This window comes from Tenrec ecaudatus, chromosome 9 (assembly GCF_050624435.1).
Source record: "Tenrec ecaudatus isolate mTenEca1 chromosome 9, mTenEca1.hap1, whole genome shotgun sequence".
Taxonomy (NCBI): Eukaryota; Metazoa; Chordata; class Mammalia; order Afrosoricida; family Tenrecidae; genus Tenrec; species Tenrec ecaudatus.
In genome coordinates, this window is record NC_134538.1 from 28,920,254 (window position 1) to 29,208,611 (window position 288,358).

Sequence of the window (288,358 nt, forward strand, 5' to 3'; positions counted from 1 at the left end):
ATGACAGGCCCTGGGTCCACCTTTCATTGGTAATGCAGAGAAGACCCTGATGGCTACTCTTTATTACTCCACTGGGTAGGAAGATCCTTAGTTGCCTGGCTATGCTCATGGTTATGGATGAAAATTCAAATATTTGACTAGGGACAACAAGGCTGAGAGACTAACTTCCCTATTATGAGAGGGACTAACTGCCCTATTATGGAGCAAATGAAGAAGAGGCCTCAAGGTGGCTCTGATATAAGAAACAATTCATCTCTCAGTGGTATACTATCTAAGAGAATATTCAGATTTGTGTATATGCACAACCACACATATGTATACACGTGATGCTATATGTGTACAGAAATCTGTGTATAGAACCTTCCCCCACATCTTCCAAGAGAGTTCAGTCCAAACAGCTCCCAGGGAGCCAGAGCAAAGCCTTACCTGGGTCTCTTGTCTGCAGTGGCGATACACATGTGCTGGGAAGGGACAGCTTTCCATTTCTTTGCTTCCACCACAAGAGCTTCTGCATCCACCAAGCCAAAGCCATACAGATGGCTAACTGAAAAGATAAGGATTTCAAAACTATAATTCCTTCTATTCTCTTCTGGAAGCGGGCAGGGCTGGGCTCCTCCACTCTGCTTTGCTCTCACCCACAGCGCCTTATGCAGGAACCAGGGGGACAAGGTCACACTGGCAGTTTTACACCCTAGGGCACTCTTTAGGGAAAGTCTCTCTCTGTGCAGGACTAGCGTTCTGAGAGACAACTGTCCAGCTGTTACAGTGTTCCTCTGAATTGTATCCTTCCCTGTAGACCTGAGGGCCAGCGATGTGTTTATTTTGGTACACAGAAGCAAGGAGAAAGGCTGCGGCTGCCGTTAGCTGCTGTTGAGTTAGTTGGCCGACTCTTGGTGATCCCATGAGCCCAGAACGAAATGTTGGCTGGTCTTGTTCTATTCTCATGACTGACTACAAACTGTGATCCATTGTGCTTTTGGAAACTACTGAAATGTATTCAGCACCAAAGCAACATGCAAGTCTCCACTAAAAGAGGTGGTGCACTCAACAGAAGTGGATTTCCGGTCTCCCACAAACAGAATGAAAATTCCACCACGAGACTTCTACTTCCCCCTTAGAGGGACTACCACTGTGTTTTCCAAGATGAAGACAGATTGTTTTATGTTAGAGTTATCACCACCTGCAGCTGCTGAATTTTAAACGAGAGAGAGGAATGTTTGAAACCTGAGCCCTCCTGGTCCATGGGACCACCATAACTGATGCACACAATAAAACAGGGTTCGCCCATCTCCTCTGACCATTTTCTTTCCTACTGATTTTCCAGTACATTCAGGGAAAGCATCATCACATAGTATGAGTGTGTGTGAAATAGTCTGTGCCAGTGTTTAATGTGGCCATGGTAAGAGAGTTTAATTTAGGCAGCAAGGTTGAGAACGAGATACAATCTATTTACCTATTTAATGAGGCCAACACTGAAATGCAGGTCAGCTCTTGTTATAGCGCACCATTGCCACCAACATTCCTGCAACACTAAGGCTCATTAAGCCCAGTCAATGGCTTCCTTATAAAAAGTAATGTATTTGGAGTTTATTGTAACAGTATTTGACCTATAATTTATAGGTTTTAGGTTTGGTATCAAAATAGTTGGATCTAAGCTTCATAGAAGGTAACGAAAAGAGTTCTCCCTAACATACTATGGCTGAATGTAAATATCTTTCAAGTATCTCTGGTAAGATGCCAGACAAAAAGAGCCAGTGGCAAAGACCTACAAGTAACCACCACTTTTGCCAGCTCCAGGAAATAAATATCTAGGCTATGAGATCTGAGCCTAGGAGTCGGGACTTCGCTGCTTAGGTCATATCTACATAAAATTGTCCTCTGAGATACTTTAACACAGATGCTTGCTGGCGGAAGATTTTTAGTTGGAAAGTAACTTACTACCTCATCTTCCTAACTGTACAGATAAAATTGGGGCCAAAATCAAACTCACTGCCATCAAGTAAATTCTAACTCACAGCAACCCTACAGGACAGGGTAGAACTGCCCCCATGGGTTTCCAAGACTGTAACTCTTAAGGGCGTAGAAAGCCTCATCTTTCTCTAGAGAAACTTGGTGGTTTCAAACTGCTGAAACTGAGGTTAGTAGCCCTACATGTAACCCACTAGGACTGATTCTAAGGTTTTCCACTTTCTTTAATGCCCAAGTGAGACTGCAGAGTACTTTTTTCCTTTAAAATTGACTTATTTTGTTTTTGTTGAGCAGAGTAACTTTCTTAAATTGCTCATACTTTAAAAAATTCTCGTAATACATAACTAATGTGATTTAGGAATTTCTTTTCTGAAATTCTTACAACCCTTTAGTGTGGATTCTAGGAGGCCCCTTAAGGGTCAATAAGAGTGTGGTGACATGCTGGCCTCTCCCAGACGACTGAGCAACTGTACCTTTGTGACCAGCACCGTTGATTTTCCAGTCATTTGCCTTCAGGTGGGCCGGCCTAGATGTCTTTACCAGCAGGTGCTGGACATCCCTCCAGGTTAACTGGTTGCTATGATGACACAATGACAAATAGGTCAGGCAGTGACAGTCGTGTGGATCTATAGGAGGTGGTACATGGGGAGTCTATCCTCAAGTATAGACCTGAGTGAGCTGCATTCTTCAGCAATGGCTTATTTCACACCTCTGTACAGATTCTCACTGTCATCAAGTCACTGCTGACAAATAGCGATCCCCTGTGGGTTTCTGAGACTGTAACTGTTTATGGGAGTAGAAAGCCCAGCTTACTCCAGGAGAACTGCTGGTGGTTTTGAACGGCAAATCATGTGGTCGAAGCCCAACATGCCACAGTAACCAGCATGCCATAGTTTCAGCAATTAGCACCTGAGATAAAGTAGTACAGGGTAACTTGAAGTCTCTAAGCATTAAAAACCAATCCTTACTGCTAAGCTTTCCTTTTGTTTATAGACTACAAGTGCACTCTAACGAGTACAACTAAGGTACTCAGGCAGGTAGAACTCACTCTCCATTCCAAAGGAGAAAAGGCTTAATGGTTTGTTTCCATAAAGATTGCGGTCTAGGAAACCCTATGGGGGCCTTTTTTTCCTGTCCTCTATGAATTGACTAAATGGGACATGAAAACAACAACCGTCTTCACCAGAATGAGAGAATATAGTAATGCCCAGGCATATGCTTGGAGCAGTCTGCCCAGGCCCCACACACTCACTGTTGGCCCTTGCGCTCTCCCAACTTCCTTTAATCCATCCACTTCCTAGTTCTTTACCTGGAACTGGGCGACTAATGTTCTCTCCTTATCCACAATCCTTCCTGTGAGTTTCCAGTTTCCAAGCCAATTTTATCTTTAGAAGATTCTGGAGTTCTGAGTAGCTAAAGACTTTGTACTGTGGTCAAGGAATGGCTCAGAGTCTTGGCTTTGGGGTTAAGCCAGCCAGACCTGGTAGCTTTAACACCTGTGAGTATGTGATGTGGCCATGTAGCTGTGAATCACTGGGACTCAATGAGTGTGTATGGTCCTCCTGAAACTTTGGTATTATGAAAGTAGTCAGGAATCCTGGGAAGCAATTATAACAGAATGGGCCCGGAAAAGGCATATATGAGAAAAAAAATTTTTTTTTGAGAAACCATTGTATTATGAGAAAATCCTATTTTCTTTCTGACTCTTGAAATCACAAATGTAGTTTATGAAAAATACATCCAAAAAATGGAGCTAAATTTTTCTTATGAAGAAGGGATCGATAAGAAAGCAGTCCCAAGACTGCTCCAAACAATTGGGCTATCTTTGGACAAGTCTTACATGTGAGTCTTTCTTCATCCCCGTTACACATAAGCTGCAGACCTTCCTTACACTCCCTGGGAGGTGTTTCATCCTGTTTCCTTCCTTAGAGCGGTGGAAAGATCTAGGACACAACCCTGTACACAAAACAGCCAATGACATGCTGAGATGTGTTAGCAACTCCAATCTCCAAAATCACACTTTTGGATTCTCTGAATATAATTTATTAGTTGACCGATACTATAAGTCGAAAATGCTATAAGGTGACTATGTTTCAATTGAGGTCTCCTTCATTTACCTCCTGAGGAATTCGAATGGTCAAGAAGACGACTTCAGAGTTTTCCTGCACCACAAGCTCAGGTTAATTTGGCAAACTGGTGTGAAGCAGGATTTGTTTCTGATTAGTTTTACGTAACAGACAGAAGTCCTTTAATATTTCCAATCAGGGAAGAAAGAAAATACACAATAATGAATCATCGTAAATGCAACTTTCCACACGAGTGACTGATTTTTTATAATTTAAAAAGGGCTTTGGGACACAGAAGTCCGTGTGCTGTCAGTTGAAAATATCGAGGTGTTCCTTTCTTAAGTTGGTAGCATGTGCTGATGCCTCATGCAAATCAACCTACAAACATACAGAACTGTAAGTATCTACGCTTCTTAAGTATGCTTTTAAAATCATTTGAAGTATCTTCTATGACATATGGCTACAGCAAGTGTCTGTTGTATTTTGATGTCTACACTATAATTTCACGGTGACCGCGTGACGGATGCACAGCTTTCAGTTCTCCCTTGACCCCATTAGTCACCCTTGGGCTCTCCACTTCCATTGTCATGGTTCAGTTCACAACCACTCGACATTGGCTTCTGAGACTGTGAGTCTTTACAGAAGCTGATAGCCTCAGCTTTTCCCAATGAAGTGGCTGATGGGCTTGAATCACTGACCTTCTGAGCAGAAGTCCAATGATCACCAATAGCACACACTGCTGGCTTTTAATAGACAAAATATCACTATTTTATTGGCAATTTATGAACTAAAATCCACAAAGGGAAGCTGTGTCAGATTTCAGTAGGACTTTGGTGTCCAGTTCAGAATATGGAGCAAGCTGAGTGTTTGGGATCATTCAGTCAGTCCCCTCTGGCCTTATAAAGGGCAGGAAACTCTGGGGTTTAAACATGAAAAGAAGGAAAAGGAAGTGGGACTTACTTTGCTTCTAAAGTCAAGGCGATGATACCTGCCACCATAGGGGCTGAGACTGAGGTCCCTGTGTGGCCATCGGTGCAGCGTTGACGCAGGTCTGTGGTGACCTAGGCAAGAGGGTAATGGGAGAAAGGCTACCTCTTAGAAGAGGTCAGAGTTCACTAGAGATGCTGCTCATGGTAGGTGTAATCCTGGATCCTAGGAGCATAATAAGCACTAAACAAACATGTTTTAGCAACCAAGGGCTTCAGAAATACCAGTATTCTCTGCTAAATTGCTTTGCCCTACACAGGCAGGATGTGAGGCCCATCAGCTGGCAGGAACATGATTATCAGGGAGTGAAAATAAGGAGACAAGGCAGAGGGAAGACTTGCACCTGGAAGTCACATGCCATGCATGAGTTTTGAGACCAGAGAAACGAATTTCATCAAGTTCATCAAAGTAAATTCCAAAAATAAAGGCAAGTCAAAGGACACAAATTAGGGCTTTCTGTACCCTCTCCCGAGACTCTTGGCATTGCACCTTATTCATTACTACCCTGAGAGTCACCATCGGCTCAGACTATCTGTCAGAGCCTTCAGTCATGACCTCATGAGCCACTGCCACAAGTTCAAAGCAGCTAGAATGGACTGAGTGCCCTGGTGACCCAAAAGAACACTTCTGTTTTTGACCAAATTGTCACAGATTAGATTCTTCAACACAACATGCTGTTTGTGGTGATTTGTTACAGTTATCAGTAGGAAAATACTATGCTGTTGTAGATTGAATGGTGTCCCTGAAGTAGGTGTTGTAATTCCCAACCTCTATGCCTGTAGTTCTAATTCCATTTGGGAATGGGCTGTCTTTATTCCATTTGGTAATGAGGCAGGATTACTGTACGGCGTGTCACGATTCAATCTCTTTTGAGCCATAAAATATTTGCAAGTGAGCTAGCAGAAATGGGGAGAGAGAGATGTAAAGCCAGAAGAAGACTGTCCAGGAGTAAAAGCTCAGAGACCAGGATCTTCCTCCGGAGCTCGCAGAAAGAGAGCTTTCTCCTCGAGCCAGTACCCTGAATTTGGACTTCTAGCCTCCTAAACTATATGAGAATAACTTTGCCACTGAAAACCATCCATTTGTAATATTTCTATTATAGTAGCACTAGATAACTAAGAAAAAATTTGTCCCCAGAAGTGGAGATGCTACTGCAACAGACACCTAAAATGTGGAAGTTGTTTTTGAATTGGGTAATTGGTGGAAATTGGATGAGCTTTTTGTACTTTTACTTATTTATAATCTTTTTTTTCTTACTCATTTTATTAGAGGCTCATACAACTCTTATCACAATCCATATACACAGCAATTGTGTAAAGAATATTTGTACATTCATTGCCCTCATCATTCTCAAAACATTTGCTCTCCACTTAAGCCTCTGGCATCAGCTCATTTTCCCCTCCCTTCCCGCTCCCCCCTCCCTCATGAACCCTTGATAATTTATAAATTATTATTTTGACATATCTTTCCCTGTCTGATGTTTCCCTTCACCCACTTTTCTGTTGTTTGTCCCCCAGGGAGGAGGTCACATGTAGATCCTTGTAATCGGTTCCCTCTTTCCAACCCACCCACCTTCCACCCTATTTAGAATCCATTTTTTACTGGCTTGTACAGCTCTTATCACAATATATCCATTGTGTCTAGCACATATGTTGCCATCATTTTCAAAGCATTTTCATTCTACTTGAGCCCTTGGTATCAGCTCATTTTTTTCCCTTCCCACCCCCAGTTTTTAATTTTTAAAAAAACATCCTATTGTGCTTTGAGTGGAAGGTTACAGAGCAAATTAGTTTACCCTGCAATAGTTTATACCTACTTTGTTTCATGACATTAGCTGCAATACCCTCCATGTAACAGCATTCTTCCCATTTCCTTCTTGGGTCCTGTGTTTCTTTTACACATCTTTCCTGTCCCTTCCTACCTTCTAAACATTATTTTTGGGCAAATGCTGCTCTTTTGGGTTCATATGGTTCGACTGTTCTGAGGAACATGTTCCTCATCGGTGTTATTGACCACTTTATAGTGTATTGTTGGTCCGAAAGGTGGTATCTGGGAACATGTAAGAGTCAGTCTTGAATGATGATGGCAACGAATGTACAAATGTGCTGTATACAATTGATGTATGTATGTATTGTGATGAGTTGTATGAGTCCCTAATAAAATGATTTTTTTAAAAAAGAGCCAGTCTTTGTTGTTCCGTCAGTCTCTTAGTTTTCTTTGTATAAGTCCGGTATTTTTTATGATTTGGAATTTTGTTCTGTACTCTTCTTCCACTCTGTCCCAGGCCTTCTATTATTATCCTGATCAGAGTGTTAGGTAGTGGTAGCTAGGCACCATTTAGTTCTTGTGGTCTCAGGCTAATGGAGGTTGTGGTTTATGTGACCCGTTAGTTTTTTGGACTAATCATTTCCTTTAGTTTTTTTTCTTCATTCTTCTTTGCTCTAAACGGGAAGAGAATAATTATATCTTATATAATCACTTTGACAGTTTTTAAGACCCTAGTCACTACTTCCCAAAGTAAGATGTAGAACTTTTTTAAAATATGGACTATGTTAGGCTAATTGATGTTAGGCTAATAGATGTCCCTTGAGAGTATGGTCCTCAGCCCTCCAAGCCCAATGACTCAGTTCCTCAAGGTGTTTGGTTATTATGGCTAAGAAATTTTCATGTTGCTCCCCATATGCTCTACTATATACCTGGATATATTTATAGAAATTAAAATTGCCTCTGTAGAAAAATCCTGTCAAATCTATATATGCTTATGGGTATACTCCAATGGGCCATCACACGCATATTCAGGTTACACATCTCCCTACGTGTCCACTTATAAGTTATTATTGCTGCTATTGCAGAATTGTGTGTGTAATAGCATTTAGCATTGTTGTCTTTAACTCTTCTGTACTTCCCAGGGTTTTCTTCTGCTTTGGTCATGCTGTGCTGACCCTTATTGCACATCGCCTTTCCTTCCCTCTAAGTTAATGCAAATCCACTATTTTGTTAATGATTTTCCCTCTCTCCCCTCCCATTCTGGGAAAAAAATCAAAGAATGTTTCCTTCTCTGTGTAAATCTGTGCATTTCTTGACTTTTTAATAACAAAAGTCTCGTACATAAAGTACCTGCTCTTTTGTTATTGACTTGTTTCATCAGAAAAATGTCCTCCAGGTTCATACATGTTCCCCCAATTCATTGTTATTCTTTAATACTGCATAATACCCCATTGTGTATTTATATCATAGTTTATTTATATATTCATTTGTTGATGGGGACTGTGGTAGTTACATTATCTGGTGTCAAATTTAGGATTAAGAGTGTAGGGGTGGAGTCTAGCCTGTCAATTAGGATATAGCCAATGAGGCCTCTGTGTGGGCATGGTCTTCTGAGGATTCTGGAATCCCCTCCTTGGAGGAGGGAAGACTCTCTCTTGGCTCACTCCCTGTGAGACATCTCTGTTGAGAAGACAATGGAGAGAGGCTGATGGAGCCAGGTCTCTGGAGCTGGAGAAGCCATGGAGACCCCTGCCAGTGCAGAGATACTTCCACTGCCACTGGATTCACGACTTCCCACACACTGGCCTGTGATCTTCCTGCATTTGGCATCACTGCATGTGTTCCATGAATCTGAAGAGGACTTTATAGTTTGGTATTGAACCTAGGGGCTAATATCGGACTTATGGATTTGATCTGGACTGGGCTGGGCTGCTTTCTCAATATTCAACTGCTTTGTGTATAAAGCTCTTTCTTATACACATATGAGTATCGAATTGTTTCTCTAGTTTACCCAGACTAACACAGAGGTTTAGGTTGTTTCCTTATTTTTGCTATTGTGAACAATGCTGCAGTGAACATAGATGTGCATATATCTATTCATATTATAGTTCATATTTCTGTAGGATATATACCTTATAGTTTTCCATACTGGTTGCACTATTTTACACTGTCTTCATTATTTGCTACTTCCTGTTTTTTTAATCACTGCTATTATTGTTGGAGTCATATGATATCTCCACATTGTTTCAATTTGCACTCTCTTGGATCGTGACCATCTTCATGTATTTTTTGACCTCTTGACTGTCTTTGGTGAAGTGTCTGTTCATGTCCTTTACCCATTTAAAAATAGGATTATTTGTCTTTTTTGTTGTTGCATTATTAAAGTATTCTGTAAATTTTAGAGATTAGTCACTTGTTAGATCCATTGTTGCTCTTAATTTGTTCCAGACTCTATTATGAGTTTATATATAGAATTTTTTGATGTGCATAAATGTCTATTTTTAGGAGGTCCGAGTAGTTTAATTATCTTTTGCTGATTCTGAGTTTTCAGTAATGCTTGATAGGTGATTTATGCTATAAATTAAGGCCCTCACATTTGTCCCTATTTTTTTCCTTCCATGATCTTTATGGTTTTAGGTTTTACATTTAGGACTTTGATCCATTTTAAGTTATGTCTTGTATATGGTGTGACTTGTGGGCCCTGTTCCATTTTTCTGAAAATGGATATCAAGTTTACCAGTACTATGAATTAAAGAGAAAAGCTTTAATAGATTTTAGTTCTGTGTCAAAGATAAGACATTTATCAACCAAAACCAAATTCACTGCTATCGAATCAATTCCAACTCATAATCTGACTGTATAAGATAAAACTGAATTTCCCCTTTGGGTTTTGAAGACTTTAACTCTTTATAGGAACAGGCAGTTGAAGCTTCCTCCTGTGGAGTGGCTGGTGGGTTTGAACCACTGACCTTGTGGCTAGCAGCTCAACTCATAGCCCACTACACCATGAGAGATCTTTATGCTGACCATGGATGGATTTGCATCTGGATTCTCGCGTCTGTTGTACTGTGCCCCATGAGTCTTGGTTTTGTACCAGTGCTAGGCCATTTTGACTATCCTGAGATTGGGTTCTGAGGTCAGCAAGTATGAGGTGTCTCCTTCTTTGTCCTTCTTTATTAATGCTTTGCTTATCCAAAGTCTCTTCCTTTTCTATATAAAATTGGTGGATAGTTTTTCTATTTTGTTAAAGAACACTGATGGAATCTGGATGCAGATGGCATTATATCTTTAGATTGAGTTTTACTGACATTTTCAAAATATTGTCTTCCTATCCTTGAGCATGGTCTGTTATTTTACTTCCTTGCAGTAATGTTCTGTGTAATACTTTTACATTCCTAGTTAGCTTTACACCTAAATATTTTAATTGTTATTTTTTGGGGGGGAGCAGATTACTTAAATGATATCTTTCCCCCCTGCCCCACCAATATCACTTTTAGAGTTCTCTTTGTTAGTGTAGAGAAATCTGATTGATTTTGTATGTTCCTCTTGTATCCTACCCATTTGCTAAATCCTTCTACAAGTTTCAGTAGTTATCTTGTGTATTCTCTGGGATTTTCTATGTACAGGATCATATCATCTGCAAATAATAATAGTTTTACTTTTTTCTTTCCAATTTGGGTGACTTTGTTTTCCTTTCCTGTATTATTGCTTGGCCTAGTATATCGAGTACAATACTGAATAACAGTGATAATAAAGGGTATCCTTGTCTGGTTCCCATTTTCAAGGGGAACACTTTCAGTTTCTCTACATAATGTTGGTCTTATGTATATGTCCTTAATTATGTCGAGGAATTTGCCATGTATTCATATTTTGCTGTTTTTATCAGAAAAGGTGGTTATATTTTACCAAATAAATTAGTTGATATGATCATATGGTTCTTTTACTGTGTTTTATTTACATGATGAATTACATTGATTGCTTGTCTTATGTTGAACCATTTGGAATATCTGATACAAATTTAATTTCATATTTTTTGTTGTGGAAATTAATTTTTAAAACTGTAAATTAAGTGGGGGTTTACATTTCAGACCACCAACTCTGTATTCAACAGTTTAAACTATTAAGTAACTTCATCCCCACCCCCAATAGTTAACACTTCACCTGCTCCTTGATTTTTATTCTCCCTCTATGGGCCACAATCTCCCATGCCACCTAAGTTAACACTCACAAACTGTCTAATTTATTGCTTATTTTTCCTTCTTTATCCTCCCCACTCTGGAAAAACTCTAAAATCTGTTAACATTGGTACAAAAATCTTTGTCTTTTTTTTCCCTCCGCAGAATAGTAAATTCATTTAGTATTTGTCCTTTTGTGACTGGTTGACTTCACTCAGCATAGCATTGTCCAGGAATGTTCATGCCATGCGGTTTGTTTGTGGCGTCATCCTTTCGGTGTGTGTGAGGCACAGTGTCCCACTGTGCGTATGTACCACAGCTCTCTATCCACTCTTCTCCTGCTAAGTATTTAGGTTGTTTCCATTTTCTTGGTATTGTGAACAGAGCTGCAATGAACATGGGTAAACATATGTCAGTGTGTACTATGACTCTTTCCCAGGATATATATTCAGCAAAGGTATTGCTGGAATGTATAGAATTTCTAATCCCAATTGTATGAAGTAGTTCCACATCACCTTCCACAGGAATAGTACATATTTATAGTCCCAACAGCAGTGCATGAAGATTCCTATTTTTCCACAACCTCCCCAGCATTTGCTATTTTCTGTTTTTGTTTTGTTTTGAATTTAACTGTCATTGTGGGTATAAAGTGGCATCTCTTTGTAACTTTGATTTGCAACCACCCGGTGGCTAATGATCATGAGAACTTTATCATATGTTTGATGGCAATTTATATGGAATCTTTGGTTAACTGTCCATGTCCTTTGTCCACTTCTGAATTGGGTTGTCTTTTTCTTAATGAGCTGTTGCAATTTTGTATAGATTTACGCTATCAGTTCCTGGTTAACTATGTCATTGTAAAGGAATTTTTCCCGCCATGGGAAGTCTTTATCTTCTTTTGTCCACCTCCCCCCCATAACAGTGGACTCATTCAGTATTTGTCCTTTTGTGATTGGCTAACTTCACTCATCATAGCATTCTCCAGCTGTTACTTTTGTGATGAAGCCTTTTGATGTACATAGGTCTCTTATTTTAAGTAGGTCCCCGTCATCTATTTTGTTTTTTACTGTTTATTATGTTTCTTCAATTATATTTGATAGTGTGGTATTATATTTAAGGGCCCTGAAATGGAACCCTTAAGGTAGTCCCTAGTTTCTCATTGGTGATCTTTATAGCTCGGGGATTTACATGGTCTTTTATCTATCTTGAGTTCGTTCTTGCACATGGTATGATGTATGGGTCCTGTTTCATTCTTCTAAAGATGGAAATCCAATTTTCCAGCACCATTTGTTGACAAGATTACCTCAATTAATATTTTTTCACCCTTTTTTGAAGTTTAGTTGTCTCTAAGGGGATAGATTTATTTCTGGATTCCCTATTCTGCTTTATGTGCCTATTATTATACAAGTAGTAGGCTGTTTTAACTACTGTACTTGTGTAACAGGTTTTGAACTCAGGAAATTCAAGTTTTACTACTTATTTTCTTCACATTAAAAGGCTCTTTGCTTATCCTGGGTCTCTTGCCTCCCCATATAAAGTTAGCAATCTGTTTCTCCATTTTTAAAAAGAATTAGGTGGTATCTGGATCAGAATTGTGTTGTATTTACAGATCACTTTTGGTAGTGGCTAGGCTTGGTTGACTAGAGAAACAAAACAAGTAACTCAGATATATAAGGAAATTTTTATATAAAAATAGTTTTATATTAAGAAGGCATACCAGCTCTGTCCAGCTCAAGTCCATGGAGGATCTCATGTAAGCTGAAGCCTTCTTCAGACTCACGTAACTGCAGGCTGATGAAGCAGAAGTGGGAAGCAGGGAGATCACAGGCCAGTGGGTGCAGAGTTTCGTGGCTCCAAGGTCAGTGGGAACGTGGCAAGGCACTAACAGCTCCCAAGTTAGCTAGCAGTCCACACAGGGCTGCCCCTGGAGGTAGCACAGACTAAAGCAAGCAGGAAGGCAAAGGGGCAGAAATGGAGAGAGGTTCCAGTTATAAAAATGCCACATGCCCAAGAAGGCATTACCAGGCTACCACCTGATTGACAGGTTTTACTACACCCTTACCTCCATAGGGGTACATCAAGTTGCCATAAAATCTAACCACTGCAGGTACTATTAACATTTTTCACAGTATTAAATCTTCCTATTCATGTACATAAAACGTCATTTTAATTATACAGGTCTCTGTTTCTTGTAGTAGTGTGTAGTGGGTTTTTTTTTTTACAAGTCTGTTTTGGTTAGGTTTTTAATTTTTGTGTCTAGGTATTTTCATACTCACTGTAAACAATATTGTTTTCTTGATTTATTTTTCATAATTCTCTTTGTTACTATACAGGAATATGATTGTTTTTTGCATGCTAACCTTATATCCTGCTAAGCTGCTGAATCTCTCAATTGTTTCCAACAATGTTTTTGTCAAGTGTTTGGGGCTTTCTAGGTATAAAATCTATTCATCTGCAAAGAGTGAGTTTTACTTTTTTGGCAAATCTAGATTTTTTCAGTTTGTTTTTGGTGTCTAGTAGCTCTGGCTAAGACTTCTAATGCAATGTTAAATAAGAGTGGTGATAAGGGGCATCTTGTCTGATTCCTCCCCACTGAGTGAGATGTTGACCATTGACATTGATGGCCTTTGTTGTGTTAAGAAATTTATTTTCTATTTCTATTTTGGTAAGTGCTTTTATCATGAATGGGTAATGAGTATTTTCAAATGCCTTTTGTCAATTGACATGATCATATGGTTCTTGTCATTTGTTTTATGTAGTAAATTATATTATTTTTTTCTAATGTTGAACATTTCTGGTATGAATCCCACTTGATAATGGTGTGTTAATTATTATCATTATTTTTGGTATATTGTTGGGTTCTATTGACTAGTATTTTGCTGAGAATTTTTGCAGCTCTATTTGTGAGAGATATTTGTTTATGGCTTTCTATCTTGGAAGAGTCCTATAACCTTGTAGTATCAGTACCACTTTATAAAGTCAGTTTGAGAGTTACCTACAGCTTTCTATATCCTGGAGTATGTTACATAGAAATGATGTCAACTTTTCTCTAAATGCCTTTTATTGTTCTGTGGTGAAGCTATCAACTTCTGGTGATGAACATTAAATCTGGGGAAGAACAACTTGTTGGCTGTTGCTGTTGGAAGTGTTTTGGTGATCGGATCTATTTCTTCTTCTGTTAACAGTTTGTTGAGGTTTTCTACACCAGTTTTTGTTAATTTGGGTAAATGATGTGTTTCTAGAATTTTCCTATTTCATATCGGTTTTAAAATTTGTGGGAATACAATCTATCACAGTGATATATTATTTAAAATTTTTATTTGGTTCTATTGTGATGCCATTTCCTTTGTTTACCACTGGTTTGTCAAAGAACCAGTTTTTTGGTCTGGATTATTGATTTTCCCTGTTTTCCAATTTATTTGTTTCTGTTCTAATTATTATGATTGATTTCCCCTGGTGATTCAAGTTGGTTTTGTTGCTACTGTTCTAGTTGTTGAAGATGTTGGGTTAAGGTGTTAATTTGGGATTTCTCTTCTTTTTTCATGGTATGTGTTTATTGCTAGCCTTCTGGGTTCTGCTTCTGTGGTGTTCCAAAGGTTTTGATATATTGTTTTCATTATTATTTCTCCCAAGGAATTAAAAGAGTTATTCATTATTTCATCAATTACGCAGTAGTTTCTAAGCAGCATGTGGTTCAATTCTCATGTATTTTATTTTTTGGCCCTTGCTCTTCCTATTTAAAATTTCTAATTTAATAGCATGTGGTCTAAAAAAATGGATGGTGAAATTCAAATATGTTAAAATGTGTTACTGCTTGCTTTGAGTCATAACATATGGTGTGTTCTAGAGCATATTCCATGTGCAGTAAAAATGTGCACATTGTACTTCTGTTAAGAAGGAGCACATTGCATATGTCTAAGAGAGTGAGTTGGTTGCTCGCAATATTTCTTTCATGTCTCCATTGACCTTCTCTCCTACTGTCTGTCCTTCCTTGAGAGTGCGGTATTGCAGTCCCCTCCTATTCTTTTAGAGTCTGTTTCTCTCTTAATGTCTATAAAAGTTGGAACAACACTGGGTGTACATATGTGTTTTATGGTTACGTGTTTCAGTTATAGTGTCCTCTTAATTGTTAGGTAGGTTTCTTCTTTGGATCTCATGAAGGATTTTTGTTTTGAAGTCTATTTTAAGGGAGATTACTTTTGGTCACACCTGCTTTCTTTTGGTTCTATTAACTTGAATATTTATTTTTTTATCCTTTGAATTTTAATGTATTTCTTTGTGTCTAAGTATATTTCTTGTAAGCATTACATTGCTGGGTCCTGATTTTTTTTATCCAGGCTACTACTTTCTGTCTCTTGAGTGGAATATTTAACTCATTAGCATTCAGTGTTATTATTAATAAATGTGTCTGTTGCTGTCATTTTGGTGTGTAAATTTGCAGTGTTTGGTTTCATTATTCTTTTATATTTCTGTGTTGTTTTGAATATTTTTTTATGTGTGTTGATTTCTGGGTTGTAGTGTCTTGTGTGTTTATCCCAGGTTTGTCTGCTGTTGTTCCTGATGATCTGTCTACAGTACTTTCTTTAGTATTTTTTGTAATGCTGGTCTTGTTTTTAAAAATTGCTTTAATTTCACTCTGTCTGGAAACACCCTTATTTCTCACGAATGGAAGGATACTTTTGTTGGATAAATTATTCTTGGTTGGCAATTTTTTTCTTATGGGTTTAATTCCACTGCCTTCTTGCTTTCATGCTATTTGCTGAGATATCTGACCTTATTCTTACTGGTTCTCCTTTGTAAGTGAATGTTCTTTATTCTCTAGCTGCTCTCAGGATTCTCTGCTGGTCTGTAATACTGGATCGTTTCAATGCAATGCTATATTTCTTACGGGGTGTATTCTGTTAGGGGTTCTCACAGTTTCCAGGATAATTGTTTCCTCCTCTCTTAGGTTATGAGGCAAGTTTTATGCCAGGATTTATTGTTCTATTTTCTCTGTGATTTTGTTTATTTGTTTCTTCTTGTTCTGGAATCCAAGTGAACCGTTAAATTGTTCCTCTTCATAATGTTCTACCTAATTCTTAAGTACTATTCAGACTCCTTTGCTCTTTTTCTTCATCAATCTTTGAGAAGATTGCAGTCAAAACATTTGTCTTCAAGTTCACTAATTTGGCTTTCCATTTCTTTAATTCCATTAATCTTCTCTTTTCAAGTGCTTTTCTAGTTTTGTTCTCTTATTATTTACCTTGTGTATTTTTTGAGTGTTTTTGTTGTAAGGTTTATAATTTTTTCTCCTCTCTTAAACTCTTTCTCCACTCTTTGAAATGATCTTAATTCTTCTGAATTATGTTTCTGGCATTTCCAGAGTCTTTTCTTCTTCAAAACCCCCTTTGGATGTGGGCATGTGTGTGTGTGTGTATTGAGATTGACTGCTGTCTCTTTAGCATCGTGATTTAGCTGTTAGGAAGGTCTGCTGAGTTTGGGGGGGCGGGGGGGGGGCTAGTTGAGTCCATCAAGTGGTGCCAGAAAGGAATAAAAGAAATCTCAACATAGAAGGAAGAAGAAAGATGAATGACGACTACAGAGAACAAAGGGAGGGGAAAAGAAAGGGGAAAAAAAGAAAAAGGTAGTTTGGAAAGGATAAAGAAGGGGAAAATGGTAGCTTTTTAAAAAGGGATATTTAGAAAAAACGAGTGAAAGAGATGTAAAAGGCTGCTTGTGTGGGTTCTTCCTTCAATTTAGAGTGCAGTCATTGAAGTCCTTGATGTGACTAGGGTCACACTGGGTATTCCCAGGTCATGAAAGCCACTGGGGAATTTCCTGTGGCGCAGGGCTGCCTAGGTTCTTGCTCGTTCTTAGGGCTGCTCAAGGCCTTGCTGGGGTATGGAGCCAACAAGGGCCTTGCTGTGATGTGTGGCATGGGACTCCCGGCTTGCCATCTGGGGCTCAGAGTCCATAATGAGTGGTCAGCTTTGGGGGCCTCACTAGTGGCCCTGTCCCTTCCTCTGAGATGTCCTTTTGATTTACTGTACTTGGCTTTGAAGCAATTCTCTGAGATAATAAGCCACCTGGTAGTTCTTTCATGCTGATTTTCTCCTTTGTTGTTTGGCTTTTAACAGGAATCTATGTGTGTTCAGTAGGTCATCTTGCCCTAGCAGTCTTTTTTTTAAAAAGCAAGGCTTTGGATTCTCTTAGAAAAGATTTTGTTGAAAATTTTTGGGGGAATATTGATCTGCAAATTTCTTTTTTTAATGGTTGCTTTGGATTTGGTATCAGGGTCATCTTTACTTCATAGAATGAATAAGAAGAAATCTATTAGTTCTACGTTCTAGAATTTGTGTCAGCTCTTTTCTGAATATTTCAAAAAAAATTTACTAGTGAAGTTTGGGCCAATACTGTGGTTGGGAGTTCTTTTTAATGAGCTTCTCCATATCTTCTTTGTTATGAGTCTATTAAAATTGTATACCTCAGTCGGTCTGTTAACTCAGTGGGTGTTTAGGAATTTGTGCATTTCTTTAGATCATTCTTTTTATTACGGTTGGTACTGTTGTGATATCACTCAACTCCGTACTTATTTGTATCACTGAAAACAACTCCCTCCTTTTCTTTGTCATTTTGGCCAGTAGTTTGTTGATTCCATTAATCTTTTCAAAGAACCAGCTTCAAGTCTTATTGATTTGTTATGTTGTTTTTCTGTTTCATTTATTTCTGCTCTAATCTATATTATTTCGTTTGTAGGGACTGTTGGCTTATTTTTCTAACTGTTGGAGTGTTGGGTTAAGGAGTTGATTTTGGTTCTTTCTTCCTTTTTGGTGTGTGAACTTATAACTATAAATTGCCCCCTGAACCATGTTTTTTCTGTGCTTTAATAGTTTGATATGCAATGTTTTCCTTCTATAAAATTAAAAAAATTTATTTTTAATTTCTTCTTTTACCCAGTGGTTTTTAAGCAGGATGTTATTTAGTGTCTATGTATTTGATGCCACCCTCCATATTCTTTCTGTTCTTGGTTTTAAGTTTTATAGCAGTGTGATCTAAGAAAATACTTTGTAGTATTTTCATGTTCAACTTATTGAAGTTTGCTTTCTGGGCTAATATATGATCTATTCTGGAGAATAATCCATGTGTGTTGGAAACTAATGAGTTCTGAGCTGTTGTTTGGGAGAACGTTCTACATTTTGTCAGATTTAAGTTGGTTGATTATAATGTTTAGATCTATATATTTGTTCAGGTTTATTTCCTCGGTGTTCTGTCCTTTCTCACAAAGTGATGTGTTAAATTTCTTACTATTATTATGGAGCTTTTACTTCGGTTCATTTTTTTTGATATATTTTGGATCTCATTCACTGGGAACAGAGACAGTTAATGTCTTCCTGGTCTTCCCGTTGTAGTGATATTTTATTTGTTATATCATTTCCTTGTTTCCTATACAGTATTTGGTTGAAGTTTTGTTTCTTTTAGTTTCATATATGCTATCAGATTGCCTTTTTGCCAGTATTTTGTTCTACTGAGAAATCTGAGTTTAGTTTTATTGATTCTCCTCTGTAGACAGAATCTTGGTTGTCTTGAGTGGCTCACTATTTTGTATTTTGTTCTGTCACAGATTACCATACATCTTGGGAATCTATGCTATTTGGGGCTCATTGAGATTACAGGATGGTTATCTTTTAATTTTTATTCTGTTTTTTAACATACATTTTTTTATTGTGAGTGAAGGTTTAAAGCAAATCAGTTTTCCATTCAACAATTCATACACACTTTGGTTCCTGTCATTGATTGCAATCACCACAATGTAACATCCTGCATTCAGAGACCATTTCCTCCCTATGCTTCCATCTTTCTTACTAGTCAGAACTGATGAAGTGACAGGGTGTTGGTTTTTTTGGTTTTCTTTCTTAACTTTTCCTGCCTTCTGAACTTTGTCCTTGGGGAAATGCTGCCCTTTTGATCTCAAATTGTTGATTGTTCTAAGGAATGTACATTGCCCTGGTGCTTTTAGTCCCCGATGCACCTATTATTTAGCTGAAAAGCAGTCACAGGCTGAGTTCAGTTCTAGATCTGAAGGATAACTAACAGCACAGTCTTGAGGGCTGTACCAGTATCTATCTGACCAGTGAATGTTGGATTGATATAACTTTCTTTTGTTTCATAATTTTCTCACACAGTATTCTTAGTTTTTCTTCATTAGTTTTTCTGATTGTTCCTCTAATAGATTCCTATCAAGGGTTTGGTTCTATCTTTTGCTGATTCTGACTTTCATCGATCCAATTCTATTTCTTTGTCCTTCCAATATGTTAACTTATTCTGAAGTTTTAGTATTATACTTCTAATTATTTCTAGTTGCTATTTCTTATGCTTTCAATTTCTCAATTATCTTGTCATTTTGCTCTTGTACTGTTTTTCTGAATTCTCCCATCTTTTTCTTTATCTTTTGGAGGGCTGTGAGGCAAAGGTGAATGGAAGGTAGGGAAGGGAACAGTGGATGGGGGTCATACTGCACAAGGGCAGTATCTGAACTGGGGCCAGGCCTGACTGAGTTTGAGGGAGGGAGAGGGAAATGAGTCCTAGCATCTCACCAGAGGAACTTGCTTTGGCTGAACTGGATTTGTGGATGGGAGCAGTGGGAAGGGTAGAGTAGGTGGTGATACACGTAAGCAACCTGCTGCCACTCCACTGCTACCTAATTGGAAGGTTCCAGCAGACAATTTGAAGAAACTTGGAGATTTAAGATAAATGTCTAGATTCTTTTCCAACTAACTCTCTCTTTCTCTGAAGCAAATCAAGCTAACAGCTTCACTTGCAGGCTGAGAAAGCCCAGCCTATAATACAAAGTATCAAAAAAATCCCAGCTCTGAATTCACCAGCAGACCTTTGTCAGGTTTTGACATAAGCAGCTATTTTATGAGACTCCAGCAAGCCCATGCTCAGGTAAGTGTATAAATGAAGAGACACCAGTCAGAATCTTAGGACATGTGCTCCAGTAAAAAACGGAAAATAACAACCTATATCAAGTCCTGAACAAACTGATCCTGGCCAGTACCAGGCTGTGATAGAGGAGTCAGAGCTGGCCTTCTGACTGGGAAAAGCAAAGCAATGCAAAGCACAAACCAGAAGGCTCATGTACAAATTATTTCTAAAGATGTTAACAGGTAAAAGAATGAAAAGATGCTAGTGAGCTTTAGAATAAAACCATGCCAGGGACGCTATATAACTTCATTATTAAAGTGTCTAAAAACCGAACTTGATTACCATATTTCAACTTCTCAGGTGGACATGAAACCATGCACCTCTTTTAATAATAGGAAAACACACAGGGGGAAAAGCCATGAATTCCACATATACACTAAAATTAACTTAAATGAATGGAGATGCTAGGTGGTGCAAAACCACACTCAGTTGCTAAGTGGAAGTTGGAGGTTTGAATCTGCTCAGAGGTGATGAAGAAATGGCTGCCAATATACTTCTGAAAAATCAGCCATTGAAAATCTTATGGGGTACAGTTCTAATCCAACCTTCATGGGAGTCACATGAGTTGGAGTCAACTCCACAGTAAAACTTTTTTTTTTTTAACAGAAACTACTGCTTAACTGTTGCTTCACGAGGAAGCTCATTTTTAAGGAAAGAGTGCTTAGAACACTTGGATCCCTCACTTATCAGTATAAAGCCTGGTTGCTCTTTTACTCATTCTAAATACATACTAAAATATCATTAGATCTCAAGCCATGTATACACAGAATGAGCATGAACACGGGTAGGTATGAACTCCATTCATACATAGAAATGTGATTATTTCTAGATCTCTAAAGCCACGTTGTTGTGATGAGCTAGCGAGTTATCATAGGGACCCTCTAGTAAACTGGTAGGACAGAGTAGAGGTGTTCCATAGAGTTGCCAAAGATGTCACCTTTACAGAAGCATATTACCACATCTTTCGTCCATGGAGTAGATGATGGGTCTGAACCACTGCCAGCTGACTGCTTAATCACTGAACTCCCAGGGCTCTTTTCTAAGCCCACAGCGGTTTCCCATTACTACAAAAATGAAAAAAGACAGGATTGCCAAAAGATTGGGGATTCCTTGGGGTTTTGTAGTTATCTAATGATGACAGAACTGAAGCTCAGGCGATGCCCTTGGCCTTATTCCTCTTTTGTTAAAGGGAAAAAAGTATATCCCCAAAGGACTAGATATAAACCAATTCCAACTGACACAACAATAACAACAAATCAAAAAGTTACTCTGGTGTTGACTTCAACTCATGGAAATCTTGTGAGTAGAACTTTGCTCTACAGGGATTTCAAGTGCTTAATTTTCAGAAGTGGATCATGTCTTTCTGCCAAGGTGCCTCAGGCAAACTACCATCTTCTTGGTTAGCAGCTGAGGATTTTATTTGTACCACTCAGAGATTCTAATTTACCAACCCAACTCACTATTTTTCTCTCATAAAAGGCGCCGCTGCTGTAGGTGGTGGCCAGCGTGGAAGCACACTCCTCCAGGTACCAGGGCTTGTAGCCGTTCTCGGTCGTGCTGCTCACGGAGATGGTGTAGATGCTGTTGGTGTAGCCATCACAGGAGCAGTAGTCACCCTCTCTCCCACCGTTTCCAGATGCCCAGACGAAAATAGAGCCCAGCCCCTGCCGGCCCTAGAGCAGGGGGAGAAGCACAATGTCAACCAGCAGATAAGACCCCAGGTGGATTGTACAGCTGGGATGAACACCAGCCTGCAGTCCCCATCAGAAAGTTCCTGCACCAGGGGAAAGAGGGAGCTCCAATATAATTTCAAGCTGCTTAGATCTGCTTTTGAAGAGACAGTTGATGCTAATGAAGTGCTTTACCCAAAGCAGCAGCTACACACTATGAAATCATAGGACCATAGTGTAGAAAAGGTCCCCCAAACCCCTCCATTCTTCACAGGAACATTGAAAGAATACAAACAGTGCTGGTTCAAAGCAGTGCCTATGATTTCTATTGTCATACCTATAATAAAAAAAGAACAAGCAGTAAGTCTAAAATGATATACGATGGCTGAATTTTCATTTCAATATTTCTGAATGGAAAGAACTGATCTTATTAGTCAAGAACAAATTTTATGGGAAATGTGGTTGAAGATGTATCCTTTAAAAATCAAATTAATTTTGCAAATGGGATGGAAGAGTAAATTCTGGGGGAAAGGTCAGAAGTAAGGGGTATGGTGCAGACTGTCCATGGCTGATCAATTAGAACTCTTGAAATCTCCACAAATGAGTGTTGGAGAAATCAGGTGGTTCCATCTGTAAAAAGGGTTTGGTTTGCAAGAATGGACACAGAATGGTAATCTTCAAAAGCAGTGGTGGATTAGGGCAGGTCCCCATGACTCTATTCCACTCCATATTGATATAACTCATGATTTCTGACAGAGCCAAATGGCAGGTTATTTTAATTTGCATTTCTCTTAAAGTAAGTGATTGTGAGAATTTCTTCATATAGTTGTTGGTTGTAGATATCATCTTTGGTGAATTGCTTGTTCATGTCTTATGCCCATTTTTAATTAGATTCATGTTTTTCTTAATGAAATATTTGTTTAATATAGATTTTAGAAATTAGCTCTTTATCCAAAATATTGCCCAAATTCCCCACTTTGGAGTCTCATTTTATTTTTTTCATGAAGTCTTTTGATGTACATAAACGTACCTTGCCCCCTCCCCGCTATAAATGTACCTTTTAGGAGGTCCTGGTTGGCATAGTGGTTACAAGTTTAGCTGCAACCTGCAGGTCAGCAGTTTGAAACCAGAGCCACTCTGAGAGGATGGGATTTCTAGTCACATAAACAATCTTGGAAACCCACAGGGGCAGTGCTACCCTGTCCTATAAGGGTAGCTATGAGTCAAAATTGAGTATATGCCTGAGTTTTTTTGAGTTCTCTATTTTGTTTTTTGTACAATGGATGCTTTTCATTTTTGCTAGTGTGTTTATGGCTTGTATTAGGGTACATAAGTTTTTTCCTTGATGATTTTTATAGTTCTGGGGTTTAAGTTTTTAATCTACCTTGAGTTTGTTATTGTACATGGTGTGATGTATGGGTTGTTTCATTCTTTTGAAGAGAACCAATTTTGTCTGCACCATTTATTGAAAAGTTCGATGTCTTCCCCATTTAATGTGTTTTAGCCCATTATAAAAAAATCAGATACCTGTAGGTGCTTGGTTTTATTTCTGGGTTCTCTATTCTGATCTACTGCTCTCCATATCTACTGTACTGTTACAAAGCTGTTTGGACTACTTAGGCTACAGAATAAATCAGGGAGTAAGAGGCTTCCTCTTTTGTTTTCTGTTAAAAATTTTTATAGTGTTTTTCTTGTCTAGGTTTCTTTCATTTCCATATAAAGTTGGCAATTATTTTTTTTATTTCTTTGAAGACTAGTACTAGGATTTGGGTAAGATTTCATTATATTCATAGATTGCTTTAGGTAATATTGACATTCCCACAACACTGTCTTCCTATCAATGAAGATGGAACATTCTTCTATTATGTAGGTCTTTGGTTTCTTATAGTAGTGTTTTGTAGTTTTCTTTGCACAAGCATTTTGTTTTTCTGGTTAGGCTTATTCCTAAGCATTTCACCTTTTCAATTGTTATTGTAAATGTTATTTTTTAAATTTGAGAATTCTTTCTCAATATTTAGGTATCTTACTGATTTTGGTATGTTGATTCTGCAACCTGCCATGTTGCCAAATTCCGCAATTCCACCAATTTTCTTGAGCCTTTCTATATATAAAACAAAATCATCTGTAAGTACAGAGAATTTTACCCTTTTTGGGGCCATTTGGTTATCTTCTATAGCTTTTTTTATGTCTAATTGTTCTGAGTACGACTTCCAGGACTAAATAAGAGTGGTGATCAAAGGCATCTCTGTTGATGAATCCCTTAACATGTGGCCACGTGATTAACAAGTTAGTTAATCTGTAACCCCTGCCTCCACACAAATATCGTTAACTTAGAATCTAACCACCACATCCTGTCCACTCATGAATGGCCACTCAGCTCTGGTCAATGGGTGAGAGTAAATGTCCAATTGTGGTTAAGCCATGAGGTCAGAACCATCTTCCTGCTTTCATCGATTCTGGGAGACAATGGGATACAACAGCCCAACAGGGAAGTAAGCAGTTGGAAACCCAAACTCCCTATGTGGGACATCTTCTTGATATAAAATCACTTCTTTCTTATACATATAGGAGTGTCACTGTTTATTTCCCTAGGCCTAGACAACCCAGCCAAACACAATGGATTACATTGATTTTTTTCTAATATTGAACCATCCTTCCATACTGGTATGAACCCCTTTAAATCATGATATAATATTTTTAATGCTTTGGTTTTTTTGGTTAGGATTTTGTTGAAAATTTTTGCATCTATGTTCATAATGAATATTAGTCTACAGCAGTGGTTTCCAAGGTTCCTACTGCCATGATCCTTTAATATAGTTCCTCATGTTGTGGTGAGCCCACAACCATAAAATTATTTTTGTTGCTACTTCGTAACTGTAATGTTGTTACTGTTATGAATTAGGCGACCCCCTGTGAAAGGATTGTTTGACCCCCAAAGGGGTTGTGACCCACAGGTTGAGAACCGCTGGACTACAGCTGTCTATTCAGATATCTTTGCCTAATTTGGTTATCAGGGTTAGACTTGCTTCATAAAATGAGTTTGGCAATAAAATGCTCATTTTTATATTGTCCTAGCTTTTACAGAATTGGTGCTCTCTATGGATACTTAGAATTCTCCAGTAAAACGATCTCATCCTGGGCATTTTGCTGTTGGGAATACTTTAATGACCTGATTTATTTCTTCTTGTCTTATAGGTCTGTTAAGGTTTTGTATATCAGTCTTATTAATTTAGATAATGTACATATAGAAATTTGCCCATTTTTCCTAAATTTTCAAATTTGTTGGAATACAAGTGTTCCTAATACTGTGCATTTATTTTACTTCAGTTGGTTTAGTTGTGATGTTGCTCATTTCAGTTCTTAATTGTGATGTTTGCTTCTTTTCCTTTGTTATATTTTCCAATAAATTTTCATTTTTGTTAATACTTTCAAAGCAACTTGTCTTGATTTATTTCTATTATAATCTTTATTATTTCTTTTTTATGTCTAAATATGTTTTTCTGCTCTTGTAACTGTTATAGGTGTTGGTTTTAGTTCTTTTGATATGCGTACTTATAGCTATAAATTGTCTTCTGATTACTGCCTTAGTGTGTCCTATAGGTTTTGGCATATTGTACTTTTGTTCTCATTTGTTTGAAGGAATTTAAAAATTGTACTTGTGATTTCTTCTACAACCCAATGTTTTTAAAGTAAATTGTCATTCAATATACATTTAACTGATTCTTTTGCTTGTTCTTCCTATTACTGATTTCTAATTTTATAGTGTGATCTGAAAAGATGGTTTGCAGTATCTTGATGTTTTAAAAATTATTGATCCTTCCTTTGTGATCTAACATGATGTATTCTGGTGTATGTCCCACGTGATCTGGAAAAGAATGCATGCTCTTACGTAGTTTGGTAAAATGTTTTAAGAAATCAAGTTGATTGTGTTGTCCTGGTCTATCTTTGTTGATTTTCTTTCCAGTTGATCTGACCTTCCTTGAGCATGGTGTATTGAAGTCTTCTATTATGGTAGTATTGCTTATTTCTCTTTTCAACTGTATAAAAAGTTTGATTAGTGTATTCTGAGTATTTCATTGGGTGCATAGATGGTTATTATGGTTGTCTTTTTATTCATTTGTGGCTTTATTGCTCATGATGGTTTTTACTTTGTCATCAGAAATTAATATTACGACTCCTGCTTTTTTATATACTACTAGCTAGATGGATTTTTCCATTATTTTAAGTCTGTTTTTGTCTTTGTGACTAAGATGCATTTCTCATAGATATAAATTGATCTTATTTTTTAAAACCTGTTCTACGCATCCATCTCTTCCCTAGTGAATAGACTCCATTTATTTGATGTTGTTATTTGTAGGTATGAGTATACCTATTGTCATTTTGCTGTGAGTTATTTTTGGCGGGGGATGGGTGGGTCCTATAGATTTCTTTATTCATTATTTTCTGTTGAGATCAGCTTGTGGATTTTCTTGTATCTTTCTCTAGTTTTTATTTTACTGTTTGGTAGGAATGTAAAGTTTTCTTTTTTTCAATTTTGTTTAGGTCTTAAATTTTCTTTGAGGCTTGTTATTTTGTTTTTCTAAATTTAAGGCAGTTTATTCATTTTGTGAACTACTCAATTTCCTGTCCATTCAGCTATTTAATAGCTACTATATTAGTTTGTTTTTATTATTAAATGCTACCTGGGATTCCCAATTTTCAGTCTGTGGGTTTGTTTTACTTTGTGTATTACCCGAGTTGGTTATTTCTTGATCATGGTGTCTTATATGTTGTTCTTAGGATGTTGTCTTTTGTTATTGTTGATCCTCTGTCCAAAACACTCCCTTTCATATTTTTTGTAAAGTTTTACAAATTCCCCTAGTTCTTTCTTGTTTGAAACTGTCATTTCAAAACAAAAACAACAAAAAAGAAAATGTCCTCATTTCTTCCTCATATTAGAGGAAAAATTTTGCCGGATAAAGGATTTTTGGTAGCTGTAGGAGGCCTTAGGCTGGTCAAGGTGTTAATTGGTGGGTGACTAGTTAGTTCCCTGTGCCTCTGTTTACCTTGTAGCTAAAGCATTGTGAGATAACTCGGTTCAGAATGTTTTGTTAAAGCAAGTTTTTTGATGTTTGTTTTGTAACCATTCCCTTGTAAGAAGAGTATAAAAACCAAGCTTTGAATATACTCGGTGCTTTAGTCCATCAGACTGTTGTCCTCCCAATCCCATACTTTGGATGTGTCTCTTTTTTTTTTCTTTCATCTGCACGCCTCATTTCAGATGCAGCTTGATGCGGGATAGCTGGTCTATCCCGCATCAAGGTAGACTTTTTTTTCTTCTCCAAAGTTTCATATATATATATATTTGCATTGTATTCTTGCTTGTACGATTTCCATTGAAAAATCCAAGCTTGCTCTTGTTGGTGCACCTTTAGGTAACTTTTCTTTTTTCCTGAGTTGTTCTCAAGAGTCTTTCCTTTTCTTTGATGTTGGAAAGTTTAACTATGATATGTCATGGTACTTTTCTTTTGGAGCCATCTCTATTGGGGATTCTTTCAGCTACTTATATGGTCAGTTTTTGTTCTGTTGTGATGTGAGGGAAATTTTCTCCCAGCATTTCTTTGACTATTTTCTCTTTCTCTTTTTCCCTTATGTTATGGAATATTTATCAAACATAAGCTATTCCTTTTGATAGTGTTCCATGGAATTCTTAGACTGAGTTTTCCTTTTATAGATTCTTCTTCTCATTGTTTAGTATTGAGAGACGTGTTTTCCATAGTCATAAGTTTAAAGCATGAGAAACTTGTTTATAAGCTCATTGATTCAGGTTTCTATAATTTCAGTTGTTATTTTGCTCTTTCAGAGCAATAATTAGTTCTAATATCTTAGTGTTTTTCTTTTGGATTTCTATTTAGTTGTTGAATTCCTCCTAATTTTTCAGTTGTTTTGTCAGATTGTTCTATCTTCTCCTCTGTAGCTCTCTAGACTTTTCCCTCCAACTCATTGAACATCATTCTCAAAGCAGCTAAATATTCTTCTGAACTCTCATATGGTACCTTTTCTTTGTCTGGAAATTATCTCATGTCTGTGTTTGCCCCACTAATTTGTGCTATTTTTCTTGTTTTCTCACGTGCACTGAAATTTCTTGTTGTTTCTGAGAGACTGCTTATTTTCTCTTTGTTGGCATTAGAGTAGATCATGCTCACCGTGCACTAGTTGTAGATGTTCAAAGTTCAGGAGTGACTAACTAGACAATTTCTAGAAGAGATTAATGACAAACTAAAGTTGGCTGCTACTTTTTTCAGAGTCCTAATATCTAGTTTGGTTTCCAGAGAACCAAAGGGGGTTCTGGAGAACCACATCCAGGGGTTGTGAGCCATGATCAAAAGAGCTGACATTCCAGGATAACTGGTCACAAAAGGAGGGAAAAGCCAGTGAGAGTTTTGCCCACTCTCCTGCCATAAACCAGTCTCTGTCCCAGTGGAGTGGTGGGAACTTGTATCTTCACTCCATGGAATTGGCAGAGCAAGGCCTCAAATTAACTTAAAGTGTGCTTCACTGACAAGAATTGATATGTGGGAATGCACGTTTTTCAGCCCTGGTGTGATGAACTTCAGCTTCTCATTTGTTAATTTTCCCTTGTAAGTTCAAAAAGGTTCGCTCTCTTTGGGGGAGGGGGGGGGGTTGGTTTGTCTTCCCAGGTATGTAGAAGTGCCACTTTCCATTATGGGATTATATTAAGTCTTGGGGCCTGGTACATGAGGGAGTGATTAGCTCATCCCTTGCTCTCTCCCATGCTCCAAATTGTTGGAAGAAGGGTTACTTGGTGGCATTTTACTGAACCCGCTAAGAATTTGCTGCCTTTCTGGTTATGTGAGGTTCCACCACACACACTTCAGTCAGTCTGTTTCTGGTTCAAGTGCCTCTCATACCTGGGAGGTTCAAAACTTATGTTTTTGTTTCTTCTCCACTTTGGGGGGGATTTTACTTTGGAGAAGTGGTTGAAGAACATCTGGCTACATGGTCATATTTTTCTGGAAGAAAGTATTCATTGGTTAATTTTGGAAGTAGATACCCAGTATGTCTTAGTCTGGAAGCTCTGCTGAAACCTGTCTACCATTGGTGACTCAGCTGGGATTTGAAATGCTAGAGACATAGCTTCTATCATAACAGGAACATGAAACCTACAGCCAAAGCAGAATTACCTGCTTTCGTAGGGGTGCTGGGTTAACGCAATGCTTATAATGGAACTGAAGCTTCCATGTTGGGCAGTTCTGTGGGTAGGTGGGCTAAGGCGCAAGACACCTTTTTCATCAACATTGGACAAATAACCTATCAGGGAAGCTGACTGAGACCCCCACCACACACCTGATTGCACTTCTCATCTAGGGCAGGTAAACTCAAAAGTAGAATACTGAGGCTGGCTTGATAAAAGGTGGTACTCAATGGATAGCAATACTGAAATGAGCCCCGACGTTCTGGTTCTGCAAACCTTTTTAATGCCATACTCAAAGGCCTGCTTGGCCAGTCGGCCAGGCCCATCCACTGTCTTCCCATCATCATCTGGCCCCCAGCTTGCACTATAGATATCGATATAGTTGGGTCGAATGCCAAGTGATTTTGCTTCCACAACATCAGTCACATCACCATCCAACATCCGGATGCCTGGAAAAAGAGGAAATGTAGCGTGAATGGGAACTGCAGTGACTTCTACATGGCCTGAGTACACATACTGCTTGGAGAACATGTCTATTAGCTGCAATCAATGATACTGTGTGCCTAATAATGGTTCTGGGGGGAAGATTTTTTAGTTATTTTGGAAATCTTTCTCTCATTCTGTGCCAATTGGTGGGAAAGAATCAAAATGATGCCCCAGGCCATTATGCATTTTTAATGCATGAAAGCCACTAGGAGTATGTCTTCAAAATATCAGGTTTAAACGGTTTCTCTTGATGCTGTTAGTATTTTAAAAACTGACATTACTTTAGTAGAGCTCCAGATTTTTTTCCAGTTTCCCAGGTGTCAGCGTTATTCCATCCATATGCTTACCAAATAATCTAAGAAGCTGAATTATAGGAAGCAGAATGTGGTTTCAGGATTGGAGGAAGGCTCATTAACAACCTGCAATATGCAGATGACACAGCCTTGTTTTCAGAAAATTAAGAGGACTAGAAGTACATATCGATTAAAATTAAAGACTACAGCGTTCAGAATAGATTCCAACTCAACAAAGAAGGCAAATATCCTCACAAGTGGGCAGATAAGCAACATCATGCTAAATGGTGAAAAGATTAGTCTTATTTTACTTGGATCCACAATCCATGGAAATAGTAATAAAGAAATCAAATGTCTCATTGTATGAACAAATTTGCTTCAAATGGCCTCTTTAAAATGTTAATGAGTGAAGAGGTCACTTTGAGAATTAAAGTATGCCTGACCTTGCGAAAGCTGGACAATGAAAAGAGAAGACATAAAAAGAATGTGTGTATTTGGATTATAGTGTTGGTGAAGAATAGGGAATATCCCATTGAGAACCAGAAGAACAAACCATCTGTCTTGGAAGAAGTACAGCCAGAATGCATCACAGAAATATGGAAAGACTTCATTTCATGTATTTTGGATATGTCACTAGAAAAGGACTTAATACTCGGTAAAGCAGGTCAGTGAAAAAAGGAGGACTCTCAGATTAAGACAGTGGCTGCAATAATAGGCTTAAACATAATGGCAACTGTGAGGATGGCACACATGTTAGGCTGAGTTCTCTAGAGCCTAACACATGTGTATATGTATGCAAATAGGAGACTTATATCAAGAAATGCCTCACACAGTTGTAGAAATGGGTAAGTCCAATCCATGGGCCAGATGTAAGCTGAAGGCTTTTCCTGACTCATTTAGCTGCAGGAGCTGAGGAACAGGAAGAAGGAATATGAAGCAGGAAGACCACAGGCTGGTGAATAAAGAGCTGAATTAATCAGAGGTCGGCCTAATGAATCCAAGTTTGGCGTCCATTGATGGCTCATGAGACCAGCAGATTAATGAACCATATGTAAGATTCAAATCCTGTAGATGTGAGAGCTAGTTTCAGCACACTGTCAGTATATGCTACAAGTGTAGAATGAATGAAAACTGTCAGTTGTATCAGACAGTGACTAGATTAATTTCTTGGAATATTCACAGAAAATTAATTCATGTAAGTCATTAGAAGTGGTACCAATCTCATTTCTTTTCATTCCTGGACCCATGAATGCTGGCTATTATAGAACCAGATGCTAGTTTAGAAATGTACACTAGGTTAGATCATATACAACTTTCTAGAGGTGCATCTCAGTACCGAAACCTGCAAAGTGTTACCACCAAGCCATAATTGTATAATTGTGTTACCACATTGTAATTGTGTCTTTAAAAGTCCACCCCATCATTCTATCAAGTCAGCTGCTTTGGGATGATGGAGATAATTAGACCAATGGATTCCATGAGCATGAGCCCACAGCACTTTATTGGCTATGAAATGAGTTCTTTATCTGAGTTGATGCTGTGCAGAATACTTTGCTGGTGGACAAGGCATTCTGTAATTCTATGAATGGTGGTTTGGGAAAAAGCAATCCATGCAGTATAGACAAATCTGTATCCAGAGTAAATATCTATTTCAGTAAGACTAAAATACTTTCATGATGGAAGTGATCCTATTTAACCAACCTGCTAGGAGTTGGTTGATCCCCCCCAAGGAATGATCCTGTATCTTGGACTCAATAGTTTGCCCATAGAATCTTTCAATATTGCAATTCAAGGCTTGACTTTTTTTCTTCAGTTTAAGATAGGCTGAGTTCTTTTTGGTTTCTCTAACTCTGGGTCTTTGAACATTTCATTATTATAGTCTGTCTTCTCAAGCTGTTCATTATAATTTTCTGTTAGGCTCTTTCTTTCATCATTTATTCCATGTGCCTTAGCTACTCTACAATTCAGAGCAAGATTCAGAGCCTCTTCTAACATCCACTTTGATCTTTCTTTTCTCTTCTTTTAATAACATTTTGCTTTTTCATGTATAATGTTCTTGATGTCAGCCCATTCCTTCATCATTGTCTATTTTAATCTGGAAGCTCTGCTGTACCTGTTCACTTTGGGTGCCTCTGTTGCATTTGAAATATTGGTGACATAGCTTCCAGCATCATAGCAACACACAAGCTACTACAGTACAACCAACAGACAAGTAAGTAGTGGTCCCGGCATGGTAAACCACATTATTTTCTGATCCAAAATAGCTAATACCATCCATTTTAGCTCACTAATCCCTAGAATATTGATCTGTTTGCTTTCCATTTTCTTTTTTACCTCCAATGTTCATAGATTTATACTTACACATCCTAGTTTCAATTATTAATTGATGTTTGAATTTGTTTCTTCTCATTTTGAGTTGTGAATCAACAAATGAAAGGCTCAAAGGCTTTACTCCTACAAGTTTTACTACGTCTGAGTCATGATTGATTAAATTTTGAGAAGGCAGCATTTTCTGTCATATTTTGAGTGCCTTCCAACTTGACGGCCTCATCTTCTGGCACACTGACCATGAGTTTTATTTGTTCTCAAGGTTTTTAGCGTCTAACATTTCAATGCTATCCACACGGTTTCCAGCGGTTAATTCCTCTAGAGCCTCCCAATATTCCTCCTATAGTCTGCTCTTTATCTGAAACCTGCTCACTTTGACCCTGCTGGTATCTGAAAAGTCACTGACATAGACTTCAGCATTACAAAAACACACAAGCCACCATAGTATGGCAAACTGATAGTCATTAGCCATTGCTAATTTTTGAAACATTTCAATTTGTATTTTATTAGTTATTAAAGAATGCAAATCAAAGGAAAATGGAGATACCATCACATCACAGGTAAAACAGGAGACTAATTAAAAAAAATTAGGAACAAATATTGATGAAGTTTTGAGAAACCCTCATCCACTGCTTGTTGTTGTTAGGCGCCATCAAGTCGGTTCCAACTCATAGTGACCTTGTGCACAACAACACAACACTTGCACTGTTGCAGTCACTGTGTCAAGCCATCTCCTTGGGAGCCTTCCATTTATCATGGCTCCTCCACTTTACCATGCATGATATCCTTCTTGAGGGACCAGTCTTTCTTGAAAACATGCCCCAAGTATGTAAAACAAAGTCTTGCCATCACTCTGGCCTTATGTCTTCCAGCTTGTCCTTGTAGCAGTCTATGACACTTTCAGTATTCTTCCTCAGCACAATTCAAATGCATTGATTCGTCTTTGTTCGTCCTTATTCAATATCCTGCTTTCACATACATATGAGGCAATTGAAAATACCACGGTTTCCCCCACCCCAGGAGAATACACTGAGGACAGCATTGAAGATACAGCTGGGGGAGAGGGACGGATCTGCTCAGAACACACGGGGGCAAACTAAGAGGGAAGGACAGAAAGAGAAAGTGTGAACCACAACCAGGCCCACCAAGCCATGAGGATGATATTCCTGTGTACAGCAGCCAATGCACAGAGAAGACTGTAGAGTCGCCCCACTATGAGACATGGCATCCCTTCACTGACCTTTACCGCTACACGAGACAACACTGGTGACACAGTGTGGGAACTGTGCCTGGTCTGACCCCTCAGCACCAGGCTGAAATAAGAAGGGAGTATAATAAAGCAGAAATGGGAGTAAAGCAATAAAGTCCCTGAGGAATCCCCAAAATGGACTTTTGGGGCAGGGCTTAACACCTCATCAGACTCGATTGGAAAACATTCAAAAAGGTCAACAGACATACCTGGAACTATTTATAGGCTTTTTGGGTGTTTTTTTTTCATGTCTACCTAAGATAAGCAGGAAAAACAATCCTGAGGAGAAAAATAATAGGACCAATAGTTTGGGTGGGGAGGAGGCATGAGAGAAAGGGAGATGGGGGAAAGTAAGAGAGGAGCCAACAAACGTAGAGACAAGGAAACAACAAGTGATCTAAACTCAATGGCAAGGAGGGTGTAGGGCTTGATCAAGTGCAGTGTAGCTGAGAGGAATTACTGAAAGTCGAATGAAGGTCGAACATGATAGTGGGGCCAGAGGAAAGTAAAAGGAAATAGAGGAAATAACTAGGAGGCAAAAGACATTTATAGAAGTATAAATACAGGCATGTACATATGTAAATATATTTACATCTAATGACAGGAACATAGCTCTATGTACATATATGTTAAGTATTAAGGTAGAAGATGGACATTGGATCTCTACTCAAGTACTACCTCAACGCAAAAACACTTTATTCTAATAACCTGGCACTCTGTGATGCTCACCTTCCGACACAATTGCTGAAGACAAAAATGGGTGCATAAGCAAATGTGGTGAAAACAGCTGATGGTCCCCGGCTATCAAAAGATATAGTGTCTGGGGTCTTAAAGACTTGAAGATAAACAAGTGTCCATCTATCTGGGAAGCAACAAAACAAATGAAAGAAGCACACCAGCTGTGTGATCATGAGGTGTCAACAGGATAAGATGCCAGGCATCAGAAGACCTAAAACAAACAATCATATTTATGCGAATAAGGAGGGGGGCAGTGGTGAAGACCCAAAGCCCATCTGTAGACAATTGGACATTCCCTGACAGAAGGGTCAGAAGGAAGGGACAAGTCAGCAAGGGTACAGTATAGCACCGACAAAAATACAACATTCCTCTGGTTCTTTAATGCTTTTTCCTCCCCACTATCATAACCCCAGTTCTACCATACAAGAGCGAGGTCAACCAAAAATCATGGAGGCAGGTGAAGACATTGGGAGAAATGCAAGAGTTAAATAAAATAGGTAAGCATTGTCATAAGCCCATTTCTGTAATGATAATGATAATCTAGGAGTAGATGCATGCATAGATATGCAAGCTGAACAGACAGGTGGTAGTAGAAAGCATAGGAGTATTCCCATAAATAAAAATGGGCAGATTTCACAGAAGATATTTGTAGGGACAGTGAGTTATTTGGCTCTTCCAGTCAAAATCTCTAACTCCCACTAAATAACCTTTTCCTGGCTGAGTCTGAGTAAGAAGCTGGGGAAGAGATTGATAGTATTCAACTGTGAGTAATTGTGGACAGGATTCATTGGAATGCCATCCTCATAAACAAAAGATGAGCCCGCTGAGAAGTAGGAGAAGTGATCTTACTACTAGGAAGAGTCAGGAGAGGAGCGTGTCCTCTGGGTCCTAGATCCCTGCGTAGTGAGCCTACCAAATCTGGAAGATAGCTGGGACACCAGAGGAGCAGGAGCCGGAGCATGAAACATGACTGGTGGACTTTCCAGTCCATGAACCATGCCTGTCAAGCTAAGTGCTTTCGGGAAGGAGGCTGGTTTGTGGAGTAGAGTGCCTCTGGGCACTTAGGGAAGCAAACTCCTGGGTTTGCTGACCTACAGAGTCAGAGTTGAGTTCCTTCAGGATGAGGCTTACTGGAATGGGGGATGCCGCTGGGCACTTAATTAAGGAAGTGGGGCTTGCTGACCCATGGAGCTTGAGTTGCATGCCGAAGTATGACCCTTACAGTGGAATGGTGTCCTCATTGGCCATTTATGAGCAGGTCTGATAGAACTCTGTAACATGACCTGATGAACCAATGTATTCTGAACATTTATTTGCATTACAACCTGCTAACTTCCTTAAACTTTTTATCATTTCATATTTATATTCACAATGCTCAAGTGAGCTGTATATTCATTTGAATCACATGAGTTTTTCAGGTTTTCAAAGTCTAAATAACAATGTCAATGATTCACTATCGTTAATATTCTGAATCTGATGAATAAATTAATCCAGTTACATCCTGTAGAAGAACCTTAGGAACAACCCTGTTGTACAGCAAAATTTATGACCATGTATAAATCCCCAATATAATTAATTGTGTAATTTACTATGCAACCATCATTGCTACATGAGAAAAGCCATATGTTAATAATAGTCCCTTCAGACATGAAAAATGGAGTTCCTTTCACAGAAACAAATAAAAGATTAGTATTTAATGATTTTAATTGAGAAGCAAATTTCAGGTTTTTTTAATAGAATCAATATTTTTAATTTAATGAAATGAAATTCAAATGCCTCTTACAAAATCGAACAATTTATCTATAGCCACGCCAACTCCTTATATAAAATAAAGTATATTTGCATTAAAAAAACTTTTTATCACAAATATTCTGTGCCACTATAATAAATTATATAATCTAGATAAAAAGGTAAAGGATATTGTTTGAAACAGAACACCACAATATTATTACATGGCTTTTACTTATTTTGCTACAAATATATCCATAAATGTAGTGAAGCATATGAGACAAAGTTAAGAAAACTTCATCCATGTAACCAAATTCTTTGAGAAAATAAGTCATTGGACTTGCAGTCAAGGACCATAGTCTTGAGGAACCAAGGTCAGTTAGTATAATATATTTCACAAAAGCAATGCTCTACATTCTAATTTGTGACTAACAATTGGAGCTTTAGAAGCTTGTGAGAGACCATCTATCTAAAGCAGTGGTTCTCACCTTCCTAATGCTGCGACCCTTTAATACAGTTCCTCATGTTGTGGTGACCCCCCGAACTATGAAATTATTTTTGTTGCTACTTCCTAACTGTAATTTTGCTGCTGTTATGAATTGGGTGACCACTATGAAAGGGTTGTTTGACACCCCCAAAGGGGTTGCGACCCACAGGTTGAAAACCGCTGATCCAAAGTGACACCATTACTTCTTGTCTGGGGAAAAGGAGCACAGCGACTGCAATACATGGAAATAATCTTCCTTTAGTCCAGGAGGCTGGCCATGTGACTATCAGCCTCCATAATCCCGAGATACAAAGTACTAGATGCTGTCTGGCTACCACTACTAACTGCTCCTCCGGAGATGACAAAAGGAGGTCCTGAATGGAGTGGAAACAATGTAGAACAAAATTCAAAGTCCGAAAACAGACCAGGCTCACTGATCAGATAGAGTGAAGAAACGAGACTATGAACTCACACCACACACGTGGCTTAATTTTCAGCAACAGTAAACGGTGTATTAGGGGAATGACAGCAGTAGGGAGGGTTGCACATCTTTGGATAATCAACCATTTGAGATAAAAAGGGCCACTTTACCCAAGGACAAAGTTCACAAGAGTTAAGAAACGAGGAGGAACAGAAACACAAGGGGGATGTGGCATGAGTGATGCTACATTGTGGGGACTACAAGATGTGACAAAAATGTTTATGAATTGTTGAATGGAAATATGTGCTCTAGAAACCTTCATTTGATCCACAATAAAATGTGTTTTTTAAAAGAACCACCTATAAAAGACCAAAGGGCCAATATTTATCCTAAAGCAAATATAAGATGGGGACAGTGAAGCTAAAAATAAAATAAACTCACTGCCACGGAGTCCATTCTGTCTCACTGTAAGACAAGGCCTTCTACTGCCATAGAGCCTTACAATCTCTTGGCAATATGCTTGGCTATGTGCATGTTTACGGCAGCACAGTTCACAGTATCAAGAAACTGGCAGCAGCTCAAATGCCCCGCAGTGGAAGAATGGATCAAGTAACTATGGTATGTACACACAATGGAGCACGATGCACCCCTAACTAACAGTGGTAACAGCTTGAAACTCTGAATGACATGGAAAGACCTGGAAGCCATTAGGATGAGTGAAGTCAGTCAATCACAAAAAGGACACATATTGTATGAGTCGACTCCTATAAGGAGAATATGGTAGTTACATAATTTCATATCAACCTGAAGAGTTATAGAAGTGTTGGGGTGGTGTTCAACCTGTCAATCAGGTCACAGCCTGATGGTGCCTCCTTGTGGGCGTGGCCTCTCATAAGGAGGACGCTGGGGACCTCCCCTTCTCTCTCTGCCTTCACTTTCCTGCTGGCTGACCCTGGTTGCTTCCACCACCATTGGATCCACATGGACTTTGCACCCACCAGCGGCCTGTGATCTTCCTGAATTCTGCCTCATTGCATGTAGCTGCGTGAGTCTGAAGAGGAACTTAAGGACTAGTATTGGACTTATGGACTTGAGTTGAACTGGGCTATGTTTTCTTGATGTGTAATTACTTTGTGAAATAAAGCTTTTTCTTACACATATATGAGTGTCAATGAATTTGTGGATCCAATGGCAGTGGCAGAATCACAAGGCTCTGGCAGCTCCAGCATGGCTCTTAGTGGCTCGTCAACAGGAAGAAGCAGGAAGAGAGAGTGTGGCCCATCTATAGGGTGAAAGAGAGGAAGTCCTCAGAATCCTCATAAGAAGGCCATGCCCGCAAGGAAGCAACATCAGGCTATGATCTGATTGACAAGCAAGACTCCACCCCTACACTTATTTATCAAGTTGACATGAAATTTTGTAACTACCACATTATTTAACTGTATTTGACATGATTTCAGATACATATGGAGGACCATATGTCACTTATCCTATCTATACAGACTAATGAAAAATGGAAACCATGACATCAGAGATGGTAAAAAAAAATATGGCTGTATAGCTGGCAGCTCTGTAAAACCCTCTACATATAAAATTTCCAAAAAGCGGAGAAGACCCAAGATCCTTAGTTATAACCTCCCTGGAAGTAGTGAAACCTCTACCAGTTATGGCATGGTATTATCAGAGAGGAAGTCAGCCATAGAGAACTCTCTAAAATTCAAGAACTTTGGTTATCCCCACAGGATGCCAGAGGAGCTGTCTCTTTGCCCAACATTCTGGACCTCAGCAGAAGACAGGGAAAAGGTAAGGGGACACCTGGTATCTACATATCTACCCTGAATCAACTCTGCAAAGGATACTAATACTTCTCCAACATACTTGGGGCAAGAGTTGAGTCTGTCTGAGCTGGGAAGTGGTAAAGGTGATTGAACTTGGGTGGGAAAATTCACAGGTTCCCTGCATCCTAGGGTGGAGAGAGTGACAGCGGAATCACAGCATTCCTGGCAGATAGGAGCGATTTGAGGAACAGCAAGTGTCTTAAATGAGAGTTCTAACGCTACAACATTGACACCAACATGCGGCTGTTCCTCAGAAAGGACAATGCTGCTGCTGGAGGGCCGTAGTGTTTGACTAGCAGATATGCATGGATCCAGAAGACTCCTGCAAAGCTGGGCTGGAGGATATCCAGTCTCGGATAGGACACTGCATGCTACTCTACTCCAAAATCGTTGCTTGTATGTTTGGGGGTCAGAGGTGGAAGACCTATTTGAATGATTTCTTCAGTTATGATGTGGGGTCGGATCATGTCACATAATATCAGATGGCACCAAGAAAAACTAGGGGATAATTCAATGACAGGATTCACACAGAGAGCAAACATCGACCCAGAACTGAATGAAATACACGTCTTATCTAGGCTCAACAAAGAAAAGGAAGAGAATGCCAGAAATTCTTTCTGGATGTATGACACTGTGAGGAATAGTTGGTCTTGTGTGTGTAAGAATGATCAGTCTGCAAAGGAAAATCCAAGCAAAATCTTCAGTAGAAAGAGCCATGCCCAAGATCTGCCCACCAGCATATAAATGATGAGTTACCTAAGGTTCATTATTTACTTGGTGGAAATCCAGGAAAATCCTGTTGTCCAAAGAAGAGACTAGATGACTTCTGGTCACTGAAGTTGGTCAGACTGTCAAAAGATTACTTGCTGAGGCATTGGAAACCTCAAAAGAAAACACAAATTTGAAGAGAAGGCTCAAATAGATCCTCTTAGTGCTCTGAAATATGTATAAAATGACCTTTATATAACTGGATCATTTAGACCCAGAAGCCACAAAAAGAGTTTCATTTCCTAGTATCAGCTCTATTCAAACCTGGCTGGACTTTACCACTCTAGGCTTTTCAGATGTGGATCACACCTGTGCTCAAAGAACTCAGCAATTTGACACCCTAGTCAAGTTCTTTCCCCGACAGCATGACCTGTCCTAAAGGCAACCTGGCAGATCTGGTCATACTGTAGCTAAAGAGCCCCAGACACAGAAGGGGAGAGTGGCGTCTGTGGATCTCAGCAACAAGGTCACCATAAGTGAGGACCACGGTACATCCTGGAATGGATATTTGTCGCTGTGTTCACCTCCTCTCCATGTCGGCCTTCCTTATGTCCTCCCCCGCCCCAGTCCCTGAATTAGCTAATTAAGTGAAACTGCTATTTAAAAAGAGTGAAAAGAGAACCCACACATTGGGGGAAAAACCATTTGCAATGGTATAGTACATAAAAGGCTAATTTTAAAAATCTGTAATACCCTAATAAGAAAACTACTAATAATCCAATAAAAATATGGGCAAAAGACAGACTAAAGATGACATCTAGGTGGCCAGCAATCATATAAAGAAATGTTTGTGATCATTAGCTATAAGAAAAATATAAATTAAAAATTATGAGATATCACCTTACATCCAATTTTTTTTCTCCCAGCAGTTTTATTGGCATATAATTGACATATCATACACTTCAACAGTTCAATCACATCCAGAAGAGTTGTAAAGTAACTATCACAATCAATTTTAGAACATTTTCTTCATTCTTGTACTCATTGTTATTAGCTCCCCATTTACCACCAACCTCCCCTGCCACACACCCAAGGAACTATTAAGCCAGTTCCTGTCTCTATAGATTAACCTAGTCTGGATTTCATAGACAGAAAAACATGAAAACAACAACAACAACACAAAACCTAACAAGAATAACAAAGTAAAACAGATAAAACCTTCAATCGAAAGAAACCAGAAAACATTAAAAACTAGAACAAATGTAGATGGATCATAAGCAAGATGAAACAATAGGGCACTCAACATTACCCTACCTGCATCTGCCAGAATCCACTTTCCAATGTACTCTGCGTGTTAGGAAGGCCATTCACATCCTTGCTTCGTGGTCAGAGGGGATTGCCTAGGGGTCTAACCATGTACATTTCCCTTTCACCTTTAAAAAGTGCAACAGCTTTAAAATGAGTCTAAAGGGTGATCGAGTGACACTACAATTTGACCTAACTCTGTCTGCCATAATCAAACTTACAATGCTGTCTGATTACAGGGCTATTAACCTTCCTCAACTATGATCTGCGGGGATTCACTAGAGGCTAAAATTCCAAGTGTAGGGCTTTGGGGCTTCCACTGTCCTCCAAAACCTTCTGCAATCCAGGTGTTCACAACTTTAAACTCTGATTCCATTCCCTGCTCTAAAGTTTGGATTATGTTATTAACAATATTTGGATCATACAGGCTGGCATGTGGACTTAGTTGATGCCTTACTTAGCTGAATGCTTGTTTGAAAACTAGCCTTTAAGACACCAGATGCTATTCTTTTTTATAGCCAGGCACCATCTAGTTTCTTCACCTCACTTTGCTATATAACTCCTATATCTTCAATGATCTGTTCAAAAGGGTGAGCATCAAGCCGGGCCATTACATCCAGACTCAGCAAAATCAACCAACAAAAAACAAAAAATGCTTGGGAAAATATGGAGTGATTGAAATGCTCATATATTTCTGGTTGGATTGCAGAATTGTACACTTTGGGAAAAGTATGCTGTTTTCCTTAAACAAAGGTGAATAGAAATACCATCTGGTCCTGAAATCTCTCTGCTCAGTGCATACCCCAAAGAAATACAGAACAAAACACGAACAGACATATGCACACCCATGTTCATTGTAGCAATTTCTATAATAGCAAAAAAAAAAAAAAGGAAACTACCAAGAACTCCAACTATGGAGAAATGGAAAAATAATAAATTATGACACCTATATACAATGAAATATGATGCACCCCTAAAAAATGCTAGACTACCAAACACCTTATGATATGCACAAAATGGGAAGACACCATGCTCAGCAATGTTAGTCAATCTCATGAAGATAAATACCTTATGACACCATTATTATACAGGAAAAGAACAAGGAAAGTGGTTTTATATCAATGGCAAAGACTTTGGAGATGTAGACTGGGCAAAGAGGAGGGGAAGAGGAGCAGGAAGGAAGGGGTGGGAAGGAGAAGAAAAATCTGAGGGTTTAAGAACATAAAGGAATTTTAAGGCTATGAGCCTCCAATCTTTTTTCTTTGATTTCCCTATTTTGGTTTTTAAGGAAAAACACTCTGCATAGTTGTACAGCCCATCTTAGCAAATCAAATCAGTAACAGTATCACTTCAACTCCCCACTAAATGATTTTCCCTCTCCTGTGTCTCCCCTCTTTGAAAAGATTAATAAAATTGATAAATCTTTGGCAATCTAACAAAGGAAAGGAACAGAAAAAATCAAATTTTATGAGTAATGAACAAAATGGGTGATATCACAACAGAACCGAGAATTTTTTTAAAAATCACACAGTACTAGGAAAAAAATGTATTCCAACAAATGTGAAAACCTAGAAGAACTAGATATATTTCTATAAGAGTATTATCTACCTAAATTCCAATCAAGTGATTTAAAAAAATCTCAACATGTCTATCTACAAGAAAAGAAAATAGATCTGGTCATACAAAATCTCCCAATATCAAAAAGTCCAGGACCAGATGATTTTACTGGACAATTCTACCAAATACTTAGAGAAGGGTTAACATCAGTCCTACATAAAATATTTCACAATATACTTCCAAACTAATTTTTGAAGCAAGTATAAGTCTGAGGTATAAATTAGCCAAAGACATCACAGAATTGAAAACTATAGACCAATATCTGTGATTCTAATAGACACCATGATTTAAAATAAAATTAAGCAACAGAATTTAACAAAGCATTCAAAGACAATGCATCATGATTCAGCGGGATTCATACTACATATGCAAGGCTGGCTTAATATTAGGGGGGAAATCAAGATAATCTCATTTAATAAAGTGAAAACACCCCCCCCCCCACCGCCTCAAGTATTATCCAGTGTTTCAAGTGTCATCCGGTTCTAATCTTTCAGTGCTTGCCTTTTATCTGTTCTGTTTTTCTCTATCCAAGAGAATTTTTCCTCCCATCATTTAAGGCAGCTGGAGGTCATCACTGTCCTCAGGGAAGTACCTGTGGCTCTGTCCTCCCTCAGCAGGTACTCGGTTCTTTGATCTGGGGAAATCTTGAGTATGCTGCTCCCTTTTGGTTTTCTTACTCTAGGTTTGTGTACGTATCCTAATACTTTTTCTTTTCCAGTCACTGAGATTTTTTCTTCAGGTTTTAGCTATTTCATATTCAAGAGTAAGTTTCAAAGTTTCTTCTAATATCATTTTGGGCTTTTCTTTCATGGCTTTTAAGAAAGATTACTTTTTCTATATTCACCTCTCCAATGCATTCTGTTTAGTACCTGCCTCCCTCCCACCCCTCAATTGTGGGCAGAGGAAGTCACTGCAGGTTTATTTCCTGTGTAGCTCCATAAATGAATCTGGGGCTCCCACTGTCATCCACAGCCTTCTGCAAGCCAGATGCTCACAATTTAGGTTCTAATTCTAATCCTTCCTTCAACTTTGGATCCTATTAATACAATCCATTCTGGCTTTTTAATAACCATTCATATTCTTCATGTATGATATCCTGGATGTCATTCCACAACTCTCCTACTCTTCAGTCATTAAGCTTTAGTACATCAAATCTATTTTTGAGATAATTTCTAAGCTCAAGAGGGGCATACTCATGGTTGCATTTTGACTCTCCTGGACATGTTTTAATTTTCTTCAACTTAATCTGAACTTGCATATGAGCAAACTGATGGTTTTTTTTTTCCATAGTTGGCCCCTTTTTAGCTGATATGAGCTTCTCCATTGACTGTTTTCACAGATGTAGTACATATGATTCCTGTGTATTTTATCTAATGAAGTCTATAAGTATAGTTGTCATTTAGGCTGTGAGAAATGTATTTGAATAAATCATTAGAGTTTCAGAATCCATCATGCAATCTCTAATGTTTATATCACCAGGGCCAGATTTTCCAACTACTAATCCTTACTCTTTGTTTCTAATTTTTGCATCACAAGTAATTATCAATGCATATTGATGGCAAAATTGACCAACTGCAGACTGAAGAAGTTGGTGTAATTCTTTAATTTCTTTACCATTGGTTTTAGTGGTTCGTGCGTTAGTGTGATTAATAGTTGTAATAACTGGATTTACTTGTAGATATATAGCCATTATACTATCACATACAGTACTGGACTTCACAATAAATCCTGAAACGTTCTTTTTGATGAGTGCCATGCTATTCCTCTTCAGTTTAAAATAGCAAATACCTGTACATTTCAGTTTACTAATACCTAGGACATTGCTTTTTATGTATTCCATTTCTTTTTCGATGACTTCCAATTTCCTAGATTCATACTTCACACATTGTATGTTCCAATGATCACTGAATGCTTGCATTTTCTCATTTTATCTTATATCCCATTAGCAAATTGAGGCCCTGGAAACTTTGCTTCAGCTGTCACCAGGGTAGACTGTACTTTGAAAAGGCAGCTGTTCCCAATCACATTCTGAGAGTCTTCCAACATGAGGGACTCGCCGTCTAGCACTATATCAGAGAATGCTCTACTGCTAATTATAAGGTTTTAAGTGGACAATTTTCCAGAAATGGCCCGCCGCTTCCTTATTCATACTTTGTTTTAGAATGGAAGTCCCTTGGTTCCCTGCTGGTATGTGAAATATGAGTGGCATATCTTCTGGCAATACAGCCAGCACAGTATGATAAACTGACAGACATATGATGCGAAAGAATAATATACTCAAGATCAAACAGGATTTATTCTAAGATTAAAATTTTGAGCGCTAGTTCAACAACTGAGGTGTCACTGTAAATTACATGAAAGATTTCATAGCGCTCAAAATTTTAATCTTAGAATAAATCCTATTTGATTCAACTTTTTCACAATTTGTGTTCAAACACTGAGAAGTTTAACTGACCGTCTGATGGCATGATTTCTGAACCTATTACTGCGTCTGATGAGGAGAATAATGATACCACAGACCCTCTCTGTACAAAGTTCACCCCAGCAAGGGAAGTGAGATTTACAAAGGAGAACAGCTAAGTCATGAAGCACACACTCAGGGCAGGAAGCGCTCTGACTCCCTCAGTGAGTAAGATGGGGAAAGCTGGATTCAAGGAATGTGTCATGGACCACATATCATGGGAGGATTGAGTCAAGAGAAGGTAGGGTGAAGGCCCTGAAAGTGGAAGGGTGTAAGTCCAGCATGGGTGGAGAGGATCAAGGGAAGAATGGCTCTACTGCCAAAGCTCAGAGTTAGGTTCCTGAACGGGAAATCAGGCTCAAGTTAAGGGTCACATCTGGGGAAAGGCCCGTCATCAAGGGCAAAAACAAAGAGAACCCCATCCTGAAAGTGAGAAGAGCAACTACAGGGCTGTGAGCAGAAAAGAACTCCCTGCAACATTGAGAAGTGGCCTAGTGGGCTTTGGTGTATAAACTGGGGACGAGCAGGGCCAAAGAACAGAATGAAGACGCTTTTCGGATGAGACCTAGATCTTCAGGCCCCAACCTCTCTTTCAGGGAAGTCTGGCCTGTGGGATAAAGCAGCTGCTAATTCAGGCCTGGCGTCTGAAACTGCCAAACAAAAAATACAAGGAAACTGCCAAGGAACCCTGAAGGAAGGGATGCTTCCAGTCAGTCCTCTTCCTTAAGTGAGGGAGCAGCCTGGAATTACCTCCTATCTTTGCATTATATGCGATGCCCACAATGCAGTACGAGTTGTTGGCTGAGGCAGCCACTTCTCCTGCACACCGAGTACCATGTCTGAAATAAAGAAGGAAACTAAGTTAGAGCTCAAACTGGCAGCTTTCAGTGAGTCCAGTGTGTCGGTCAGGTCTCAAATGACAACTATAGGCCTTACAGCAGAGCCCCTTTTCTGTCCCCTCTCATTAACACCTCCTCCGGCAGCTGCAACGAAGGTAGGTCAGTCAGGCTTCCCACATCCTCAGCCCATTGTATCTTTTAGATCCACATGGCCTTCCCACCATCTTTCAAATAGTAGTTGCTTGCTCTGGCTGTTTCTTCCAGCTGCTTGTCTTTTCCAGGAAGGCTTCTCTGTCACCCACCCAGGTCAGGGTTCAGAGCTCCTGTTCCAAGTGCCAAGAGTTCAGGCTCCCCGCCTCCAAGAACCTTTTGTTGGTACACTGGACTACAGTCTAGCAGCAGGTAGGGGCCGCTTGATCTTCGTGTCATGTTTCCTGGGATTAACACAGTGCTTGGCACATAGAAGTACATCATAAAGATTTTAAGGGCAGCATGAAAGAAAGAGAGCAAATGGGTCCTCTGTTCACCTCAGGGCAGTTCTCTCATTCTTTACGTGGCCACTTTAAGTACAGGCCAGGGAAGAAACCTCTAAACTGAATATGCAACAGCAGCCAGTGGGTCATGTACAAACTAGCACCCTCCCCAATGCTTTTCAGTAACGATGCCATTTTCCAATGTACTGCACAAGTCAATTCTTCTGACATAGGTCAAAGTATAGGTGACTTTAAACAGCATGCCTTTCTTTGAAGGGATTGATATCATTGATTCAAATTTAAAACCATCTTTAGAAACAGGCCTGGCCTGTGAGCCAGCTCTGTGGAAGAAAGTCAATTGTATTTTCTGGAGCCCACATAGCACAGCGACCCAGGCTTGCAAGTCATGCAGCTCAGTGTCTCCCACCAGATTCAGTACTGCCTTCAAGGGTTATTTAATTATCGGGATCATTTCTCCCTGCCATCTGGACTTGTGACCTGAATACAGGTTTTCTTTGCTCCACGTATTGTTGGTACCACTGAGTGGGGAAGGTAGTTTGACATGTGAGCAGGAGAGCTAGTGCCTCTGGGATTCAGGGAGCCCCTAGAGTTGTTTTGTTACAGCACATGAGCGCAGCCCCGTCTTTGTGCACAGCGGCATCTGGGCATGGCTACCTGAGCTACAGAGTTTACTCCACTGAAAACTACAACAGTATGGAGGTAGGATACACCCTAGCAAGCATCATGCCAACCGTGGGGAATAAAGGCAAATACTTGTGAAAGAATGGTGTGAGGTCAAGCTGTGTGACAGTCCAAGAGAGGAAGGACATGTTGGGCACAGTAAATGGACTCACAGCATCAGGATTTGGAAGCCTGGGCTCCAAGCCCAGGGCAGGTGTCATGGACGCTGCACACGTGACCTCATCACTCAGGCCCCACTGCCTGCATGTCCTCAGGGATAACTATCATAGCCATATTTACAGAGCCCTGCATCCTACCAGGTACTGACATAGCTCATGCTTCGTAACCATCTTCTGACTCATAGAAATTCTGCAGAATAGAGTAGAACCACTCCAGAGGATTTCTAAGGCTGTCATCTTTCCTCTGTGGAGCTGCGGGTGGATTCGAATGCCTGCCTACCTTTTACATAGATGTTTAGCACTTTAACTACTACCTACTCCTTAACCAGGAATCCTTGCAATTTGGGCAAATGGCTATTTTAAAACAGCAGGTTGTGAAGCCCGCTGGATTTAAAAGTTATTTATTTGTTGACAAATAGCCAAACAAGATTGGAAGCAGGAGAAATGGTGGTAACATCCACTTCGAGCTGACCAGATGAGACACTCACAGAGGAAGAGAGAATGAGTTCACAGAAACTGCCTCATGCCCGGCAAGGGCTACAAGACTGAGGCTTCCAACTCCTGGAGGAGATCTGGGCAAGCCCTGTGTCAACAAGGAAGTGCCTGCCTCTTGACCCCTTGCTAGGATCACTTCTGTGTGAAGCATCACCAGTGATTCTGCAGGGAGAAGAAAATGAGAGGAGAAAGGAGGAGACAAAATGGCATACTTATTTTCATTGCTGGCATCGTAACGCGGAGATGGGTCATAATCATTTCCATTGACATCATAGCTGGCATAGGAGTCCTAAGAGTGAATGACACCGCATGTTGAAGCTGTTAAACGACTATTTTACTCCTACTGGAAAACAGAAAAACACAAACATGGTCCTACCTGGTGCTAACATGTTCTACTTTTATGTGTTGCTTTTGTTATCACACTGCTCCAAATTTTGTCTTCTTTTAAAACGTATCATAGACGCTTAGACAGTCTACATGACTAATATTTTCAATGACTACATGATTACCTACAGATACAATATAACTTATTTAATAATTGCTAGGTATCCAGAATCCTTAGAATGTTTAATGTGCTTATCACACTTACTGTATGCCAAGCTCTGTTCTTTATAGTAACTCATATGTAACTCTTAACTCATTTAACACTAACTGTATAAGACAGTAGGCCTAATTTTAAGACCATTTTACAGATGATGAAACTGAGGCACAGGTAAGTTAAGCAATTTGCCCAACATCACACAGCTAAGAAGTAGCAGAGTCAGGAAAGGAATCCAGGAAGTTTGGGTCCGGATCCCAAAAACGTTTAAAGCAGTAATATTTCTTGCTGGTAATATTCGTGTGATGACCATTTTCATGTATGGAGTGTCTTCATTCTTTCAGCTCCGCAAACACAGACAAATGACTCTGCAAAGTTCCCTTCCCTCAAAGGTACGTGTGTGTTTCACCAATTCTCCCAAGCTTGGGTTCCTTTATTGCCTGATGGTTTTTCAATTTATATTATTAATTTACTAGCATGGTTGAATATATGTGCGTGTGAGTTCTGAGGCTTGACTTACGTAGTTTGGGGCCAGGTCAGGGTGATTCCTCTCTATGCCATCGTCAAGGATGGTGACCACCACATTTTTCCCTGTGTAGCCTCTCTTCCACGCAGACTGGACATTCATCTCTGATCGGCACCGACTGCTCTTGTCATCACAATGCTATATAAACAGAAGAAACAAAGACCCCCTGTTAGGAACTGGATTGTATGCTCCGAAAAGATGTATTAAAACCTGATACTTGTGAATGTGACCTTGCTTGGAAAATGTTATCAGTTAAATTATAAGTCGTAATCCATTTGAGTGGTATCCTTGAAAAAGAGACATAAAGATAGAGGAAGGAAACCCACCTGAATATGTATCTATATGCGAAGGAATGCTTAAGGCTAGAGGAATTTAACTGAGACAAGAAATGATCTTTCAAAGCTGACAGTGCCCGGCTATTGAAAGAGATAGTGTCTGGGGTCTTAAAGGCTTGAAGGTGAACAAGCGGCCATCTAGCTCAGAAGCAATAAAGCCCACATGGAAGAAGCACACCAGCCGGTGCGATCACGAGGTGCCAAAGGGACCAGGTATAAGGCATCATGCAAAAACAAAAAGTATGTATATATATGTGTGTGTGTGTGTATGTATGTATATATATACATACATATATGTATATACACACCATCGTGAATGAAGAGGGAAGTGCAGAGTGGAGACCCGACGCTCAAATGTCGACCACTGGAGATCCCCACATAGAGGGGTTTAGGAGAGGAGATGGGTCAGTCAGGGTGCGATGTAGTACCGACGAAGAACACAGCGTTCCCCCAGATCCTGGATGCTTCCTACACCCAACTACCATGATCCGAATTCTAAATTGCAGGACTGGATAAGGCATAGGTTGTACACTGGTGCATATGGGAGCTGGAGGCACAGGGAATCCAGGGTGGATGATACCTTCAGGACCAGGGGTGTGAGGGGTGAGGCTGGGAGAGTGGAGGGTGAGTGGGTTGGAAAGGGGAAACTGATTACAAGGATCCACATGTGACCTCTTCCCTGGGAGATGGACGGCAGAGAAGGGGGGGAAGGGAGACTCCGGATAGGGCAAGATATGACAAAATAACAATCTATAAATTATCAAGGGCTCATGAGGGAGGGGGGAGCGGGGAGGGAAGACCTGATGCAGAGGGCTTAAATGGAGAGCAAATGCTTTGAGAGTCATTAGGGCAAAGAATGTATGGATGTGCTTTATACAATTGATGTATGTATATGTATGGATTGTGATAAGAGTTGTATGAGCCCCTAATAAAATGTTTAAAAAAAAGAAAGAAAGAAATGATCTTTCCTTAGAGATTGGAGATAACTTGGCCAGGCTCACGTGCTGATTTAGAACTCTGGTCTCCTTATCCCACCCACGGACTGCCTGATTGTTTTTCAATTTATATAATTTACTTATTAGCATAGTTAAATATACTTGTATGTGAGTTCTAAGGCTTGACTTACATTGTTTTGGGCCAGGTCAGGGTGATTCCTAGGATCACTGTGCGTTAGATGTTGGGCTGCTAACTACAAGGTCAATGGTTCAAATCCACCAAGGGAGGAAGATAAAGGTGTCCATTCCTTTTAGGAGTTATAGTCTTGGAAACTCTATATTGGGTTGTTATGACTTGTACCTGACTCGATGGTAGTGAGTTTGGTTTTGGTTTTTATAAGCTACCTAGTGTATAGTAGGTAAAAAATAAAAATATTTTTATTAGCATATAACTAATATATCCTACAATTTAATAGTTCAAACATATTAAGACTTGTGTAATCACCACCACAATCAATTTCAGAACATTTTCTTCTTTCTTGTAGACATTATTGTTAGCTACCCATTCCCCTCCAACCTCCCTTGCTATGTTTCAGGTAGTTATTAATACAGGTGTTTCTATAGATTTACCTATCCTGGATTTCATATACAGAAAAAAATATGCAAAACAAAAATATATTGACAAAATGGAACAGAGAAAAAACTTAAGAGAAAATAAAGTAGAAAATATTAACTGAAACGACTTTGAAATGGGTCCAAAGGGAGATCAGATGATAAAGTGCTATATCTTACCTAAAGTACCTCTGCCATAATTGACTTTACAATGTTCTCGGTCTGAAAGGAAGGCTACTCACCTCTCTGGACTAAGGTCAGAGAGGATTCACCAGAAGCTTAATCCATGTGGGAACCCTGCAAATGAATTTGGGCTTTCACTGTCGTTTATAGCCTTTTGCAAAATAGGAGTGCAGAATTTAAATTGTGATAACATTCTCTCCTCTGGATGGATTTGGATTGATTGATTATTTAGTTATAATTCTTGGCTCACATAGGCTGGTGTGCTTCTTCCACGTGGACTTAGTTGAAACCTCACATAGATGGTTTCTTTCTCTAAGACAATCTCAGACACTCTTCTTTCTGATAGCTGGGTATCACCTAATTTCTTCACCACAATTTGATATAGCATCTAGTGATCTCTTCATGAGGGTAAATATAAAGTACAGTCACATCATAATAATTCATTGTTTTGAGTTAGGGCTAATACTAAGTATGAACCCCAAATCCATTCATATCTATGAATGTCTCTGGCTCTTAACAAGATGGAATGACACAGTGGCTGCCACATGGGTTCAAGTACAGGAACCATTGCGAGGATGGCACAGGACCAGACAGTCTTTCATTCTGTTGTGCATACGGTCACTAGAGGTCAGAACTGACTTGATGGCACCTAAAAACAACAACTGGTTCACTTTAGAGACATCATTATCATTTTATAATAGAGAACATTATCAATCACCCCCCATGGGCATAAGGTAATTCTATTAATTTAAGGTAGCCAATTGTATAGAATTTAAAACACTGTTGAGAAAAGCAAATTATATATGTAAAGGCTGGATATTCAGACTGAAATATATGATTATTGACTTGTACAGATTGAAAGCTTATGTCCTCTCCCTTCTTCCTCCATCTGCACCACTACCACCTCTTGCCTGGAATTTTCAGTAAGGACTGCTAATCGCTCTTAGGAGTGTTTGCTGATTTGGGGTGACCTTAGTACAATGCTGTATAGCCACAACTGAACAGTCTCCTTCCTCTTTCTCCCTCTTGATAATCTGACCCCAGCTGAGGTGAAGTCTCTTTTGAAGCTATTTTTAAAATGTATAAATAAAAGATGTGATCTATGGTTCATGGGCACTAGGTAGGCTCACTACCTCATTGCTTGGGAGACAAGATGAGAATATTACCTATTTTGAGGGCAAAGTCTGTCTCTGTCTTGGTGTTTACCCTCATAGTAGTAAACTCACATTATTTTTCCTTTTGTGTCTGACTAACATCACTCAGCTCAACGGCTTACAGGTCCATCCATGTCACGAGGCCTTTCATGGTCCCTTCACTGTTTTTTAGGGTTATATAACATTTCATGGTATGTCTCAGAGGTTTTTTATCCATTCTTCTAATGATGGGTATTTGGGCTGTTTCCAGCTTCTTGCTATTGTGAACTGTGCTGCAATGAACATGAAAGAGCATTCATATGTTTATACATGTATATTCTCAGTAAAGGTACTGCTAGATCATATAGTATTTCCAATTCCCAGTTGTTTCAGGTAGTACCATATCACTTTCTACAATGGTTATACATGTTTACAAGGCCACCAGCAGTTATAAGAGTTCCAAGCTTTCTGCATCCTCTTCAACATTTGTTCTGTTTTTTAGAAGGGGTCTCTCATTTTAAGTGGACGGTGGTATCTTATCGTTGTTTTGATTTGCACCTCCTGGATTGCTAGTGATAACAAGCATTTCCTTATGCTTATTAAGCATTCAAGTGTCATCCTTGGGGGATGGTTTACTCATGTGCTTAACCACCTCCTACTAGAATTGTTTGTTGTTTTTTCCTTGACAAGTTCCAGAATTCTATAGTTTTAGTAATTAGTATAGTTAAGGCACCATTGAAGGGATGTGTGCAAAGCTATGTGAGTGTGTTAGTCCCTTTTCTGCTGTGTCATTGATCAATGTGTTAGTCTGGGAACCCATGAGCTCTCATTTTAATTTTCTGATGCAGTCTTTTGATGTACTGTGTGTGTTTCCTTTATTGTATTTGGTAGTATAGGTCTGCCCTGTTATCAAGTTCAATCCAGCATAATTAAGATTACAATGGTCTCTCCCTGATAGTAAGGCTGTTCAAGACTCTTGCCGTTGGCCAGAACAAATCTTCCAGCAGCACAGTCTGACTACATACTCTCTCTGCAGATGGGTTTAGGCTCTGTCTTCCATTGACTTCTACAAATTGGGTGTTCCTAACGTTAGCTCTGATACTTTTCACTATATTTGAATTTTGTAATTATCATCTTTGGATCACACTGGCAGGTATGCTTCTTCCAATGTGGACTTAGTTGACTCCTTGCTTAGATGGCTGCTGGTTCGAATACACGCCTTTTAGATCCCAGACACTATTTCAATTGATAGTCAGGCACCATCTACTTTCTTCACCATACTTTGCTGTAGCACTCCTATCTTCAGTGATCATCATGTAACGGTGAGTTATTGAGCAGGGCTATGATGTAAGGAACTAATTGTTCTAAAGTTAGAACTAGGATTTAGTGTGAGCCCAAAACCCATGCCTGAATCCATGCTTTGCTACTGTTGTTGCTGTTGTAACTTGGGACTTGATACATATTCCATAGTTCCAACATTTCAGACAATCAGTCTCCAAACACACTTTACCTTCCTAGACTTCTTGACATCATCTTCTTCCCCTCACCCCTCTATATTGCCCTTCCCCCCAAACCCTTGTTATATTTTCTTTTATGGTATTTATTATGTTAAGGAATTTCCCTTCTATTTCTATTTTGAGTTTTCTTATTAGAAATGGGAGTTGACCAGCCTATGTGATCCAAGGATGATAAATAAAATCCACATCCGAAGGACTGGTATCAGAGCTTAAATTGTGTACACTCAATTTGAAGAAGGCAATGGATTACAGTGGGTGTCCAAAACCCATTTTGCAGGGTCTCTACATGGACTAAGCCTCCAATAAATTCCCGCTGACCATAGTTGAGGGATGTGTATACCCTTGCTGTCAGAAAAAGCACTGGAAACTCAATTATAGGAGATACTAGTAGCTTAGAATGTGATAGCTGATCATTTAAGCTCCCCTTTGACCCATTTGAAATTTGTTCTAGTTTTTAATACTTCCTGTTCTTTTTATTGTTCCTCCCACCCTCTGGTTTATTTTGTTATTCATATTGATCTTTCTTTCCCACTTTTTCTTATGTTTTATATGAAGGGCTGATGGGGGAAGTTATAGAGACAGTAACTGAATGGAGGGCTTACTGGGGTATGGACTGGGTGGGGGTCAGTAGGAGGGAAATGGGAAGCTAAAAACAAATACAAGATGGAAAAAAAGGTTCTTGACCCGAGAGCGGTGATGATTTCCAAACTCTTTTTAATGAGCCTGAACTACGCAAATGTATGAGATATGAGTCATACGTCCACAAAACTATTTCTGGGGGGAAAAAAAGAAATTGGTGTTGGATATTGGCAAATGCTTTTTCTGCATCTACTGATATGATCATTTGGTTCTTATTCTTTGACTTGTTTATGTGGTAAATTACATTGTTTTTTAATGTTGAACTATCTTTGTATCCCTGATATGAATCTCACTTGGTCATAATGAAAAAAAAAATTTTAATGTGCTATTGGATTTTACTGGTCCTAATTCTGTTTTGAATTTTTACATGTATGCTCATGAAGAAAATTGGTCTGTAGTTTTCTGTCTTTGTGGGGCCTCTACCTGGCCTTCGTATCAGGGTTATCCTCACTTCATAGAATAAGTTTGGAAGCTTGCTGTTCTTTTCTATATTTTGGAATAGTCTGCATAGAATTGATGACAGCTCTTCTCTGCATACTTGGTAGAATTTCCCTGTGAAGCCATCTGGTCCTGGACTTTTCTTGGTTGGAAGTTTCTTGAACACCTTCTTGATTTCTTTTGTCATGGGTCTTTTGAGGGTTTTATTTATCCATCTGTGTTAATTTGGGCAGAGCACGGATTTCTTCATTTTTGTCCATTTCTTCTAGATTACTAAACTTGTTGAAGTGCAGTATTTCATAGTATTGTGTTCTTTTTAAAAATTATTTATTTATTTTTGGTATTGTGTTCTTACTCTTTATTTCATTTGGGTCTGTTGTGATGTTGCCATTTTATTCTCTAATCTATACATTTGCATCTTTTCTTTTGTTCCAGCAGTCTGTCAATTTTCATTCAAAATGCCATTTCATTTTCAAAGAATGACCTTGCCTTGTGGATTTTTTCCCATTGTTTTTGTTTTCCAGTTCATTTATTTCTGCTCTAATTTCTGTAGTCTTTTTCTCTTGTTGGAGGGTTTATGTTGTTGCCCTTGTTCTAGTTGTTGGAGTTGTTAAGTTGTTGATTTTGGCTTTCTTCTCTTTTTTCATGTGTGCAGTTTTTGCTATAAACTGCCCTTTGATAATTGCCTTTGCTATGTCCCAAAAGTTTTGGTATGTTGTGTTATCATTATCATTTGTTTTAAGGAATTGCTTAATTCCATCCCTTATTTGATCTATTACCAATTTGTTTTTAAGTATATTGTTTACTCTTCACGTGTTTGTCTTTGTGTTCTTGTTCTTTCTAGGGCTGATTTCCAGTTTTATAGCAGTGTGGTTTGAGAAAACTTACTGTAGGCTCTTGGTGTTTTTGAATTTGTAAAGACTTGCTTTGCGGCCTAACATGTTATCCATTCTAGAACATGTACCAAGTATGCTGAAGAAGAATGTACATTATTATGTTATCTGTTGGAATGCTCTGTGTCTAGGAGGTTGAGCTGGTTGTGTGGTTTAGCTCTCGTCTTTCTTTATTAAATTTATTTCCTGATGATCTGTCTTTCCTTGAGAGCTGTGTTAAAGTCTTCTAATATTATTGTTGCACTATTCATGTCTATCCACAATTCTTTGAGGATTTGATTGATGTATTTTGAAAGATTTCATTGGGTGCATATGTTTATACTGGTTATATATCCCTGGAATTACTTTAACCATTTTGTAGGGTCTATTTTTGTCCCTTATTATGCTATTTGTCTTGAAGTCTATTTTATCTGAGATTAACATGGTCACTCCTGCCTTTTTATCACTGGCATTGGTTTGTTAGATTTTTCATCATCCTTTGATTTTCAGTGTATTCATGTCTTTGAGTTTACGGAGGATTCTTGTATGGAGCACATAGATGGGCCTTGTTTTCTAACCCAGTCTGATTTTCTCAATCTTTTGATTGGTGCATTTAATTCATTGGCACTCGGTGTCTTTATTGATAAATGTGAGCTTTGTTGCTGTCATTTTGCTGTCTTTGTGTTTACTTTCTTTTTCATGGGTGTGTGTTTATTGATATTTTTGTTCTTCCTCTAATTCTGTGTTGTTCTGTAATGGTTTCTGGAAAGTACATTCTTACATGATTCTCTGCTGTTGTTGATTCTTAGGTCAATGTGACCCAGTAAATATTTTTTGTAATTCTGTTTTTTAAAATTCCTTTCATTTTTCCTTAATTTATAAATTATCAAGGGTTCTTGAGGGAGGTGGGGTGGGGGGAATGAGGAGCTGATACCAAGGGCTCAAGTAGAAAGCAAATGTTTTGAGAATGATGATGGCAACAAATGTGCTTGACACAATGGATGTGTGTATGGATTATAAGAGTTGTACAAGCCCCCAATAAAATGATATAAAAAAACAAAAAACTAACCCCCCAAAAGGAAATATCTTCATTTCTCCCTTGTATTCTTTTTTTGGGGGGCCAGGTAAGAGTCTTATTTGGCAGTTGTTTTCTTTCAGAATTTTATATATGCCATTCCACTGTCTTCATCTGTATAGTTTCTGCTGAGATGTCTGAGCTCATCCTCATTGGTTTTCCTTTGTAGGGGACTGTTCTTTTTCCCTAGCTGCCCTCAAGTGTGACAAAAAATGTCACATTGTTTTACTTTGAGGGTCTATCCTATTTGGGGTTCTTTGTTTCTTGAATAGTTATTTTCTTCTCATCGCTTCTCGGCCTTTTGGCTAAGATCAAGTGTTATTTTCTTCTCCTTTGTGATGTAAGAGAACTTTTCTTCCATGGTTTCTTGAACTATTTTCTCTGCAGTTTTTTGTATTTTTATTAATCCGGGATCCTGATGAAATGTAGGTTGTTTTTTGGTTTTGATTTTTGTTTTCTGATAGTGTCTCTCAGTATTCTCAGGTTTCTTCTGATTGGTTTTTGTTGTTGCTGTTGTTACTGCTGTTCCAGTTATAGTGACTGTCTTCCAGCTCATTGATTTTATTTTCCTTTACTTCCATTCTATTCCTCAGGTCTTTTACTGTGTTCTTAAATTTATGCAATCTCGTTTTCTATATCCTGGGAGCCCCCCCCCCCCCCCCGTTTTTTTCCTTGTCTGAAGGCTTTTAGGTTTTCGATTTCTTTCATTATTCTCATAAGCGTTCCCCACATCTCTTGAAAGGACCTAAACACCACAATTCTGGATTCCTTTCCCAGTAGTTCTAGTGCCACTTTTTCATAGTACTATATTGGGCTTGGGTGATTTTCTATTCTTTGCATTCCTTTTCGTGTTTTTTTTTGGTGGGGGGTTAACTATGGTTGATTCATTTCAGTGACATCACGGTGCAGCCATCAATGGTGTGACAGCTGCTAGGTTGCATTGAAGTATTTTCCTCTGTCTAGTGACACGGGGTGGTCTAACAGATGTGCGGAACAAATACAGTGGTAAAATGGAGAGAAGGGGAGAGAGCGATGAGATGGGGTGAGGAAGAAGAGAGAATAAAAGTCATGATAATAATAATAAGGAAGCATCTGAATAGGCCAAACGATTTGTGAAAATAATGGAAAATATATTTAAGTGGGGTAATCAGAAGTAAGTTATTGTGGAAATATATTTCATGAGGAACAGAAGGCCCTGGTTTAGGTTGGCGTACCCAGATCTGTAGGCCTGCTTGTTTTTGCCTAGAAACATGTGTATTATCAGTAGGATGCAGTCACATGGGATGAGGAAGTATGAGAAAATTAGAGAAAAATAATAAAAGTATTCGATCAAATAAACAAAATTCAAATACAATAAAGTTAAAAATACAACTGCCTTGTAGGTGGGGATGCCTGGTCCTTTGTTAGTGTCTACTATGTCTGACACATGGGGGAGGGAATGTGTGTGAGGGGGTGGGGTGCAGGGGATTGAAGGGGGTGGGGAGGGCACCAGAGAAAGAAGGAGAAAAAACCATTATATGAGAATATATGCACCAAACTGTCTATGTGATCCACTATACACTCAGGGTCCCCAGAGGTCAGCAAGGTAAGAGGCGTGGCTATCTGGGTTGGCTCAGGAGCCACGATGGATTGGCTTGTGCAAGGGAGATGGGGGCGGGGCATACAGAAGCTGCTCGTGCTGATGAGCAAAGCTAGAGTTGCTAATCTCCCGATTTAAGAAATTTTGGTCTACCTAGCTTTTAAGTGTTTTTTTCCCTTACTTCCAGGGAGTGCTAATGTAACCTTTCCAGTCATTTCTCAGATCTTTCCAGGCTTAACTGACTTGTTAACTATGGCAATTTTAGTAGACTAAGACAGTCCCAACATAGGCAGGATGGTGTAATGCAGACACAGAATGAACCTGCCATGCAAACCCAGAGAGAGGCAGCTCATGCTTGCAAAAGTAACAAGGAAGAAAACTGTCTTTACTTTATGTACCAGAGAACCTTTTTTACCCAGATCCAGGAGGAATACATGTGGAATTGATTCAGCCACTCTATGCCTGTCTTTTTGTGTACTATTTTACTTTAAATGGTCTCTCTTAAGGGGGTTCTGATAAGGGGATCATCTTCAAAATGTAGCTGGTCCTACCATTAAACTAAGGAGCCTTATTGGCAATAGAGAGTTATGAGTTGGCCTCCAATTTACAGCTGAGCATTCAAACTGTTTTTCACAATTAGGAACAATTAGTCATAAAGCCTGTATCAAATCACTTTCCTGCCATTCTTGGACTTTCACATCATTTTGGGGGAAAAGTCACAAGAAAGCTTGGTTGACAGTTCTTTGAAGGCCAGGCCTTACATCAAGATGAACCAAGACTGTCTGTATTTAACTGTTAGGGAAAATAAATATTCTGTTCCCCAAAACCATCGGAAAGTTATGGCACTGCAAATGTCCCAGGACAAAAAGATGACACCAGGATACTCACCAGGTACCACATGTTGGACCAAATGGGGTCATTGAAATGAAAGGCCGGGGGATGGTTCCGTGCCTGTCTCTTCACCCTGCGTTTAACTTCTTGTTGTTGGAGCCATTTTACCTACCAGGAAAAAAATGCAGTTACTACTTATTTTTAGAAATACCTCTTGATTTTATGTAGCCTCTCTGACCTGTTTCTACTACCGTCAAGTCTAACCCACCTCATAGTGACAGGGTTTCCACCAAGGCTGTCAATCTTTACAGGAGCAGATCTCGTCGTTCTTCCTCAGGGAAATTGCTCGTTTGACCTGCTGACTTTGTAGTCAGTGGCCCAATGCTGACCTGACAGTGCCACTGAGGTCCCTAAGCCCCTCTTTTTTCATGAATATCTGTCATTATTAGATGTTTTTGATGATGTAGGGCCAGGGGATTATTTAATGTGACTCTTCTAGTCAAAGTCTCTGTAACTCCTACCAAACTACCTTTTCCTGCATGGATCTAAATAAAAGGGTGGAGGAAGACTCTGATAAGATTCACCTGTGAGTACTTGCTAACAGGCTTGTCATCCGCTATGTATAAAATGAGCCCTCTGAGAAGCAGGGGGGTCTCCCTACCAGTGAGAGCAAAAGTGGGGCACACCCTTGAGATCCTGCATCTGATTACTGGATCTGCTTCTACCAGCTTCCACAGCCTTAGGGATAATGAAGCTCCTCCAGATGATGTCTGAATTTTGATTTGGGGCTTACCATCACCCACAAGTCATTTCCTGTTATGTTTTGAGTTTGAAGTGGCCGTTGCAGTGAATTGTAGAACTGTGAAATATAAGAGAGTATACTAAGGGGAGAAGGGGAGGATGGATGTTAGAAAAAATGGAGTGGTACACCAGTATGCAAGCATGTGATATTTGGGCTATATTTAACTTCCACCATCTTGGAGGCAGTCTTGTGTTAACTTTCATGCAGTAAATTATTACAAGAGATGGTAAGTTAAAAGAAGGCACTTTCACTTTGAAGTGACCATTTTAAAGCCACCGCTCGTCTGTCAGTTTGTCGTACTGTAGTGGCCTGTGTGTTGCTGGGATGCTGGAGGCTATGTCATTGGTATATCAAATACAAGCAGGGCCACCCAAAGTGAACAGGTTTCAGCATAGCGCCCAGACTAAGAACAGACTACAACAAAGGAATAGGCTGCTCACTTCTGAGTTATTAGCCACTAAAGACCTCATGACCAATAGCAGAACATTGTCAGACATAGTGCCAGAAGATGAGCTTCGCAGGACAATCAGACTATGACTGAGAAAGAACTGCCTTCTCAAAGTAGAGGCAAAAACAATGGTGTGGATAGAAGAGAGACTTTGGGACCCTTGTCTGCTGATGGAGCACAATCCAAAATGGGAAGTAACAACTGCAAACATCAATAATTCAAACTTGAATTGTACAAGTATTTCACAAGAACAAAGTGTTTCAATATGGTAAAACAGTAAGAAATAACAGAGTAACCCGCAAAGAAAATTGGGGAGGGGAATATCAAAAAGAAAAGAAAATTACAAGAATATAGTAAAAAATATATCAACAAAAGAAAAATGACAAGAAAATGTACAAACAAAAAGAACTCAACATGAAATTACTGAAGTACAAAATGAACCAGCATCACCACAAAAAAAACAAACAGCAAAATGACAGTTATAGAGCTACACATATCAATAATGGCACTGAATATTAATGTATTAAATGTATCAATCAAGAGACAGAGAGTAGTGGAAGAAATTGGTTAATAAGACCTGTCAATATATGGCTTATAAGAAACAGAATGAAAGAAAGCCTCTCTACAGAGGTATCATACCGGCTCCAAGAAGGTGGAAGTTAAATATATCCCAAATATCACATCTTGTACTGGCGTACCACTCCATTATTTCTAACACAAGCTGGTAAAATCATATCCAATAACCAGAGACAAAGACAAAAATGAACTACAAATCAAAGGATAGAAAAATATATTAAGCTAATGGTAACCACAACAACAAAAAGCAGCAGTGGAAACATTAATTGCTGACAAAATAGACTTCAAGGTAAAAGCCATCACAAGAGACAAAGAAGAGCTCTGCATAATGATCAAAGGGACACTAGAACAAGAAAACATAACATATCTGTACCCAATGAAAGACTGTTAATCAAACTTTCATGGACCTGAAAAGAGAGACAGACAAGTCAATAATACGGCATCTCCAATACATTATTCTCAAGGAAGGAAAGATTAACAGCAAAGAAATTCAATAAAGTTACAAAAGAACTAAACAACACAATTAACTAAGCTGGTTTCCTAGACATATACAGAGAACTCCACCCAAAAACATTGCACACACTTTTTACATTGCAAATAGAACATTCTTTGGAATATACTATATGCTATGACACAAAGAGAATTTAATAAATTTTGAAAAATTAGATTTTACTATCCTTTTTTCCCCAGAGAAAATGCTATAAAATTACAATCAATATTAGGTGAAAGCCAGGACAAAAAAATCAAACACATGAAAACTGAACAATCCAGTATGTTAAAACTTCTGGGAAATAAGGAATAATTTAAAAATTCCTTGGCACAAATGAGAACACAAGCAATATACCCAAACCTTTGAAACACAAGCAATATACCCAAACCTCAAAAGCAGTATTCACAGGGAAACTGACAGCAATAAACATACAGATGAAAAAAGAGTCAAATTCTACACTTTAGCACAACATCTTCAAGAACTAGAGCAAGAGCAATAAAATAAACCTTCAATAACCAACGGAAAAGAAATCATGAAAATTAGAGCAGAAATAAGTTAATCAGAAAACAATAGGAAACAAAATCAATAGGAAAATAGGTTGTTTTTAAGAGAATTCTCAAAATTGATAAACTACTGGTAAAGTTAACAAGGGAAAAGAAAGAAGCAGAAGCAGGAGGCAAAGGACATTTATAGAAGTCTAGATACAAGCATATATATATGTATATTTATTTATATGACAGTAGAGAAATAGATGTATGTACATATATTTATATGTTAAGTATTAAGGTAGCATATGGACATTGGGCCTTGACTCAAGTATTCCCTCAATGCAAGAACACTTGATCTAATAACCCAGCATTCTGTGATGCTCATCTTTCCAACACAATTGCTGAAGACAAATGTGTGCATAAGCAAATATGGTGAAGAAAGCTGATGATACTTATCAAAAGATATAGCTTCTGGGGTCTTAAAAACTTGAAGATAAACAAGCGGCCATCTAGCTGAGAAGCAACAAAGCCCACATGCAAGAAGCACACAAGCCTGTGTGATCACCAGGTGTCAAAGGGATCAGGTATCACGTATCAAAGACCCAGAACAAAAAATCATATCAATGTGAGTGAGGAGGGGTCTGTGTTGGGGACCCAAAGACTATCTGTAGACAATTGGATATCCCATCACAGAAGAGTCCCAAGGAAGAGATGAGCCAGTCAGGGTGCAGTATAGCACTGACAAAACATACAATTTTCCTCTAGTTCTTTAATACTTCCTCCCCCTCACTATCATGACCCCAATTCTACCTTACAAATCCATCTAGACTATAGCACGTACACTGATACAGATAAGCGCTCACAACACAGGGAATCCAGGACAGATAACCCCTCAGGACCAGTAATGAGAGTAGCCATACCAGGAGGGAAAGGGGAAGGTGGGGGGAGAAGGGGAAACCGATCACAATGATGTATATATAATGTCCTCCAAGGGGGACAAACAACAGAAAAGTGGGCGAAGGGAGACAGAGGTTGGTGTAAGATATGAAGAAAATAATAATTCATAAAGTATCAAGGTTTCATGAGGGAAGGAGGGGGGGAAACGAGCCGATACCAAGGGCCCAAGTAGAAAGAAAATGATGATGGCAACATATATACTAATGTGTTTGACACAATGGACGTATGTTTGGATTGTGATAAGAGCTGTAAGAGCCCCCAATAAAATGATTTAAGAACAAAAAGCAGCAAATATCAAGAAAAGGATGAAAGGAATGACTTCACAATTGAACAGTAACACAGAAATAACTTATTACTATGAAAGGCTACTCCAAATTTGAAAACCTAAATAAAATAAGAAAATTTCCAGAAATACATTATCTACCCAAATTAACAGACTGATGTAAAAAAAAAATCTCAACAGACCAATCATTAAATAAGAAATAGGCATAATCATTAAAATATCCAAAAACTCCCAGCAGAACTGCCAAGTCAGTTCTGGCAGAGTGAAAGAGAGAAGCAGAGTGTGGCCAAGAAGCCCTCAGGTCCCTCAAAGCCAGCCTAACAGGCCGTGCCACCATGCAGTGGGGAGAGTCCATTCCCAGAGTCCTTTCCCTGGTGGCCACGGTCTTGGAGTGGGTCACCTGATCCAACCCACAGGGAATGTAGCGAGGCCCCCACCAAATTGCCAAGGAGGTGATACCTTTAGGTGGCGGGTGTGGCTGAGCGAGAATGGCAGCCACTGAAAAACCATGGGGGTGGTTGGTAGGGGCCGCTTGGGCTGAGAAGGCAGGCATGAAATAGACACAAAAGCAGGCACTTCCTAAGACTGTGGATTCTGAAAGTTTATAAAACTAGGACCTGGGGTGACTGGTGTCTCCCTTGACAAGATGCCTGCTCAGGATAAAAGCCTTCATTAAAGGTCCAGATGGTGAACAAAGCTCCAGTGGACGATGGGTGGAATGGTCAGTGGGCCAACAGACAGATGGGCGTAGTTCTACCAGACCTTGCTATTGGATGGGGACATGGTAGAATAACATACCACCTTTGGCTAATGAGAAGTACCCTTTAAGATCTACTGCCTTTCAACAGAAGGCCTGTGTATATAATCTAAAAAAGCTTTTTTTGGTTTTGTTTTAAAAAAAGAACCTTTTAAAAGAAAAGAATTTTTGGTTATACGTAGACCTTCAAAATGTAATGAGGTTGCCAACTGATGTGTGATATAAGGAGAGTTTGAAAATTACACAGTTTAGAAATGTCCACTTGTTTAAAAATATATATACACTGGATTGTGATGAGTTGTATGAACCCCCAATAAAATGATTTTAAATATATATATATACACACACACACACAATGATTTCTGGGATTGACCTTATATGGAATTGTAGGGCCACCTCTGGAAGCCATGTCAGGAGTGACACAGCCCACATTTGATCAAAGGGTTAGAGGAAACATGGAGCAGGCAGCCGTGAGGAAGAGGGAAGCAGGTGCTATGCCAGACTGGAAGACATATTCCTATTATAACCACTGTTATGTAAGTACATTTTATTCCACGACTGCATGTAGAGTTGACAGTAATAAGTATTTTTAAAAGTATCTAGTTCTTAAGTACCCGATACACATCAAAAAGTAATAAAATAACACATTTTTTTACATTTTTCTGTTAAAACTCATATGAACTATTGGGATTTTTTTGTACTTTAGGCTTTTTAAATTGAATGGCTAGATCATCTCTTTGGGTGGCATATATACATTGTGGGTTTTGTGTACTGGTTCTGAGTACTGAGGAAAAGGAATTGCAAAAGGCTCTATGCCAATTTATAGTGGAGTAAGATAAACCATTGTTTTATATGTATGCATTGTTTTACCCTTCTATGTAGACAGTGCATATAAAGGGAAAATGATTCATCATTTACAACATCTAGTCATACTAGGAGTCCTGTCATGCATTGGGCTGTGATCCCCAGTCAGCAGTTCAAAATCACCAGCAGCTCCGGGAGAAAGAACGGGCTTTCTATCCTTGTAAACAAGTTACAGTCTCGGAAACCCACACGGGGTCATAATGAGTCAGAACTGACTCCATGGCAGTGAGTTTCAGTGAGTCATTCTAGATGTTACAGAAGTTTCCAGTGTATGACAAAGTGGACTTAAAGAAACATACATTTTGTGTTAAAATTCTTAGCATTGGATTCTGAAATCTGAAGTTTTATAGCTCACTAGCTTAGTGGAGGAGGGAGAAAGGGGTACACTTCTACAGGCCACAATGTTCATATTTCAATGACACTTTTCAGATTTTAACTGTTTTATGTGTGCAGTTTTCCCTCTCAAACTGTGAATAATATGTTGTGTGGACAGAGTCCTTATTGGAAACATCTAGTCTAACTTGATGTCTTGAAGCGCCTGATGTATGTTAAAGGAGCAGTAGTAAACTATTACTTTTGTGTATATTTCTTTGCTAAAATTCATAGGAAATGTTATCTTTGGGGAATAGGCTTATTAAACCACCTCTGGGCAGTATACAAATGTTTATAGTTGTTCATGGTTTGGAAGAAGGGGGAGGGAAAGAACTACAAAAATAAAACATTAGTACAAGGGGGTGTCCCCCTCCCCCCACCAAAAAAGGTGGGAAAAGGTCTGCAGGCGGAGCTTTCATAATACGCATTTTTCCCACCAGGCGAGCATCGAGCAACTCGCTCTGAGTTAGTGCACCCAGTAGCGTCATCTGGGAAGGTTCTCTCTGGTCACAGAGAATTTTTTCATAAAAGCAGGTTCACTCAAATCTCATTTTTTGTGATGGGTGATTTTATGTAACAGCATGCAGCTATGACACTTTGTTTCCTGCTTGGGACAAATGCTGCAGAAGCTGTTGCGATGCTGAACACAGCTTACAAGGACAGCACTATGGGTAAAACTCAAGTGTATGAGTGGTTTCTCTTTTCAAAAAAGGTGAAATGTCAACTGATGACAAGCCTTGTTCTGAAAGTCCGTCAACTTCCTGAACAAAAAATATAGACTCACAGTGCATTTGGGGTTTATTCCACCAGATCAGACTGTTAATCAAACTTTCTATTTAGAGATTCTGAAAAGAGTGGATAACAGTGTGCAACAGAAAAGGCCTGATTTGTGGCAGACAGGAAACTGGTTTTGCCACTACTACAATGCACCTGCTCACACAGCCATCTCAGTGCACCAGTTTTGGGCAAAAAACAGTATGCCTCTCTTGCCCCATGCACCTGACCCCGCTCCTTGTGACTTCTTTTTGTTTCTGTGAATGAAGAGGGACATGAAATGATAGTGATTTGATGACACAGAAGATGAAGGTACTGTAGCAATTCAAACAGATGAGTTTGAAAAATGTTTCCAAGAATGGAATTGCAGGTTTGACCAATGTTTTAAGTGTAATGGAAAGTACTTTGAAAGCGATAAGGTTTTGTTAAAAAAAAATCTAAATATATTTGTTTACATTTTTAAAAATATTTATTTAAAAAATTAAATATATCTATTTAAAAATTTAAATAGCTTTTGGGAGGAAATTTGGGGTTTTTTGGGGGGTACTCCCTCATGTATTAGGATTTTGCTTTTCAGTGTAGAGTGTATATAATGGATAAACAAATCCTAATTTTGCAACATCTATTCTCGAGATGCTAACGAGGTTTCCAGAGTATGACAATGTTGACATACTAAAAGTAACTTATTTGGTACACTTTGTGAATTCATGGGAAAATGTGTCTTCTGTAAATGAGTTTTGGATGTGAGTTTGTTTAATCACCTCTAAGAATTATGTATGCCCAAACTTGCCTACTGGATTGGTGGTGGAAAGAAGGAAGTAAGGATTTGACCAAAGTGGTTACATTTAGGAGATACCTCCAATTATAACCACTGTTGTATGTGTCCAAATTTAGTTTATATACTGTCTATATAGTGGGCAAGTATATTCTATACTGTCTATATAGTACTGTCTATATAGTGGGCAAGTATATTCTTACTTGAAATACCTAGTCTTTCTAGATGTTCTGAGTTGCTTGGTGTGTTTAAATAGGCTAACACTTTGTAAACAGCTTTTTAAGATTCATGGAAAATATTGTCTTTGGGAATGGAATTGTGAAACACTTCTGTGAACTCTGTACTTACTTACTGCTTTATCATTGGGTTAAGGGAACAGGGTGTGCAAAAACTGCAAACAGTGTTCGTGTGTACCAGAAATTTCCAGATTATCCATTGCCCTGTATGTTAGTTACATGCTTTTCATTTAACTTTGCTGTTCTGTATATGCTGTGTGTATATATTGGGCACCAATTTTACAATATCTAGTCTCTCTATATTAAAGAGGTACCAACCTTTTCCAAGGTGACAAAAGTAGAGTTAACAAAACAACACATTTTGTACATTGTGCTAAAAATTACAGAAAGGCAGTCTTCTGGAAATGAAAGCGTAAAACCACATCTAATTGGCAATGCGCCTATCCTTATGCACCAGGTTATGGTGGAGACAGCTGAATGAAATGGTTTATAAGTCTAGCCTTTGTAACATGTATGGTTTCTTCAAGACTATTATGTATACAGTGGACAAACAAGTCCATATTTGAAGCATCAAGTTATTCTAGATGTTGAGAAGTACATAAAGTAGGTTAAAAGTAGATAGCAAATGGCAGATTGTGTAGATACCCTTTCATTAAAATTCATATGAAATTTTGTCTTTTGGCAACAGAATTGCCAAACCACCTCTCTGAGCATACATGTTTGTGTTTGTTGTCGGAGGAGGCAAAGAAAGTGCAAAGGGCTTTACCAGTACATTTATCGTGAGGCAAGATGAGCCACAGTCCCATGTGTTCTGTCGTTGTGTATGACTTTGCTGTGTACATAGCATATAAAAGGATAAATCCTTATTTTACACCATCTAGTTTTCCGAGATGTTCAAGAGATTGCTAGTATGTGACAAAAGTAGTCTTACTAAGCTAATACATTTTATACAACTTCAGAGGGATGAATTGTGGAATGAAATAGTCTATTACAGATGCTTATTTTTTGTCAACTGAGTGAACAAAGGTGAGGTGTGGGGGTGGGGGTGATAGATCAGCATGTTTACTTAGATGATATGTTCGGATGCTAGCCTTTGCTACAGATGTGCAGTTGATTCAATGCAGCTGTGTGTATAGGACAAACTTAAATCCTTATTGGAAACATCTAGAAATAGTCCTTTTAGATGCTTAGACGTGCAAAACATATGTTAAGAGGATGTAAATTACAAGCCTTTAAATACTTTTTTGTGTGTCTTAATTCATAGGAATGGCTGCATTTAGGGGGTGGAATTGTTCATTCTGAGGTCTTGGAGGCAGTATATTGGGTAGTGGTCGGGAGTGGGAAAGGAGATACAGAGGCAAGGGCTCTATACCCAGAGTTAGAAAGGTTCGGATCGTCTAAACATGGTTTTATATGGGCATTTTAGTTGATATTGCTGTGTGTTAAAGGGCATTAGGATGTCCAAGGTATGTTAAAAGTAGAGATAGTAAAACAATCTCTTAATGTCCTTTTGTCAATGAGAAAGACTGTTTTCAGCAGAGTGCCCTTGTTAATCCACCTCTTGGAGTTGGTCATTCTGTGGTCGCTGAAGTGGTGGAAGAAGAAGATGGGTGGAGAGACAGGCTGTTGGTTAGTATCTCTATTTCTAGGAAACTGTGTTAGATTATAATAATAAGTCTATATGTGCATCTTTTAAAAATACATGGGCTTACTGTAAACAATATTTATTATTTCACAGCATCTAAGCCTTTCAGCTATCTTGAGGGGACAAAGTATGATAAAAAATTGTACTAGTGAGTTAACCAACCTGTAAATATCTTTTTGTTATACTTTAGGAAAGCATCTTGGACCTGGGAATATTAAGCCACCTCTGAGCAGTATACATCAAGATTGGTTAGGTTAGTGGCAGAAGGACAACAGAATGTGCAAGAGGAAGAGTATATGTACAAGTGTGCCTGTATTTGCATTTTGATGATAACTACTGATATATGTGTGCATATCTTTGCTGTACTATTGAATACATTAAATATAGTGGAAACATCTTGGTAATATTTAATTTTAACTCTTCCTATGCCTAAGTTAATTATTTTTATCTTTTATGAATTTTATCTTCCTGTCCTGAGAGGTTTTTTTTGTTTCTTTTTCTGATTGAGTCACCATATTGTATTCTTGCTTTGTCAAAATACTCATGGCTTTGGGACTCTGACTTGGTAAATATTCATAAAGTGTTAAAAAATACATGAATCCATACTCAACCAATTAAAGTTGTATATTATTGCTTATATGGATACATAAGATGTAGAAAGACATGTCAAATACTATCAAATCATCAAAACGATTTTGGATGTCTTTTGTATTCTTTGCTTTTTGCTCTTTGCTTTTCAGTTTTCTGTAATGCACAAAAATGTATGAAAAGCAACAAAGCCCACATGGAGGAAGCACACCATTAAGATTAGGTATCAGGCATCAAAGAACAAAAAAGTCATATCATTGTGAGTGAGGGGGAGGTGTGGAATGGAGACCCAAAGCCCATCTGTAGGAAACTGGAAATCCCCAATCAAAAAGGTCATGGGGAGAAGAGTCAGTCAGGGTGCAGTATAGCACCAATTATACAATTTACTCTAGTTCTTTAATGCTTCATCCCCCTACCCCATTATCATGATCTAACTTCTACCTTACAAATCAGGCTAGACCAGAGGATATACACTGGTACAGATAAGAGCTGGAAACACAGGGAATCCAGGACAGGTAAACCCATCAAGACCAATAATGAGACTAGCAATACCAGGAGGGGAAGGTGAGGTAGAAAGGGGGACCCAATCACAATGATCTACATATAATCCCCTCCCTGTGGGATGAACAACAGAAAAGTGGGTGAAGGAAGACATGGGACAGTGTAAGACATGAAAAATAATAATAATTCATCAATTATCAAGGGTTCGTGACGGAGGGAGGGTGGGGAAAGGAAGGAAAAAAGTGAGGAGCTGATAGCAAGGGCTCAAGTAGAAAGGAAATGTTTTCAGAATGATGATGGCAACAAATGTACAAATGTTCTTGACACGATGGATGGATGGATGGGTTGTAATAAGAGTTGTACAAGCCCCCAATAAAATGATTTTTTAAAAAAAGCTTGAAAAGAAAAAAAATTTTGGAAAAAATATTTTAAAAACTTGAAGTACCCACTGTCTATAGAATAAAATTAGCTTGTGCGTGCGCTCACACATGCACACACACACACTTTTCCCAAAGCAAAACAAAAAATACCAGGATTTGGGCTCACTGTTAGTTTTTATAACACGGCCCAACTCTATACTCACCCTGATGGAGAGATCACTAAAGACATGGGTGCTATAGCGAAGTGTGGTGAAAGAATCAGTTGGCACCTGGCTATCAGAACGATTAGCATCTGGGGTCTTAAGATGGTGGGAACAGGGCACTAACCCACCCAAGGGAGAGTATTGGTTGTGTCCCCACAGAACTGGAACATGCATAAACCAGGAGGGCAACGTAGAGCGCAAGAGGAATACACAACGAGACTGGACCATACGCCGGCCCCAACCAGAATCAGCGCGACCCCGCCATCGAAGGGAGTACCACAAAAAATGAAATTTGATCGGCTGGTGTGGAAAAGGAACTGACCGACCACACCACACCCAGAAGGAAGCTGAAGCAAAGGAAGGAGGAAGAACGGAGCAGAGCACACCTGGGCCCACCAAGCTCAGAAGATGATAGGCTGGCTCAGAGGGTCCAATGTACAGAGAGGACCATATAGCCGGCCCCATGGCGAGATGCAACATCCTGCACTAACCCATGGCCCTACAAGGGACAGCACCTGAGACACAGTGGGGGATGTGAGACTGAGCTGACCTCACCCCAGAGGCAAAACACTGGGGGCGTGCAATGGAGCGGCGGGTGAAGCAGAGCAAGGAGGTCCCAAGGGAGTATAAAGGATGGACTTTGGGGCCAGGACATGGCACCCCATCAGACTCATCCGGAAAAGACTCCTAAAGCGCAACAAACAGACCCCAAACTACTAACAGGTTTTATGTTTTTCTTTTTTTGCTGTCTTTTTGTTTTGTTTTTTCTTTTTTTAAATTTTGTATGTCAGTGGCTTTTTTGTTTGTTAGCGTGTTGGTGTTGCTGCTGTCGACGCCATGTTCTCATGTGCCACTTTGGTGTTGTCAAAGCCATCCACATTTTTTATGCACATATTACTATATCTGCAGGTCCACCTAGATAAGATAGGCCAGACAAACAATGTGAGAAGAAAATAAAGGGACCAACAGTCCCGGAGGGTCATGAGAGCATGGGAGGTAAGGGAAGGGAGGAGGTGTTGGCCAACCCAGGGACAAGGGAACAAGTGGTTTAAAACCAGTGGAGGGAGGGGATGGGAGGACTGGTAGGGAGTGACCAAGGGCAAGGTAAATGAGAGGAATTACTGAAACCAGAATGAAGGCTGAACATGGTAGTGGGACAGGAGGAAAGCGTAAGGAAATAGAGGAAAGGAGTAGGAGGCAAAGGGCATACATAGAAGCCTAAATGCATACATGTATATATGTAATTATATTTATGATTATGGGGGAAATAGACCTATGTGCATATATTTATAGGTTTAGTAGTAGGGTAGCAGGTGGACATTGGGCCTCCTCCCACGCGCTCCCTCAATACAATAGCACCTTGCTCAGCTAAATGGTCATTCCATGATACCCACCTTCCCAACATGATTGCTGAAGACAGACGTGTGCATAAGCAAACGTGGTGAAGAAAGCTGATGGTGCCCAGCTATCAAAAAGATATAGCGTCTAGGGTCTTAAAGGCTTGAAGGCAAACAAGCAGCCATCTAGCTCAGAAGCAACAAAGCCCACAGAGAAGAAGCACACAAGCCTAAATGGACATGAGGTGTTGAAGGGATCAGGTAGCAGACACCAAAGAACAAAAACCATCATTGTGTGATCACCTTCACCACATAAACGCTGAAGACGTATGTGTGCATAAGTAAGTGTGGTGAAGAAGGCTGATGGTGTCCGGCTATTGAGAGATATAGCATCTAGGGACTTAAAGGCTTGAAAGTAAACAAGCGGCCATCTAGCCCAGAAGCAACAAAGCCCACATGGAAGCAGGACACCAACATGTGTGGTCATGAAGGGCCAAGGGGACCAGGTTTCAAGCAACAAAGGCAGGGGGGTGGGGTGGAATCCTATCATCGTGAATGAGGGGAGTACATGACGGGGACCCAATGCCCATCTGTAGACAATTGGACATCCCTTGCAGAGGGGTAGTGAGGAGGAGGTGAGTCACTCAGGGTACAGTGTAACAATAATGAAATTCACAACCTTCTTCTAGTTCTTAAATGCTTCCTCCCCGTGCCCCCCCCCCAACTATCATGATCCCAATTCTACCTTGTAAACCTGGTTAGACCAGAGGATGCACAGCGGTACAGATGGGATTTGGAAACACAGGGAATCTAGGACAGATGAACCTCTCAGGGCCAACGGTGAGAGTAGCGATACTGGGATGGAAGGGGGTGTAGAAAGGGGGAACCAATCTCGGGAATCTACATATAATCTCCTCTCTGGGGGGGGGTAGGAAATAGGAAAGTGGGTGAAAGGAGACTCCAGGCAGTGTAAGATAAAATAATAAATGATAAATTATTAAGGGTTTACGAGGGATGGGGGAAGGGGAGGGAGGGGGAGGGAAAAAAGAAAAATGAGCTGATTCCAGGAACTCAAGCAGAAGGCGAACTTTGAGAATGATTAGGGCAAAGAATGTATAAGGGTGCTTTACTCAACTGATGTATGTGTGGATTATGATAAGAGTTGTATGAGCCCCAATAAAATGATTTAAAAAAAAGAAGTTGTCTCAAAATAAGCAGCCATCTAAGAAGGGTGTCAAGTCCACATAGAAGCACACCAGTATGTGTGATTTAAGAATTATAAATAATAAAATCCAAATTGGGAGGAGAGAAGGGTATCAAAGTTTAAATTCTGACCACTCAGTTTTCAGAAAAGTATGGATGACAGTGGAAGCCCAAACTCCATTTCCAGGAACCTACAAAGAGTCAGAGAGGTGCAAAGATTCAGGAACCTACAAAGATTCCATAGTCAGAGAGGTGCATGTCTGTTATCAGACAGAGATCACTGTAAAGATGACAATGGAAGATGCAGCTAGGTTAAAATGTAACACCTTACCATTTGCTCTCCCTTTTGACTCATTTTAAATTAGTTTCAGCTTCTAGTATTTTCTGCCTTCTTTTCTAACTTTTAATTTATTTGTTTTTTATTTCCAACAGTTTTATTGGCATATGAGTCACATATCATACAATTCGATAGTTCAATCACATCAAGAAGAGTTGTACACTCAATTTTAGAACATCTCTCTTTCTTGAGCTCATCCTTATTAGCTCACCATTTACCCCTAAACTCCCGACACCCTCCCACCAAGGAATCATTAATACAGTTATTGTCTCGATATATTTACCTATCCTGGATTTCATATACAGAAAAACATTAGACAAACAAACAAAACTAACAACAATAACAAAGTAAAACAGATAAAAAGCTCAATATGAAAGAAAGCAGAAAATATTAAAAACTAAAACAAATTTAAATGGATCATGACTGCAGAAAATATTAAAAACTAGAACAAAGTTAGATGGATCATAAGCAAAATTAAATGACAGGGTGCTAAATTTTACCCTACCTGCATCTGCAACAATCCCCTTTCCACTGCATTCAGCATGCTAGCAAGGTTCTTCACATCCCTGGTCCCTGGTGAGAGGAGATTCACCAGGGGCTTAATCCATGTGAGGTTTTTCTGTTTTATTTTGTTCACAAGACAGTCAAAGTTCAACCTTGAGTATATCCTACGTGAATTTAAAGACCATTTCAAGAATAGGTTTAAGGTGTTGAATATTAATAACTGAAGACCAGATGTGACATCAAGGGCACAAAGAAAGCAAAAGGTCATTAAAAAGACAGGAAAGGAAAAGACAAAAACTGGCATCAGAAGAGACTCTGAAACTTGGCTTTTGAATGTGGAATACCTAAAGTGAATGAAAGCAAGATTAAGGAAAAGCTGTCCAGAGCCTTTCCAAGGGTGACATGAACAAAGACCTGGATTTTAAAAAACAAAAGGGCAATCAATCAACAAGATAACAGAAGAACACAATCAACTTGTTGTCTTAGACATATACAGAACTCTTTACCCAACAATATACATTTTTCCCAGCACTCATAGAACATACTCCAAATAGACCATATGTTAGGCCATAAAGCAAGCATCAATAAAATTTAAAAATATACCTAGTACAAGCTCTCTTTTCTGATTACAATGCTATAAATTATAAATCAGCAATAGTAAGATCAAGGGAGACTGGGAATCAAGTACATACAAATTGAACATCTTACTTAAAATTCACTGGATAGTTGAAGAAATTAGGAGTGCAATTTAAAAAGTCCTCAAAACAAACGAGAAAGAAAGCACAACATATGGAACACAGCAAAAGCAGGACTCATTTATAACAATAAATGAGCACATCAAAACAGAAAAGTGAACCAAAATAAACAACGTAACCCAATATCTACAACAAGACTAACTAACTTTTGGCCACTGTAAGACAACAAAAAACAATGATTAGAGCAGAAATAAATTAGAAAAAATATAGAAAATGCAACATATGACAAGAAATTGGTTCTTCAAAAGGATTAACAAAATTGACACACCACTGGGAAACCTAACAAAAAAGAAAAAGAAGGCAAAAAGCAATTATTACAAATAATGAAATGAATGACAATACAACAACCAGCTTACCTAAAATAGATAGTTTTTATTGGAGTACAATATTACAAAAACATCCTTTGTACTTCAATAAATTTGTAAACCTAGAAGAAATGGAAATAATTCTAGAAAAACATTACCTACTTAAATTAACAGATTGGTAGAAAATCTTAACAGACCTATAATACACAAAGAAATAGATGTGGCCATTAAAAAATAATGTCGAGCCCTTTTCACGAAGATGGCACCGAAGGCAAAGAAGGAAGCTCCTGCCCCTCCCAAAACGGAAGCCAAAGCAAAGGCTTTAAAAGCCAAGAAGGCCGTGCTGAAAGGCGTCCACAGCCACAAAAAAAAAGAAGATCCGCACGTCACCCACCTTCCGGCGGCCCAAGACCTTGAGACTAAGAAGGCAGCCCAAATACCCTGGGAAGAGCGCCCCCAGGAGAAATAAGCTGGACCATTATGCCATCATCAAGTTCCCCTTGACTACAGAGTCTGCAATGAAGAAGATCGAAGATAACAACACACTTGTGTTCATTGTGGATGTCAAAGGCAACAAACACCAGATCAAACAGGCTGTGAAGAAGCTCTATGACATTGTCGTAGCCAAGGTCAACACCTTGATCTGGCCTGACGGGGAGAAGAAGGCATATGTTCGACTGGCTCCTGACTATGACGCTTTAGATGTTGCCAACAAAATTGGAATCATCTAAAGTGAGCCCAGCTGGCTAATGCTAAATATAAACTTTTTCAATATAAAAAAAAAAATGTCGAGAAGCGTCCTGAGGAGCAATGCGGGTGGGTCTAAAAAAAAAATGTCAACATCAAAAACTTCATAACCAGATGGTTTTACTCAGGGCTATTACCCATCATTAGAGAAGAATTAACACCACCCTAACCGAACAATTCGAGAATATAGGAAAGGACAACATACTTCAAAACTCATTTTATGAAGCCAGTATAACTCTGATAGCAAAACCAGGTAAATACATCACAGGAATAGAAAAGTATAGATGCTAAAATTTTAACAAATTCCTAGGTAACAAAATTCAAAAAAGCATCAAAAAAATCATGATCAAGGATGATGCAAGGATACTAGAAAAAACAATCAATATAACACACTATATAAATAAAACAAAAGAGAAAAATCACTTAATTATAAAACATTATGCACAAAAGGTATTTGGATAAAATTCAACATTCATTCTTGGTAAAAGCACCGAACAAAATAAGACTAGAAGGGAACTTCCTCAGCATAATAAAGGTCATCTATACAAAACAACAGCAGCATTTTACTAACCGGGAGACTGAAAACACTCCCACATCCAAACTCAAACCAGATAGCATTGTCCTTTATCACCACTCTAATTTAATACACCATATGTACTCAAGTATAAGTCGGCCCAAATATCAGCTGAGGCATCTAATTTTACCACAAAACCTGCATTAAAAAATGTGCTGACCCCCAGAAGAATTTATTTGAAAGGGCGGCATTGAATCTGCAGCTCTGGGAGAAGGACATATCTGAGCACATGGGAGCAGATGAAGTAGGAAGAGGAGAGAGTGCAACACATCCTGGCCCACCAGGCCATGAGGATGATGTTCCCAATTAGAGCAGCCAGTCCAGTCCACAGAGAGGACTACATGGCCGGGCCCACTATGAGACATGAGGCCCCCCCCCCCACTGACCCACAGCCCTAAAGGGGACAACATTGGAGACACAGTGTGGGAATTGCACCTGACCTGATCCCGCCACACTGAGACATAACACTAAGGGGGTGCAACAGAACAGCAAGGGAACAGAGCAGTCAAGTCCCCAGGGAACATTGAAGTGGACTTTGGAGTCAGGGCGTGGTGCCTTAACAGACTGGACTGGAAAACACTCCTAAAGGCCAACAAACAATCCTTGAACTAACTACAAACTTTTCTTTTTTGTTGTGTTTTGTTTTTGTCATTGGTTTGTTGTTGTTTAGTTGCATATTATTGCTTGGTTTTGCTCTGTCTTGTTTTTGTGCATGTTATTATCTCCGCAGGTCTATCTAAATACGATAGGCTGGATGAACAATCTGGAGGAGAAAACAATGGAACTGACAGTTCTGGGGGGACATGGGAGAGGGGGAGGTTGGGGGAAAGGTAGAGGTGTTAACAAACCCAGGGACAAGGGAACAACAAGTGATTCAAATCGGTGATGAGGAGGGTATGGGATGCCTGGTAAGGCATGATCAAGGGTAATGTAACCAAGAGGAATTGCTGAAACTCAGATGGGGACTGAGCATGATAGTGGGACAAGAGGAAAGTCAAAGGAAATAGAGGAAAGAGCAGGGATGCAAAGGGCATTTATAGCGGTCTAGATAAAGACATGTACATACGCAGATATATTTATAAATGAGGATAGGTAAACAGATCTATGTGCCTATATTTATAGGTTTGGTATTAAGGTAGCAGAAATACATTGGGCCTCCACTCAAGTACTCCCTCAATGCAAGAATACTTTCTCCTATTAAATTGGCATTCTATGATGCTCACCTCCTGACACAACCACTGAAGACAAAGTGGGTGAATAAGCAAATGTGGTGAAGAAAGCTGATTGTACCCGGCTATCAAAAGATATAGTGTCTGGGGTCTTAAAGGCTTGAAGGTAAACAAGCAGCCATCTTACTCAGAAGCAACAAAGCCCACATGGAAGAAGCACACCAGCCCGTGTGATCATGAGGTGGCGAAAGGATCAGGTATCAGGCATCATCAGAATAAAAAGTCTTATCATAGTGAATGAGGGGGCAGTGAGGAGTGGAGAACCAAAGCCCATTTGTAGGCCACGGGAGATCCCCTTACAGAAGGGTCTTGGGGAGGAGACGAGTCAGTCAGGGTGCGATGTAACAACGATGAGACACACAACTCTCCTCTAGTTCCTAAATGCTTCCTTCCCCCCTTGCAAGTCTGGCTAGACCAGAGGATGTACACTGGTATAGATAGGAACTGGAAACAGGGAATCCAGGGCAGATGACCTTTTAAATTGCTGGAACTTATTGAAAACTTTGATAACACTGTATGCTAAATCAGATCAACATGCAAAAATAAATAGTAATATCCAACCTTATCCTTTGTAAAAACTATATTTTATTAAAATTGTATCTATAAGTAAGCTTTAAAATATTTGATCTTGCTTGTAGTGAGAAAATCCTTCATTAGTTATAAACATCATAAATATGTTATGCCAATTATGGCTCTGTGGTCTTCTCGCTTTTTTTTTTAATAACATCTTTCAATGCACAAAGAGAGTTGATCTCACAATGCAGCTCAATAGAGTCCTGGAGGCCAAGTCTTCTCTCGCTTGCTGACAGCTTTCTGGGTTCATTTCTCCCTTTGATGGCCAGGTCCAGCCTCTTCCAGCCACAGCCTGCATCTCTTTCTGTCAGTCTGTTCAGATTTCCCCTTTTGGAGAACTTGGGGGTGTGGAGGAGCAATTAAATCTGTAAGTGCTGTCTTTATCAGGGTGCCTGCTGCACAAGTCCAGCTATCTGAACCCTGACCCTCCAATATTTTAAAAACAAACAAACCAGGAAATAAATGCTGAAGAATATGTGGAGAGATTGGAATACTCACACACTGCTTGCTTGATTGTAGAATTGTATAGCCTATATGGAAAATAGTATGGTGTTTCTGTAAACAAAGGTGAATGGAAATACCATATGGCTCTGGATTCTCTACACACCAAAGAAATAAAGAAACTATGAATGGATATATGGACATCTGTGTTTATTGCAGCATTACCTAGAAGTCCAAAAAGGTCAAAACATATAAAAGGCCCATCTGTGGAAGAATAGATAAATCATCTTTGGAACACATTCAATAGAATATTATTCATCTCTAAAAAAAAAAAAAAAACCAAAACAGTCAAGCACCTCATGACATCAGCAAATTTGTAAATATTATGCTCCTCCAAAAAGTTAGTCACTTTCTTAAAGACAAATACTAAATGATACCAGTTTTATAAAAGAAAAAAATAAGAGATAGGTTTTCAAACCAAAAGAAGCTGACTTTGAAAGTTACAGTGAGGGTGGGAACAGAAGGAGAAGAAAGGAAAGGGTGGGGGAGAGGGAGCTGGGAAAAAGAAAATAAGGCCACATACACCGGAATCTTATGGTTATACTGTCATTGTTCTGATAAATTGGTTGTACAACTGTCTTTGTGTGTTTTCCTCTGTGTGTGATATAAAAGAGGGGGAAAAAATGATGGATCTAAACACCGGTTTGAGTGACTACAACAGGAGGGGAAATTACATTGACTTGAATGTGTTTGCAGTACATGGGCTGGGTTCACCAGTTTAAATAAATGGGAAGAACATGCTCAGGCATGTTGAGGAAAAAACTGCAGAAAAAATTCAAGTAGTAATACTGAAAAATTGTATGAGTGAAATATTGAACAATGCAGGAAGCATAAAAAAACAGTAGAAAAAATTCAGTCACTTTACCAAAAAGCTGGTCTATGTTTAACCATCTCAGGAGATAGTTTGGGAACACAAATCAATGGTACTGAAGGAAGATGTTTAAGGTGCACTGACGGCAATGTCAAAAAACAAAGCTCTACCAATTAATGGAATACCAATTGTGAGATTAAAAAGTAATAATAGGGCAATGTTGGAAGTGCACTATGCCAAGAAATTTAAAGACAGCTACCTGGTTATTCTTTCTTAATTCTTTAGTCACTTTTCCTTTGAGACCCAGGAGACTTGCTACAATCCTTTAAAACCAAGCAGGTCTTACTTTCTGTGTTCTAACAGTTCTCCTGATATCTGAGCTGCTCCAGTAATATATACCTTTTTTCTTCTAGTAGACAAATGTAGCTCCTTTGGCCTGTTTCCTGACAGCAGAATTCAAAAGGCAGACACCAATCTTTTCTTTTGTTATTTCTCTCTCTCCTTCCGTTTAACTGATGGGATTTTGCTGTGATAATTAGGTAGATTCATCAGTCACGGGAGTAATCTCTTTAACTAAAAAGCTAGGTCCTTGGTGAACAGTCTAGAGAATGTGTCCATGTTGTTATTGTTGGTTCTGACCCATAACAACACTGCACAACAGAAAAAACACTGCATAGTCCTGTGCCATCCTCAAAATTGTTCCTAGACAAGGTTCTTGACAACTTCAAACTTTTCTCCATTTATTGGTCCAGTTAAAGAATTTGTGTTTTCTTTACATTGAGTTGTAGTCCATACTAAAGGCTACAATCCTTGATTTTCATCAAGTGTTTTAAGTCCGCCTCACTTACAGCAAGCAAGGCTGTGTCATCTGCATATCCCAGATTGATAATAAGCCTTCCTCCAATCCTGATGCCACATTCTTCTTCCAGATTCTCTGATGATTTGCTCAGCATACAAACTAAATTAGTATACTGATAGGATACAACTCTGATGCACACCTTTCCTGATTTTAAGCCATTTTTTCAGTATTCCCCTTGTTCTGTTTGCACACCTCTTGATCCAGTTAAAGGTTATACATGAGCATAATGAAGTGTTCTGGAATTCCATTCTTCTCAAGGATATCCATAGTTTGTTATGATCCACACAGTTGAATGCCTTGGTATACTCATTAGAACACAAGTAAACATATTTCTTATTCTCTTTCAGCTAAGATCCATCTGAACTAGTAATAATATATAGCCCTTATTCACATCCTCATCTGAATCCAGCTTGAATTTCTGGCAGCTCCCTGTCAGTGTATTACTGCAACCACTGTTGTGTGATCCTCAAAATTTTACTTGCAAGTGATTTCAATGATATTATTTTATAACTTGAGCATTCTGTTGGGTCACCTTTTGTTAGAATAGGTACAAATATGGATCTTTCAGTTGGCCAAGTATTTGTCTTTCAAATTTCCTAGCACATAGAGTAAATCTATCATCTGATAGTTCAAATATTTCCATTGGTATGCATGAATTCCTGGAGCCTTCTTTTTGGTTAATGCTTTCAGTGCTCGTTGCAAGAGCTTCCTTCAGTGCTATTGGCTCTTGCTGATATGCTACCCTATTCAAAAGGTGGACTGTCGACTAGCTCTTTTTGGTACAGTGACTCAGTGTATTCTTTCCATTTTTTGATGCTCCCTGTATCATTGAATATTTTGTGCATAGAATATTTAACTCAAGGCTTGAATTTTTGCTTGAATTCTTTCAGTTTAAGATAGCTGAGTGTGTTTTTCCTTTTTTGTTTTCATTTCGTTACATTTTACTTTGTCTTCTTAAGTTGCCCTCTTCAATTTTTTAAAAATCATTTTATTGGGGGCTCATAAAACTCTTATCACAATCTATACATACATCAATTGTATAATTTGTACATTCGTTACCCTCATCTTTCTCAAAATATTTGCTCTCCACATAAGCTCCTGGCATCAGCTCATTTTTCCCCCTCCCTCCCCACTCCCTCATGAACCCTTGATAATTTATAAATTATTATTTTTCATATCTTACACTGTCCTATGTCTCCCTTCACCCACTTTTCTGTTATCCATCCCCCAGGGAGGAGGAAATATGTAGATCCCTGTGATCGGTTCCCCCTTTCTACCCCACCCTCCCTCCACTCTCCCGGTATCGCCACTCTCATCACTGGCCCTGAATGGATCATCTGTCCTGGATTCCCTGTTTCCAGTTCCTATCTGTGCCAGTGTACATCCTCTGGTTTAGCCAGATTTGTAAGGTAGAATTGGGATCATGATAGTCTGCGGGGGGGAAGGGGGAGATGAGAAGCATTTAGGAACTAGAGGAAAGTTGTTATGTTTCATTGTTGCTACACTGCACCCTGATTGGCTCATCTCCTCCAGGCAACCCTTCTATAAGGGGATGTCCACTTGCCTACAGATGGGTTCTGGGTCCCTATTCCACACTCCCTCTCATTCACAATTATATGATTTTTTTGTTCTTTGATGCCTGATACCTCACCCCTTCAACACCTCGTGATCACACTGGATGATGTGCTTCTTCCGTGTGGGCTTTGTTGCTTCTGAGCTAGATGGTCTCTTGTTTACCTTCAAGTCTTTAAGACCCCAGACACTGCATCTTTCGATAGCCAGGCACCTTCACTACAGTTGTCTTCAGTGATCGTATCGGGGAGGTGAGCACACAATGATATGATTTTTTTGTTCTTTCATGCCTGATAATTGATCCCTTCAGTACGTTGTGATCACACAGGCTGGTGTGCTTCTTCCATGTGGGCTTTGTTGCTTCTCAGCTAGATGGCCGCTTGTCTACTTTCAAGGATTTAAAACCCTAGATGCTATATCTTTTGATAGCCGGGCTCCATCAGCTTTCTTCACCACATTTGCTTATTCACCCACTTTGTCTTCAGCGATTTTACTGGGAAGGTGAGCATCATAGAATGCCAGTTTAATAGAACAAAGTATTCTTGCATTGAGGGAGTACTTGAGTGGAGGCACAATGTCCATCTGCTACCTTAATACTAAACCTATAAATACATGCACATAAATCTATTTCCCCATCATAATAAATATACTTACGTATGTACATGCCTTTATTTAGACCTCTATAAATGCCCTTTGCCTCCTAACTGTTTCCTCTATTTCCTTTGACTTTCTCTTGTCCCACTATCATGCTGTCTTCATTTGGGTTTCAGTAATTCCTCTTGGTTACATTTCCCTTGATCACGCCCTACCAGGCCTCTAACACCGTCCTTACCACCGATTTGGATCACTTGTTCTCTTGTTCTGGGTTTGTTAACACCACTTCCTTTCCCCCACTTCCCCCTCTCTTATGTCCCCCCAAAACTGTCAGTCACATTGTTTTCTCCTCCAAATTATTAATCCAGCCTATCTTATTTAGACAGATCTGCAGAGATAATAACATGCACAAAAACAAGATAGAGCAAAACCAAGCAACAAAAGAAAACAACAACAGCAACCAAGCCCACACGGAAGCAGCACACCAACATAGGTGACCATGAAGGACAGAGGAGACCAGGTCTCCAACATCAAAGGTGGGGAGGTGGTGAGAATCACATCACCGTGAAAGAGGGGGAGTGCATGATGGGGACCCAATGCCCACCTGTAGGGAGCTGAACACCCCTTCCAGAGGGGTAGTGAGGAGGTGATGGGCCACACAGGGTTCAGTGTAACAACAATGAAACTCAAAACCTTCCTCTAGTTCCTGAACGCTTCCTCCCCTCCCAATCATCATGACCCCAATCCTACCTTGCCTTGCAGACCTGGTTGTACCAGAGGATGTACAGCGGTGTAGTGGGGATCTGGAGGCACAGGGAATCTAGGACAGACGAACCCTTCAACACCAGCGGTGGGAGTGGCGACACCAGGAGGGAAGGGCATGTAGAAAGGGAGAACCGATCTCGGAGATCTATGTGTAACCTCCTCTCTGGGAGATTGGCAAGGGGGAGGCGGGTGAGGGGAGATGCCGGGGAGTGTAAGATAAGATATAATAATTATTTATAAACTATCAAGGGACCAGGGGTGGGATCGGGGAGGGAGGGGGATGGGGGGAAAAAAAGGGAAACCGAGCTGATTCCAGGAAACCAAGTGGAAGGTAAATTATGAGAGTGACGAGTGCAATGAATGTATAAGGGTGCTTTGCTCATTTGATGTATGTACAGATTGTGATAAGAGCCTTATGAGCCCCAATAAAAAGATTAAAAAAAAAAGAAAGAAAATGATTAGGGCAAAGAATGTACGGATGTGCTTTATACAATTGATGTATGTATATGTATGGATTGTGATAAGAGTTGTATGAGCCCCTAATAAAATGTAAAAAATTAATTAATTAATTAATTAGTTAATTAATTAAAAAAAAAGAAAACAACAACAAAAAGCCAATGACAAAACAAACAAAAAACCCCACAACGTAACTACAACAAAAAAGAAAAGTTTGTAGTTAGTTCAAGGACTGTTTGTGGGCGTTTAGTACTGTTTTCTGGTTGAGTTTGATGGGGTGCCAAGCCCTGGCCCCAAAGTCTATTTCTGGTACTCCCTGGGGACTTCGTTGCTGTGCATGCCCTTAGTGTTTTGCCTCGGTGGTCCTCTTCAATTTTTTTTGTTCAACTCTTGGAGTTCATCATTTTTACCATGTGCCTTAGCTACTAAACAATAAAAAGCAAATTTCAGAGACTTCTCTGACAACCACTTTGACTTTTCTTTCTGGTCTTTGTAATGACATTTTGCTGTCTTCATAAATGATGTTCTTGATGTACGGAAAACAGCTCATTGAGTCTTCAATCCATAGTATTCAATGGAGAAATTTTAAAAAATATTTTAAACAGTTTTATTGGCAGTTAATCTACATATCACACAATTCAATCGCTCAATAATATCAGGAAGAATTGTATAATTATTACCACAATCAATTTTCTTTTCTTGAGATGGTCTAAAAACTCAAGTGAGAGCTACCCCTGCTCATTTTTGGCTCTCGTGGACTTGTTCTCATTTTCTTCAGTTTTATCCTGAACTGAGATACGAACAATTGGTGGCCTCTTCTTCAGTCAGACCCTAGCCTGGTTTTAGCAGCTGATAATGTGTTTCTCCATTGTCACTTCCCACAGATGTAGCTAATTATGATTTTTATCTTTTCCATGTCTAGGCTTTGTTTGAATTGCTTAAAAAGGCATTTGCTGTGAATATATCCTTGGTCTTACAAAATTCTATCATGTGATCTGCAGCTTTGTTTCTATCACCCGGACCATATTTTTCAACTCCTGTCCCTTCCTATGTGTTTCCCACTTTTGCATTTCATTTGCCAATGATTATCAATGCATCTTGATTGCATGTTTGATCAATTTCTGATTGAAGGTGCTGGGAGAATTCTTCAGTTTCTTCACCACTAGCTTTTGTGGTTGGTGCATAGATTTGAATAATACTTTTGCATTGATTGGATTTCCTTAAATATGGATAGATATAACCCTATCACAGATAGTATTATACTTCAAGATAGCTCCTGAAATATTCTTTTTAACAATGAATACAAAGCCATTCCTCTCGATTATGTTACTCTGGTCAAGTAAATCATGGGATTTTTCTGCTCAAAGTGGCCCATACCAGTCCATTGCAGCTCACTAGACCCCAAGCTATCCATCTTTATGCATTCCATTTCATTTTTGATGACTTCCAATCTTCCTAGTACAGTCCAAGGTCTGATGATTCGATTTTTAGAGCTGTTTCTTCTTACCTTGAGTTGTGACCCATCGGCAATGAAGACCCTGAAGGCTCAGTCACCTCTTGAGTGCCGCCCCCCACCCCCACCCCACGGGGCCCATCCTGCAGCACCGTCTCAACCACGCTTTACTTCCTTTCATTAGGCCTTCAGCATTTGACTGTGTTTCCACAGTGTGCACAAGGTTTGCAGTGGCTGCTTCCTCCAAAGTGGCAGCCAATTTCTCCTTCATAATCTGTTTTGAATCTGAAAACTGCTGAAACCTGTTCACCTTGGTTTTAAATGTAAACACCAGTGACACAGTTTCCAGCATCACAGCTACACACAAGCCAGCAGTGTGACAAAGTAACAGACGTGTTCATACAGTTTACCTCACAGTATTTTCTTTATCTGTAAGTTTGTTTTCACTTTTCACAGTTCATTTTTAAGACAATCTTTTTCTTCTCACATTTGACTCTATGCAGCAAGGACAAACGATGCAGCTCTCTAAAATATTCCTTAGATATCTCTCCAGTCAGAAACCTATGTTCATCATATACAAGGTCTATCTTTCAGCAAACAATTGAATGCATTTCAAAGTTGTTGCCACTGCATAATAATCCCTTCTCTTCCATGTTTCATATTTCCTTTGAAACCCTTACCAAAAGCACATTTAACATTCACAATTCTATCAACTTTCTGTTGGTGACATCATACGTATTTCCTAATAGGGACTTTTCGGCTTTCTTCCCTTATGAGCACTCAAAAGAATTGTCTTTAATGCCCATAATTCTACCAACAAATTTCTTCAAGATAATCTAGGCTTTTACTATTACATACCTTAATACTCTGCCAGACGTCACCCATTACCCAACTCCAAAACCACTTCTCTACTGTAGGTATTTGCTATGGTAGCAACCTACTTTTGATAAATTCAGTCTAAGTTCTAGTGTTGGTAAAACAAATACCACAATGGTTGTAATAAACAGAAGTTTATTCTCTCACATTCGAGAGGCTGAATTCAGAGTACTGACTCCAGGATAAAATGCTCTGTTGGCTCTGGTGGAAGATCCTTATTCCTTAACCCTTTTGTAATCTTCATATGGTATTATTATCTTCGCCCATCTCTACTCTGCTTACTTTATATAACCCCTTTTAAATTCAAATGAGACAAACTCAAGATATGCCTTACACTGATAAGGCTTCCTACTCCATAAAGAGTTACTGCCTTGAAAACCCACAGGGGCAGCTCTACCCTGTCCTATATGGTCACTGTGAATTGACATCGACAGTATGGAAGTTAGTTTTGGGTCCCTGCCTGGTTTATATAGCAAAGATAATATATTCCCAAATAGGGTTCTGTGAGCAAATCCCACTTTCATAACTAACTGTATGGTAAGGATCTGATTGAGTCCAGTATTCCAAATATGGACATGGATCTTGTCCTCACTTTCCCATTTCGATATCTTCATGGCCATCTACACACGCAACATATTTTCCAACCCTCACCATCCAGACCTGGGTCAGAGTTCACAGGTTAGAAGGACAACATCTTTCAGAATCCCAAATATGTAAATACTTACCTTTACTAGGTCTCACTGCCTTTGTGCACTTACGACTTTTGCTTTATTACAAATAAAAAGTATAGAAAGAGACATACGAGGGCCTGGGAGAAGTTACAGAACAGTGCTTCTAAGATCCAAAGAGGGACACACTATACTCTCCCACGTGTGGTCACAAAGCAGGAAGCTGCACGAGTCTCAGTGCTCAATGCTCGTAACAGCTTCCCCACATGGCCAAAACAGGTTCCATAATACTTTGTGAAGTTTAGGTATCATCAGACCCCCAGGTGGTACCTCTTGGTCTAGTCAGTCCTCATGCATTAACCTCAGGTGTTAATATGGCTCAAAATAATTTGTTTTTGCAAGTTATTTCATACCTCCAAAGGGAGTAAGGAAAGACTTAATATGAGAACTTCTCAAGAACACAGGGAATGCTGTAGTACGCATAGATGTGGAGTTAAAAGACTGAGCGTTTGCTTTGCTACATGTTGTGTTAGAAATGCCTTTAAAACACATCAGAAATACCGTGCATGCAGCTGAAAATTTCACCATCTTTTACGTTCATTTAGTTTGATTTTTTAAAACCAATTGGTCATAACCATGCCACTGTTCAGTCCGAATCAGCTGAGTGTTGCTAGAAATGTCAGGGGGAGGAGGAACAAAACTACTTGCCACTCTTTTCAAAATGGCTGAGGGTAGGAGCAATGCTTTTCCAAACTGTGGTAGGGAATGGCCAGACTGCTCCTCTCCCCATGTGGGCACTTTCTTCAGGGCTCGGGCAGTGATCCACCTCATTTCCTGTTTGCTACACAGTTCATCAATCCTTGAGATCAAACTGTTCACTTATTGTCTTTTTTTTTCTTTGTTTATCAGAAACCTTATGCTTGTTTACACTTCTAACAGAAACCAATCCAATGACACTCATAAAAAGATATAATTATATATCAAGCAAAAATCCAAGCCCAGATCAAGTCCTTAAGTCCGATACTAGTCCACAGTCCCTCTTCAGCCTCACACAGCCGCATGCAATGATGCAAAATGCAAGAAGGTCATGGGCCAGCGGGTGCAAAGTCTTGGGGGTCCACTAGCAGTGGCTGCATCTCTAGGGCTCTCGCAGGTCTCAGTGAGTCTTCACATGGTTTGCTGGCAATAAGGTGAAGGCAGAAAAGAAAGTGGCCCACCTCCAGAGACCCATTTATCTCGGTGGCATCTCCAAATGAGGTGATTACGCTGAAACCTGATTGACTGGCTAAACACCACCACATCTTATGAGTGCCCAAAAACCTAACTATCCCAGGCTCTAACATACAGATAACATACGGATGTCAGATAAAATTCCATTTGTAGCTAGTGGAAAGATCTAATTCAATGTTTCATCATGGCTTCAAGGAAACCTGAGCTTTAATTAAGCTATGGGGCAAACTCTCAGTTTATACAACATAATGCTCATTCCAATGCTTGTTATCATGCTCTCATTTCTAAATTTGGAGTCTCTCAAGTGAAGCATAAAACTGAAGCTTCCATTGCCTCAGAAGGAGCCATTTAAACATTTTTATTTTCATTTCCATCATCAAACTGGCAGAGAATTGAAGGGAAGAAAAAGATCAAACCCACATTATTATGTGAAAATGTAGGGTTTGAATGATACAGCCAGCAACATCTAACTACAAGCCAGCTTGGAGTATAGTAAGAACAAATAATTTTTAAAGTGGTAAGCCCTTTCAATTATTGGCTGATACTTCTGTATTATCCACCCTTCTCCACATTTTTGGCAAAAAAAACAAGTTAAAAGCAAGTGTTTTCAGTTTCCTTAGATGACAGTCCTTGGGAAAACCCAACAGCTAATAGTGCACAGTGAGAACACTTGGGCTGTTCTCCCATGGGTAGTGTTAATCAACAAAGCAACTCAAGCAAAACAACATTTTTCTTTTTACTTATTCACATTTTTATTGATACCTAATCCACATATCATACAATTCGATAGTTCAATCATATCAAAAAAATTGTTACCACTATCAATTTAATAATACCCCCCTTTTTAGTCAAGGGAGAAGGAAGCATGCTGTCTGCTGAGTGGTAGCCATGTGGATCTGGGGTGAGGTCCCCAGAGAGGGAGGAGGCCCTGACAAAGGGATGAGGCATTCTGATGGGAGGGGCCGTGCAGCAGAGAACACAGGTGTACGTATGTTGGGAGGAGAGAAGGAGGGGCTGAATGCCACATGGGAGGAAGAGAGGTTGAGGATGCTCTTGGGATCATTAGGTGGGGAAGGTCTTTAGAGGTGTGCAGAACTGACCTAGGGCATTTGGGGGTACCCTGGGAACCCAGGCTGGGTGTTGTAGAACACTGGGACACTGAATCCTGCACAGCTGGGGTGCATGCATGCTCCCAAAGCAGCATCGGTGAGACCTGGTACTGGACTCTACCTCAGACACACCTGAAACCTGAGGATGAAGCCAGAAAACACATGGTGTCTGAGGAAGCAGAAGACAACTGTACCAAGTGTTGTCCTGTTGGTTGGCAGACAAACAGGAATTTGCTACATCAACGCCCTGTATGAGTGTTGAGATACGTACTATTCCGGCAATCCTGTGACGCCATTCTGCTATATTTTGCTTATGCTGTGCATAATAGGGTGTGTCTCAGAGGTGCACCGCCATTGGGGGTCATCCTCTTGAAGTTGTGTTACTTGTTTCTAGGTTTTTCAGTGAATGAAATCCAGGGACATTGAGCCTATAGGAAAAGAAAACATAACAAGGATTTGAGGGGAGGGGCAATGTGGAGAGGTGGGAGAGATGAAGAGGGCATGATCTCAAGAAGTCCAGGAAGAAAACGTATGTCTGGAGACTATGGAAGAAATTGTACAATTATGTTTGACAGGAAGGAACTATGGAATGATATGATGTATTAATTTCCAAGTTAAAGCAAAATTTTTCAAAAAGCATAGATCCAGGAATGAGTTCTGGACTTGCACTAAATCCTAGCTCCAACTTCAGAACATTTAGTTCTTACATCATTGCCCTGCTCAGTACTCAAGTTCCTTAAATGACCACTGGAGATAATGGTGCTGTAACAAAGTGTGGTGAAGAAGGCAGATGGTGCCTGCTGTCAATCGAAATAGTGTCTGGGGTTTTAAAGGTTTGTACAAGCAGCCATCTAAGAAAGGAGCCAAATAAATCCACACAGAAGCATGCCAACTAGTGTGAACCAAATATTACAATGACAAAATTTGAATATGGTGAAAAATATCAGAGCCAAAATTATGAACACCCAATTTGTGGAGGATATGGTGGACAATGGGAGCCCAAAACCCATCTACAGGGTATCTAGTCAGACCAAGCTGCTGGCAAATGCACTCTAGCCAAGGCAAGAGTCCTGAGCAGCCTTACTATCAGGTAAAGACTACTGTAATCCTGATTATGCGGGATCAAATGCAATCCCAGGCCAACTGTCTTCCCTGTCAACAAGACTTGAATTAGTACTGGGTGAAAGTTTATCTCTTAGATGTAAGATGACAGAAATTTCTTCTCTGGCTTTTCGACCATTGATGGGGGTCTTCTTCCTCTTATGCATCATTTGTGTTTTTGCTTGTATACTAATAGGATCTTGCCACCTCAGTGCAATTTGTCTTGCATTGTTTTCTGCTCAGTTTCTCAGCTCTGAAGCACAGGAGGAATGGCAGTAAGATGATAATAAGTATTGCAAGGTGTTGTCAGGAATGCAGAGGTGGGGCATGGGCAATGGGGAAGGAAGGGGATTTGGGGAGTCAACAGTGAGGGCAGGAGCGTGGAGACAGCACTCGAACCGATCCTGACTGCACAGCTTAACTTGAAGGTGTTGTGACTATGGAGGGCTCGGCTCAAGATAGATGTGGTGGTGATTGCACAACTCCCCTGGATGTGAATGAACGACTGAACTATTCAATTGTATGCTATGTGAATTACATGCCAATAAAACTGTTGGAAAGAAAAGCAAAACATCTCAAGAACATATTATCTGCCTTGAAAACTAATGACAGAAGACCTGATGAGCTGTGGGAGGACATCATGAATATCATTCATGCAGATGTCAGAGAAACTCTCAGACTTGCTCTTAATCATAGAGTAGCTAAAGCAAATGGAAGAAAGGATGAAGTCAAAGAGCTTAATGCAAAGTTCAAAGGGTAGCGCACGAAGACAAAAACATATAGTAAAACGAAATGTCCAAGCATCTAGTTTTAGAAAACCAAAATGGAAGAACACACTTTGCATATCTGAAAGAACTCAAGAAAAATTTCAAGCTTAACGTTGCAATATTGAAAGATTCTCTGTGAAAAATATTGAATGATGCAGGAAGCATCAAAAGAAGATGGAAAGAAGACACCGAGTCACTGTGCCAAAAGGACTCGTCACCATTCCACCATTTTAGGAGGTAGCATAGGAGCAAGAATCAATGGTGCTGAAAGAAGTTCAAACTGCACTGAAAGTATTAGCCAAAAATGAGATTCCAGGAATTGATGGAATTCCAATTGAAATGTTTCAATAAGCTGAAGAAGCACTGGAAGCACTTACTTGTCTATGCCAGGAAATTTGGAAGAAAGCTACTTGGCTAACTGACTGGAAGAGATTCATATTTGTGACCATTCCAAAGGAAGGAGACTCAAAAGAATGCTCAAACTGTACAACGTTATCATTGATATAGCATACAACATTTTGCTTAAGATCATCCAACAATGGTTGCACGAAATTGTCAGGAAACTGCCAGAAGTTTGGGTTGGATTCCAAAGACGGCATGGAACACGGGATATCAAATGCATCTTGGATGAAAGCAGAACAAGGCATTCAACTGTGTGGACCATGCAAACTGTGGATAACCTTGAGATGAATGGGAATTCCAGAATACTTCATTGTGCTCGACTGGAATGTGTATACGGATCAAGAGGCAGTTGTGTGAACAGAACAAGATAATATTGCATGGCTTAAAATCAGGAAAAGTGTGCATCAAGGCTGTGTCCTCTCATCAGACCTGTTCAATCTGTATGCTGAGCAAATCATCAGAGAAGCTGGATTGTATGAAAAAAATGTGGCATCGGGATTGGAGGAAGGCTTATTAACAAATAGAAGTATGGAGACTACACAACTTTGCTTGCTGAAAGTGAAGAAGACTTGAAACACTTGCTTGATGGAAGATCAAGGATTGTGGTCTTCAGCAATGTAAGGAAGACTGAAACTCTCACAACTGGACCAATAGGTAACATTATAAATGTAGCAAAGGTTGACATTGTATGGGATTTTGTCTTACTTGGATCCACTATCAGTATTCATGGAAGCAGTAGTCAAGAGATCAGAAGATGTACTGTATCAAGTAAATCTGCTGCACAAGACCTCATCATAGTATTGAAGAGCTAGGATGTTACCTTGAAGACTACAGTGTGCCTGACTCAAGCCATGGTATTCTCCATTGCATCACATGCTTGTGAAAGATGGACACTGTGGTGGTTACATAATTTCATGTCAACTTGATAAAGTGAAGGGGTGGAGTTTAGTCTGTTAATCAGGTCACAGCCTGATGATGCCTCCTGGTGGGAGTGGCCTTCTCATAAGCATTCGGGGAATTTCCTGTCTTCTCCCTGGAGGCAGGACACACACTTTCTGCTTCACCTTCCTGTTGACAAGCCACATGAAGCCAAGATGATGGCAGCCAGTGCCTTGGAGATGCATATACTGCCATTGGATCCAAAGAACTTTCCACCCACTGGCCTATGATTTTCTTGCATTTGGCATCATTGCATTTGCTACATGACTCTATAGAGGAATTTATGGACTAGTATTGGACATATTGGCTAATATCTGACTTATGAACTTAATCTGGACTGGCCTGGTCTGCAATGTTTTCTCCATATACAACTATTCTTTGACATAAGGCTCTTAGACATATATGAGTGTCTCTGGATTTGTCTCCCTAGTCAACCGGGTCTAACAGACACTGAATAAGGAAGGCCATAGAAGAATAGATTGTTTGAATTGTGGTGCTGGAAGACAATACTGAAAGTACCATAGACTTTCAAAAAGCACAAACTGATCTGTATTGGAAGAAGTACGGCCAGAGTGATCCTTAGGGACACGGATGGCAAGACTTTGTCTTTGGACATATTGTCAGGAGAGACCAGTCCCTGGAGAAGGGTGCCATGTTTGCTAACGTGGAAGGGTGGCAAAAAAGAAGGCCGCCAACGAGATGAACGGACACAGTGGGCTCAGGCATAAGAACAATTGTGAGGGAGAGGCAGGACGGTGCAATGTTTCACGCTGTTGTAGTCACTGTAGATTAGAGCCGACTAGATGGCACCTACCAACAACAGCAACATATGCTACAGGGCCGAAGGCTTTTTAAACATTTTGGAAGAGTAGTCAGTTACATACCTTTAAAAACATAAGAGAGGTTGCTAGACAAAACACATATGAAATATTCTGGTTCTACCTCCTTTTTGAGCAGGGTCTTATACTCCCTTCGCTGAGTCCCTGACTTGATCTGTTTTATTTTTGTTAATTTTGTTACGTGCAATCAACTTAACTTGCAGTCTCCAAGTGCCCTGTTCGTCCTAGGGAATAAGCAACTGACGTGCAGGCTTTGCTTCCTGAAGGAAAAGTTGTATTTATCCATTGGCAAAAAACATTCCTTCACGTTCCACAGTCTGAAGGCAAGTAGATATAACTCCAGCACCACATCACATTAGGTGAGCTACTGTATACACTCGTGGATAAGCCAAGTTTTTCAGAACATTTTTATGCAGATTTGTGGTAAAATTAGGTGGCTCGGCTGATATTCAGGCTGGCTTATACTTGAGTATATATGGTAACATGTATCCAAGCTCACAGTAGTCTAGCAGTCCCTTAGTGATATTTATCTAAATATTTCTATTCATTACACTTCATCTTTATCTTAAATATAAATTTTGCCTACTCATTTATCTATACACAAACACACACAACTCATCATCTATTTATCCATCTACACACACACACACACACACACATCCATCCATTCATCTATTTAGATACTCATCCATCTAACCATCTCTAAAGCAAGTTTAGAAATATATGCAGGCTGTGACTATCGTGTCACACAGCCCACTCAGACAAATGACCTGCAAGTTCTTCAAAGCTGAATGCCTAAAGAGTGATGCCCGAGAGACTGTGGTAGCGTATCCAGGGACAAACTATTTTTCTCATCTTCTCACAGCTTAGTAATCCTCTGATATACTGTGTATTGTTCTATGTATTGTTCCATTTTCCTTCTACCATGCTGCTCAAACAGAAGCTCCATAAACACAATCATTGCTGGGAACAGAGCCTCATACATAGCAGACATTGTAAAGACACTTGTTGAATGAATTCAAAGGCTCTCTGGATTTTGAATCTTACTAGGTATCTTCTGACCAATATTTATCAAAAACTAATCTCAAAACTATACAGATAGGAAGTATAATTAACCATTGAAATATTGTCAATTAATATGGCCCTTTTAGCCCTAATTCCTTTTGTGATATATTTTCAATTATAGCCTCTATACCAGTAGTTATAGTCCCATTTTGGAGGGAGTTTCCTATTACAGGATTAAGGTCAGAGGTATTGAGTATCCACCTTAATAAAGGGTGTGAACCAAGTCAACACCCTTTGTTTCATTCGGGGGATGCATGGTCTGTCGAAAGACCAAAACCACACCTCCCTCAGAGCCATTCCTCTGTGTATGAAAGCTATCTCACAAATACATCCCAGCATCATTGGAAGAAGAGCCACCAGTGGAGTATATTCAAGATCTCTGTCTGAAGTGGCAGAGGCTGAGACCAGAAGCAACAAAGGCTGTGACATGGAGACATGGAAGTTCAGCAGAGGAGCCAGGCAAGGAGACCAGAGTCTAAGGCAAGGAGATCATGAGACAAAACAGAAGAACAGTGAGGGAGAGCAGCAAGCTAGCTTCCTGGTACATGGAGGTAAAAGCGAAGGGATCAAGTGACTGAGAGTCTGAGGACGAGAGAAAGACTTAGCAACTGGCAGAGGAGAGGTGTTCCTGTAATCCTGGCCTGTGTAACCTGTTAATTTTCTAATAAACCTTCCTTAATTGTGAGTATTATTTGTGAGTTCTGTGTGGCTATTACATTGAATTATGGAACTCAGCATAGGAGTAGACTGCCATGGGAGAAGCATGGGGTTGGTGTCACAACAGATAAAGAAGCATGGAGGATGGAGGCATGTCTGACCTCTGCTTTGATGTAATAGGGTACTAGGGAAGAAAGAGGAGGTCAAATATGTCCCCCACCACATGCCCCTGAGCCCTTAAAAAAAAACACTGCCATTGAGTCTATGTGGATTCACAGAAATCCTATAGGACCTGGCAGAACTGCCCCTGTGAGTTTCCAAAGCTGTAACTTTATGGGAATGGAGTTTCTAGTGGTTTCCAACTGCAACCTTTCAGACTGCAGCCCAGCACTTAACCACAATGCCGCCAGCGCTCCTTTTCTAAACAATTGGATAACTATGACCTGGAGTCCCAAGGTGGTGGAAACAGGTAATGTGCTCAGTGCTAACCAAAGGTTGGAGGTTCAAGTTCACCAAAAGACTGGCTTAACCACTTCCAAAACATCAACCATTGGAAAAATCTATGGAGGACAGTTTTAATTAAACACACATGGGATTGCCTAGAATCTGACTCAACTGCAATTGGTTGAAATGTAAATTATTTTAGAACTTACAATGTAAGCCTCTTTTCAATTTACATTTATTTTCATCTCAAAAAACATAGGAATTTTCAAGGGAAAATGGTTATATTTACTGCCCAAGTTTTTAAATTCATAGTAGTATTCAAAGTTGATTACATAGTCGTGTTGAAATCCAGATGCAGTCATGTTTAGAACCACAAAACCAGAAAGAGTAGCAGCACTCCAACCCTTGGGGAAGCCCCCTTCCCAGAAGCGATCTCCTGTACCTGTGGGTCCATCCTCAGGAAGATATGGGGTCCTCTGCTGCTCAAGATTGATCTTTTAAATGTTTTGCTGTGATAAAAATGGTAGTAATTTTCTAGGTTTCCAATCTGCAAAAAAAAAAAGCATGGTATTATCAATTAGTAGAACCCTAAAAACAGTTTTTACGACCTGTTTGTCAATGTATTGTATTATGGTGACCTTTAGGTTGCTGTAATGCTGGAGTACGCATACTTCAATATTCCACCAATATTTCAAGTATCATCAGGGCATCCTTGATAGGAAGGCTTCAGTGGAGATTCTAGACTACAACAGACTAGGGGAAAAGTCCTGGTTAGCCCTTCTAAAACGTAACCAATGACAACTTTGTGATTTTCAACAAAACATTGGAGCTATAGTGCTGGAAAATGAGGCCTTTGGCTTGAAAGGCACTCTAAACCACAGTGGCTACAAGAATGGACTCCTTCTGTGCACAGGGTCGCGATGAAGCAGAGTACCTTAATTACAATTAACAACAATACAAACTGTCTCAAAAATACCCCATTCCATAAAAATGTAGCCCAAAGGACATACAGCCTCCATCACTCACCCCACAAGTATCTCCAGCACATAGCCCGTGTTCATGAACATGAAAGTGCATTTTGATACCCCTTTTTGGAGAAACAACACTACGTCACATTCCAAATGAAGCAGACATACCACTGTATCTCAAGGTAAGATGATGACATTTAAGTTTTTTGGTGTTTTTTTCTGTGCTGTTAGCCATATTTTACATATGAATTAATATTCGTTTAGGGGAAAATATCCTTCAAATACTTCAGTTAGTGTCAAGTTAGGACTACATAAAAATCATCCTTTAAAAACAAACTATCTCAAGGGTAGACTGAAATATCTAAGAATGAACACTTGATCTCAAGTCCAACAAGGGAGCCAAAGAAAACACTCTGAGCCATCTGTTTGGGGATTGTGAAAAGGTTAGATGAGACCATTAAACCCCCTGGGTGTCCCAATTTCCTGCCAGGGACAATTTGTCAGAACAGATTTCAGCCTGAAGACAGAACCAGGGGAAAGTAATGTCAAACCCCTAATCTGCTGGATGGTTGGCCCTTTGAGGCCGTCCCAACGGCCAGGCATCACCAATGACCTGTTTCCATTGTATGGTATGTCCTGACCACTGAACATTGGGACATCCTTCTCACATAGCCTGCTTCTTGTGTTAATTTTCACTGTGTGTTGAGAATAACTACTTAACAGACATTTTTATTTTAAAGCCAGATTTTCCAAATCCCTAAAAATGGACTGAATAGTATAAATTCTCCCAAGCTGTTCTCTTCACAGTATATCATCTTTGCTTTCTTGTCAAGCTGCTGATTTTATATGTATGCTAAGACTATATATATATGGTGTGTGTGCATTATTTGTACAATTTACCACTACTTCTCTTTTCTGACAGTTTGTCTTACTGTGCTGGCTTGGTTGTAGCTGTGATGCCAGGGCATTTAAAACCAAGGTGAACAGGTTTCAGCAGAGTTTTCAGATTCAGAACAGATTATGAAGGAGAAATTGGCTGCCACTTTGGAGGAAGCAGCCACTGCAAACCTTGTGCACACTGTGGAAACACAGTCAAATGCTGAAGGCCTAATGAAAGGAAGTAAAGCGTGGTTGAGACGGTGCTGCAGGATGGGCCCCGTGGGGTGGGGGGCAGCACTCAAGAGGTGACTGAGCCTTCAGGGTCTTCATTGCCGATGGGTCACAACTCAAGGTAAGAAGAAACAGCCCTAAAAATCGAATCATCAGACCTTGGACTGCACTAGGAAGATTGGAAGTCATCAAAAATGAAATAGAATGCATAAAGATGGATAGCTTGGGGTCTAGTGAGCTGCAATGGACTGGTATGGGCCACTTTGAGCAGAAAAATCCCATGATTTACTTGACCAGAATAACATAATCGAGAGGAATGGCTTTGTATTCATTGTTAAAAAGAATATTTCAGGATCTGTCTTGAAGTATAATACTATCTGTGATAGGGTTATATCTATCCATATTTAAGGAAATCCAATCAATGCAAAAGTATTATTCAAATCTATGCACCAACCACAAAAGCTAGTGGTGAAGAAACTGAAGAATTCTACCAGCACCTTCAATCAGAAATTGATCAAACATGCAATCAAGATGCATTGATAATCACTGGCAATTAGAATGCAAAAGTTGGAAACAAAGAGTAAGGGGCAGTCGTTGGAAAATAAGGTCTTGGTAATAGAAACGAAGTTGGAGATCACATGACAGAACTCTTTGCAAGATCAAGGGCGTGTTCATCACAAATAACTTTTTGAACCCAACAGTGACTGTAGAAATGGACTTCTCCAGATGGAAAATAAGCACTTACTCATCTATGCCAGAAAATTCAGAAGACAGCTGACTGGAATACATCCATTTTTGTATATATGGTATCAGAAAATTTCTCCATGACACATTTACTTGTTAACCACCATGGAATCAAGTCCCCATCCAGAGACCCCAGGCACAACAGCATGAAACTGTTCAATCTTTTACCACTACCATGATTAATTACAATCGAATGATTGTGATCCATAGGCTTTCTTTGGCTGTTTTAAAAGTAGTCTGCCAGGACCTCTACAGCATCATAGCAACATATAAGCCTCCAATGGCAGATGAGGCGAGGAATTGAATCTGAGTCCTTGCAAGGAAGGTGAGAATTCTACCACCTAAACAATGCCTTGTGTTACTAGCTCTGAATCTCTATTTTAGAAGTAGGTAGAGCTTTTCTAACTTGATTCCCGTACTTCATGTGGAAAGGACCCTTTATTCTTCTCTCTTTTGATACCATCCTTATAATAATGTAATTATTGGTGATAATTGTCGCTTCATCTTCACTTACGGACCTGACACTATTCCAAGATTTTGTTTGCTAGAGGTGCTATTATCTTCCACTTTCCAGGAAAAACAGTGGAGACCAAGAGGGGTGAAGTGATTAGTAGAAAAGACATGCACCTTCTTTAGTGCCTTACCATTGGATTTTAATCTTTAAAAGTAGCTGCTGTTGCTTGCCACGTTGCTTATGTTGTAAGCGTCTCATTTTAAGAAATCCTCCTTCATTCATCAATTCATGCATTAAACAAGCATTCATTTGATTTGAGCTTTTCCAAAATAAGTGAATATTTATTTTACAACTTGTCCCATAAATGTGCTATCTCAGGAATCAAAAAGCTCATTTCAGGAGGCAAGGCACTGTGCTGGTTGCCAGAAAAAGCAGGGTTTATTATGGCGATTTACATATTTTACCATACGGAATACTTTCCCCCCCAACTCCTCTTAAAGCACATTAAACTATTTAATTTTCTTTTACAACAACAACATTTATTTGTATTTATAAATAATGGAATATAATCACTACATTTGCTTTGTCCTTGAATCAGCTCAACACTTTCTCCTTTTGAGAAGTATTTTGTTTCCACTCAAATTTTCCACTAACCACATCCTTTTCATTCACTTTCCCTATATAATATGTGAAGATGCTTTTATTTCATAAAACATATCAGAACTTCCTTTCCTCAAGGTATGAAGATTCTCTTACTTAATTGCTGTTCCTTATTTTAGTTTCATGTTCTTTAATTTCTTCTATGTGTTACATGTTCCAGGTTTTATATCCCTCTGGAATTCATTTTAATAGAATTAGGAGAATCTATAAATAAAAGCAGCATTTTAGAATAATACTTTCATTCATTCTTCTCTCTCCCTACCCCCAGTTCTTCCACATTCCCTAAAATTACCAGCAGACCAGGCGTCTCCTCACCCAGCAGAGCTTCGACAAGAAGCCTGCCAATGTATCTTTGTTACATCTGGTCAATTCCAGGCCCTGGATAACAACTAAGGACTCTGTTCATTGGAACTAAGTCCAACATAACTCCTTGTCCTGTCCTACCATTCAACGATTTAAGAAAAGCTGGAAATTCTACCAAGGGTCAATAATTCAAATCCTGGGGCTAAGAAAACATGACAGGGCGAGAGGGATATTCCAATGCCAGGGTGGGTACTGCTGCAGGCGTCTCTCTTCTCTGTAGAAGTAGCCCATAAATAAGTGGGTCGTCTCACTGTTTACTGTGTGTTTCTACCCAGTGCTACCCTTTTCTACTAGTAGAAAACCACAAGTTAGGGTTCCGGGAGTCACAGCAGTATTTTCAGACACTCGTGTAATCCCAGAACATGTCTAACAATGTGTATAGCCCAAACCCAGATGGCACAGAGATTTCCTTTATCCTTTTCTTGTTAGCTACCATAGACTTGGCCCCAATTCATGGTGACCCCACAGGCAACATAATGAAATGTTGGTTGGTCCTGTGCCAACCCCATGATTAGATGAGGATTGGATTGTTGTGATCCATACATTTTTCATTAACTGATTTCCTGAAATAGATCACCAAGTGTATTAGTCTGGGTAGACTAGAGAAATACATAGACACTCATGCATATAAGAAAGAACTTTATATAAAAGAGCAATTGTATATTGAGAAAACAACCCAGCCCAGTCCAGATCAATTCCATAAGTCCTATATTAGCCCATATGTCCGATACCAGTCTATAAATTCCTTTTCAGGCTCATGTAACACATGCAATGATACCGAATGCAAGAAGATCAAAGGCCAGTGGGTGGAAAGTCTTGTGGATCCAGTGGCAGCTGGTAGAAGCATCTCAGTGCTGGTGTGGGTCTCACATGGCTCCTCCAACTCCAGGGCTCTAGATCCATCAGCATAGCTCCATGTGGCTTGTCAACAGGTATATTTCACAAGGAGTGTATCTGGTCTCCAGTGAGCTATTTATCTACATCCCCCCTCTAAAATGAGGTCATCAAGCTGCGACCTGATGAACAGGCTAACCTTCACCCCATTCACGCCTAATAGACTCAAGTTGACACCAGATTATGTAACTACCAGTTGATTTCCAGACCTTTTTGCCTAGTCCCCATTAGCCTGAAAGTGCCAATGAAACCTGTTCAGCATCATAGAAACATGCAAGAAGCCTCCACTGACAAACAGGTGTCAGATGCAGATAAGATGAAATGACCAATAACTGAACCCAGATCTCCCGTTTGGAATGTGAGGATTGAAACACTGACCCACCACTGCCTCATCTTTAACCCCTAAAGTGCCTCCATCTTCATCTCTAAACACAAATGTATGAGTATGTCTCTAAGGACAGCAGGTTATTTCTCTAAAATTTGCCTCTTCCTTTCTTGACTAGGAATCTCTACATCCAACATTTTATCATGAATATTTTAAATATATAGCAAAGTTGAAATAATTACACAGAAAACAGCTATGAAACCCACCGCCTAGATACTACCTCTAACGTGTTTAGTAAAACGGCTAATTACACTTCCATTTATCCATTTCCCCATCTGTCTATTCATCTTGTGTTCAGTTCAGTTCAAGTAAAATACAGAAATTCCCTTTAAACATTTCAACATGTACACCATTATCCAGAGTTCAATGAATGTTCTGTATGCTTCTTTTCAGGTAAAATTTACACATAATGAAGTGACCAAATCTTAATTCAGTATTTGTTTCATTTTTATAAACTCCTGGAAACCATTATGATAAAAGCAGCACTCAAACAATACAGAAATATAGGAGGTACAAAGACACCAATAAAATAACGAAAGAAAAAGGAAAAAGAAACCAAACACAAAAAATGGCAAAATAACAGGTACAGACTAGCATATAAAAACAGATACTGAATGTCTAAGAATTAAATGCACCAATCAAAAGAAGGATAGTAGCTATCTACAGTAGAAAACAATAGACAAACTTTAAGCTCAATGACAAAAATAGACTAAAAAGCAAAGGATAGTGAAAAATCTACCAAGCCAATGGCAACTATAAAAAGGCAAGAGTAGCACATTAATCTTTGATAAAATAGACTTTAAGGTGAATAACACAAGGAGAGATAAGAATGGGCACTACCTGATTAAAGGAACAATACACCACAAACCTATAACCTTAAAAAACATTCACAAACTCAATGAAAGTAGTACATAGTACATCATAGTACATCAGTTAAATTTTCAAAAGAGTTAAACAACTAGACAATCATAGGAGATTTCAACACACCACTCTCAATGAAAGAGGTTTGATAAGCTCTTGGTCATCCACTTGAGAAACACAGATGCCTATCAAGAAAAAGAACACAGCCAATCTACAGAAAATCCTCCAACTTCTTTCCCTGTCATCATTCCACCACAGATCTCTTCTAGAATCTCAAACCAAGGGAATCACTTCACCTATGTGCTTGCGTGTAAAGCTTCTTTTACTTAATACACTGTCCGTGAGATTCGTCCATACTGTGCTGCATATTTTCTGCCTTTGCCTTTTGTTGTTCTTAGGTTCCATCAAGTCAGTTCTGACTCATAGTAATCCTATAAACAACTGGACAAAAAACATTGTCCAGTTCTATGCCATCCTCACAATTGTTCCTATTCGTAGGCTCATTGTTGTAGCCACAGCCATGTCCTTGAGGGCTGTCCCCTCCTTTCTTGCCCTTCAAACATGATGTCTTCCTCCAGAGACCAGTCTTCCTGACAACATGTCCAAAGTACGTAAGATGAAGTCTCGTCATCTTTGCCTCAGCTATATTTCTTGCAAAAAAGATTGGTTTGTCCTTTTATCAGTCCATGGTACTGCCAATATTCTTCCCCAGCACCATAATGCAAATGCATCGATTCTTCTTCAGTCCTCTTTATTCAATGCCCAACTTTCACATGTATAGGAGGCAATTGAAAATACTGTGACTTTGTCAGGCGTACCTCAGTGCTCAGAGTAACATCCTTGCTTTTCAATACTCTAAAATCTCTTGACCTAAGCATTGATTATGGATCCAAGACAAAATCCTTGACAACATCAACCTTCTCTTCACTGGTCTAGTTGTGAGGAGTCTGATCTTCTTTTTTAAAATCATTTTATTGGGAGCTCTGACAGATATTATAACAATCTGTAATTCAATTACATCAAGCATAATTGTAATTACTGCCACCATTGTTTTCAAAACAATTTTTATTCTTGAAGTCTTTGATATCAGCTCCCCTTTATCTCCTCCCTCCCCCCACAGCCTCCAGAAACCGTTATTCTTATATTGTAAATAATAATATATTAAAATAGATATTATTATCCCATATCTTACACCATCCACTGTATCCGTTCCCTCCTGGTTCTGATGTTTACCACTATTTTTAATGATATGTCAAATATCAGTTGTGTGTTCACTATACATGCAGATACACAGACTGCCCTCAAGACTTGGAATCTAATTCATGCAACCTGGTGCACTATTCAAATAATAGACACTGCAGGAAGAAAGTCAACAGCCAGTGCAAGAACAAGTTTTGCCCCAGTCTTTGAAAAAGAAAAAAAATACCTCCCAATGGCAGCAACTGGCATTGTGACTGACTGGCATATCAGTCAGCACAGACAAGTACATATGACTGCCAGGAAAGGAACTCAGCATTGGAAAACAAGTAAACTTTTAGTAATAAATAAATGTTAGCTTGAAGATAGTATTTCCGACAGCTCTAAGCAGCCATTCAACTCTGGACAGAAAAAGAAAGCAGAAAACACATCCAGGGCCCCTGGAGAGCAACACTCAAAACAGAATAATGCCCTTGGTTGGGGTATGGAAACTTACTTCGTTGAAACAGAAACACTAGGGCTTTGCAGTTCTGTTCTCCCACTGGGAAAGTTCTACACATTGTTTGTCTAACGTCACCTGAGTATCCACAGTGATCTCTGAGTTTCACTGACCTTTAAGACAATTAGAAAGCAGAATCCATTTGACTTTACGATGTTCCTGGTGTGACTAGATAGCAGTAAAATGTTAACCATGTTCCTTGAAACGCAAACCTAAAGAAGCTGGAAACTGACTAAAAAGTTCTTTCTGTTATAGGCTTTTCTCTTTTTTGTCAGTGGTATTTTGTTGTTCTTGTTTTGTTCTCTTTTGTTGCTTTCTTTTTCTCTTTTTTGTGCATATTATTATCTCTGCATGGGAGATGGGGAGGCAGGGGAAAGGAAGTGAGTGTTAACAAACCCAGAAACAAGGGAACAACAAGTGATCCAAAATTGATGGCAAGGAGGGTGTAGGAGGCCTGAGGGCTTGATCAAGGGCAATGTAACCGAGAGGAATTACTAAAACCCAAATGAAGGCCAAGCATGATAGTGGGACAAGAGTAAAGTAAAAGGAAATAGAGGAAAGAACTAGGAGGCAAAGGACATTTATAGAGGTTTAAATACATGCATGTACATATGTAAATATATTTATACTTGACAATGGGGTATAGATCTATGTGCATATATGTATAAGGTTAGTATTTAGGCAGCAGGTGGACATTGTGCCTCCACTCAAGTACTCCCTCAATGCAAGAACACTTTGTTCTATTAAACTGGCATTTCACGATGCTCATCTTCCCGACACGATCACCGAAGACAAAGCAAGTGTGGTGCATAAGCGAACATGGTGAAGAAACCTGATGGTGGCAGGCTATCAAAAGATATAGTATCTAGGGTCTTAAAGGCTTGAAGATAAACAACTGTCCATCTAGCTGAGAAGTAACAAAGCCCACATGGAAGACACACACCAGCCTGTGTGATCATGAGTTGTCCATGGGATCAGGTATCAGGCATCAAAGAACAAAAAAATCTTATCATTGTGAATGAGGAGGAGTGCAGATTGGGGACCCAAAGCCCATCTGTAGGCAACTGGACATCCCATTACAGAAGGGTCGTGGGAGGAGATAAGCCAGTCAGGGTAAGTGTAGCAATAATTAAACATATAACTTTCCTCTAGTTCCTAAACGCTTTCTCCACTCCGCCACTATCATGATCCCAACTCTATCTTACAAATCCGGCTAGACCAGAAGATGTACACTGGTACAGATAAGAGCTTCCAACACAGAGAATCCAGGATAGATGATCCCTTTAGGACCAGTGGTGAGAGTGGCGATATGGGGAGGGTGGAGGGAAGGTGGGGTAGAAAGGGGGAACCAATTACAAGGATGTACATATAATCTCCTCCCTGGGGTTTGGAGAACAGAAAAGTGGGTGAAGGGAGACGTTGGAGAGTGTAAAACATGACAAAATAATTGATAAATTATCAAGAGTTCATGAGGGAGGGAGAGGAAAAATGAGCTGTTACCAAGGGTTCAAGTAGAAAGCAAATATTTTGAGAATGATGATGACAAATGTACAATTGTGCTTGACACAATGGATGAAAGTATGGATTGTGATGAGTTGTATGAGCCCCCAGTAAAATGATTTTTAAAAATAGAGCATACGAAGACCTTTGAAATACAGCAAAAGCAGTACTCAGAAGGTAATTTACTGTAAAAAATCGACATAGGGTGGAGGGAGACGTCGGACAGTGTAAGATATGACAAAATAATAATTTATAAATTATCAAGGGTTCGTGAGGGAGGGAGGGGAAAAATGAGGAGCTGATGCCAAGGGCTTAAGTGAAGGACAAATGTTTTGAGAGTGTTGAGGGCAGCAAATGTACGAGTGTGCTTTACACAATTGATGTGTGTATGGATTATGATAAGAGTTGTATGAGCCCCCAATAAAATGATTTTTTTAAACACATAAAAAATAAATATTAACCCACATAACCAATGAAAACAGGAACAACAAAATAAACCTTCAGCCATCAGAGCATTATGACATATAGCAAACTATATGAAACTACTTCTACACAAATGATTCCAGAAAAGGATGATAGACTCCTGAACTCATTTTACAAAGCAAGCATGAACCTAATAACAAATCTAGGCAACAACATTACCAGAATTAAAAACAATACAGTCAATATCCCAAATGAATATAGATGGAAAAGCTCTAAATAAAATCCTACCCAACAAAATATATAAAAAGGAGGGGGAAAATGTTATGATCAAGGGCAATTCCTACCAGGTATCCAAAGTTGCTTCAAAGTCACAAAAATAATCAATGTAATCAACTATATAAAAAACAAAGGAACAAAACAACCATATATACTCAAATATAAGCCAACCTTAGTATAAGCCGAGGTACCTAATTCTTACCTGGGAAACCAGAAAAACTGATTGACTCAAGTATAAGCCTAGGTTGGAAAATGCAGAAGCTATTGGTGAGTTTCAATAATCAAAACAAATGAAAATAAAATTACTAAAAATTGAGACATCAGTGGGGTAATGTATTTAAATATTTATTTTAAATAAAAGGACAACAAGCCATTTAACACTAGTAAACCAACACAGTAAGTTGAAAATAGGTTCAACAAAAACAATAAGGCATCAACAATGATACCTTAAGAGTACTATTCCCTGAGCTCAATCAGCAACCAAGCTAAAATGTAAAGAGTTCAAATCCTTCAAAACTGGATTCCTCATCATCATCCATATCCCAATGCAGAGCTTCAGCTGGTGTGAGGTCATCATAGACGCTGTCCTCACTGAGATCACCGTCATCACCATCACTGCTGTCATTTCCATACAAAGCACAGTCTTCACCCGCCATCCATAGCATTACTAATACTACATTTCTGGAAAGCACGTCGCACCATGTCTTCTGGAATGTCTTCCCATGGATCTCAAACTCACTTTGCTATTAACTCTATGTCAGGCTTCATGAGACTTCCTCCTTTTGTTAGTCGGGCTTGACTAGATGACATCCATTCATGCCACATCCTTCGCACACAGTCTTTAAAAGGCTTATTCAAAGATACATCCAGAGGCTGCAGTACAGATGTAAGCACAACTGGAATAATGGCTAAAGTAACTTTATTAGATTTTGCCTATTTTTTTATGTCATCCGATAGCTGGGCTCTGAACATGTCCCAAACAAGTTTAACGATGGCTTTTTCTTTAAGGCTGCTTCTGGTCATTGGTTCCAAATTTCTTCCAGCCATTTTTTTGTTCCGTCTTCATCCAACCAGCCTTTAACATGTGCACACAGTAATTCTTGGTGGAAAATGGATCTTTTTAGGCAAGGTCTTTCTTTTAAAAATAATGACAGGACGCAGCTTAGTTCCATTAGCCAAACATGATAGAACAACTGTAAAGTGTTTTTTTTTTCATTTCCTGTGGTTTTGAGAAAAATGTTTTTTTCTCCTAAACTTGCCACAGTTCTGTTTCTTGGAAGATCAAAAGTCATGGCAGTTTCATCCATATTCCAAATATCTGCCAGGTCCTAATAATAAATCCTTCTTTGTTTTATAATAAATGACTGGAATGACAAAATTTTTCCTTCAAGGTCTTGTGGCAATTTCTGGGAAATCTTTTTTCTTGTCTCAAAGATAGTAGGCCAAACCTATTCATGAAGCGGGTACACCATCCTGCTGATGCAGCAAATATTTCAATGCCTGGTGCTTTATATTTGTCATCCTTAGCCATTTGTAGAGCACGTATGCGAATTCCCATGTGTGTTACGCAGTAACCATTTTGACGACACTCCATAACCCATTTATGCAATTCACTCTCTAGAGCACCATAAAAAGACGTTAAACCATGACAAGCTTTTTTAGCTTTTGGAATCTGTTCCAAGTCAGCCTTCGTTTTCCGCCACTCCCTCACTTGATTTTTGTTAACACAGAATTCCCTACTTGCAATACTGTTATTGCTCTCTCCTGCTGTTCACATAACCTTCATTTTGAAACCAGCCTCATATGACCAGCGTTTTTATTTTGGTTCAAGAGTATTCATTTCTAAAAGTATGAGTATTCATTTCTAAAAGTATTAAAAAAACAAGACTTTGAAAAACAGCTTTTATGATAATGCCCCCACCAACCCCAGCGTGACGTGTTAGCCGGGAGGGGGGGGGCAGTCTATGCAGGCGGGGGATGCAGGATGTGAATTAACACAGAGACCAGAGGGGAGAGAGGGAGCGCAGCCACAGACACATCCTTACAAGTTCAGCTGCCGGCATAACTGAATCACTACGGGTGCTTCTGCGAATTGGAGCCGTCCACATCATAGGACAGCTCTGATTGGTTAGATGTGAGTAAACAAACATTCAAAACCCTGCAGTGTCAGCGGGGCTTTGAATGAACAGCGGAGAAATGGCAATCACCCGCAAGATAACGGGCGCTCATCCCGTTACCTGGGGGTCGGGGGGCAGCGAGGTGTTATACCTCACTGGGGTAACACTGACCCATGTATAAGCCGAACCCCAGTTTTCAGCACATTTTTGGTGCTGAAAAACCTGGCTTATACACGAGTATATACGGTATGTGATCACATAAATTGATAACAAAAGGCATTTCACAAAATCTAAACCCATTCCTGATAAAAATTCTCAATAAAATGGAAATAGAAAGGAATTTCCTCAACAGTATAAAGGACACATATACAAAACCAAAGCCCTCATCTTGCTCAAATGGGGAGAAAGTGAAAGTATTCCTCTTGCAAAGAGGAACTAGAGTAGTGAACTTTATCACTACCCTCAAATAGTGGTTAAGCGTTGGGCTGGCAACCACAAGGTTAGCAGTTCAAAAGCACCAACTCCTCCATGAAGAGTTATAGTCTCAGAATCCATGAAGAGCTATAGTAACCCATGAAGAGTTGTAGTCTCAGAAACCCACAAGGGGAGTTCTACCCTGTCCTCTAGGGTCGCTATGATTCAGCACTGACTCGAAGACATTGAGTTTCATTTTGGTTATTCAATATTGTGCTTGAAGTCTTAACCCAAGCTACGTGACAACAAAAATAACAATAATTAAAGGCATTCAAATTGGTAAAGAAGTAAAACTATTTGCAGATGCTATGAGTCTATGTACACTAACGTCCTAAGACTCAAGAAAATTGTTGGAAATAGTTGAAAGATTCAGAAATGTGACAGGGAATAAGATCAATATATAAAAAAAAATCAATCAAGATTCTTGTTAGACTAACAAGGAGCTCTGAAGAGGAAATTTAATAAACAAAAGCATTTACAATAGCCACACAAAAGAAGAAATACTTAGGAATAAACCTATCCAGATAGGATTTGTACAAAGAAAACTACAAAATACTGCTACATGGAAAAAACAAACAAAAAACAGCGATCTACGTAAACGGAAGTATGCTGCATGTTATTAATAGGAATGACACAGGAAGACATTCCAAGACCCCCTTGCTAAGTCACTGGAGAGACCTCAAGAATACCTTGGAGTCCAATAAATTAAATCACATTAGAAACCATTGTAGGAAAGATGGCAGACAGTCAGAACTTAAAGACAAGTAATTTTGAAAATCACACAAAAATGTGAGGACCTACATCCTGGAACAAGTGGGTAGTTGAGGTAACCATACCACTTAAAGTGTACCTAAAGCTGTTTTTCAGGAAGTCTGGGTTCTACCATGTACACTGTGCAGAGAACCACAGCAAGCACACATGACATCCCATAATATGTCCTGCCCTCTGATACCAGATTTCCTGTGAAACAGGACCCATCTTGGACATGCACACTTTATTAATGTCAGTCCATTCCAAGAAAATCCCACCTTTCCCCAAATGTTAATGACTATCTACGACCTCCCCTGAGGCTCCCTAGCTTCAGTAGAATGAGGGTATGCAGGGTTTAGGCCCTAATTGTTCGCACCAGCTGGCTTCTTCTCTAATAAACTTTGCTTATGTGGAAATTCTTGTCTCTCATCATCATCATCAGAAAGTAAGAATCATCGTTTGTAGAGTTAGACCTGGGAACATAGAAGTCCCTGGCAGCAAGAAGACAACACTGTGAAAATGTCAAAATGACCCAAAACCAAACTCATTGCCATTGAGTCAATTCTGAGTCATAGCAACCCAATAGGACAAAGGAACAAGCTTCATCTTTCTCCTGGGGAGCAGCTGTTGTTTTCAAACTGTTCACCTTGTGGTTAGCAGCCCAATGCAGAGCCCAGTACTTCACAAGGACTATACCCAAAGCATATATAAACACAATTCGGATCCAGAACCCACCATCATTCAAAAACTTTGGATGAAAAGGAAAGACACTAAGAATAAGGAAAGCAATACTTAAGAACAAAATAGTAGGCAATTCTCTTCCAGATCTCAAAACATACTACAACGCTACAGTAGTGAAAACAGGCTGGTCCTGGCACAAAGACAGATATACAGACCTGTGGAACAGAATAGAGAACCCAGAAATAAATTAATTTATTTCCAGACAATTAATTTTCAACTAAGGGCTGAAATACATTAAGAAGGAAAAAGAAAGTCTCTTCAACAAATGGTAATTGCAAAACTGGATTTCCATTTGCAAAAGAATGAAAGAGAATGTATACTCCACATACAAAAACCAACCCAAGATGGATTAAAGACCTAAACATAAATCATAAAACTATCAAGGTCATCAAAGAGAAAATAGGGACAAACTTAATGGCATAAACAAACTCCAAATCATAAGGAAAAACACACAAAGCAGAAGACTGGATCTCCTCAAATAAAACATGTATGTTCTTCAAAAGATTTTAGCAAAAGAGAACTCATAGACTGAACAAAACTTCAAGGCAATAATACATTGGAAAAGAAACTAATCCATATCAAGAGTTCATGAGGGAGGGAGGTTGGGGAAGGAAGGGAAAAATGAGCTGATACCAAGGGCTCAAATAGAAAGAAAATATTTTGAAAAAGATGGCAATATATGTACCCAAGTGCTTGACACAATGGATGGATGTATGGATTGTGATTAAGAGCTGTAAGAGCCTCCAATAAAATGATCAAAAAGAAAGAAAGAATATTACTCAAGAAGCAGATAACCCCCACATACCCAAAAGACAGATCCCAAAAGAAAACCACCACAATATAATGTAGTGAAACGTTCCAGTATTAAGGAAAATAAAGGAATCCTGAGAGAAGTTGGGCATAAAAATAACCATTATCTACAAACAGAAACCAATAAGAATAAGCTTGAAATTTTCAGCAGAGACCATAAAAACACGAATCCAATGGGACGTGGGGGGAGATATTCCTGAAGACAAAAATTGCCAAGCACAAATGCCAAACTATCCATCAAATAAAAGAGAATTAAGGGTATTTCTAGGCAAGGATAAATGCAAACAACCTGTAAAAACAAGAAGTTTTTAAAAAATTCAAAGAGACTGTACAACAGCAGCAGATAAACCTAAGATCAACATACAAAAAATGAGCATCCAGAAATCAACCCACTTAAAGCAATATTCAAAATAGAACAAACTTATAAGAAACCAGATATATCAGTCTGTGGTGAAGACAAATACAAAGGCAACAGAGGGAAAATTGTGGCTACAAAACAAATGAGTGGAGAGGAAGTCAAGTCTTTTGCAAGGGAGTGTAAGCTTCCTTGAACTTGTGAAGAAAATAATAAATCAGGAGGTTCCCATTTAAAGAATAGCGGGAAAAACTCATCAAAATAAAAAAGAAAACCACAAAAATGATTGTAAATAGTAAAACAATGGCAAAATATTGCAAGAAAACCCACAAGTTAAAGATACTCAGCATAGAAATTCATGGAGTTAAAAACAAAGCCCTAACAAAATCAAATGCATAAAAACTGATTAATAACTACTGAATAATTGAAAAAATAAGGAATGAAAATTTTAAATTTCTTGAAAAAAATTAGAATGAAAATACAACATACTAAAACCTTTGTGACACAGCAAATACAGTACTCAGAAAGCATTTTATATCAATAAATGCTTCCATAAAAAAGAAAGTTAGACCCCAAATTAACACCTCAACTCAACAGATGGAACAAAATCCATCAAATAAGCCCTATTCTACATGAGGGAGAAGAGAAATCAAAGGGTAAGGGAGGAAAAATTACTGAGTGGTAATTTAAGTTATTGAATCCAAAATTTATTGTCTGAAATACAAAAAGAAAATGGTCTAAAACTGACTGTGGTGATAATTGTACAACTTTTCTTAATATGCCTGAAGAATTGTATGATGAGTGAATAAAATGTCAACAAAACTGTTAAAATTGATTATGTAAATTGTAAGCACCCACTTAATTCACAGTAAAAAATTGAAAAATATTAACTAAAACGTTAAAAAAAGAAACTAATCCATAAAGTGTATACAGAATTGTAACACTTCAATAAGACAAAGATGAATCATCCAATTTAAAAATGGGCAGAGGACAAGAACAATTAATCAAAGGAGAAATTCACATGGTCAACAAATATATGAAGAAATGCTCAAGATCACTAGTCATTTAAGAGATGCAAGTGAAAAAGACAAAGGGATACCATCTGTGTTAAGGTTCTCTAGAGAAACGAAATCAGGACACATGATTTTACGTATGTATAAGAGGATAGTTTTATACATCGAGAAGGAATATAACAATTAACTGATCCATACAGCAGTACAGAGGGCTCAGTTCAATTCACTTCTGTGGAACACTTAATGTACTGGAAGTCCTTCAACTCACATGGGCTGCCAGTCCAAGGTCAAGGAAACAGCAGAGTCCCCCCCTTGGGAAAAGCAAACAGAGTTTGCCCAAAGGCAGAAAGCAGCAGAGTGGGTCACCAAGATTCAGTAGCTCAGGAGCTTAGGGAAGCTGGCAGGGTGGTATATCTAACACAAGAATGCAAGGCAACAGGATGTACCAGCAGTGTGGCAAAGCAGGTCTCAAAGGAGTCTCAAGTTCTAGCAACAAGATCCACAGGTTGGCCTGGTCCACAGGTAGTGTAGCTCTCAGGTTGAGGGAAAGAACTAGCTAAAGCAGCAGCACACTCAATCCACCAGAGAACAAGAGGGGCGGACAAGTGTGGCAGCACCCTTGCAGAGCCATTGATCTCTTTGCCCTCCATTCAAACAGCAACCTGATTAATTCCACATGTTCCTATTAGCTAGGTTGGCACAATAAACCTATCTATCACACCATCTAACACCAGAGGAACATTAAAAAACAAAAGAAAACAACAAATGCTGGAGTAAATAAAGCTAGACTGTAAATCTGTGCAACCCCTACATAAAGTGGCATGGCCCTCCTTCAAACAAGTGGGAATAGAAACATCTGACCAACCAATCCCTTTATTGGGTACATAAAGATGTAAGAAAACATGAAACACCGCATAACAAGGACAGACCTGGAAACCATTATGCTTAGTGAAGTAAGTCCATCACAAAAGGACATAAATTGTATGAGTCCACACCAATGAAACAAATCTTACAGACCTATTCCTGAACAAAAGGGGAAAGACTACCTACCAGCCATAAACCATGTATCACCTCCTTTATGCACACTTCACAAGAACCACCTTGAAAGAGGAGACCTCACATTGTCTGGGGTCACTCCTTCAAGAGGGGGGGGGAAGGAAAAGACCCTCCACTTGAGGCTATACAATATTGAGACAAGGCTGTGCCAAATCAATGGACCCTCCACAGGAATGGAAGAACCTTGTCAGAAAATCAAGATAAGACCAGAGGAAGGAGTATGTAAATTTTGGAGGAAACGCTGGTTGTTTTGTTGGTACACATAGTGGGTGAATGGGGAGAAGTAACCTCACATTAGGAAGGGATGCTAAACAATTGTAGGGAACCTAGGAGTAATGGACCAGACTTCATGTTCCTGAGAATATGTTTCTATCCAACCCTCAGTGAGCCACCCCATGGACTAACACCATGATAAACTCTATGCTAACCTTGCAGGCACTATGGCATAACCCAGGGACAATACCAGAAGGACTCAATATAGAGGCCCTGCTGAAGGAACTGAGCCCTGCCATGAAGCTGCCTGCACACTTGGGTCCTTAGATGGGAGAGGAAGCAGAGTGGCCAACCGAGGACTGTGGAAGTGGTGGTTATTAGACCTTGAGAGGAACCCCCAGCTTGGTGAGTGTTCAAGGGAAAGGGACCCAGAATCACCACATATTCAGTACCTCAATGCATGCCTTGCAGTGACAATGACAGGTTTTGGTCTGTTGGGCAGGGATGTGCACTTGTAAGAATTGTTCCAGGAAGCCCTGGTACCAATCCACATGCTTAGGGCAGAGCTCAATCAAATAGGAGAGTGAACCTGTGTAGGGCAATAACCATAGGTTGCATCTCAAGGTGGATCTGTACTCGCACAGACTCCTCATATCAACATGTTCAGAGTGCTGTGTCACTTGAAAAATTGTTGATGGTATTGGTCTCATTGCCTTATACCCCAGGGGGATGATTGACAATATTTTACTTTTTTTGTTTCTATGGGGTTTTGTTTTCCTGACTTTTGTTTGTTTTTTGTTTTGTTGCTGTTGTTTGTGTATGTGGTCTTATAGGTTTTGATTTTGTCATAATAACAGTTGCCAAAGTAAACCTGAGTCATGCATATCCTGTGGACAAGCAGATGGATTCTGGGCTCCCACTTAACTCTGGCCCCAATCCAAGAACAGTTAGTTCTGATAACATGCCCTCCTTGATATTCACCTTCATGAAAATATCACTGGAAAAAGGGTGCCACAGCAAAGTGTGGAGAAGAATGCAGATGGCTATCAATCGGAATAGTGTCTGGGGTATACTAGGCTTGTATTCAACACGCAGCCATCTAAGTGAGGAGTTAACTAAATCCACAAGGAAGAAGCACACAAGCTTGTGTGATCCAAAGATAACAATCACAAAATCCAATTATGAAGAAGGGAAAAGTATAAGAACTTAAATTGTGAACACCAAATTTGTAGAAGGCTATGGAGGACAATAGAAGCCCCAAACTCTGAAGATTAAGCCACTGGCAGATCCCCTCTAGCCATCAGATAACGATCAATGTAAACTTGATTATGCAGGATTGAACTTGCTACTTGGTGAACTGACCTCCCTCTCGACCCAACCTGATTTTGTTCTAGGCACCAAGAATTTCTTGCTTATTCCATGACAAAAATTTCTTCCCTGGCTTTTTAAATACTGAAAATGGTCTTTCCTTTCTTATTTGTATTTTAATCTTTATATTACTATTACTATTTTATCCTTACCACTTTTTTTATTTACTATTGTTTCTATTTGGTTTCCCAGCTGTGAAGCACAGGAGTAGATGCATCGAGAGAATAACTGATGCAAGGATTTATAGAGGATTAGGGGTGGAGTGTGGGAGATAGGGAAGTTGAGGGGGGTTGGGGAACAAACAATGTATGCGGGAGTGGGGAGAGCACCAGAACTGATTGTGATTGTACAACTCACTTTAAAAATGATTTAGCCATGGAAGTATATGATGTGTGAATACTGTATCAAGAAAACCATGACAAAAAAGGACAGAAACCAAACTTGACTGTACGTCTATGTCAAGGTGGTAGAATATTTGGAAAAGGTGGTGGCTGCACAGCGCTATTGTACTACTCTTCTTGACATGACTGAATTATTGAGTTGTATGGCATGCACTGATTGTATGACATGGATATAAAGTACTATTAAACTGTTTGAAAAAAAAGACCCAACTACCAAATAAGACAAGAGCCCTCGTCGATAAATGAGAACACCAAGGTTGGGACCAATAAGAGAACTCAGTTTGGGCTTAAACTAGCCAATGGAGCTGTGCCATCATACCTCTGTAAAACCAGGTGCTTTGTCCCCAGACCCTCTCTTCCTGAACTCCCGAGGGGACCCACTTCACCACCTCGAAGTGTACTTTGCTTATTAAATATTTGCTTCATTCTCTGTCCTAGTGTCATACTGTTGCTGTTTTGTGTGTGTGCTTCCCTCTGTAATGACAGCAAACTACTCAGGAGAAACTTTTCTACTTTTGCTGAGGAAGAAATGTCCAGTAACATTGGCACGACACCCTCCCACCACTATTCACACAAAGTCGAAGTGTGGCATGAAGAAGGGCAAACCAAAACACACACGCGTAAAATGAGATGTGTCAGGCAAAGGTTCCACCACCTCATATACACCTACACAAATTGGAATATGTCACACAAAAGGGCACCCCCAGGCACACAAGCAAGGTAAGCCTGCTGAATCACTGCAAAAAGCAATGGAATTTTTTAAGTGGTGGATATTGATGGTCCTATCTACTAATTCAAGGAGCTTTCAAAAGATTCATGAAAACAAAACAACCCTATTATCCTTTAATTTCCTTTTTTATAAACTTTCAAAAGCCTCCTTATACTAAAATGCATGACCCACAAGTCCAGTGATTTCTCCTTACTCTAGCAACAAGCAGGGCCCAACCTGGCCTGATGCTTATTCTGCACCCTGCCAGCAAGCAGGCCCTATCCCAACCCAACAATCTCTCCACACCCACCAGCAATCTGGGCCTGACTCAGCTAAATGCTCTTTCCACTCACCAAAACGAAGCCAGCCTAGCCTCAACCCAATCTGGCAGGCAGGGCTCAGCCCAGTTAGGCACTCTTCCCACACCCTGCCACAAGCAGGGCCTAACACCACCCGAAGGATGCTCTCCCCACTCCCTGCTACCAAGTAAGGCCCAGCACAGCACAGCACAGGACTCTCCCAATGAGCCATCAATGGGCAGGCCCAGGTCCAGTGCAGTGTTTTTTATCTCTAGAGTAGTCCACAACCAATCCATGCACTTGTGGGACACCACACCATTCTTGCTATGCTTGGCCCAGCTCTGACTACAGGTACAGAGCTCCTGAACCAAGAGAATAACTCACCCAAACACGGTCCTCTTTTTTCCTTTTTTCTCTTCTTTTTGTCAAACACCCCTGTTCCTCTGTTTCTCTCTCTCTCTCTCTCTTTTGCTTTATCATCTCTTTCCTTTTTGTCATTTTTTCTTCTCTGTTCTCCCTTCTTTACCCCATTTTCCTGTACTTTTTCTCTTTCCTTTCCTTCCTTCACACTTCCTCCTTTCCAACACCTCTAACTACTCCCATATGACCCAGCAACCTTCCCAACACTAGCAGCTATACAGTGTCTTGGAAGCAGCAGCCAATAATGGTCACAAAAACATAAAGAACAAAAGAAAACAGGCACACACAACTAAACATCATCAAAATCCAAGGGAATATTATCAATATTCCTGAATATTTTGGAACTATCAGAAGTAGAACTAATAAGAATGATGTTCAAGTCTTTTTAATGACTGGAGAAAAAGTTCAAGAGAACTGAGAAAATAGACAAACAGCAACACTACATCAAATCGGATTCCAGAAGACAACCACTGCTGTTGTTGGGTACCATTGAGCTGGTCCTGACCCACAATGAGCGTATGCACAACGCAATGACACACTGCCCGGTCCTCTGCCAACCTCACAATTGATCCTAAACTCGAGCCCTTTGTGGTAGCCATGGTGTCAATCCCTCTTTGTGAGGGCTTTCCCCTCTTTCGTTGTCCCTCCCACCACCCCTTGTCACTTTGACAAATGTGATGTCCTTCCCCAGGGACAGGTCTCTCTCATAACAACATGTCCAAAATATACAATAGGCATTCCTATCGTCCTTGCCTCTAAGGAGCATTCTGGTCATACTTCTAAGATAAATCAGTTTTTCCTTTTAGCTGTTCATGGTACCTTCAACTTTCTTCTCCAGCACTACAATTCAAATGTTTCAATTCTTCTTCAGTCTTACTTATTCAATGTCCAACTTTTACATGCATATGAGGCAATAGAAAATAGTGAGGCTTGGGTCAGGTGCGCTTTAATCCTCAAACCTCTTGTCCTGAAAATCTTATGAATAGCTTCAAAGATAAATAAGAAAATAGCAATTAGACAACGTGGTAAAAGAACATAAAAGAAATAGGAAGCTTAATTAGTGAACTTGAACACAATTTCCTTGACTACAACTGGTGAAAAATCAACAAAAAGGGCAAAGAATGTCTAGGAATCATATGGAGCATGATCAAGAACAACTTATGTCTCATTCATATTCAAAAATAGGAAGAAACTAAAAAATATCTTCAGATAAAATTGTACAGAAAAATCACAGAAGAAATCTTCAAACACCATAAAAGAAGAGAAAATAGCTATTCACAAATCTGAAAGAAACCCAAACAGGTTAGACCCTAAAGGAAATATATCATCAAATATTGTATGCAAACTCTCCAATATCAAGGACAAAAAGAAATCCTAGAAGCAGTTGTGGATAAAAACATAGATATCTATAAAGGAAAAGCAATAAGCATTAGACCAGATTTCTCAGCAGAAACTCAGCAAGCAAAACAATACAGTGACATATAAAACTTAGAGAAAATTAAAGTGCCAACCAAGAATCCTATATACAGCAAAATTATATCCTACACCATTGGCTAAACGTATAAAACGATCAAACAGAAGTAATTACCTTATGCTTCATGAAGATGATTTATAATGTTCTTCAATAAAATGATAATGTTTCTAAAATGAAAAACGGACATCTATGAACCATTGACATATAAGTGGACTTTGAGCTCACTCTTAATTGTAGCCCTAATATCTGAAAAATTAGTACTTATGGCATGGCTCCACTCGATATTGACCATAATAAAGAGATCACTGAAGATATGAGTGCTACAGTACAGTGTGGTGGAAAAATCAGATGGTGTCTGACTAAATGGTAGTCACATAATCTGGTGTCAACTTGAAACTATTAAGAGTGAAGGGATGGAGGTTAGCCTGCCAGTCAGGTCGCAGTTTGATGACCTCAGTTGGAGGTGCTATGGAGATAAATAGCTCACTGGAGGCCAGACCCACACACTCTCTGCTTCAAATTCTTGTTGACAAGTCACATGGAGCTACACTGATAAAGTCATATCCCTGGAGCTGGAGGAACCACAGGAAGACCCATGCCAGTGCTAAGCTTCTTTCCCCACCACTGGATACACAAAACTTTCCACCCAGTGGCCTATGGTCTTCCTACATTCAGCATCATTGCCTGGCTACATGAGTCTATGGGAATTTATGGTCTATTATCGACATATGGAGTAATATCAGATTTATGGATTTGATCTGGCCTGGGCTAGGATGGTTTCTTAATGCACAATTGCTCTTTGATATAAAATTCTCTCTTACACAAATATGAATGTCTATGAATTTGTTTCTCTTGTCAACCCAGACTAACACAGACTATCAGAAAGCATAAAATCTGGGGTCTTGAAGGCATGTCATAAAACAAGTAGACATCTAAGTGTGACATAACTAAGTCACATGGAAGAAGCACACTACCCTGTGTAACTTAAGGATTATATAAAATAAAATCTAAATTCAAAGGAGTGAACAGTATCAGAGTTTAATTTCTGAACACCTAGTTTCAGAAGGCTATAGATGACAATGGAAGGCCATTTACAGGGTTTCCACATGGGTATGAATAGTCTTGTTATCAGAGCATCGTAAAGTTGATTACAGCGGGTTAAAATGAAACACCTTATCATTTTATCTCCATTTTTGAATGCATTTAAAATTTGTTCTAGTTTTTAATAGTTTCTGTTTTCAATGAGGGGTTTCTCTTTTATTTTGTTCATTGTTGTTGGGTTGTTTTGTTTACTGTTGTTTCTTGATTTTAATATCTTTGATTTTGTATGTTTTTCTGTAAATGAAGTCCAGGACAGGTAAATCTGTAGAGATAGTATTAATAATTACCTAGAGATATGGCAGGGAAGGTAGGCGAGAAATGGGGAGCTAACAACAATAATTACAAGAAAGAAAAAAATGTTCTAACACTGATTGTAGTGAAGATTGCACAATTCTTAATAAGATTGTGTGCTATGGTATGTGAATTATATGTCAATTAAAAAAAGAAAAGAAGATATGTCTGTGTGTTCATGTGAAATAATGGTATTTCCAGACAAGGAGAAATTAAAGGAACTTGTCAAAACACCACCAGCATTAAAAAAAAAAATGCTAAAGAGAACACTTTAAACAAAGAACCAACAACAGCAGATAAACCTGTTATCAGTATGCCACCCTGACAATGCGACCCAGAGATCAACACTTTTTAGATGTACTCAAAACAACACAGAAATATAGGAAGAACAAAGAAACCAATAAAATCATACATACACGGGGGAGCGGGGAGGAAGGGGGAAAAAAGGAGGACCTGATGCAAAGGGCTTAAGTGGAGAGCAAATGTTTTGAAAATGATTGGGGCAAAGAATGTACGGATGTGCTTTATACAATTGATGTATGTATGTGTATGGATTGTGATAAGAGTTGTATGAGCCCCTAATAAAATGCTTAAAAAAATCATACATACACACAAACCCAGCAAAATGACAGCAACAAACCCAGACAAATCAGTAACGACACTGAATGTTACTAGATTGAATGTTCTGGTCAAGAGATATTTAGAGCATAGCAGGTGGATAAGACACAAGGTCCATCAATATACTGCCTACAAGATTACATACTTTAGACATAAATACAAAAATAGACTAAAACCAAAGAATGGGAAAAAATTTACCAAGCTAATGGACCTCCCACTGCACTTGCAAACAAAAGGAAAAGTAGGACAGGCAATATTAATATCTGACAAAATAGACTTCAAGGCAAAAAGCATCCTGAGAGACAAACAAGGACACTACACAATGATGAAAGGAACAATAACAAGAAAAATGAACATATAAAACATATATGCACCCAATGAAAGATCCTAGAAGTGCATAAAAAAAACTCTACATCGGAAGGGAAAAATTGACCATACAGCAAGAAGAGTAGGCGACTTCAATATTCCACTCTCAAGGAAAGAGAGATCACCAGGGGAAAAAATTCAATAAAGACACAGAAAAATTAAACACAACCAACTGAACTCTCCACCAAACAGCATGGAGTATGCAATATTTCCCAGTGCCATGGGCTATTCTCTTAATAGGGCACGTGTGAGGACGCAGAGAAAGCCTGAATAAATTTTAAAATATTGAGACCCTACATTTCATTTTCTCAGACTCTAACACTACAAAACTAGCGGTCAATAATAGAAAGAATGGGGACAACCAAATGCTTGGAAACGGAACCACATACTTCTTAAAAACTACTGGATAACAGATGAAACAAAAATATTCCTTGAAACAAATGAGAATGAAAACACAACAAACCAAAACTTTGGGACATAACAATAGCAGTTATGAGGGGGCGATTTATAGCAATCAACACATACTTAAAAAAGAGAAAACCAAATAGCTAAGCATCTTCAACAACTAGCACAAGAGTAACAAATAAACTTTTAACCATGATAAAAGAAATAATAAATACTGGAATGGAAATAAATAGTTTAAAGAAATCAGAAAAATCAATAAGAAATCAAAGAAACTGTTTCTTTGAAAGGACTAACAAAGGTCATACACCACTGGCAAACTTAACAAAGAAAAAGTAAGTGAAGATGAAAATATCAAAAATTAGAGATAAAAGAGTGTCACCACCACAGAACCAAATGGAATAGGAAAAATGATACATTACTATGAAAAACTGGACTGTAATAAATTAAAAAACCTACAGGAAATGGAAAAATTTCCAGAAACACACTATCCAACGAATACAGACTGATGTAGAAAACATTAGCAGACCCCTAACAAAGGAAGAAATATACTAGGGACATTAAAAATTTTCCAATCAAAAAAAGTTCAGGCCCTGGTGGTTTTACAAAGGAATTCTTTATATATATATAATTTTATTGGAGGCTCTTACAACTCTTGTTAAAATCCATACATCAATTGTATCCAACCTATTAGTATATATATCCCATCAGTCTTTTCTAGACATTTACTTTCCATTGAGCCCTAGGGATCAGCTCCTACTTTTTTTCCCCCTCCTTCTTCCCCATCCCCCTCCACCACCCTCCCCAACCCTCGTGGGTCCTTGACAGATAATTAAATATTTTCAAATGTCACACCAACCGCTGTCTCCCTTCCCCTCTGGTTTCTGTTCTTCCCCCTGGATGGGAGTGTGTGGCTATGTGCCATTCATTGCGATCGGTAGCCCCCTCCCTTCCCACCTCTCCCCTACCCTTTTGTTACCTGTATTCCCATCCCTCTTCCTGAGTTCCATGTGTTGTGAGTTTTATCTCTTGCCTGTACCTATGTATATGCTCCCATCTAGTCCAGAGTGGAGGCAGCACTGGGGTCATGATAGTCGGGGGTGAGGAGGTCTCCAGGGATCCGAGGTATAGTGCATGATCCATTAGTGCTCTACTGCAGCCTGATTGGTTCATCTCCTCCCTGTGACCCCTCTGTGGGGGGATGTTCCACTGTCCACAGATGGGCTTTGGGTCTCCACTCCAACCCCTCTCCATTCTCACCCATGCTTTTTTGTTTGTTTACTGCTTGTTTCACAAGGGAATTTTACAAAGTATTCATAGAATAGCTGTTACCAATTTTACACCAACTATTTCAGAAAATAGAAAAGGTCAACAAACTCACAAACTCCTTGAATGAAGCCAGATAACTCTCTTGCCAAAACTCGGCAGACACCACAAAGATAGAAAACTATAGACCAACACCTCTTATGAACATGGGTACAAAAATTCTCAATAAAATTTTGCCCAATAGGATCCACACATATCTTTATAAAAATAAGTAGGATTCATAACACGCACACAAGGATGAACACATGGCCAACATTAAAAAACAATTGATGTAATCTACCACATAAAACAAAACAAAAACTTAGAACATGATTGTATCAATTGACACAGAAAAGGCATTTGGAATTATCTAATATCCATTCCTGATAAAAAACACTCAACAAAATAGTAATAAAATAAAAATTTCTCAACTTCATAAAGGTCATTTGCACAAAACCAATGGCTAAAATCTTCTTCAAAAGGGAAAAAGTGAAGCTTTCCTTCTAGGAATGGGAACCAGGCAAGGATGGCCTTACTGTCACTTCTATTCAATAGCATGCCAAAGTGTTACATAACAAAGAGAAATCCAAGCAAACCAAATGTGAAGAGACGAAGCAAAACTCTTGTTATACACACATCGTGATTTACATGCACAAAACCCAATGAGTTAACAAAAATGTTGGCAACAAAAACCTCAGCAATGGCAACATGGCAGGATATAAGATTAACACACAAAAAATCAGAGTCCTGTATACTAATGAAGAGACCTCTTAACTTTGTCAGCAGATCCCACCTATGATGCACGCTGGACCTGATCTGTTTTCCTAAATTGTCTGTATCTTTAGTTTGCATTGTTCTGTTTGGTTTTTGCTTGTCCATATTATGATGCCTCTCAGAGGTTGTGTTATATTTTTTTCTATTTTTCAAGATATGAAACCCAGATATGATGAACCTATAGAGACAGCAAGTGGAATAAGGGTTTGGGGAGAGGGGGTTCAGTGGTGAAGGGGAGATCAAGGAGTCAAGGAGTCCAAAGAATGTTTGGAAACTGATTATGGTAGCAATTGTACAACTCTGCTTGGCGCGAGTGAACTATGGAAATTATATATAAAACAAGGGAAAAAACAGAAATCAAGAAAGCAATACCATTTACAATAGCTACACAAAAAATTAAATACTTAGGAATAAACCTAACCAGAGAAACAAAGGCTTGTACAAAGAATACGACAGGAAATTAGTCCATAAATGGAAGAATATTCTATGTTCACGGATAGAAAAGCTTAACATTGTGAAAATGTCAATACAATAAAAAAGAAATCCATAAATACAATGCAGTTCCAATCCAAATCGCAATTCCATTCCTTAACGAAATGGAAAATGTAATTATTAACTTGATATGAAGAGGGAAGAGACCTAGGATAAGCAAATAATTTTTTAAGAACAACAAATTAAAAGGCCTCTACTTCCCAACCTCAAAACCTAGTACACAGCCACAGTAGTTAAAACAGATTGGTACTGGTACAATGACAGGTACATAGACCATTGGAATAGAAGAGAAAACCCAGAAGTAAATTAACCAACCTGCAAACAACTGATATTCAACAAAGCGTACAAAAAACATAGTGCCTTCAACAAATAGTGCTGACAATTCAGGAGACTTCACCAAAAGAAAAAAAAAAACACCTATAAACTGGGAAAAAAACTTTTGCAATGACACAGCAGACAAGAAGTTGACTTTGAAAATCTATTGAAAGCTGTAGTACCTTAATAGGAAAATGAAGGAGGAGGAGAAGGAGGAGAAAGAATTCCATTAAAAAGTGAGTAAAGGACTGAACAGCCAGTTCATCAAAAATGACATTCAAATCGCTAACATGAAAAAATGCTCAAGATCATGACCAGGATATGCAAATCAAAGCAACGATGAGATATAACTTTACACCAAAAACAACAGCCCAATTTTGAAAAACAAATGCTGGAGAGGGTATGGAAGATTGGAACCCACGTACACTACTGGAAATCTGTAAATATATAGAACCGCTTTGTAAAGTGATACGGTGCAACACGGCCATCTCTTTCCAATGATAAATTAATAACACAATCCTACCACAAGCCCAGCTGAGTTTCTGAGCCACTTATGGCCTGCAGAGTAGCAATTTAATGTAAAGGAATCTAAGGAAAACTCAAATCATTTAATGACTTTAGGACCCTGGCAGCCAGTCTGTGTTTTTAAGTTTAGACTCAGACCAACAAATTAGCTCAATACCCCAGGCAAAGCAAAAATGCAAGGAAATGACACCCTCTAGAATCTAAAGTCTAGATAAACATCACTTCCACAAATTACAGAGGCTGAACCGTTATAATTCACATTGTAGAAAGCACTTTGTTGCCGTCATCTACATATTTAACAAACACCTCTACTGGCATTCCCATATATGTCTCTCATGAAGAGGTCTTCTCAAGTATTATGGTTGGCTTGGGCTTGCTGGGGCAATTCAACGTCACTTGCAAATGGTTACCAAGGATTTCTGGTGACATGGTGGTTAAAGCGCATGGGTGCTGTCTTAGTCTGGGTACTTTAAAGAAACAAATACACAGAAACTCATGTATAAGAGAGAGCTTTAAATAAAGCCATCTCACAAAAGAGACACAATGATGCCAACTGCAGGGGGAAAGCCGAGTCAGTGAAAGGGTAATCCGCTGGCAGGGTTCTCCACACGGCTGCTCCAGCACCCAGGGCTGCATCCATGTGGCTTCTCCTCGAGGATGTCTTGCAGGAAGTGAACCTTGCAAACAAAAGCAGGGAACTGGCTAAGGCAGCTGCACCCTGTGTGACCATCAGAAAGCAAGAGACCCAAGAACTAGAAAGGCAAGTCATTTATCCCTCTGCCCTTAAATTAACCCCACATGTGTTTATCGGCCAGGTTGGCACAATAAACTAACTCACATGCAAAACATAAGGTTGGCAGCTTAAAGCCACCAGATGCCACAGGAGAAAGATGTGGCAGTCTATTTCCTTAAAGATTAGTGTTGGAAACCCTATGGGGCAAGTTCTACTGTCCAGTAAGTTAACTATGAACTGGAATTGATTCCATAGCAACGGGTTTGCACATAGTTAATATACTCAGCTAACTTAAGAAGTGATTCAATTTCACCCTGTGGCAACTCTGAAAAATCCGTCACTGTAAACCTTATGGGTCAACATAAGCCAGAATCAACTTAAGGGCAACTGGCTTATACATTGTCAAATTGTTCTCCATATTGTCTTATATCGATTTCTCCTTCCAACTGAAGCAGTTTGAAATTCCCTTTGCCAACACTTGATGCTAACACTTTCCATGGATGCCAATATGATTATATCTTGTTGTGGGCTTAGATTTAATTGCTCCAATAACTCCAAGTGAAGACAGCATAATTTCTCTTCATTATATTTCCTATTCATGTACTTTTTCTCCATGTTTAAATTTTTTAAATTGATGAAGGTTTTTAAAGTAATCTGGATATTAATCTGTTGTTTATTTCATGTGTTACAAATACTTCTTCTAGTCCATTGCTTTTAAACCTTGTTACATATAGTATTTTTCTATTAGTAATTTTTTTCCTTTTTAAATTTATTTTCATGCCTTATTAGAGCAATTCTCTCCTTTGTCAATGTCATAAAGATATTCTACTATATTAGTTTCTATAGTTTTTACACCCATTCAGGTCTTTAATCTTATGTCATTTATTGTCACGTATAGTATAAATTGAAAATCAAATAGTTTTTTCCATGTAAAGAGTCAGTTATCCCAGCACAATTTTTTAAATAGTTCATCTTACTCCCAACTCACTTATAACTCTTCTTCTTGAGTAGACAAATTTTTATATACACTTAATATTTTTGTCTGATGGATTAGCATACTATTGAGTCAATGCCAAGCTGTTGTGATTACTTTGGATTTGGATTTATGATAATTTTTGCTCCTTCTTGTTCTTCCTAGAAATGTCTTAGGTGTTCTTGGATCTCACTTTTCTATATGAATTTTAGAATCGGTATGGGTGAACACATATTCTAAGGGAAATCCTTTTGGAGTTTAAACTAGATTACATTAACTTTACTGAATAATTTGAAGGGATCTATGACATTAAGGAGAGGCCCTGGTGGTACAGTGGGTATGCATTGGGTTGCAATTCATATGGGGGAAAAGTTTAAAATCACTAGCAGCTCCTTGGGAGAAAGACTGGGATTTCTACTTCTCTAAACAGACACAGTCTCAGAAACCCACAAGGGGTCACTATGAGTCAACATTGACTCCATGTCGTGAAGTCTGATTGGTTGGTTGATTTTTATGATATTAAGGAGCCCTGGTGGCACTGTAGGGTGTTTGTGTTGGGCCAGGTTGACTCATATATAAGAAAGAGCTATATATAAAGAAGTAATTATATATATATAAAAATCTCAGTCCAGTCTCACTAAAGTCCATAAATTCAATACTATTCCATAAGTCCCTCTTCAGACTCATGCAGTCACAAGCAATGATGAAGAATGCAGGAAGATCACAGGTTAGTGAGTACAGTCGGGTGGGTCCAATGACAGTGGTTCTGGAAGTTTTCAGAATCGCATGCCAGTAGGAAGGTGAAGGCAGAGAGAGAAGGGGAGGTTCCCAGGGAACCTCCTTAGGAGAGGCCACGCCCACAAGGAGGCACCATCAGGCTGTGACCTGATTGACAGGTTGAATACCACCCACCCTTACACTATGTATCTTCAAGTTGACATGAAATTATGCAACTACCATGGTATTGTACTGCTAACCTCCAAGGTTCAAACCTACCAGTCACTCCTCGAGTGAAAGATGAGGCTATTTCATCCTATAAAGGTTTACATTCTGGGAAACCCTATATAGGGTTCTGTGAGTTGGAACTGAGTTGTTGCCAGTGGATTTGGTTTGGTTTGGGATGACACAGTGGTCTAAGTCCTAAGCTGCTAGAAAATGGGTAGCAGGAGAGGGGCAGGAACAGAGACAACTTAATGTGCTCCATAGAGTTTTCAAGGCTAGGACCTTTCAGAAGCAGATTGCCAGGCCTTTCTTCTGATGGGCCTCTAGGTGGGTTCAAACCACCAACTTTTCAAGAGCAGTTTGACAGTTAACTATTTGCCTCACCCAGGGACACCTATAAAACAGAATGTTACTGCTGCTGTTGTTGTTAGGTGCCGTAAACTCAGTTCTGACTCACAGCCACCCTAAGAGAAAGAAACACTGCCATCAAGTGCCATCCTCACAACCGGCCTTAGGTTTGAAGCCACTGATGCGGCTATCTTGTCAATCTAGCTTGTCGAGAGCCTTCCTCTTTGTTGCTGCCCAGCTTCTCTGTCAAGCATGATGTCCTTCTCCAGGGAATGGTTTCTCTTGACAGCATGTCCAAAGGACAAGAGATAAGTCTTGCCATCCTTGCCTCTAAGGAGCATTCTGGTTGTAATTCTTCCAAAATAGGTTTGTTTGTTCTTTTGGTAGTTGTTGTTTTGTTTTAGGGCTGGGGGGTTTGGGGGGGGTTGTTGTTGTTGTTTTTTGCAGACCATTGACCTTTCAATGCTGAATAGAGGGGCAAAAAGAGGCAAGCCTCCCCTGTTCCCTACAATGTGTATCTTTCAATAGAGATAATATGGAGTCTTCACAGACTCTGAAAGGGATCCATGGTCCAAGAAAGATGAACATCCATTACTCTAAATGACCTTTAGTCCACTACAATGCATTTAAATCAATTAGGAAAGAAAGAAAGAAAAGGAAAGAGAGAAAGGGAAAAAAAGGAAAGAGAGAAAAACACGCAACCAAGAACTTAGCACACAACACAGATCCCTGTGAGTCAAAGCAGGTACAGACCTAGCATTAATTGGTTATTAGTGGGTTGTGAATATAACTAGAGACAAGGAGCAGGGAGCAGAATTGGCAGAAGTGACAACTACAGGGACATAAATAGCTCTTTTCTTGCTTCACTCAGTTTAGTCATCTATAAATTAAAGCTAATAATATCTACATCTTTTTTACGAGTCACAAATTCTCTTGGCTGAAAAAAAGGCAAGTCGGGGTTTTAAAGAGTTCTTACCGAGTAAGTACATGTGGGACTGCTTCAGGCCTTTTCCACATAACTTAGAGAGAAATGTGGAAAGGCACTCAGAGAGGAAATAAAAAATCTGGTAGGAAAATAAAGAGCAATAGTCCGCCCTTCAAATCACACACAGGAGCCCCTCTCTGCTTGAGGATGGCTTGTGTTCCCAGCAAACTACCAGTACTTCCTCAGCAGTGCATGTCTCCACAGCGTCACTACTGGGCCCCGTGTCTGCCATGTCCATGCTACAGACTCCACACTGACAGTACTAGGAGACCTGGAGCACCCTGAGAGATTTCCCAAAACATCTCAGGGGAGAGAGGTGCCTATGGGAAGGAATCTTATCTCCCACAAGCAATATGTGCATAACACATTTTGTATGTAAACCATTCCATGAACATACATTGTGTCAAGGGTCAGATTTACCCAGGGGCCAGGATTTTGTTAATCCCATGTACAAGAACTGCAAGTCGTTCTTGTAGGTGTCCAGAAGCTCAAAGCTCAAGTTCAGCACCCTCTTACAGGAACCGGAGAAACCCAGGCACTTTGTAAATTATTGGACAGTTCAACACTCATTTTAGTTGAAGACAAGCTGCTGGGAAACCTGGGCAGGGCAGCAAAGTGTGACAGGAGCCAGTCCTAAGCAAGCAAGAGAAGTCATGACAAGGGTGGAGCCCTAAGAAGCACCTTCTTCACTCTGGACAGCTAGCCAGAGATTTAAAGGCTAGAAAGAAAAACAAGTCTGTGCTCACACACCACAAATCTGTAAATCACAGGAGGCTGAGAGACCTGAGAGGCCAAAATGTGAAAAACAGATATATAAAAGACACGATTGTATTCTTTCAAGTACACTTTTGACCTGCCTTGTGCAGTATTACTCAAACGGAAGAATCAACTCTTCCAGAAGGTGGTGTAACTCCCATTAGCAACACCAGCGTGGGACTTCACATGCATACGAAATGCATTTATGTTGGGTGTGGACCACACTTTGCTAGTTTCTGTCAGGAATAACAATGAACTAAAGTTAACCCTCCCTGGCACTACAAGCATGTCCCTGTCACTTCACTAGATCCCCTGAGTTAAGAGTGGCTAGTGGGTACGTGTTGGGCTGCTAACCACAAGGGCAAATTAAAAAAAAAAAATCTCACTACCAGAGTCAATTCCAACTCATGGCGACTTTATAGGTCAACAGTTCAAAACCCCGAAGTGCTCAGAGAAAGTGTTATAATCTCGGACACTCACAGGGACAGTCCTACCCTAGCCTACAGGGTCACTATGAGTCAAAATAGACTTGGTGGCTGTGAGTTTGTTTCTGGAAATTTGTTAAGTGCAGAGAATCTACTTGTCAGTCTCTAGCGGCCCTTCCACCAGCCATAAATCCCTGTCAAACCTCCACCCTGAGTGCTTTGCCTTTGCCAGTCCTTCTTAGTTTTGCTGCCTTCCTGAGCAAGTCAGAGGCCTCGGAGGCCTGGGAACCCTATAATCTGTCTGCAATGTTGCCAGGCCACTGATGACACTTTTTTTTAAAAACCATTTCATGGTACTTCATCCATATACCACATAATTCAGTAGTTCAATCACAGCAAGATGAGTTGTACAATATTCACCACAATCAATTTTGGAATATTTTCTTCTTGTACTCATTATTTATGTAGGTATTTTTTTCTATATGAGCAAAAATATGCACAAAATATTCTCCAATTCCACAACTGTTTGATGAGTATAATCCATTGCCATTGCTTATATTCTTTATGTTGTACAACCACTATTTATATCCCTCTCCAAATTGTTCTGCCACCATTACCATAAACTCAATGTCCCCTAAGCAAAAAAACGCATCCTCCTTCACCCAAGGTAACCATAGGTCGAGTATGGTTTCTTCTTTGACTAGTTTTCTTAACATAAAATTCACATATCACACACTTCTAACAGTTAAACCGCTTTTTAAAAGAGTTGTATATACATCATCACAATCTGATCACCCAAAGCAACAGCAAGCATTGGGCACTGTCCCTGTCCCCAAAGGGGAGCCAGCCAGGCTGGCAGCTTCCCTAAGTCACAAAACTAGCCCGTGTGGCCACGCCGGACTCCAAAAACACAGCACCGAGGCAAATGCTCCAGCCCCCAGGCCCCAGCTCTTGGCCACCCGCCCGTGGTGCCACAGACTCCGAAGAATGCCAAGTCCCCAACCCTCGGGCCCGGTCACCCAAAGTGCCACCAGAAACCGCACAGGGTCTGGAGCCCAGAGTTGTCCACCGCGGGCGGCTGGGTCTGGGCCACTGAAACAGGACCCCCGCAGAAGGTGAGTGACCTCCAGGTAAACGCCCCTTCCCGCCCCACCAGGCAGGTGTTCCCAGGCGGCGTCGGTTCAGAGGCCACCCTTAGCCGCGGCAAGGCAGGGTGGCACCGCCCACGGGCCCTGCCCCCTGCACCGGGCAGACACTGACACCCAAGGAAGCCACCTCGGCCTCGCGGCCGTCCGTCCCGCCCGCCGGGCTCCGGGCTGCCCCCTGCCGAGCGGCTAGGCCACCCCCGGGTCCCAGGTCCGCACCGCGGGGACCCCCCCGCCCCCCCAACCCCGCGCCGCCGCGGCCGAGGGCCCGCGGGAGCCGGAGACGCCCCGGCGTTCGCCCGCCGCCGCGCGGCCGGAAAAGTTTCGGAAGCGCGCAGCGGGCGGCACTCACCTGGCCCAAGTTGAGGTAGCCGTGCGCCGCGGCCACGCGGTCCGCCGCCGCCACGCCGCCCAGCACCTCCACTGCCCAGTGGTTGGTGTAGACGGGGCGCGCGGGCGGCAGCGCCGAGGAGGTGGCGGGCAGCACCAGCAGCAGGAGCCAGCGGCAGGCGGGCGCCCAGGGCCGGCGCGGGGCCCCGCCGGGGCCTCGAACAGGCGCTGCGAGGTCCGCGCTCGCGGCCCGGGGAGCGCGCCGGCTCCGAGGCGCGCGCGGAGGCATGGCAGCGGCGGCGGCAGCAGGCTCGCGCGGCGCCGGGGCGGCGAGTGCGCCGGGGGAGGTGGGGTGGCGCCTTTTAAAGCAGCCCGGGCGCTGGGGAAGCGGCGCCGGCGCCGCCGCGGGCGGGAGCGGAGAGGAGGCGGCCCGGGCGCGTTCCCGCCCGCGCTTTCCGGCGGCCGCTCCTAGTCCGCACGCGGCGGCCCGCCGCTGGGGTCCCCAGACCCTCCGCGCGGTGGGCGGGCCCCAGGGCTGGTCCGAAGGGTCCCTGCCACCCAGGAATTGGTTCGCGGACTTACGCGCCCTGAGTTGGGGCCCCAAGTGTTCCGGTTGCAATGGTGAAGCTCGAAGAGGGAGGAGGGAGAAACTGGGGGAGCCTCTGCTGCCCAGGCCAGTAGGCTCAGCCTGTGCCCCTCGTCCCAGGTTAGGCACCTCAGGTGCCCCTCTTCACAGGCAGGCACTCTGGATCGGTTCAGCTTGAGAGGCCAAAGGACCTTCCTGACGGTAGGTTGAGACGGTGCTCTTGCAAAGTGTCTGGAGTTCAGGTAGAAGTTGCACAGAATGCACTGGGTCAAGATCCTCCCCCAGCATGAGGCCTGATTAAAGTGGCAGGTTGAATAGAAGCCAGAGATGTTTGGCAAATTGATGGATTACATATTGTACTGCTAACCATGAGGTTAGCAGTTCAAAACCACCATCCACTCTGAGGGAGAAAGGCAAGACTTGCTACTCTCAGAAAGAGTTACTGTTTGGGAAACCCACAGGAGCAGTTCTATCTACCCTGCCCCATAGGGTCCCTGTGAGTGGGAATCTACTGGATGGCAGTGAGTTGGCTTTGGTTTTCAGTTGATAAGAGAAGCCTAAATGTGCGGTGGGGGTGGGGGGGTCCGAGCCTAAGTGGGTCTGGCTGTGCAGGTTGTTCACTCAACAGATAAGTGATCTTAGTCAAGTTGTGAACGTACTGGAGCACAGCCATTCAACAAGTAAAATGAGAATAACTATAGCATCTCCTCTATAGGCCGTTTTGGTGGTTCCATGAGCTCTAAACAAATATTTGTTTTTGTAAGCCCAGGGCCTGCCATGGGCTAGGCATGCTCTAGGTTGTGAATACTCCCAGAAGTAACCAATAGGTTGGGTCGGTCAGTGGGAGAGTTTAATCTTTCTTGCCCCTGCTGCCGGGAGCAGCCAGAAATCCAAAACATCCTAGTGTTCACACCATGTGGACACAGGTGGGGAGAGCCTTCCCAGCCTCTGTTGGTTTCAACTGGCCTATACAGAACACAGCCTTCTGCTGGAAAAGCCTGAGAGTAAGGTGGGAAGGAACCCTAAACTTACCTAAGGCTCAACTTTAAGTCACTTTTGCTAGGAGTACTTGGCAGGACTCACTTTCTTGAGTCTGTGACATTGGCAGATGGAGGTCAAGGTGAGGGGCTGCAAAGGGTGGGGACCAAGCAGAATTCATGGAGATGGCTTCCTGAGGAGGACCTTTCCAACCTTCCTCTCAGGAGCCCTTTGGCTTGGTAATCCACGTGATTCATCCTTTCTGAAAGCATGAGCCACTCCCTAGTGGAGGTGGGAAAATGGAGTCCCAATCTGAACATGCCAAATCTACCTTCACAAGGTTCCCTCTTGGCATCTGGGAGTTGATTTCCCGGAAAACTTCATATTTCAGCACTAGCTCCTATTTGTCCACCCTGCCTGTCCCTGGCCAAGTGGGGCCGAGGAGCTCCCTGGACAGCCAAGCAGCCTAGCCTTGTCCCATTTGAAGAATGTAAGCCATTCATCTCCCTCCTTTAGATAGCCGGAACACTTACCTGCTGTTACCACAGCTTCTCTATTTGAGAGACACAGGCCCCGATACAGAGCAGGAAGACTTGTTGGGCAAAAATAGCCCCAACCTCTCACCCATCTCAACATGACCGACTGCCTAGCCCAGGGGTCTTCAAACTTTTTAATGGGGCCAGTTCACTGTCCCTCACTCAGACCCGTTGGAGGGCTGGACTATAGTTAAAAAAAAAACAAAACTACGAACAAATTCCTATGCACACTGCGCATATCTTATTTTGAAGTAAAAAAACAAACGGGGCAAAAACACCCAGCGGGCCAGATAAATGTCCTCGGAGGGCCGCATGTGGCCCACGGGCTGTAGTTCAAGGACGCCTGGCCTAGCCATTTGGTTCACAGAGGAGGGACTTTGGGTGGAGCAACAGAACTAGATTAAAGGCCTTGCTCTTTTCTGGCCCCTGTGGGCCCAACTGTCAGATGCTTCTCAATTCCCATGTTTTCTTCATTTTAAAAAGGTGGTCCTCTTCAAGATAATGCTATATTGCACTAACCTCGGTTATGATGAAGGAGCCTCTTAAGGGTGCCCCCAAGATAGTGGTGATTTTGACAAAAGATAAATGTTTTTCTTTTTTTAATTAATAAATCTTTTTATTGGGGCTCATACAACTCTTATCACAATCCATACATACATCATTGGAGCAAAGCACCCTTATACATTCGTTGCACTCGTCATTCTCAAAATTCACCTTCAACTTGGGTTCCTGGAATCAGCTCAGTTTCCCTTTTTTCCCCTCCCCCTCCCTCCCCACTCCCCCCTGGTCCCTTAATAGTTTATAAATAATTACTATATCTTATCTTACACAGCCTGGTGTCTCCCTTCACCCACCCTCCCATTGCCCATCTCCCAGAGAGGAGGTCACACATAGATCTCCAAGATCGGTTCTCCCTTTCTATACCCCCTTCCCTCCGGGTGTCGCCCCTCCTACCGCTGGTGTTGGGGGTTCGTCTGCCCTAGATTCCCTGTGCCTCCAGATCCCTACTGCACCACTGTACATCCTCTGGTATAACCAGGTCCGCAAGGTAGAATTGGGGTCATGATAATTGGGAGGGAAGAGGCGTTCAGGAACTAGAGGAAGATTTTGAGTTTCATTGTTGCTACACTGAACCCTGAGTGACTCATCTCCTCTCCCCCTACCCCTCTGGAAGGGATGTCCAGGTATCTACAGATTACCATTGGGTCCTCATCATGCACTCCCCCTCATTCACGGTGATGTGATTCCCACCCCCACCCCCTGCCTTTGTTGTTTGAGACCTGCCCTCCTCTGCCCTTCACGATCACCCATGTTGGTGTGCTGCTTCCGTGTGGGCTTTGTTGCTTCTGGGCTACATGGCCGCTTGTTTGCTTTCAAGCCTTTAAGTCCCCAGATGCTATATCTCTCAGTAGCTGGGCACCATCAGCCTTCTTCACCACACTTGGTTATGCACACCTTCGTCTTCAGCGATTATGTGAGGAAGGTGATCACACAATGATTGTTTTTGTTCCTTAGTGTCTGCTACATGGTCCATTCAACACCTTGTATTCGCTTAGGCCGAAAATGTTTTTCATAATACTTTGGCAAATCAAGGTATTCAACCTACCGAACCAAGAGAACATTTAAATACATGTGAAATTTGGGGGGAAGGGAGGAGGGTAAATCTGAATTTATTTTATTAATGAATTTGGTCATTGCAGGCTCAATTTTCCACTTACTATGAAAGTACCCAGGCAGTATCCTGGCTTCATTGTTGGAAAATGGAAGCCTGGTGGCATAGTGGGTTACTCAGAGGGCTGCTAATCACAAGGTCAGAGTTCTAAACCACCAGCCACTCTGCAGGAGTAAAATGAGACTCGTGGGGCAGTTCTACCCTTTCCTATAGTGGCGCCACTATGAGTCAGAACCAAGTCAATGGCAAAGTTATTTTGTTTTGGGGTGTGTGTGTAAGTTATTTTGTTTGTGTGTGTGTGTGTGTGTGTGATTGTTAGAAGAAGACCAGCTTCCCAAAATGAACATCCTAAATCAAATATTTCCTGTGGATTTCCTATTGTTTCACATAGGGACAGATTAGCTCAATCACCAGTACCTGAGTACTGATGTTAAGTTCCATCAATCCAGCTGCAACCCATAGCGACACTACGTACAACAGAACAAAACACTGCACGGCCCTGCACCATTCTCACAATGGTTCTTGTGCTTAAACCCATTGTTGCTTCCACTGTGCCAATCTTGTCGAGAGCCTTCCTCTTTTTCCCTGGGCCTCTACCTACCAAGCATGATGTCCTTTCCTGACAATATGTCTGAAGTATATGTAAGATGAACCCTTGCCATCTTTGCCTGAAAGGAGCACTTTGGCCTTATTTCTTCCGAGACAGATTTGTTTGTATTTTTAGCAGTCCATGGTACTTCCAAAATTCTTCCCCAGAACCACAACTCAAATGCATCTATTCTTCCTTGGTCTTCTTTACCAATGTCTGTGGTAGTTACATAATCTGTTGTCAATTTGAGAAGATTATGAGTGAAAGGGTGGAGTCTGGCCTGTCAATCATTGGCCAATGAGGCCTCTGGATGGGCATGGCTTTCCCCTGAGGTTTCTGTGAATTCCGGTATATTCCTCCTTGAAGGCAGGCGACACTCTCTCTGCTCACTCCCAGAGACTCTACTGACAAGACACATGGAACTATGCTGATAGACTCCATGCCCTGGTAACTGGAAGAGCCACGTGGAGACCCCTGCTAGCACTGAGATGCTTACAACACCACTGGATCTACAAGATTTCCCACCCCACCCCTGTACTGTGATCTTCCTGCATTTGGCGTCATTGCATGGTCTCTGTGTGTCTGAAGAGGACTTTATAGATTGGTATCGGACATATGGGCTGATATCAGACTTACAGACTTGATAACGACTGGGCTTGGATGTTTTATCAATATTCAACTGCTCTTGTAAAGAAGCTTTCTTATACACATATGAGTGTCTATGAATTTGTTTCTCTACCCAAACTAACAGAGTGTCCAACTTTCACAGGCACACTTAACAGTGGAAAATTCCATGGCTGGGGTCAAATGCACCTTAGTCCTCTAAGTAACATCTTTGGTTTTTAATATTCTAAGGAGGTCTTGTACAGCAGATTTACCCAATGTCACTCATCTTTTGATCTCTTGACTGCTGTTTCCATAAGCACTGATTGTGGATCCAAGCGAGACAAATCCTTGGCAACTTCAGGCTTTTCTCCATTACCGATTGGTCCAACTGTGACCATACTGAACTGTTCTCCACACTGAAGGCTACAAGCCTCTCTCTCCATCAGCAAGTGCCTCAAGTCCTCCTCACTGTCAGCAAGCAAGATTGCGTGATCTGCATCTCACAGGTGGTTAATAAACCTCCCTCCAATCCTGATGCCTCATTCTTCATATATGCCAGATTCTCTGATGATTTCCTCAACATACAGATTGAATAAGTATGGTGAGATGATACAACCCTGATGCACACCTTTCCTGGTTTTAAACCATGCAGTATTCCCTTACTCTGTTCACACAACTGCCTCTTGATCCATATACAAGTTCTTCATGAGCACAATGAAGTGTTCTGGAATTCCCATTCTTCTCCAGGTTATCCATAGTTTGTTAGGATCTCCATAGTCAAATGCCTTGGCATAATCAGTAAAACACCAGTATACATCTTTCTGGTATTCTTGTTTCAGCTAAGATCCATCTGACATCATCCATGTTCTCTGAATTCAGCCTGTGCCTCTGGCAGTTCCCTGTCAGTGTACTGCTGCAACCGTTGCATAGTGATAGGCTTTGAAATAAAACTTGACTTAGGGAAGGGATTTATTATTCATAACTCAGGGCCCAGCCCTCTAGCCAGCCTTTGAGGGCTCCTCAGAAATGTTATTTGAAGTTTGCTCGTATTGCAGATGTTTTAGAAAATGCAACACTCAAGCCTCCACTGACCGATGGCTGGTGGCTGCATATACAATGAATTAGCCTGATATCAAACCCATGCCTCCCACATGGAAAGAAAGAATTTGATCACCGAATTGCTAATGCTTCCTTTCAGTTGAACGTTTGGTAAGGAAGCATCTAATAACTGGTGCTTTACAAATAACTGTTGGTCTAGGCGGAAATCTAGTTCTAGAGAAGGTCTGTTTTGCCAGTAATCTGTACCAGCCCCTGAGACCACCTGAGCTAGAGAAGATATAGGACCTTAGGCTGCAAACCTGAATGGGAACCAAATGACCAGGGAAGGTTATTTCTCTCTACTTCCCCCTGCCTCCACCAGGACCAAGGTTAGACTCTGGGGGCTTCTATTTTATTCCTTTTGTGTAGTGGGTTTCCACTGACAAGGGTACCATTTTATTGGTCCAGCTTTATGGAAGCATCTCCTGAGGCTTTCCATCTTGGACTTTTTAAAAAATTTCTTATTAATATGGAAGATAGTGGGAAATCTCCCTTTCAAGAATGTCTTTTTTATTTGGTTATAGATGGTATTAAGGCTTCCAAGATATTGCAGTAAAGAGACACTTTTAACTGTTCCATATATTTTTGACCCTTCTTTTCTTGAAATACCTGTTTATAGCTGCATTAGTTTCCTATGTTGTCATAACAAATTATCACAATCATCATTCCTTAAAACAAAATAAATTTATTCTCTGACACTTCTGGAAGCCAGATATATGCAATCAAGGTGTTGGCAGGAACATACCCTCAAAGAGGAGATCCTTTACTTGGTATTTATAGTTTCTGGTGGCTCAAAGCATTTGGGGGCATTCTATTCTACATCAGTATCTACTGTTTCTTTTATGAGGAGGTACCCCACCAAAAATTTTTTTCAAAGCTTTTTTTTTTTCAAAATTTTAATTAAAAAAATTTTTTTTTAAACAAAATAATGTTATCACCTTCAAAGTACTCTCCATTACCCTTAATACACTTATCAAATCTGCAATTCTATTCTTGGAAATATTTTCAAACTCATCTGTTTGGATGACTCAAAGCATCTCTCATTTTTTTTCTTCATCTTTTCTATGACGTCAAATCGCTGTTTTTTCATGTCCCTCTTCACTCTCAGAAACAAAAAGAAAGTTGCACAGAGTGAGGTCAGATGAGTAATGTGTGTGGGGCAGGAGGAGCATGCTGTTTTTGCCAAAAACTAGCGCACTGAGGTGACTGCATGAGCAGGTGCATTGTCGTGGTGGCAAAACCAGTCCCCTGTCTGCCACAAATCAAGCCTTTTTTTGGTCACACACTGTTAGGCAATCTTTGTAGAACCTCTGAAGAGAAAGCTTGATTAGCAGTCTGACCTGGTGGAATTAATTCCAAATGCCCTAGAAGTCAACGTTTTTGTCCATTTGAGAAGTTGATGGATGTCCAGAAATAGGTTTGTCATCAATCGACATTTTACCTTTTTTGAAACAAGAAAACCACTGTACACTTGAATTTTTTCCTATAGTACTGTGCTTGTAAACTGTGTCCAACATCACAACAGTTTCTGCGGCAATTTTCCCAAGCAGGAAACAAAATTTCCCATCTTCATGCTGTTCTCTTAAATTGGCCATCATAAAAAAATGAGGTTCAAGTAAAACTGCTTTTACAAAAAAATTCACCGTGACCAGAGAGAGCCTTCCTAGGTGACACCACTGGCTGCTCTAACTCAGAATGAGTTGCTAGATGCTTGCCTAGGGGGGAAAATGCGTACTGTGAAGCTCCGCTCTGCTCAGCACAATTCGGCGTTTGGGGGACATGCCCTCATATGTTCACTTAACATTGGTTTTAAGGCCCACCTGGGTCATCTAGATTCCTTGGGTGGCATAAAGGGCTAAGCATTCTGCTACTAACCAGAAGATCAACAGTTTGAATTTACTCAAAAGAAAGACCAGGAGATCTGCTTCCAAGACCTATGGAGCAGTTCTATTCTGCCCACACGGAGTCACTAGGAATTAGAATTACTGTAACTCTATAACTGGCTCATTTTGCTTCCCCTGGGTAATCTAGGATGATTTCATCTCAAGATTCATAACTTAATTTCATCTTCAAAAATCTTTTGCCAAATAAGACCAAATTCACAGGCTCTGGGGCCTAAGACCTAGACATAGCATCTGGAGTTCATCATTCAACCAACTGCAATGTCCTATAGAAAACTCTATACAAGGAGAATAAAGCATGAAACTATGTCATTATTTGAAAAGTTGTCAAATCCTTTGACAAAGCAGAGGATTTTCCTTACCAGTTAAGCTAGTTAGAATTTTCAAATACTGCCTATCTGTGGAGAGACAGCACATATACTTGGCCTACAGGTTTTTCAGTGGTGAGATATGCCATGGTGCTTACTCAAGCATTCCATGTTGCTGATGGCTTTCCGCTGGGCCTGGATAAGCACTCATGGCCCCAGCCTGGGGAGAGGAAGTGCTCATACAGATGTGACACAGGGTGTGGCAAATCAGCCTGAGCCCTAAGCCAAGAGGCCTAGAGATTCAATTTCCAGCTTCCCTGCCCTTGCCCCAGGGAAAACCTCCCCAGGCCAAGTCTTTTACACACTAGAGCCCCTTGCCTGCCTTACTTCTCCTCACATTTCTCTCCATGTGGCCCAGATTCTCTCCTAGTCCCTCCAGCAGCCCTTCTCCTTCCCTGCAGTTTAGGAGGTATCTATTCGTGGAGCTGCCTCTATGCCCTGCCTTGCGCTCTGTGTTATCACTCTTCCTCCCTGTCATCTCTTCAGTGCCTGCTCGGATTCACACTGACCTCTACTGCATTCTGGGGGCAGTGTGAGTCTGGGGACAAGAAGATATGGAGGAGCTGGAAGGTGCACCCCAACCCCTGCCTTTGTTCCACTCTGCCTCTCTCTCTAGTTAACTCCCAACTGACCTTGGAAAGTGCCTGTGAAAACCACCTCCACTCCCAAGTCCTGACTGTCAACTGTGTCTGTATTCCCTCTTAAATTTCCGCATGGGCGTATAGTGCCAAACAGTGAAGTTACGAGTGAAAGCTGTGTCTTCTGAAGTTCTCTGAGTAAGAAACTAGGGATCTTAGAAGCACATGCAATGAAAAATCACAAATGTTTATTTCCTCTTAGCTGATGTAGTCAGGAAGCTCTTGGCTACACATAACAAAATATTCAAATAATTAGGACAATATAGTATTTCACAGAACAGAACTTGAGTGGTCGGTGGGTTTGGAGTTGTGGATTTAGCAGTTCAGGGATATCGGGGCTAGGGTAGCTATTCATACTTTGGCTTTCTCCTCATTATTCCCCCAGACTGACTGCCATGGTTTACAGCAGGGGTGTCACACTGGCCGCACGCCGCCCCTGAGGTGGCTGCGATACTCTGAAATAAGATGAAAATAGAAAAAATTGTTATGAAGAAAATAGTGCTTAGGTGTGATTGAGGCAATACTGTGCACACAATTCCCTTGTTAACCCTTTAACTACTGAAAACGAGTATACACAAGGCCTGGTGCCTTTCCTGGGGGCCTGTGAACGTGTGTAAATGCCCTGATTCAGTTCTGGCGATGTTTGGAAGCGCTATATCTGCCACTCTCAGTGTCACGTAATGTAAACAGATCCCAACAGCGAAAAGGTTAAAAAGAGCATTCTGGGTTGTGCTGTTATGAATCATACCTAGCGGCAGTGCTATTGAACATTTTTAAAATCATTTTATTGGGGCTCATACAACTCTTTAGTTAACATTTTTAAAGGGAAGCCATTACGATTGTGTATCATGTTTGTTAGCTGTCCAACATTTTGTGTTAGTTTTGGGTTTTTTTAAATCATTTATTGGGGGCTCATGCAACTCTTAGCACAATCCATACATACATCCATTGTGTCGAGCACATTTGTATATTTGTTGCCATCATCATTCTCAAAACATTTGCTTTCTACTGAAGCTCTCATTCTCCCTCTCTCCCCCACCTTCTCACCCTTGTGAATCCTTGATAAGTGATTTATTATTGTTATTTCATGTCTTCCACTGTCCATTGTTTCCCTTCACTCTCATTTCTGTTATTTATCCCCCAACTTGGTGATGGGTTCCTCCTTTCTCCCCTTCCCAGAACCTTTTTTTAAAAGAATCATTTTATTAGGGACTCATACAAGTCTTATCACAATCCATACATACATTGGTTGTGTAAAGCATATCTGTACATTCATTGCCCTTATTATTCTCAAAACAGTTGCTCTCCACTTAAGCTCTTTGGCATCAGGTCCTCATATTTTCCCCTCCCTCCCTGCTCCCCCCTCCCTCATGAGCCCTTGATAATTTATAAATTATTATTTTGTCATATCTTGTCATGTCCCACGTCTCCCTTTACCCACTTTTCTGTTGTCTGTCCCCCAGGGAGGAGGTCACATGTAGATCCTTGTAATCGGTTCCCTCTTTCCAACCCACTCTCCCTTTACCCTCCCAGTATTGCCACTCACAGCCCTGGTCCTGAAGGTATCATCTGCCCTGAATTCCCTGTGCCTCCAGCTCCGATCTACACCAGTGTACCTCCTCTGGTCTAGCCAGGCTTACAAGAAAGAATTCACATCATGATAGTGTGTGTGTGTGTGTGTGTGTGTGTGTGTGTGTATGTGTGTGTGAGTGTGTGGTGGGAGGAGGACGCATTTAAGAACTAGAGGAAAGTTGTATTTTTCATCGTGGCTACATCGCACCTTGACTGGCTCATCTCCTCCCCTAGACCCCTCTGCAAGGGGTCTCCAGTGGCCGACAAATGGGCTTTGGGTGTGCACTCTGCACTCCTCCCTTCATTCACTATGGTAAGATTTTTTTTGTTTTGATGATGCCTTATACCCGATCCCTTCAACACGTTATCGCACAGGCTGGTGTGTTCTTCCATGTGGGCTTTGTTGCTTCTGAGCTAGATGGCCACTTGTTTACCCTAAAGTTTCTAAAACCCAAGACTTTATATCTTTGGATAGCCAGGCACCATCAGCTTTCTTCACCACATTTGCTATTTACCCGCTTTGTCTTCAGCGGTTGTGTCGGGTAGGTGAGCATCATAGAATGCCAATTGATTAGAAGAAAGTATTCTTGCATTGAGGGAGTACTTGAGTAGAGACCCAAATGTCCTTCTGCTACCTTAATACTAAACCTATAAATATAGGCACATAGATCTATTTACCCATCCTTATATATAAATATATTTGCATATGTACATTTCTTTATCTAGACCTCTATAAATGCCCTTTGCGTCCCAGCTCTTTCCTCTTTTTCCCTTGACTTTCCTCCTGTCCCACTATCATGCTCAGTCCCCACCTGGGTTTCAGCAATACCTCTTTGTTACATTACCCTTGATCATGCCCTACCAGGCCTCCTACACCCACCTCACCACTAATTTGGATTACTTGTTGTTCCCTTGTCCCTGGGTTTGTTAACACCACTTTCTTTCCCCCAAATTTCCCCTCTCCCATGTCCCCCCTGGAACTGTCGTTCCCGTTGTTTTCTCCTCCAGATTGTTCATCCAGGCTATCTTATTTAGACAGACCTGCGGAGATAATAACATGCACAAAAACAAGACAGAGCAAAACCAAGCAACAATATACAATAAAACAACAACAAACCACTGACAAAGAACAAAACACAACAAGAAAGAAAAGCTTAGCTCAGAAGCAACTAAGTCCACATGGAAAAAGCACACCAGCCTGTGCAATCACGAGGTGTCGAAGGGATCAGGTATAAGGCATCATCAGAACAAAAAAATCTTACCATAGTGAATGAAGGGGGAAGTGCAGAGTGGAGACCCAAAGCCCATTTGTTGGCCACTGGAGATCCCCTTGCAGAGGGGGCTAGAGGAGGAGATGAGCCAGTCAAGGTGCGATGTAGCAACGATGAAGAATACAACTTTCCTTTATTTCCTAAATGCTTCTTCCCCACCCCATCCCCCACCCACTATCATGATCTGAATTCTACCCTGCAAGTCTGGCTAGACCAGAGGATGTACACTGGTGCAGATAGGAGCTGGAGGCACAGGGAATCCAGGGCAGATGATACCTTCAGGACGAGGGGTGTGAGTGGTGATACTGGGAGGGTAGAGGGAGAGTGGGTTGGAAAGAGGGAACCGATTACAAGGATCTACATGTGACCTCCTCCCTGAGGGACAGACAACAGAAGAGGGGTGAACGGAGATGTCCGACAAGGAAACATATGATAAAATAATAATTTATAAATTATCAAGGGGGGTACGAGGAGGGAGGGGGAAAAAAGAGGACCTGATGCTAAGGGCTTAAGTGGAGATCAAATGTTTTGAGAATGATGAGGGCAATGATTGTATAGATGCGCTTTACACAATTGATGTATGTATGGATTGTGATAAGAGTTGTATGAGTCCTTAATAAAACGTTTAAAGAAAAAGAAAAGCTTGTAGTTAGTTCAAGGATCGTTTGTTGACCTTTAGGAATGTTTTCCAGTCTAGTCTGTTGGGGCATCATGCCCTGGTCCCAAAGTCCACCTTCAGCATTCCCTGGGGACCTTGCTGTTCCATTCCCTTGCTGTTCCGCTGCACTCCCTAGTGCTTTGCCTAGGTGTGGCGGGATCAGATCCGGCACAATTCCCACACTGTTTCTCTGGTGCTGTCCCCCGCAGGGCCATGGGTCAGTGAAGGGTGTCATGTCTCATAATGTGGCTGGCCATGTGTTCTTCTCTGTGGACTGGCTGCTCTAATTGGGGTTATCGTCCTTAAGGCCTCTTGGGCCAGGATGTGCTTTACTCTCTCCTACAGTTACTTTGTTATATTTTCTGGTCACAACATAACAGGTAAGTGAAATCTAGTAGGGAGAAAGCACTGGCAAATTTCAGGTAAAAAAATAATTTTAGATTTACAAATACATTAAAATAAAGGTTTAAATAAAAGCAATTATATAGTTTTTTAATTATTCTATTCATATTCCTGAATCCTCACCTCAAAATATAAATTTAACAGAATTTTTAAATGTGATATGGCCCACATGAATCTTGCCTGTTGCACCAAATGACCTGGGTTTTAATTGAGTTTGACCCCCCTGGTTTATAGTATTACTATATATCTCTCAAGACAGCTTCTAAGGCAGAAAAGGCAGGAGCCACCTTCCACCTCTCAAGTGTTACTCTCCTACAGAAGAGAGTACCCCAAACCTGTATCTGTTTCTCCTCCGAGACCACTGACAAAACAAAGTAGAATTTATCCCACACCAGTAATCACAGTAAGAATGAGGTTACGATGAAGCGTTTAGGTCGGTCTTGATTTTCTCCTAGGGGAACACATTAATGCCCCAGATTGAACAAAACCACTGCTCTGCAAGTAGTTGTTGGATGGCGTCAGTCTGTTCTGACTCATAGCCACCTTACGTAAAGCACAATGAAACACTACCCAGTCCCGCACCATCCTCACAATTGTTCTTATGTCTGTGCCCATTGTTGCAGCCACTGTGTCAATCTATCTTGTCTAGGGTTTCCTCTTCTGTCCTGTCCCTCTACCAAGCATGCTGTCATTCTCCAGGGACTAGTCTCTCCTAATAACATGTTCAAAGTATATGAGATGAAGTCTTGCCATCCTTGCCTCTAATAATACTTTTTTAATTAAAAATCACTTTATTGGGACTCTTACAGATCTTATGTAATGCATACTTCAGTAGTATCAAACACATTTGTACATATGTTGCCATCATCATTTTCAATCTTGAGCTCTTGGTATCAGCTCCTCTTTTTTCACTCCCTTCCCCGCCTCCCACCCTCGTGAACCCCTGATAAATTATAAGTTATTATTTTCATATCTTTTTAATTTTTAAATTTTTCCTATGTTACACCATTGCTGTCTCCCTTCACCCACATTTCTATTGTTCATCACCCTGGGTTGAGGGAGTGGGGGGCGTCCAAGAAGAACTCTGTCTCTACTTCTTCCCAGACAGGTTTGTTTGCCCTTTTGGCAGTCCATTGTACTTGCGGTATTCTTCTCCAGCATAATTCAAATACATCAATTCTTCTCTCATCTTCCTTATTCAGTGTCCAACTTTCAAGTGTGATTGAAAACACCATCGCTTGGGTCAGGCAAACCTTAGTCCTGAAAGCAACATCCTTGCTGTTCAATACTTTAAAGAGGCCTTGTGCTGCATATTTTTCCAATCTAAGGTGAAGAGCATCACATAGTATGGATGCTCTTCCTTGAGCACTGACTGTGGATGTAAGCAAGACAAATCCTTGACAACTTCAATCTTTCCCCCTGCCCCTCTCCATTTATCATTATGTTACCTACTGGTTCACTTGTGAGGCTTTGTGTTTGCTTTACAATGGGTTGTAATCCGTACTAAAGGTTGCAGTCCTTAATCTTCATCAGCAAATGCCTCAAGTCCTCCTCATTTTCAGCAAAGTTGTGTTATCTGCCTATCACAGGTGGTGAATGTATAGGGTATCAAAATCTAAGATCTTTTACAGAATGGTGTGAGTTCCACAGAAGAAAAGAAATGCCAAGCAGTGTTCCAAAGATTTGGACCACAACAAAACACATAATTTCAACAGAAGCGGTAGCCAAACATTGCTTACTTGAGGAGTTCAAGGATGCTGATAGCAATTCTTCTCTTCTGCTCACGCATCCTGCTGATCCATGAATGGATCCATTTATGTAGGTCACTTTGGGTTTCTTATAGAAGTCTGTACTTTTCTTTGTGCAATTCTCTTGTTTCTTTAGTTAAGTTTATTCCTAACTATTTCATTTGTGTGTGTGTCTCTTATAAATTGTATTGTTTTCTTGGTTTCTTTTTCATCGCTCTCTTCTTTCATATACAGGAATCCAATTGATAGTTTGTTGTTGTTGTTGTTGTTTTAGGTATCAGCAAGCTAGCTTTTTCTATAGACAATGGGGACTCCATGAAAGTTTTAAAAATCACTTTTTTTTCACTTCAAGCTTTTCTGTGCATTATAAAAAACTGAAAAGCAAAGAGTATAAAAATAGTCCAGAATCATTTTGATGATTTGATGCTGTTTGACATATCTTTCTACATCCTATGCATGTATACAAGTGATGAGCATACAATTTTAGGTGTTTGAGGTCACATAGTTTGGATGCATGCGTTTTTTTTTCCCTCAGACTTCATGAATCCAATGGATAGTTTTAAATGAATATTTTCTTGTGAATTAGGTGAGAGATTAATGTTTTAGACAATCAATTCTGCATTCAAACCACTCATTAACGCCCACTCCCGTAATACACCTGACTGTATTCTCCTGATTTTTTTTCTCCATCTTATGGACTTTCATTTTCCTTTACACCCACGTCTGTACCTGTCAGCCTTCTAGTACATTGGTTCATCTTCCTACCCTCCCTCCTGAATGCAAATCTTTTCTTATTTTTTATCCTTATAACTGATCTCATAAAATATTTTTCCTTTTGTGATTTATTAATTTCATTCTGCAGGTCAATCCATGTGATGAGGTGCTTTGTGATTTCATCATTGTCTCTTAGTGATGTGTAGTATTCCATTGTTTGTATGTACCATAATTTCTTTATCTGTTCTTTTGCTGATGGACACAGGAGTACATATGTCTGTTCATGTTATGCCATTTACTTCTTTGGGGCACCCCTAGCAGAGGCATTGTTGGAGTGTACGAAATTTTTATTTCAGTGATTTGAAATAGCACCACATTACTTTTCACAATGGTTGCACATAACTACAGACTCACCAGCAGCAGATGACAGTTCCAATCTCTCCAGAATGTGTGCTTTTCTGTTTTTTAACAATTGGGTTGTCATTGTTGGTGTAAAGTGATATCTCATCATTGTTTTGATTTGTATCTCCTTGGTGAGCATTTTTTAGTCATCTCAATATCATTTTGGTGAACTGTTCATATCCTTTGCCAGTTTTTCATTGGACTGTATTTCTTATTGCGCTATTGTAGTTTTTTTATATAGATTTGAGAGATTAGCTCCTTTTCTGTTGTGTCTTTGCTGAAGACTTTTCCTCAGTGTGTGATTCTATTTCTACTTCTTTGATAGATTTTTTGATGCATAATTGCCTTATTTTATTAAGTATTTTGTCTTTTCATGTGCTTTTTACATATGCAATCACAGATCATCTTCAAGTAGTGGGAGTTTCATTTCTTCTTTGCCTATTTGTATTCCTTTAATTTCTGTTTGTTGGCAATTATTTTGGCAGAGACTTTGAGCACAATATTGAATAAGGGTGGTGGTAGGGGGTATCATTGCCTATTGTAATAGATAATTTTATGTCAAATTGAAGATAAATAAAAGTTTAAAGGTGCTATCCAACTTGTCAATCAGGTTACAGTCTAATGGTGCCTCCTTAGGGGTGTGGCTTACTCATAAGGATCCTGGGAACCACCCACCTACTCTGCCTTTAACTTCCTGCTTGCTGGCCACCTTGAGAGTTGCCAGGGCTCTGCCATGTATGCACTGACCCCAGATCCATGTGACTTTGCATCCACTGGGCTGTGATATTCCAGCATTATGCATCATTGCATTTGAAGAGGGACTTAAGTACAAATGTCGGACTTATGGACTTGAGTTGGACTGAGCTGGGATGTTTTCTTGATATATGATTACTTCTTGATACAGAGCTCTCTCATACATACAGGAGTGACACTAGATTTGTTTCTGTAGTCAACTAAGCCCGACACCCCTGGTTCTCATTGAAGAATGCTTTCGGCTTTTCCTCTTTGAGCTAGATGTTGACGAAAGGTTTGTGTATATGGCCTTTATTGTATTGAGAAATGTCCCCTCTAATCCTATTTTGTTCAGCATTTTTATCAAGAATGGGTTTTGGATATTGTCAAATGCCTTTTCTGTGTCAATTGATAAGTCATATGATTCCTATTTGGGGTGGATTATTGTTATTCTAATACTGAACCATCCTTGCATACCTAGCATATATCCAACTTGATCATGATATATTACTGTCTTTTTTAAAAAAAGGTTTGACCCCAGTGTGCCCCTTACTTCAGACTAGACCGAAGCATGTAAAGAGCCGTAGATAAGAGATAAGAGCTCATGCAACCCAGGATCAGGAATGGGAAGAGAGATACCAGATGGAAAGGGTGAAGGGGGGAGGGAGGAAGGGAAAAAGGGGGAACTCATCGACACACAACCACACACCCCTCCAGAGGAAAGAACAATGGAAACCTTGGGAGAAGGGAGACAGTAGTCGGTGTGAGACATGAAAATAATTTATAATCTATCAAGGGGTCATGAGGGTGGGAGGGGGAGGAAGGAGGGAAATAGAGGAGCTGATGCCAAAAGCTCAATAGAAACTGTCTAGAAAAGAATGGTAGTAACATATGTACAAATATGCCTGATACAATTGATGTATGGCTTGTAATAAGCATTGTAAGAGCTCTCAAAATTATTTTAAAATAAAAATAATAAAATAAAAACACGGTTTGAACAGAAAGAGTAAGTTTATTGAAGGAGTTACTTAGAAAAGAAGCACAAAGGGCCCTTAGCTAAAAGGCCCAGCAAAGCATAAAACTAGACCTTATATTCTGCTAAGGGTGGATCATAGTAAGGCAACCATAGGCTTCCACAGCAGCACAGCACCTCAGACTTCACACTGTACTCTTTTTTTTTTTTTGATATTTGAAATACAACTTTATTCTAATGAAAAGGAATGGGAATGACAGTTAACAAACATAACATCACCACTGAATATTGTGATGTGACTGTAGCAGTCTTGTAGTTGAATTTCAAGAAAGAAAAATGCATTCCCAAACAGCTAGATATGTGGGTTCCAAAAAAAGAAAGAAAGAAAAGGTTTTTAACTGCCACACTCACTCCGAAGCCCATTCATCTCCTTCAGCATCCCAAAGATGAGCACATTCTGCTGAGCTATGTAATAAGAGTGGCAAACACGCTGCACCACTGACCTCACAGGACAGTTGCCTAGAAAACTAGACTCTGACGCTGGGCTCCAGCTTAGTTCTCTCACGGGTCATCATCTTCATCCGGGAGAGTGGTTGTCTGTGCAACCTCTAAATCATGCTCATACTGGGCTGCCAAAGCTGGGTCCATAACAACCTCTGGTGGGGCCAGAGCAGGCATGGCAACAAACTCCAAGTCAGGATCGCCAATGAGTTTTCTAGCAAGCCAAATGAAGGGCTTTTCAAAGTTGCAGTTGCTTTTGGCAGAAATGTCATAGTACTGAAGGTTCTTCTTTCGGTGGAAGACAATGGATTTTGCCTTAACTTTCCTGGCCTTAATATCCACTTTGTTGCCACACAGCACGATGGGTATGTTTTCACACACTCGAACCAGATCCCTATGCCAGATAGGCACATTCTTGTAAGTAACCCTTGAGGTTACGTTGAACATTATAATGGCACACTGGGCTTGAATATAACGGCCATCTCTCAGTCCTCCAAATTTTTCTTGACCAGCTGTATCCCACACGTTGAATTTGATAGGTCCTCTGTTAGTATGGAACACAAGGGGATGGACCTCAACACCTAAGGTAGCTACATACTTCTCAAATTCACCAGTCAGGTGACGTTTCACAAATGTCGTTTTTCCAGTACCACCATCACCCACCAGTACGAGTTTGAACTGGACTTGGGGTTCTCCTTGGGCGGCCATTGTGATGAATCTTCCAGAAGCGTCTCCGGGCCGCGTCTGACTGAGGGATGGAAAGATGGCGGAAGCGCAATTCAAATGCCCACACTGTACTCTTGTCTCAGAACCCAAACTCAAAGTCTATCCAGTCACCATGAGGGTAGTGTAAACATCTTGTCTTTCTTCACCCAGCCTTCACTGTCTCCTCACTATCTCTCATCTCTTCCATTGATAAAGAAATATGTCTTACTCTGCCCTTGTATTACTTTTTGATATATTGTTGAATTTTATTAGACAGTCTTTCGTTGGGAATTTTTGTCTATGTTCGTAGAAGATATTGGCATATAGTTTTCTACCTTTATGATGTCTTTTTCAGTTTGGGTATGAAGGTTATGCTCACTTCACAAACGAGTTCAGGGACTTGCTGTCATTTTCTACATTCTACAATAGTTTTTATGTGTAGAATTGATGACATCTCTTCTCTGAATACACCAGGTAGAGTTTTCTGGTGAAATTGTCTGGCCCTGGACTTGGTTGTTGTTGATCATTTTTTAATGTGCTTGGTCTATTTCTTCTTTTATTATGGGTCTGTTGAGATTTTCTATGTCAGTCTTTGTTAATTTGAGTAGATAGAAATTTGTTTGGAGTACAATCTTTCATAGTAATGCTTATTATTTTTTAATTTCACTTGATTCTGTGTGACTTCGCCATTTGTATCTCTAATTCTTGATATTTGCCTCTTCATTTTCTTTTCCTTTTTAAAATTTGCCAGTGGTTTGTGAACTGCTTGTTTTGTTGATTTTTTCAAATGCTTGTCTGTTTTCCAATTAATTCATTTATTTCCCTCTATCTTTTATGATTTCTTTTCTTCTGGTGGTTGACAATTTATTTTGTTGTAGTTGCTCTAGTTGTAGAATATTATTAAGGTGCTGATTTGGTTTTCTCCTATTTTCTCAGGAATGTGTTAATTGCTATAGGTTGTTCAGGAATGTTTTTATTTCATCTATTACCCAGTCATTTTTTTCAGAGTAGTGTGTTGTGGGTTGTTTTTTAGAGGGATTGATTGTTTATTTCAAAGGACACTTGTCAATTTTTGGTATCAAAAGAGTTGTATTATTGATTTCTCTCTCTCCAAGTTGGCCCCAAAATGAGACCACCAAAGAAGAGTACATTTTAAGCCAATAAACTGCGGGATGCATACCCAACATACCTCACAGAAACCTCACCAGAAGGAGGAAGTGATTGGGGAGAGGACTTTATAAAATCACCACACTGTCAGCTGGGCTGTGAGTTCTCTCTCCAGTGTGTAACTCACAGATCCTAAAGATATTTGAGGCAGTATTATATATAGTTATTTATAGGGAGGGGCATCTTTTATCATGTCAAGAGCAAACAAGGTAAACTTTCAGGAGGCTATTATAGAATCTTTGGTTAAATAGCAACCACAATCTCTACCACTTCCCATCATCCCCTACAATAAGAACAAGGAAAACCAGGTTAGCAAAGCAGAGAGTTCTAAGACAAGAAATCCTACCGAAAAATGAAGTAATGCAGTCACTGCCCAGATTTACATGGAGCTATATGTTTACCTTCACACATCTTCAGATTGTAGGATTATGGACTCATTTGAAAAGAATCTGAAACTTGTATGGCCTTTAGATCAAAGAAATTTGCTGGAATTAAGGCAAGAGGAATCCCTCTCCACAGTTCTGGAATGGTTGTTCTAGGCCTGACTATTCTGACTCTGGTTGTCCAGGTCTGGCTATTTCAGTTCTGATTTCAGCTCCACATTGGAAAGTTTCCAGAAGGAAGGCATCCTTGGTGGTAGGAAGCACAGAGGTCCAGGTACTCTGTAGGTGCAGATACCTTCTGAGTCACACCATGGTTATTCTTTGACCACTTGATGCTTTTTTGCCACCTCTTACACTACATTCTCTGGTTCTGGAACCAGGTTTTGGAACCTATTTGTAGCTAAGATTCAGGACTTAGGAAATTTTTTGCTTCTGCTGGAGGCTGAGGTCTTTCTGTTTCTGAATTCAGTCTTTGAGAAAGCACAGCTGTGTCTGAAAGAACACCACTTTGACTCTCTGTTTGATGCCGTGGTCTTTACTTTCCTTCTTCACTGGCAGCTGTACTTTGGGATCAGTGGAAGATTTGGGGCTTCCTGAAGAAGCAGGTCCTCAGAGGAAGTGGGGTGACTTTGTTCTTCCTCTATTTCTGCCCTGTTTTGAATACTGTTTCCACTGTGTTGATTTCTGAATGGTGTTGTCCTACATGTTGCTTTCGGTTTTCTGTGCTTATTGATTCTCTATCCAAAGTGTTCCTTTTAGTATTTTTTGAAATGCTTGTCTTATTTACACAAATTCCTTTAATTTGTACTTTAAAAAAACCTTCATTTCTCTCATAGTTGAGAGATAGTACACAAGATTCTTGGTTGGCATTTTTATTTTTTCAGGATTTTATATATGTCACTCTATTGTCTTCTTGCTTGCATGATTTCTGCTAAGGAATCTGAGCTTATTTGTATTGGTTTTCCTACGTAGGTGACGATTCTTTGTTCCCTAAAATCTGTCAGAATTTTCCTTTTTCTCAATGTTGGAGAGGTTGGCTATGATACATTGCAATGTTTTTCTCTTGAAATCTCTCCCATTTGGAGTTGTTTCAGTTTCCAGAGTAGTTATTTTCTCTTCTTTTATGATGTAAGAAAGTTATCTTCCATAATTTATTTTATTATTTTTCCTCTGAATTTTTTGTGCCTCATGCTCCATAATCCCAATGAGGCATAATTGGTACTGTATCATGTACTTGTTTATTAACTGCTTTATTGGCATATAATTCACATATTATATAATTTAATAATTGTGCAGTCACATCAAGAGGAACTGTACAATAATCACCACGATCAATTTTAGAACATTTCCTCCTTCTACTCATCCTTATTAACCCTCCATTTCCCCCAAAATTCTCCTGCCATACCTACAAGGAACCATTAATCAAGTTACTGTCTCTATAAATTTACCTATCCTGGATTTCATATACAGAAAAACAGTTTAGAAAATTAATAATAACAAAATAAGACAGATAAATACTTTAATCAAAAAGAAAGACAGAAATATTTAAAACTGTATTGGAGTGGAAAAACTGTCAACCTAAAATCTTGTACCCAGCAAAAACATCACCCAATTGCAATGGAGAAATCAAAGTATTCCAAGAGAAGGAAAAATTAAAAGAATTCATAAAAACAAGACCAGCCCTACAAAAAATACTCAGTAAAGTACTATGGACTAAAATCAACAACACAGAAACCTGAAACCAATATACAAGACAATTCCCTACAGAAACCAACACCACACAGCATAAAATCCAAAGCAATGGAGTAACACAGGAAGAGAGAACAAAGAAACTAAGTGCAACACACAGAGACATTCACACACAACATGCACAGAATAACAATGAATAAGAAAACAAAACTCAACAATATGCTGCCTACAAGAGACATCCTTCACAAACATATATGTACACAGTAAAAATCAGAGGCTATGCTTGAATCTGGCTTTTTAAATATTGATGGACTTTTAAGTTTCCTGCTCATTGTGGTATTTTAATCTTTACATTAATATTGTTTCATTCTTCGCACTTCATTTTGTTTTTGTTCTTCATGGTTTCTGTTGGGTTTAACAGTTTATGAAGCACAGAAGGAGTGTATGTATAGAGATAATAACAGATAATATTTAGACAGACCTGCGGAGATAATAACATGCACAAAAACAAGACAGAGAAAAACCAAGCAACAAAAGAAAACAATACAACAACAACAAGCCAACGACCAAAAAATAAACACAACAATAAGAAAGAAAAGCTTGTAGTTCAAGGACTGTTTTTTGGTATGTCGTGAGCTCTTATCTGTACTAATGTACATGCTCTGGTCTATTCAGAACTGAAAGGTAGGACTGGGGTCGTGATAGGAAGCCTCAAGGAACCAAAGGAATATTGTGTTTCATTGGTGCTATACAACACCCTGGTTGAATTATCCCTTCCTTGTGACCCTTCTATGAGGGAATGTTCCATTGTCTACAGATAGGTTTGGTCTCTACTCCAACCACCTCGCCTTCTTTCCAAAAATATGTGTTTTGTTTGTTCGGGGTCTTCTGATGCCTGTTACCTGATCCTATCGACACCTCATGATCACACAGGCTGGTGTGCTTCTTCCATGTGGGTGTGCTGCTTCTCTGCTAGATGGCTGCTTGTTTAACTTCAAGCCTTTAAGACCTCAGATGCTATATCTTTGATAGCCGGCTAGCATCAGCCTTCTTCAGCACATTTGATTGTGTACCCATTTTGTCTCCAGCGATCGTGCTGGGATGATGAGCATCACAGAAGCCAGGTTGTTAGAACAAGATATTCTGCATTGAGGAGGGTTTGAGCAGAGGCCCCCAAACTGTCCACTTCCTCAATGTGTTGACATATAAATATATGTACATAGTTCAATAGTCTATTTTTTCTATTTTTATGATTTAATATATTTACATGAGTGCACACCTGTGTTTATACCTCTACTCATAGCTTTGCTTCCTTGATTGTTCCTCTGCATCCTTTTACCTTCCTCCTGCCCCACCATCACACTCACCCTTCTTCTGCCTCTTAGTAAATCCTCTCAGCTAGATTGCTGTTGCTCCAACACCCCCAGGATCGCTATGTTGTTGATTTTAATTCCCTAGGTGTTCCCCTGTCTATGGCATTGTTTGCTCACTGCTCCCTTCCTCCATATCCTCCTTTCACTAAGTCCCTCCTGAACCACTGGTCCCGTTGGGCTTTCTCCTTGGGCTTGCTTCCCATACCTATCTTAAAGAGGTAGGCAAACCAACAATAATGTAGGTAATACTAAAAAAAAAAAAGAAAAGAAAAAATTGACTAAAAAGATAACAAAAAAAGAAAAAGACAGAAAAGTGGGTGAAAGGAGATGTCAGGCAGTCTAAGATAAGACAAAATATTAATAATTTATAAATTATGAAGGGTTCATGAGGGTGGGGAGAGGGGTGTGAGGGGGAAAATGAGCTGATATCAATGACTCAAGTAGAAAGCAAATGTTTTGAGAATGATGATGGCAACAAATGTACAAATGTGCTTGACACAATGGATGTATGGATGGATTATATAACCCCCCAATAAAATGATTTAAAATTTTTTTAATGTATATAAAAATAATGATAACTAGCAAAAAAACCCAAAAAGCATAGATAATTCCAGGTTTGTCCACTGATCTTTATGACTATCTCTTCACTGGTCCTGGGGGGTTCCAGGAATTGCCCCTCCTAGCCTGAAGCCAATTTTGGGGGCTTTGGGACTTTGCTTTGCTCCCATTGCGGATCTGTTATGTTCCCTTCTTGGTTCACCCTTGGGGTGAGTAAATGGGTTTTCAATGTCCAATAGAATAACATTGGGATCTGGATTAGAATCTCTTTGTATTTATAGATTGCTTTGGATAATATTAACATTTTCACAATATTAAGCTTTCCAATCGTGAACATTGAATCTTCTTCCATTTATGTAGATTTTGGGGATTTCCTGTAGTACAGTTATATAGTTTTCAATGTACAGTTCTTTTATTTTTCTGGTTAGGTTTATTCCTAAGCATTTACTTTTAAAAAATCATTTTATTGGGGGCTCATACAATTCTTATCACAATCCAGATGTACATCCATTGGTCAAGCACATTTGTACATTTGTTGCCATCATCATTCTCAAAACATTTGCCTTCTACTTGAACCCTTAATATTGGCTCCTCATTTTTCCCCCGCCCTCCCCACTGCCCACTCCCTCATGAACCCTTCATAATTCATAAATTATTATTATTTTGTCATATGTTACACTGTTCTACATCTCCCCCCGCCCTCTTCTCTGCTGTCCATCCCACAGGGAGGAGGCTATATGTAGATTCTTGTCATTGTTTCCCCCTTTCCACCCCACATTCCCTCCATCCTCCAGGCATCGCCACTCTCACCACTGTCTCTGAAGGGGTCATCTGTCCTGGATTTCCTGTGTTTCCAGTTGCTATCTGTACCAATGTACATCCTCTGCTCTAACCAAATTTGTAAGATAGAATTGGGATCATGATAGTGGGGGGGGGGGAGGAAGCATTTAAGAACTAGAGGAAAGTTGTATGTTTCATTATTGCTACACTGTATCCTGACTGGCTCATCTCCTCACCACAACCCTTCAGTAAGGGGGTGTCCAGTTGCCTACCAATGGGCTTTGAGTCTCCACTCTGTATTTACCCTCATTTACAATGATATGGGTTCTTTTTCCTTTGATGCCTGATACCTGATCCCTTTGACAGCTTGTGGCCACACAGGCTGGTGTGCTTCTTCCATATGGGGTTTGTTGCTTCTGAGCTAGATGGCCACTTGTTCCTAAGGATTTACTCTTATTATGTTGCTATTGTACATGGTACTGTTTTCTTGATTTCTTTTTTGAGAGATCTCTTCAGCAGTGTAGAGGAATCTGATTAATTTTTATGTCTTAATCTTTTTTGTTGTTGCTTTTAAAAAATCATTTTATTGGGGGCTCATACAACTCATCAATCCATACATCCATCCATTGTGTCTCAAGCACATTTGTACATTTGTTGCCCTCATCATTATTCTCCAAACGTTTGCTTTCTATTTGAGCCCTTGATATCAGCTCATTTTCCCCCTACCCCCCCAATACCCACTCCCCCGTGAACCCTTGATAATTTATAAATTATTATTAATTTGTCACATCTTACCCTGTCCGATGTCTCCCTTCACCCACTTTTCTGTTGTCCATCCCCCAGGGAGGAGGTTACATGTAGATCCTTGTAATAATAGGTTCCCCCTTTCTATCCCACCTTCCCTCTACCCTCTGGGTATTGCCACACTCACCACTGGTCCTGAAGGGATCTTCTGTCCTGTATTCCCTGTATTTCCAGTTACTATCTGTACCAGTGTACATCCTCTGGTCTAGCCAGATTTCTAAGGTAGAGTTGGGATCATGACAGTGAGTGGGGAGAAAGCATTTAGGAATTAGAGGAAAATTGTATGTTTCATCATTGCTACACTACACCCTGACTGGTTCATCTCCTCCCCGTGACCTTTCTGAAAGGGGATGTCCAGTTGCCTACAGATAGGTTTTGGGTTCCCACTCCACACTCCCCGTCATTCACAATTATATGATTTTTTGTTCTTCGATGCCTGATACCTGATCCCTTCCACACCTCATGATCACACAGGCTGGTGTGCTTCTTCCATGTGGGCTTTGTTGCTTCTGAGCTAGATGGCCTCTTGTTTACCTTCAAGCCTTTAAGACCCCAGATGCTATATTTTTTGATAGCTGGACACCATCAGGTTTCTTTACGACTTTTGCTTATGCACACATTTGTCTTCAGTGATTGTGTCGGGAAGGTGAGCATCATGGAATGCCAGTGTTCTTGCATTGAGGGAGTACTTGATTCGAGGCCCAATGTCCATCTGCTATCTTAATACTAAACCTACAAATATATGCATATAGATATATTTACCCATTATCGTGTATAAATATATTTACATATGTCCAGCCTGTATTTCGACCTCTATAAATACCCTTTGCCTCCTAATTCTTTCCTCTATTTCCTTTTACTTTCCTCTTGTCTCACTATCATGCTCAGCCTTCATTTGGGTTTCAGTAATTCCTCTCAGTTACATTGCCCTTGATCAAGCCCTACCAGGCATCTTACACCCTCCTTGCCACTGATTTTGAATCACTTGTTGGTTAACACTACTTCCTATCTCTCACCTCCCACTCTGCTATGTTCCCCTGAAACCATCAGTCCTGTTGTTTTCTCCTCCAGATTGTTTATCCAGACTATCTTATCTAGAGATAATATCTGCAGAGATAGTAATATGCCCCCCAAAACAAAACAGAGCAAACAAAGTGAGAAAAGAAAATAAAACAACAAAACCAATGACCAAAAAAAAAAAAAGTGTGTAAATAGCTCAAGGTCTATTGGTTGACCTTTAGAAGTGTTTTCCGGTCGAGTCTGATGGGATGGCATGCCCTGGCCACAAAATCTATTTTGTGGAATTCTCTCAGGACTTCCTTGCTCTGCTCCCCATGCTATTCTGTTGCATGTCCTTGATGTTTTGCCTCAGTGTGGTGGGATCAGATATGGTGCAATTCCCACACTGTGTTTTCTGTGTTGTCCCCAGTAGGGCTATTGATCAGTGAGGGATGTCGTGTCTCATAGTGGGGCCGGCCATATGGTCCTCTCTGCATTGGCTGCTCTGAGTGGGGATATCATCACAAGGATTGGTGGACCAGGATATTACTCCACTCTCTCTTCCTCCCCCTTCATTTGCTCTTGTGTGCTCTGATCAGACATGTCCCTCTCCCTGAGCTGCAGCTTCAGGACCGTCCTCTAAAGTAAATTCTTCTGGGGTAAGGGCAGCTGTCCAAGGAGTTGGGATTGGGGCTGGCCACTTAGACCCGCCACTGGTTCCCTGCTTCATGCCGGTATGTTGTATTCACATCTTGGAGTACTCAGTTGAAGTGTGGTCCCTCTTTCCCTATGGAGATATAAAAAATATCCTACTCTTGGGTGGGTTAGTGCCCTGTTCCCCCACTGCCCATTTCTCTCTTTTTTTTCTTTGTCCCACCTCCTTTACAGTTGGCTACCATCTGTACCCCTGGATTTGGTCTGGCCCCTGCCATACTACCTGGACCTTACCCCAATTACATCTTAATCTTGAATCCTGCCACATTGCTAAATCTTTCAAATATTTCCAAAAATTTTTGTGTGTGTTAAGTCAATGATATTTTCTATGTCTAAAATATATTATCTGCAAATCATGAGATTTCATTTCTTTTTTACCATTCTGGATTCCTTTGATTTCTTTTTTTATTGTCTACGAGCTCTAGCTAAGATTTCCAGCAAAATGTTGAATAAGAGTGGTGATAAACCTTCCTGAAACAATCACTGAAGACAAATATGTGCATAAGCAAATATTGTTAAAAAAGCTGATGGTGCCCGGCTATCAAAAGATGTAGCGTCCAGGAGACTTAAAGGCTTGAAGACAAATAAGCAGCCATCTAGCTCAGAAGCAACAAAGCCCACAAGGAAGAAGCACACCAGCCTGTGTGACCACAGGTGTGGAAGGGATCAGGTTTCAGGCATTAAAGAACAAAAAATCATATAATTGTGAATGAGGGGAGTGCGGACTGGGAACCCAAAACCTATCTATAGGCAACTGGACATCCCTTACAGAAGGGTCATGGGGAGGAGATGAGCCAGTTAGATTGCAGTGATGAAACATAGAACTTTCCTATAGTTCTTAATTCCCATTCACTAGAGTAGTGCTTTCATTTTTTCCCCATTGAGTCAGAGATTGACCATTGGTTTTGCATAAACACATGGCCTTTATTGTGTTGAATAATTTTCCTTCTATTCCTATTTGGTTGAGTATTTTCACCAGGAATGATTGTTGGATATTTTCAACTATCTTTTCTGTGTCAATGTATATGATCATATGGTTGTATCTTTCATTTTGTGTATATGGTGGATTACATCAATTGTTTATCTAATATTGAACTGTCCTTGTGTGCCTGGTATGAATTCCACTTATCATGGTGTATTTTTTTTAATTGTTGGATTCTATTGGGCAATATTTTGTTGAAAATTTTTGTGTCTATAGGAGACTTTGGTCTGGAGTTTTGTATCTTGGTAGAGAATCTTTGCCTGGTTTTGGTATCAGGGTAGTGCTTACTTCACAGAATTAATTTGTGAGTTTGCTCTCCTTTTTAGTGTTCTGGATCAGCTTGTAAAATTTCTGTTAACTCTGACAACTTTTTTACAAATGCTTGATAGAATTCTCGGGTAGAGCCATCTGGTCCTGGAAGATTTTTAACCACCTGGTTTATTTGTTTTTTTTTAAACTATGGGCTTATTGGACTTTCTCTGTCAGTCAGTGTTAATTTGGGTAGATAGTGTGCTTAGTGTGTTTTATTCAGTTCTACATTTTCGCGTTTGTTGATGTACAGTCTTGTTGTGTTATCATATATATATTTTTTTCATTTGGATCTCCTTTCATCTCTGATATTGATATTTGAAATTTCTCCTTCTTTTCCTTTAAATTTGCCAGTAGTTTGCCAAGTTTGTTAACTGTTTCAAAGAACCAACTTCTGGTCTTGTTGATTTTTCTATTGTTTTTCTGTTTTCTGATCCATTTCTTTCTGCTCTAATCTTTATGATTTATTTTTTCCTGGTGGCTGAAGGTATATTATGTTGCTCTTGTTCTGGTTGTTAAAGGTACTGAGCTAAGGTGCTGATTCAGCTTCTCCTGTATGTGTTCAGAAAGTCAATTTATTTAATTTTTCATTTAATTCATCAGTGTCTTGACTGAGTTCCTTTCCTGATAACAGAGGGTTTATTCAACTTCCCTATTATTATTGTTGTAGTGTCTTTGTGTCTCTCCTGTTCTGTAAGTGTTTGATTAATATGTTTTGAAGGTTTTTTCGTTGGGTGTGTATATGCTAATTATTGTTATGTCTTTTAGTCCTAGTGTCCCTTTAATTATTATATAGGTCTTTTCTCTTTCTCTTTTTGTCTTGAAGCCTATTTTATTGCAGATTAATATTGCCACTCCTGCTTTTAAAGAATTTCATTGCCCCATTCCAGAAACACAAACTCAGTACTATCAACTCAATTCTGCCTCATAGTCACCTTATAGGACAGACTAGAACCACCCTGTGGGTTTCTGGGATTGTAAGTCCAGAAATATTAATTTTTTCCTCACAGCAGCTGCTGATTTTGAAGTGCTGACCTGGTCATTAGCAGCCCAATGAGTAATTCTTTAGGCCAACAGGACTTCTTGGTTCCGTTAGTTGTTTTTTTCCCCCCATCCATTGATTTTTAGTCTATTTTTGTCTTTGTGTCTATGACATGTTTATTGTAGATAGCATATTGATGGGTCTTGTTTTTTTATCCAGTCTGCTGCTTTCTCTTCACTGGTGCATTAATATTAATGTCATTAGTAAGATGTATGGTTTGTCATTTTGATGTGTGTGTGGTGATATTAATTTCTTTGTTCTTCCTTTATTTCTGTTTGAATATTGTTTTTGTACGTTGATTTCTAGGTGATGTCATGTATGTTGACCTCATGTTTGTCTGCTGTTATAGTTCAGTCTCTTTCCAGATTGCTTCTCTATATTAGATATATAGTTGTTTATTAGGAAGCTCTTCTGTTTGTTTATAGGTGTATAGAAACTGTTTATTATATATATAAAAAATGCTGGTTTTGTTTGTACTCATTCATTTAATTTCTCCTTGTTTGGAAATACTCATATATACCCCTTATATTTGAGGGATAGTTTATTCTAAATGATTTTCTTTTGTAATGAACCATTCTTTTCCCCCCTAACTTCTCTTAGGATTATCTCCTTGTCTTTGACATTAGAAAATTTGACTGCAGTATGTCACAGTGTTTTTCTTCTGGGTTCCATCCTATTTGTGGGTCTCTCAGCTTCTTGTTTAGTTATTTTCTCCTCTTTGATTTTGTTAAGGAAATTTTCTTCCTGGTTACTTGGATTATTTTCTCTAAGAAAATATTTTATTCTTCATGCTCTTATATCCCAATGAGATATAAGTAGCTTTTCCTGACTGACGGTGTCCCTCATAATAGTTAGGCTTACTTCAGCACCTTTTGTTCTTTGTTGTTGTTGTTGTCAGTTGTATTCAAGAGACTACTTTCAAGTTCACTAATTCAACTTTCTATTTCACTCATATATGAGTGTCTCTGGATTTGTTTCTCTAGTCAGCCCAGACTAACTGAGTTCAAACCACTGGCCTTGTGGTTAGAAGAAGCTCAATTTGGATTGGTGGTATTGTGGTTATGTGTTGGGCTGCTAATCACGAGGGCAGCAGTTTGAAACCACTAGTCATTCCATGTGAGAAAAATGAGGCTTTCTACACCTGTAACAATTACCATCTCTGAAACTCACAGGGGCAGTTCATCTCTCTCCTTTAGAGTCACTATGAGTCAGAATCGACTAGATGTTGGTGAGTTTTGAGTTTTCACCACCAGGACTCCATAAGGAAAGATTAGAGAGACCGAAACACCACCGTCAGAAGTGTATAGACCTAGTTAGAAAATATGTCAACAAACAATACATTCACATTTTGATATTTTTGTTTAAATAAGCATTCCTATTATTTATATCAATATATATTTTACTAATCGTCAAATTTACATGTATGATTTAAATATGTATCACTGAAATATGCACAGCAACTTTTTGTTAAACTTGAGATATAGCAACCAACAAGAAATATGACCTTGGGTGGTAAGGGAGGCAAAAACAGTTTCTGTTTACCTAATAAACAAACAGAAGAGCTTCCTAATAAACAACAATGCTAAGAAAGCATTCACATCCTTGCCTCCCCTGTATTTAAATATTAATACTAGACTAAGTGCAAAGTATTATTATCATTAATATTAAGTTTATCCTTCTTGGAACTGGAACTGATCCAGGCTCCATTTCTGAGGGTATGGAAGTTTATCATGGTTTTTTGGTTTTAAATCTCTTCAAATAAAAGTTGCAAGACTGTGGACAGATATACCCAACAGGTCCCGGCCAGAGAACCACAAAAATATACAGACAGGAATTCCACAGCAGTAAAGGAACAGAATTCAGGTCCAGTGATAGTCCCTGAAGGCACCATGAGGGAGGTAAGGCAAGGACAATGGCAAATCCATCTGGGTTCCCACACGTGGCTCTCCTTCCACTTCCACAGGAATATGCTAGAGCATAAGGATGGACAATAAAATCTGTGTGGTGCCAGCATTTTGTGTTTAGCTGATTTGCTTCTATAAAGATTACAGCCAAGGAAACCCTGTGGAGCAGTGCTACTCTGTACCACAGGGGGCTGTCATGAGTTGGAGGTACACTCAATGTCAGCTAACAATAGCCATAAACATGGATAAGAGGAAGTAAGTGGTGGTTCTGTGGTGAAATAATTACCTTCCTGTGAAGACCCAGATTCAATTTATCCAGACCAATCAACGTATCTCATGCCTTATTTTCCTGGAATCATTAAAAACTAACATTTTATTTTATTTTTAATCATTTTATTAGGGGCTCATACAACTCTTATCACCATACATACATCAATTGTGTATAGCACATATGTACATTCATTGCCCTCATCATTCTCAAAACATTTGCTCTCCACTTAAGCCCCTGGCATCAGCTCCTCATTTTTCCCCTCCTCCCCACTTCCTCCTCCCTCCTGAACCTTTGATAATTTATAAATTATTATTTTGTCATATCTTGCCCTGTCTGACATCTCCCTTCACCCACTTTTCTATTGTCTGTCACCCAGGGAGGAGATTATATATAGATCCTTGTAGTTGGTTCCCTCTTTCCAATCTACTCTCCCTCTACCCTCCCAGTATCGCCACTCACAACACTGGTCCTGAAGAGATCATCTGCCCTGGATTCCCTGTGTTTCCAGGTCCTATCTGTACCAGTATACATCCTCTGGTCTAGCCAGACTTGCAAGATAGAATTCGGATCAAGATAGTGGTGGGGCAGGGCGGGGAGGAAGCATTTAGGAACTAGAGGAAAGTTGTATTTTTCATCTTTGCTACATAACACTTTGACTGGCTCATCTCCTCCTCTAGCCCCCTCTGCAAGGGGATCTCCAATCTCCACTCTGCACTCCCTGCTTCATTCACTATGGTAAGAGTTTTTTGTTCTGATGATGCCTTATGCCTGATCCCTTCGACACCTCGTGATCACATAGGCTGATGTGCTTCTTCCATGAGCTACATGGTGTGCTTCTTCTGAGCTAGATGGCCTCTTGTTTACCTTCAAGCCTTTAAGACCCCAGATGCTATATCTTTTGAAAGCCGGGCGCCATCAGCTTTCTTCACTGTGGGAAGCCGCAGCTCTCGCCGCCATTACAAGATGGCGCCGGGCAGTCAGGGCGGTGGCCCAGTTAAGTGGTAAACAACCACTTAGAGCATGCGCACTGCTTAGATGACATAGTCATAACTCCACCCTGGAGTATGCTAATACTCCAATCAATGCACAGCACGTCCCCATAGAGCGCATATAAGCAGCAGTAGTTTGGGGCTTCGGGGTCTTTTTCCACATCTGCAAATCGAACCCGCATTAAACGCCTGTGGAAGAATCCTGTTGTGGCGCGTCCTTCTTGCTGGCGAGACTGAGCACACGACACTTCACCACATTTGCCCTCAGCGATCGTATCATGGAGGTGTGCAGCCAATGATATGATTTTTTGTTCTTTGATGCCTGATAACTAATCCCTTCAGCACCTCATGATCACACAGGCTGGTGTGCTTCTTCCATGTGGGCTTTGTTGCTTCTGAGCCAAATGGCCACTTGTTTACCCTCAAACTTTTAAGACCCCAGACTCTATATCTTTTGATAGCCAGGCACAATCACCTTTCTTCACCACATTTGCTTATTCACCTGTCTTGTCTTCAGTGGTTGTGTCAGGAAGGTGAGCATCATAGAATGCCAATTTAATAGAAGAAAGTATTCTTGCATTGAGGGAGTACTTGGTGGAGGCCCAATGTCCTTCTGCTACCTTAATACTAAACCTATAAATATAGGCACATGGATCTATTTACCCATCCTCATATATAAATATATTTGCATATATACATGTCTTTATCTAGACCTCTATTAATTCCTCCCAGCTCTTTCCTCTATTTCCCTTGACTTTCCTCCTGTCCCGCTATCATGCTCAGTCACCATCTGAGTTTCAGCAATTCCTCTTGGTTACATTACCCTTGTTCATGCCCTACCATGCCTCCCATACCCACCCCACCACCAATTTGGATCACTACTTTTCCCTTGTCCCCGGGTTTGTTAACACCACTTCCTTTCCCCCCACCTCTCCCTATCCCATGTCCCCCGGAACTGTCGGTCCCATTGTTTTCTCCTTCAGATTGTTCATCCAGCCTTATTTAGACAGACCTACTGAGATAATAACATGCACAAAAACAAGACAGAGCAAAACCAAGCAACAATATACAACAAACCACTGACAAAGAAACACAAGAAAGAAAAGCTTGTAGTTAGTTCACGGATCATTTGTTGGCCTTTAGGAGTGTTTTCCAGTCCAGTATGTTGGGGCACCATACCCTGGCCCCAAAGTCCACCTTCAGCATTCCCTGGGGACCCCGATGCTCCATTCCCTTGCTGTTCTGCTGCACTCCCCCAGTGCTTTGCCTCAGTGTAGTGGAATCAGATGGGGTGCAATTCCCACACTGTGTCTCTGGTGCTGTCCCCCGCAGGACCATGTGTCAGTGAGGGGCGTCATGTCTCATAGTGGGGCTGGCCATGTGGTCCTCTCTGGGGACTGGCTGGTCTAATTGGGGGTCATCGTCCTCAAGACCTGGTCGGCCAGGATGTGCTCCACCCTCTCCTACTCCCTTTCATCTGCTTCTGTGTGCTCTGATCAGATATGTCCCTCTCCCGGAGCTGCAGATTCAGTACCAAATACTAAGTGGACGCCTGGCCCGCCGCCCAGAAGAATTTATTTCAAAGGATGGTATTGAATCTGCAGCTCCAAAACTAACATTTTAATTTTTTTAAGAAAAGGTAGAGATATAGAAACAGAAGTGTGCACACCTATATGGAGAATATGTTGAAAAACAAGAGCTTTATATTTTGGTATTTTTAAGGAAGGTTTCCATGATTTTATTTTATTTTAAGGTTTCCATGATTATTTAAGGAGATCTGGTGGCATAGTGGGCTAAGTGTTGAATTGCTAACCTCAAGGTCAGTGTTTCATACCCACCAGCCTCTCCATGGGAGGAAGATGTGGCTGCCTACTCCTGTGAAAATATACAGTCTCAGGAACCTTAAGGAGCAGTTCTACTCCATCTTATAGGATCTCTATGAGTTGACTTGATATCAGTGGATTTGAGTTACATTTTAAAAAATACTTATGTAGAAATATTTACCCGTGGATATCCAAAACTCAGACTGGAACTCCAGAAATTCAGTGAAGTAAGTCCCCTGTATTCAAATTGGAGTTTCAAGGGCAGTGTAGGTAAAAGGGTCCATAGCAGCATTCCTCCAGAGAGGGTGAAGATACTGGGGGAAGTTCCACAAGTGGGGAAGGCTAGGATGATCAGTCCCCAAAGGGAAGTCAAAAACCTCAAAGAAAGGAGAGCCTGTTCAAAGGTGTGGACTGGGGACACCAGACAAAAGTGACAACCACCTCATAGTGACTTCGTGGACCTGACACAAGCCTCATGGGCTTAAATCAAGAAGTGATCCAGGTTATGAGAACAGTTTGCTTTCACGCCTGCTGTATTGGGAGACTGACTATGCCATCTGTCTTCCTTTAATTGTTTTTGTGTCTGTATCTAATCTGGATTGCATCCAAATAGGATTACATCCACAGGTAAAGGGGTTAGGATTTCAACAAATATTTGTGGGGACACATTAAAATTCTTAACAGGGTACTTTTGTCTGACTAACATAGAATTAAATGTTTTGGTTTTTTTAAAACATTTTATTAAGGGCTCATACAACTCTTATCACAGTCCATACCTATACATACATCAGTTGTATAAAGCACATCTGTACATTCTTTGCCCTAATCATTTTATTTTTTACATTTTATTAGGGGCTCATACAACTCTTATCACAATCCATACATATACATACATCAATTGTATAAAGCACATCCATACATTCCCTGCCCCAATCATTCTCAAAGCATTTGCTCTCCACTTAAGCCCCCTTTTTCCTCCTCCCTCCGAATTAAATGTTTTATGGCTTGAAACTTTTGCTACTTCACACAAACCACCACCAATACAAACAACAACAAACACTCTGGTAGTAGGCAATCCCCAGATATGTACGCAGTAGCATCCTTACTCATGAATGTCTCTGAGGACAGGTTTCTTATGTCTTTGACTCAGTGCTCAGTAGTTGACTACCTCTTTTTAGCTGCACAAGACAGGTGCTTCAACTCTGGACAGCCTGTCTTCAAACAGCTGCTTCTTTTTTTTCATCAAGGAGGAAAACATCAGCCTCTTGTGTTAGGCTGGGTTGTCGAGAGACACAAAACCACTGACATTCATGTATACATAAAAAAAAAAAAACTTTATATCAAGAAGTAATTTTGAACCAAGAAGGTATGCCAGCCCAGAGCACGAGTCCAGGATCCCTCTTCAGACTCTCATAGTTCAGGCTGATATTGCAGAAAGGTGAATTGTGAAGCAGAAAACAGCCAAGTGCGTGCGGAGTTGCATGGATCCAAGGTCAGTGGGGAAATGGCATGGTGCCAACAGCTCTCCAGGTGACCCACATGAGGATGCCCCTGGAGGCAGCCAGAGTACCAGCAAAGAACAAAGCTAAGGACCAAAGAGAGAAGTTTTCAGGGTCTCTTATTAAAAGGTACTACCAGGCTATCACCTGATTGGTAGGTTGGACTCCACCCCTACTTCCACACAGATACCATTATATTGTCATAAAATCTAATTACCCCACCCCCTCAGCTGGCCAAAGTGTAGGGAAGACGGGGATTACAAACAGAAAGAAATTGACTAAAGGAACTCTCCCCAAGTCTTTTGAGGGTTAGTAACAGCACAAATAGATACTGTCAACACATCTGAGAATGTCATTGTGAACTGCCTTGGTGATGTTAAGAACTGTGAACTGTTCAGAGTAGAAAACTACTCAAGATTCAGGATTGCCATGTGACCTCAGGGAAGCCACATTAGATTTTTATCTTCTCTTTGATCTAATGGCTAGGTTAGATAAACCTTTATTCTGAAAATTGAGGCCCCTGTATTTCCTTTCCATTTAGTGAGATGCCCTCACAGAATTATGTGGTGTCACTAGCAGTGTGCAGGTTATAAGGTCATTCTCAGAGGAGGGGACAAAAAAAATTGTCAATAAAATTTTTCTGCAGTGTTTCAGCAAAAGTTTATTATTTAAAAAATTCTTTTAAAAAGTTCTTTACAGCCATGGAAGAAGCACACCGGCCAGGGCGATCACGAGGTGCCCAAGGGACCAGGTATAAGGCATCATGCAAAAAAAAAAAAATATATGTGTGTATGTATGTGTATATATGTGTATATGTATATAGGTATGTATATATATATCATATTAAATGAAGGGGGAAGTGCAGAGTGGAGACCCAAGGCCCAAGTGTCGACCAATGGAGATCCCCTCATAGAGGGGTTTAGGAGAGGAGATGGGTTAATTAGGGTGTGAGGTAGTATCGATGAAGAACACAGCTTTCCCCCGGATCCTGGATGCTTCCTCCCCCCAACTACCATGATCCGAATTCTACCTTGCAGGGCTGGATAGGACAGAGGCTGTACACTGGTGCATATGAGGGTTGGAGGTACAGAGAATCCAGGGTGGATGATACCTTCAGGACCAAGGGTGTGAGGGACGATGCTGGGAGAGTGGAGGGTGAGTGGGTTGGAAAGGGGGAACTGATTACAAGGATCCACATGTGTCCTCTTCCCTGGAAGAGGGACAGCAGAGAAGGGGGGAAGGGAGACTCCGGATAGGGCAAGATATGACAAAACAACGATGTATAAATTACCAAGGGCATATGAGGGAGGTGGGAATGGGGAGGGAGGAGGGGGAAAAAAAGAGGACCTGATGCAAGGGGCTTAAGTGGAGAGCAAATGCCTTGAGAATGATTGGGGCAGGGAATGTATGGATGTGCTTTATACAATTGATGTATGTATATGTATGGATTGTGGTAAGAGTTGTATGAGTCCCTAATAAAATGTAAAAGAAGAAAAGAGAAAAAAATGATTATGGCAAAGACTGTACAGATGTGCTTTATACAATTGATGTATGTATATATATGAACTGTGAAAAGAATTGTATGAGCCCCAATAAATTGTTAAAATTAAAAAAAAAAATTTACAAACGAAAAAAAAAAAAAAGTTCTTTACAGCAAGTTATAACAACAAATGCACTTTTCATGTATCAATATACCCCAAAGCTAAAACTCTGTGCTAATTTACTTTTGCAACCATCTAATATACTGTCATTATTACTCAATTATAAACTGTTATTATTACTCAATTATAATGATGCTTCAAATAATGAGGTTTCCTCTTCAGGAACTACAAGCCTGTATTATATGACACTAAATGTTGATGATTTATACTTCTTTGATGGAAGAATTTATTGCTATAAATTGCCTTCTGAGGACTGTTTTTGCTTTGTCCCAAAGGTTTTGATATGTTGTATTTTAATTCTTAATTGATTCAAAGAATTTTATATTTCATTTTGTATTTCTTCTATTTACCAGTAGTTTTTATGCAGAATGTTATTCAATTTCCTTGTAATTGATTTTAATTTTTCCTTGATCTTTCTATTGTTGATTTTTAATTTTATAGTTTCATGATCAAAAAAGATGCTTTGTAGTATTTCAATGTTTTTAAGTTTATTGAGGCTTGCTTTGTGGCCTAATTCTGAACGATGTTCCATGTGCACTAGAAGAGAATGTGTGTGATGCTGCTGTTGGGTGTTCTATATACACCTGTGAGGTTGAGTTGGATGATTATGGTTTTAGGTTTCTTTTGTGTGTCTCTAATTTCTTTCTAAATATTCAGTCTTTCACAGAAAACGATGTCTTGGGAAGTGAGGATGGTGTGGACAGTGAACATGGCCAAGTAGTTGGAGTTGCTCTTAATCCCTCTCTCAAGATACATTTTTGAAGTTACAGAGATACAGAGAGATTATAGCAGCCAACACCACCCCGTCCGAACTCTAAGGAAAGCAAACAATTGATGAAGGCATCATTGGGAGGAACAGACAAAAAGAACCCCGGGGGAAAATTTTAAACTGTGGATTCTGTTCCACCTCTGGCAGGACATCTTCAAGGTACCAGCCAATCCAGATCATAGCAGTGAGAGAAGAGCCACCTCCTTCTCCCCTACCCCTGATCAACAATGCCCCCCAGCATAATTGGGGAGAAGTTGAGTGAGAACTTGGCTGAGAGGATATGTGGACCTCTGAGCCCTGGGACTAGAAATATCCCAAATAGCTTGTTATATGCTGGCCGGATTGAGGAGATTTTGGTCTGCAGTGAACTGGCTCCTAGCATCTGGCTGGACCTATGTTTTTGCTATGTCTCTAACTAATTTTAACTCCAGCATTTTAAAGTAACTGGAGACCATCACTGCAATCTCCCTCTTGGGGGATCCATAGTCTGTTGTAGTTACTTATGTTTTTTACTCCTGTTTCCACATACATGAAGATGTCAACTGCTGCTTCTAAGACACAGTGTTACTTTTAGTTAATTTGCTTTTATGTTTACCTCAGAATGCAGAGTTATCCCCACATACCTGTTGTGGAACCTAGGTTGTCAAAAGTGGCCAAACAATGTGGCATCAGCCCAAGCTCAGCAGAAGCTGAAGTCAGTAAACAATTAACTATTGTCTCCTTCAATTCCTAGTTTTGAGGCTGATTCCCAAGCCTACAGGAATACCTGGCAATTGTTAATCAAAACAGTGTATTAGGGAGAATAATAGCATTCACCAAAAACTATCTCCTGCGGGCTGTGTATGGGCCCAATCACTATTTGGACATGGGAGGCACTTTGAGCCCTGGGCCCAAAGAGAAATGCTCATTCCCGACTGAGTTGACCTTCTCCCCCAATACACTGAAACAAGAATCAGTGATCTTGAAGATAAATTTCTAAAAAAAAAAAAAAATACAGGAAGATCAATTTATAAAAACAAACAAAAGCAGTGAAGATAATCTAAGAATATTATGGGGCATCATCAAAAGAAACACATGTATCTGATACATGTCTTAGAACAGAAAGAAGAAATAACTACTCAGAAAATAGACAATGAAATATTAACAGAGCAGTTTCCTAAAACAGAACATAAACAAAGCTATGCAGGAAGTCCCTAGAATGCCAAACAGATTTCAACCTAAAACAAAACAAAAGAAAAAAATTATTTGGCACATGATAATCAAACTTTCTAATATAAAAGAAAAAAAAACAATCCTGAAAGCAGCATGGCAAAAAAGAACAATTATATATAAAGACCAAGTGACCAGGACAAGTGGAGATTTTTCCACCAAAACCAGTTAGTCAAGAAGGCATAAAATGATATGTTCAAAATTCTAAGAGAAAAATTAATTGTCAACCAAAAATACTATATCCAGTAAAATTATCCTTCAAGTATGAGGGAGGAAAAAACATTTTCAGCAAAGGAAAACTAAAGATATTAAAAAACAAAACATGACCACCTTTGCAAAAAATACTAAAAGGAATTCCATGGACAGAAAACATATAAACAGACAGCAACCTAAAAATATTATAAAGAAATCATTATGGAGACAGCATTCTATTTAAGCAATACTCAAAGTGAAATGGAACTAAAGAAATTAAAACAAGGAATCATAGACAACATTCCACTATGAGGATAAACAAGAGCAGAGTAGAAATTAAATAGTCAAATGGAGAACATAACGAACTGTTCACAACATGCAAGAAACTGTTTTGAGATTAGAAACAAACACAATTTTTTAAAACTTGAAATAAAGCTACAAAGAAACATGAAAACATATGAGCAAGTCAAACAATAGATAAAAACAATAAAATCAAAGATTGTATTGTCAAGACAACAAAGAAACAAGATGAATACAGAACAAAATGTCATCATGAAAACTAATCTATCAAAATGACACCAATGAAACCACACTTCTCAAAACAACACTGAAGGTAAATGGACTGAATTCACCAGTTAAAAGACACTAAGAAACAGGATGAAAAAACACCAGCCTCTAATACACTGTTTACAAGATATTCACCTTAGATATAAAGATCAACATAGATTAAAAACCAAAGGACAAAAAAATATATATCATGCTAATAGCAGTCAAAAAATCTTACGTAGCAATATTAATTTCAGACAAAATAGAATTCAAAGTTAATGACATAATGAGCGTGTTAGTCTGGGTTGACTAGAGAAACACATGTAATGATATTTATTTGTGTTTAAGAAAGAGCTCTGTATAAAGAAGTAATTTTATATCAAGACAGCATCCCAGCCCAGTCCAACTCAAGTTCATAAGTGTGATACTAGTTCATAAGTCCCTCTTCAGACTCATGCAGTCACATACAATGATGCAGAATGCAGGGAGATCACAGGCCAATGGGGCACAGTCATGTGGATACAAGGTGGACACAAACAAGGCAGAGCTCTGGAAACATTCAGGGTCAGTGATCCAGTTCTAGCAGTTAGAATGGTGAAGGGGGAGATAGAGGAAGAGGTTCCCAGTGTCTACTTTATGAGAAGGCCACACCCTCAAAGAGACAGCATCAGGCTGTGACCTGATTGACAGGTCTGATTTTATCCCTAGCCTGGAGTGCCTTGTTGATGTAAAATCATCTAACTACTGCAACAAAAGAAAAAGAAGTTCATGATATAATTATTTAAGCTTTAATTGAACAAGAAACTACAATGACAATTAATAGATGCACCAAATAAAAGATCATCAAGCTACATTAATCATTTTCTTATAGAAATGAAAAGACAAATAGATCATAATATGATATACCAGGAAACTTCAATACATCAGTGTCAACTAAAGATTGATAAACTAGAGATAAAATTAAAAACATAGAAAAATTAAATTACACTATCAATCAACTTGATCTCATATATGTGTGTATATATATGTGTATATATATATAACACTTCACCCAACAAAATATTAATTTCATTTTTTCTCTAGGACCACTGGTAGCTATTCTAGATCATATTTTAGGTCATAAAGCAAGCATCAATAAATTAAAACAACATTGAGATAATGCAAATCATCTTTTCAAATCACAATGCCATCAAATTAAGTCAACCATACAACAATCAACTCCAAAACAAAAAAACCCAAATACATGGCAATTGAACAAAATTTTACTTATGGTAAGAACCACTGGGTAATTGTAGATACAGAGAACACAATAAAAAGATTCATTGAAACAAATGAGAATGAAAATGCAACAATATCAAAACCTTTGCAACATGGCAAAAGCAGTACTCAGAGGGCAATTTATAGCAGTAACTATGCATCAATAAGTCAGAAAGAATTAAAATAAACACCTAAACACATCAACTACAACAATTGGAGAAAGTGCAGCAAAACAAATCATCAGATACTAGAAGAAAAGAAATAAGAAGGATTCGGGCAGAATAAAGTAATCAGAAAATTTTTTAATTATACAAAAAATCAATAAGATAAGTTAGAAAAAGAATATAAGAAGTTAGTTCTTCAGAAAGATGAACAAAAATGATAAAACATTAGCAAAACTAACCAAGTAAAAGAATGAGGAAATATAAATTCTATGAATAAAAAATGAAATGGATGATACTACATTAAAAAAACAAATGAAAAAATTTAAAACTTGCATAGTATAATGAAAACTTGTACTTCAATACATTTGAAAATCTAAACTAAGTGGATACATTTCTGGAAATGCATTATTTACCTAAAATACCACAGAATAATGTAGAAAACCTCCACAAGCCTATAACATGAGAATAGATCTAGTCACTAAAAATAAAACAAAAACAAAAAACCTTCCAAAATAAAAAGTCCAAGACCAGATTGTTTCAATGGGGAATTCTATCAAACACTTAGAGATGACTGAATACCAATTTTATATAAACTATTACATAATATGCAAATGGTAATATACTACCAAACTCATTTTATTGAAAAACAATAACTCTGATACCTAAACTAGGAAAATACATCACCAGAATTGAAAATTAAGGTTAATAGCTCAAATGAATATAGAATCAAAGACCTTCAATAAAATCCTACCCAACAGAATTGAAACAAATACACACAAGAAACCATCAAGATTTTAAGTAGGATTCATACTAAATATGCAAAGATGGTTTAATACGTATTAGAAAAATAATCAATGTAATTCAGCAAATAAAGAAGAACCATATAATCATATGAATTGGTGCAGAAGAGGCATTTGATAAAATCCATCTATTCCTGATAAAAAACTCAGTACAATAGGTAAAGAAGGGAAAATTTTCAACATAGTAAAAGCCATACATGTGAAACCAATGGTCTGTATCTCACTTAATGGACAGAAATTGAAAATATTCCCTCTCTGAGCTGAAATTAGACAAGGTTGCTCTTTATCACTACTTTTCTTTAATATAGTCCTGGAAGTTTTAGTTAAAATCATGATATCAAAAAGATATTAAAGGTATCCACATAGGTACAGAACAGATAAAAATCACTTTACTTGCTGATGACATAGTCCTATATATAGAAAAACCCCAAAGGTTTTTGCTGGAACTAAATTTAAAAATTGGCAGCATAGCAGACTATAAGATCAAAACACAGAAATCAGGTGGATTCTTTTTATTAAAGATCATGATACTGAAAAGGATATTAAAAGAACAATGCCTTTTGCAATAATTGTACAAAAGATTAAATATTTAGGAATAAATCTTAGGAGAGAAACAAAAGACTTATAAGGAAAACTACAAAAATATTCTTCAAGAAACTTACACAAATCGACCGTGTTCCTGGAATAAGCAGAATACACATTGTGGAAACGTCAATATTACAAAAAGTACTATACAAATTCAATGCAATTCTGATCCAAATCCTACCACAAATTTTCAAAGAAAAGAAAAAACTAATCACCAACTTTATATGAAAGGAAAGAAACCTAGGATACATAAAAACACTATTTTTTAAAAAAATAGGAGGCTTTTCACCCCAGATTTTAAAACCTATTATACAGCCCTGGTAATCAAAACAGCCTGATCTTGGTGCAATGATAGCTATGAAGATGAATTAATTGGATCTATGAACCCAGAAATACAACCAAGTACCTATAAACACTTAATAATTGATAAATGACTAAAGCACGTTAAATAAAGAAGAACTATTGTTTTTAACAAATGGTGGTTGAAAAACTGATCCTCAAAAAAATGAAACAAGATCCATATCTCACACCATATACAAAAACAAACTCATGGAGGATCAGAAATGAGACCATTAATAGAAAATTAGGCACAAACCTAAACACCCTAGTACAGTATTTAACATGAGGAAAAATGCCCACACCATAAAAGTTAAACAAGTAAAGAACTGAGACCTGCTAAAATAAACTATTTATGCACATCGAAAAATTTCATTTAAAAAGTTAGCCTAACATGATGGTGGTGCAAGAGGAAAGTAAAAGGAACTAGAGGAAAGAACCAGGAGGCAAAGGACATTTAAAGAGGTCTAAATACAGGAATGTATATATGTAAATATATATATATGTGTGTAATGAGAGAGGAATAGAACTATGTACTCATATTTATATGTTAAGAATTAAGGTTCCAGATGGACATTGGAGCTCGACTGAAATATAGCCTCAACACAAGAACACTTTGTTCTAACAATCAGACTTCTGTTATGTTCACCTTCCCGACACAATCACCGAAGACAAAATGGGTGCATAGGCAAATGTGGTAAAGAAAGCTGATGGTGCCGGGCTATCAACGGATATAGTGTCTGGGGTTAAGACTTGAACATAAACAAGTGGCCATCTAGCTCAGAAGCAATCAAGCCCACATGGAAGAAGCACACCAGCCTGTGTGATCATGAGGTGTTGATGGCATCAGGTATTAGGCATCTAAGATCCAGAACAAAATCATACCCAATACCCAATGCTCATCTATAGACAACTGGACATCCCTTCACAGAGGGGTCACAGGGAAGAGATGAGCCACTTAGGGCAGTATAGCACCGATGATACACAACTTTCCTTTAGTTCTTTGGTGCTTCCTTCCCCAAACTATCATGACCTCAATTCTGCCTTACAAATTGGATTAGACCAGAAAATGCACAGTGCTACAGATAAGAGCCTGCAACACAGGGAGTTAAGGATAGATAAGTATCTCAGGGCCAACAATGAAAGCAGAGATACCAGGAGGATTGGGGAGAGGTGCAGGGAGAAAGGGGGAATCAATTACAAGGATCAACATATAACCCCCTCCCAGGGGGATGAATAATGGAAAACTGGGTGAGGGGTGACGGAGGACAATGTAAGATATAAAAATAATAATCTATAACTTCTCAAGGTTTGTGAGGGAGGCCAGGTAGGGGAGGGAGAGGGGAGAAATAGGGAACTTATATCAGGGGCTCAAGTGGGAAGAGAATGCTTTGAAAATGATGGTGCCCTATGTACAAATGTGCTTGAAACACTGGATGAATGTATGGATTGTGATAAGATATGTCAGAGCCCCCAGTAATAGTAAGAAAATAAAAAGTTAAAGGAGGATCCACAGATTGGGAAGAAATATTCAGTAATAATATGTCAGATAAGGCCTAATATCCAAAATTTATAGAAAACTCCAACATCTTAACAAGAAAAATACAAATATCCTAATAAAAAATGGGCACAACAGTGGAGGAGCTTAAGGAGCACAACAGCCCCTCCCCCCCAGAAGAATTTACTTTAGAGGACGGCACTGAAGCTGCAGCTAGGGGAGAGGGACATGTCTGATCAGAGAACACGGGAACAAAGGAATGGGGAGGAAAAGAGAGGGGAGCACATCTTGGCCCACCAGGCCTGGAGGACGATATCCCGGCTCTGAACAGCCAATGCACAGAGTGGACAATATGGCTGATCCCACTATGAGACACACCGTCTGTCGCAACACTTGGCCCTATGGGGGACAACACTGGAGACTCAGTATCAGGATTGGTTTGGTCTGACCCTGAGACACTGAGGCAAAACACTAAAGGCCTGAGGCAGAGCACGGAGGGAGCAGAGCAGGGAGCTTCCAAGGGAATTCAAAGGATAGACTTTGGGGCTAGGGCATGGCACCCCATCGGACTTGGACTGGAGGACACACCTAGAGATCAAAAATCAAACCTTGATCTATTTACAGGTTTTTCCTTCTTTAAATTTTTTTTTCTTTTCCTTATTTTTTAATTAATTTATTTTTCTCTGGATCATTGGTTTTCTTTTTTGTTGTCATCCTTGTGTTCTCTTTTGTTGCTTTTGCTTGTTATGCCTTGTTTTTTTGGTACATATTATCTCTGGAGATCTATCTAGATAAGATAGGCTGGATGTACAGTCTGGAGGGGTAAACAATGGGACTGATGTTTCCAGGGGCAGGGGAGAGGGGGAGGCAGGGGAAAGGAGGTGGTGTTGACCAACCCAGGGACAAGGGAGCAACAAGTGATCCAAAATTAGTGGCAAGGAGGGTGTAAGAGGCCTAGTAAGGATTCAGCAAGGGCAATGTAACCAAGAGAAATTACTGAAACCCAAATGAAAGCTGAGCATGATAGTGGGACAGGAGGAAAGTAAAAGGATATAGAGGAAAGAACTAGGAGGCAAAGTATATTTATAGAGGTCTAAATGAAGGCATGCACATCTTTAAATATATTTATATAGGATGGTAGGGAAATAGATCTATGTGCATATATTTATAGGTTTAGTATTAAGGCAGCAGATGGACATTGGACCTCCACTCAAGTACTTATTCAATGCAAGAACTTTGTTCTATTAAATTGGCATTCCATGATGTACACCTTCCTGACACGATTTTAGAAGACAAATGTGTGCATAAGCAAATGTGGTGAAGAAAGCTGATGATGCCCAGCTATCAAAAGATATAGTGTCTGGGAACTTAAAGGCTTGCAGGTAAACAAGCAGCCATCTAGCTCAGAAGCAACAAAGCCCACATGGAAGTACACCAGCCTGTGTGACCACGAATTGTCAAAGGGATCAGGTATCAGGCATCAAAGAACAAAAAATCTTACCATTGTGAGTGAGTTCAGAGTGGAGACCCAAGACCCATCTGTAGGCAACTGGACACTCCCTTACAGAAGGATCTCTGGGAGGAGATTAGCCAATCAGGGTGCAGGGTAGCGACGATGAAACATACAACTTTCTTCTAGTTCTTAAATGCTTCCTTCCCTCCATCCCCCCCCCCCCCCCACACACACACACTGTCATGATCCCAATTCTACCTTACTAATTTGGCTAGACCAGAAAATATACACTGGAAACAGAGGGAACCCAGAACAGATGATCCCTTCAGTGGTGAGAGTGGCAATTCCAGGAGGCTGGAGGGATGGTGGGGTGAAAAGGGGAAAGTGATTACAAGGGTCTACATGTAACCTCCTCCCTGGGGGATGGACAACAGAAAAGTATGTGAAGGGAGACGTCGGACAGTGTAAGATATGACTAAGTAATAATAATTTATAAATTATCAAGAGTTTATGAGGAAAGGGGAGTGGGGGGGAGGGGAAAATGAGGAACTGATATCAAGGGCTCAAGTAGAAAGCAAATGCTTTCAGAATGATGATGGCAACAAATGTACAAATGTGCTCGACACAATGGATGTTTATATGGATTGTGATAAGAGTTGTACGGCCCCCAATAAAATGATTTTTAAAAAATTCTACTTCCTAAAAGGTGCTGCCTGCTGATACCCTTATTATTAATAAGTTCTGTAAATTTGCATGACAAGAGAGAAAGCTTGCTTTCTTGGTAGTCAGCTGTTGCCTCTGGGAGAATTCTAGCTGGAGTCACTCATCTCATCCCCAAATTTCCTGTAGCCTGGGCTTCCTCTTTATACTGGCTTTAATTAGTTCTGTAGCCTTGGTCTAAAGACCCCCAGGTGGCCCTCCACAGGCATAACTGCAGAGGAGTGAATGACTGAGAAGCAGACTTCTGGGCTTTGATGCCACTTGAATGCAGGAAGGGGCTTCCTCTCCACTTCACTTCCCACTTAGTGTGTTCATATTTGCATAATGCTTTAATGGGCATCTTTAGTTCTTTTTTAACTTTGGTAAACAAGGAACTCAGACTCAGCACAAGAATCATGAATGTAGCTAAAAATGGGAGACAGGAAAATAAATATTTATTTAAGTCCATGAAAATAGTTTCTGAACTCCATTTTCCTTAGAACAACAGCTTTCAGACAGAGAGTCTGTGTCTTCTGTGAGCACCAGTGGCTTCTGGTTTCTGCATGTGTAAACAGGAACATGATGATCCATGGCTCCCCAAGGCCACATTTCCTTCTCAGCAAAAATAAAAACAATGCTTCTCTCTTCCTCCTTTAAACCTGCTCCCTTGCCCTTTCTCTCCTTGATATTTTTCCTTTTCCTCTCTTCTGTATTCTTGAATGATTGGTGGGCAAATAAGATGTTTCCTTGTAGGAAACAGATTTCAGATGAGAGTTTATATAGCAAGACACTTAATTATGGAGTCTATCTTAGCATCAGGCACTCTAAAAGTAATGCTAACTGGTGTGCAAAGCAATCCTCTGTGAGCGAGCCAAGAAAGAATGGTAGGTAGGATGGAAACAGGATGGGTGAGCTACCATTGAAATTTGTTTGTTTGGCTTCTAGGGCATGCTGTGCATAATTGATAGTTGTTAAAATGGTGATTAAACTAGGAACTAAAACAGAAAGTAAACTCATTGCCTATGAGTCCATTCCAATTCATGGCAGCCCCATATATTACAGCATAAAGCTACATCATGGGGTTTCCTTTGCTATAATCTTAAGGGAAGTGGAACAACAAGCCTTTCTCCCTTGGTACAACTGCGTGGGCTAGAACCAGCAACATTTAGGTTAGTACACTAGTCTGAACCATTGTGTCACCCAGAGATCTTAAATTGGTTATAGAGAAACTAAATGGAGCTTTCAGTCATTTGATTCAACCCAGGATAGTCAAATGATATGGCGAAGGGGACTTCTCTCTGTTTACAAACAGTACTATCTTTCCAGCGGGTTCCCTATTCAGGTCTCCAAGGTGCTTGGAGCTTGGAATGAAGATAACACACCATATTCATGTATGTAAATCTGGAATAATGGTGTATTTAATCAGGATCTTGGGAAAGAATCATTAGATTTTTCTTGATAGAAATTGTCAAACATGTAAGGGTCAACTATAGGTTATTTGGTCTCTAAATAATAATATTATCATAAAATGATGAACCATACACCCATTCATAATGAAGATTGCCATGAGAAACCATTAATAATATATTTAGTAAAAGTATAAGTTAAAACACAGAGCCCTGTTGATACTGTGAGTTAGAGATTCTGATGCTAACTATAAGGTTAGCAGTTCAAACCCACTGGCCACTCTGCTGGAAAAAGATGAGACTGTCTATTTCTGTAAATAAAACCCTATATAAGATGGTTATGAGTCAAAATTGACCTGATGGTTGTGGGTTTCATGACAGGAAAAAATGACTCATTTTTTGTAATAAAAGTTATTATAGAGGATACTGCTGAATGGGGGTACGAGGAGGTGGCTTCACAAGAAGCACAAGGGACCCCCTTGCTTCTGGAAATATTCTCTGTCTTGGTTTGGGTGGATAGTAGACAGATCTTTACATTTATAAAATCACCAAGCTGTGTTCCTAAGATCAAAACACTTAACTGTATGGATGTTATATTTAAATGTAAAAGTAGCAAAGTAGTTTACAAAACTCTATATAGAGTATGAAATGATATCTAATGTGGCAGATGGGATGTTCCCAAAATGACCACAGCAATATCCTTTGTGACTGCTTCAATAAGTAGTATGTTGTGGAAGTAATGCCATATATCTTACAAAGCTATGTCATAGACATTGTCTGGACTCTTTCCCTTTCTTGAGACACTTACCCTTGAAGCACAGCCACCATGTTGTGAGGAAGCCCAGGCCACTTGACAAGGTTAACAGCAGCACCTGTTGAATGACCAAACTTCGAGATGACTGACTTGGCCGCAGCTTTCAAATTTTCCAGCTGAGATCTAGATGTCACAGAGCAGAAAAGAGTTCTCCCTACTGCGTCCTACCAAATCCTTCTCTTGTCCCACAGAATCCCCGTGCAGTATAAATGATTGATTTATGGACATTTACAGGCGAAGATAAGTCTTTCTGTTCGTTCCATTTATCTTTATCCTTCATCCCTTTGGATGAAGTATTTTGGGGTTATTTCTTATGCAACAAGAAAACCCCAAACCCATTGTCATTGAGCTGATTTTAATTCAGTGACCTCTTTTTCTTCTTTGGAGTTTCTTCTTTGGTTTGATCTGCCGACGTTGGAGTTAGCAGTCCAACCCTGACTAGACAGTGCCATCGTTGCTCTTTATACAACAGTAGTACATAAAAATGTATGTAGTTGGAAGAAATTAAACAAGATTATGATAATTATTTATGAATATCTGAAGTGAGAGATTGGGGCTATGTTTCATTTACTGTTTTCTACATTTTCCAATGATTCTACATTAAGCTGGTGTGATTTATATTCTGAAGTCATGGTTGCAAAATGGTTAAATCGTCGTAGGTGAACCACAGTGCTAACCCAGATCTGAGGTTCATATCCACCTGTCACTCCACAAGGGAAAGCTGTGGTGGTCTGTTTACATAAAGATTTATGGCCTTACAAGCCCTTTGGGGGCAGTTTTACTCTGTCCTATAGGGTTGCTAATAGCAGTTAGCTTATTTTGGGGGGGACACTGTTGTTATTCACTTATGAAAAATATATAAGTGAATTTTAAAAATGGAAATAGGACTTGGGCATATGCATGCTATACGTGCTGTGCCAGACCAGCCAGAGCTCTGGGGTAGACCTGGTGAAGTGTTGAGAAGGTCAGAATAAGCTCTGGGCTGAAGGAGTGCCACCATCTCATTCCCAGCAGTAGCAGTTGCTGAACTTGGTGTGTACTGAAGCACAGTCAGCTTCTTAGGGGTTTGTCGGTACGCTTGTGTGTTAGTCCGGGTAGACTAGAGAAACGAATCCTTAGATACCCATATGTGTATGAGAGAGTCTTATAAAAAGGGTAATTGTACATTAAGAAAGCATCCCAACCCAGTCCAGTCCAAGCCCATGAGTCCAATATTAACCACATGTCAGATATCAATCTATAAAGTCCTCTTCTGACTCAGGAAAGACATGCAATGACACTGAATGCAGGAAGATCACAGGCCAGTGGGTAAAAAGTCTTTGGATCTAGCTAGTGGCGTTGTATCTCATCACTGGCCAGGGTCTTCATGTGACTCCTCCAGTTCCCAGGGCTACATCAGGGTAAGTCCATGTGGCTTCTCTTCAGGGATCTCACAGGAAGTAAATATATAGAGAAAGTGTCTCCCACCATCAAGATTTCCCAGAATTCTCAGGAGAAGGCCATGCCCACACAGAGGCCTCATTGGCTATCATCTGGTTGACAAACTAGACTCCACCCCTTCACTCTCAGTCCTCTCAAATCTCAAATTGACACCAGATTATGTAACCACCACAACTTGTGTGCATGTAAGGATGGTGTGGGGCTCCTGCTGGACCAATGATGCATTCCTAGTTAAACACCTTCCCAAACATCTTCCAAAAATCAGTTAAGGTTGCCTCTCTTCAAATACTGCATTAAGAAGAGTATTAAAATACTCAATTGAATGCTCACATTGGCTGGTGATGAGACAGAGTCTTTACCACAAAATACACTGAGTTCAACACATTGCTGATCAGGAAATAGTAGCCGCCAAGCCCAGGGCCTGCCTCAAAGTATTATTAGAAGCAAAAGAGCAGGGCTCTCACTATTTTTTTCCTAACATTTTTTCCCACTTTCTAAATCACCCTAGGGTACCCACTGTCTTCAGTTTTCAAAGTTAAACTAGCCGCCCATCCAAAGGCTGCTTTAATGAGATCTCTTTGTTAAGATTCATTTCAAAGAAGAAACAAGAAATTTAGTCTTTCTTTTCATTATTTTTATACTTTGTTAATATCCAAATTTCCAAAGAGCCTAAAGCAATGACGGTGGGTTTGAGATTAAAAAAATAATTTTATTGGGAGCTCTTACAGATATTATAACACTCCATAATTCAATTAGATTAGCATAATTATACAATTGCTGCCACCATCATTTTCAAAACATTTTATTTCTTCTTAACTCTTTGATATCAACTTCCCTTTATCCCTCCCTCCTCCACACTTCCTCACCCTGGAACTCTTATTATTATTGTTATATCTTACCCCATCCAATGTATTTCTTCACCTACTATTCTGTTATTTGTTCCCCTCAAGTGGGGTTATACAGTCATCATTGCTATCAGTTCCCCCTTCCCCACTCTTCCTGTACCCTCAGGGAATCATGACTCCCATTACAGTTTCTGAAGGGCTTATCTATCTTGGATTTCATGCACCTTCATACGAAAGTCTAACAAGATTAATGAGGAAAAATTAAGACCATAATAGTAAGGGGAGGAAATATTAAAAATCTAGAGGATAGTTATGTGTTTCATCAGTGCTATTCTGCACCCTGCATATATCATCCCTCCCATGTGGCCCTTCTGTGAGGGACTGTCCAATTATCTTACAGGCGGGTTTGGGTCTCCACTTTGTTTACACTCCTTCACATCAATTTAATTGCTTGAGTTTGAATTTCTGATACCTATTCCTGTCAACACCTCATGATCACTCAGACTGGTGTGCTTCTTCCATGTGGGCTTTGTTGCTTCCCTGCGAGGTGGCCACTGGTTTAACTTCAAGCCTTTAAGACCCAGATGTTATATCTTTGTTTCCCCCTTTAATCCTTTTATTGGGGGCTCTTATAGCTCTTATTACAATCCATCCATCCATCCATTGTGTCAAGCACATTTGTACATAGGTTGCCATCATCATTTTCAAAATATTTTCTTTCTACTTTAGCCCTTGGTATCAGCTCATTTCCCCCCCACCCACAACCCCCTCCGTCATGAACCCTTGATAATGTATAAGGTTGTTTTTTTTTCATGTCTTACACTTACCACTGTCTACCTTCACCCATTTTTCCGTTGTCCTTCCCCCTGGGAGGGTCACCTTCCCCATCTTCCCCTTACACTCCTGGTATGGCTACTCTCATTATTGGTCCTGAGGGGTTTATCTGTCCTGGATTCCCTGTATTGCAAGCTCTTATCTGTACGAATGCACATGCTCTGGTCTAGCAGGATTTGTAAGATAGAATTGGTGTCATGGTAGGGGTAGGAAGCATTAAAGAACTAGAGGAAATTTGTATGTTTCATCAGTGCTATACTGCACCCTAACTGGCTGATCTCTTCTCCGGGACCCTTCTGTAAGGGGAAGTCCAATTGTCTACAGATGGGTTCTGGGTCTCCACTCTGCACTCATTCACATTGATAATGATTTTTTTGTTCTGGGTCTTTGATGCCTGATACCTGGTCCAATCGACACCTCATGAGTACACAGGCTGGTGTGCTTCTTCCATATGGGCTTTGTTGCTTCTCAGCTAGATGGCCGTTTATTTATCTTCAAGCCTTTAAAGCCTCAGGCGCTTTATCTTTTGATAGCCTGGCACCATCAGCTTTCTTCACCACATTTGCTTATGCACCCATTTTGTCTTCAGTGATTGTCCGGAAGGTAAGCATCACAGAACACCGGATTATTAGAACAAAGTGTTATTGCACCGAGGGAGCACTTGAATAGAGGCCCAATGTTTATCCACTACATTAATACTTAACATAGAAATATATGTACATAGATCTATTTCCCTATCATCATATGTACATATATTTACATATGTACATGCCTGTATTTAGACTTCTATAAATGCCCTTTGCCAGGAAAAGAATGTACAGATGTGCTTTATACAATTGATGTATGTATATGTATGGACTGTGATAAGAGTTGTATGAGCCCCTAATAAATTGTTTTTAAAAAATTGCCCTTTGCCTTCTAGTTCATTCGGGGAGTAAAGCACTGAAGTCCACAGGGAACACCAAAAATAGACTTTGGTGCCACAGCATGGAACCCCATCAGACTCAACTGGAAAACACTTGTATAGGTCAACAAATTATTTATATCCTTTCCTTTTTTATCATTGGTTTTTGTTTTGTTGTATTTTTTTTTTGTTTTCTTTTGTTGTTTGTTTTGCTCTGTCTTGTTTTTGTGCTTATTATTGTTTCTGCATCTTTCTAGATAAGATAGGCAGGATAAACAATCTGGAGGAGAAAACAATGGGACCAATGGTTCTCAGGGGGTTTGGGAGAGGGGGAGCTAGGGGAAATGAAAGGCGGTGTCACAAAACCTGGGAACAAAGGAACAACAGGTGATCTAAGACCAATGGCGAGGAGGGCATAGGATGCCTGGTGGGGTTATATCTTTTTTTAAAAAACATTTTATTAGGGGCTCATACAACTCTTATCACAATCCATACATATACATACATCAATTGTATAAAGCACATCTGTACATTCTTCGCCCTAATCATTTTCAAAGCATTTGCTCTGCATTTAAGCCCTTTGCATCAGGTTCTCTTTTTTTCCCCCTCCCTCCCCACTCCCCCTCCCTCATGAGCCCTTGATAATTTATAGATTATTATTTTGTCATATCTTGTGGGTTATATCTTTTAATAGTAGGGCAACATCAACTTTCTTCACATTTGCATATGCACCCATTTTGTTTTCAGTGATCATGTCAGCAAGGTGAGTATGATACACTGCCACATTATTAGAACAAGCCATTCTTGTACTAATGTAAGATCTAAGTAGAGGCCCAAAGTCCATCTGCTTCCTTCTATTTACATATATATAAATACAAATACACCTATCTTTATATATTTACATATATACATTTATATTTAGACCTATATATATTTTTACTTGTACTTTCTTTTCTTTTTTCTTTCTTCCTGTCCCACTAACATATATTTACTGATCATTCACCTCTCTGTAATTCCTCTCAAATAAATTTCAATTGATCAAGCACGATCAGAAATGCTACACCTTCCTCATTGTCTGTTTTAGATTCGTTGCTATTTCCCTCTCCCTGTTGATAGTGGCTCATCGCTCCCTTACCCCTGCCTCCTCCTCTCCCATACCTAACCCCCCAACCCCATTGGTTCCATTGCTGTCTCATCAAAAGGAAAAAACAAAAAAGTGAAATCCAACTGTTGTCCTGACCCAGAGTAGAGAAGTTAAATAGTGAGTAGACCCCGTTAGATCCCATTGGTCCAATCCCCTTTTCTGTCAAGTATCTATATGCCAGGACCATATTTTGATAGTTCTAGGAGGATGCTGCCAATGAGAGTGAAGGGAAGAGAAACCCCAGGATGGGTTGGGGTGACAGCCCCTTGTTTTGACTCTTAGAGAGGATGAGAAGGATAACTGTTAGTGGAGAGGGGTAGGTCTGAGTAGGGACTCTTGGAACCTGCTGGGCCAGAAGAACAAAGCCTTCCCCTCTCTTCCTTCAGACCCACCTGACCCCAGTCTCATTTCTAGTGTTTGATGTTCATCCTGCTCACTTTCAACCTTTCTTGTTCCCTTTGACCATATCAAGTATCATGTTCCTTGTTTTTAAAAAGAAAATTATGGCTACAGCTAATCTCTCGCTTTTTTTTTTCAGTTAAATTTTTGAAGGTTTTCAGAGCAGATCAACATAGGAGTGAATTCAGTTGCAGATCTGAAGTGTGACTAGGGGTTATAATCTTGGACTGTGGACATATAGTCACCAGTCTCCACCTGTACATTAAACATTGTCTGTCACTCTCTCTCTTTTTTTTTTTTTTAAGATCTTGAGTTTTGTTCTACATTTTTATCCCTTGATCCAGGACCTATCTAATGTGATCCTTTGGTAATGGTATTCAGGCACTGTCAAGTTCTTCTGGCCTCAGGGTCATGAAGGCCAATGTTTGCATGGTTTATTCACTTAAATGTTTCCCTATCTTAATTTTCAAGCAGTAGTTAATTATCGAGTACTTACTATATGCTAGACCTTTTTCTTTAAAAAAATCATTTTATTGGGGACTTGAACAACTCTTATAACTATCCATCCATCCATCCAGTGTCAACCACATTTATCATTTTCAAAACATTTTTTTTCTATTTAGCCCTTGGTGTCAGCTTCTCCTTTTTTCCCCTCCTTTCTTATTCCTCCCTCCCTTCTGAACCCTTGACAATTTATAAATTATTATTTTTCATGTCTTACACTGACCGATGTCTCCCTTCACCCACTTTTCTGTTGTTTCCCCTCCCCCCGAAGGGGCTATAAGTAGATCATTGTGATCAGTTCCTCCTTTCTCCCCCCACATTCCCCTTACCCTCCTGGTATTGCTACTCTCATTATTGGTCCTGAAGGGTTTATCTGTCCTGGATTCCCTGTATTGCAAGCTCTTATCTGTATCAGTGTGCATGCTCTGGTCTAGCCAGATTTGTACGGTAGAATTGGGGTCACGATAATGGGGGTGAGGAAGCATCAAACAACTAGAGGAAAGTTGTATGTTTCATCAGTGCTACACTGCACCCAATTTGGCTTATCTCCTCCCCACAACCCTTCTGTAAGAGGAAGTCCAATTGTCTACAGATGGGCTTTGGGTCTCCACTCTGCACTCCACCTCATTCACACTTTTTTTGTCTGGGTCTTTGATGCCTGATACCTGGTCCTATCGACACCTCATGATCACACAGGCTGATGTGCTTCTTCCATGTGGGTTTTGTTGCCTCTCAGCTAGATGGCTGCTTGTTTATCTTCAAGCCTTTAAGACCCAAGATGCTATATCTTTTGATAGCCCGGCACCATCAGCTTTCTTCACCACATTTATTTATGTACCCATTTTGTCTTTAGCAATCATGTCGAGAAGGTGAACATCATGGAATGCCAGGTTGCTAGAACAAATGTTCTTGAGTTGAGGGAGTACTTGAGTACAGGCCCAATTTCCATCTGTACCTTAATGCTAAACTATAAATATATGTACATAGATTTCCCTATCATCATTATATATTTACATATGCATATATACATGCTTTTATTTAGACCTCTATAAAGGCCCTTTGCCTCCTGGTTCTTGCCTCTATTTCCTTTTTCTTTCCTCTTGTCCCACTATCATGTTCGGCCTTCATTTGGGTAATTAGTAATTCCTTCAGTAATTCCTCTCAGTTACATTGCCCTTGATTAAGCCCTACCAGGTCACCTATACCCACCTCACCATTGATTTTAGATAATTTGTTTTTCCCTTGTCCCTGAGTTTGTTAACACCCACTTCTTTTCCCTGCCTTCCCCTCACCTATGTCCTGGTGGAACCATCGGTCCTATTGTTTTTTCATCTAGATTGTTTATCCCGCCTATCTTATCTAGATAGACATACAGAGGTAATAATATGCACAAAAACAAGACAGAGCAAAATAAAGCAACAAAAGAAAACAACAAGAACACCAACGCCAAAAAGAAAGAAAAGCCTATAAATTGTTCAGAGTCTGTTTGTTGACCTTAAGGGGTGTTTTCCAGTTCAGTCTAATGGGATGCCATGCCCTGACCCCACAGTCTCTTTTTGGTATTTCCCAGGGACTTCATTGCTCTGCTCCCCTTGCTGTTCTGTTACATGCCCTTAGTGTTTCACCTTGGTGTGGTGGGGTCAGATCGGGCACCATTGTCGCACTGTGTCTCCAGTGTTGTTCCAGTAGCGCTATAGCTCAGTGAGGAACGTTGTGTCTCTTAGTGGGGTTGGCCCTATGGGCTAGCCCTTTTTCTTAATGTTTACTTATTCTTCATATTGAAGCAAATACTATTGTTACCATTTTGCAAATGAGGAAACCAAGGCATGGCGAAATTTTTAAACTCCGTTTGTAAATTACCAAGTTGGGATTTAAACTAGGCCTTCTGCTCCAGAGTCCACACACCAAGCCAAAACAGTACACAAAGTCTAGGATTTATCCTTGGATACTGTTCAATAGGTTAAAAAAAAGGTACAAAGGTTAAGACAAGGTGCCTGCTTATCTGCAGGTAGTTTAGGTATAAAGTGGTCTCTGGCCCTCAGCTGATGAGCCAACATGTTAATCAAGAATTACCTAATGTCGGGCTTAAGTGGAGAGCAAATGCTTTGAAAATGATGAGGGCAAAGAATGTATAGATGTTCTTTATACAATTGATGTATGTATGGATTGTGATAAGAGTTGTATGAGTCCCTAATAAGATGTTTAAAAAAAAAGAATTACCTAATGTCATATTTAATGACTTTATCCTCAAAGTAGCTCATGTTCATTTCATCAGACTAATGAAAACAGGGAAGCCTTACATTAGAACCAATTTTGAGCAGCGGTGCTGGGAGCCAACGTTCTGACAAAAATTAGCAGCTGAGTACAATACCTCCGCACCACTAGGGCTCTTTGCAAGGGAACACTGGTGGCATTGTCAAGTAAGCATTGGACTGCTAACTGCAAAGTCTTGGTTTCAAACCCACCAGCTGCTCCACAGGAGAAATTTGATGAGACCATCTGCTTCCATAAATAATTACAGTTTTGGAAACTCTATAAAGGGTCACTTTGATTCAGAATCAACTGGATGGTACTGAGTTAGTCACACCCTAAGAATACAATAGCAGTGCTTTCAAGTGAACAATAAAGATATGGGTTAAGTCATCCCTCTTCTGAAGAAATTGACAATCCGAGGATTAAATTTACATTTGGTTAATTAAATTAGTTGTATTGGCATATACTTCATCTATCATTACAATTCAATCATTCAATCATAGTAAGAGGAATTGTGAAATCATTACAATGATTTTCAGAACATTTTCTTCTCATACCATTGTTGTTAACTCCACATTTCCATCCAACATTCCCTACAATTTCAATTATTGTCTCTAGAGATCTACCTATCCTAGATTTCACATACAGAAAATCATACAAAAACAAACAGGAAGCAAACAACCAAAGAAAAACAAAAACCCCCCACAACAATGATTAGATAAAACATGGGAAAAATAAAAAAGCAAGCAGAAAATATTAAAAATAGAAACAACTTTAAAATGGGTCAAAAGGGAGATAAATGATAAGCCATTACACTTTAACCTAACCACATCTGCCATACTTGACTTTAAAATGCTCTCTGTTTGATAGAAGGCTAGTCATATCCTTGGACTATGACCAAAGGCTTAATCCATGTGCGGATCCTACAAATGGATATTATGCTTCCACTGTCATCTATTGTCTTCTGCAAACTGGGCATTCACAATTTAAGCTCTGATACCATTTCCTCCTTCAGATTTGGATTTTATTATTTACAATCCTTAAATCACACAGGTTAGTGTGTTTCTTCTGTGTAGACTTAGTAGGCACCTCACTTAGATGGCTGCTTTATTGAAGACAAGCATTTAAGACCCCAGACACTATTCTTTCTGATAACCAAGCACCATCTGGTTTCTTTACTACACTTTGCTATAGCACCCAGATCTTTAGTGATTTCTTCGTAAGAGCAAGTATCAAGTAGAGCCATGTAATGGAATTTAGATTGGGACTAGAAATAAGTGCAATTTTAAACTCCATCCATCTATGTATGGTTTATATATGTCTCTTGTTCACTTTTGAAACATCATTATCATTTTATAATAGAAAGCATTATCAATCATTGCCTTGGGGCACAATAAGGTAATTCTATTGATAGTATCAGTAATTTAGCCAATGGTATAGAATTTAAAGCACTGTTGAAAAAGGAAATTATACATGTACAGGCTGGCTTTTCAGACTGAAATACATGAATTGTTGACTTGTACAGATGAATCTCTCTGAAGTTAGTGTACATTATTTATGCAAATAATGGGGTTGGTGATAGGGCAAACCTTTCAACGGCACTCTTTCACCAAGTCAGAACTATACCTACCAGACTAATATTTGTCATAAGAAAGCAAGGAGGGCATTAAAATAGTGAATAGATGGTAGTTCCATTTATTGGGCACCCTCAAAGGAGGAGATCTGAACCAAAGTCCAAGGAATACCAATTCCACAATCTTGGAATAGAAGTCATCTGCTTCTCACACTACAGCATTATAGCCTTAAGTCCAAGGGAGTATGTCGGTTCCTTAAATGTGTTACAAGTGAGTTTGAGGTAAAGCCCAGTTTGATTAGTGGGGTTGGCACACAGAATCTTTCTGGTGTAGTATGAAAGCTGTTGTGCACTTCAAAAGTACAGAGTCTAACGTCCCAGTAGTCTGTAACACATGGCATATAACACATTAAGGTCTAGACAGAAACTAGGTCAAAAGTGTCCAATTAAATACCAGGTGTATTCTCCCCTTGAGTTCTATACAAGTATTATTCAGCGATTTTCCCCTCATTAGAGGTTGTTCCACCAGTTTACCCACCAACAGAAATGTAATAGCTTATCAGACATGCCCCTTTTCACTATATTGACTTAAAATTTCAGTAAGTTTCACTTAACATTGAAAGGGGTAATTATTAGGAAATCAACATTATGAAACGTTATTACTATATAATTTTCAAAAAGCAGACTTCAAATAAAAATCTATAAAGTTGTTTTTAATATTGGGGAAAATCTTATATTCTAATCGTATTGTATTTCAGATACTTTTATGGCTGTTTTATAAAAGTTCATACTGTAATCTTTATCACCTAAATTGGGACCATTGCCAAATAATTAAGCCCTAATTAGTTTTAACTAAACAACAACCAAGGGAGAAAGATGTGGATTTCTACTCCCATAACGATTTAGTCTCAGAAACCCAGTCAGTTCTACTGTAATCCTATAAAGCCCCTATGAGTCGAGTTGATGGCAGTAATCATGAGTGCAATCAACAATCACAAAAGAAGCAAGTGCTAGATATTGAATAACCGAAAAGCTCCTCTGAATACTAAAGAAATTCAGTACTGTGTTTTCTAGTACTCTTGTTTTACACTATGTTAAATGTTCTATTTGAATGCTTCTAATTCATAATTGTCCATCTTTAGAAAAATATTCATTCCCCAAATAAGACTCATCACACATTATTTCCAATGTTTCAACTCCGGGCTCACATCACAATAAATTGCTCACCTAAAGTTAGCAATTTTTTAATGGGATATTCTAATGCTTTATAGAGTCGAGTGAATTACAGAGTTTGACTGAGAAGAATATCTTAATTTAGATGGCTTTATGTCAACAGTATTTAGCTACCAATCAAGAAATATTTTTGACTAATTACTGTGAAGTTCAAAATAAATTTAGACATGCTCTCTTCTCTCAACACATAATTTAGTTAGCTTCCTATGCACAGTAGACCGTAAAACTGTTGGTACACAAAATAGTAATTATATTAGAGCTATATAGTACAAATTGTCCTATAATCTTCTAAGTCAATATTTCCGTGCTTATTTTTGGTCAAACACATGTGTACTTTTTTATTATTCAAACAAGCTCTTGGGGGAGTGGCATGCCAGAAGACTCAAAAATGTCTGTCCTTGTGACAAGTAGGTGGGAAAAGAAAAACATGTCAACAGAGTAAGATGTGCTGGGCAAACATGCTCAAAGTACGCCAGCCTGGGGTGTAGCTTCCTCTACAGAAGACCAGCCGTCCTTAGAACCCTCATGTCATAGGACTATTAACCCGGTCCTTCAAGCCCTGGTGGCGCAGTGGTTGCGCAGGGGGCTAACAGAAACCATGAGCAGCTCCGCTCGGGGAAGACTGGCTTTTCTTCTATTCCGTACACAGTTCCAGTCGGAAACTCACAGCGGGGCGCTGGCAGTCAGCATTGAGTCTGGTCTTTCCGTTTTCAAGAGAAGTCTCTTCTCTTCCATTCCCTGGGAACTTTCTTGAAATAATGCCTACCGTTAAGGATTGGCCGACGCCTAAGCCTCTGGTCCAGGCGAGCAGCCCCTCGCCACAGGCCCGTGGCTTGCGGCAATGACCACTTCCAGCTCGTGGTAACATCCCCACTAACCCGTTTCTTCATCTAGAGAGTCAGTCTGAGATGAAGTGTCCATGTCATCAACATCTTCATGTAGTGCCAGGTATAGTGGCAATTTTTCTACCGAGCACGTTAGAGCAAACCTAGAGAAAAATGGTGCCCAATTTCCCAATGTGCCTCCACTGCACTTCCGTCTCTAGCAATGGAAGACACGCGGACATTTCCAGCCAAAGGAATAGGAGGCGTCTGGGAAATGTGGACTCAAGGGGTCGCGGCGGCCCGCGACCAAACCAGTTCCCCGGACGCGCTCCCCGGGAGGCGACGCAGGGCGAACGCGGCGCGCGGAGCCACGCAGGCGGCGCGCCGACCCCGACGTCGGCTCCCGCGGCCCCGCCCCTCGACGCAGACCGCCCGGCGTGCCCGGCAGGGCGTGGCTCGGCAACATGGCTGCGGCGGCGTGGCTGCGGCGGGCGGTGTGTCGCTCCGGTTGCGTGCTGCTCTTCCTTTCGCAGTTCTACATCTTGTCGGGCGGTGGTGAGTGCGAGCGGGGATCCGCGCTGGGCGCGGGCCGAGTGGCGGACGGCACCCCCCTCCCCGAGCTGCCGGAAGTCGTGCTGAGGCGGCGGCGGGCGGGTGGCGGGGCGGAGGGCGGCGCGTGCTGGACGTCCGGTCGGAATCCCAAAGGCCGACCTGTTCTGAGACTCCCGCCGGCAAAGACCGGAGGACCGAGCGCCCGGGGAAGCAGAACTGAATCCCGGTGCCGCTCTGTTCTCGAGACGTCCAAAGAGCTAAATTGTTTACCTGCTGGCGTCTCGCCCTGTAGTTTGATGCGCAGCCGAGCCGGGAGGCGTTCATGAGTAATACTAGCAGCCTACTCTAGACCCTAAGTGTTAAGCTCAAATCCAAATTTTCTTAACCCTGGATAACGTGTTTCTCTAATTATAGGATCCTTAAATTTAGATTCGCAGCCGCTGGCTCAGTCAATAAAGGACCCGGGTCCGACACGTACATTCACAGTAGTTCCCAGGGCAGCAGGTACTAGATGTTTTGTATTCTAGTAAATGTGCATATTTGTATCTAGTGGTTTTAATTTTTTAAAATAAGATTTATTTTAGTATTCAAAATCAATGGCCATTGTTTAACATGTTATCATTTTTAGATTATGTGAAGGGCAGAAACACATGTTTCTGTTTTATTTGAATACCCTTTTAAAAAAAATTAAAAGATCATTTTATTGGGGGCCCTTACAGCTCTTACAATAATCCATACATCAATTGTATCTTATTTGAATACCTTTTGACAATTCTGCCTCATTTCTTTTTGCAGCTCCACAGCCCTAATTTCCATCCCCTTATTTCATGTTCCTATCATTTTACCCAATCCATCCATCAAAATAACTTTGAACTAATGCTTCTATTCAGAAACAGCCTTCTACTTCTTGAACCATTTTCTTGATGTTGAGTTTTAAAGGATCCCCCAAGCATATGTGAAATGGAAGACATGACATGGAGACCCACAGACTTATGAGTTTAGATCTAATTGTTTTACTGTGACCTTGAACAAATTACTCTCCCTTAGGGCTTCAGTGGCCTTTAAGATGATAAGGTTAGACTGAATTTCTAAAGTAATTTTGGCATTCTGATTCCAAGTGTCCAAGTTCCAGACACAGTAATGTAGCAGAAAAGCAGGAATTTTGTGGGATTGTTACCTGTGCAAAGCAAAGTGGAAAATGGGTAGATTTTTGACACTCTGTTTGCTTCAAAAGTGTCTGGTTAAATACTAGCAAGTCAACTTACTCCATTTTCTTTTTTTAATTTTTTTAACTTATTCCATTTTCAAGGACAGGAATATTTTAGTCTCGGGAAAAGAAGGAGAATGTGTCCAAGCCTGTTACACATTTAATCTTTAAAGTAATAAACTTTACCTTGCTAGAATTGGAGGCAGCACCAACCACAGGCATAGAAGTCCTTTTTTTCATCAAGGCTTCTTTGGGGTGTCAACTTTTAGAATCAGACACTTCTATCTAGTTCTTGAACCTGAGGATTATGTGTTAATAATTTTTTTATATACTGAGTTATCAGGCTTACCCATTTAAAATACGCTTACTCCTCACCAGCACCACATTTCACAATTATAACAGTAGCAAAAGAAAAAAAATCTAGCTATTTTGTGTATTAATAAAAGTATATCGGGCAGTAGAAAGTATCACTGGCTGTGTTGGTTAAGGTTGTAGGTTATCTTGGCTGAACCATGATTCTTTTGTTTGCCAGGTATGTAATGAGTTATACAGTAATGGGGTAATTATATAATAATGATGAAGTTATCCTCCATTTTCACATAATGCTGATTTTGATATAATGACCTGAACTTTGGAACCTATAGTGTTGGTGAGAAGTAGGTATAATGACTTCAAGTAGGACCACTTTTAAACAAGCTTTAGTATGTTTTGATAAGTAGAGCCTTTGTTTTTGTAGTTTTGTCCTTCCGTATTTCCATTATATCAATGAACTGAAAATAGAGGTTTTGTTCAGGAGATAGCAGATACTTGAACTTAAAATGTAGATGATTTTATAGAAAATAATAAGAATTATTTTGGATGTCTGTGAAAACCCCACTTCCACATTAACATTATTCTCATTTTGGCTCTTTCTTAATTAGTGAAAATTATCCTACACCTAGGTAGGCTAGTCGGGATTGATTGCAACCCTGTAAAAAGGTTATTAGTATAGAGACAGCTATTTTGATTAGTATAAATGTTATACCAATGTGGACTGATGACACAATTTTTTCCAAAGGGTATAATAAGAAAGTATCTGTGGCTTCATTTCCAAATTGGTGAATTAAGTGAAAAGAACCTAAGATAAGAAGTAAGAAAATAGTCCTGGTTCTGGTTTTGCCAGACTCCCTCTGTGATTCTGCAAAGATACTAACAACTCTCAGCTTTAGTTTTTCATCCTATGAAATGATAGTTGTTGTTTACTGAGCCCGTATCTGTACCCAGCATTATATAACATAATTCAATGGCACCCAGTCATTTCCTGCTCATAGTGACCCTATAGGACAGGGTATGGGTTTACAAGACTTTAACTCTTATGGGCTGGTGGTTTCAAACTGCTGACCTTGCAGTCTAGCTTGTAACCACTGCAACACCAGGGTTGAGCACCTTTAATTTTCAAAGCCTTTGGGGACACATTAAGCATAAGATAACTATGAGTTGGCATCAACTTGAAGGCAGTGAGTTTTTTTTTTAACCAATAAAATTCTTGGCTCTTGAAATGTTAACCCCAAGTTACATAGCTGACTGATATCTGAATTCTGCTTTAGTTGCAAGTGCCTCAACTCCAACTCTGCTTTTACCATTCTGGTACTCTAGAGACTGATCGCTATATTTCTTCATAACAATAAAAAATGAGATAATGTATAGACCTTCCTCCCATCAGGTTTCCATGTAACAAGGCAACTTTTTAACCATATTCCCCAGAACAGTGTCATACAGTGAAGTTAATTTAAGCCCTCATAAAGGGTATACTCTTGGAGATAATAGAATAACCCAGTTACAGTTTATTGCTCTTATAAATTGGTCCCCAACAAAAAATAATGCTGTGTTTTGAAGGTTACTGGAGCTATAACTCTTTATCTCTTGTGGTAGTGTGTGTGAATTTGAATCACCCGTTAGTGAGACACTCTGGTTGCTATAAGGGAGAATGATGAGGCTGTTTACTCCCATAAAAACTTTAAAGTCTTAGAAGCCCACAAAGTCAGTTCTCTGTCTTCTTGAGTCCCTGTGAGTCTAATTGACTTGAAGATGAGTTTTGTTTTTTGTTTAATGTTGCAGCAGGATCTGGCGTTGTGCTTGTTTGTAGTTACAGGTATGCTTAGTGACTACGTGTGCAGAAGCCTGACCTCGCATTCACTGAGTATATTCCAGCTTAGAGCAGTGTGTATCAGGTTTGACACACACCTGTGGTTGTGAGATGGCTCATGATGAGGGCTCACTATGAGTCATAACCACCTTGATAGCATCCAACAGCAACAGCACAATCAGTGTGAGGTACACATGGCTGAGGCTGCTGGGTCATTTTTGTATGCTGATGTTTGCTTGAGTTAACAAGTAAGGAATAGGCCTGGTTGCCTCCCACCATCATGATCCATGCATGACAACAGGCACACAGTTATATAAGTTCTCTTAACTCTGAATTATATTTTATATCTTTGAATCTTTTTTTAAATCAGGTTTATTGAAGTGTATTTTACCTACACATTTTCCTCTTTTTAATTGATAGTTCTGATTTGGCATGTGCATGGAGGCATGAAACTACCACCATAATCAAGATGAAATAGTTCTGTCATAGCTACTCTATCCCCCAGGTTGCCTTATGCCTCTTTGTAGTAGTGACCACTGTCCCCATTCCCAGCATTTGACAACCACTTTTTTGTGTGTGTGCCTATATTTTTGCCTTTTCCAGAATGACATATATATATATATAAAATCAAACAGTATGAACCTTTTAAACCAAAACCCAATGCCATTGGGTAGATTTTGACTCAAAGTGACTTCATATAGGATTCTGAGGCTATAAATCTTTTTTATTTTTAAGGCTATAACTCTTTATAGGAGCAGATAACCCCATCTTTTTCTTGAGAAATGGCAGTGGGTTAGCAGGACACTGCTTGCAGTTTGTTGCATTACAGTGCTTCCCCAACAGCGCTACCAGGACTCCTTTGGCCAGGCTTTTTGAGACTTAGCCGTATTGCTTGGCTTTATAAGTTGCTATGGTTTTTTTTTCAAAACCCTGCTTCATATTTATATCTCACTTTAACTACCATCAAGCTGTTGGACTTAATAACAACCCTGTGGAACAGAGTAGAACTGCTCCTGTGGGTTTCTGAGAAGGTAAATCTTTATGTGAGGACACAGACTCATCTTTCTCCTGTGGAGTAGTTGATGGTTTTGAATTGCTGGTCTTACAGTTAGCAGCTCAACATGTAACCCACTAAGCCACCAGAGCTCCATATTTATATATACATCGTATATACTTGTGTATAAGCCGAGTTTTTCAGCACATTTTAAATGCAGTTTTTGTGGTAAAATTAGGTGCCTCACTTTATGGTCAGGTAAGCTTATACTTGAGTATGTATGGTACTTTATATATAACAACTTCACTGTTTTATAGGTATCTCAAAATTAATATATCTGAAATACAACTCTGCTGTACTTCCTCAATCATTTGATCAAACAGATAAAAATCCCTGTTCCAAAATATTGCTTGAATCAAAGGCATGGTTCCTCCCTTAATTTTCATTAAATGTAAATAGCCACATTTTTCTTATGGCCAAAATTACTTTTTTAAAGTGTGCATCTGATTAATTTACTCTCCTGTTGCACTTTGATGAAAACCCAGACTCCTCCTGCTGCTGGACTGCATGAAGTGGTGCCTGCCTGGTGTTTTTCCCACCTGTCCTCTTCTCACTTAGCTTCCGAATAGCCCATTGAGCTCTTTCCTACCCAAAGTCCTTCATTCTTCATCTCTGGGCCTAGAACACTTTGCTTAGGTGAATATTTGTTACTGTTAGTTTTTAGGTTTATATACCATCACCTTAAAGAGTCCCCCTCTTAGATTCTATTGGCTGAAGCAGACATCTCCCCCGCTGCTTTTTTCCTCTCTCACTGCCCACTGTGAAATCCTTCATAGCACTTTTCATGATGTGATAATTCACTTGTCTAGAGATCGGTCTTGTCTTTTTCATCACAACAGTTCCAGTGGAGCATAAGTACTTAGTAGTCTATGTGATGAAGGATGACGGAGTCATATACTGGGAGCAGTAGCATTAATGGCCACACAGTACTAGTGGCAAATCCAGTGTGCCTCTGCTCCGATATGGGACATCCTCCTGTGCATGATAATTCCTTTCATGTTCCTCTTTCTACCTATAGGGTCACCATGAGTTATAAATAACTAGATGGCTGTGGTTATTTTAGGGGCCCTGGTGGCATAGTGGGTTATGCGTTTCGCTGCTAACAACAGGACAGCAATTTGAATCCATCAGCCGTTCCCAGAGAAAGATTTGGCTTTATATTCCCGTAAATAGTTATAGTTTCAGAAAATCACAGGGATGGGTCTGCCCTATCCTATAGGGTTGTTAGGAATTGTAATTGACTTGACGGCAGTTTTTGCTTTTATAGGTTTGAGTAAGGATTTTCATGAAAGGGTGTTATTTTCCATTTTGTATTAAATAAAGTTCTCAAAGGTAGATATTCAAATTTCTACCAGTTTACTGTACGTTTCCTTTTATTTTACAGTTATAGCTGTATTTTGAGGCAGTAGTGGGCCGACTCTTTTCTTTGCTAGTCAGTTGTCACATACCTAACTTCAGCCTAGGCAGTCTCCCTTATATCTCATTGCTCATGACTGTTTCTTACAAATGATTATTTTCTTTTGTTATTCTGATCAGTAAGTATTGTATGAGAATATGCTTCTCTCTCACCTTGCATAGAAAGTACTGAAATCCCACCTTATATGATGAAGTGCCCAAGCAATGGTTTGTGTAGCCGACTTCCAGCTGACTGTGTAGAGTGCAAGACAAATTTCTCCTGTGTGTATGGGAAGCCTGTCACTTTTGAATGCACAGTCAAGCCTTCTGTTACATGTGTTGTAAGTACTGCATCTTACTTATTTTAAATAATTAATTTCAAACCTACAATTAAAAGTTTATAGTTTAGGCTTGATCATTGAGAGAAAATTATGAAAGTGATATTTTAGAAGCAAGTCAACTTTATCAGACATTTTAAAATTCCATTTCAAAGTGCTATTTGGGTGATAAATTGGAGTAATTAACAGAAAAATTGGAAATTTTAAACGTTCGTCCCATAAAAAATGGCCCTGTTACCATCACTCTTAAATCCAAGGCTTTTGTAGTCACTAGCCCTTAGAACAGTGGTTCTCAACCTGTGGGTCGCAACCCCCTTTTTTGGGGGGTGGGGGGCTCAAATGACCCTTTCACAGGTTATAACAGTAGCAAAATTACAGTTATGAAGTAGAAGTGAAAATAATTTTATGGTGGGGGTCACCACAACATGAGGAATTGTATTAAAGGGTCATGGCATTAGAAAGATTGAGAATCACTGTCTTAGAAGCTAGGCTGCAATTCCCATAGTCAGCAGTTCAAAACCACTGAGGGAGAAAGACTGAACTTTCTACTCCTGTAAACATTAACAGGAGTAGAAACCTTGGAAATCCACAGGGGGTCATTATGAGCCAGTATTGACTTTATGGCAGAGTTCGGTTTTGCTTTTTATTCCTTAGAGCAGTGGTTCTCAACCTTCCTAATGCTGTGACCCTTTAATACAGTTTCTCATGTTGTGTTGACCCCCAACCATAAAATTATTTTTGTTGCTGTTTACTAACTAATTTTGCTACTGTTATGAATCATAATGTAAATATCTGATATCCAGACTGTATTTTCATTTTCACAATTGAGCATAATTAAATATAATTAAAGCATAATGATTAATCACAAAACAATATGTAATTGTATATTGTGAAATATTTATGTGTTTTCCAATTGTCTTAGGTGACCCCTGTGAAAGGGTCATTCGACCCCCAAAGGGGTTGTGACCCACAGGCTGAGAACCGCTGTCTTAGAGAGGGCTCGAGGGTACCAACTTTACAGCACCTTGGAGGCAGCCCCAGAGCTGCTAAATTGGGAAAATTTAGCTCCAGCTGTCTTTGAATTCTGTCCTAGAAACTCAGCAAGCTAGGGTAGTAATGAGTACTGAAGCAGTGTTTTACGCCGGTCATGCTATAACGAGCAGGGTATGGGGTTTATTAATCTCTTTTATAAAACAAGTGGCTGCATCCAGATCAACCTTTCCTAAAGATAATCTATAAAGTATGTATAAAGCAGGTATGATTTCTTCACATGGATTCTGTGCTCTTTTAATGAAGGAAAGGTAACCAATGTTTTTGGGTTAATTTTTGTGATAAGGAGAAGGTGGACGCAGTCAATAGTAGGGTGCCTATGGAGCCATATATATATTGTTTAAAATCAAGTAACTTCCTATCCTTTTTAGTTATCAGAGTAGATTTTAGGTGGATCTAAGGTTTAATGTGAAAGTGAAACCTTGCAGGACCAGAGACACAGTTATTAAAATAATCTCAAAGTTGGAACCTTCTTCTAAATTTGAAATAAAAACTTAAAACCACAGAAAGAAGAATTAATAAATTCGACTACTAAAAATTAGAATTTTAGTGAGGTTAACAAAGCATAAAGACAAATGGCAAACTAGGAAAAAATATTTCTAACAAGTGACAAAATACTACCTTGATATCCATAATTAGTAAAGGTTTGAAGTAGATGAGAAAATAATTGCAATCTATAGGAAAATGGACATTGACATTCCATTGAAAAATGCCAGTTCGCTGGTATTAAAAGCTTACAGGCCAGCAGTTAACATCCCTTGTGGATTTTCTTAATAGATGGTAAAATCTGTGAGCTGCATGTAGCTTGACTGTGCCAGTGGTCGTGGAAGTGGACACAGCAGTAATCGTCCATGAGTGCTAGACTAGATGATGATTAGAGATGTTTCAAAAATTTAGGACTCAGATTGGCATCAGGCTCATGGAAAAGGGATTTGGGTTCTACTCATAACTTGTAGTTCAGTGATCTTAAACAAATGCACTCATTCCTTTCCGCTATCAGTAGCCCTGCAGATTACAAAAAAGTTTGTATGTGTGCTTTTACTTTTATTGAGCAATAATTCACATAATTCAGTGTCATATCAAGAAGAATTGTACAATCATCGCTAAATCAGCTTTGGAACCTTTTCTTCTTATGCTCATTGCTGCTGACTCCCCATTTCTCCCACCCTCCTCGTGTTTGCCCTCAGGAAATATGAATCCAGCTACTATTTTCCTTAATTCCCCCAATACCAGTTTCTCTATAGAGATAAACATACAAAACAATGGAAACCTACAAACAAGGACCCACCAATAATGATCTTGTGAAACAGTTAAAGTCATCGATCGAAGAGAAAGCAGAGAATATAAAAATTTAGAATAAATTCATATTGGGTTCAGAGGGAGATCAGATTACAAAGTAATACATTCCAGTCTCAAACTCACTACCATCTACTCATAGTGACCCTGTAGACTGCCCCTTTGAGTTTCCCAGACTAGGAAGCCCCTCTTTGTCCCGAGAAGTGACTGGTATTTTCACTGCCTATCTTGTAGATAGCAGCCCATAGAATAACCACTATACTTCCCAGGCTGTACTCCAGCCAAGTACAGTCGCTAAAATCTTTTTTATAATGCTCTTTGATATTAGGTTTGTTCATTTTCCTAGTCTGAATTGGGGGTTCACCAGGGACTCAACCCACGGGCTACTACTATCATCTGCAAAGTGGGGTTTTAGAATTTAGGCATTGGTCCCACTCCCTCCCAGGTTTGGATCTTATTGTTTGCTTCTTTGGTTCACACAGGCTGGTACGCTGCTTTCTTGGGAATTTAGCTGACTCCTCACTTAGTTGGCTGCTTGTTTCGAGACAAAGCCTTGAATACCCCAGATTGTATTTCTCATTATAGCTTGGCATTATTGGATTTCTTGCTTGGCATCCATTACTTCAGTAGTCTCCTCATGTGGGCAAATACCAGGCAAGGCCATACCGTAAGAACTGGTTGTTCTTATTTTATGTCCATAATCAACGAGAGCTCAAAATCATCCCAACTATTGTTTCTGTACTCCCTGGTTCCCTTTTGGAGATTGTGGTATTCTATTACAATACATCGCAAATCTCCCCATGGGGCTTAAAGCCACCCTACTTGTAGTAACATTATTTTAGCCAATAGTAAAGCATTGTTGAGCAAAGGATTTTATACATGTGTAGAACTTTTTAGCAGCAGACTCTGATATGAAGATTTGTATATCTTCAGAATGTGGATTACTGTACACTTGTTACATGCTGGGAGGATTGAAGATAAGACAGTTCTTAACAGTAACACTCATGAAGGCTGGATCATGCCTGGTAAACTTAACACATGTCACATAAATGTAGAGAGAGCCTGAAAACAGTAAATATATATTGGTCTAAGCCTTTTGACTCTAAGGTTACCATTCGTTGGGGTACCTTCAGAGCTTAGGTCCAAGCCCACCCAAAGTCCACCAATTTCTTGATCTTGGGTTATTGATCTTATCCAACTAGGATTTCAGCTTAAAATTCAAGGAAGTATTTCCATTCCTTGGTTCTATTATAAGCTAATTTAAGATAAAGTCCAGTACTCCTGTTGGTGTTTCCAATTCAGGTCCTTCTGATGTGGTCTATGAAGTATGCGATGTACCTCAGCAAGGCAGAATCTAATGTATGTGTTATGTATAGCACCTTGCTTGGGTTATCAGGTTGGTTGGGAACGTGGTCAAAAGTGTCCAGCTAGAAACAGTACTGGGTTTGTTTTCCCCTGGGGTCTCTAAGCAAAGTTACATATTTTTCTTAATGGCTGGGTACCCTACTCGGCTCACCCACAATCAGAAGTACGGTTGCCCCCATCAATACAGATATAACACTCCTCTTGATCTAATGTCCCAGTAAAGTTCACTAGGATTGTTTATTAATTTATGGTGACTGTAGAACATTATTTTATGGCGGGAATTAGTATTCTCCCTCCTATATGGGAAACTGACTCCGTGTGAGGCCACCCCTCGAAGTAGTTTTGTAATTGATTAACTCCAACGTCATGGTTTTCATGTCTCTTCAAGTCACAGGTGTTTGTGGTTTCATCACCGTTTGTTTGTTTGTTTGTTTGTTTTAAGAGATGCACAGTATTTCATTGTATGTCTGTGCCATAGTTCTTTACCCTTTCTGCACCTTTGGGCTGTTTTCAGCTTCTCTCGGTTGTGAACCTTGCTGCTGTAAACATGGGAGAGCGTATGTCTGTGTTCTTTTATTTCTTTTGGGTTTATGCCCAGCAGAGATATTACTGGGTTGGATGATATTTCTGTTCCCAGTCATTTCAGGAAGTTCCATATCAGTTTTCACAGTGAATATATACATTTATAATGCCACCAGCAGTGTATGAGAGTTCCAATCTCACCACACCCTTTCCTGCATTTGTTCTTGGATTTTTTTTTTAATTGGGTTACTGTTGTGGGAGTAAGGTGATGTCGCATTGTTTTAGTTTTTGCATCTAGTGCTCTTGAGCATTTCCTTGTGTGTGTTTGTTAGTTATTCAAGTGTCTTTGTTGAATTCTCTGTTCATGTCCTGTGCCCACCTTTTAAATGGATTATTTGTTTTCTTGTTGTGATGTTGCAGAATTCCATGTATTTTAGTGATTGGTCCCTTGTCTGTTGTGTTTTTGCTAGATAGTTTTTACCAATCTGGGTTTCTCATTTTATTCTTTCTTGAAATCTGATCTGCATAAGTGTCTTATTTTTAATAAGTCCAAGGTACCTATTCTTGTGTTGTTGATGCTTTTATTATATTTGGTAGTATGTGTACGCCATACAGTAGGGCCCTTAACTTTGTCCCAAGTTTCTCTTCTTAGACCTCTGGGGTTTACGTAGGTCTTCAATCCATCTTGAGTTCATTTTTGTGCATGGCGTGATGTATGAGTCCTATTTCTTCTACAGATGTAGATCCAGTTTTTCCAGCACAAGTTGTTGAAAAGGCATCTCCCATTTATTATACTTTGGTCTTTTGTCTGTAGGTGGGTGGTTTTATCTCTGGGTTTTCTGTTCCCTTAGCTATGTGAAACATTTTGAGGTCTTCTACTTTGTTCTTTTTGAGGAGTTCCTTCCCATATGAAGTTGGAAATCTGTTTTTCCAATTCCTGAAAGAATGAGGTGGGAATTTGGATTGGAATTACATTGAGTTTATAGATTATTTTAGGCAGTGTTGACATTTTCACTACATTATGTCTCCTGTCCTTGAACAAGGAAAAATCTTCCATTTGTGTAGGTCTTTTGGTTTCTTGTAGGAGTTTTCTGCAATTTTCGTATAGAAATCTTTTATTTCTTTGGTTAGCTTTATTTCTAAGTATTTCATCCTCTGTGTGGCTATTGTAAGTGGTAGTTTTCTTGATGCTTTTTCAAGAGTTCTTTTTGTTGGTATACTGGAATATGATGGATTTGTTTGATCGTGTATCCTCCCATTTTATCAAATTCCTTGATTGTCTCCAGTATTTATTAATGGTAGCTATGAGCTTGATGGGTTTTTCATCATCTTGACTTTTAGTCTATTTTTATCTGTGAAGTTTAAAGTTATTTTTCTTATGGACAGCATATAGATGTGTCTTGTTTTCTAATCCAGTCTGCTACTCTGTCTTTTGAGTGGTGCATTTAATCCATTGTCATTCAGTGTTACTATTGATAAATGTGGATTATTTGCTGTCATTTTGCTATATTTAATTTTTGTAGCTTTTTCTTTTTATGGTGTGGCTTTATTGGTGTTTTGATGACTCCTTTTTCCGTGTTGTTTTGATGCTCTTTTCATTGTATTGTTTTCTGGGTGGTATTGTCCACTGTGATAATGCCGGGATTTGTGTGCTACTGCTGTTGTTTCTCTGACCATAGTGATATTATTAGTATTTTTTCGTAATGCTGGTCTCGTTTATATGTATTCCTTTAATTTTTCCTTATTTAGAAATACATTTATTTTCCCCTTGTATTGAGGATAATTTTGCTGGATTTAGGATTCTTGGTTGACAGTTTTTCTTTCAGAGTTTTATATCTATTACTCCATTGTTTTCTTGTCTACATAGTATCCACTGAGAGATCCCAGCTTATCCTTTTTGATTTTTCTTTGTAGGTGATTGTTCTTTTTTCTCTAGCAGCCCTCAAGATTCTCCTTATCTTGAAGTTGGATAAATTGATAATGTCCCATACCACCCTTGGGATTTCTTTGGATTATTTTGCTTTTTTAGTTGATTATTTCTCCCCAAGTCGGCAGTAGTCAGAGTAGTTTCATTTGAATTGACTAATTTGATTTATCTTTTCTTCCATTCGATTCCTCAGATCTCTTACCATGTTGTATATTTCTGTTATCTCATTGGTTTTGTTCTGAGATTCCTTTGGGTGTGTAGTTTTAAGTTTCTGAATATCTTCCATTGTTTTCCTAAGTGTTCCCCATATCCTTTGAAGGGTCCTAAACATCATTCTTTTCATAGTGATAGGGCCTCTTTTTCAAAGTACTCCATTAGGCTTGGGTGATTTTCAGTTGTTTAATTTTGCTTTTCTTGTTTTTTGGGGTGGGTTCAATGTGATGGACTGCTTTTTCCATGGCATATTGGTGTAGCTGCTGTGTGGTATATGAATTGTTGGCTTGTATATGGGGTAGTTGGCTCTTTTAAATTATGGGAGGGAAGTCTAACGGTAATCGGAAATCATATGATTGTGAGATTGAAGAAGGGAGATAGATGAGTGTGAAAAGTACAGAGGAAGAAGGGAGAGAGTAATAATGGCCTAGATAGACCTGAAAGATTATAAAATAATAGAAAGAGGTGTGATAATATTTAATAGTTAAATGGAAGTATATTTCATTAGGAGGAGAACAAAGTGTAAGCCAGTGGTGGGTGGCACAGATGAGCATAAATGATCACCCCAAGAAAAGAGGATTATGTTTATATTTGTACACAAGTACGCCCCAAAAAACGGAAAAATTTTTTCAAAGCTATGTATTTACATTTTTTAAACAAAACAGCCTTATCACCTTCAAAGTACTCATCATTACACTTAATGCATTTGTCAAATCTGCAATTTTATTCTTGGAAACATTTTTCAAACTCATCTGTTTGGATGACTGACAGCACCTCCCTTGTGTTTTTCTTCACCTCTTCTACGTTGTCAAATTGCTGTCCTTCCATGTCTCATTTCATTTGCGGTAACTAAAAAGAAGTCACATGGAACAAGGTCAGATGAGTTTCTAAGTAAGGTGTGTGAGGCAAGAGAGACCTGCTGTTTTTGTTTGTTTGTTTTTTTGCCCAAAACTGGCAAATGAGATGGCTGCATGAGCAGGGGCATTGTCGTGGTGGCAAAACCAGTCCCCTGTCTGCCACAAATCAGACCTTTTTTGTCACACACTGATACTCAATCTTTTAAGAACCTCTGAATAGAAAGCTTGATAACAGTCTGAACTGGTAGAACCAACTCCAAATGCACTGCTCCCCTCATATCAAAAAACAAAGGAGCATCTTCTTAGTCTTTGATTTCAAGTGAGATGACAATGGCATCTTCCACTGGCTTGATTGATGTTTGTATTCAATGTCATAAGAATAGCACCATGTCTCTCATCACCTGTAATGATCTTGGGCAAATTGGGTGTTAAGAAATTCTTGTGCTATAGTAGCATGAGATGATTGAGTTTGTTTATCCTTAGGTACCTATGTTTGCTTGTCTATTGAGCCAGTCTTGCCCAAGAGTCCACTGTCCACATGGGGTTCCCAGGGTCTAGTGAGGTTGGTGACGTGGCTGTGTGGGTTGGGATGGCCCTGCTCTTGCCAGAGGGAGGTGTGTACTCTGTAACATATAAAATAAAAGTAAAATGTACAAGCCAAGGAGTGAAATCATGCACCTTATTTTGGGCGAGGGATACTACTTCCTTGGCTCTAATAGAACAAGGACCCTTTTTACCAAATGTGATGGGGAGGCAGGATTGGGGGAAGAGCTCTGAGGGAAAGTGGGTGAAGGAAAGCTGAGAATTAATAAACTGGAAAATCTCCTTATTTGGACTATGAGGTCAGCTGTGCCAAGCTTTCCATACAGTTGATCCTCCACGCAGGTGTTCCAGGGGCCACTAAGGTTAGGGGCTTGCTGGGTTGAATCAGAAGGGGGCTTGTTAGTTCTCGCCAGAAGAGGGAATTGGAAGACTGAATTGGCATCATTTGCCACTGGTGGTTGGAGACAGTCAGAAAGTACCACCAGTCTGTGTTGCTGAACTGACTTTCCCCTGAAAGAAAAAGAAAGATTAAAAAAAAAAAATTGGTACACTTAGCTTTCAGGTCGAGCACCTAGGTTCAAGAAGTAAGGATCCTTTTTTTGCCCGAGTTCTCTCAAGGATTTGAAGAGGGGCTACACAATCAATTTTTGTTCCTTTTTTCTCTACTAACAAATCTATATGGTCATTATTGAATATTGAAACTATATAGAACTACACAATACCTCAGTAAGAAAAAGAATGAAATAATGCAGTTAAAATGTGGGCAAAATATAGGAATAAATAATTCACAAGGGATGACATTCAAATTGCTAACAAGTACAAGAGGAAATGCTTACAAGCACTAGTCATCTGGTAGACGTGAATCAAAATATTGATTAGATAGCATCTTAAACCCACAATCAGAGCAAGTTAAAAGAGAGAGAAAACAAATACTAGAGAAAGTATACAGAGATTAGAACTCTTACATACTGCTGGTAGGTTGATAAACATGTACAATCATTGAGGAAAGTGATATGACACTACCTAAAACAACTGATAATAAAACAAACTCAAATTCACTGTCATTGAGTCAATATGAGCCAGTAATTCCTTTGTTAGGTGTACACCCTAAACAAGTAAGAAACGACACGAACAGACATACACTCTCCCATGTTCATAGCAGCACAGTTTGCAACAGCAAGAAGCTGGAAACAGCTCAAATGCCCATTAGAGGAAGAAGAAATTAAGAAACTGCCAAATACACATTATGGTATACTACCTATCTCTAAAAAACAGTGATAAAACACCTTATGACACTGAGGGACCTGGAAATTGTTATGTTGAATGAAATTAATCACAAAAGGACAGATATTGTACGAGTTGACTACAATAAAGATAAATGCCAAGACAAAGACAGGCTCTGTTCCCAGACCTTGTAGCCTTATAATCTGGTCTCCCAAGCAATGAGGTAGTGAGTCTGTCTAGTGCCCACGAACCATACATAACTTCCTTTATTTGTACATCTTAAGAATTACTTCAACAGTAGAGACTTCATCTCATTTGGGGTCAGTTTATCAAGACTTGGGGATAGGGACTATTCAGTTGTGGCTATCCAACATTGTGCTAAGGTAATTCCAAATCAACAGATAGTCCTACTGGAAATTCAAATCAAGGTGGAAGGAGGGGTGTTTGTATATCTCAGAGAAAGTATTTATACTTATGTTGGCGGATAAACCAAGTAGAGCAACCTCCCACCAGGAAAGAATGCTGAACAGTACTTACATAGAACCCAAAGAGAAATACGCCTGGTACTATGTTCCTAATTGGACACTTTTTGTCCTAGTTTCTATCTAGCCCTTGGTGACCTAGGACCCATGCGCTATAAACTACTGGGACTTTAGACCAGCGGTTCTTAACCTGTGGGTCGCAACCCCTTTCACAGGGGTTGCCTAAAGCCATTGAAAAACACATTTCTGATGGTCTTAGGAACCGAGACACCACTCCTCTATCCGTTTCCAGGCGGGTCTGCCCGCCTTCAGTTATGCCCACATATGAGTACGCAGTGTGAAGACCGTTACCCATGCTATACCATAAGACAAAATGTCATTATTTATCATTAGAAATAAATATTTCACAATATATAATTATATATTGTTTTGTGATTAATTGCTATGCTTTATGTTCAATTTGTAACAATGAAAATACATCTGGCATATCAGATATCTACATGACGATTCATAGCAGTAGCAAAATTATAGTTATGAAGTAGCAATGAAAGTAATTTTATGATTGGGGGTCACCACAGCATAAGGAAGTGTATTAAAGGGTTGTGGCCTTAGGAAGGTTGAGAACCACTGCTTTAGACTGCCCTTTCAAGGCATACAACATCATTCATAAGTGAACAAGAAGATTTGATGTGGAAACCCAACTAAACAAACTGGGCTTTACCTTAAACTCCACTGTAGTAGATTTAAGGAACCAGTATTATCCCTTGACTTGAACGCTGAAATGCTGTGGTATGAGAAGAAGGAGGTGACTGCTATCCCAGTGTTACAGAATTGATGGTCATTACACTTTGATTCAAAGCTCTAGCTTTGAGGATGCCCAATGAGTGGTGGCCTGGAACTACCAAATATTTACTATTTTAATGTCCTTTTTAAAAAAAATCATTTATTAGGGGCTCATAAAATTCTTATCACAATCCATCCATGTATGTGTGGATGTATGGATGATACATCAATAGTGTAAATCACATTTGTACATTCATCGCCCTCATCATTCTCAAAACATTTGCTCTCCACTTAAGCCCCTGGCATCAGCTCCTCATTTTTCCCCTCCCTCCCCGCTTCCTCCCCCCTCATGAACCCTTGATAATTTATAAATTATTATTTTATCATATCTTGTACTGTCCGACGTCTCCCTTCACCCACTTTTCTGTTGTCCGTCCCCCAGGGAGGAGGTTATATGTAGATCCTTATAATCGGATCCCCATTTCCACCCCACCTTCCCTGTTTCGCCACGTTCACCACTGATCCTGAAGGGATCATCTGCTCTGGATTCCCTGTGTTTCCAGTTCCTATCTGTACCAGTGTACATCCTCTGGTCTAGCCAGAATTGCCATCATGATGGTGGGGGAAGGGGAGAGGAAGCATTTAGGAACTAGAGGAAAGTTGTATGTTTCTTTGTTGCTACACTGCACCCTGACTGGCTCGTCTCCTCCTCGAAACCCTTCCATAAGGGCATGTCTAATTACCTACAGATGTCGCTTTGGGTCTCCACTCTGCATTTCCCCTCCTTCATTATAAGATTTTTTGTTCTGATGATGCCTGATAACCTGATCTCATCGACACTTTGTGATTGCACAGGCTGGCTTGTTTCTTTCATGTGGGCTTTGTTGCTTCTGAGCTAGATGGCCACTTGTTTACCTTCAAGTCTTTAAAACCCTAGACGCTGTATCTTTTGATATCCAGGCACCATCAGCTTTCTTCGCCGCATTTGCTTATACACCCATTTGTCTTAAACGATTGTATCAGGGAGGTGAACACACAATGATATGATTTTTCTTTGATGCCTGATAAATGATCCCTTCGGCACCTTGTGAGCATGCAGGCTGGTGTGCTTCCATGTAGCCTTTGTTGCTTCTGAGCTAGATGGCCACTTGTTTACCTTCAAACCTTTAAGACCCCAGACGCTATATCTATTGATAGCCAGGCTCCATCAGCTTTCTTCACATTTGCTTATGCACCTGCTTTGTCTTCAGTGATTGTGTCGGGAAGGTGAGCATCTTGCATTCAGGGAGTATTTGAGTCGAGGCCCAATGTCCATCTGCTACCTTAATACTAAAACATACACACACACACACAGATCTACTTCTACATCCTGATATGTAAATATATTTACATATGTACATATTTAGACCTCTATAAATGCCCTTTACCTCCTAGCTCTTTATTTCCTTTTACTTTCCTCTTGTCCCACTATCATGTTCAGCCTTCATTAGGGTTTTCAGTAATTCCTCTTGGTTACATTACCCTTGGTCACACCCTCCCAGCCTCCTACACCCTCCTCACCATCGATTTGGATCACTTGTTCCCTTGTCCTTGGATTTGTTAACACCACTACCTTTCCCTCCCCCTCCTTTTTTAATGAAGCTCTGGTGCCATAGTGGTTATGAATTAGGCTTCATTCTGAAAGGTTAGCAGTCCAAAACCACCAGTCCTCAAGAGAAAGACAGGCCTTTCTATTCCAGTAGAGTTAGCGTCTCAAACTCACAGGAACAGTTCTGTCTGTCTTATAGGGCTGCTGTCAGTTGGTATCAATTTTTTTTAACAATTTATTGGGGCTCATACAATTCTTATCACAGTTCATACATATACATACATCAATTGTATAAAGCACATCTGTACAGTCTTTGCCCTAATCATTTTTTTTCTCTTTTCTTTTTTCACATTTTATTAGGGACTCATACAACTCTTATCACCATCCATACATATACATACATCAATTGTATAAAGCACATTCCTACATTCCCTGCCCCAATCATTCTCAAGGCATTTGCTCTCCACTTAAGCCCCTTGCATCAGGTCCTCTTTTTTTTTTTTTCCTCCCTCCCCTTTCCCCCCTCCCTCATGTGCCCTTGGTAATTTATACATCATTATTTTGTCATATCTTGCCCTATCCGGAGTCTCTCTTCGCCGCTTCTCTGCTGTCCCTCTCCCAGGGAAGAGGTCACATGTGGATCCTTGTAATCAGTTCCCCCTTTCCAACCCACTCACCCTCCACTCTCCCAGCATCGTCCCTCACACCCTTGGTCCTGAAGGTATCATCCACCCTGGATTCCCTGTGCCTCCAGCCCTCATATGTACCAGTGTATAGCCTCTGTCCTATCCAGCCCTGCAAGGTAGAATTCGGATCATGGTAGTTGGGGGGAGGAAGCATCCAGGATCTGGGGGAAAGCTGTGTTCTTCATCGGTACTACCTCACACCCTAATTAACCCAACTCCTCTCCTAAACCTCTCTATGAGGGGATCTCCATTGGCCGACACTTGGGCCTTGGGTCTCCACTCTGCACTTCCCCTTCATTTAATATGGTATATATATATACACACACACATATATACATATACATACACACATATCTTTTTTTTTTTTTGCATGATACCTTATACCTGGTCCCTTGGCACCTCGTGATCGCACTGGCCGGTGTGCTTCTTCCATGTGGGCTTATTTGCTTCTGAGCTAGATGACCGCTTGTTCACCTTCAAGCCTTTAAGACCCCAGACACTATCTCTTTTGATAGCCGGGCACCATCAGCTTTCTTCACCACGTTTGCTTATGCACCCATTTGTCTTCAGCGATCCTATCATGGAGGTGTGCAGCCAATGATATGATTTTTTGTTCTTTGATGCAGTTGGTATCAATTTGATGGCAAGTTTGTTGTTGTTTCTTATGACTTGCATTAGTATGGTAGGTATGGTTCTGCCTTTGTCAATGAGTGTTATTGAAAGTTTTATCCTATACCCAACCCCATTGCTTGTGTAAATAATGCCCATTCACTTAAATGTTTAATCTGTACAAGTTAACACTAACTGTATTGGCTGAAAACTTGGCCTAAACATGTGTAATTTCCTTGTCTCAATAATGTTTTAAATTTTGTACCAGCTACTATCAGTAGAATTACCTTATACCCCAGACGGATGATTTACAATGTTCTCAATCATAAAGTGATAATGATGTATTTAAAATGAACAGAGACATATATAAACCGAGATATATGAATGGACTTTGGGCTTACCCTTAATTCTAGTCCTAGTCTATGAACAGTTAGCTCATTTCATGGCCATATTAGATAATCACCCTCATCAGAGATCACTGAAGATATGGATGCTATAGCAAATTGTAGTGAGGAAACTAGATGGTGCCCAACTGTCACAAAGTATAGTGTCTGGGGTCATAAATGGTTGTATTCAAACAAGTAGCCATGTAAGTGAGACGAAGCCCACCAGCCTGTGTGAACCAAGAATTGTAACTAATAAAACCCAAACCTGAAGGAGCGAATACTATCAGAGCTCTGGATGACAGGGGAAGCCCAAAGTCCATTTGCAGGGTCCCAGCTGGATTAAGTCTCCAGTGAATCCCTCTGACCGTTGCTCAGGGATGCGAATGGCATTGGTATCAAAAAGCATTGTAAAGTTGATTGTGTCAGATGTCCTTAGGTTAGAAGGTAGCACCATGTGATCTTTGTTTGACCCAATTTAAAGTTGTTTCCGTTTTTAATATTTTCTGCTTGCTTTTTGATTGAGATTTTCCCTGTTTTGCCAGTTTTTCCCCTTTCTGTTTGTGTTTTGTATGATTTTCTATATATGAAATCTAGGTGACAGTAACTGAACTAATACTGTATATACTGGAGTATAAGCTGACCTGACTATCAGCCGAGGCACCTAATTATACCACAAAAACTGTTTTAAAAATATGCTGAAAAACTCAGCTTATACACTAGTAGAAGCGATAATTACCTCATGGCAGATGAGGTTCAGGGAAATGAGCTAATAATAATGAATATGAGAAAGGAGAAAATGTTCTGAAATTTCTTGTGGTGGTGATTGCACAACTTTCTTAATATGATTGAACTATTAAATTGTATAATAGGTGAATTATATGCCAGTCAAACTTCTTTTTAAGTAGTGTCATCTGAAATATTCTTTGCTAGCATTTTCTTATAAATTTATCTAGATTTCTTAGAGATGAATATTTGCATATATAGCCTTATGAATATACTTGTTTTACATATGTGTTTTCATACCGCTTCTAACATTTGGTACTAGGTTTTAGAAGTTTTAGGTCATGACTATAGTTTTATTTCCATATGAAACTATTTCCTTTTGAGTTATTAACTCTGTTTCTCGTTATACAGGATGAAGGTTTCAGATCCCAAAAGAACTTCATCATCAATATGACTTGCAGATTTTGCTGGCAGCTCCCAGAAATAGATTATGAGTGTTCCAACTCCACCAGCTGCATGCCAGTGTCCTGTCCTCGGCAGCGCTATCTTGCTAATTGTACAGTTCGGGACCACATTCACTGCTTGGGTAAGTCAGAGTTCACGCAGAATTTCAGGATATGTGTGATCAAAACATTGTTTATGTTAGTTTACTTAAAAGAACTTTAATCTGAGATTTGAGAATTAAATTTAAATTATCAGAATTTGTCAGCAGCCCTTGAGTTATTTTATGCCTCCTTAATTAAAAAGAGGGAGCGTGACATACAGAAAATTTTCAGTTTTTATCTTTAAACCATTCTGCCTTTTAAAACTTTGCTGACTAGAACACAATTTGCTTCGTATACTTTTCTTCTATTGTGTTTTAAACTGTATTATTTGGTCAAAGAAAAGGAAAAATATATAAAGTATACAGCATACCTGTTAGGAAACCTGATACTGCTAAGTCAATTCCCATTCATAGCAACCATCTAAGACAGTAGAACTACCCCATAGGGTTTCCAACACTGTAATTGTTTACCGAATCACTCTTATAATACACTGTATAAGAATTTTAACCAAATTAACAAAACACTACTGATACCTGTGTGCTTTACCTTAATTGAATTTCTGTACTTCCTATGATAATCCATCCCAAGGTTATATATGGTAAGTCAAAAGTATTGCTATGAAATAATAGAACCTTTTATTAGGTAAAAATATCAAAATGTGAAGCTAGTATTTCTTAACATACCATCCATATAGGTCTATACATTTCTAAAAGCAGTGTTTCCATCTCTCTAACCCTTCCCCCAAAGAGCTCTGGTGGTGTCTTGGGGTTTGCAGGGATCTACAAACCACAAGGTCAGCAGTTTGAAGCCACCATCTTGCTCCTTGGGAAGAAGATGAAACTGTAAAGATTTGAGTCTAGGAAACCCAAAAGGATAGGTCTAGGGCCACTGTAAGTCAGAATTGATTTGCTGGCCATGGGTTATATAATCTTTCTTCAAAGAATTCTGTGCGCTTTGATTTACTCCTTGTCAAAATGCCCCTTTTGGCAGCCTTGCAGGATTCAAATTATCTTCCTTTTAACTGTTGTTTTGAGTTTGGAGCACCATAAAGAAACTGAAAAGGTTGGATCAGTGTTATTAGGTAGATAGGTAAGGTTTCCCAAGACAGTTTTTAAAGAACAACCATTTTTATCTTCAAAGAATGGGTAAGTACATTGTCACGATGGATAAACATTCCTTGGCATAACTTTGCTGCCTTTTTCTCATCAATGCAGTCTTCAGTTTTCTGAAATCTTCATGCTCCATCCTGTACTCTAGAGAAGACCTATCCAAAGTACCCTTTTGAAATAGTCAGCAAAATCTTCTGAGCATTGAATATAATAACATTCTTGAATACATAATCTTTGCCTTGAATTTCCTCAGAAACTGCTATTTCGATTGGACCATACACTCACAATCACATTGGTAAATTCAAGATTTATTCCTGATTACAGTTTCCATAGACTTGTCGTTAGCTTTACCCTGCTTAAAAGATTAGCTCTTTGCAATAGCCAAAATTCTCCTAAGGCCAGAACGTTCGTTTAAAATTTTAAATGCTAAATATGAGATTCAAACTTTAGTGGCTGTTGCTTCAGTAGTAATTCTGTAGTCTTCTTCCACTATTTTCAGTACTTCAACTAGTTTCTTAATACACTGAAGTTGACAGTGGTCTGTGTGTGTTTGTGTGTGTGTATGTAACAGAGAGAGACAGACAACATTCCCATAAGTTTGTTAGAAAACGTCAATGATTTGGGCAGGTGTACACTGAATTTTGTTGAAAATGTGGTCATTAACCCTGACCTTCAAACAAAAATTATCCCTTCTTTGGAAGGTACCCTTAACAATACCAAGAAAAGTATATTACTGAAAGAGCTTTCCTGTAGTCATCCACTGATTACAGAGACATGCATAAGCATATTTTGTTGGAAATAGATCGTGTGTGTATACATAAGACCTGAAGTAGCAATACTTTTGACTTAATTACCATCACTCCATAGTTTATCCGTTCTCCTCTGTGTCTGTGTTAGGTATTATTTCTTCTCTTACAGATCTTGCTATTAAAATTTTTTGTGTGATTGTACATATGATAGTTATATAGCATATATTCCCTAGCATGTATTATTTTGTAAAATGGTTTATCAATTTAAATTCCCACCAGTAGGATGCAGCAGTCTTAATAACCCACTTTATCACTGAAGATGGGGGACTTCAAGAAAACTAATAGGAAAATTAAATCCCATCATCTTTTAATCCTATTTCCTTGAACTTTCTGAAGTCCACTTACTTGCTGTCCTTCTTTTGTCTTTTCTAAAAGATTTCTAATATGTCTTTTGTATTTTAGATAATATTGATTATTTGGTGTCCCTAAATTCCTCTTGTGGCTTGTGATACTTTTTTCTTTACTTTCTTTATGGTTCATTTGATGAATAGAACCTTTTAAATATAATGAGTTCAAGTTATTAATTAGTCATTCATAGTTCTTTTGGGTCATTGTTTAAGAAATATTTTCCTATGCACATCATAGAGATAGTTTCATGTATTTTCTTTTTAAAACTTTTAAATTTGGTCTTTCATATATGTCTATCACCCAGTTGGAATTAGTTTGGGTATATGTGAAATGTTTTTTCTCTTTTTAAGGTAACCGTACTTTTCTCAAAATGTTGTACTGCAATTGGACTGGAGGTTATAAATGGTCTACTGCTCTGGCTTTAAGGTAAATTTTGTTATTAAAAAGTTAAAAGAGATGCCATGGGAGCTATGGCATCAGTGGAATCTTCCAAAATTGAGCTCAGCCAAACTACTCCTTTTAACTTGGATCCTAGCAAGTGTGTCAAATACACTTAAGGGAAAATACAGCTGCGGGGTGAGGTTTACATGACCGTCCCAGTGCTTTTCCCAAGATGCTTATGCATTCTAGAAATGACACTGAATGATTGTTATTGTTTGGTAGAACCAAACAGCATTTCCTGTCATAAACGTACTGTGAATTGGCAAATGCCTAACTTAACTGCAGATGATTTTTCAACTGATAGATTTATGGTGTGTATTTTTAATTTTTAGTTACGGCTTATGAAAATAATACCTGTTTAATTCTGGAAACCTAGAAGAAAAATCACCTATAAACTCAAAATTTTGCCATCTAGTGTTGAAGGCATGCGGAAACGAGATGTGGAGAACTGCAGCCAAGTATAAGGCAGGGTGTCTTACTGTCCTCACCACTGACATTTTGGACAGTATTATTCTTTGTTGTAGGTGCTGTCCTGTTAAACATGAGAAGTTTACAGGACTTCTAGTGTCTACCCACGCAATGCCAGTTACACTCCCATCATGATGCTCCGAATTATTGCAGACATTGCCAAATGATTTCTAGGGCAGAAAAAAAACTTCTTGTTGAGAACCACTGCATTAGGGTTTGGGCTGGGGAAGAACAGGAAGGGCAGTAAGAGGAGTCCAAAACAGAAAATAACAAAAATAAATTAAGTGGCCACAGTCTTTGTCAAAAATGGCTCAAATTAGAACTTAACATTTAAAAATACAAACTTTTAACTCTGAAATAATTTTAGATAGTTGTGAAGTAAATATATAATTCTCACCCAGTTGCCCTGTTAGCATCTTACATTTTCATGGAACATTTATCCAGTTTTCTTTTTTTTTTTTTTTAGCATTTTATTAGGGACTAATACAACTCATCACAATCCATACATAAACATACATCAATTGTATAAAGCACATCTGTGCATTCTTTGCCCTAAACATTTTCAAAGCATTTGCTATCCACTTAAGCCCTTTGTATCAAGTCCTCTTTTTTCCCATCCCTCCCCTCTCCCCCATCCCTCATGAGCCCTTGATAATTTATAAATTATTATTTTGTCATATCTTGCCCTATCCGGCGTCTCCCTTCATCCCCTTTTCTGTTGTCCGTCCCCCAGGGAGGAGGTCACATGTAGATCTTGTAATCGGTTTCCCCTTTCCAACCCACTCACCCTCTACTCTCCCAGTATCACCCCTCACACCCCTGGTCCTGAAGGTATCATCTGCCCTGGATTCCCTGTGCCTCCAGCTTCTATCTGCACCAGTGTATATCCTCTGGTCTAGCTAGCAAGACTTGCAGGGTAGAATTCGGATCATGGTAGTGGGGGGGGGGGAAGCATTTAGGAACTGGAGGACAGCTGTATTCTTCATCGGTGCTACGTCGCACCCTGACTAACTGATCTCCTCCCCTAGACCCCTCTGTGAGGGCATCTCCAGTGGCTAACAAAAGGCTTTGGGATGATGCCTTATACCTGATCCCTTTGATACCTCATGAACACACAGGCTGGTGTGCTTCTTCCATTTGGACTTTGTTGCTTCTGAGCTAGATGGCCACTTATTCACCTTCAAGCCTTTAAGACCCCAGACATTATCTCTTTTGATAGCCGGGCACCATCAACTTTCTTCGCCACATTTGCTTTTGCACCTGTTTGTCCTTGGCGATCGTATCATGGAGGTGTGCAGCCAATGATATGATTTTTTTGTTCTTTGATGCCTGACAACTGATCCCTTTGGAACCACGTAATCACAAAGGCTGGTGTGTACTTCCATGTGGGCTTTGTTGCTTCTGAGCTAGATGGCCGCTTGTTTATCTTCAAGCCTTTAAGACCCCCAGATGCTATCTCTTTTGATAGCCCGGCACTATCAGCTTTCTTCACCACATTTACTTGTTCACCAGCTTTGTCTTCAGCGGTTGTGTCGGGAGGGTGAGCATCATAGAATGTCAATAGAAGAAAGTATTCATACATTGAGGGAGTGCTTGAGTAGAGGCCCAAGGTCCTTCTGCCACCTTAATACTAAACCTATAAATATAGACACATAGATCTATTTCCCCATCCTCATATATATATTTACATGTACATGTCTTTGTCTAGACCTCTATAAATGCCCTTTGCCTCCTAGCTCTTTCCTCTATTTCTTTTGACTTCCCTCCTGTTCCACTATTGTGCCCCGTCCCCACCTGGGTTATAACTATACCTCTTCTTAATGTTACCTTAGCCTTGATCATTCCCTACCAGGCTTGCCACTCCTCCCTTACCACCAATTTGGATCCCATGTTGTTCCCTTGTGCCTGGGTTAGTTAACACCACTTCCTTACCCCCCACCTCCCCCTATCCCAAGTCCCCCCGGAACTGTCGGTCCCATTGTTTTTCCTCCAGATAGTTCATCCAGCCTATCTTATTTAGACAGACCTGTGGAGATAATATGCACAGAAACAAGACAGAGGAAAACAAAGCAACAGTATACAACAAAACAACAACAAACCACTGACAACAAAACAAAACACATCAAGAAAGAAAAGCTTGTAGTTAATTTAAGGATCGTTTGTTGGCCTTTAGGAGTGTTTTCCATTACAGTCTGTTGGGGCACCAAGCCCTGGCCTCAAAGTCCACTTTCAGCATCTTATATTTTCATGGAGCATTTATCAAGTTTTAAAAATTAATAATGATATTCAGAGTTGAATATAGTACCTTCAAAGTATTTACTGTAAATAATGTAGTATTCAGGTTTACTTTAAAGTAATCTGGGATGGAGGAGGGGTGAGGGTAACATTGACTACATATTAAAAATTGTTAGAACTACATATTAAAAATTGTTAGAATGATCAACCATTTGATATCAAAAGGGCAGCATTTACTCAAAGTTTAAAAGAATTTTAAAAAAAGGAGGCATAGAAACAGCAAGGATGTGAGAAAGGTAATGTTGCATTGTGGGGATTGCTGTGATTGGCATGAAATAAGATGTATGTCACTTGTTGAAACGGATCTCTATAAAGCATCACCCCATTTCACAGTAAGAAATGAAAAACAAAACTCGTATGGAATACAGTCTACTCTGACACACCTGGTGGCACCATGCCTTGGAATCCGTTCAGCAGTAGAAAGAAGGAAGAATTATTGGAGCTGGCCACGGGTGTATACCTATGTAATTTTTTGTTTGTATATGTTTTCAAGAATAAAATCTTAATGAGAAATTATAGTGAATGTTCTTTCAATTTTAGATTTTAGTATTTGAAAGAACCTTAATTATTCCAAACACTTAATTTTTAGAGAAAAGTGACTGTAAAAGAGAACTTGAACCTGGTCATTTAAATTGTGTCTAAGAACTGAAGATTCCAAACTCCTTGCTCTTGTGCAGGTGGACTTTCTGATGGGGCTCCCTACTTTTGTTCTCTCTAATATACCATTTTCACAATTAAAAGGCAGTGAAATTAACTAGTTTTATTTAAAAGAGAAAGCATGAGATTTCAGTACAGCTAAAAATTGTCTACTATGGATATTTAAAAATTCTTTTTATGATTATTTCATAGTGCTAAATTGCAAAGTGATCATTTATGTTATTGAGGTTGATAATATTTTGAGGCATCTTCACAAATGAGATTTACTAAGTTATTACAACATAGTTTCACTGCATTTGTTTGGAGAATGTTTTATGAATTCCAGCCCTTGTTTTATATTGCAGCATCACCCTCGGTGGGTTTGGAGCTGACCGTTTCTACCTTGGTCAGTGGCGAGAAGGCCTTGGCAAACTCTTCAGCTTTGGTGGCCTGGGAATATGGACACTCATCGATGTCTTGCTAATTGGAGTTGGTTATGTTGGACCATCAGATGGCTCATTGTACATTTAATTGTGGGTATAATTCATAGAGGAACAACTTTTAAAGGTTCTTTTGCCTGTATAAAGCAATGTGATATATAGGTATACGATGCATAATGTCTATTTGAGTAGTGCCAGATCTCATATATGCCTGTGGGGTGGAAAGTAGGGACGTGCCAGCATGTGAAGCTGGTGTCAAGTTCATGGTGCCATTGCAGTCCTGGAAGCTACCAAGGTTTCTGATGTTTGGGCACAGCAACTTGTGGCAACTTGAAACGCCAAGCCCTTGCTGCTAGTATTGGCATGTACCCAGCTCAGCTGTTTGCAGGGAGATGTTGGACTGCAGTTACTCCACTGCACGGAGTTCCAGTTCTGCTGTGTATCCTGAAGCAGCCAATTGCAGGTACAAGTTTGTAGACATCAGACTGTGGGCACTAGTACAGAACCAGAGTTCTTGTGTGGTGATTACTTTGATATATGTGTATTGTACATGTACAACATTTACACTACATATAATAGGGTATTCACACAAAATCCAAATCTTATAATATTCCACAGAACATATTATGGATATTAAGTGTCATAAACCTGTTTGTTCTTAATGTACAGTATCTGTACTTTGCTTGCCTTAATTAAGGTAAAATAATTAAGTCATTGAACCATATCTATTTAGAATTTATTTACGCTTGCCTAAAATATTTATTTTTCTGTGAAAACTTTAGACTTAAACTAGAAGAACAGATTTAAAAATCTCATTACATTCCTAAGCTCTTTTGTATTGTTTAAGTCAAAGTCTGTCACCTAGCTCTGGCCTGAATGTAATCTGCCTTGAAAAGCTTTTCAGCTTTGATTGCAGAAAATATGAAGTGTTTTTATTCTTGTAGTTAAATGAAGTCATCCACCAAAATTTTAGCCATCTAGACGTTTGTAATATCTGTATATGCGGGTCTTCATCTGTAACTCTTTCAAGTAAGCTATAAAACTCGTGTTTTATAGTGATAAATAAAGTTGTAAAAGTACTGAAAAGCTAATAAAATGACAAGGTACTTTAAGAAATGCTCTAAGTGTGTGTCTTAGGCTGGGTTATGTAGAGACTAAAAACTAATGAAGCTTAGAGATTTATTTCAAGGAAATGGCTCATACAGTCGTAGACACTGATAGGCCTTAAGTCCCTGGGTCACATGTCAAGTCACAAATAAAGCTCCTCTTGATTTCTATAACCTCAAGAGTTGATCTCAAGATTAGTGGGTTAGACAGCAGGCTACTGACCCACAGGCAGTAGAGGCTGAAGAGTGCAAGATTATTATGCTTACATCCCAAGAACTGGAATTCAGATGACGTGAGTGAAATGCAGCATTCGGAGTGAGTAAAAAGCTAGACAACTTTTCCAGGACATTCCAGAATAGTCCATCTAAGCAACACCTCTGAAGAAATTCCCTTTACATTGGATCAACACTGTGACCTTTACATCCCACCCTAATCCCAGCATATCACAGTAGGGCTGATCACATTAGATACATCATTACAACATTTCCAAACCAGCAATTTATGTCCTAGCCAAGTTGACAGTCTTAACCATCACAGTCCATCCTTTGTCAACTTGGTACTTACAGACATCTCTATACCTTATTAAAATATTACTGAGTAAAGACGCTTATAAAGGTATGCCTGTATAACTGAAGATGTACTAGTCCCATTTATAACTTTTATAAATGATGAAAACAAAATTATTTGATGATCACATAGAAGGAAGAAATAAATACTCAACAATTACAAAGTCCTTATTTCTGCAAGTGGTCACATGATCAGAATAGATAATTTAGATCTATCTACTACCATTCTGTATTCCCTTTGTGGTCTACAAGCACCTCATCTTGTTCTGTTTCCTTACTAGGTAGTGACCCAAACGTTCATTCTTGAGGTGTCTGTCATTGAAGAATTGTACATTTCCATGCTATCACTTGTCAGTTTGTTATACTCTGCTCTAGAAGTGTTTTGTTGGTGGACGCTATGTCACCAGTATTTCAAACACCAGTAGGGCCACTTAAAGGTTTCAACAGAGCATCTAGAATAAAAACAGACTAGAAAGGACTAGACTCTCCACTTCTAAGGGGTTAACCACTGAAAACCTTAGGAATAACAGTAGAGCATTATCAGATATTGTGCTGGAAGGTGAAACCCTCAGAACTTCAGAAAAATATGTCGATATATTTTGAAGTACAGTGCTATCTATAATAGGATATTATATATCTAGTAAATACAACTATAACTCATTTATTCATCAACCAATCAAGCTAGTGATAAAGGATTTTGCCAACTTCTTCAGTGTGAAATTAAATATGCATCAATAGACAGTTATTGCTGATTGAAATGAATCAGTTGGAAGCAGGAAGGAATGGCAGTTGGGAAATAGTCTTGATAATAGAAATGAAACTAATAAAGTTACATAGGTTTTTGCAAGACTAAAGATTTCTTCATTACAAGTACATTTTCTAACAATAGCGAGTACACATGGACTTTACCTGATGTATTACACAGGACTCAAATTGACTAGGAAGAGGTAATGGAGAAGCTGAATATCAGAAGGCAAATCTAGGCCAGAGGCTGAGTGTGGAACAAACCACTCCCTTATATGTAAGTTCAAGAAAATTAAACATGAGAGAGAAAACATGAATTTTAGTATCCCAGCTGAATTTCGAGAACAAATTTGACACATTGAGCACTAATAGACCTGATGAGCTATGGGATAACATCAAGAATATCCTACATGAAGAAAGTAAAATGCCCATAAAAGGAGAGGAAATTATCAAAGTGGATGTCAAAAGAGACTGAAATCCTTGCTCTTAAATGTAGAGAGTGACTAAATAGAAAAATTGATGAAAAGTGCTGAACAGAAAATTTAAAGGGCAGCCTGGCAAAAAAATATTTCAATGAAAGGTTCAAAGACCGGGATTTTGAAAACCAAAAAGGAAGAACACACTCCACATATGTCAGGCTGAAAGAATGGAAGAAAACTTAAACCCTCAAGTTGCAGTGTTGAAAGATTCTTTGGGCAACATATTGTACCATCAAAAGAAGGTGGAAGGGATACATAGTCTCACTATTACCAAAAAGAACTGAACACTCAACCATTTTGAAAGAGTGCCAGTGGTTCTGAAGAAGGAGTCCAGGCTGCCCTGAAGGAGTTCATGAAAATAAGACTCCAGGACTTGATGGAATACCAATTGAAGTGGTTCTATAAGCTAGTGAAGCACTGGAGCTGCTCATTTGTCTATGCTAAGAAATTTGGATGCCAGCTATGTGTGTTCAAAAGACTAGAAGAGATCTGTATTTTGTTAAGCTGGGTTGACTAGATAAATGCAGTGACACTCATGTACAAGAAAGCTTTATATCAAGAATTCATTTATTGAGAAGGCATCCCATCCCATATCTTCTGAAAGGTGCCATGTCACAAAAAACTTAACTATCACATGTATTTGTACCCATTCCAAAGAAAGGTGACCCAACAGAATGTCGATATTCTCCGGCAATATCAATATCACTTTGCAAATCTTGCTGAAGATCATTCAACAAGAGTTGTACGACAGGGAATTGCTAGAAATACCAGCTGGATTCAGAAAAGGACATGAAATGAGGGGTATCATTACTGACATCAGATGAATCTTGGCTCAAAGCAAAGAATACAAGAAAGATGTTTAATTGTATTTATCGATAACACAAAGGTATTGACTGTATGGATCATACAAATCATGACTTCCAGAACACTTCTTTTAGCTCATGTGAAACTTGTCTTTAGACTAAAAAGGAGTTAAATACTGTATGATTTTAAGTCAAGAAAAGTGTGTCATCAGTGTTGTATCTTTTCACCTTACTCTGCTGAGCAAGCAATCTTGGACTGTAAAAATAATGCAGGATCAAGATTGGAGGAAGACTTATTAACAAGGTTTGATAAGCACATAATACAACCTTGCTTGGTGAATGTGGAGTACTTGAAGTACTTGATGGAAATGAATTACAAGTCAATGTAAAGAAAATTCAAATCTTTATAACTGGACCAATAGATATGATAAATAAAAGGTTGAAATTGTTAAAGACTTCATTTTGCTTAGATCCACAATCTCATGAAGACAGCAGTCAAGGAATCAAATGATGCATTGAATTGGAAAAATGTGTTCTACAAAATTTCTGTATTGAAGAACAGGATATCATTTTAAGCATTAAGTTGCACCTGACACAAACCATGCTATTTTCAATCACTTCATATGAATATGAAAGTTGAACAATTTATAAAGAAAACCACAGAACAATAGAGAACATTTGAATTACGGTGTTGGTGGTTAAGACTTTGGGAAGTGCCATAGACTATTAGAAGAACAAACAGTCTTGGAGGAAGTAGAACCAGAATGTTCCCTTGAAAGCAAAAATGGAAAGACATTTTCTCATGTACTTTGGAACATGCTACCAGAAGAGACTAGTCCTTATCAAGACATGATGTTTTGATAAAGTGAAGGAGCAGTGTAAAGGGGGAAGATATTCAATGGGATGAGTTTACATAGTGGCTACAACAATTAGCTCAAACATAATTGTGAGAATGACGAATGAGTGTTGTTGTGTGTTGGACTGATTTGATGGCACCTAACTACCTAAAAATTCAGTAGAAGATCATGGCAGGAAGCTTTGAAAAAGCAGTAGATTGTACTGTGCTTCTCTGCTGGAACTTTTAAGAAACCTGTTTGCATACAACAGACACACCATGCTTATTTGTTTCACAAATGAATAATAAGCAATCTCTAGAAGTAACCTATAGCCATCTAAAAGTGTTTTTAAGAACTTCTGGGGAAGGTGACAATATGGTGTGGTTGTAGCAGCTCCATTTTCAAATACTTAATGATACGGACACGGGAGAGTAAAACCCACCACCCTTTCCCTGCAACAAACAAAATCCAGCTGGAAACCATGAAAGACGCACTAAATGTAAAAAGAAAAAAAGTAAGGGGAAGTAAAGGGGTGGGAGGTATTAATCAGGTCTGCAAGGTCTGGGTACATCATCAAAGGCTGGGAACTTTCATTTTTGAGAGAAATTATTCCATCGGGAGAAAAAAATATTTTTTATTGCTACTCCTAGAGGAAGTGACAGTTGCTGGGAAGAGAAGAGAAGGAAAGTGAACAATTAGGATTGGCTCTCAGATATGAAGTATCCAAGGGGAAAGAAAAAAAAAAACAGAAAAAGACCCCAAATCGCAAGCCTACCATTATGAGTCATTAATTTACTCCCTAGCCAGTTGTTGGGAAACCTAGTTCAGGACATAAAGTCTTGACCAGTAAAGATAAAATTTCAGCTAAGTGCTCCCTTGCCTGGCTATCAAGCTACTGAACAATATACAACATTCAAAATGCTCAGAAAGAAAAAGTACTCTATTTTCATGAAAAATTGTGCATATAAAGTGAACAAAATAAAAAGTTTATTAAACATTACCCACAATCAATTTTAGAACATTTTCTTGTATTTATTGTTATTATTGTGATTATTTTTCTAATTATGGCAAACATACACAACAAAGCATTCTTTAAAACAACTTCTACATGTATAATTCAGTGCCATTGATTAGACTCTTCGTGTTGTACAACCATTATTTATATCCTTTTTGAAATTATTCTTCCTCCCCTTCTCTCATACTAAATAATTTTTCTTTTTTTATTTTAAAACCATTTTATGGGGAGTTAATACAGCTATCATATTTCATAATTCAGTCACATCAAGCAGAATTGTACAATTGCTACCACAATCAGTTTCAAATATTTTTTCCTACCTTTTACATCCCCCTCCTCCACCACCACTGCTGGACCCCCTCAGAAATCCTATTCTACTTGAAATTCTGGGTTTTATTTACTGAAAAATAGCAAAAAATTCAAGAGGATGATCCAAAATGACATTACTCCTCTGAGATAAACCCTAATACGAACAAACAAAAAACAGAAAAATAAAGAAAATGTTGAAAACCAGATCAGGCCTTACGTGCATCAGAGAGGGCCATCAACCGACAAAATTTTAACCATTCAAATCACATTTATCCTTTGAATTTTCTATAGTTATATCTCCAGTGCACTATGTTTAGTAACCACTTTTCTCCAATCCCTCTATTACTGATAGAGGGAAATCATCAGAGACTTATTTCCTGTGTAGACATCACACATGTATCTTGGCCTCCCATTGTCATCCATAGCCGTCTGCAAACCAGAATCTTAAAATTTAGTCTCTAAAACTATTCCCTCCTAGAACTTGAGGTTATATGATTTACAGCCCTTCCGTGACTGATGTTGCTGTGCTTCTTTCATGTAGATTTAGTTGACATCTCATTTAGATGACTGCTTGTTTGAAAACACGTCTTTAAGACCCCAGATGCTATACAGCCAGGCACCATCTAATTTCTTCACATTTTGCCATACTACACTTACCTTCTGTGTTCCTTTACTGATGGCAAATATAGAGCAGGGCCATGCTGTAAGAACTTATTGTTCTTTCCTTGGAGTTAGGATTTAGTTGGATCCCAAAACCCATCCCTGAATCCGTTTTCTTTGTTTTGTGTTTGTATGTGTTTGTTTTATTTGCCTTTGACTCCCTTTCAGAATCTTGTTAATTTATGATAGAGCATTTTATCGATCATCTCCCTGGGGCATAATGATTAGCCCCTGGTACTAATTTTTTAAAGCCCTGTAGAGAGAGGGATATAGGGCTGTGGTAGTTACATAATTTGTTGTCAATTTGAGACTTAAGAGTGAAGGGGTGGAGCTTGGTGACCTCATTTGGAGATGCTAAAGAGATAAATAGCTTGCTGGAGGTGGAATGCTCACTCCCTATGAGACATTCCTTCTGAGAAGATACATGGAACTCCATTAGATTCCTGAAACTAAAGGAGTCACGTGGAGACCCCTGCCAGCATTGAGATGCTTCTGCCACTGGATCCACAAGACTTTCAGTCCACTGGCCTGTGATCTTCCTGTATTCGGTGTCATTTCACGTGTTTTGTGAGTCTGAAGTGTTTTGTTAGTATCAGACTTATGGACTTGATCTGGACTGGGCTGGATGTTTTCTCACTATTCAATTGCTCTTGTATATAAAGCTCTTTCTTATATACATATTTAAGTGTCTATGGATTTGTTTCTTTAGTCTACCCAGACTAACATAAGGGCTAACTTCATATTACAGTACCTGAATTATTCACTTGTATAGGATCAATCCTTTAGTGGCTGAACACTAGTTACACAAAGAATAGGGGTTAATTGTCAGTGAAAATTTACAATAATATTCACCGAGAATGTCAGTCACAGGTTTGCTGGAATTATATATATATTTCTTAATACAGCAAATAGGTTATTGATATAGCAAGACCATCTTTGCCCACTACCTCAGTCACAGCTGTCTTCCATTCTGCAAGTGTTACTGAGGTAGAGTCCAGTTCACCCAGTGGATTTTCCACATCGGATCTCACTGATGCAGCCTTGAGTATGCCATGTACCTTGAAGATCCAGGATTCAGTGCCCCCACGTTCCACAGCACCTGGCCTGGGTCACCAGGATGCACCCAGAATCCCAGGTCAATGTGGCCCATTTGGTACATACATTTTCAGTCATTCCCCCAACTGGAGTCAGCCCTTCCACTTTTCCTACCAACAGACAAGCATTTTTTTGTGTGCCCCCCCCCCAATGTGTTTGCTCCCTTTCCCCTCTCTTGGCTTAATTTTCCCATCAGTATTCCTCATCCCTCTGATAGGGCTGGCTACCTGTCCACGGGGGCTGCTTTTCATGGCTGTCACTCAGACAATAACCCCTTGTCCTCCCTTAACTATTTGATCCCAACTGACATGAATGAGGCACCCTCTGGCAAAGTAACCTTCAAGACACAGAGAGGATGGCACTCTACCAGGGTGTCTGGTCCCCTTGGCCATCAGACTGGATGTCCTTTAAACCTGAGCTTGTGCCCATCCTGCTGCTTTGTCCCTACAGCAGTGAACTCATACTGTGTACTGGGGTCAAGAGGGGCATGGTCGCAATTATAGATAAGTGATAGAGATAACGTGGGATATAGTGGCCTTCTGAAGCAGACACTCTAGGGCCCGGAACTTTGTTCAAGGCAGGTTTATATACAGTTCTTGTCATATATTCTGCATTCCGGGACAAGTTCTCACACAAGGATTTATTGACAATTTCTTTGGAGGCAAACAAGAATATCTTTAGCCAATTAGTCTGTGGTCTGGAGGGGAAGATAAAGCCAAAACTAGGGAGTATAACAACAGCTGCAGAATTCTGCGTGTTAGCTGTTTTCCAGGGAATGGGAAAGTGTTTACTTTATCGTAGTTGAAAGTCAGAATTTCAGAGTCTCAGCTCCCTGTAAAGAGCTGACAGCTTTTCCCCATGACCTTGCTTCAACCGTGGAATATGGTGATGGTCCTGTCTTCCTTGAGAAAGGAAATGAGTTACAGACCATCCAGTAAATGCACTCTTGCTCGGAAGCCCAGGAATTCCTTTCTCACAGCCCAGCTGAAGACAATGTGCTTCCACAAAGCCTCCCTTTTAATTAACTTTAAATTGATCTAAGCTGTTTGTTTGCCTTTTACAAACATAACTTTTCTTTGGCGAGCCTGGACTTCTAGAGAGAATAATAAAACACTTGTTAACAATTGCTGATGAACTCGTGTTCTGTGTCAGGCTTTGCCATCAATCTCAAGGGGTGAGGCCATACAATCTTTTTTTTTGCCATACAACCTTTAAGCAATTGGAGATAGCGAATCGTAAGCAGAGTTCTTGAGAGTTTCACTAAAGGATTCAAAGATTTATTTTCATAATGACTCAATGTCATATTATTTTTTTACCCTATTTAAATGACCTCTAATTTCCATTCGCTGATATGGTATACTACATTTATAATACATATGGTATCAAACATTTCAGTCACATTTCAATAACGTGTTTTGTACAATCATAAACTGATCTCCTAGCCATATAACAGCTTGCTGTAAATCAGCAACCTTGCCATTTAGTTCATCATCCGCTCCAGCTGGAATAACCCACATGATATGATCATCTTTTTGACATTCTTGCACAAATTGCTCAGCTTGGATGCACTCTTAGCATGCCACTCCAGTGACAGCAGCAGTGTTAGCAAAGGCTGTAAGTCCCAGGATGGCAGCAATAACCATCCCTGAAAACCAGCGAGGTCCTTTGGACATTTCTGGTACAATCTGCAACAGGAAGGGGGTTTCTGGACTGTCTCCCCACCTGCAGTCCATTTGCACTGGAACTAACAGTTATTTCTTTAGTCGGCTTTTAAGGATAAAGTAACAAAAAATATAAAGATAAAAATACAAATAATGAGTAAGAAAGAAAAGACCACCATCAATATTTAAGATGCCAGGGAAGGAATTTCTATCATGGGACAAGCAAGAGACAAATCCAGGTTGGGTCAATCCGACTAGATACTTTGCAGATGAGTTTTTGGTTCCTCCAAAGTCTTTCACAAACTGAGTGCTCACAATTTAACCTTTGATACTTTCCCCTTCATTATATTTGGATCACACAAGTTAGTGTGCTTCTTCCATGTGGACTTAGTTGACTCCTTGCTAGATGGCTACTTGTTTGAATACAAGCCTTTAAGACCCCAAACACTTCCAATTGATACCTGGGCACCAACGGCTTTCTTCCATCACATTTTGCTATTGCACACATCTTCAGGGATCATTTCGTGCAGGTGAGTATTGAGCAAGTCCATATTATCACAACACACTCTTCTTGGTTTGGGGCTAAAGTGGGAGCCCAGAGAATCCATCTGCTAGTCCATAGGATATGCAAACCCAGTCGGCTTTTCAAGATAAGAATATTAAGAAAAGTTTACATGAAAAATATGGTTAAATAGTGAGTGAAGGGGGAAGTGCAGAGTGGAAACCCAAAGCCCATTTGTCGGCCACTGGAGATCCCCTCATAGTGGGGTCTAGGGGAGGAGATGAGTCAGTCAGGGTGCGATGTAGCACCGATGAAGAATACAGCTTTCCCCCAGATCCTGGATGCTCCCCCCACCCCCAACTACCATAATCCGAATTCTACCTTGCAAGACTGGATAGAGCAGAGGTACACTGGTGCATATAGGAGCTGGAGGCACAAGGAATCCAGGGTGGATGATACCTTCAGGACCAGGGGTGTGAGGGGCGATACTGGGAGAGTAGAGGGTGAGTGGGTTGGAAAGGGGGAACCGATTACAAGGATCTACATGTGACCTCCTCCCTGGGGAACGGACAACAGAAAAGGGGGTGAAGGGAGACGCCGCATGGGGAAAGATATGACAAAATAATAATCTATAAATTATCAAGGGCTCATGAGGGAGGGGGTAGTGGGAAGGGAGGGGAAAAATAAAAGAGGACCTGATGCAAAGGACTTAAGTGGAGAGCAAATGCTGTGAAAATGATTAGGGCAAAGAATGTACAGATGTGCTTTATACAATTGATGTATGTATATGTATGGATGTGATAAGAGTTGAATGAGCCCCCATTAAAATGTTTTTAAAAAAAAGAAAAATATGGTTAAGATATATAGGCAATGTAGACAGGTAGTACTAAATTCAATTTCATTTATACAATAAGTACATATAAAAATTTCACACAAATTTTATACTATGTCTAATTTCTAGAACAATAATGGGGGGGGGGGAGAAATAGACCAATTGGTACTTGCAAAATTCGCTGCATATGTCCTGTCATAGGTTTTTGTGGCTAGAGGTGGTTTCCATAAATCCCATTTCCAGGGCCTATTCTAGGTATTAATAACCAAAGATGAGGTGCACAATGCCTCACTCATGCCATGCCGTCAGTTTTCATCCTGGATCGCGCTTACTGAAGAGGAATCCATATGTACTGTCCATCACCTGCGAAAGTACAAGAATAGTCCTTCCCATGGGCAATTAGTGTACCTGTATGCCACATTCCATTATCATCTTTCCACAGTATTGGAGTGGCAGAAACTATTTCTGCTTTTTTGTCCTCTTTAAAATATTTTTAGCTTGAGTTATATCAGAGTCTTTAGGAAGAGAGTAAAAATTTAAATATACAGATAATGTATATCACAAGGGTTACTATATTGTAATTCCCACTTTTTAATTTTTTGTATTTGTTGCTTTAAAGTGCCATGCACATGTTCAATAAAAGCTTGGCTTTGTAGGTTATAAAGGATTATATAAGGATTATAAATGTTATCAAATGATGTATTCCCCAATTGGTGCAAAAGTTTTTTACCAGAATAGGCTGGTCCATTCTCCGTCTTCATGGATTGCAGGATGTCCATAACAACAAACACGAGTCAAAAAATGAGAAATAATATCTTTTGTAGCCTCACCTGTAGGAGGTGTAGCCCAAATGAATCCAGAAAAGGTTTCAATTGTGACATGCAAAAAAGATTGTCTCCCAAAATGGTACATGATTGACATATGTTTGCCATAATTGATTTTTGTGAAGCCCCTTGGAGTTTTTTTTTAAAATTCAATTTATTCTTTTTGTTGTTGTTGTTATTCTCTTTTTTTAAAATTTTTTTTTATTTTAACAATTTATTGGGGCTGATACGATTCTTTTCACAGTTCATACATATACATACATCAATTGTATAAAGCACATCTGTACAGTCTTTGCCCTAATCATTTTTTTCTCTTTTCTTCTTTTACATTTTATTAGGGACTCAAACAACTCTTACCACAATCCATACATATACATACATCAATTGTATAAAGCACATCCATACATTCCCTGCCCCAATCATTCTCAAGGCATTTGCTCTCCACTTAAGCCCCTTGCATCAGGTCCTTTTTTTTTTTTTTCCCCTCCCTCGCCTTTCCCCACTCCCTCATATGCCCTTGGTAATTTATACCTCGTTATTTTGTCATATCTTGCCCTATCCGGGGTCTCCCTTCCCCCCTTCTCTGCTGTGCCTCTCCCAGGGAAGAGGTCACATGTGGCTCCTTGTATTCAGTTCCCCCTTTCCAACCCACTCACCCTCCACTCTCCCAGCATCGTCCCTCACACCCTTGGTCCTGAAGGTATCATCCACCCTGGATTCCCTGTACCTCCAACCCTCATATGTACCAGTGTACAGCCTCTGTCCTATCCAGCCCTGCAAGGTAGAATTCGGATCATGGTAGTTGGGGGGAGGAAGCATCCAGGATCTGGGGGAAAGCTGTGTTCTTCATCGATACTACCTCACACCCTAATTAACCCATCTCTACTCCTAAGCCCTTCTATGAGGGGATCTCCATTGGCCGACACTTGGGCCTTGGGTCTCCACTCTGCACTTCCCCCTTCATTTAATATAATATATATATACACATACATATACACATATACACATATATACACATACATACACACACATATCTTTTTTTTTTTTGCATGATGCCTTATATCTGGTCCCTTGGGCACCTCGTGATCGCACTGGCCGGTGTGCTTCTTCCATGTGGGCTTATTTGCTTCTGAGCGAGATGGCCGCTTGTTCACCTTCAAGCCTTTAAGACCCCAGACACTATCTCTTTTGATAGCCGGGCACCATCAGCTTTCTTCACCACATTTGCTTGTGCACCCATTTGTCTTCAGCGATCCTATCATGGAGGTGTGCAGTCAATGATATGATTTTTTGTTCTTTGATGCCTGGTAACTGATCCCTTTGGGACCACTCGATCACACAGGCTGGTGTGTTCTTCCATGTGGACTTTGTTGCTTCTGAGCTAGATGGCCGCTTGTTTATCTTCAATCCTTTAAGACCCCAGTCACTATCTCTTTTGATAGCCGGGCACCATCAGCTTTCTTCACCACATTTACTTGTTCACCCACTTTGGCTCCAGCCGTTGTGTCGGGAGAGTGAGCATCATAGAGTTCCAATTTAATAAAAGAAGGTATTCATGCATAGAGGGAGTGTTTGAGTAGAGGCCCAAGGTCCTTCCGCCGCCTTAATACTTGACCTATAAATATCGACACAAAGATCTATTTCCCCAAACTCCTATATATATTTGCATGTACAAGTCTTTGTCTAGACCTCCATGAATGCCCTTTGACTCCTAGCTCTTTCCTCCATCTCCCTTGACCTTCCTCCTGCCCTACTACCATGCTTCATCGCCACCTGGGCTAGAGTATACCTCTTCTCTAAGCAACCTTACCCTTGATCATTTCCCACCAGGCCTGCCACTCCCCCTTCTCTACCATTTGGGGTCCCATGTTTTTCCCTTGTCCCTGGGTTTGTTAACACCACTTCCTTACCCCCCCTACCCCCCCACCCCAAGTCCCCCCGGAACTCTCGGTCCCGTTGTTTTTCATCCAGATAGTTCATCCAGCCTGTCCTATTCAGACAGACCTGTGGAGTCACTAACATGCACGAAAACTAGACAGAGGAACACAAAGCAACAGTATACAACCAGACAACAAAACAAACAACTGAAAAAGAACAGAACAAAACAGTTCACAAGAGAAAAGCTTGTAGTTAGTTCAGGGATCTTTGCTGGCCCTTAGGAGCGTTTTCCAGTCCAGTCTGTTGGGGCACCACGCCCTGGCCCCAAAGTCCACTTTCAGCATTCCCTGGGGACCTTGCCACTCCATTCCCTTGCTGTTCCGCTACACTCCCCCAGTGATTTGCCTCGGTGTGGTGGGATCAGGTCAGGTGCAATTCCCACACTGTGTCTCCAGTGCTGTCCCCTGTATCGCCCTTAGTCACTGAGGAGCATCATGTCTCATAGTAGGGCCAGCCATGTTGTTCTCTCTGTGGACTGGCTGCTCTACTCAGGAACATCATCATCACGGCCTGGTGGGCCAGGCTGTGCTCCACTCTCTCCTCCTGCCCCTTCATCTGCTCCCGTGTGCTCTGATCAAATATGTCCATCTCCCATAGCTGCAGAGTCAATGTCGTCCTTTGGAACAAATTCTTTTCGGTGGAGGGGCAGGAATCCACTTAATTTATGGTGCTGGGGCCAGCCTCCCAGACCTCTCCACCAGTTCCCTCCTCCACGCCGGGATATTGCATTCACACCTTGCGACACTGGGTTGAAGTCTGGTCCCACTTTCCCTGTGGAGATATAAACCATACCCTCCCCTTGGGTGGATTAATGCCCCATTTCTGTCATGCTGATTGTACTTACCTCAGGGGACTCATGTTGTACCTGTCCCTTTGGGTCTGGCTTACCTCGCTTAACATAATTCCTTCCAGCTCTTCCCATGAAATAACGTGTTTCATGTGCTCATCGGTGCTTTTTAGTGCTGCATAATACTCCATTGTGTGTATGTGCCAAAGTTTGCTAATCCACTCGTCTATCGATGGAAACTTAGGCTGTTTCCAAGTCTTTGCTATTGTGAATTGTGCCGCAATAAACATTGGAGCGCATATGACTGGTCGTGTTTTATTTGCTGCTTCAACTGGGTATATGCCCAGTAGAGGGATGGCTGGGTCGTAAGGTAGATCAATTTCCATTTTCTTTAGGTATCGCCAGATTGCTTTCCACAATGTCTGTACAAATCTGCACGACCACCAGCAGTGGAGGAGGGTTCCTACTTCACCACAGCCCCTCCAACACTTGTTGCTCTCTGATTTACTGATCTGGGCTAGCCTCAGGGGTGTTAGGTGGTATCTCATGGTTGTTTTGATTTGCATTTCTCTTATGGCAAGGGACTTCGAGCACTTTCTCATATATTTATTGGCCATATTGATCTCCTCTCTAGTGAAAGTTCTTCTCATTTCTTTTGCCCACTTCCTTAGGGGGTTAACTGTTTTCCTCTTTTTGCAGGTCATGATGGTGTTGTAGATTTTAGTAATGAGCCCTTTGTCTGACGTGTCATTACTAAAAATCTTCTCCCAGTCTGTGGGTTGCCTTGTCACCCTCTTGACAAAGTCTTTCAAGGTGCACAGGTGTTTTATTCTTATTAGATCCCATTTGTCGATTTCCAGATCACCTGTGTGTGTCCCCTTCCCTGTTGCAGTGAGCCTATGTGCTCCCTGGGCCAGTGCTCTGAGATTAGTCCCGATTCCCTCCTTAATGGTCCTGATGGTTTGGGGTTTGACTTCTAGATCTGTGATCCACCTTGAGTGTATTCTTGTGCATGGGGTGAGGTAGACGTCTTGTTTCAACTTTCTACATGTGGATATCCATTGTTTCCAGCACCACTTATTAAAGAGGGCATCTGCTTCCCACTTGACGTTTTTGGGACCCTTGTCGAAGATCAGTTGTCTATATGCTGATGATTTTACTCCTGGGCTTTCTATTCTTTTCCACTGGTCTGAGTGTCTATCATTGTGCCAGTACCATGCTGTTTTGACCACTGTAGCTGTGTAGTAGGCATTAAAATCAGGTAGGGCGAGTCCTCCAATTGTGTCCTTCTTCTTGAGGAGTTCTCTGCTAATTCTGGGTTTCTTCCCTCTCCATATGAAGTTGGTGGTCAGTTTTTCCAGTTCTTTGAAGAAGGTTGATGGTAATTGGATTGGTATAGCATTGAACTTGTAGAGTGCTTTAGGAAGAACTGTCATCTTTACTATGTTCAGCCTACCTAACCATGAGCAGGGGAGCTTCATCCATTTGTGAAGGTCACTTTTGGTTTCCTGTAATAGGGTTTTATAATTATGCTTATAAAGGTCTTTAGTATTTTTTGTTAAGTATATTCCTAGGTATTTCAGTTTGTTCTTGGCTACTGTGAAGGGTACTTCCCTCTTAATCGCCTCTTCCATGGCCCTATCCGATGTGTATAGAAATCCTACCGACTTCTGTTTATTGATCTTGTATCCTGCTACTCTTCCGTATTCCTCTATTGCTGTCAGTATTCCAACTGTGGAGTTTTGGGGGTCTTCATGTATAGGATCATGTCATCTGCAAATAACGATAGTTTCACCTCCTCCTCTCCCAACTGGATCCCTTTGATGTCCTTCCGCTGTCTTATGTTGTTAGCCAGAACCTCCAAAACGATATTGAATAGAAGAGGGGACAGGGGGCATCCTTGTCTTGTACCCTTTTTCAGTGGTATTGTTCTTGTCTTTTCTCCATTGACTATGATGTTGGCTGTTGGTCTTTCATAGATAGCTTGTATGAGCTTGAGGAACTTACCTTCCAATCCTATCTTCATGAGTGTTTTGATTAGGAATGGATGCTGGATGTTGTCAAATGCTTTTTCTGCATCTATGGATATTATCGTATGGTTTTTATCCTTTTTCTTCTCAATGTGGTGTATGATATTGATGGATTTTCGGATGTTAAACCATCCCTGCATCGCTGGGATGAATCCTACTTGGTCGTGGTGAATGATATGTTTGATGTTCCTTTGTATTCTATTGGCCAATATTTTGTTAAGGATTTTTGCATCTATGTTCATTAGAGATATTGGTCTATAATTCTCTACACCTGTGGGGTCTTTTCCCTGTTTGGGTATCAAAGTAATGCTGGCTTCGTAAAATGAGTTTGGGAGCTTGCCGATCTTTTCTATGTTATGGAATACTTTGTGGAGGATCGGTGTCAGCTCTTCCCTGAATGTTTGGTAAAATTCTGCTGTGTAGCCATCTGGCCCTGGGGCCTTTTTCCTTGGTAGGTTTTTGATGACACTCTCTATTTCTTCCTTCGCTATGGGTTTGTTGAGGTTCTTGATCTCTGTCTCAGATAATCTAGGGATAGATTGTTTTTCTAAATATTTATCCATGTCTTCCAGGTTTCTGAATTCATTAGAATACAAACCTTCATAGTACTTTGTGATTATCCTTTTTATCTCATTGGGGTCTGTTGTTATTGCCCCCGATTCATCCCTCATCCTGGCTATTGATGATTGTTCCTTTCTATCTTTGGTAAGCTTTGCCAGGGGAGTGTCAATTTTATTAATTCGTTCATAAAACCAGCTTCTAGTTGCGTTAATCCTTTGCATTGTTCTTTTGTCTTCCCACTGGTTTAACTCCGCCCTGATTTTTATTATTTCTTTTCTCTTGCTATTGGAGGGGTAATTCTGTTGACTCTGTTCTAGTTGTTGGAGGTTTTGTGTTAACATATCTGTCATATGCCTTTCTTCTTTTTTCATGTATGCATTCAGTGATATCAAGCTACCTCTGATAACTGCCTTTGCAGTGTCCCATAAGTTTTGATATGTTGTATGCTCGTTCTCATTAGTTTCTAGAAATTTCCTGATATCCTCTCTGATCTGGACCTTAACCCATTCATGTCACAGGAGATCGTTGTTTATTCTCCAATTGGTGGCCCTTGCTTTTCTGGGTGCCCTCCTATTAATCTCCAGCTTTATGGCATGGTGGTCTGAGAAAGACGTCTGGATAATATCTATGTGTTTGAATTTACTCAGGCTGGCCTTGTGCCCCAGCATGTGATCTATTCTTGAGAAAGAGCCGTGTGGATTGGAGAAGAATGTGAAACCTTTTGCTTTTGGATGAAAGGCTCTATAGATGTCTATCAGGCCCTGTTGCCTAATTACATTGTTTAGCTCTCTGGCCTCTTTGCTGAGCTTCTTTCCCTGTGACCTGTCTTTCTCTGATAGTGGAGTGTTGAAGTCCCCACTATTATTGTTGTTTCCGTGATTTCTTCTGTCATTTTTTTAATAGTTTGTTTGACGAAATTTGCCGCACCATTATTAGGTGCGTAAATATTCAGTATGCTTATTGCTTCCTGGTTTACTGAGCCTTTGAGCATTATGTAATGTCCCTCTTTGTCTCTTTTTATGTTTTGGATCTTGAGATCCATTTTGTCGGAGATTAAGATAGCCACTCCTGCCTTCTTGGAGTTACCATTTGCTTGGTAAACTTTCTGCCAGCCCTTTATTCTCAGCATATGCTTGTCTGCTTGCTTAAGGTGTGTCTCTTGCAGGCAGCAGATTGATGGGTTATGTTTTCTAATCCAATCCTCCAGCCTCTTTCTTTTAACATATGAATTGAGCCCATTTGTATTCAAAGTGATTATTACAATCTCTGGCTTCATGGTTGCCATATTCTGTTTTGTGTTTTGGGTCTTTGCCTATCTTCCTTCATATCAGTGTACTGCGTTTGAGTGAAGGGTTTCTATCCTGTCCTCTTTTCCATCTGAGACCGTGTTGTCCTGGTACGTGTTGCTGGCATGTTGGCTTCTAGATGGAGATGGGCTATATGGTGGTCTCCTGGTGGTTCTAGTTGGAGCTTGATCTTCTGGCCATAGTGAGTCAGCCAGTATGTTCTGCAGGGTCGGGTGACTTGCAGTATATTTTTTGAGTTCTTCCTTGTCCTGGAAGACCCTTATCTTACCCTCTATCTTAATGGATAACTTGGCAGGGTATAGGATTCTGGGGAGGCATTTTTATCTTTCAGTTTTTGGAAGATGTTGCTCCATTCTCTCCTCTTCTTCATGGTTTCTATTGATAAGTCTGAGCATAATCTTGCCTGCGCTCCTTTGTATGTGACTGTCTTCCTTTCTCTTGATGCTCGTAGAATTTTCTCTTTTTCCTCTAAGTTGGATAATTTTACAATTATATGTCTTGGCGTGTTCTTCTTGGTGTTTAGCTTAGCCGGCGTCCTCTCTGCTTCCTGTATGAGAGTCGGATTCTCCTTTGTTAGGTTGGGGAAATTTTCTTCCAGGAATTCCTTTGCTATCTTGGCGGTGGATTTGTGTGTTATGTTGTGTTCCGGTAGACCGATTATTCGAATATTATTCCTCTTCATAGCATCTGTCATTGATCTCAGGCTGTCTTCTGTTTCTTTAATTTTCCTATCTGATTGTTTTTCTCGCTTGCTTCGTTTGGTTTGAGCGTCCTCGAGTTCACTGATACGGTTCTCAGCCTCCTCAAGCCTAGATATAGCTTCTGTGACCTTTTGTGTGGCCTCTGCTACCTCCTCTGTTAGTTTTTGCAGTTCCTTTTGGTGGATTGTATTCATCCCCTCTATTGTGGACTTCATCCCCTCTATTGTGCATTTCATCCCTTCTATCGTTGCATCCTTATTTTGGTTTGCTTCTCTTAGCTCCTGTATTACTGCAAGCAGAGTTCTGAAGATTTCCTTTTGTGGCTGATCTATATCTGTTTCTTCTATGCGTGACGTTAGGTCTGTTAAAGTGCCTCGTTTCTCTGATTTTTTTGTTGGGAGTGATGTGGTCTGTTGATTTTTCCTTGATCCTTTAATAGGCCCCATGCTTCTGGGAGACAGGAGTAACCTTATTGTGTGGAGGCTCAGGCCACTGTGCCGTCTCCTGGGGTGGCTGGGGCGGACTGCGGCAGGCTTAGGGCTGGCACTGGGGACCCAACAGGGCCCCAGGTGGTGAGAGCTGGCTGGAGCTCACTGACGGCTCCTCAGGGACTGCAAAGCCGAGACCCAGGCTCCACTGCAGGTGGAGTGTTTGATCTGCCCGGGCTGTGAGCGGGCGCGGGGAGGCCCCTTGGATAGCTGCGCAGGCAGCTGCGGGACACTGCAGGGAACAATGGTGTTCGCTCTCCGCCCTTTTGGCGCGAAACCGCAGGGAGTAATGGCGCCGGCAAAGGAGGCTTGGCGCGAAACCGCAGGGGGCAATGGCGCCCTTCCTCCGCTCAGGCTCAGAGTCGCGGCCGCCGGGGTCCCCGCAGCACCCTGGGGAGGGCACCTACTCTTGTGCCTTGCGCAGGGAGGGGCCCTTGGTGGGCAGACTCAGCAGCGCGGGGCGCGGTGCTCCGGCGGAAGCTCAGGGTCCGGTACAGGCGCGGGTTGGGCTATGGCTCCTGTTGGCGGGAAGTGCTCAGCACAGGGTCCCCGCCAGGAGTGGAGCTGGCGCTAGGCTGCCAGGGGCTGGCGGGGGCGGGCGGGGGTGGGAGGCCGGCGCACGGGGGGCAGGTGGAGAGGTCCGCGGCAGCGGTGCGGGTGGATGGTCCCCCGTGGGGGTTGCCAGACAACCCGCGGGTCCACTCCCCTGAGCTTGGATGAATGGAGGGAGGGACGTGGGCCCGAGGGCAGATCGCTGCCCTGCGGGGAGAGGGCAACTGCGGGAGAGGAAAGCTTCTCTCCCAGTGGGGGTCCGCGAGTGGGGAGTGGGCCGCTGGAGTAGGGGAGCGTGACCTGCTGCACCTGTCTAGGCAGGGCAGGCAAGCGGCTCTGGGCTGGCGTCCGGTTTGGGGATGGAGCCTAGGCCGGTCGCCAGTGAGCTCACGGCAGCTTAGTGGCCAGAGATGTCCCACTAGTCCGGTCCTCTTTCACCTAGACCCCTGCTCAGGACAAATACGTGGGGTAGGACTGGGGTGCTGTCCCAGGGGGATATTTCACTCACCAGACTCTTACTATTCAGCTACCTGGTCGCCAATCCCGCTTTGTTTGGAGGAGCTCTCAGAGTATGCCGGTGTCCCTGTCGGCCATCTTCCAATCCTCCGCCCCTTGGAGTTTATTCCAGGAGTCTCTTCTTGAATATGAACAAGCTGACAAGTATCACACTGGCAGATTAATTAACACACCTCAGCCCACATTAAATTCCGACAGGCATGAGAGCTAGCAGCATTGTTATGCAGGCGGTGATGTTCATCTTGGGCTGCATAAAATGGATGTGGTTAAAATTTGAGCATTTATGACTTAAGTTAGAGTATCAAGTTTTGCATTACCTGCACCAGTAAGTCCTGGTAAATTAGAATGAGCTCTATTGTGATATGTGGCATGTGGCAGTTTCTGACCACATTTTTCTTTTTAAAATTATTTTTATTATTAATCATTTTAATGGGAGCTCTTACAGATGCTATAGCAATCCATAAGTCAGTTAGATCAAGCATAATTTTACAATTGTTACCACTATCAGTTTCAAAATATTTTCTTCTTAAACCCTTTGGTATCAGCTCCCTTTATCCCCCTCCCTCCCTTTCTCCCTCTCCCACCCCCCAAGAACCCTTACATTATATATTACAATTATTATTATTTTGTCATATCTTACACCATCCAACATATCCATTCATCTACAATTCTGTGATTCATTCCCCTCAAATAGGGTTATACTGTCATCATTGCTATCAGCTCCCCTTACCCCTTTTACCACTCCCCTTCCTGTACCCTCAGGGAATCATTACTCCCATTATTGTTTTTGAAGGATTATCTTGGCATTCATGAATCCAACTCTCTTAATTATACAAATGAAAATTCACCGCTCTAACAGGATTTATGAGGTATTACAAAGACGATAATAGTAAGGGGAAGAAATATTAAAGAACTAGAGCAGCAGTTAACTTGTAGGTCGTGACCCCTTTGGGAATTGAACGACCCTTTCACAGAGATCTCACGATTCATAACAGTAGCAAAATTACAGTTATGAAGTAGCAATGAAAATAATTTTATGGTTGGGTGGTCACCACAACATGAGGAACTGTCTTAAAGCTTTGCAGCATTAGGAAGTTTGAGAATCACGGAACTAGAGAGGAGTTATGTGTTTCATCAGTGTTATTCTGCACCCTGGATATATCATCCCTTCTGTGTGGCCCTTCTGTGAGGGACTGTCCAATTATCCTACAGGTGGGTTTTGAGTATCCACTTTGTCTATGCTCCTTCACATCAATTTGATTGCTTGTTTTTTTTGGAATTTCTTATACCTCTTCCTGTTCACACCTCCTGATCACAGAGGCTTTGTTGCTTCCCTGCTAGCTGGATGCTTATGTAACTTCAAGCCTTTAAGACCCCAGAAGCGATATCCTTTTAGATCTATCATCTAGGGACCCCTCCACCGTGCCTCGAGCTGAGGTTGGCCCTGATTCCTCTCTGAAAAAGCTGCTTCCAAGTAGGAACGACACACTCAAGGGTTGGTGTACTGGAATGGGGTCTACTCTCTCTTCCTTTCCTGTTGAGACATAAACAATACCCTCCCCTTGGATGGATTAGTGTGCTGTTCCCTCATTGCTGTCTTTTTACTCCCCGCCACTTCTGTGGGCCTTAAAGGCATATGAGAGGCAGGGTCGGGGAGACGTCTTTAGCATAGGTGCTATCTGCATCTTTTTTCTTTTTTTGTCTTAAGCAGTTTACTAGTTATTTAATGATAAAGAGATACCATAATTTAAACATTGAGATTTCTAATTTTTCATAAAAAGACCTGAATATATGTACATATATTTTTATTTTATTTTAAAAATCATTTTATTAGGGGCTCATACAGTCTTATCACAATCCATCCATCCATCCATCCATTGTATCAAGCACATTTCTACATTTGTTGCCATCATCATTTTCAAAATATTTTCTTTCTACTTCTTTTATTTATTTATTTTTGATGATGCATATATGAATCAGGGTGTTTGGTCTGGTTCATGTCAGAATATCTGATCCTCAGCCTGGGAACTGTGCTATGAACATTTCTAATATGATTGTTCTGCTGGTTGCACTTATCTCAGTGGACACATGTTGTACTTGTCCTTTTGTGCTTGGCTAACTTCACTCAGCATAATAATCTCCAACTCTTTCCACGAGACAAGGTGCTTCGTCGTTCCATCACTATTTTTAAAATTTTAAATCATTTTACTGGGGGCTCATACAACTCTTATCATAGTGCAAACATCCATCCATGTGTCAAATACGTTTGTACATATGTTGCCATCATCATTGTCAAGATATCAGCTCATTCCCCACCCTCCCTCATAAACCCTTGATAATTTATTTAAACTTTTTTTCATGCCTTACACTGACCACTGTCTCCCTTTATTCACTTTTCTGTTGTCTGTCCCTCTGGGAGGGGGTAATATCATTGTGATCAGTTACCCATTTCTCCCCACACCTTCCCTTTACTCTCCTGGTGTCTCTACTCTCATTATTGGTCCGGAGGGGTTTTTCTGTCCTGGATTCCCTATGATTCCAGCTCTTATCTGTACTGTGTACATGCTCTGGTTTCATGGATTTTTAAGGTAGAATTGGTGTCATGATAGTTGGAGGGAGGAAGCATTAAAGGACTAGAGGAATGTTGTTTGTTTCATCAGTGCTATACTGCACTCTGACTGGTTGTCCCTTCCTTGTGACCCCTCTATAAGGGGATGTCCAGTTGTCTACAGATGGGCTTTGGGTCCCTATTCAGCGCTCCCCCTCATTCACATGGATATGATTTTTTTTCTGGGTCTTTGATGCATGATACCTGATCCATTGACACCTCATGAACATACAGGCTGGTGTGCTTCTTCCATGTGGGCCTTGTTGCTTCTCAGCTAGATGGCTGCTTGTTTATTTTCAAGCCTCTAAGACCCCAGACACCATATCTTTCTATAGCTGGTTACCATCAGCTTTCTTTGCCACATTTGCTATGCACCCATTTTGTCTTCAGCAATTGTGTTAGGAAGGTGAGCATCACAGAATCCCGGATTATTAGATCAAAGTGTTCTTGCATTGATGGAGTACTTGAGTAGAAGCCCAATGTCCATCTGCTACCTGGATACTTAACATATAAATATATGCACATAGATCAATTTCCCTATCATTATATATAAATATATTTACATATGTACTTGCTTATATTTAGACCTATATAAATGTCCTTTGTCTCCTAGTTCATTCCTCAATTTCCTTTTCTGTCCTCTTGTCCCACTATCATTTTCGACCTTCATTCAGGTTTCAGTAATTCCTCTCAGTTACATTGCCCATGATCAAGCCCCACCAGGCACCCTGTTCCCTCCTCACCATTGATTTTAGATCACTTGTTGTTCCTGGGTTGGTTGACACCCCCTTCCCCTCTCCCATGTCCCCCTGGAACCATCTGTCCCATTGTTTTCTCCTCTAGATTGTTTATCGTGCCTATCTTATCTAGATAGACATGCAGAGACAATAATAAGCACAGAAACAAGACAGCAAAACAAAAGAAAACAAACAAACAAATAAAACAAAAACCAACAACAACAAAAGAAAGCCTATAAATGGTTCTGGATCTGTTTGTTGACCTTTAGGAGTGTTTTCTGGTCTTGTCTGATGGGGTGTCATGCCCTGGTCCCAAAATCTATTTCTGGTATTACCCAGGGACTTCACTGTTTTTCTCCCCTTGCTCCTCTGTTGCATGCCCTTAGGGTTTTGCCCCAGAGTGGTGAGATCAGATCGGGCACAGTTCACTCACTGTGTCTCCAGTGTTGTCCCCCGTAGCACTATGGGTCAGTCAGGGATGTTGTGTCTCATGGTGGGGCCGGCTCTATGTCCATTGGCTGCTCTGAGCAGGAATATCATCCTCAGGGCTTGGTGGTTCAGGGTGTGTTCCATTTTCTCTCCTTCCCTCTTTATTTGCTCCTGTGTGCTCTGATCAGGTGTGCCCATCTCCCTGAGCTGTAGCTTCAGTGTTATCCTCTGAAGTGCATTCGTAGGTGTGGGGGGTGGGGGACGGGGAGGTAGTTGGGGTTGGGACAAGCCCCGCAGACCTCTGTCTTGGTTCCCTCATCACTATTTTTTAGGGATATGTAGTACACCATTGTGTGTATATACCAGAGTTTTTTTCTAATCCATTGGTCTATTGATGGAAATTTAGGCTGTTTCCAATTCTTTGTGATTGTGAATGGCTCCGTGTTGAACATTGGAGTGCACATGTCTGGTTGTGGACTGTTTCTTTATTTCTCCTGGGTCTATGCCAAGTAGTGGAATTGCTGGGTCATAAGATACCTCAATTTCCATGTGTTTTAGGTATCGCCAAATTGCTTTCCACAGTGGCTGTACATATCTACAAGACCACCAGCAGCAAATGAGAGTTCCTATCTCACCACACCCCCTCCAACAATTGTTGCTTTCTGATTTTTTTAATTGGGCTATCTTTGAGAGTGTTAGGTGGTAACTCATAGTCATTTTAATTTGCACTTTCCAGATGGCTAGTGATTGGGAACATTTTCTAAAATGTTTATGGGCCATTTGGGTTACTTCCCTTTCGAATCTCTGTTCAAGTTTTTCTCCCACTCCTCAGTGGGCAGTTCATTTTTTTCTTATTGTAAACTTGCAGGATTGTGTAGATTTTAATGATAAGCCCTTTATCTGACATGTCATTGCTAAATAACATTTCCCAACCTGTGGGTTCTCTTAGTAGTCTTTTGATGAAGTCTTTTGATGTACACGTGTTTTATCTTTAGTATATGCCACTCGTCAATTTTATCTTCCTTTGAATGTGTATCCTTCCTTATAGCCCATGTATTCCCTGCACTAAGATTCTTAGCTTTGTCCCAGTTTTCTCATTGATGATCTTTATAGTTTGGGATTTTACCTCTAGGTCTGTGATCCACCTTGAATTTGTTCTTGTGGATAGAGTGAGATAAGGGTCTTGGTTCACTTTTCTTCAGGTAGATATCCAGTTTTTTTTGCACCATTGTTAAAGTGGGCATCCACTTCCCACTTGATATTTTGGGGGCCTTTATCAAAAATCAGTTGTCTTAATGCTGCTCTTTTTATTTCTGAATAATTTTGTTCCTATCCATTGATCCGTGTATCCATCATTATACCAATATCATGCTGTTTTGGCAACTGTGGCTGTATGAGTTTTAAAGTCAATTAATGCAAGACCACCCATTTAATTCTTCTTCTTGAGGAGTTCTCTGCCAATTCTTGCATTCTTCCCATTCAATATGAAGTTGATAGTTTTTCCATTTCTCTGAAAAAAAAAATGCTGGTATTGAAATTTGAATTGCATTGAATTTATACAGTACCTTAGGTAGAATTGACATCTTTATAATATTGAGTCGTCTAATCCATGAATATGGGATATTCTTCCATTTGTGAAGGTCTCTTTTGGTTTCTTGTAATAATGTTCTGTAGTTTTCCTCGTAGAGATCTTTTGGGATTTTTTGGTTAGATATATTCCTAGTATTTCAATTTATGCTTGGCTGTTGTGAAGGAACTACCTTCTTGATCTTCTTTTCTGTATTTCCATCAGTTGTGTATAGCAATACAATTGATTTCTGCTTGTTGATATTTATCTTGCTAGTCTACCATATTTCTCTATCACTTCCAGCACTCCTATTGTGGAGCGTCTGGGGTTCTCAATATATAAAATCATATCATCTGCAAATAGCAATAGTTTCACATCTTTGTTCCCCAAACAAACACCTTTGATGACCTTCCAATGCCTTACGTTCTTAGCTAGGGCCTCCATAACAATGATGAATAAAAGTGGGGACAAGGGGCATCCTTGTTTAGTTCCCTTTTTCAGTGGGAATATTGTTGTCATTTCTCCATTGATTGTTAACACTGGCTGTTGGTTTTTCATATATAGCTTGTATTAATTTGCGGTAATTTCCTTCCAATCCTATCTTCTTGAGCATCTTCATTAGCAATGGGAGTTGAATGTTCTCATGTTTTTTTCTGCATCTGTTGATATTATCATGTGGTTTCTGTCCTTGTTCTTGTCAATGTGGTGGATAATGTTGATGGGTTTTCTGATTTCGAACCATCCCTTAATCCCTGGTATGAATCCAACTTGGTCATGATGAATTACTCTTTTTATATACTTTTGTTTTCTATTGGCCAGAATTTTATTAAGAATTTTGACCTTAATGTTCATTAGAGATATTGACCTATAGTTTTCTATTCTTGTGGGATCCTTGGCCAGTTTTGGTATCAGTGTTGTACTAGCTTCATAGAGTGTGGCAGGGAGTTTACTGTCCTTTCTCTGCTCTGGATGAGTTTGTATAGACTTGGTGTCAGCTCTTCCCTGAATACTTAGTAGACTTCTCCTGTGAAGCTATCTGGACTGGGACTTTTTTCGTTGGTCATTCAGTGATAAACTTATCTATTTCTTCTTTTTGCTATGGATCTATTCAAGTTCTTGACATCTATATGAGATAACCATCTTGGGAGGGTTTGTTTTTCCAGGAATTTGTCATGTCTTCCAGATTGTTGTATTCCTTGAAATACAGTCCTGTTGTATTCTTGGAGTATAGTACTGTGTAAGCAGTCTTTTGATTTCATTAGGGTCCGTTGTAATTTCACATTTCATCCCTCATCCTGGATATTGACATCTGCTCCTTCCTATCTTTTGTTAGGTTTGCCAACAGTTTGTTGATTCTCTTAATTCTTTCAAAGAACCAGAACTTAAAAAAAAATTAAATACTTTTATTGGAGGCTTTTACATCTCTTATCACAATCCATACATTCATCCAGTGTGTCAAGCACATTTTTACAAATGTTGCCATCATAATTTTCAAAGATTCTCTTCCCACTTGAGCCCCGATATCAGCTCCCCAATTTCTTCCCCCTTCTTTCCCTGTCTGCCCTCCCTCATGAGCCCTTGATAAGTAATAGGTTATTATACTCATATCTTAACTCATCCTTCATTACCCCTCACTCACTTTTCTGTCGTTTCTGTAGCAGTGTGCATGTTCTGGTCTAATCCGATTTGTAAGGTAGAATTGAGGTGATGACAATGGAGTGAAGGAAGCACCAAAGAACTAGAGAAAAGTTGTGTTTCATCGGTGCTATACTGCACCCTGACTTGCTCATCTCTTCCTGTGACCCCTCTGTGAGAGGATGTACAATTGTCTACAGATGGGCATTGGGTCTCCACTCCATGCCCCCACCCCTACCCCACATTCACCTTGGGTATGATTTTGTTCTGGGTCTTAGATGCTTGGTACTTGATCCCGTCGACACTTCATGATCACACAGGTTAGTGTGCTTCTTCCATGTGAGCCTTGTTGTCTCTGAGCTAGATGGCTGCTTGTTTATCTTCAACCCTTTAAGGCCCTAGACACTATATCTTTCGGTAGCCGGGCACCATCAGCTTTCTTCACCACATTTACTTATGCACCCATTTTGTCTTCAGCAATTATGTTAGGAAGGTGAGCATCCCAGAATGCTGGGTTCTTGCATTGAGGGAGTACTTGAGGAGAGGCCCAAAATCCATCCACTACCTTAATACTTAACATAGAAATATATGTACATAGATCAATTTCCCTATTGTTATATAAAAATATATCTACATATGTATTTGCCTATATTTAGACCTCTATAAATGTCCTTTGCCTCCTAGTTCATTCCTCTATTTCCTTTTACTAACCTCTTGTCCCACCATCATATTTGGCCTTCATATTCACTGCTACATTGCCCTTGAGTAAGCCCTACTAGGCATCCTATGCCCTTCTCTTCATTGATTTTAGTTCACTTGTTGTTCCCTTGTCCCTGGGTTGATGCTCCCCCTTCCTTTCTCCCACCCCGTCTTCTCCCATATCCCCCTGGGAACCATTGTTCCCTTTCTTCCCATCTTTGAATTATTTATCCTGCCTGTCTTATCTAGATAGACATGCAGATACATTAATAAGCACAAAAAACAGGCAAAGTAAAACAAAACAAAAAAGGAAATCAAGATCAACAAAACAAAAATAACAACAAAAAGGAAGCCACTGACAAAAATGGAAAGGCCTATAAATAATTCAAGGCCTCTGTTGGCCTTTACGAGTGTTTTCCAGTCGAGTCTGATGGAGTGCCACACTCTGTCTCCAAAGTCTATTTTTGGTAAAGCCTAGGTATTTCATCACTTTGCTTCCCTTGCTGCTCTGTTGTATGCCCTTAGTGTTTCATCCCAGCATGATGGAGTCAGATGGTGCACAATTCCTGCACTGTGTCTCCAGTGTTGTTCCCATAGAGCTATGGTTTAGTAAGAGATGTCCTGTCTCGTGGCGGGGCTGGCGCTATGGTCCTCTCTGTGCATTTTCTGCTCTGAGGAGAAATATTGTCCTTGGGGCTTGGTGGGCCAGAATGCCCTCCCCTCCCTCTCCATCTCTTTTAGTTTCTCCCATGTGCTCTAATCAGATGTGCCCCTCTCCCCAAGCTTTAGCCCCAGTGCTATTATCTGAAGTGCATTCTTCTGAGGGGGAATGCTGTCCACATAGTTGGGATTGGGGCCAGCCCCGCACACCTCTCTATTGTTTCCCTGGTACATGGCAGTATGTTGTATTCACGTCTTGATCCACTGGGTTGAAGCCTGGTCTCTCTCCCTCTCCTGGGAAGATATAAACAATACCTTCCCCTTGGGTGGGAAGAACCAGCTTTTTACTGCATTGACTTTTTAGTTTTCACACTCAGTTATTTCCATTCTGATGTTATAATTTTTATTTTGCTATTAGAAAGATTATTCTATTGACTGTGTTCCAACTGCTGAAGGTTTTGTGAGAGGGTATTGACCATAAGTCTCTCTTCCTTCTTCATATGTGCATTTATCACTATTAAACATCATCTGATCACTGCTTTTGCTGTGTCCCATAGGATTTGGTATGTTGTATTCTCATTCTCATTGGTTTCTAGGAATTTCCTAATTTTGTCTCTAATTTGGGCCAGTACCCAGTCCTTTTGAAGAAGATAGTTATTTATCCTTCAAATATTTGCCCTTATATTTTTATCTTTCTCTTGTTGACTTTCATTTTATGGTATAGTGGTCTGAGAAGGAAGTCTGATTGACCTCTATATGTTTGAATTTCGTCGAGTTTGACTTGTGTCCCAGCATGTGGTGTATTTCAAATATGTATCAGCTCACTTGAAAATCATCAGAATTTTTTTTTGTTTGTTTTTTTCTGTTTTTTTTTTTTTTTTAATTTTGGGGAAGAGCTCTGAATATGTCTATCAGGTAGAGTTGCCTAATTGAGAGTTTAGTTCTGTAGCCTCTTTGTTGAGCTTCTTTCCAGTTTATGTCTTTCTAAAATAGGGGTGTATTGAAATCTCCTATGATTGTTTTTGTTGAATTTTTTGTTCTTTTGAAAAATTTGATGAATTTTGCAGATCTCTTGTTGAGCATGTATATGTTTATTATGCTCACTGGCATTTGCTCTACTGATTCCATAAGCTTTATATAGTGCCCATACTTATCTCTTGTTATACCTTGCATTTTGAGATCAATTTTTTTCAGAGATTAGAATTACAATTCCTGCTTTACTTAGATTGCCATTAACTTGATACACTTTTTGCCAACCTTAGATCCTCAATTTGTGCTTGTCTGTGAGCTTGAGATGTGTCTCTTTCAGACAACAGATTGATGGTTTTGGTTCCTGATCCAGTCTGCTAGCTTTTGTCCTTTAATGGGGAGTTCAGACCATTGACTTTCAGACTAATCACATCCATCTGTGCATTATTTGCTGCCATATTGTACCATATGTGTTAGATATCTTCCTACCTCCCTCTTTGGTGTGTATTTTGTAAGTGTGGGGGGTTTCATTCTTGCCTTCTTTGCACTATTGGGTCAAAGAAGACTTGGGCATTGCTTTCAATGATTTGACTTCTGGATAGTGTTACACTATGTGGTGATTTCATGCTTGTGCTCTGTGGATGTTGTTAATCTGTCCAAAGAGAGTTGGAAAGTAATTTTTGTAGTCCTGTTTTGTTTTATAAACATATTCTGTAAAAGTTTCCAGATCTAGGAAAACTCTTACTTGTCTACCTATTTTGATGGAGAGTTTGGCAGGGTACAGGTTACTATTATTCTCTGTCAACTTTCGGAATATGCTTCTCCACTCTTCCACTTTATAGTTTCTGCTGATAGATCTGATCTGATCATATTCTTATGTGATTACTCTTATAGGTGGCTGCATTTTTTTCTCCCTCTAGCTGCTGTTACGACTTTTTCCTTTTCCTCAAAGTTGGATAATTTGACTAACATATGTCTTGGTATATTCTCATGGGGTTCAGCCTAATTGGCGTCCTCTCTTGTTCCTGGGTGATTGATTCTCATTTATTCAATCGGGGATGTTTTCTTCCAGGAATTCCCCTTGCTATTTTTGCTGTTGATTTCTTTGTTATGTCTTGCTCTAGTATCCCAATTATTTGAATGTTGTTCCTCTTCATAGCATTGCTGATTGTTATTAGGTTTTCTTCCGCTTCTTTGATTATCTTGTTTGATTGTCATTCTAATTTTAAAAATTCTACTTGGCTATCTTCAACTTTGCCTGCGTGATTTTCTACTTCTTCCATCCTCTTAGTAAGGTCTTTTACCGCTTTATTTGCTTCTGCTGGCTTGTCCCTTAACTCTTGTATTTCTCTTGGCTAAATGGACTTTATCCTCTCTATAATTCTCGATATATTTTTAAATTAATTCCCTTATGTCCTGTACATCCCTACGCAGCAGTCTGAAGATTTGTTCCTGTGGCAATTCATTCTTTCTCCAACCCCCCTCCCAATGTTTATTTCTCAGGAAGTAGTCCCAGAGGGCATATAGCTGTTATGCCCTGTGAGAACAGAACACAAAGATGATCTAAGTGAGCATCAGAAGAAGCTACATGAATAGACAGTATACTTCTAGCTGCTCTAGAACACTATCAGATGGCATGGCAGTGAAAAACAGCCTATAGGAATATGTTGACAACTGTATTGCAAAAATAGCAATGCGGGAGGCAGGTATAGAAAAAAGACATCAATCAAAGTGTCTACATGGGATTTTTATTTTGTTCTTTGAGCTTTCTCTGTTTTCCTAGTTTTCTACGATGAGCACATATTATTTTTGTGCTTTAAAAAATGCTTTCAAAATAAAAAAGATCTGTCCTATTGTAATTTCTTTTATGTTTGTTGCTTGTTTCAGGTCCTCCTTAGACATTGCATTTAGTTTCTCTTGCTTTCTTGTACTAGCTGCTGACTTAGGTTGCTGTCTATATGGCATTTTGGTGGAACTTGGTGCCATTATAACCCCCCTCTCTGGGGGACAGACAACAGAAAAGTGGGTGAAGGTAGACATCAGACAGTGTAAGACATGGATTTTTAAAAATAAATTATCAATGGTTTGTGAGGTAGGGAGGGTGTGGGAGAGAGGGGAAAAATGAGGAGTTGATACCAAGGGCTCAAGTAGAAATAAAAAATCTTGAGAATGATGATGGCAACACATGTACAAATGTGCTGGACACAATGGATGTATGTATAGATTGTGATAAGAGTTGTATGTGTCCCCAATAAAATTATTTTTTAAAAGAATAATTTGACTACCTGGAGCTTGCTGTGCTGTGGATTGGAGCTGTATCTCTATCTTACTGGGGTTGACTCTCTCCATAGACAGCCAGATTTATCTATTTTGAGGGTAGCATGGATGGCTCTCTCAGGCAGTGCAGGTGGGGTGATTTCAGGCAGCAAGGGTGGTGCTAAGCAGGCTGATCGCATGCAGCACGTGAAGGTGCTCATGGGCTGCGATGGGTGTGTGGGGACTACTCAAGGGACCTGGGCACAGACTATGCATAGGTGCCTGTCAATAAGAGCAACTCCAGTTTTATCCCAAGCAGTGATGGAAGCACTGTGCAAGCTGGGGGAAGGGGGATCTCAGCATGGTTGTACTGCTTACCCCATGGTCAAGAACCTGGTGTGAAGTTTAAATTACCCCAGAGGTACTCTGATCATGAGTACAATCAGAGGCAGGGCTTTAGTCAGCACTGTAGAGTGAGTTACTATGGAGTAGGAGTGGGGTCAGGTGGGTGAGTAGGGAGCGGGACCCAAGGACTGTTGTGCAGCTTTCCTTGTGGGCAAGAATCTGGTTGAGAAGTCTACATCACTCCTGGATTGCTCTGATCTGAGTCCAAGTTCTACGTTCCCTGAGTTTGCCTGTTTGGTAAGGGGTCAGGGCTTCAGCTAGAGCAGGAGAGGGGATTTCAATGGTGAGGAGAAGGGAGACCTCAGCTAGGTTCAGCTCTGTCCTCTAGATGCAAGAATCAAAATGGAGAGTCAGAGCTGAATCCCACAGCTCTGAGGAATCCAGTCCTTGCATTTAGGTTCCCCTACTTGACCTCCTTACCAATTCTGATTCACACAAAGAAAAGTAGCATATTCTCCTTCTGTGCCATCTTCCTGGAAATGCACATTTTTCAAAGTGTAAAATATCTGAAATCAGAATTGACATCTGCTTTAATGTGGGCAGTTTCAATACGATTTGCTATATTAACAGTACACTGTGAATCATTAATATTTACAGATGTATTAACTTGTTTAAGTAATAAAATCAATGCAAGACTCTCTGCCTTTTGCACAGAATGATAACAAGTGTGAAAAACAAACAAAAAAAGTTGGCCCATAATAAGTAGCATTGTAATTACTGGATTCATCTGTAAAATACAACTCAGCTTGTGATATAGTCCAGGACAATTTTTTTTGTATCACAATCCAAGAAGTAATCTTTTTTAAATTCCCCAAATTTACCTTAAGGATAATGGCAATCTAATTGTCCAGTATACTCTGAAAGAGCAATTGACCAATTAAAAGTTTGTGTCATTAATTTAAGAGGAAGAACAATTTTACTAGTATCATGTGCGGTTAAATGGTTATGGCTTATGTAATTAATCATCCTATCTGGTCAGGATGTTTCAACAAATCTAAGGGGAAGATTTTTTAAAAAGAAAACCATTCCAAAGGCACTTCTTGTGCGAACGCTCCTGTGGGAGAAATAGAAAGTAAGCAGATCAATAGCTTCTGAGAGTTTATTCAGAAAGTAAATTCCTGACTAGTTAGTTTTCTACAAATTCTAGCTCTAGGGTTTAAAACTCAGCCTGGGTGTAAATATTTTTTTGTACAGAGTGTGCCTCTTCCTTATTATTATGTAATGTTTGATCAGCAAAATTCAAAGTTAACTTTTTAATCTGAGCATCATCTGAAGGAGGAATCACAGCCTTTTTTTTTTTTTTTTTGTGGAGGAAGAAAAGAAGTATTGGAAGGAGTGTCATCCTCCTTAGGAAGAAAATTCTGTCTGTCTATCTTAGCTTTTTCAAGAGTATTATCGCCTAACTTATAATGACACAGAGGTTCCTGCAGGGTCATGAACGGATGCACATCTGCCTTTATCTTAACTTTTTCTGTATATGCAATGACTCTAAAACTGCTTTAACTACAGCCCATAAAAAACAAATATCATAAGGTATACGTTCTCCCTTTCTGTATGCCACCTTCAAGTTTCTCGCTGCTTTATTTTATAGAGCTAAGTCTAAAATCCCTTCTCCTAGGAACCAAATATTACTTTACATTTTTTATTGTTTCTAAGCTTAATAATCCATTACTACAGGAAACATTTAAACTCCTTAACTATATTCAAAAGTGAAAGTAATGTTGATCTTGGCACTGTTGCACCACTTTGCCTAATTAAATGAGAGAGATGGGTCTGTAAGCCACTTTCGGCTACTGCCTTTTCCCATAACCCTACAATATGCCTGAAAAGTCCCCCCTTTCATTACTCACCGATCCTCCTGGGGGCTTGCAGACCATGCTTAATTCTTGTTTCAGTTTCTTCTACTTCAGTTCCACCTGGAGGTTTTCCCTTTCTTTATGGGGCCTTCCTAAAGTCCCTGCTTTGGCATCACTTGTGAAATTAATCAGACCAGCTCTCTCACAATGAACAGAGGTCAGGAGGGTCACAATTGCAATTAAGAAAATTATAGATAAGTGATAATAGTTGGGGAATAGGGGACTTCTGAAGCATAGATACTCCAGGGCCCAGAACTTTATTCAAGGCAGGTTTATATACAGTTAATGTTACATATTCTACATTTCATGACAAGTTCTCACACAAAGGATTTGTTGAAAATTTCTTTGAAGGCAAACAAGCAAGCAAGAATATCTTTAGGCAATTAGTTTATGGTTTGAGGGGATTATAACTAAACACCTGAAGAATGCTGTGTTTCAGCCATTTATCAGGGGATGGGAGAGAAAGTGTTTGCTTTATCTTAATTGAAGGTCAGACTTTCAGTGTCTCAGCTCTCTGGAAAAGCTGACAGCTTTTCCCCCATGACCTTGCTTAAAATGTGTACTGTGATGATGGTCCTGTCTTACTTGAGAAAGAAAATGAGTTACAGACCATCCAGTAAATGTACTCTGATACTCAGAAGACTGGGAATTCCTTTCTCAGCATCCACCTTAAGACAATTTGCTTCCACAATACAGTATTTGCCCTTTTGTGATTGACTAGCTTCACTCAGCATAATATCTTCCAGATCCCTCCATGTCTGGAGGTATTTCATCGCTATTCTTTACAGATGTGTAGTATTCCATTGTGTGTATATAGCAGAGTTTTTCATTTTTGTTTATTTTTTACGAAGCTTTTTGTTTTATCCAATCTTCTGCTGATGGGAATTTATGCTGTTTCCCACTTCCTGCTATTGTGAGCTGTGCTGCAGTGAACACGGGGGAGCATATGTCTGTTCATGGTCTGTTTCTTATTTCTCTGGGGTATCTGCCCAGTAATGGTATCTGTTTCAGGAGTTGCCACATTGTACGTATTTACAAGCCCACTAGCAGTGAATAAGAGTTCCAATTTCACCACAACCTCTTCAGCATTTGTTTTTCTGTTTTTAAATTAGGCTACTGTTATGGATGTTAGATGGTATCTCATGGCAGGAAATGCTCCTGTTCACAAGCCATCTGGGAAATGCAAGTCAAACCAACCATGAGATACCATAACATCCCAGGAGCCTGCCGAGTGCTCTCTTCTCCACTTCCCAGGTTTCCCAGACCCATGATGACCAAAGTGCCAAGTGCTATGTGTGCAGGGAACTGGGCCACTGGACATGGAATTTCCCTAGCTGGGACAGGCCTACCAGAGGGCCATATCACCCCAGTAAGCAAGCTGGCCACCAGGGTGTCCCTTAGCCTATTGCAGAAAGCCATAAGGGAGGGTGCCTGCAGGCCAGTGAGCAGGTCCTCATTGGAGATTGGCTCCAGCCAGCAAAGCAGCAGGAGAGATCCATTGCGGGTCTGGAACCTCAAGTGAACAATCAATGTGGCAGAAAGGTCAGTGAATGTACTCCTAGATACTAGAGCTGCCTGTCCTGTCCTTCCCTGCTTCCCTAGACCCTGGGCACCATTCACAGGTGAAACCATGGAAACTTTACCCAGACCCCTCAGAAACGGAGCATACAGATAAGCACCCCCGAGAGCTGGTGTTTCTCTGCCACCCAGGGCAGATAAGTGCTCCAAAGAAAACACTACCTCAGACCCATCACAGTCTTTAAGCCAGTAAGTGCTTTTACACCATTCCTGTGCTTAGAGTAAACTGGTACCCATGCCTGTCAGACCTAATATTACCTCTTTTTATAAACTTACTGTACCCTAACCCACACCTGCAGGAGCATTGCCATTTCACAGCCTTACCCTTGTCTCACCTAAACTGTTCACCTGTTTTGTCTCTTCCAGAAGTTCTTAGGTTACCAATGTCTCTGCATCCAGTGTGCCATCTCCAGGATCACCAGCTTCTGGACCACCCCAACCTCATCCATTGAGTTGTAAGGGTGTGGACCCAAAGCCACACTTCATGCTCCTTTTGCCAGCAGGAAGCATTTAGAGATGTCGTCACACAGTTCCCCAAAGATTTGGGTCCATGTTTCTTCAGGGGGGAAAAGTTAGGTAGTCTCTGTATGCTAAGGTGCCCCTAAAAGAGGTTGCTGCAGAGAATCAGGCAAGCCAAGCCAGCCATAAAGGCTAGAGGGTAAGCACAAATTCAGGTCTGTGAGACAGGAAGGCAGTACATTTGGGAGGGCCCCAATCTAGGCCAGGTGGCCTTAATTCATCCAATGGGGTTAACCAGTACTATCAACCACGCTTCCCAGCAGAGGGCCCTGAAAAGCTAGAGTTGGGAGCCCACCTCCCTCTTTTCCAGCTCCTCCTCAGTCAGCTGTGCTGCGGTTTCTCTGGCCTCTGGGCTCCACGTGTGGGTGTGCAGTGCCCTGAGGGTGCCATGTTCTTAACTGTAAATGCTCAAACTTCTTCTAACTTAAAAAAAAACAAAACTCACTTGGATCACAAACCAGGCTCCTGTGTGAATTCTTTCTCTTGTGAAGCCAAGGATTGAGGTATTTCTCACTGGAGGAATCTAACATGACCAGCAGAAAGCCCTGCCATTGGAATATGCCTCACGTTTCGTTTCTCTCTAAGACACTTCCTTTCCCTGCAGTCTGTCCGCCATTGTGGCAAGAGTGAGGGCCCAGGGTGAAGCCATCTCGGAAACCAGTGGATGCAAAGCTGGGAAGGGAGAGCGAGCTCTTTCAGTCTGGGGGCTGTGGGAAGAGGCAGGGACCCTAACTGCCTATCTCGCTACTCCTAGTCCTGGAGTTGGGAGGCAGTGATATCCTGAAAGTCTGGGGGTTTCACTTAGCTTGGAGTCTGAGGGTCTGACGGGAAACCTCCCAACTGGGCATAAGTGGAGACTGCACTCTTGATGGAGAGGTACCCAGAGTGGCACTGGTACAACGGGAATGCTGTGGGTGGTGGTCCTCGCCCTGCAACCCACTGGTCTTCCTCAGCACATCATTCTCTGTCACCATGACCTAGAGGCCTCAAAGGGGCTCCCCGCTGGCCCCATTCCTCTCACTCTCAGGGAGGGGATCCCTCTTTTGCCATGATGTGACCCTCTGCGGCCTTGCTGGGGACCCAGTGAGAGAAAAAGACAAAGTAAGGACATTTACACGGGTGGGAGAGAGGAGCAAATATTTGTCTGAAGATTTTATTGAGTCTCAATAAAACCAATTCCGTGGTATAGAACAAAGTACAATCTTGATGATGAAGATCTATCAGGAGTCAAAAGTGGGGACTTCCGGGAAGATGGCGACGGAGTGACACATACCAGAGGGACTCCACAGAATCCAGTCCAGGAGAGTTGCTTAGAGGGAAATTCAACACTGCTGGATCGCAGGAGGCACATCATAAAGTTAAGTAGGCACAGACCCATGGGGTTTTGAGGGGCTGGGGGCTTTTGGCTTACCTCAGTGGAAGCCCGCTGGGGCTTGACCCTAGCCCAGCCGCTGTATCTGCCGGAGCCGGGACCATCTGGAGCCTGTAGCTGGGCTTGGTCTCAGCACAGCCACAGTTTTCCCCTGCCTGCCTCAGGGCAGGGACAGGACTCTTGGGGCTCCACTGGCAGGGATCGGGGTTCAGCTACATTGTTGCTTCTTTTTACGTCTCTGCTCCTATTCCCACACAGCCTTGGAAGGCTGCACAGGGGCTTTTTCACCGCACAGCCACAGCTTGCCGGGCCGTGTTATCTGAGCAGGGACTAAACCCCAAACCCCACAGCTCCACGGGCAGGGATCAGGTTTCAGCTACACTGCGGCTTCTGTTAACATCTCTGCTCTCTGTCCCCCCACTTCTCTGGGGGCTGCTCAGCAGCTTTCTTTCGACTCTTCTTGGGGCTCAGTTGTGGACTGCCGCTGGGGCTTGGGGCAGGGAGTAAGCCCTTGCAGGTACACAGGCAGGGAGTGGGACTCAGCTACATAGTTGCTTTTGCTTCCCTCGCTTCCATATACCCCTGCACAGTCTAAACGGCCTGACTTTTAAATTTTTCTTCCCCTCTTATTCCCACCCTGCTCTCTCACACTCCATTGCGGACCTACTAGGGTACTCCCATTGCCCGAGGGCATTTGCGGCTGGGCCACACCCAGCTAGGTGAGCACCACCCTGCATAGATAGCCCAAGGCTAGGGAAAGGCCTGCTTTCTCTCCAGGGGATACTCCCCTGACTTCTCAGACTTCTCACCGGGAGTTCCTGCCTGTGTACCTGGGGACATAAGGCAGCTCAGCCAACAGTTATCAATATTCAAACCAATAGCAGGAACTTCAGCCCAGCCTCTGCAACACTGGGGCAGGCGGCCGACCTTCCATCTGGAGCACTCCCCTGATAGGGAAGCCACAGGAAGATACAGTGGTAGGTTAATCCCCTACCAAAATCAGCTGTAGGCAGTTCGAAGAAGCATTCCTATAAGTCTTCCAGAGAGAGCCTAGAAAATGGCACCTGGTCCCTCTAGAACAACTCAACGCAAACAGCCATCAGCCTCAACAACCTCAACGAAAAAACAGGAGAAACAAAAGGCAAAGGCAGAAGATGTCCTGAACATAACAACATTTATAGAAGAAGCAGACATTGAGATGCCACACAACGAAATTCTCAGAATGCTGCTTGGAGCCATGCAGGATATGAGGGAAACAATACAGAAAAAGGATGAAACGATAGAGGAGATAATAGACATACACCAAAGGAATATACAGGAGCGTAAGGAGGAGATAACGAAAAACAATAGCAGAATCATGTTCCTTGAGAATGGATTGGAGGAATCAGAGAACCACATCAGTGTCCTGGAGGACAGCCTAGCAGACTTTAATAAATGTGAACAAAAATCTAATAAGAGCATCAGAGAAGCCGAAGAAAACCTAAGAGCTATGTCTGATGCTATGAAGCGGAACAACATTAGAATTATTGGCCTACCGGAGGAAGACACAACAAAGAAGTCATCTGCAACAACAGCGAGAGAATTCTTGGAGGAAAATTTCCCCAGCCTAATGAATGAAAACCAGGCAATCATCCAGGAGGCTGAAAGAACACCAGCACGACGGACCCCAAGAAGAAATCACCAAGGCACATAATAGTTAAACTATCCAAGTTTGAGGAAAAGGAGAAAATCATGAGAGCAGCTCGGGGAAAACAAGCAATCACATATAAAGGTTTCCATATAAGAATATGCTCAGACCTATCAGCAGAAACGATTAAAAAAAGAAGAGAGTGGAGTAATGTATTCCAAAAATTGAAGGAAAACAACGCAAATCCACGAATACTCTACCCAGCCAAATTATTGTTCAAGATCGATGGAGAAGTAAAAGTCTTCCCAGACAAGGAAAAACTCAAAAAATACGTTACAACAAACCCAGCTTTACAAAAAATCTTCACCGACTCAGTATGGGCAGAAGAACAACACTCACCAAGCATAAATAAGAGACCATCACACAGAACAACCTCACCCAGAGGACACCAAAGAGAAAACAGACCCCAAGATAGCAATGGCTTAAGGATGGAAAGAAGTCAAGAATGATACCCACACAAAACACACACTAATGAGAAAGGAAAGTAGGAAAACACCTAACACAAAAGGTATAAGATGACATCACAGAGTCCGTAGGCCCTGAATATCAATGGCCTGAACTCAGGTATTAAAAGACTGAGACTAGCAGAATGGCTTAGAAAACACAACCCATCAATTTGCTACCTACAGGAGACACATCTCAAGGCTACAGACAAAAATAGGCTGAGAATCAAAGGCTGGAGAAGGACCTACCAAGCAAACAGCAATACAAAAAAAAAGCGCGGGTTGCAATCCTAATCTCGGATAAAATTGACCTCAAAATGCAAACCATAAAACAAGATAAGAAGGGACCCTATATATTGCTCAAGGGAATCATAGACAAGGAACCACTAAGCATTGTAAACATATATTCCCCGAATGAGAGACCAGCTCAATATGTCAACCAAACACTCCAAAAGATTAAGAAAGAACAATTATAGTGGGTGACTTCAACATACCACTCACTGAGAAAGATAGATCACAGGGAAAGAAACTCAACAAGGAGACTAGAGAGCTAAACTCCACAATTAGACAATTTGACCTGATAGATATTTACAGAGTTTTTCATCCAAATAGAAAAAATTTCACATTCTTTTCAAGTCCCCATGGCACATATTCGAAGATAGATCACATGCTGGGGCATAAGGCAAATCTACATAAATTTAAGCACATTGAAATAATACAGACCTCTCTCTCTGACCACTGTGCCATAAGGCTGGAAATCAACAAAAGGAAGACAAAGAAAATAAGAGCAAATAATTGGAGGATGAATAACTCTCTACTGCAAAAGGAGTGCGTACTGGTGCAGATCCGAGATGAAATCAGGAAATTTCTAGAAACCAACGAAAATGAGCACATGACGTACCAAAACTTATGGGACACAGCAAAGGCAGTCATCAGAGGAAGTTTCATAGCAATACATGCACACCTGAGAAAGGAAGAGAGACTCATGATGGATACGCTGACACAAAATTTACAAACACTAGAGCAGAGTCAGCAGGACAATCCTACTTATAGCAAAAGAAAAGAAATTATAAAAATCAGGGCTGAGATCCAGGAGAGGGGAAATAAGAAAACTATGGAAAAAATTAATATCGCTAAAAGTTGGTTCTTTGAAAGGATAAACAGGATCGATAGACCATTAGCAAACCTAACCAAAGAAAGGAGGGAACAAATCTCAATAGCAAGAATAAGGGATGAAACAGGGGTCATTACAACAGACCCTAATGAAATCAAAAGGATAGTTACACAGTACTATGAAGGATTGTACTCCAATGAATTCAACAATTTGGAAGACATGGACAAATTCCTGGAAAAACAATCCCTCCCTAGACTATCCTCGGTGGACATCAAGAATCTCAATAGACCCATAGCAATAGAAGAAATAGAAAAGGTTATCAAGGGATTACCAACAAAAATATCCCCTGGACCACATGGCTACTGGAGAATTCTACCAGGCAATCAGGGAAGAACTAATACCAATCCTACACAAACTTTTCCAGAACATAGAAAAAGATGGCAAACTCCCGAACTCCTTCTATGAAGCTAGTATAACTCTGATACCCAAACTGGGCAAGGATCCCACAAGAATCGAGAACTACAGACCAATATCCCTAATGAACATTGATGCAAAAATCCTTAACAAAATACTAGCCAACAGAGTACTACGCATCACTAAAAAGCAGTGATGAACATATGAGGCACATAGCGGCATGGGAAGAACTGGAGGAAATCATGCTAAGCAAAGTAAGTCAGGCACAAAAGGACAAGTACAACATGAGCCCGCTGAGGTAAGTATTAAAAAAATGCAAAAGTGGCATAGGGGAAAAAGATACTGTATACAAATATTTTTGAGGTGAAGACTATGTAGTATGGCAGAGATCAGATCAAAACCAGGGATGCACATGGTAGACAACGGCAGAGGAGGTGGGGAAAGGAAAATAAAAGAATGAATATAATGAAGAAAAGGGGAGGGGGGACATGGGGCACTAACCCACCCAAGGGGAGGGTATTGTTTATATCTCCACAGGGAAAGTGGGACCAGACTTCAACCCAGTGCCGCAAGGTGTGAATGCAATATCCCAGCATGGAGTAGGGAACCAGTGGAGAGGTCTGGGAGGCTGGCCCCAGCACCAAAAATTAAGTGGATTCCTGCCCCTCCCCCGAAAAGAATTTGTTTCAAAGGACGACATTGATTCTGCAGATCCGGGAGATGGACATATCTGATCAGAGCACACGGGAGCAGATGAAGGGGCAGGAGGAGAGAGTGGAACACAGCCTGGCCCACCAGGCCGTGAAGATGATGTTCCTGAGTAGATCAGCCAGTCCACAGAGAGAACAACATGGCTGGCCCCACTATGAGACATGATGCCCCTCAGTGACCCATGGCGATACAGGGGACAGCACCGGAGACACAGTGTGGGAATTGCACCTGACCTGATCCCACCACACCGAGGAAAAGCACTGGGAGAATGCAGCGGAACAGCAAGAGAAAGGAGTGGCAAGGTCCCCAGGGAATTCTGAAAGTGGACTCTGGGGCCAGGGCGTGGGGGCCCAACAGACTGGACTGGAAAACACTCCTAAGGGCCAACAAATGATCCTTGAACTAACTACAAGCTTTTCTTTCTTAATGTGTTTTGCTTTGTTCTTTGTCAGTGGTTTGTTGTTGTTGTTTTGTTGTCTGGTTGTATACTGTTGCTTTGTTTTCCTCTGTCTAGTTTTCGTGCATGTTAGTGACTCCACAGGTCTGTCTGAATAGGACAGGCTGGATGAACTATCTGAGGAAAAACAACAGGACCGACAGTTCCGGAGGGACTTCATATAGGGGGAAGTGGGGGGGGGTTAAGAATGTGGTGTTAACAAACACAGGGACAAGGGAACTACATGGGACCCAAAATGGTAGTGAGGGGGGAGTGGCAGGCCTGGTAGGGAATGATCAAGGGTAAGGTTACGTAAAGAAGAGGTATAGCTGTAACCCAGGTGGGGACGGAGCATGGTAGTAGGGCAGGAGGAAAGTTAAGGGAGATGGAGGAAAGAGCTAGGAGTCAAAGGGCATTTATAGAGGTCTAGACAAAGACATGTATATGCAAATATATATATGAGGATGGGGAAATAGATCTATGTGTCTATATTTATAGGTTTAGTATTAAGGTGGCGGAAGGACCTTGGGCCTCTACTCAAGCACTCCCTCAGTGCATGAATACTTTCTTTTATTAAATTGGCACTCTACGATGCTCACCCTCCCAACACAACTGCTGAAGCCAAAGCGAGTGAACAAGCAAATGTGGTGAAGAAAGCTGATGGTGCCTGGCTATCTTAGGTATAGTGTCTGGGGTCTTAAAGGCTTGAAGATTAACAAGCGGCCATCTAGCTCAGAAGCAACAAAGCCCACATGGAAGAACACATCAGCCTGTGTGATCACGTGGTCCTGAAGGGATCAGTTATCAGGCATCAAAGAACAAAAAATCATATCATTGGGTGCACACCTCCATGATATGCTCGCTGAGGACAAACGGGTGAATAAACAAATGTGGCGAAGAAAGCTGATGGTGCCCGGCTATCAAAAGAGATAGTGTCTGGGGTCTTAAAGGCTTGAAGGTGAACAAGCGGCCACATAGCTCAGGAGCAACAAAGCCCACATGGAAGAAGCACACCAGCCTGTGCGACCACAAGGTGCCAAAGGGACCAGTTATAAGACATCATGCAAAATATATATATATATATATATATGCACCATGGTGAATGAAGGGGGAAGTGCAGAGTGGAGACCCAAAGCCCATTTGTCGACCACTGGAGATCCACTCACAGAGGGGTTTAGGAGAGGAGATGGGTCAGTCAGGGTGCGATGTAGTACTGATGAAGAACACAGCTTTCCCCCAGATCCCGGATGCTTCCTCCCCCCAACTACCATGATCCGAATTCTACCTTGCAGGACTGGATAGGGCAGACGTTGTACACTGGTGCATATGGGAGCTGGAGGCACAGGGAATCCAGGGTGGACGATACCTTCAGGACCAGGGGTGTGAGGGGCGATACAGGGAGAATAGAGGTTGAATGGATCGGAAAGGGGGAACTGATTACAAGGATCCATATGTGACCTCTTCCCTGGGAGACAGACGGCAGAGAAGGGGGGTAAGGGAGACTCCAGGTAGGGCAAGATATGACAAAATAACAATCAAAAATTAGCAAGGGCTCATGAGGGAGCGGGGAGTGGGGAGGGAGGGGGGGAAAAAGAGGACCTGATGCAAAGGATTTAAGTGGAGAGCAAATGCTTTGAAAATGATTAGGGCAAAGAATGTATGGATGTGCTTTATTCAATTGATGTATGTATATGTATGGATTGTGATAAGAGTTGTATGAGCCCTTAATAAAATGTAAAAAAAAAAAAAAGAAGGAGTCAAAAGTGAACCTGTGTCAGTTGTCAGGGTAGGTATTAGTCTTGAAAACCAGAAAAGGTGCTGCCTAAAATGATAGCCTAGAAGGGAGACTAAGCTCTCCCTTTCACCTCCCAGGAGCTGCTTGTGCCTGGGGGCCCCACGTGCCTCAGAGTAGACCTGTGCTCTGTAGGATTTTCAATGGCTTCACACCATAGAAGTTCGCCAGGCCTTTCTTCGTCAGCACCATTGGTGGAGCCTAAACGGGGGTCTTGCTGGACTAAAACTGGCTACCCTGGTGTTGATGCCAGCCTGCAACGGTATGCCACTTGATTCAGGGTAGAACTGTACAGATGGTTCTCATGGCTGTGACAACACGGGAGGCCTGTCCTCTGAGGTCACTTTCCTTTGTATGAGGACATTTTTTAAGGCAATAAAAGTTGCCTTTATTCTTTGACCAGTAAACTAATTTTGCAGTTAGAAAATGTTTCCTCTTTTTGAAGAAATTATTTGAATAAGTACTTTTTAAAATGCAGTTTTGGAAATGTTGTTTTAAAACATTTATGACTAGGAAACCTTCATCATAACGATCCATTTATAATGTGTTTTGCTTAAAATATTCTAATGCCTGTTTTCTGAGCACACTTCTGCCCCTGGCTGGCTGTTCTGATTCAGAGGTCATGCCACATTGCTTCATGATAGAATCTGTAGGTCTGTTCCTATTAAATGAGCTCTTCTGCAGATAGCACCTGAACTAGCCTTGTCCTGTTGTTGGAACACGACATCATCTGTTCCTCTCAAATCCTCCACACAGCCAAACAAGCAAACTATGTGTGACCTCTAGTCCGTGATACATATATGCCATGGAAGAAGGCCACTACGAAGGGAGAAGACAGACTTTACCTAGGGCAAGAGCCCCTTTATTCTTGTTGCGGGAAACAAAAGCCTGGCTGAGTTGATGTTTTACATTCTCCTTTCCTGAAATCTTACATGATGCTCTGGCTGCATTTTGTTATCCACAAATGTTGTTAAGATGTGAAATAAATGACTGAAGATATACTTTATGTGAGAGATGAGCAATAATATACATATATTCTCAAAAATAGATAATAGTTTTTAGAGATCCTAGTTGTCTTCATCTGTTGGTGTTTTCTATTGTGTTTCATAATGTATGCCGTGTGTTAGAGACTCTAGCTTTGTCCCTACATTTTCCTTGGCAATCTTTATAGTTATAGGTTTTACATTTAAGCCCTTGTTCCAACTTAATTTCACTTTTGTGTATGGTGTGCGATATTGGTCCTGTCTCATTCTTCTACAAGCGAATATCTAGTTCTGCCAATATCATTAGCTAGACTATCTATTTCCCATTGAATTTGTATCAGTCTTTGTCAAAGGTTATTTTTCCACAGGTGGATGGATTTACTTCCGAGCTCTCAATTCTGGTCCATTGGGTCATGTAACTATCATTGGACCACTATCAGGCGGCTGTGACTGCCGTGGCTGTGAAAGTGGGTTTTGAGATCAGGATATAAGAGGCCTCCTACTTCGTTCTTTTTTTTTTTTTTTCAGCAGTGCTTTACTCATCTGGGCTGTCTTTCCTTTCCACATAAAGGCAGTGGCTTGTTTTTCCATTTCTTTGAAGACTATTTTGAAATTTTGATTGGATTGCATTATGCCTGTAGATCTCTTTGGCTAATATTCATGTTTTCAAAACAATACAGCTTTCTATCCAAGAACATGGCATATTCTTCCATTTAGGCAAGGTTCTTTTAGCAGCGTTTTCTAGTTTTCCTAATATTGATATTTTTTTCTCTAGTTAGCTATATCCCTAAGTATTTAATCTTTAGGGTATCTACTGTAAATGATACAATTGTTTTTATTTCCTTTTCCAAGTTCTCTTTGTTAGCAAAAAGAAATCCAACTGCTTTTGTCTGTTGTTCTTGTAGCCTGCCACTTGAATTTTTCAATTAGTTCCAAGAGTTTCTTGCCAAGCTTTTGGGATTTTCTCTCTAAAGGATCATCTTCAAAGAAAGTAAAAGTTTTTTGGTCAGTTTGGATGCCTTTGATTTCCCTTTTGTCCTTGATAGCTCTAGTTAAGACACTCTATACATATCCCTTATTACCTAGTTGACTGTTCATCAGGAATGGGTGTTGGGCTTGTCAAATGCCTTTTCTGTGTCAAATGTAGTTCTCTTCCTTTATTATTTTTAATGTGATATATTGTTTTCCAGCCTTTAGTTTTTCAGTATATTTTTGACTTTGTGTAAGGTGTGTCTTTGTAGTATTGATGATTGTAAGTGAGTGAGATGTTAGTCTCTCACCACTTGGAAATTATAATAGAGAATGTGAGTGTGCATGTAGTTCTTTGTTTGCTGTATATATAACATAGTTGATGGCCACTTTGGCTAGTGTGTTCAGCTATCTTGAAGGACTCAGACATTATAAGAATAGATAGTGGCCTTTGGCTAGAAAATGTGGCTGCAGAAGGTATGGATGTGACTTGGCTGGGTGGGCACAGTTGCCCATTGGAACCCAATGGAAGATTATTGGGTGGGACATGAAAGAAAGAAAAAGGGGGTAAAGGAAGACAACCACCACCAAAAAAACAAAAAACTAAACATTTTTGAAACTTAAAAAGCAGGAAGGTGAAAGAAGTCAAACAAAAGTAAGAAAAATTAATTTAACCCTATAATGCCTGTATTTTTAATTTCAGGGAAAAATGTTTTTTTCTTTATTTTCATAGTTATCAATATATATATAACAACCAAAATATATTTTAGAAATATAAAATTTGCAATGTTTTAAAAATGTAACCAAATTGTCACATTCATCCATAGATTTATAATACAAGAATAAAAAATGTATCTTTATTTCTATATTATTTTTATCTTGTTTTATTATTAAATAAAAAAACAAACTTAAAACTTCTTTTATGCCTCCTTGTGCTTACCACAGGCTGTGCTCTTGCACTGACTGTATAGAAAAAGGAGGCAAAGTAAGTGTCCTGTATACACCTCAACCCAAGCCCTGTCTGTACCTGGTTTGTATTGTGAACGGGGTAACATGGCACCAATAAATAAATAAATACATAAAATTTTTATTCATAAAATATAATACAAAATTTATTTGTTTATAAATTTTAATTGAACAAAACAATTTTTTCTTTTGTAATACAAAGATGAACTTTGCATTTGCTGCAGGAAAATACTGGTGCACTCTTGCAATTTACAATTTGCATCTTCCTCTGTTTGTGACCTCAGGGTAATGGTGAAGACCATCCAAACGGGTATCTCTTCTAGGGATACTTTTGGTGGAAGTTGTATGAGCCCGCAATAAAATGATCTTAGAAATACGTATGAAATTAAGTTTCTGCTTCCACTAAAATAAAAGTTATTATTCCTTTTTAATACATACATGCAAATTAGGTATGTAACACGGGCTGCCTCTACAGCCAAATGTTCACAGCTGGGACTCAAACATGAATCAATAAATATGTAATTTATACTTAATGCAAGTCTCATATTTAGATAACGTTCAAATAAATCTTACTGTGTAAATAAAACAATTGATTTCCTATTAAAATAAAAAAGACATGCTAGCAGACTGGCTCAGAAAACATAAACCATGAATCAGTTGCTTGAAAGAGACCCATCTTAAGTTCACAGACAAAAATAGGCTAAGAATAAAAGACTGGTGGAAAATATAGCAGTCAAATGGTAATGTTAAAAAATCAGGGGTTGCAATTCTAATCTCTGACAAAATTGACCTCAAAGTTCAAACCATAACAAGAGACAAAGAGGGGCATTATATAATGCTCAAAGGATCAGTAAACCAGGAACCAGTGAGCATAATAAATATATATGCACCTAAAGAAGGACTAGCTCAATTTTCAAACTACTCAAAATATGAAAAAAAGAAATCAGAAAATCAATCGCAGTAGGTGATTTTAACACACTGCTATCAGAGAAAGAAGCTTAGCAAGGAGGCTACAGAGCTAAACACTAAAATTAGCCACTGGACCTGATAGACATTTATAGACCATCCCAATGAGAAAAAATTCACATTCTTTTCAAGTGCACATGGCTCATTTTCAAAAATAGACTACATGCTGGAGCATAACTCGAGTCTGAGTAAATTCACATACATAGATTACTCAGACATCAATTTTGGATTGCCATGCCATAAAGTTAGAGATTAATGAGCATGACCAAAAAAAGGGGATAAACAATTGGAGGATGAATTATGATCTTCTGTGACATGAATAGGTACTGGCTCAGACTAGAGCGGAGTTAGGAAGTTTGTAGAAACCAATGAGAATGACAATATAATGTATCAAAACCTATGGGATACCACAAAAGGAGTTATCAGACATAGCTTGATACCAATAAGTGAATATATAGGAAGAGAGACTTACGATTGGTACGCTATCACAAAACCGCCAGCAACTAGAACATAGTCAACAGAACAAACCCTCCAATAGCAAAAGGAAATAAATAATAAAAAATCAGGGCAGAGTTAAGCCAGTGAGAAGACAAGAGAACAATGCAAAAATTGATGCAGCTAAAAGGTGGTACTTTGAAAGGATCAACAGAATAAACAGACTGCTGACAAGTCTAACCAAGGAAAAGAAGGAGCAAATATTAATAGCCAGGATGAGGGATAAAACAGGGGAAATAAAAAACAGACCCCAAAGAGATTAAAAAGATAATCACAAAGTCCCATGAAAGTCTGTATTCTAATGAATTCAACAACATGGAAGATATGGACAAATATTTGGATAAACAATCCCTCCATAGATTATCCCAGATAGAGGTCAAGAACCTGAACATACCCATAGTAAAAGAAAAAATAGATATAGCTATCACAAAACTACCAATGGAAAAAGCTCCCCGGGCAAGACGGCTTCACAGGAGAAGTTTACCAAGCATTCAGGGAAGAACTGACACTGATCCTCCACAAACTATTCCAGAACATAGAAAAGGATGGCAAATTCCCAAACTCATTCTCCAAAGCCAGTATAACTTTAATACTCAAACAGGGCAAGGATCCCAAAGGAATAGAGAACTATAGACTGATAACTCTAATGAACATAGATGCAAAAATCCTTAACAAGATATTGACCAAGAAAATACAAAAGTATATAAAAATATATCACCTAGGTAGGATTCATCCCAGGGATGCAGGGATTGTTTAACATCCGAAAATCTATCAATATTATAGACTACACTGAGAAGAAAAAGTATAAGAATCACATGATAATATCAATAGATGTAGAAAAAGCATTTGACAACATCCAACACCCATTCCTAATTAAGACATTCAAGAAGAGAGGAATGGAAGGAAAATCCCTTAAGTTAGTACAAGTTAGCTATGAAAAGCCAACAGCCAACATAATAGTCAATGGAGAAGAGACAAAATAATCCCACTGAAAAAGGGGACAAGACAAGGACGCCTCTTGTCCCCACTTCTATTCAACATTGTACTGGAGGTCCTAGATAACAACTAGACAGCAGAAGGACATCCAGACAGCAAAAGGATATGAAAACTATCCAACTGGGAGAGGAGGAGGTGAAACGATCACTATTTGCAGATGACATAATTCTATCTATTGAAAATCCCAAAAGCTCCACAACAGGATTACTGATGATAGAGGAATATGGAAGAGTGGCAGGATACAAGAGCAACAAACAGAAATCTATTGCTATATACATCAGGCAAGCCCATGGAAGAGGAGATCAAGAAGGCAGTACCCTTGACAATAGCCAAGAACAAATTGAAATATCTAGGAATATATTTAACAACAACAAAAAACCCCAAAATATTTATACAAGGAAAACTACAGGACCCTATTACAGGAAACCAAAAGTGACCTCCACAAATGGTGGATAGGAATGGAATCCTATCCATGCTCGTGGATAGGAATACTGAATATAGTAAAGATGTAAATCTTACCAAGACACTATATAAGCTTAATGCTATCCCAATTCAAATACCATCAACCTTCTTCAATGAATTGGAAACACTGAGCACCAATTTCATAGGGAGAGGGAAGAAGCCCAGAATTAGCAAAGCTCCTTAAGAAGGATGAAGTCAGAGGGCTCACTTTACCTGACTTTAACACCTACTACACAGCCACAGTGGTCAAAACAGCATGGTGCTGGTATAATGACAATAGAAACGAACAGAAAACCCAGAAATAAAACCATCAGCATATAGACAACTGATTTTCAACAAAGCCCCAATAGCATCAAGTGGGAGGTGGATGCCCTCTTTAACAAGTGGTGCTGAAAGCAATGGATATCCACCTGTAGAAAAAATGAAAAAAAGATCTGTACCTCACCCCATGCACAAGAACAAACTGAAGGTGGATCACAGACCTAGAAGTAAAACCCCAAACTATCAGGACCATCAACAAAGGAATCGAGACAAACCTGAACCTTGGCTCAGGGAATACATAGGCTAACTGCAATAAGAAGGGCACATACATAGGTGAACCTGAAATCAACAAGTGGGATATACTAAGGATAAAACACCTGTGAAAGACTTTACCAAGAGGGTAGCAAGAAACCCCACAAACCTGGAGAACATTTTAAGCAATGACACAAGAGAGAAAAGGCTTATTACTAAACTCTACAATACCCTCCTAACCTGAAAAAAGAGGAAAACAGTTAATCCCCTGAGGAAGTGGGCAAAAGACCTGAACAGAAGTTTCACAAGGGAGGAGACCCAAATGGCCAATAAACATATGAGAAAATGCTCTGGATCATTAGCCATCAGACAAATGCAAATTAAAACAACCATGAGATATCATCTAACATCCTTGAGGCTAGCCCAAAGCAGGAAATCAGAGAGCAACAAATGCTGGAGAGGATGTGGTGAGATAGGAACTCTCCTCCACTGCTGGTGGTCTTATAGATATGTACAGCTTCTGTGGAAGCAATATGGCGATATTTAAAGCAAATGGAAATTGAGCTACCTTATGACTCAGCTATCCCTCCACTGGGCATATTATATCCAAGAGTTAAGAAATAAACCACGGCCAGTAATCTGGGCTCCAATGTTTATTGTGGCACAATTCATGATTGCAAAGAATTGGAAATAACCTAAATTTCCATTAATATATGCGATAGTTTATTGTGCCAGCCTGGCCGATAAACACAAGTAGGATTAATTGAAGGGCAGAGAGATAAATGGCTCGGTGAGCCTCGCCTTGCTTGTCTCTCATTCTTTAATCATCGGTCCTGCGTGTGGGTGCCTTTCTTGTTCTGTGCCTCAATTTAAAGGGTACACTACCTGTGGGATGCCTAGTCGGTGGATTGTGTCGCTGTAAATTAAGGTCCCTTTAAGCCCATACGATTGGAAATGTTCGTCTTTGGAGCTGGGGACCGACAGTTGGTAACAGTTGGTGACCTGCCTTGCTGTTTCCTGCCTGGGTATATATAGCCCAGCTCTCTCTACAGAAGGGAACTGGCGGCTCTCAAGATTTAAAGGACTCCTAGTGTCTCACTGCTTTATAATTTAACTGTTAATTTCTTGTGTTATCTATCTGTATATAATTTAACGGTTCATTTCTTGTGTTACATATCTATCTTTATAAATATATTTATATATAATTACTAGCAATCTGATTTCATCTCTCTAGAGAACCCTGTCCAACACAATAGACGAGTGGATTAGTAAACTCTGGCACACACACACAATGGAGTACTACACATCACTACACATCAAATGAAACAGGTTGTTTCATGGAAGAGTTGGAGGAAATTATGCTAAGTGAAGTTAGCCAATCACAAAAGGAAAATTACAACATGTGTCCCCTGAGGTAAGAAGAATCAGCACAGTAGGTATAGAAGAAAAGCTGTTTATCTCACACTACACAGATTGAGGTATAGACAGTCAGGTGGAAGATGGACCAAACCCAAGGAGATACTTGTTATTCCAACACAAAGAAGGGGGCAGGGGGGAAGGAAGAGGAAGAAGAGTGGGGTGGGGAGACACTAACCCAACCATGGGGAGAGTATTGTTTGTGTTTCCATAGAATTAGGAGTGTGCATGCAGACCCCATCATGGCACACCAAATCTTGAGGGTAACGTAACCATGTGGAAAAAATGCATGAAAAGATTGGCTACATGGCCAGCCTCAATCAGAGCCAAACTGACTCCTTTCCTAGATTTATGTGCTACAGAAGACAACATTAAACCTACAGGTTGTGGAGAGGGGTTGGCATGTCATGCCCACATGGAAGCAAACCAAAAAGGAAAAAGAGAAAGGGACGGTTTAGATCCCATATTGGCACATCAACTCTGGAGGACTAAGTCCCTGGATGGAGCTGCTAAGGCACAGAGAGAATGCAAGGGTCAGCAACAGCTCAAGACATGTTGTCCCCTCACTGGAGCATACTGCCACAGAGGACAATACTGGGGACACATGGCGGGGAGCTAGTCCAGTCTGAATGCCCTGCAGTGGAGCAAACCAAGAAGGGAACAAAAAAGAACAGCAACAGTATAAAAAAAAAGACACAAAGCTTCTCAAGTGTGCCAAAAAAAATACCTCAGCCTAGGAGGGGCAACCCCTGGAATTCTCTAGGACCAATGGGGAGACAGTCATAAAGGTCAGTAGACAGATCTGAAATGAGGCATGGTTTTTTTTTCCAATCTCTTGTTTAGTCTGTTATTGTTGGGTTGTTTACTTATATAACATAGGCATGGGACGCAAGCTCGAGGAGAAAGCAATGGGACTGATGGTCCCAGAGGGACTGAGAGGAGAAGGAGGTGGGGGAAGGGATTGGTGAGCAAACAACACCATAGACAGGGAACAACTAGGGAATTAAAAGCAATAACATGGAGGATGTAGAGATCCTGGAGATATTGGAACAACAGCAATCCAGCTGAGATGCATTTCTAAGAGGTAGAAGTAGGGAAAATATGATGGTGGGGCAGAAGGAAGGTGAAAGGAAACAGGAACAATCTAGGAAGCAAAGCTAAAGGTAGAGATATAAACATAGGTGTGTACATACATAAATACATCAATTCAAAAATAGAGGTATTGGTCTAGGTACATATATTTATATAGCAATATACTGAGGTAGTGGACGGACTTCATGCCTCTGCTCATACTCTCACTCACTGCAAGAACACTCTGTTCTAACATACTGGCATTCTGTGATGCTCACCTTCCTGGCACAATTGCTGAAGACAAAATGGATGCATCAGCAAATGTGGTAAAGAAAGCTGATGGTGCCTGACTATCAAAAGATATAGTGTCTGGGGTCTTAAAGGCTTGATGACAAACAAGCTGCCATCTAGCTGATAAGCAACAAAGTCCACACGGAAGCACACCAGCCTGTGTGATCACCAGGCTTCTGGGCCCTAAGCCTTTTCTTTTTGTCTCATGCCCAAACTCCATGTCTGTGCTTTGCAATTCCTACTTGTATTGTTATGCTAATACCCTTTAGTGGACCAGATGTGTTAATTGCTACTCAGTGTGTGTTTTTTTAAAGCCTGTGAATGGCCTTGCTTTTTGGGTATCTTGATGGGGGGCTGTGCTAAGTAGAGAAGAGGGATTAGTTTTGCCAAGTGGATTTGAAGCAGTCCCCCCCACCCCACCGTTTCTGTGGAGAGTTAGTGTATTCACTATTTATACCCTCTCAGGATGCCCTGCAGAGTTATCCCCATTCAGCTCTGGTAGGCTGTGCTATCCCTTATTGGGTAGTTAAGGTTGATAGGGTACCTGACCTGAGCTCCCATGGCTTGGACCAAGAGCCAAGCCTATTTGTGTTTTTTTCAGTTTCAGCCTGGTCCAGCAGAGCCACAATACTGCAACTCTGCCACCCTAGCTAGCTTCTGTATTGGGAAAATTCAGTCAGGAGATTTGGGAATCTGAGCTCAGCTGGCTATGCTAAGGGTCAATGACAAGAGGAGTCTATCAGCAGATGTTGCTGCTCTTTTATTTTAATACATTTGTATCTATTTATCTTTATGCTGAGAATTTTCTCCATGGCCCCTTTGCGCTGGTCTCTTCAGAGTCCCTCTTATGTGTGTTTTCAGCTTGTTTCTTCATTGTTACATTTCCCTCACTGGAACAAAACGGTCACCAACAAGAGAATATCAGTCTGCTCATGGGCTCCCTTTAAGTTTCATCCCTAGAAGGAGGACTTCTTTTATAGGAACAGACGTTTCCAATCTTGACACATCCAATGGCAAACTGCTTGCTCAAAATTTAAAACTCCAAGACACTCTTTCTGCAGTCTGTTCTTCAAGGTAAACATCACTAATTCTGGGTGGGTCTGCTTTATCTTCAATTTAGAATATTTCGACACTCAAGACTCTGGGTGAGCCTGTTATTGTCTACAGTGGCTTACAATAAAAAGGGCTTTCTTTTGGGTTGTTTCTAAGTTTCCTTTTAGCAAATTGAATCAAATATAGGCTATACGTGGGCTTACAACCCATCCAGTTGTGAGGATTTTGGTTTTCTTTACATTGAGTTAAAACTGAAAGCTGAAGTTTTTGTTCTTCACTAAGTGCTTCCAGTCTAACTCATGCTTAGCAGCAAGGTTGTATCTTCTGCATATTGCAGTTTTTTAATAATTCTTCCTCCAGTCCTGATCCCATATGCTACTACATATAGCCTACTTTCTTGGATTACATACTCAACACTGAGACTGAATAAGAATGGTGAAACGATGCAACCCGACACACACCTTTCCTGATTTAAACCATGCAATTGGAATGACTGCTTCTTGGTCCATATGAGCACAGTGAAAATTTCTAGAGTTCCCACGATCCTTAATGCTTTCCACACGTTATTATGTGCTCAGTCTATGTTATTTGTTGTTAGGCGCCATTGTCTTCTGATTCATAACAACCCTGTGCAAACAGAACACAACAATAACTGGCTCTGTGCCACGCTCACAATTGTTTTTATGTTTGAGCCCACGGTGGCAGACACTGTGTTGATTCATTTTGGTCTTCCTCTTTTCCACTGCCTTTCTACTTTACCAAGCATAATGTCTTTTTCCAAGAACTGGGTTCTCCAAAGTACGTGAGCTGTAGTCATACCATTTTTGCCTCTAAGGTGAATTCTAGCTGTACTTCATCCCAAGACAGATTTGTGTGTTTGGCAGTCCGTGGTTCTTTGAATATTCTTCAGGAGCACCATGATGCAACTGTACCTATCACTAATACAATGTCCACTTTTCTCATACTTGAGACATTTGAAAATACCACGGCACGAGTCAGACACACCTCAGTCCTCAAATAACATCCTTACTTTTCAACACATGAAAAAGGCCTTATGCAGCAGATTCATTCAATACAATATGTCTTTTTATTTCTTGATCGCTGCTCCCATGTGCTATGATTCTGGATCCAAGCAAGACAAAATCCTTGACAACTTCACTTTTCTCTGTTTACCATGATGTTACCTATTGGTGCAGTTGTGAGGATTTTGGTCTTCTTTACATTAAGTTGTCATCCACACTGAACAGAGAAATTCTTCATCTTTATCAGTAAGTGATTAAAGTTCTCATCTTTTTCCGCAAACAAGTTATGTCATCTACATATTGAAGATCACTTAAAAGTCTTCATCCAATCCTGATGTAGTCCAAGTTTTCATATTATTTTCTCAGCATACTGATTGCATAAGAATGGTGAAAGGGTGGCTGGGCCAGTCCATGGCTGCAGGTGTGATACCCAAGGCAGCCGTGGTACCACAAAGGGGCACAGAGCTTTCCTTTAGCTGTCCTTAGGCATCGTTCTGGGGAAGCTTCACTGGGCTGTGGCAGCATTTCCTGACAATAAGAAACCAAGTCCTAACTCCAATGGTTTTCCCTGAGAATTGGTGATATGTGTATCTATTCTTGGATTTTTGCTGTAGCATTTTCTGCACTAGTTGAAGAAAAATGTAAAGTACCTGAAAAGTTCAGATTTGTTCAAAAAGAGTAAAGGCTTAGAGTCATCTGTGAAGGATGCCAGTTTGGAGAAAGTGTCAACAGAAGCACAACGTTTGGAGGCAACCTATGGGCAGATCGAAATCTGATATTCAGGATCAATAGTTTTTCTAGAAAAAGAAAAATTTAAACATTCTAAACAAGATGAATCGATGATAGATATTTCAGAAAAGATACAGTTCAAAGAAGATGAATAAAAATCTCTCAAATCACAAGTAGCAGAAGTCAAAATGACCTTCAAATATTTCAAATGAATGAAGAACAACTTAAGAGAGCAATAAAAGAGTCTTTGAATGAAAATTCCTAACTTCAAAAAAATGAGAAACAGCTTGTACAAGATGCTAATGAGTGGGAAGAACAATTGTGTGAACTTAATAAACAGAAGGGAACAGTTGAAGGCTCCAAAATACATACCCAACAAGTTCTGAATGGTAAAGAACATCGCATCAAGTCTCCGGCCATTTGTGGAAGATGAACGATGGGCTGCTGCGCTTGGAGAAGAGGTAATGGATGATGATGACTTGGAATTGGAGATGAAGAGTGAATCCGAAAATGGTGCCCCTTTAGATGATCAGGCAAGAGGAACTTTAAAGGAACTAATTCATGTTGCTAAGTTAAATGCTTCTTGAAAAACCCTAGAAAGAGAAAGGTACCAGATTGATACTCACTTTTCTGAAATAGATCAAACAGAGGAGCTTACAGGATGTCCTGAAGATCTCTGGATGCAGCCATCATTTTTTTGTAGTCAGAAAATACTCAGTTTGAAAATAAGAATCAAAAGCTTCAGCATAAACTTAAAGTGATGACAGAACTATATCAAGAACATAAAATGAAACTTCACAGGGAAATAACAGTGCAGGAAAATCACTGGCTAGAAAAACAGGAGAAACTTTCCAAAAGTAGATGAAAAGCCCAACATGCAGCCAAAGAACTGCAGACCCACAGAAAGTGACCCAAAGATCTTGAATAAGACTTGGAGAGAACCATCCTTTCTTATCAAAGGCAGATTAATTCTTATCCGATAAAAACACACGACAATTTGTTGGCAGCTGGGATGGCTGAAAGAAACCTGAACAATTTAAGGAAAGGAAATGCTCACAACAGACAAAAATTAACTGAAGCAGAGTTTAAATATGAACTTTTAGAAGTAGTTCCTTATGCACCTGATATTACAAATACAGTGTTTGGCAGAGAGTATTCCTTATATGGTCCCTCACCACTGGGTCAACCTTTAGCTGAAACAAGAACTTTTCTCTTCCCTCTAATTTTGTTGGAGGGTCCACTCAGAGTTTCATCCCACCTCCCCACCCACACCCAGGGGGAGGAGGTAGAGACTCCAAAGGACCAGGGAGTCTTTTTGGACCATCAGATTACAAATGAAAAAGGAGACTCAAACTATGATGGGTTACTTAATACTCATAGAGCACATTCTGACAGTGGTTCCCTGTCACCTTTATGGGAATAGGACCACAGGATGATGACCCCTCTATCAGGCCAACCATATCCTGATCCAGCTCTTCCTCCACACGGACGAGACAGATTTTATTCTAATTCTGGTAGACTCTCTAGACCAAGATAGCTCAGAGGTTTTAATGTGCCTTCTTTGAATAAAGCAGATGGGCCAGTAGCTTCAGAAATGGAATCTGGTAAAGAGGATCCCAAATATGATCTTGGTAGTTTAACCATGCCTGATCCATCTCTCTCTGATGGAAGTGAAGCAACTTGACCCAGATTTGCACCGCCTCCTCCAATCAGAGGTCCATTGTTTCCAATGGACACAAGGGAAAAGGACCTTTATGAGAAAAGAACCTCTTTTTCCTCCACCTTCTCCAGGAAGCACGTATCGAGCTTCTTGAGATTATTTTCCACCAAGGGATATCCTGGTCCACCACATTCTGCATTAGCAATGAGAACTGTCAATTCACTGAGGGGTTTTCCTCTTTCTCTTCCCCCAAGACCTCCCCCCTCATCCTGAATATAGAAGTGAATCCCCTGCACGAGTGGTTCCACCTTCAAATGAGCCTATGACTGAACACCCAGAACCACAACAAGAAACTTGCCAATATTTTTGGTCTCTTCTTCAAAAGTAATTTTGACTTATCTTTCATTTTCAGTTTAAGTAACTGCTCTAAGTGATTATACTTTTGCTCAATTGAAGCTTAATGGAATTATAATTACAGGATAGATTTTAAAAATAAATATTATATATATATGTACAAAATCACAAAAGGGTGTGGTAAATTGTGGACAACCACAGGCATGGAAAACTAGCCCTATTCTGAGAAAGATATCCATTGTTCTGTGCCAGAAATGTTTTTAAATATGCACTCTCCGGGCCGAGTATGTGCTCTCCATAATCACCCTCCATTAAGGAGCACTCATAAAGGAGCCACCATGAAAGATGTCTCCTTCCTGTGTCTTGTCTGGCTAGTCACTATGCCTGAAGGCTATCTGTCGATAAGAGCAATCAGGCTCTATAACTAAACCCACTGCAAAATGTAGCAAACTCTCTTCTGACATCTCTTGCTAATACTGACCCTGGGGACCGCACAGACCCTGGGGAAGGGTCAGAGACCCTGGGGAAGGGTCAGGGGTGTCCAAGATCAACGCTGAGTCATTTCATTGCCTGTTTATTATGTTACCGCTAATGATATTACTCGTTGACTATGTAATATGTTTGTTGTATAGTATGTATGCCTTTTGAAAAATCTGTAAGCCCCATTTTATATATATATATATATATATATATATATATATATATATATATATATATATATATATCTCCATTGGAAAATACATTCAGTTTCTTGGTCCAAACATAGTGCCCCACTGTGTCTGTTTGTCTTTATTATTTTCCATAATTGCAAAGTTGCCCTAAGGACCCGTTCCAGTGTTAGGGACCCATAGCCAGACAAAAGGGTATAACCATGACATACACTTCTTTATTTTAAACCATGTAGTATTACCTTTTCTGTTTGACTAACTGCCTTGGTCCATGCACAAGTTCCACATAAGCATAATGTAGTGTTCAGGAATTCCCATTCTTTTTAAGCCTATCCACTGTTATCATCCCCATGGTCTAATGCTTTTGCATAATCAATAAAACACAAGTAAGAAACTTTATGGTATTCTTTGTTTTCAGCCAAGATCTATCTGACATCAGTAATGATATCCTTTGTTCCATGGCGACACTCTCCTGAAGCCGGCCTGAATTTCTGGCACCTCTCTGTCAATGTACAGCTCTAACTACTGTAGCATAATTTTACCTGCATACTATTTATCAACAATATGGCTCTATAACCTGAGCTTTCTGTGTGTTCACTATTCTTCAGAACGGGTACAAATATGGATCTATTACAGTTAGTTGGCCAAGTACCTGCCTTCCAATATCCTGGTTGGTCGTGTTAGGTAACTTATCAGAATGGTTGGTCATGTTAGGTAACTTATCAGAGCTCTAAACTGAAAGTCTATGAGTATTTCTTGGACACCCCTGTAGCATACATTGTGTTAGTCTGGGTTGACTAGAGAAACAAACCCATAGACATTCATATGTGTTTAAGAGAGAAATTTATGTCAAAGAGAAATTGTATATTAAGAAAACAACCCAGCCCATTCCAGATCAAGTCCATAAGTCCAATATTAGCCCGTATGTCCAATACCAGTCTACAAATTCATCTTCAGACTCATGCAACACAATCAATGGAAGATCACAGGCCAGTGGGTGCAAAGACTTGGGGTTCCAAAGGTGGTAGAAGCATCTGAATGCTGATGTGGGTCTTCCTGTGGCTCCTCCAGCTCCAAGGCTCTGGCTTCCATCAGCAAAGCTCCATGTGACTTGTCAACACGAATGTCTTTCAGTGAGAGACTGTATCTGGCCTCCAGTGCACTAGTTATCTCTGTTGCACCTCCAATGAGTGATCAAGCTGTGACCTGATTAACAGGCTAAGCTCTACTCCTCCATTCTTAATAGTTTCAATTGACACCAGATTATGCAACTACCATATACATTTTACTCCAATTTTTGTCCCCTGTAACTGCCCATACTTCTCCCCAACTTTACAATCTCATAGTTGCTACTTGTTGCTCAGTTTCTCAGCCTGTGAATTGGCAAAAGACTCAAGAGAGACAGTATCACCAAATTTCTTCCTCATTTTCTGTATTTCTTTCTCTCCAATATATTGACCTTTTAAGCTCTCACTGCCTTGGGGTTGTTCAATTCCTTCAAGTTGGTGCTTTAGATATTTTCCCCTGTTCTCTCAAGCACATCTTTAAATATGTTTATCTAAAGCAAGCTAGTCTAACATTGTTGAAAGTAGACAATGGATTATGTATCTTTCAGACTTCTGGAAATATTGCCAACATGCCCTTCAAACAGGCACAGGATATTTGCTCTACAATGTTGACAGGAGAGTCTGTTTCTCCTCAATTCACCAATACTGGGTATCACCTTTTATCTTTGTGTTTTTGCAATTTGCTGCTTTTAGAATGTTATGGAGCTTTATTTTTTGCCTTTCTTTGATCCACAGTGTTGTGTGTCCTTGCTGGTTATTTGTATTTATGCAGCAAAATGCCTTTGGTGTAAAGATCTACCTGGGATGCACACTGAAAAACAGATGTGTTGAATGGGAACCGAAAAACACAAGCTCTTTATTGGCTTACAGCAGTGCCTTTAGTTATAGGCTCACTCAGTGATTAGAGTAATTAAATAATCTCCAAACCATCAGCACATATTTCTAATTAAGAACATCAAGTACAGTTTGTACACTATCATATCAATTTTCCATTTACGCTTGTGTCCCCAAATGGCCTACCGACCTGATAACAAGAACTATGATGAAAGGTGTCTAGCCTTATTGTAGGTGTTTGCTTCCTTAGTAACCTCCCTGGCATGTACCAAGGTAGCTGTACTTGGCCATTTAATTCAACATTTTTAAACTATGCAAACAGGTAAATCACTCTTTTTTGACCACTGTTTACCAGGCATAATTGAGTTGACTTTGACTCATTGTAGCTCCTTGTGTGCCAGAATAGAACTGTACTCTATTGGGCTTTCACTGGCTGGTTTTTAAGAAATAGAACATCAGGGTTTTCTTCTAAGGCACTTCTGTGGGTGCTCAAGCTGTCAACCTTTCAGTTAACATTCAAGAACTTTACCTTCTGCATCAATCTTAGCAGCCATCCCTAGTTAGAGAGGGAAGAAGAAACCTTTCAATTCTCCTCCATCCCCCCTAAATTCTCTTCAGGTTCCCTTGTGGTGACAAAATCTGCTCTGAGGCCCCATTCCCACATCCCACAATGATAATTTTACAGAGGGCTTTTCACATTGAATGAATGTGAGTTGGCAAGTACAAGTGGTCCCTCTGTTGCCTCAGGTAGATTCTATGTCATTACCCAGTGAGTGTGTAATTGAGAGTTCCTGTGTGGAGACTAGAGTCTGATGACCACAATTTAAAGACCAATTCTTACTGGTTCTAAACAGGCTTGGATAGCTGAGACTCAGATGTAAGTTTTCCCCAAAAAGTTTTATATAGAAATTAATAACTGCAAGCAAATCCTAAACTTCAGATTCTGACCAAGTGCCAAATTCTTCCAAGCTGGGGTAGAATCTAACAGCAGGGCTTCCCTTAAATTACTCTAAACAGGAAATACATAACACCCATAAAAGCTTCTTTGAAGGAAGGGGATGGAAAACAGGTTAGCCACAGTTAGTTAGTTTTTTTGGGTTTTTTTTTTAAACACCCCTTCCTTTCCCCCCACCTCCCCCTCCCTTTCTCCCATGTTCCCCCGGAACTGTCAGTCCCGTTGTTTTCTCCTCCAGATTGTTCATCCAGCCTATCTTAGTTAGACAGACCTGTGGAGATAATAACACGCACAAAAATAAGACAGAGCAAAACCAAGCAAAAAAGAAAACAAACAACAACAAAAAGCCAATGACAAAAAAACAAAACAAAAAACCTACAGCACAACAACAACAAAACAGAAAAACTTGTAGTTAGTTCAAGGACTGTTTGTTGACCTTCAGGAGTGCTTTCTGGTGGAGTCTGATGGGGTGCCAAGCCCTGGTCCCAAAGTCTATTTTTGGTATTCCCTGGGGACTTCATTGTTCTGTTTCCCTTGCTGTTCTGTTTTTTGCCTCAGTGTGGTGGGATCAGATCCGGTGAAATTCCCATACTGTGTCTCCAGTGTTGTCCCCTGTAGGACCATGGGTCAGTGAGGGATGTTGGGTCTCATAGTGGGGTCGGCCAGATGGTTTTCTCTGTGGATTGGCTGCTCTGGGCGGGAATATCATTGTCAAAGCTTGGTGGGCCAGTGTGTGCTCCACTCTCTCTTCCTCCCATTTCATTTGTTCCCGTGTGCTCTGATCAGAAATGTCCTTCTCCCTGAGCTGTAGCTTCAGTGCTGTCCTCTGAAATGAATTCTTCTGGGGGGAGGGGAAGACTTTTTTTTTTTTTTTTAAAGAAGAGGAACATTAAACTTATTATGTCTGAAGAAATTTCCAAGGGGGGTGCTTCACCATGAAGCTGAACATCTCCTTCCCAGCCACTGGCTGCCAGAAACTCATTGAAGTGGACGATGAACAGCTTCGCACCTTTTATGAGAAGCGAATGGTCACGGAGGTCGCCACGGAGATGCTGGGCGATGAATGGAAGGGCTATGTTGTCTGCATCAGCCCCGGGAATGACAAGCAAGGTTTTCCCATGAAGCAAGGTGTCTTGACCCACGGCCGTGTCCGCCTGCTGCTGAGTAAGGGGCACTCCTGCTACAGACCACGGAGAACTGGGGAGAGGAAGCGCAAATCTGTCCGGGGCTGCATTGTGGATGCTAATCTGAGCGTTCTCAACTTGGTTATTGTAAAGAAAGGGAGAAAGATATCCCAGGACTGACTGACACAACTGTGCCTCCTCGCCTGGGGCCCAAAAGAGCCAGCAGAATCTGCAAATTCTTCAATCTCTCTAAAGAAGATGACGTCCGCCAGTACGTTGTGAGAAAGCCACTGAACAAAGAGGGCAAGAAACCTAGGACCAAAGCGCCCAAGATTCAGCGTCTTGTGACTCCGCGGGGCCTGCAGCACAAGCGCGGGCGCATTGCCCTGAAGAAGCAGCGCACCAAGAAAAACAAGGAGGAGGCCGCCCCGAATATGCCAAGCTTTTGGCCAAGAGAACGAAGGAGGCCAAGGAGAAGCGGCAGGAGCAGATCGCCAAGCGACGGAGGCTGTCCTCGCTGAGGGCTTCTACCTCCAAGTCTGAGTCCAGTCAGAAATGAAAGAGCGTGGAATAAATAAGCTCATCTAATGAAAAAAAAATTTCCAAGGATGTCCCATATATTTCTCGTAGGAAATACTCTATTCCTCTCTTTCATGCCAACTTTCCCTACCTTCTATTTTAATGAATCAGGCTTGTAGAAATCCCACGTTTATAATTTTCTCCTTAAGGTTTTTTTTTCCATATTGTGATCTGGTGACTGACTTTGCCTTCAGACACTTTCCCACCCTAGTTTATGGCTTGAAAGTAGCTGTCTAGACGACCTCAGTAGTCTGTGATGTTGGGGAGCAGGTCTCTGGCCAGAATAACTGGGACATGTGGAATAGCACAGAATGCCATGGGCCACAGGCCAATTTCACACATAGACATATCAGATATTTGCTGTCAAGACTCTTGTACTATCTTGTTAGGTAATGGAGAATTTAATGTTTCACTCATTCTCACTTTGCATGACATCTATGCCCCACAGGCAGTGCTGGAGGAGACTGCCTGGTTACTGGACAGCGACATTTTCTTATTAACTCAGAACTTTGTCAAAATCTTCTGGTTCCCAGCATTGATGCTAACTTTTTTTTCTAATGAAGGCTTTTATGTTTTCATTAGTGAGCATGAGTTGATTTGAGGATGAAGTCATTGTACATAACATTCAGTATCTGTTGATTAACATGTTGGCTCAGCAGCTGAGGGATAGGGGAAATTTACACTCAGGACCACCTGCATATAAACAACCTTATGTCATGACCTCTAGATGTTTTTCTTTTTTGAGCCAAATGAGCAATATCCAAGACTTGGTATATGATTCTGGATCAGAAGGCCTAGCTTAAATGCCAGCTTGGTGATTTGCAAGCTGAGTTACTGAATTTCCCCAAGGCCCAGCTTCCTCACTTGTAAAATGACAACAGCAGTATTTGCCTTAATATGAAGAATAAGTAAATATTAAGAAAAAGACCTAGTACACAGGAAGTACTCAATAATTAACTGTTTCCCAGTATTGGGCTAAAAAATTTTTTTTTGGCATGGTTTCCAATGAAACATGCAAATATCAGACTTCGTGACCCTTAGACTAGAAGAGATAAATGATGCCTGCATAGAAACTGCTCTAAAAAGGATCACACTAGAAAGTCCTGGATAAAGGAATGGAGACAGTAGGGTTCCCTGAGGGTGATTTAGAAAGTGGAAAAAATGGTGAGGCTCCTGTATCTTTGCTTCTCTAGAAAATTTGAGGAAAGCCCTGGGCATGGCTGTTACTATTCCTCCATCCACAATGTGTTGAACTCACTATATTGTGTGTTGAAATCTATTTTTCTCATTGCCTGTCAATTTGCATTCTTAACACCCCAAATCTGCATATTTAAAGGAATATTTTAATACTGTTGTTAATGCAGTATTTTGTGGGTAGACTTTTGAAAGATGTTTGGAAAGGAGTTTAACCAGGAATATTCAGCAGAAGCCCCACAACACCCTTACATGTACAACAGTGCACCAATATACACAAGTTCAACAGCTGCTCCCATTGAAGGTAAGGCTCTAATGGCGTCCCATGGGCAGAGCTTATTCTGACCTGCTCAACCCTTCAACAGATCTACAAGATTGGCTGGTCTGACACAGCACACTTAAATATGTATATGCCCAGCCCTCTTTAAAAAATATTTTTTATGTTTTACCATTTGAAAGGTACTTAAAATTCTTTTTAAATTAAAAGATCATTGTATTGGGGGCTCTTCAGTTCTTGTAACAATCTATACATCAATTGTATCAAGCATATTTATACATATGCTGGCATCATTATTTTCTAACCATTTACTTTCTGTATCCTGGGTTTATCAAATCCTCTCACAACTTATATTACTCAGAGCCAGTCCTCTTTCCATTTGGGAAATTCATATTTTTTTATTTTGACAATTGAATAACAACAACAAAAACAAGTCTGCTGCTATTGTGTTGCACAGGACCTACAGCACCCTATAGGATAGAGTAAAGTTGCTGCAAAGGGCTCACAAGGCTATGAACCTTATGTGAGCAGACCACCACATCTTGCTCCTGCAGAGTAACTGATCAATTTGAACCTCTGATCTTCTAAGTGAGCACTGTGGTTAAACCACTGTGTTGTAACAACTGTGCCATCAGGACCCTATAATATGGATAACATAGCTTATTGTAGAATCACCAGAAAATGCACAAAGCAATAAACAAATAGCAGCTCTCTCTCTCTCTCTCTCTCTCTCTCTCTCTCTCTCTAAGTCATTTTATTGGGGCTCATACAACTCATCACAATCCACTCATACATCAATGGTGTAAAGCATTTGTTGCCCTCATCATTCTCAAACTCTCACTTTCCGCTTCAGCTCCTGGAATCAGCTCCTCATTTTTCTTCCCCCCACCCTCCCCGCTCTCCCCTCCCTCGTGAACCCTTGATAATTTATAAATTATTATTTTATCATATCTTACACTGCTAGCGTCTCCCTTCACCCACTTTTATGTTGCCCATCCCCCATGGAGGAGGTCATATGTAAACCCTTGTAATCAGTTCCCCCTTTCTACCCACCCTTCCCTTTCCCTCCCCACCCCTGGTATTGCCACTCTCACCACTGGTCCTGAGGGGTTCATCTGTCCTGGATTACCTGTGTTTCCAGTTCCCATCTGCACTGCTGTGAATCCTCTGGTCTAACCAGGTTTGCAAGGTAGAATTGGGATCATGATGGTGGTGGTAGGAAGCGTTTAAGAACTAGAGAAAGTTTTTGAGTTTCATCAATGCTACACAGCACCCTAACTGATTTATCTCTTCCCCACGACCACTCTGCAAGGGATGTCCAGTTGTCTACAGATGGGCATTGGGTCCCCATCATGCGCTCCCCTCATTCATAATCTGACCCCCCCAACACACCTTTGGTGCTTGATACCTGGTCCCCTAGACCCTTCGTGATCACACAGGCTGGTGTGTTTCTTCCCTGTGGGCTTTGTTGCTTCCGAGCTAGATGGCCACTTGTTTGCCTTCAAGCCTTTAAGACCCCAGATGCTATATCTTTTGATAGCCGGCACCATCAGCTTTCTTCACCATGTTTGCTTATGCATACGTCTTCATCGATCATGTCAGGAAGCTGGGTATCATGGAATAACCGTTTAGCTTAGCAAAGTGCTCTTGTATTAAGGGAAGCGCATGAGAGGGCCCAATGTCCACCTGATACCCTACTCCTAAACCTATACATATATGTACATATTTCCCCCATAATCATAAATATATTTACTTATGTACATGTTTGTATTTAGGCCATTATGTATGCCTTTTGCCTCCTACTCCTTTCCTCTATTTCCTTACGCTTTCCTCCTGTCCCACTACAATGTTCAGTCTTCATTCTGGTTTCAGTAATTCCTCTCAGTTACAATGCCCTTGGTCACTGCCTACCAGTCCTCCCATCCCCTCTCTGCCACTGGTTTTGAACCACTCGTTGTTCCCTTGTCCCTGGGTTGCCCAACACCTCCTTAAATAATTATTATAATTTTATTTAAGTTTTCTCTAGTGACACATACACAAACATACTAACTCCAAGGTCAGCAGATCAAATGCACCAACAGCTCGAAGGGATAAAGATGAGATTGTCTGTTCCTGTAAAATCTTGGAACCCCTATATAGGATTGCTGAGTTGGAATCAACTCAATGGCAGTGAGTTTGGGCTTGGGGTTTTATTGTTGCATAAGAAATGACCTCAAAGTACTTCATCCAGAAGGATGAAAGATAAAAGATGAATGGAAAGAACAGAAAGGCTTATCTTCCCCTGTAAATGTCCAAGGTCGAGGAAGCAGACAGCATAGTCCTCTCTTGGGCAAGGCAGGCAGTCTGCCTACAGGCAGCAAGTAGCAGGGTGGGTCACCAACAGTTAGTATCTCGGGAGTTTAGAAAAGCAATCCCAGATGGGATATTGGATACAAGCAATGCAAGGCGATAGGATCTACCAGCCTCAAGCTCTAGTGATGTATGCACCAGCAGCATGGCAAAGCAGGTGTCAATGGAGCCTCAAGCTGTAGCAACACAATCCACAGGTTGGTCTGGCCCACAGGTAGTGTAGCTCACAGACTGAGGCAGAGAATTAATTAAAGCAGTTGCACACTCTAGCATGCTCCGATCACCAGAGATCAAGAGAGAGGGGAGCGGTAGAGCCATGTATCTCTTCACTCTCCAATAAAACTGCAACCTGACTAATCCCACAGGTTCCTATTGACCAGACTGGCACAATAAACCTAACTATCACAGTCAGTTTTTCAAGATGGGGGAGAGGGAAAAGACCATTCAGTTGCTGCCATAAAACATTGTGTTAATGTCACCCCAAATAAAGACATATCTACCAGAGTGATAAGTTAACCTTACTGGAAATTCAAGTTAAGATGGAGGGAGACGAGCATGTATGTCTTGGAGAAGACAATTATACCTATGTTGATGAGTAAACTGAGTTGAGTAACCTCCCATTAGAAAAAACACTTAACAATATGTATATAGAACCCAAAGGGAGAATATGACTCATATTATGTTCCTAATTGGAAACATTTGACCTAGTTTCTATCCAGAATTTGGTGATGCAGGCTGTTTGCTGGAGTACTGGGACTTTAGACTGTCCTTTCAAGGTGCACACATCCTTCAGAGGTCACACCAGAAGGATTCCATTTGGAAATCCCACTAAATGGATTGGGATTTACCTCAAAATTACCTGTAGCAGATTGAAGAAACAGACATACTTGCTTGGACTTAAGTCTCAAATGCTCTGGTGTGAGAAGCAGATGACTGCTATCCCATGGTTATGGAATTGGTAGTCATTGGACTTTGGTTTAGATTTCTAGCTTTGAGGGTGCCCAATGAATGGTGGGCTAGGACTATCATATGTTTACTATTTGAATACCCTCCTTAGTTTCTTAAGACATAATATTAACCTGGTAGGCATTGTCATAACCTAGTGAATGAGTTATTGAAAATTTTGCCCTATCACCAACCCCATTGTTTATGTAAGTAGTATCTAGTCACTTAAGAGTTGAACCTGTATATGTCAACAATTCATATCTGAAACTGGCATAAATTTGTATAATTACCTTTTCTCAACAGTGTTTTAACTTCTATAACATTGACTAAGTTAATGATACTATCAAGAGAATTACCTTATGCCCCAAGGGGAGGGTTTATAATGTTCTCTATCATAAAATGATCGTTTCTTTAATGAGTTCTTACAACACGGTCCTGCTTGTTACCTGCCCTCCTAAAGAGATCCCTGAAGATATGCATGCGACAGCAAAGTGTAGGGAAGAAACCTGACAGTGCCTGATTATCTGAAAGAATAGAGTCCGAGTCTGAAATCAAGCAGCTATCTAAGTGAGGTGCCATCTAAGTCTACACAGAAGCACACCAGCTTGTGTTATCTAATCCTGTGTAGATAATACAATCCAATTCCTAAGAAATGCTATCAAAGCTCAAATTGTGAACCCCTGGTTTGCAAAGGCTTGCATAACAGCTGAAGTGCCAAATCCCCACACTGCAGGATCCCCACATGGATTAAGCCTCTGGTGAAGCCCCTCTGACTATGGTCCATGGATTTGACTAGTATTGCAATAAGACAGAGAGCATTGCAAAGGTGATCATGGTAGCTCTATTAGGTTTGATGTCCCTTCTGATCCATTTTAAAGTTGTTACCATTTTTAATATTTTCTAATTTCCTTTCAATTGAGTTTTTGTTTTGTCTAGTCATTGTTCTTGGTTTCTTTGTGTGTTGTTTGTTTTCTGCCTATATTTTTAATGATTTTCTGTATATGAAATCCACAATAGGTAGATGTATAGTGTGGTAGTTACATAATCTGCTGTCAATTTGAAACTTAAGAGCAGTGGTTCTCAACCTTCCTAATGCTGCGGTCCTTTAAAACAATTTTCCATGTTGTGATGACTTTCCAACCATAAAATTATTTTTGTTGCTACTTCATAACTGTAATTTTGATACAGTTATGAATCAGGCAACACCTGTGAAAGGGTTGTTCGACCCCCCAAAGGGGTCATGACCCACAGGTTGAGAACCACTGCTTAAGAGTGAAGGGGTGGAGTTTAGCCTGTCATTCAGGTCACAACTTGATGACTGCATTTGGAGGTACTAAGGAGATAAATAACTTGTTGGAGGCGGGGCACAGACTCACTCACTGCAAGACATTATTGATGACGAGACACATGGAGCTACATTAGAG

The 288,358-nt window shown here is 40.1% G+C and overlaps 3 protein-coding genes, 1 non-coding gene and 3 pseudogenes across 5 annotated transcripts; 5 read left to right on the forward strand and 2 right to left on the reverse strand.

Annotated features, from left to right (window-relative positions):
• Positions 1–422: 422 nt before the first annotated feature.
• PCSK6 (proprotein convertase subtilisin/kexin type 6) lies at positions 423–129,821 on the reverse strand. Its single transcript, XM_075557950.1, has 11 exons — positions 129,525–129,821; positions 94,585–94,689; positions 58,389–58,499; positions 48,177–48,320; positions 47,331–47,407; positions 45,202–45,290; positions 29,069–29,241; positions 21,388–21,600; positions 4,995–5,095; positions 2,442–2,545; positions 423–544 (listed from the first exon to the last, which is right to left on the reverse strand). Exons 1-11 carry the CDS (start codon positions 129,789–129,791, stop codon positions 423–425), a joined length of 1,506 nt encoding a protein of 501 aa, XP_075414065.1. The 5' UTR covers positions 129,792–129,821.
• On the forward strand, positions 37,039–39,538 carry LOC142456956 (muskelin pseudogene; annotated as a pseudogene).
• A 17,686-nt stretch (positions 129,822–147,507) lies between the features above and the next one.
• Positions 147,508–148,226, reverse strand: LOC142457166 (GTP-binding nuclear protein Ran-like). The gene has a single exon (XM_075558518.1). The coding sequence runs from the start codon at positions 148,153–148,155 to the stop codon at positions 147,508–147,510; it is 648 nt and encodes a 215-aa protein (XP_075414633.1). The 5' UTR covers positions 148,156–148,226.
• Positions 148,227–191,197: 42,971 nt separating this feature from the next.
• On the forward strand, positions 191,198–225,932 carry TM2D3 (TM2 domain containing 3). 2 transcript variants are annotated; one of them, XM_075557951.1, is made up of 6 exons: positions 191,198–191,335; positions 191,747–191,836; positions 197,297–197,454; positions 212,117–212,291; positions 214,867–214,942; positions 218,722–225,929. In XM_075557951.1, exons 1-6 carry the CDS (start codon positions 191,245–191,247, stop codon positions 218,885–218,887), a joined length of 756 nt encoding a protein of 251 aa, XP_075414066.1. In that variant the 5' UTR covers positions 191,198–191,244; the 3' UTR covers positions 218,888–225,929. The 2 variants fall into 2 exon arrangements, with proteins under 2 accessions (XP_075414066.1, XP_075414067.1); XM_075557952.1 differs by lacking the exon at positions 191,747–191,836 and having other exon boundaries at positions 191,207–191,335; positions 218,722–225,932.
• Positions 225,933–265,871: 39,939 nt separating this feature from the next.
• Positions 265,872–266,005, forward strand: LOC142457638 (small nucleolar RNA SNORA51). Its single transcript, XR_012786338.1, has one exon. It is a non-coding gene; the product is annotated as a small nucleolar RNA SNORA51 (small nucleolar RNA).
• An 8,777-nt stretch (positions 266,006–274,782) lies between these two features.
• LOC142457167 (melanoma inhibitory activity protein 2 pseudogene) lies at positions 274,783–276,861 on the forward strand (annotated as a pseudogene).
• A 4,540-nt stretch (positions 276,862–281,401) lies between these two features.
• Positions 281,402–282,150, forward strand: LOC142456312 (small ribosomal subunit protein eS6-like; annotated as a pseudogene).
• Positions 282,151–288,358: the final 6,208 nt, after the last annotated feature.

What these genes read in the sequence shown, in the direction of transcription:
- PCSK6 (XM_075557950.1), bottom strand. Translation starts at nt 129,791, where the DNA reads ATGCCTCCGCGCGCGCCTCGGAGCCGGCGCGCTCCCCGGGCCGCGAGC. An exon ending in TCCTGAGGATGGACCCACAG is followed by an intron (nt 58,500 to 94,584) that starts GTACAGGAGATC and finishes TTTTCCTGGTAG; the next exon opens with GTAAAATGGCTCCAACAACA. An exon ending in ATATAATGCAAAGATAGGAG is followed by an intron (nt 29,242 to 45,201) that starts GTAATTCCAGGC and finishes CTCTTTTTCCAG; the next exon opens with GCATCCGGATGTTGGATGGT.
- LOC142457166 (XM_075558518.1), bottom strand. Translation starts at nt 148,155, where the DNA reads ATGGCCGCCCAAGGAGAACCCCAAGTCCAGTTCAAACTCGTACTGGTG.
- TM2D3 (XM_075557951.1), top strand. Translation starts at nt 191,245, where the DNA reads ATGGCTGCGGCGGCGTGGCTGCGGCGGGCGGTGTGTCGCTCCGGTTGC. An exon ending in CTACATCTTGTCGGGCGGTG is followed by an intron (nt 191,336 to 191,746) that starts GTGAGTGCGAGC and finishes CTCTAATTATAG; the next exon opens with GATCCTTAAATTTAGATTCG. An exon ending in TCTACTGCTCTGGCTTTAAG is followed by an intron (nt 214,943 to 218,721) that starts GTAAATTTTGTT and finishes TTTATATTGCAG; the next exon opens with CATCACCCTCGGTGGGTTTG.